This window comes from Vicugna pacos, chromosome 6 (assembly GCF_048564905.1).
Source record: "Vicugna pacos chromosome 6, VicPac4, whole genome shotgun sequence".
NCBI classification, from domain to species: Eukaryota; Metazoa; Chordata; class Mammalia; order Artiodactyla; family Camelidae; genus Vicugna; species Vicugna pacos.
The window spans coordinates 76,753,671-77,042,028 of record NC_132992.1 but is presented as its reverse complement, the minus strand read 5'-3'; the positions used below and the strand labels follow the sequence as shown (position 1 = coordinate 77,042,028).

Genomic DNA, 288,358 nt, shown 5'->3' with positions numbered 1-288,358 from the left:
GCTGATTTGTACACTTAAAAATTTGTTACAATGTCTTTGATAAAGATGGTGGGTGAAGTAGGAGGATGTAAAGATTACTTTTCCCCCATGAGCACATCAAAAATACATCTACATGTAGAATAATTCTCACTGAAAATTAAAGACTCCTATACAATCAAGGCTATAAGAAAGATCCAAATGCAATAGGGCAGGCAAGAAAGAGAAGCAATCAGGTTGAAACCTGTGCCCTGGGAGAGGACACAGAAGAGGAGGGAGATCACATGGGCTCAGAGATCCTCCCTGGGGAGTGAGCAGTTCAGGCCACGTATTTGGCACCCTAGCCCTGGGCCTGACACCAGGATGATGTGTCCCCTTAACTGTTCTGAAAACCAGTGGGACTGACAGTGGAGCTGTAAGAAACCTAGACTCTGCTCCTGAAAAGTGCACACACATCTGCTTACTCCCAAAACTATGTGAAGGAAAGATACTGAAACTGTGTGGGACTCTGGCCAGTTTCCTGAAACCACTCCAGTATATGCCTCAGCCTGAATCAAGTACCCACTCTGGCCCTTCTTGTGCCAGCACTGCTTCCTTTGGGGCAAGAGTACCAATGCTGAGAGAGGGAATAGCACACACTTGGAAGGAACAGAGCCAGCTCAGACCTGATCCTTAATGCTCCTGCTCCAGCAACTCAGGACCCAACCTTGCCCCTCATAGGGTAGTGCAGGCCACTGCACAGAGGAGAAGCCCCAAGTCAAACCTGACTCTGACTCTATGCCCTCTATCTCCAGCCCAACTTCCTACCAAGGTGGTAGCTGCCAGCACACTCTGGAGGAAGACATGACTCATGTTCACATCAGATCTGGCTCTCCCACCAGAGCCACCAGCACACACAGACTATACAGGAATGTTCCCACATAAGGACACTATTTCAAGACTAGCATAAGTAACTTTTTCATCTAGTTTCATTGAGACAGAGAAAGTTAATCAAAATAAGAAGACAAAGGAATTTATTTCAAATGAAAGAACAAGAGAAAACAGCTGAAAAAAGAACTAATGAAACAGGGATGAGTAATATACCAGATAAGGAGTTCAAAGCACTAGTAATAAGAATGTTAAATGAATTAAGGAAAAAATAGATGAACACAGTGAGAATTTTATAAGAAATTTTTAAAAATATAGAAATAAGATGGAAGAAAATGACTGAAATAAAAATCTATTAGAAGGAATTAACAACAGACTGGATGATACAGAAGGAATTAACAACAGACTGGATGATATAGAAGAGAGCATAAGTGATCTAGAAAATACAATAATGGAAACCACTCAATCAGAACAGCAAAAAGAAAAACAATTTTAAAAAAAGAGAACACTTTAAGGGACTATTGGAACAACATCAAAAATACCCCCAAAGTACCAAAATCTACATTATAGGGATCCTAGAAGGAGAGGAGCAAGAGAAATAGGTCAAAAAGTGTTTGATAAAATTAGAGCTGAAAACTTCCCAAACCTGAAGTAGGAAGATATCCAGGTACAGGAAGAACAAAGGGTATCAAATAAGATGAACCCAAACAAAAACACCAAGAAATATCATAGTTACAATGGAAAAAGTTAAAGATAAAGAGAGAATTCTAAAGGCACCAAGAAAAAGCAAAGAATCATATACAAAGAAACCTCCGTAAGGCCATCAGCTGATTTTTCTGCAGAAATTTTACAGGCCAGAAGGTAGTGGCATGACACATTTAAAGTGCTGAAAAGCAAAAACTGCAACCTAGGATACTTTACCTAGCAAGATTATCATTTAGAACTGAAGGATAAAGAACTTATCAAGTATCAAAAAGGAAAAGAATTTATAATACTAAATCTACCCTAAAAGAAATGTTAAAGGGCTTTCTCTAAGTGAAAAAGAAAAAGCTACAACAAGATGGTTCTCTAGGACATTGGTCCCCCAACTTCTTGGTCTGCTGGCTATCCAAATAAAGTTGTTATTCTTTGCTCCCTCCAACAAAGGAAGAAAGGAAGAGAGGAAGAGAGAGAGAAAGAAAGAAAGAAAAGAGAGAGAGAAAGAGAAAAAGAGAAGGAAGAGGAGTAGGATGAGAGGAGGAGGAGAAGAAGATGATGATGATGATGATGACGATGACATAGATGGAAGAAGGAAGAAGGCGAAAGCAGAGAAGGAGGGGAGACAACAGAAACAAGTATCTATTGGAAAGGAAAAAATAACCACTAGTAAAGGCTATGGATCAACTACTTAAATAAGCTAATCAAAGACTAAAAGACAAAAATTTGTAAAATTAACCATAACTAAACAGTTAGGGGATAAATATTAAGATGTAAAATATGACATCAAAAACATAAAATGTAGGACATAGAGTAAAAAATGTAGTTCTTATTGAACTACTATATACCTACCTGTTTTAAACAGTAGATATACATAGGTCAACATATATGAACCACATGGTGACAACAAATTAAAAACCTACAATAGATACACACAAACTAGAAAGAAATGAACACAAGCATACTACTAAAGCAAATCATCAAACCACTAGGGAAGAAATTAAGAAAAAAAAAGAGAAGAACTACAAAAACAACCATAAAACAAGTAACAAAATGTCAATAAGTACATAACTGTCAATAATTACTTTAAATGTCAATGGACTAAATGCTCCAATCAAAAGACATAGCAGGGCTGATTGGATTAAGAAAACAAGACCCATCTATATGCTGCTCACGTGAGACTCAGCTAAGAGCTAAAGACACACACAGATTGAAAGTGAGAGGATGGGAAAAGATATTTCACGCAAATGGAAATGATAAGAAAGCAGGGATAGCAATATTCGTATCAGATAAAATAGACTTTCAAACAAATTCTGTAACAAAAGACAAAAAAGGACATTATGTAATGATAAAGGGATCTATACAAGAAGAAGATAAAACACTCATTTATATGTGTTCCTATGTTCCTAATAAAGGAGCATCTAAAATGTAAAGAAAATATTAACAGACAGAAAGAGAGATATTGACAACAACAGTAGGAGCTTTTAAACCCCACTTACATCAATGGACAAATTGTCCAGACAGAAAATCAGTAAAGAAATGGTAGCCTTAAATGACACACTAGACCAGTGGACTTAACAGGTATCTATAGGAAATTCCATCCAAAAACAGCAAAATATACATTCTTTTCAAGTGCATATGAAATGTTTTGGAGAACAGGTCACATGCCAGGCCAAAAAACAAGTCTCAAAAAATAAGAGAATAGAAATGGTATCAAGCTTTCTCCAACCACAATGGTATGAAACTAGAAATGAATCATGGGAAGAAAAATAGGGGAAAAAACCAACAACAAACACATGAAGAGTAAACAACATGCTACTAAAAAACCAGTGGGTCAATGAAGAAATCAAAGTGGAAATCAGAAGAAACGTCAATACAAAACAAAACAAAGCAAAAAGCCCCACAACTTTTCAAACTCTATGGAATGTAGCAAAAGCAGTTTTAAGAGGAAAGTTTATTGTAGTACAAGCCTATTTCAGGATACAAAAATCTCAAATAACCTAAAATACAATCTAAAGGAGTTAGAAAAAGAAGACTAAAGCCCAAAGTCAGCATAAGAAAGGAAATAATAAAGACCAAGGAGGAAATAGAGGCCAGAAATATTTTAAAATCAGTGAAACCAAGAGCTGATTTTTTTTTGAAAATATAAACAAAATTGATAAGCCTTCAGGCAAGCTCATCAAGAAGAAAAGAGGGTCAGAATATACAAAATAAGAAATGAAAGGGGAGAAATAACAATCAATATCACAGAAGTTCAAAAAATCATAGGAGAATACTATGAAGAGTTATATGCCAACCAATTGGACAACCTAGAATGGACAAATTTCTAGAAACATACAATCTTCCAAGACTGAATCAGGAAGAAATAGACAATCTGAACAATTACAGCCATGTAATTAAATTTGAAAAACAAACAAACAAAAAACTCCCAACAAACAAAAGTCCAGGACCAGATGGCTCCACAGGGGAATTCTACCAAACATATATAAAGAAGAGCTATCCTTCTCAAACTACTCCAGAAAAATTAAACAGAAGGGGCTACTCCCAAATTCACTCTATGAGGCCTCCATTATCCTGATACCAAAACCAAAGACACTACAAAAAAAGGAAAATTACAGGCCAATATCCCTGATGGCTACAGATGCAAAATCTTCAACAAAATATTAGCAAACTGAATTTGACAATATATCAAGTCAAGTGGGATTTATTCAAGGGTCACAAAGATGGTTAGATATCCACTAATCAAATAATGCGATATATACCACGTTAACAAAGGGGAAATAAAAAATTGCATTATCATCTCAATAAACACAGAAAAAGCATTTGACAGAATTCGACATCCATTCATGAAAAAAATTCTCATCAAAGTGGGTATAGAGGCTGATTGGATTAAGAAAACAAGACCCATCTATATGCTGCTCATGTGAGACTCAGTTGAGATATCTCAACATAATAAAGCCATTAATAACAAACTCCCAACTAACATCATACCCAAAGGTGAAAAGCTAAAAGTTTTTCCTCTAAAATCAGAAAGAAGACAAGGGTGTTGACTCTCATCACTTCTATTTAACAAATAATGGAAGTCCTAGCCACAGCAATCAGACAAGAAAAAAAAAGGCATCAAAATTGGAAAGGAAGAAGTAAAACTGTTACTATTTGCAGATGACATAATAGTATATATAGAAAACCCTAAAGTCTCCACTAAAAAAAAAAAAAAAAACTATTAGAACTCATAAATGAATTCAGTAAAGTTTCAAGATCCAAGGTTAGTACACAGAAACCTGTTGCTTTTCTATATGTTAATAATGAACTATCAGGAAAAGAAATTTTTTTTAAAAAAATTTCATTCAAAATAACATCAAAGAGAATAAAATACCTAGGAATAAACTTAGCCAAGGAGGTGAAAGACCTATACTCTGAAAACTATAAAATATTAAAAGAAATTGCAGATGATTCCCAAAAAATGGAAAGATAGCTCATGTTCATGCATTGGAAGAACTAACATTGTTAAAGAGTCCATACTACCCAAAGCAATCTACAGATTTAATGCCATCCCTATCAAAATACATTTTTTTTACAGAACTAGAACAAATAATCCTAAAATTTATATGTTACCACAAAGGACCTCAAATTGCCAAAGCAATTTTGAGAAAAAACAACAGCAGCAAAGTTGGAGGTATCATGCCTGCTGATGTATACTATACTACAAAGCTACAGTAATCAAAACAGCATGGTACTGGCACAAAAACAGATACATAGATCAGTGAAACATAATAGCCCAGAAAGAAACCCATGCACTTATGGTCAATTAATCTACAACAAAGGAGGACAAAATATACAGTGGGGAAAAGACAGTCACTTCAATAAGTGTTGCTGGGACAACTGGACAGCTACATGTAAAAGAATGAAATTAGAACATGTTCTCACACTATATGAAAAAGTAAACTCAAAATAGATTAAACACCTAAATGTAAGACCTGAAACCATAACAATCCTAGAGGAGAATATAACACTCTTTGACATAAATTGTAGCAATATTTTCTTGAAAGGAAGCAAAAGTAAAAATAAACAAATGGGACCTAATTAAACTTAAAAGCTTTTGCACAACGAAAGAAACCATGAACAAAATGAAAAGACAATCTACTGAATGGGAGAAAATATCTGCAAATGATATGACCAATGAGGGGTTAGAATCCAAAACATATAAACAGCTTATATAACTCAATAGTAAAAAAACAATTAAAAAATGGGCAGAGGACCTGAACAGACATTTTTCCAAAGACGATATACAGATGGCCAACAGGAACATGAAAAGATGTTCAACATCACTAATTATCAGATAAATGCAAATCAAAACCACAATTAGACAAGACCTCACACCTGGCTATCATTTAAAAGTCTACAAATAACAATGCTGGTGAGGATGTGGAATAAATGGAACCCTAATACACTGTTAGTGAGAATATAAATTGGTGCAGCCACTGTGGAAAATGGTATGTAGGTACCATAAAAAACTAAAACTAGAACTACCATATGATCCAGCAATTCCACTTCTGGGTATATATCTGAAGAAAACAAAAACACTAAATCAAAGATACGTGTACCTTGATGTTCATGGCAGCATTATTTACAATAGCCAAGATACAAAAACAACCTAAGTATCCATCAACAGATGAATGGATAAAGACTGTGGTACACACACACACACACAGACACACACAAATGGAATATTACTCAGACATAAAAAAGAATGGAATTCCGCCATTTGCAAAAGCATGGATGGACCTAGAATATATTATGCTTAATGAAACAAGTTAGAGAAAGACAAATACTATATGTTATCACTTATACGTGGAATCTAAAAAATAAAACAGATTTGTGAATATAAGAAAAGAGAAACAAACTCACAGATATAGATAACAAACTAGTGGTTACGAGTGGAGAGAAGGAAGTAGGGAGAGACAGGACTGGAGTAGGGAATTAAGAAGTACAAACTACTGTGTATAAAATAAATAATAAATGAGGATCTTCTGAGCAGCACACAGAAATATAGTCATTATTTTATAATAACTATAATAGAGTATAACTCATGAAAATAGTGACTCACTATGTTGTACACCTGAAACTAATACAATATTGTAAATCAACCATACTTCAATAAAAAGCTGAAAACATTACTGAAGTGGCAAATTTTGTTATATACATTTCACAATAAAATAAAAACAAGAACAAAGTCAAGCACATTTTCAACTCGTGCATTTGTAGCTAGCAACTTCCTCCTGTGTCTCACCAGTTCCGAACTATCACTTGGTGAGTCAGCTGCAACTGAGGCTCAGAAACACTGCTTTTATATAAGCACACTGAAAACCAAAAAATTAGGTCAAATTGGTAAGAAGCTAAGAGTGGCAACCCAGTAGGAAACCAGTAGCATCCAACAATTGTGCTCATTTTTTTTCCCTACTATTTTCATCTCCAGTATCTAAAATTTCCTCAGTGTGGTAGCAATCACTATTTCCCATTCATGAGGACATACAGATGCCACATATCTAGAGACTGTCAGTGACATATTTGGCAAAACTGCAACTATCATTTTTGTTGGGTATTAAAACCAGCTGAGCCTATGATTTACTAACTTAATGAGAAATTCCTGTCAACTTCTGATGTACAGCCCAAACATATATTCATCCAGTGGATATATTCTGTATTACATAGCTGTACATTGGTAATTCCCTACTTTGCATTCATTTATCCTGATAGTTTTTAAGCTGGAATTTTTTTTTATTCATCTATTGATTCATTTACTCATTCAACCATCATAGTGTACCTAGCTGTGTGTGCAAGACACACAAGGTGATACTTCCATCACTGGACAAGGTGCCCACCTTTAAGGAATCTTCAATCGTGCAGGAAAATTAAGAGGAGCTGTCCAATAATTATGATGGGCTAAACAACGTCTCTTGACTCCGTATCTCCACCCCCGAGTTGGGGTCACCTGACTTTCACTCTCCAACACAGACCCCTTCAATGCTGACGTTCTCAGTCTCAAATCTCTGGTGTCCAATCTGGTTCACTCTGACCTCGTGTGCAATTCTTAGTAAAAGCTTTAGCTTCAGCTGCACCCATGTCCTTCCACTCTCACTATTGCTTCCCAGTCCCCAAAGTCCTAACCCTAATATAAATTCATTTATTCATTTATTATATACATTTGCTTCAAATATGTTATTCAGCCAGGCCCTAAGACAGGTCTCGGGATACTGCAGTGAGCAAACGCAGCCCTAGCCGCCGCCCTCATGGAGCTTAGGCTACAGACGGCGGCATTCAGCAGTCAAACATTCTCCCAAATTTACCATCCCTGTGCAGAGTGGCCCATGGCCCCGGGAGAATCTATAGCAGGGAGAGAGTGGATCCAGGCTCTGGTAACTGCTACAGGGCTATTTCACCCTGAAGGCTAAATGCTTCATGTTATCAACAAACATGTTTGTGGCAAATTTGATGACAGTTAACCACTTACTGAGTGTGTACTGTATGCTTAGTTTCCTTGATTTCCACCTGCCTCTCGGCATCCCCACAACCTACTGGCTGGCATCCTCTGATTCTCAGTATTCCTATGCGGTAAAACTATCCCCAGAATCACTGACTACTGTATTTTCCCTGTCTGATTTTCCTCTCATTACATGAAACACAGCCTAAGTCATAAAAGTATTTCATCCTAATAAACCTGACCAGACCTAAGTGTTTCTGGTGTGGTCTGTCTCAATTACATTCCAAGCTCCTTATCTAATAACAGGAATTCTGATTTTTTTTTTCAAATACATACAACTTATGATTTGCTTCTTCAAATCAAATATTCTGGGAGCATTCCTCTAGCTTGTTAATCCTAAAGTTTGATCTCTTAAAATTGACAGCTTCAACTTCAGTTTTGGTTTGTTAGTACTGAAACTTCCAAGTAGCAAAATGCACAACTGCACCTGAAATGAAACTCAGACAGGTGGACAGTCTCCTGCCAGAGACGGCTGGGTGGGAGAGGCGGAGGCATCTGCTTCCAACCCCAACTTCCGGGCCTGGATCCGATCTCCACAGAGGAAGGAGCTCCAGCTATTGTGGAAGGGGCTGTGTGTGTGAGGGAACTTAGGAGGCATGGATAAACAAAGCTACTTTAGAAAATGGACCTCACTCTCCCTACTTTTGTGTGGGACACTGCTTTTCCCCAGCACAAACCTCAGAGAAAGCCATCTGGTATCCTGAAGCCCCTGCACCCCAGGCAGGAAGCTATGGTCATCTAGAGGACAAGGGAGGCTTAGAGACTTTTCAAAGAGACCATGGCTAGTAAGCAGCTGTGGCCACAAGTTCTGGGTGCTTCCTCCCATTCCTCCCATTCCTCCTGGCCACCAGAACCCCAATTTTGTCCAGGGGCAATGTGCTCAGTTCCAGGGAAGGAATCACAATTGCTTTAAGCAAATCCTAGTGATTTTACAGCCCTTTCAAAGTGACTATTGTAGGGGTGGATGTGAGACGTAGTTCTGGCCAAAGGAAAATCAAGTAGAAGCTTCCGAGAATTATTTTCTTCCTTTTCAAACAAGGGAGGAACACAAAGAACAGGAGAACTCCCTGCCTCTCCCTTTCTGCTTTTGCCCATTTTCTACCATAAAGGAAGAAAATAGGAGTGGAAAGCAAAGGGGCCAAGGTTTGAGAGAGAAGGTGTAATAGCGATCTATGTGGCACTGGATTCCTAGGGTCCTGATGATCACAGTGGTCAGGCGACTTGCCCTCTCTGTTGTAGAATCATGACTGGTAAACTGTGCCTGTTAGCCTCTGCCCCTTGCTGGCAAGTACACGAGGAGGATAATGAGAGGGTCTGAGTGAGGTCTTTTGTTCTGCCACGACTGAGGCACAGGACAAACGGAAAGCATTATCATCTTACTATCCCTCATTGCAAGAGGAGTCCTCATTAACAAGTGGAAGCTATATCCTGCCATAGCCAGAAAGCAATAAATGGTACAGAAATGAGCCATAAATCACTTGTAATTGCACTATCCCATCACATCAGAACCAAGGCTTCTCCAAATTAGCAGGCAGCAAATATAAAGCAGATATAGGGATATCATTTTCTGTGCACTACTTAATTGGCGTCGAGAAACTGCTACCATGGGGCACTACCTCAGAGCCCTAGACGCATCCCCAGAAGAGCGCCTGCAGTCACGGTGCACAGTACAAAGGGCGAGCATGACCCCTCCCCGAGTCTGCAGCCATTCTAACCGCTCACAGACTCTTCAGAAAGGACATCCCTGAGTGGTATACTATGCAACTGGCCTCCTGCTTAATCAAGTGGTCTACAGCTGGTCCTTTACGGCTAGAGTTGCACTACAGTAAGCCCCTTCACTGTCTCTCCACAGTCTTGTCAATGACCTGACTGAGACAGTGGCGGCTCTTTATGTACAGTTTAGAACAACACTGAGACCAAGTGAAAACTCCAGTTGCCAGTGAAGGATGAGTAATCTTGGTGGAGGACACTATACCCTTCTGTTCAATAACTGCTTAGAGTGTCATTGTGTTCAGTATTAGGGTTTAATACTGGACCAGAGTGGAGAAAGTGTAACACTCACATGGGAGGGCACAACTTACACCAAGGCCAGCCGTCCCTGCCAATGACAAAAGGAACACGGAGTTTATTTTCTCCTCCACTACCTCAGTAGCTGAAAACGGCCTTTGCAATTGGCTTTTGCACCCCTGTCATTGGATTCTCTTTTGAGATACAAGATGTTCACTGTCTAATCCTCTTTACTTCCTTGGATTCTGGAGATTGTTGCTTGGAAGATATAATTATACTCAGAATATACAAGACCTAAAACCAGCTGGGAAAGCCTCTCCTTCAAATTTTTCAAAAAATTAAAAAAAAAAAACTAATTCTATCACAGACGCAAAAACATGGTGATTAAAATGACCATTGTGTAGCAGGCTTCCTATAATTACCGTTGTTCATTTTGGCAACTGGGAGTTTGAGGATTTAAATTTTATTTTCCAAGCCATAAGTGTGAAAAAAAAAGCAATTTATTTACTTTACTGTTAACCACCAGGAATTAATTTTCACCCATGTCTTCAGACTTTATTTAAGGACTGCATCATTCTTCTCTATCCTTGTCATTCATTTCTTAGGGATAGTTTTCCTGTCTGTTCTTCTCAGGACACGTCGACAAATAGACTTCCTGCCCTGTGACCACCACAGAGCTCAATGCAGCTCTTCTAGCTACTTATACTCTCCAAATACTTTTTTGTTTTTTCATCTTGAGGAGGATAAAAATGAACTCTAAAGAATTTCTTGAAACCATCTGGATAATTTTTAGATTTTCCAATATTGACTGCCACAATCAGTCATTATTGCTAAATCCATGTCTAAATTGTTAAGATTTAATCTAACCACCACTCTATATAATATATAGTGTTATTCCAAGGACTGAAGGATGTAACATAATAGATGAAAATAAAAGTATCTAAAGGAAATGGCAGGAGAGGAACACAAAAATTTCACAAAATAAAAAGATGAAGACCAAGGAAGAAAGACTATGAAAGGCAGAGGAAAAGTGGGTGTTACTCTATGCAACTATTATATGTCAGGTATGATGTTGAGCAGGCTGTATGCACTGATCATGCACTAAGAACAATCCTAACAGACATTTATGTCTGCATTTTATAACTGAGGCATAGAGCAGTTAAGTAACTTGCTCATGTTCATTCATGACAGAACCGTAATCCACACCAGATTTCTTAATTCCAAAGATCAAAATAACCATCATTTTAAAATTCATATTGGCATGACATATCTTTCTCCATCTCTTTGCTCTTAACTTATCTGAATCTTTATAATTAAAGTGGGTTTCTTGGAGACCCGTCTTTCTTGGAGATTCATCTTTTTATCCACTCTGGGAATCTCAGTCTTTTAACTGGTGCATTAAATCATCCCTATTTAAGGTTATTATTGATATAGTTGGATTAATAGCTAACATCTTTGTTTCCTATTTGTTACATTTGTTCTCTGATTCGTTTTTTCCATTTTTCTTTTTGCTGCCTTATCTAACTTTAATTTGGTGTTTTCTATAATTCCATCATATCTCCTCTCTCAGCATAACATTTACACTTCTTTTGAAAAAAAATTTTTAGTACCCTACAGTTTAAAATACACATTTTTAAATAACCTAAGTCAACCTTCAAATAACACAGCAATGTTTCATATTCATTATAGGTATCCTGTAAGAGAAGAATCTCCAATTTCTCCCTCCTATCCTTTGTAACATTGCTGTCATCTGTCATGTATCCATATCCTATAATCAATCAACAGACTGTTACTAGTATTATTTTAAACAACTCATTACCTTTTGGATTAAGAATGAGAAAAGTAAAAGTACTTACTTTACCTTCACTTATTCTTGCTCTGACACTCTTTTCTCAATGCAGATCCAAGTTTCTAAACTATATTATTTTTCTTCTGTCTGAAGAACTTTTTAAAACATTTCCTGCAGGGCAGGTCTGATGGTAATGAAGTGTCTCTCTTGTTTTTGCCTAGTAAGTCTTTATTTTTTCACTTTTGAAGAATAACGCTTTTGAATATGGAACTCTAGGGTGGTGTTTTTTTTTTTTTCTTTCAACCCTGTAAAGGTTTCACTGCACTTTTTTTTTCTTGCATGGTTTCTGATAAGAAGTCTGCTATAATTTTTATCCTTTTTCCTCTAAAGTCAGGGTGATTTTTTTTCCCCTTCTGGCTTCCTTGAAGTTTTTCTTTTCGTCTTTGATTTTTTGCAGTTTGACTGTGGTACACCTAGGTGTAGGTTTTCTCATCTTTATTTTGCTTGGTGTTCTCTGAGCTTCTGGGATTAGTAGATGGTGTCTGTCATTAATCTGGGGGAAATCTCAGACATTATTACAGAAGATACTTCTGCTCTGTTCTCTCTTCCCTCCTCTTCTAGTATTGCAATTAAGTTTATAATATACCTCTTGACATTGTCTTCCAGTTCTTTTTCATTCTTTTTTTTCTCCTCTGCATTTCAGCTTGGGAACTTTCTGCTGACCCATCTTCAACTGCACAAATGTTTTACCCTCAGCTCTCAAGTCTACTGATGAAGCCACCAAAGACATTTATGATCTCTGTTACTGTGTTTTTTATTCCTAGTATTTCCTTTTGACTCTTTCTTATAGTTTCTATTCCTCTGCTTACATTGCCCATCTGTTTCTGCATACTACCTACTTTGTCCATTAGAGCTCTGAACATATTAATCATCGTTATTTTAAATTTTCTAACAATTCCAGCATCTATGGCATGTCTGAGTCTGGTTTGTTGATTGCTTTCTCGTCAGACTCTATATTTTTCTGGCCTTTTGGCAAACCTTGTAATTTTTTGTTGAACTCTGGACATGTAGTGTCAAGTGACAGAAATTAAAGATTTAAATAGGCTGTTAGTGTCAGGATTTATGTTAAGCTGGTCAGGAGTTGGGCTATATTAAACGTCTGCTGTAGCTATAAGCAACAGAGGATTCAATCCCTCTAGTGTGTTTGTTTTTCTCTCCTCTCTTGGCTTTGAGACTTCTCTCTGTACTTTCAGCTGTAATTTACCGTTGTGATACTGGAGAATTTGGTGTGGTGTTAGGTCGGGGTGGGGGAATTGTTCTATGGTGTTTAATTTATGCTTCCATCTTTCAGCAGGTCTGTATGCCAGGGCTGTGGCCGTCACAAGTATTTCTGTCCCCCCTCCAATGGTATAGCTTTTTCCCCCTGCTCTACTTCCTTCCCTAGCTGCAACATTCCCAGTCTATTTCCTTGAAGCCCTTCTCCCTGTTGACTATATTTTTTGTTCCTCATTTAGATGAGACAGGAAGGATGAGGGTTCAAGGGAATAGGGAGAATTTACCTTCCTCCTCCTGGGATAAGATGTCAGAGCTGTGCTGTGGCAAAGTCCTTTCCCCCGGAGAAAACACCTATGTTATGGGGAAGCCTCAAGGCCTATTTCACAATAGTTACTTTCCCCCTCTCCCTGCCAGGGTCACAAGAAGATCTTTCACAAGGCTGGCCCCCAGGAGTTTCTCACTCTCAAGCTAGACCACTCAGCCTGCAGTAATTTATCAAAATTCACATCTAAGTGTTCCTACCGGTTTACAGTTCTTGCAGCTCCTGCTCCAGGTAATCAGATCTTGGTTCCTGCATCTCTCTGGGTGTGCCTGTCTCTTCAGATTTCAGGCAGTAGTTTGCCCTTATAACCTCAGTTCTCTGACAGGCCCAAGCAAAGTTGATAATTTTTCAGTTTGTCCAGGTTTTTCTAGTTGTAAGGATGGGAGTGACAACTTCCAAGCTCTTTATACATCAAAGGTGAAACTGGAAGGAATCATCCTTTTTTGATGGGGACAGTTTGATGAGGAAACTAATGAAGACTAAATTAAGGTTTGATTCATCAGATATAGCCAAATCCTAAAGAACTGAGGTCCTTTGAGACATTTTATTATTCATTTTAGGTATTTAAGTTCCATTTATAAGTAGTGGAAAGCAATCAGTTTCCAGATTTCTTTTCCACTCTTACCCATGACTTTACTGCAAACACTAGTCCATTAAATATTCTTTGGGGAGAAAAAAGATACCCATTACCAAAAAGTTTGGTAATAAAGGCTCAGGAAAGTCCTGCATTAAAAGTCCTATGTTCACTATTACTTATACCAAAGTTTACCAGATTTATCTAACTATGGAATCCTTGTATTCCTTTCTTATTGCCCATTAATGTCTACAATAGATAGAATAATGGTGCTGCAACGAAGTGCACATCCTAATTCCCAGATCTTGTGAATACACTACCTTACTTTGCAGATGTGACTAGATTAAGGATATTTTTTAAGGTGACTTAAGATAGTATTCATATTTAAAGGCTTCTAGGTAATGATCCTCTATTGAGTGGTAATTATTTTATTTTAAAAAATTTTTTATTGCAGTGAGATTAAGGATACTGAGATGGGGAAATAATCCAGGATTATCTAGAGGTAGGCCCCATATAACCACAAGGGCTTCCAAGGGAGGCAGAAAGAGTAAGAAACAGAGAGAAGGCAATGCTACCACAGCAGCAGAGAGAGATTTGAAAATGATATGCTGTAGGCGTTAAAGACAGAAGAAGAGACCACAAGCCAACGACTGAGGGCAGCCTTGAGAATATAAAAAAGGCAAGAAACAGACCCCAGAGACTGGAGCCTCAGAAGGAACACCTTGACTTTATTTAGCACAGTGAGGCTGATTTTGCACTTCTGACTTCCAGAACTGTAAGGTAATACATTCTGGTGGTTTTAAGCCACTGTACCTGTGGCAACTGATTCCAGCAGCAATAGGATACTAATACAACACCCTGTGACATTGCTTTTCGATGAAACAGCCTCTGGGAAATGCTACATTCTAGGCACAGCACAGTGTTAGGTATCATGAGGGGTATAAACAGAAATAGATTCTGTCTGTGCTCTAACTGCGCCTACAGGTTAGCAGAGAAGGCAGAAGTGAAAAGAACTCATGTAAGACAGAATATAAAAGAAAAAAATCTACTTTATAAAGATACCACCATTGAGGGATCACCAAAAAAAAAAAAAAGCAAAAAGAGAGAGAGAGAAACTAATTTTTACCAGATATATTCAAGAAATTTAACAAATATTTATTCAAAACTTACTGTAGGATAGGAGAGCGCCAGGCAGAGTAGCTACAAAGGTGAATAAGAAATGGTTCACGCTCTTCCTTTGATAAATTATCTCGTTTGCACAAGAGCCAAGTCAACCAAAACAAGATTGGTTGCAGTCTACGCTAGAAGTGAAAAATGCTTTATTTGTTTTGTGTAGGTGGAAGTATCTAAATTACTGAATGAGAAAATGCAATGAGAAAACATTCATTTCTCTGATCCAAAACATTACCTTTTGGGCATATTAGCAATAAGAAAACAAAAGTGGCGTTTTCATCTCTCATCCCATTCACAAATGCTTTAGAGGCATTACTTAATTTCATCCACAAAATATCTAGGATTAAAAAAATATTAATCCTATTATCCCCACCTTAGAAATAGGGAAACAGGAAACAACAAGGTCCTACTGTATAGCACGGGGAACTATGTTCAATATCTTGTAATAACCTACAATGAAAAAGAATCTGAAAAAGAATACTTATAAATATGTATACCTGAATCACTATGCTGTACACGAGGAATTAACACAACACTGTAAATCAACTCTATGTCAATAAAAAAAAAGGAGAAATAGGGAAAATGGCACATCATGAGACAGCATCCCAAACCCACTACTTCTCTACCTGTAAAATCTCTGTCTGCAGGCAACTGACAGCTGGTGAGGTCTGTGAGCACTGTTGGCACATGATCAAACCTGCGAATCTCCTTGTCCCTTTCATCATGACTTGTCATCCTAAATCACTAGAGATACCAAACAGAGATTAGCGGTAACAGCTCCCTTCACTCTGAGGAGTTTTCCACTTACAACAGAAAACTAAGTATAGGTAGCATAAAACTGAAGTCACAAAACACTGAGGCTGCATAGTTTATGTTAAAATTGCTAGTATTTGCAGGTAAAGGAAAACACTGCATACCGTAGTCCCAGAGGACAAATACATGTCACCATTGAGAGTGTTTCCCTGGGACGAGTCTCTGTATCATGTTTGCTTAGAGGTTCTAATACAAACACCAGAGCCCTAGAACAAAAAGCAGGGGGTCCAAGTCTACAGATACTTCTTGACCAACGGTACTCATTTTATCTTTAAATTCTAAGTTCTCATGAAACTTTGTTTTAATCCAGATAAAAGAATAAAAGTCATTATTTAAGTGATTATTTAAGTCATAAACTTTGAGAAACGGTTATCAGAGGCAGTTAATGACCTAGCCTCTCAGCTAATGGAGGTTAACACTCTAATAAACCATTTGTTAACCACAGCAATTGACTGACCGCAAGAGAACTACAGCTATTATATCTCTTTTATGAGTGATGGGGGGAAAGACACAGTTGGATGGGGACAGCATGTACAAGCGCACCAAAAGGTGACTACAGAGAAAAGGATGGCTGCCTGTCACTAGGATTCCCTGCCAGTGAATGAGAAGGGGAGAGGCGCCACTGTGATAAAAGTACATAGTGAATAAGACTATGGGAGAAGTAAAAATTCCCCAAACTGAGCCTGCCTGAAGCATTCAAATGTATCCTCAGTAAAAACGGACACTGAATACTCTGATGGAAGTTTGGATCCACTCAAACACTGAGCATGGAGAGAAGTTTCCCTTTACAAGGCAATGCCTTTCCAAATGCAATTAAAATGCTTCTCAAAAATGCATACTTTGAAGACTGAAAATTGGAATCATATGTCCCTGACAATTAGTGAGATTTTTTAAAATGAGGACATTTAAGGAAGAGAATAGGCATTATCTTTCTAAATCAGAAAAGTCAAGAATATGCAGTTTTGGTTAGGATTATATTTAACAATTTGAAGGGGGGAGTAAAAATAAATGGTTTGAGTCAGATAGATTTTTCTCACTGTATTAAAAAATATTAAGAGTTACTCAGTCCATGCTGCTGGATGACTTCAAATACATGAAGTCATCAGAGACCCAGGATCCTTCTCAGATACCAGGGCATCAACTCTAGGATGCGATTTTCCTCACAATGATGGCCACAAGAGCTCGATCACTACACTGGTGTTCTAGACAGCAGGACCAAGGAAGAGGGAAAGAAAGTCCTGACCCTCTGTGTGTAGTGGTGAATTGACCTTACCCCAAGACAGGTCTCATTTTTGCCCTCATCTACTGGGTAGAGATCTCCTGGTCCCTGAAACCCTCCACGTGATAAAATACCTTCATTTGCCTGGGAGATTTGGCCACTGGACTGTCTAACAATGTGATTTATGATGGGGTCGGCACAGTATTGGCTCCAATCACCAGAGGAACTGGAGACTTACCGGTATTAGCCTAGTCTCTTGGAGGGGCTAGAAACTTCAGGTCAGCTAACAAGCAGGGTGTGATGGAAGTGATGGAGCCCCAGTAGACACCAAGGTTTGGGTGAGTTTCTCCCAAGACTGTGTACTGTCACACAGTATAGTTGGAAGGCATTTACACCATTCATAACTCCACGGGGAGATAACAACAGGAAGCTCTGCCTCTGGATCCCCACTGAATTCTGCCTCATGCATCTCTTTCCCCAGCCAATTTTAATCTGTATCCTTTCCCAGTAATTAACTATAACTGTAAGTATAACAGCTTTCTCTCTGTGGGTTTTATGAGTCCTTCTAGTAAATGATCAAACCTGAGGGTGCCTCCTGAACTTGCAATTGGTGTCAGATGTCAAGTAAGTCTTGTGTGAACTGTGTATTCTTTAAATTGGTTAGTTGTGTAAAAAAAAACTCACATCCTTCTTTTTGAGGGGCACTCCAGGGTGCCCCTCAAATATGGTATATTCCAAGTGCCATATAATCCCTCTGCTCATATTTTATTGGCCATAATCTGGACATATGGATACACCTATCTGCAAAGGAGACTGAGAAAAATAGATTTTTGGTTGGGTATACATCTGCTCTTAATAAATCAGAGGTTCTATGACTTAGAAGGATAATGGACCCACACATTGTGATTCACACCTTCCATAAGAACAGACAGCAAAATATCTATAGTCAAAAGAGTTCTTTATTCTTACTTACTAGACAAGCAAAATTTAGGAATGCTAATGTTTACAGAAAATCAAGAATTTTCTATCTCACTGAATGTAGTTTTCATGTCAAATTTCACTTTCTGCCATATCATTTATAGTCTTCCTTCCATGTATGATTACTTTGCCTTTTACTCTAAGTCAAATGTATTATTCTTGAAATTTTTAGAAAATAGAACCAACATGGATTACTTTGCCTTTTACTCTAAGTCAAATGTATTATTCTTGAAATTTTTAGAAAATAGAACCAACATGGTGTCAGCTACATGGCAACTATGATGTGTTTGGTGTCACATAAAAGTCAAACTGCTCTACCAGGGCTGTAATATTTCCGTTTTCTAGGTAAGGAAACTGTAGCTCACAGATGCACATGGCTAGCCCTCAAGGGCTTGATAGACAGGGGTGGGGAAAGTGGAGGAGGAGGAGGATCCTGTGTTCTTTCAAAGTACAGGCTTTCCACAGGGGTCTCAAGTCACTGCTTTACCGAAGTCAAGATGGATTATACTGTGACTGGGTAATGGCCTCCTGCTACCCTGATGGTCTGGGCTGGTAGCTCTCCAAGTCCCCTTTGCTTCCCAAGGAAAGAAAGGCTGAGCCCTAGGCGAACTATCAGTAAACTGTCACACACCTACCTACACTTGCTCTCTCTGTCTCCTTTCAGTCACCCATTTTTTTAGAAACATCCTTTTTTTTAATTGAATTATATAGTCAATTACAATGTGTCAATTTCTGGAATACAGCACAATGCCCCAGTCACGCATATACATACACATATTTGTTTTCATATTCTTTTCCATTAAAGGTTATTATAAGATATTGAACATCATTCACTGTATTCAGTCACCCATTTTACTTTGTAAATTTAATGCATTTGGTTGTTCTTTTTCAGACTCACTTTCTTTACAACAGTGGTATTTCTGGAGTCTGCTGGGACTTCTCTGGACACCAATCATCTCACAGGGTCTCCTCTATTGATTCGTGATGATTAGCGTTTACCTGTTCCTGGGTTTCTCAGTTAGTCTGTGGCACAGATATCCCCTGCACTAGCATCCTTTAAATTCCTACACAGCAACCACTTTGTGGTGGGTATAGATTTCATCCCATGAACTCATGTGTGAGAAATGTAGCTCTTTTCATACTTACAGAACCAAACTTAACTGATTTTATTATGCTTCTTTTCCTCAAGATGCTGGAAACAACACACCCCACCTGTCTCTGAGGCCTGGGGAGGATATATGCTTTTCCGGAGAGGGAGAGGTGGCAGAGGTAGGCTTCTAGTTCTTGGTGTAATCATTTGTGCACACAGAATCCAGGAGACATCCTCATCCCACTATGGTTTGGTCATCCATCAGTGCTGGTCAGCCTCATCCCAACCCCACAGTCTCATCAAGTCAGCTGCTCTCTGCCAGTCATATCTGAGTCCTCCTAAATGCTCATGAGGATAGTTTTCTTGCTTCTACCCCTTGTTGAGGTACCAAGAAACCCTGTAATAATATCCCAAGCCTGTCCAGCAAGACACTCTATGTAGTTGCTTCTCCAGCTGAGCAACGGGAACTCCAAGGCTTTGTGGCAACCATGGGCTCCACCCAGCAGAGCACACAGGCTCTCTCTGCTCTCAGATCTACCAACCCTCCCTGGGGATCCTGGGGGGTTCTGTTTGTTCCCCATTTCCTCCCAGTCTCCCCCGGGGAAGAGTCCAGCAGAGACAGATTCAAAGTCCCTTCTCAGGAACCCACCAACCCAATGTCTATGCTTTTCTCCATTCCCTCTATCCTGGGAAACTTTTCTAGTCTCCTGATCCAAAAGAGCCAGATAAGAGGGATCACATATCTTCCTATGCTTTCAATGACCTCAGAGTCTGAACTTTCAAAATAGAAAAGCCTTGACTGTTTTGCTGCCATAACAACTTTTTCTGGTTTATGACTGTATTACAGACAGGCATAGCAGAGTAGTCTTGAAGTATGGCCTTCAGACCAGTAGCATCAGCATCACCTGGGAAATTGATAGAATGTAAATTTTCAGGCCTCACCCCAGACTTACTGATTCAAAACTTCTGGGTGGTAGCACTTATCAGTCTGTGACTCAAGGAACCTTCCAGGTGATTCTGATGCATGGTCAAGTTTGACAAACACAGTACAAAATTAACCTATAGAGTCAGACTGCTTAGGTCTTAGGTGCTGTGTGATCCTGGAGAAGTGCCTTAACATCTCTGTAAAATGGGGATGATACTTCTATTTACCTCTTGTTGGGGCTTTTGTAATGACTACATGGGCTAGTAAAAATGTAAAGTACTTAGAACAGGGCCTGGCATAGAAGTACTACAAAAATGGGTACTGCTTTTATTATTATATCTTCTAACTGAAATTGAAATTGCAGGAAGGGCTGGGGCAACCAGAAATGTCAGGGAAAGAAACTATGTCAAATCTACCAGCCCATAAAATTTAAGGGAAATAAAATTGCTTTCCTTCAATTCTTTTAAATTCATTCTATAATTCACATTTTGTATTAGCTGACTTTCTCACCTTCTACTTTAGAGACTGCCTTGAACCATACCAAAAAAAGGTTTTCTAAAATAAATCATTCAGTACTTTCACCAAAAGAATGGAACAATTATGTGGGAACTAATTTTGATATCCTGTCAAACACTTGTTTCATCCACCTACAAGCTGACGACCATAGCACTTGTTTACTGGTTTTACATATTCAGATATTGTGTGAAAGATTCATGCCACTGGCTGGGAGATTGGAGAGTGTTAAAATGCAAATTATTTTTCTTCAATAGGGTTTGACCTGTATTACCATATGCTGGCTGTGCTTACTGTTAAATAAATTACCTGTTGAAAGAAATTATTCACTCATTCACATGAGGTGAATTTAATCCTTTAAGGAATCCGATGTCCATTTAGTAACGTAGGCAATTTACTAAGCATTAGTTATTTACTCTAGATTCCAGAAGACATTCGCCTCATCTGATTCTTCATCACACCTCTAGAGATGAGGTCAGCCACAGATTTGGGAACTAATGCCTTCCACATTAGTTGGAATCTGTCGCCTGTATGACTAATGACCCATTTCATTTTAGACGGAGTGTTATCTTGGCGTCAACACTCTCTCTGAAGGCTTCTACGAAGAAAGGGTGGCTCCATTAATGAAAATGAAAATCAAGAACTGTTGATAACAGCTGGAAATCTTTGTCTTTACTACATTCTTATAAAGAATATTCAAGAATGCATGTAACAGACAAAAAATATATAAGGATTAACTACATCTTCTAAATCCTCCAAACATCTGCTTCATTTTGACTGGCTTTCCCTTGCCAAACTCACAATGAAGGATAGTTTAGTGTCAAGCATTTTGCTCAAACAGAAAAACATGTTTTGTTTTGTTTTTTAAAGATATGCTTTCTACATAATACGAAACATCTGGGTATTTGAAATTATCACTATTTTGGCTAATCTTTCAGAATCTTTCAAGCTTAATGTTAGTGATGTTTGACATCATGGAAATATGACAACAATTAAATTAAAACAGATTCAATAAAATCACAACATTTTTAAGTTGGAAAGAGCCCTACTGACGAATCATCTCCCCAACTCTTTCATTTCCCACACAGGAGAACTCAAGGCTAAACTGGTGTCCTACCCACAAGTTTAACCCTTCTTAAAACACAATGGGTTTACAAACACATGGGCTTAAATTTACAGACTCTGTGAACCTCATCTTTTCATCAGTAGTGACGCATCTGCATCTTCCAAGGACTCTCCTGGCCATTGGGAGTTCTGAAACTGAGAAAGATCTCAACTCTTACTCAAAAAGGGCTTACCAGGTAACAGAGGAAGACACACATCAAATTATGGTACACAGTACTGGCTTAGTTGGAGGAAAGGTATCCTGGAGTGGAATGGCCCTGCATCCTGCTTAAAGATAGGTGGCTGCAAGATGGTAAAAGACTTTAAATGCTATGTCAAGAAAAATGCATCTTACCTATTAACAACAGCAAACATTGATTGATTTTGCTATGTGCCACTGTGCTAAGAGTTTACCTTCATGTCATGTAATCCTTATAAATACCCCGTGAGGTTCCATCACTACACCCTTTACACATGAAAGAACTGAAGCAACAAGAGGTTCGTGGGTCGCCCAAGGTCAAACAGACAAATGGCAAAATTGGGACTCAGAATTGCCTGACTCCAAGGCCCATTCCCTTAGCTGTGTGTTCTTGAGCAGGGGAATGACATGATCAAGCTATTCTTCTAGGAGATTAATTTGGCAACAGCACAGAGCAGTCACTGTCTTCTTCCTTACCCACAGCACAAGCTGGAATACTTAACTACAGTTTCTTTAAGCCATTTAGAGATTTATGAGAAAGTCGTTTCATACTTCTTGGATTTAAAATGTTCATCTCTTTTTGCTTCAATATATTTCTTTTTAAAGTCATGAGCTGTGACCTGACCATTTCCTTATTCTCAGGCTCTTCCTCCCTCCCCTTTATCTCTCAGTAGAGCCAATTTCTCCCTAGATGACCATTATTGCTTTCCAAAGGCCTTGGGGGAGCAGACAAGGCATCTCCCACGCAGACTAATCACCAGAATAGACACAAAAAGGGGGAGAGGGGAAGAAGGGAATGTGCTCAATAAAATTACAAACAACAGCACACAAAGCTTGTTCCATTACTTAATGCTGAAATGTATCCGTTCAAACTAATTAGTTTTGGGGGACCCACTAATAAATCCTAATATTTCTCAAAGAGAGATGGCTTGTAATTTAATTTATATTAAGCTGTTACTGAAGTTTATGCTAATTAAATCTGGGCTTCAATAGCAATTAATCCCAGGAACAATCTGAACATGTAAATAATGTAATAAAGTAAATAACTCTGTATACCACCCCCCACTCCCCCACCAGAAGCAACAGGCAGCATGGGGGGGGGGTGCCCCGGAGTGTGTGTGCATGACAGTGAAAGGAGAGAGGAACTGTTTCTTATCCTCTCAGAACAGAACGTTTGCTCTTTAATAAGCATAACTATATTCTGCATGTATTTCCTGCAGCGAACGGATCCTCCGTTGTAAATGTTGAAGGTTATCTCTGGAAGTGTCTTCCATGAACAAATGACTTGTCAAGTCCTGCCCTGGGAAGAAGATGAACTAAACAGCATGGAGGCACAAGGCAATCCAAAAGGATACAGTATATTTCTTAAAAGTTTTCCAAGTAAAACTTTGTGGAGCCACAGAAGGGGCTAAAAGGGGCTGTCTATGGACTAAAACAGGTACCTGACAGAAGGGGCTAAAAGGGGCTGTTTATGGACTAAAATATGTACCTGACAAGGCAGTTATCCTTTGCATTCTGTCTTTAGAACCCTTCAGCACACGGAAAGCTAAAACCCTAAAGCCCCTGCCCCGGTGTTGCGCTGGTGATGATGTAGTTCTCATGCAGGAGACAGGTTATTAGCCAGATCCCATCGAGGTCGAAGTGAGAAGGCCTGTGTCTTTCTTGACAGCCCCGCTGTCTTTTCAGGAGCCAACCCTGTGCGCTCTGTTGGATCTCTTTTTCTGGAATTCTCCGTCCACTTTGCAGTGTTGTGAGAATCAAATGAGTCATACACATTGGAGGGTGCTCTAAATGACAAAACCCTCCAAAAACAGAAGGCTATTGTCTCTGAAGAATAAGTGAACTAAATCCCAATTCTTTTCAAAAATGTTTCCCCAAGCAATTAGTGTCTAAACAAGGAAATGTGTGAGAGAGGTCATGGAAACAAACATTTGGAAGATTATCATAAAGCAAGTACAGAGTTACATACAAAGTGTCATACTAGGCATGTCCCTTTATAACACTGAATTTAACTCTTAAAACCTTCCTCTGAGAGAGGGAAAATCAAAGCACCAAGAGGATAAGAATCTTGCTCAGTGTCACACACTGGCTGAACTTAGGTTCAAACCCAGGGATCGTAAACTTGGGTCCCAGGTGCATAGCGCTTAAAAGGAAACCAATTTTTCCATCTTTGGATTGACCATATTTTTGATAGCTGTAATGACTGCGATTGGAACCTGGTCTAAAAGTGCGGGGAGCCGCTCGTGACGGAGGGCTGCCGAGCACAAAACTTGGGCGTAAAACCCCAAAGTGCAGGGCGCCAGGCTCTGAGATTGAGGCTGCCGAGCACAAAGGATGGGCCTAAACTCCCACAGTGCGGGGCGCCCGGCTCAAAGGTCAATTGAGTTAGAACAATCTCTGTCCCGCCACCTCTTTTACTAAAGAATGCACCAGGTGCGCTAATGCCTGAGGAAACATCTTTGAGCTATTAAGTCATAAAAGACCTTCGGAGGGAGAGATACAATTGGCACACAAATCAGTGATCCTTTTAGAGAACAATCACCTGAGTTGAATGTATCACCTGAGTTGAATGTATACGAGTCACGAGGTTAGGCTTTATTGCCTACGTGCAGGAATGTATGAGCTAATGGGTTAAAATCATATAAAAGAACCACCTGAAAAAAACTCGTCGTCCACTCTTGACCTAGCGTCTTGCGGGCTAGAGTGAGACCCTCTCAACCCCAACTTGTCTTGTCTTGCTGTCTCTTTGTTACGTCTTTCCTTTTCTCAGTCCTGCAGCACAGATTTCTGGACCTGATCGATTGTCGGCTGGCTCCGACATAAAAGCAGCAGCCTTTTCACATGAGGTCAGACTTACATCAGCTAGATATCGTTAGGGCATGGTTTCCATTTTCCCAGCCCAAAATGCTTCACCTCAGTGCCCTCTTCCTCGCCTACCTGTCTATTAAACTCTGTAAGACTCAGATCAAACACCTTCCTCAAGAAACCCTCCCAGATGACTCCCATTCCCTTAGTAATCTTTCCCTCCTTGGAATCCTCAATACACTTTCAGTTGACCACATCTAATCCTGGGGCACTTACATGATATACATTTGGATGCTGTTCCTGACATCATTCCTGGGGTTAGGGCTTCTGGCTCCAGAAAGACCACCTCCTTGAAAGCAGGCTGAATTTTTCATTGTACTCCCCTAGAAGAGCTGTATACTATTCTTCGAGTATTTAATGATATTTATGGAGTGTTTATGATGGGCCAGGCACTGTACTAAGCACCGTTTATGTGGTAAGCATTACACATAATTTACTTCATTGGATTTCCCCCAGAAGGTACAATTTTTATACCCATTTTAAAGAGAGGGAAGCTGAAGTTCAGAGACTACAGTAGCTTGCCGAAGTTTCCTCAGCTAGTAGAGAACACATCTGGGATAAATACCAGGTACATCTAACTCAAGAGCAGATTTTCCATCCCCTAGGTGGGGATACCCCTTCGTGGCACAGGCAATTTACATTGAGCTTAATAGATTGTGAATCCAGGGTCCACAGAAAAATCCAAGATCATACATGAAATTCTTTGAGTTTAAATTTGGTTCCAATTTTCAAACTATGCCTAAGGATTTGGAACTTAACATATTGTGCTCCTTTTGAACAGTTTGTTCCGTCAGTGGTTTTCTGATATAACAAGGTGTGGGTTCCTGGACTCATATTGGCATCATTGGGTTTTACAGTCCCTACAGGTTCCACACTATGAAATTCTGAATCTGGTATCAGTGATATCAGAGCTAGCAATAACTATGCTAGGACTCCATGATGTATGCCTCATGAGAAAAACTTTTGTTAACACTGACCCATCACTAACAAAGCTCTTTCATCACACTACAGGTTACAGAGAAACATTAGGCTGGCTCTCGCCCAAAGGCAAATTTCCTAAGCATGGCTGCCAATATCACAGACATGCATCCAAATCAGAAAATATCAGGCATGCCACTAACAAGAGTATAATAATATTAAAAATATAAAAGAATGAAAAGGGATAGGATTGTGTGAGTATACAGTGACAGCAGAGAGAGTAAGAACAAGTGACCAGAGATACAAGCACTGTGCAAATGAGCGTCAGGGTGGGAGACATGAAGCTTTACTTCATCCTAATGCATGACATCTACGCGGTTATAGCAGGGCTTAGACAATTAACTGAAGCCAGCCAGATGTAGCTGTATTTGAGGCTAGTGCTAAAATACCTCATTTTCCTTTCCACATTTCTCATTTTCTCCAAAATAATTATACAAACTATACTGCAAAGCCCAGAAGGGAAATTCAGCTTTTATGAAGAAAACATGAAAAACTTTACACAAGAAAAATATGTTTAAATGTCTTTCTCCTCCACTTCCCTGGTTTCTCATCTATTTTGATTAAAACTCTCCATTTAGAGGACAAGTGATTTCATATCCTAAGAAACATAAACAAAACTTTACCCTTTTCACAATGTTTATTAGTCTTTTATTGACTTATTCTGTGCAGGTGAATTTTAAAAAATCAATTAAACTAAAATGAAAAAAACTGAATGATTTTATGATGAACATTTTCACTCTTGAAATTATTCCCCCATTGTAGAATATTGTATATGTTCTTTACTTTCATGTACACACACCCACCTACACACACACAATCATTTCTTCCCTGTATCTTCCTGAACAGCAGAAAGTCAAAAAGATATCTTTCCTATCTTGTCAATTAGTAATCTTTCAATTTTAGGAAGAACTACTTGTATGGAGGCCTTTTGTCTTTCTTTAATCCAATTCTCAACCCATCATTTTATATATCTTTCCATGCTTGAGGTGCATGCAGGTATATTTCATCCCCTTTGGCCATCTTTGTGTTTGAAATAAACCAGAGAAAACAACATTCTAAATGAAACAGCCTGTCGCATGGTTTTAAAAGATTTACGTACGGCAAGATTGCTATTACTGCTAAAGCATAAAATACTCAGGGTAGATCATTTTTCTCTTAAGATCATCCCTGCATGAATATAAAAATATCCATCTGTATTTATTCATTTATGTAGAAGTACTTTCCCACACAATCCTGAAAGAATTATACAATAAACCAGCCCAGGAAATTTGGGATACTCCTGAAAAATGACTCTCTACACATGTAGCATGTGATTTTTTTTTCCAGGAATTTTCAGGAGCATAATCTCATATGATTCTTGTAACAGTTCTATGAGGATGGGAGAGCCAGTATTATTCCCATTTTAGAGATGAGAAAGTCAGTATAATAAGCCCTTGCTTAGTGTCAGAGCTGAACAGAAAATCCTAGAATCTCAAAACATTGATCAGTTATCTTTCTTCTGCTCTATAACAATACACTTTATTTGTTGTTTTTCTTTTTTTATCATTTTAAAACTACCCATTTACCAACGATGCTCATTATAAACTGTGGCTTTGAATGCTATGTATAAGGATAGAAACATAAATTCTTTCATAACTCTAAAATGCTAGATTCTAGCAATATCTGTAATAATAATGTTTATGAAATATTTATACTTTAGTTATTTATATCTGCATCTTAAAGAGTAAAAAAGTCAGCAAACTATAGCCTATAGGTAACATCTGGTCTTCCGTCTGGTGTTTTGTTGTTGCTGTTTTTAACAGACTGCAAGTTAAGAATGATTTTTTCACATTTTAAAGTATTTGAAAAACATCAAAAAAAAGAGCATTCATCACAAGTGTATATTATAAAAATTCAAATTTCAGGGTCCCTACATTAAGTCTACTGGAACACAGTCACACTCATTCATCTACACATTATTTTTGCCTTTGTTACCAATTCGAGTAACTACAAGAGATTACATAACTCAAAAGCCAAAAATATTTATTATCTGACCATTACAGAAAAAGTTTGCCATGTCTTCTATAGATTATACCCTTTTTTGTTCCTACCAACTTATCCTTTCATGACCAGAGAACAAGAGAATGCTCATATTTGGAACACCCTCCATGCAACACCTCTGTCCTTAGAAAGGAAGGTAAAAATTGAGGGACCTTTTCTGGAAACATGATTATATTGCTAAAAATCATGGGAAATTTTATGACATATTGGGTAATTGGGAAGGTCCCAGAACCTAACCAACCCCGTTATGTAGAAAGGGAAAAACAAGATGGAGACACAGCCATTCCTCAGTATCCACAGTGGATTGGTTCCAGGGCCCCTCACTGATACCAAACTCTGCTGATGCTAAAGTCTCTTATGTAAAATGGTGTGGTATTTGCATATAACCTTCGCACATCCTCCCGTACAGTTTAAATCATCTCTAGATTACTTATAATACTTAATAGAATGTAAATACTATAAAAATAGTTGCTAGCACAGGGCAAATTTAAGTTTTGCTTTTTGGAACTTTCTGGGATTTTATTTTCGAGTATTTTTGATCCTCACTTGGTTGAATCCACAAATGCAGAATCCATGGATTTGGAGGGCCAACTGTATAGGAAACTTTAACAGGCCATATCTGGGAGCTCCTACTCAGCTCTTTGGAGTAGCAGAATTGAAACACCTTCCAGACCAGTGCGAGAAGCTCCTCTAATTCCTATCCTCTAAGAGAGGATAGTTCCAGGGACAGAAACTCCCACTTCTCTTTCTCCAAACCTACAAAACATCCAACTAATGCCACAGATCATGGGGCCCAATTACTTTTGGACACAGTATATAACAAAATTGAAATTTCAGGCCACAGCCTCGAACTTCTGGCCCAGTCTGTTAAAGGGCCAGCACACCTGTTAAAGACACGACGGCCCGTTCAGAAGTGCAGTGTCATGTAAGCGTCTCCTGTCCCTAGCGCTGAGATAATGAGCTTGTTCCTTCTTGATGATTCATGGGCTGCAGAAGAGAAACTGGCTGACTGAGGCTTTGGAAGATGAAAGTTTTTCTGTTCTTGGCAGTAGTACCAGTGACCTGGAGAACACAGTTTAACTGCTCCAGCTCCATTACCGCCATTCGAAAAAGTTGAATAACAAGTTATGCCCGGTGAATATACATGATACTTATTTCACTCAGTTTGCTGGTTGGAAAGCACTCTGAACATCTTTGCTACACCAAACTATAGGATTCCGATAAACAGTTACTGGCAAGTCCAGGGGCTTTTCTGTCCAGAGCCACCAGCTGGTCCGTGAATCACTGCCCTCCCTCAGCCTTGGTCGCACACGCTTACTTTCAGAACTCTACATTTGCTCCCTATTAGCCATAAGCCAAACTTTTTCTCCTACCGCTTTAACGTAACTCAATAAACAACTGAATTTTGCTAGAAAGCGAAATAATTTCAAGGTACCAACATTATACACCTGAGGTTAACGAGGACCATCTTGCATTACAGACTCTGCTTCAAAAAAGCGTAAGTAAATCCTTGTATTCAAGAAAGTAACCAGCAGCCACAAGAGACTATTTAAACTTAAATCTGAATTCAGTAAAATAAAACAAAATTTAAAATTTACTGCTTCAGTCACACAAACACATTTCCAGGGTTCAAGAGCTACACGTGGGCAGTGGTTACCACGTTGCACAGTGCAGACGTGTCACCTGCAAAGCCCATTAACAATTCCTAGGAAAGAAAAATAGAATTCAGGTAATAAAATGAAGTCTAACCTTTTTTTTTTTTTCCGTTGGTGCTTAGTCTAGTTTCACTTGTTCATAGGGCACCATGGGCTGGGGCCTTGCATCCAGCGCATCAGACCAGAGTTCCCAGTGCAAAATGGCTTTGCTGGGCACGTCAGCTCGAACTGTGTGTGGAATTACTGCGCGCACGCTGCAGCCCAAGATGGCGGTGGTGGGCCGCCGGCAGAGACGCTGCACCCGGAACTGGGGTCTGGAGTGAGCAGCCCAGCTGCGCCAGCCCCGCGAGAACTACAACCTCCCGTCTCTGCGGTCCCGCGAGAACTTCACTCTCCTCTCCCTGCAGTCCCGCGAGAACTCCACCCCTCCCCTCCCTGCGGTCGAGAGTCCTATAAAGCAGCCCCGCGCACAGTCTGTGTGGGAGAGCACGTGCTCTAGAGCCACGGCTCTCATTTCTCCATTCTTCAGTTAATGAATAAAACTTTCCTATGCTTCTGAACGTAACTCGATCTTGTTTTATTGGTGCAAACGGCACTGGACAGGAGGACATTTGTTGCAGCCAGACTCAATAAAAAGAAGAATATTTGCATCATTACAGAAAACTCTATTAGACAGCTCTGTCCTATATTTTAACCCATAAAGGTAAAATGATCCTCTAATCCTAGTCTTATTCTCTTCTTACTCTTATAGTCCAAAGCAAAGTTTTTATTTTATTTCTACTTTTGAAGAAACAAGTTAAAAAATAGAATGAAACTAATTGTTTCTGAGTGTCTGCCATGTGCTAAACATGGTTTCTTGGTTCCCCCAAGTAGCTCCATTTAATTCTCCCCAAATAGCATAAGAGTTCCTTTATTGCCAGGTCTGCTTTCTGAGATACCTGATCTAGGTCATTTCCATAGTCATCTCTTCACTAATTTTTTTCATCATTAAATAAACACTTACTGGGTCCTTATAATGTGCCTAGAACTGTTTTAAAGGTTGTCATTTCCCTGGTACTGCCTCGAGGAATCCTACTTTCTCCACCCTTGATCTTCAAGGAAATTCTTCAGCAGTTCCTCCTGTTGGAATGAATGTAACCCATTTTCTCTCTATCTTTCCACTATTTCCCTTTAACAACTCAGTTTCCTTCCCAAACCTGCCTGCTCCCCATCCCAACCCGTAGCCAAAAGGCTATAAATCCATTTACTCCGTCTGCCAAAAAATGCAAGTATGATCTAAATATCCCCCTTCCTTTTGACAGTATCATTTGGAAATTCACAATTTGCATGTGTATATTAAAAGGCAATCACTATACATTCATTGCTCTCAGAATGTCTAGTTATCTTATTTGAACACTAAATATATATTACAGGCCGTAACCACTCAGCTTCAACCAGTCTTCAGAGGCACTATTTTATTAGAGATGCATTGATTCCTTCATGGAAACTCAAAGCAAAGTAAACTGGGAAGAGTGGTAATTGAAGGATGGCCACAAATTCCTCGACATTCCTCCCATCCAAAGGTGGAATGTGCTTCTCTTGTCCTTGGATCTGGGCTAGCCGGTAGCTGCTTTAACCAGTGGGGAATGGTGGAAGCCATGCTCTGCCAGTTCCGAGCTGAGCCTTTAAGAGAGCTGGCAGCTTCAACCATGTTCTCTCTTGGTAGCTGAGTCACCATGTTAAGAATGCTGACTATGTGCTAGAAAGACCACATGGAGAAGTCCTGAGACTACAAAGAGAGGGAGTTCAGCCTTCCACATGTCTCTGCAAGAAGCCAGGCATGTTAGGGAAGCCACTGTGGACCCTCCAGAGCTGCCCATCCATCCACTGTGTGCCACCCAGTGACCCAAGTCTCTGCCAGGTGGAGCAGAACAGCCCAGCCAAGTTCTTGTCCCAGAAAATCATGATAGATATTTAAAAGTTTGTTGCTGAAGTCATTACACTTTGGAGTAGTTTGTTACACAATAATAGATAACTAGAGCTTAGGGCAACAGATGAGCTGTTAAAACTGGCTGCCTCGTTTGAACATGTTTCACTGTTCCCCTAAAAGAATCTTGAGGAGATGGGAAATAGACAGATTTTATGAAGAGAGTGTCATACATAGCATATGATGCTCCTGGAGAGACAAAAATGATGTGGGTGAGGAAGGAGAAGGAAGACCCCACTGGTCCCCTGGATGCTCTGTCCCAGTATTCCACCTGCACTTCATCCAACTTTTAAGAAATACTTCCTTGCTGATATTTCCGTTTAATTGCCTGTCTCCCTATTAGGCTGTAAATTTCCTTGCCTGGATGTGTCCCCAGCATCTAGAGAAAATATTATAAAGGTGTTACAACAGCATTCAGTTTCTATTGGGCAACCTAACCTCCAAGTACCACGTACTTCAGTTTTGTCACCTATAAAATGGGGATGATAGTATGGAACCTACCTCACTGGGTGCTGAGCATTGTTTGACAAAACATTGTCTTTCATGGATGAACTAAAATATCGACCACATAATAATCTTGCCCTAGGCTAGCCCTGGTGGACTTATAAGACCCAACAGAAATACCCACTTATACACCAAAGATTAATGAATCACTAGAAAGGATCTCAGAGACCAGACCAGGCAGGGTCCTGAAAGACAAGGCATTCCAGGAAAGCACATTGTGATGCTAATTGGAGATCGAGCTCTCCTCCAGCCTATATGCAGCTCACAATAGGAGCTGACTTGCAGTGGCTCCAAACTGTTATTGGACTTGAGGCCATTGTGAAAGAGAGGACAGGAATGGCTTTTCAAATCTCAGGCTGGAGAGTCATAGCCCAGCTTCAAAAGCTGGTCCCTGCACTGGCCTCTGCTGGCCCAGGATCCAGTTTCCATAGGGTGTAATACGTGCAAATGTGGTTCAGTGAAACAAGAGATCAGACAAAAGGTAGAGAAAGCAGGAGGAACAAATGCTGAATCCCTCAGGCTGCACACACATGGTTCTATTGGGCTGGAGGTGGCTTCTGGTGGGCAGGTGGCAGGGGCTGAAGCTGCCGAAGCCCTTGTGGTCTCTCCTGGGGACTCCATGAATGAGGCTGAGCTGGACCCATCAAGAAGGGACTCGGCAAGTTCTGGGGAAGGTCAAGCGTGCCTGGCAGCCATAACTGCTAAACTAGTTTCTAGACGGAGAAGGAGAAGAAAAAATGTTTAAAGCCTACTGAGGAGAGAGAATAGCTTACAGGGTGAGGAGACGTTCTGGGGTTCATACACCCAAGTTTGTCTCCCTGTTCCATTACTTTCTTGAGCAATCTAGTTAACCTCACCAAGCCTCTTTCCCCATCTGAAAAGGGGACAGAAAAATTAGTGCCTGCCTCAAAAGTGTTGTGAGGATTCAGAAATAGCTCAGGACACCTTATTTTGTGATTACCTCATTTAAAATACCTCTTGCCCTCCTCCACTCTTTTTTTTCCATTGCATTTAATGCCCTTTAACATTTAAAAATGTGTGTGTGTGTATATGATGCATGTGTGTGAGTATGTGCATGTAAACTTTACATGTATATTTTATTCTTCATTGTTTCTATTACTGTGCAAGGTTCAAGAAGGCAGGTATATTATGTTTCATTTTTTAATGGACGTCCCATGTACTCAGAAGGGTGACAGATGCATAGAAGGTGCACAGTAAATATTTTTTGAATGAATGATTAAATGGAGGTAAAATACCCAACTCAGTAAACACTCAAGAGCTGCCACTATTACTTGCTCCCTCCTGCTGCTTAAATCCTGTCTGAATTGCACACCCCAAAGTTCCCTGTTCCATAATGCTGAGCTCACTCCTTTCTTACATCATTGATCCCATTTTTATCTCCTAACTTCTGTGTTTGTGTATCTTACTTCCTCTACCAGGGTAAAACTGGAGCAATTCAAGCAAGAGGTTCAGTGAGTAAAGACCAGGCCAGGATGTGCAGAAGTTAGGAGAACAGGCTTTTGCATGAGGCTTCAGTTTGAATAGCCAGCTCTGCCACTTACTGGATGCCCCCGGGCATTTACTGTCACTAAGCTTAATTTTCCTCATCAGTTTAACGAGTGTCATAGTGGTTCTGCACTCATGGAATTGTGTTGAGGATTAAATGAGATACTGCTTTAAAACTGCTCAGCTCAGTACCTGCCACACAGTAAAAGAGAAGGAAAGGCCAGCTGTGATTATTTGTTGCCTCCCTTGGGGCATTTTGCACGGTGCCTTTGCACAAAGCACCTAGTAGAGCAAACCATCACTGAACAAATGCATCTCAGATCTGACCTAAAACAACCAGGGCTTCACACAGTTCTCCTAATGTCCTCTCCCCGTGCCCTGCCTCACCCTCTGTCCCAGTCCTCCAAGCCAGCTGAGTTCCAGTCTCCCCTGCGGACTGACCACCCCAACCCCACCCCCATATGTTGCCCTGCTCCCTCTCGTAAACCAAAGCTGTCATTCTTAGAGCAGTCTGGCAGGGCTGCAGGCTACTTTTCAGGCTGGTTCTCCTCCAGCTTGTCAGAGATCAGGTCAAGCTACAAAGGAAGAGAATAGATGCCAAGGACTTACTGCATTTTAATGCTTGGTTCCTGGCCCATATTTATGCTGAGGGACAACAATTACAACAGTATGACCTTGCATAACAAATGGATCTGTCAAGCAAGGCCTCGCAAAATGACTTGCATGAATTCAAGCTTAACTGGTGATCTTCCAACACAAGTTATATACATACTGGTCTACTATACACATTTGTCAAAACTGAAAGGAACGAGCAGCATTCATTCACTCATTTAGTCATTCATTTATTTCTCTACCTGTTCAACAATCATTTGCTAAGTGCTAGAATTTAGACTATGAATAAAACATAATTTGCACTTTCAAGGAGTTTATAGCATCGGGGTGGAGGCCACAGATAATCAGTGTTCTATGTAAAGCAGACTGAACCCAAAGACTTCTAATTAATTCTGGAAAGACGTGCTAATGTCTTAGCCTGGGCTGCTATAACAAAATACCATAACCTGCGTGATTTATAAACAACAGAAATGTATTTCTTACAATTCTTGGAGGCTGGGAAGTGCAAGATCAAAGTGACAGCAGACTCAGTGTCTGGTGAGAGCCTGCTCCCTGGTTCCTAGATGACCACCTTCTATGTCCTCACATGGCAGAAAGGACAGGAGAGGATTATGTGGTCTCTTCTGTAGGGGTACTAATGCCATTCATGTGGACTCTCATGATATAATCACCTCCCAAGGGCGCACCTCCTCATATCACCGCATTGCAGGTTAGGATTTCAACATACAAATTTTGGACGTTCACAAGCATTCAGCATATAGCAGCTGATAACTGAGGCAAGAATTTGGAAAATTGGAAGAAATATGGTATTTTATAAGTTTCCCTTTAATCATCTAGGTACCTGTCTCATTTTTAGTTCCCTCTGGCAAGTCAGATTTGAAGTCTCCTCTCTGTATAAGAGGGCAAACATGTTCTATAATCATTGTCCTTGTTGATTTTATCCACTCCTATGTTGATCAGTATATTAATTTTTTTCTGCTGAAGTAAAAGCAAAACTAAACAAATGGGATCTAATTAAACTTATAACCTTTGGCACAGCAAAGGAAACTATAAACAAGACAAAAAGACAACCTATGGCGTGGGAGAACATATTTGCAAATGATTTGATTCGCAAGGGCTTCATCTCAGAATATACAAAAAGTTCATACAACTGAATAACAAAAAAACAAAAAATCCAATCAAAGAATAGGCAGAAGACCTCAACAAACATTTCTCTAATGAAGACATACAGATGGCCAATAGGCATATGAAAAAATGCTCAATATCACTAATTATCAGAGAAATGTAAATCAAAACTACAATGAGGTATCACCTCACACCAGTCAGAATGGCCATCATTAAAAAGTCCACAGACAGTGAATGCTGGAGAGGGTGTGGAGAAAAGGGAACCCTCCTACACTGTTGGTGGGAATGCAGTTTGGTGTAGCCATTATGGAAAATAGTATGGAGATTCCTTAAAAAACTGAAAATAGACTTACCCTATGATCTTACAATCCCACTCCTGGGCATAAATTCAGAAAAGATAAAAACTCTAATTTGAAAAGATACATGTACCCCAGTGTTCATAGCAGCACTATATACAATAGCCAAGACATGGAAACAACCTACAAGTCCTTTGACAGATGATTAGATAAAGAAGTTGTGGTATAGTCATACAATGGAATACTACTCAGCCATAAAAAGAATAAAATAATGCTATTTGCAGCAACATGGATGGACATGGAGATCATCATACTAAGTGAAGTAAGCCAGAAAGAGAAAGAAAAATACCATATGATATCACTCATAAGTGGAATCTAAAAGAAAGACATAGATGAACTTGTTTAAAAAACAGTTACAGACTCACAGACATAGAAAACAAACTTATGGTTACCAGGGGGGAAAAGGAGTGGGGAGGGAAAAATTGGGAGTTTGGGATTTGCAGATACTAACTACAATATATAAAACAGATAAACAACAAGGTGTTACTATATAGCACAAGGAACTATATTCAGTACCTTGTAAGAGCCTATAATGAAAAAGAATATGAAAAGGAATATAAATATATATATATATATACACACACACACATACATATATATATAAATCACTATGCCATGCAACAGAAATTAACACAAAATTGTAAATCGACTAAATCTCATTAAAAAAAAGAAATTCTATTGCTGCTATAACAAGTTACCAAAAACTTACTATCTTATAACACAACACAACACAAATCTGGTAACTTATAGAAGTCAGGAGTCTGAAATGGGTCTTCCTGGGCTAAAATTAAGGTGTCAGTAGGGCTGCTTTCCTTCCTGGAGGCATGAAAAAAGAATTTGTTTTTTGTCTTTTCCAGCTTCTAATGCATTCCTTGGCTTGTTACTCCCTTCCATGTCCAAAGCAAATTGAGTCTTTTGCCCGATCAATCTTGTGCTGACTCTCTGCCTCCCTCTTCCACATTAAAAAAACCCTTGTGTTCACACTGGACCCACCTAGGTAATCCAGGAAACTCTTCTTATGCTAAGATCAGTCTATTAGCAACCTTAGTTCCACCTGCAACTTTAATTTCCCTTTGCAAACCAACATAACACACTCACAGGTTCTGGGATTAGGCTGTCGACATCTTTGGGAAACTAAGCTGCCCACCACATCTATGGAGGCTTTGCCATCCACTGTGATTACCGTACCCTGAATGTTCAGGATGAAGCAGAGGGAACACTTTTCAGAGTCCCAAGCTATTAGATGCAGATAGCTTTTCATGCGGGTTGGGTAGGATGCAGAGCCAAGTCTCAGAACTCACATCCCAGGAGCTAGGCAACACCCTGCTACCTGTCCTCAACTGACAGCTCTCATCAGAAAGCCACAGGACAAGTGTGACTCAGATCCCACACAGCTAGCTCTCTGGAGGTGGTTCCGGACACTGAATGATCCACTAGTCTTAAGATCTTTCCATTTCAAATGGCCCTTCCTCACTGTCTCCACGGTTCTTCTCCAGCCTATCTTGTACCTGTCTCCAAGCTGGAAAAAAACTCTGTGGAAATTGAACTAAAATGTGTCATTCCCACTGACATTAGCATCTATTGAAATGGTTGCTTAGGTCACAAATCTAGGAATCATTCTCAATTCTTCTTTTCCCAGCACCCCACATGAAATCCTATGGTAATTCTTGTTGGTTCCACTTTTAAAATGTATACCAAATCTATGTTCCTCTCACTACCTCCACCACTCCCACTCCCCATCAAGCCCCATCATCTTATGCCAGGTCTATTGTGACAGCCTCCTCCACTGGCTTTTCAGTGGAGGAGTTCAGAGTGTGCCTCCCCCCAGATATGCCACCTTGACACAAGGATTAATGTGAGCTGAAAGGCATTTAAGAAGAAGCAAACTCAAGATAACACTCTGTCCACCCCCTCTCCACTAGGAAGGGGAGGATGACTCTTAATCACTGGAAGCAAATCTAGATTCTTATCAACAAAAGGCAGTATGATCTACACAAGGCAGAAAAACCTATGTGGCAAACCTTGCTAAAACAATTTTCATCTTTCACCAGTTTCCCCCATACATTTACCTTCCCACAACTTGCCATCCCGAGAAGCTCAAAGCCCCTTTCCTTTTTCTGGTCACTTCTCTGAAAATTTATCATTCCTTTGTTAAGATACTATATATGCCAAGTTCTAGCCACCTCTCTGAGCTGCTCATCACTGAGCACTTCCGTGTGTATATGTGAGGTGTACAATATATTTCTATTTGTTTTTCTCTTGTTAATCTGTCTTTCATTAATCTAATTTACAGGGACCCCCGCCAGTGAACCTAAGACGGCTAGAAGAAAGAAAAGAAAAGACTTTTTTCCTCCCCTACATTTACCTTCTCTCTTGCCTTTGGGATGTTCTTAACCCTGAAGACAAAGTGATACACTTTTAAAATAAAAAGCAGATAATGCCACTCTTCTTCCAAAATGACTTTGTTAGTGGTTTTCCATCACACTTAAAATCCACAATCAATACCATTGCCCACCAGGACCTTCACAGTCTGGCTTGACCTCTCATCCCCAAACATTCTCTCCTCTTTTTTCCTGATTTAGGGCATTTTACACATGCTTATTTCCTACTGGTACAAAGCCAAACCTGCTCAAATAATGAACCTGGTTTTTAATTCATTTTTTTTTATCACGCAACAAAACCTTTACTAACATTTTGAACTGGTTCAGCCCTCCTTCTCCAGGGCTTCCTATAGCCAGTCTCTTCACATTATTCAAGGTGCAATTTCTGTTTTGCAAGCTAAAACAGAAGCCATCCAGTTAAATCTGAATTCCAGTTAACAACCAATAATATTTGAGTTTATGTATGTCCTCTGAATATACATATTGACCATCTTGTATTTTTATTTGCCAAATCTGGCAATACTATTTAAATATTTTAAATAATTAAGGTTGAACTATCTAAATACCCTTACCTACTTCCCTTTCTGTCTTTTCAACATGATTTTGTTATTAATATTATGATTATTGTTACAGCACTTTTATTGATAAATTATTCATTTCTTTTTGTTATCTATCTATCCAAGTAGGATGTAAGCTCCATGACGTAGGGACCCTGTTTTAATCACATTATATCTCTAGAACCAGAACTCAGTACAACTTAGGATTTGCACTAAATATTTGTTAAAGAAGTAAATGAATAGACAGCTAAGTTTCTTTGATCTTTGTGTCCTGACTGTATGGGGACCTCCCTCTTCCCCTCAAGCAGTGTCCAGCTATCTGGGCTGGGAGAGGGAAGACACTGAAAATTTGATTATCACAGAAGGTAGTTAAAAAGGGAAAAGCCCCAAATTATGTTGCAAAATATATTCCCATCACGTGTTTATGCAGCTTAGCACTGGACAAACAGAATAGGCTCTCAGCCAATGTCAGACCCTCTGCCCTAGGATTACATACACTATGAATGGCATTTCCCTTCCTGTTTGAGAGAGATGGGGGCAGCTGGCACAGGCCCCTGGAGAAATTCATTTGCGTTTAATTGTCTGGGCACTTAGGAAGGGATGGGGGTCACTTTTCCAGTTCTGCTTTTCCTGTTAATTTAAATGCATACATTTAAATCAGGTCCTTCTTCCTGCCTGGCTGATAATTACTATATTTGACAGTTGCTAGTCCTCAGCAATGCCTGAAACTTGTAAATAATTTAGGAATGCTCAGTTATTCCCTAATCAAGACAACGGAATAAAAGCGTAATCTGGACCTGTAGCATCAGCAGCTCCTTGCCGAAAAAGACAGCTTTAAAACAAAGGAAGTGACAGGCTTTCTGCGGGATAATGCTCATTTTTGGATATGACCTCTTTCTGATATTCATATCACAATAGCGACAAATACCACCTTGATACATAGTTAACAAGAAGGCAGAGGAAACATACTGGTCCTATATCCTGTATTATATGAAGTCTTTATTCCAAATAGGCTGGGTCTTTGCTCCCCAAAAGCCACATACCATGGTTGGTTTGGAAAATAGGGTCACTGTTCATTTGTTCAGTTATCAAAATGATATGAAGTGCCTACTATTTGTTAAATATTGTGCCAGGCACCAGGATAAAATGATTTTTTTTAAAAAAAGATATAGTTCGAAGCAGGACATACAGAAATCTGTCTACGGCAGAAGTAGATATCCAGCAAACAATGCCACAAGAAAATATATACACACACGTATAATTATCTGCTTTAATAAGCTTGAAGAAGAAGAACTTTCAAAATGAGATGAGACCCTAGCATAGGGAAAGCTGACATGGATCAGTGGGAGAAGAGAGGACTGATGTCAGGGAAGTTCTCTTTGGGGAAATGACATGGAAGAAGAGATTCAAAGGATGGGTGAAAACTAGTCAGGTGAGGAATAGAAGGAAGAGCCTTCAAACTAACTTACGTGAAACCTCAGTTACAGGTTTGCAGCATTTGAATGAATGAAATGAATAAATGAAAACCAGTATGGTAGGAGCCTAAGGAGCCAGGGCCAGAGTGGGAGAGAAGCAGCTGGAGCAGACAGGCCAGGTCAGAACGGGGCAGGAGGGCGTGCTGGCTGCCAGCAACAGGGTTTAGTGCAAAGGGAAGCCACCTTCATCAGAAGCAGATGAGTAATATGATTAGGTTTAGATTTTTAAAAGTTTACTCTGGCTCTTGAAAGAAGACTCTCTTGGAGCTGGCTCTTCAGAGTGGAATGAGGGTTCGACGATCCATCAGGGAATTAGGAAAGATGTATCAGAATGCTGATATTTTGCATTTAAAATTTCTGTTTCTATGTATGTCTTATAATGCAGCACAGTAAGTAAATAAACATATATTGGAGGTGTATGCTTACTGTAAAATGATAAAACTACGGGATTAAAAAAATCTGATAACCAACGGCTTCGGCAAGTTAGAAGTCCATAGAGAAAAAGACAGATGGATTTGGAGATAGTACCTGTAGGGGAGGAAAAAGGAAAAAAAACCCTTTCTTCTACCCTCTTAGATATTACATCTGGACCTGCAAATTAGACTGACAAAAGTCAGGTTAACAGAAGAAAAGGTATACAAATTTTATTTGATGTTCATATTTTAATGTTTTATGTAGGGAGGCTTTCATAGAAAAGAAATATAGACCTAAGAATCAGTTAGACCCAGGGCGTTGTATATCATTTTAGCAAAGGGCAATAAATTTGTGGAGAAGGGACAAGACAAAGTAAGGTGGGAATGAATTCTAGGGGCAGCAACTGTGGGAAGGTAAATAAATAAAGGGGGCTAATGGAAGATAAAGGTTATTCTGGCAAGACTTGTTTGTGCAGACCCATCTCAGTATTTGCTTTCTCTCTCTAGTGATGAGAGTTATTCTTTCCTCGTACGGGAAAGAGGAAGGGGGACATGTATGCCCTGCTTTTAAGCAGATGGGGGGGAAAAAGAGCCCTTTATACACTTGTTGCTTAATTGTGTTCGGCTTAAAATAATTCTATGGCAAAGGGGCATATTTTGGAGTGACACAGTCTGCTCCCCTTTATACTATGCCACCCTCTGGAAGATGCCACATACAGTTGACCAGGTGGAAAAAAAAAAAAAAACCTAATCATAAACAGGCAGCCACAATCAGAGGGTCCTCCCAGGACTTTGGATCTTGGAGTCACATTATAGACATCATTTGCTTTCCCTGCCTTCCACATTTCAACATGTCTGGCATGCGTCCGCAGACATGGCCCACCATGATACTGTTAATTATATCTCAGTTTCAGCTTCTTCAGGGAAGGACTGTTTATCTCAAGGTGCTCCCAGGGCTCCTTGAAGTAAATTCTGCATACTTCCCATAGGTTACATTTTAAGTTCTAATACCCCAAATATACCCTGTGATTATGATAAAAATTCATCCAGACATTTCCTTGAGTTTTTGACAATGGTCAAATGAAATCTGAATTGCTGCTGTCCACCTCCCTCCTGACCCTAGACTCTCGTAAGGAAGCCTACAAAGAATAATGGGCTGATGAAAGGCTTTCAGCTTTCAGGATCCACTTTGCATTCTTTACTGTGAGGTCATCCTTCAAAAGCCCAAGCTTAGGTGGTCTCCACCACCATCTTCCCTAAGATGAGATCAGCATCCACTGACTAGAAAATTAGAAGGGGAAAAAAAAAAAGTCATGCATGACTTCCTGTGCAATTGTGAAGTTTGTTGGGGCTGTGGTATGCTTGGATATGACTGAGAAATTTCACCGTCTTTAACCTCAATCTGCATAACAAAGCTGATGTTGGCTGCTTAGCAACATGGGAAGATGTTCAGAACCACCCACACTTGGGATGCTCAACAAAATACAGACAAGCACAGTTCCGAATCCTAGGACTCCGGATGAAGGAGGAAATCACCCTCCCATGCCTCCTCCCACCGTGCGGAGGGCAGCCAGCCAGGGACGCAGGTGTGCAGCTCATTGAGAACAGAATTAAGCCCAACGGGATAGGCAACAGCTGCACAAAGAATGCTCTGCAAAGTACAGGCACTCCTCCTGCTCTGACCTTGGGAAGGGAGTCAGGAGAAAAATGCTGCCTTCCTCATTTACCTGTTCTCCACTCTGATCAACCCGGCAAGAGCCACAGAACTGTTTTACTCTAGATCTGCAGCAGGAGGCCCCCAAGACACAGTTGTTTCTAATGATTTATTGAAGGCAATATCTGCTGAGTATATAGAGGTATGTCAAGAACTGTCCTGAGGGCTGGGGAAGCTAATGAAAACAGCAGAACACTGCAAAGGAATCCCAAAAATAGGTGGACACAACTAAAGCATAATTTCTCTCTTAACATTGTTTCCAAATAAGAAAGCCACAGTGACTACATTTCTCACTTCCACCAACCCCAGTTTCACAGAATATGAGCTTCAAATGGGGGCCTTAAGCAAAATTAGGTCACTTCATGCCAAAGACCTGTGGGGTTGCCATCAAATAATAGATTCTAGAAACCAATGCTCAGTGCCTAAAATCTATTCTACAGCCTTGTTTTCAAGAAGGTGGACACAGAGATCTTCAGCCTAGAGTTGTGATCAAAATATGGGCTGGAGGGAAGGCGGGGGTGGGAGCTGCTGAGTACAGACTACAGGGGGAACTTGAGTTTTAGTAACCCTACCATCATAATTTATTCTAAAACATTGAAAACAGCAAGAAAAATTTCATGCCTGGCTTATTTTCCTGAAAGCTCTTAGGAAGTTTTTGGAACATCTCTGAGTGACTTGGATACAGTATGTAACAAATATGAGTGATGTCAAGTAACGAATTTGGACATGTAAGGAGAGACTACGTGAAAGGAGTATTGTTGTTACCCCAAAAGGTAAAGACCCTGATTCTTGTCACCCAAAAGACAAGTTCACAGTTGGGAGATGGTGCCTTGTGTAGCAAAAGATTTTAAACGATTTATTTAAAAAAAGGAAGAGTACACCCCCAAGAGGGGGAGGCGGGCTGATCCAAGGCAGGAAAAGCAGCATTTTCTGTCTCCCGTTTTCTTTTATACCTGCTCTTAGAGGTGGTCTCCTGATTGATTGACGGCTCTTGTCCCTGGAATGCTTACTCATGTTTGGCCCCTTTGCACATGTCCTTACCCATGCTGTACACATAGAAACCCATGGGGTACGGGGGCCTAAACCTCAATGTTTATTATAATACAGTGAGCATTGGGTTGTGTCTGGGTAAGTCCTTTCTGCTACTGTGCAGTCGTGGCTGTTGGGTTTTAACCAGTTTCTTGCTGGCACTCATTTAGAAGTAAAGACTCTTTATGCTGGAGGCAGGCATAATGCCATCTTCTGGACCATCTTCTCTCTCCTCCACCTGTCTGCCCGGGGTCCCCACTTATCTAACTACCTAACATCGTGAGCGGTAAATGTAGGGCAAATACTGCAATAGGGAAAGGTGGGGCTATTGCAATGGGAAGAGCACTCTGACCATAAGACATAGAAGCGCGTCAAGAGTTAGACTGAAAGGATTTCTTTTACAGAGAGGAGTAAACGAGGATACAAAGAGCCAGGGATGGGGAAGCAGGATGAAAAGGTGGGGCAATGAGAGACTAGAGGAGAGAATGTTTTATCATGAAGCCAGTCTAGTTGCAGGAGGGGCTGTGTCTTAGTGCAGACGGCTATAGCAAATACCATAGACTAGGTGGCTCATATCCAACAGAAACTCATTTCTCACAGCTCTAGAGGCTGGAAGTTCAAGATCAGGGTGCCTTCACGGTTGAGTTCTGGTGGGACCCTCTTCTGGTGTGAACACTGCTGAGTACTCCTTCTTGTCTCCTCCCGTGGCACTGAGCAGAGACAGGAGGCAAGCTCTCTCATGCACTAATCTCATCCATGAAGGCTCCACCCTCCTCCTCCTCTCAAGACCTCAGCTAATGCTAATCATGTCCCAAAGGCCTCCACCTCCTAATGCCATCTCATTGTGGGGGGCTGGGGAGGGTTTCAGCATGAATTTTGGGGAGACACAAACATCCAGTCCATAACAGGCTGTTAAGGAGGGCTTATGTGCAGGTTCAGGCTGAGAAGTGAGCGGAGATTCAATAATTGGCCAAAGGAGGGAATTTTAACCACAATTTGGTTAACAAGCACTTTGCTTCTATTAATGAGTGAAGACAAAACAGTTCAACTAATCATTCATGAGGTGAAGAATTGGAATTTGGAGGGTCTGCATCAGGCCTCTTCATGCGTAAACAAGGTGGCGGTGTCCATGAGTCTTATCTGAGTTGTATGAAGAATGGAGTTTCTTTGCACTAAATCGTTTCCAGGAACACAAAGGGTGGGGGAGAATTTCTTAATCTTTGTTCTTTTCTGAGACCACAGGGCTCAAGTAAAACTTGACATTCAGTAAGGATAATCATCGAGGTAACGGGGCTGTTTATTTAAAATCAGATTGTCCTAGAAATATTCAGTTTGAATGGAATCTCTTCCAGTGTTTGGACATGGTATTTTGGCTCTTAAGTAATTGGGCATTTGCATCTTTTTACAGAAATCTACAATACAAGAGCCCTTCCAGGGCGCCATTAGAATACTATATTAACCCAACAAAGCCCTCAACTTACATATATTATAGTATAAAAAGTAGCTGCCACGCCGCCGAGGAAACCTCTCATTTATGACCAATTGGGTAAATATCTATTAAGTGCCTACAGTGTGCACCATACTTATTACCTACATTTTTATGCAAATTCCACCACCCCTCAATTCCCCAACCCAACTAGATTTCAATAAAATCTAGCTTGAACAGCTAGTTCAAGTTATCCTACAACAAATGTATAATTTATATATGAAAGGAACTTTGTCAAAGAAAATGTCCCCTTCCCACCCTGTTGCCGTATCTTCATCCAGGTTGGCTCTACAAGATCTGTACCAAGAGATATTGCTTAGCTGCTGGACAAACATATTCAGGTACTTTTAGACAATTCCTGTTCGAGAATATTGCAGTCCAGGGGGCATAGGGAACAACATACAAAATTAAACTGATAAAAAATTAATTTACAACTTAATCCCTAAATGCTTTACAACCTATACACACAACATACTGAGCCGACATAATTAGCAGTATACATTTAGATAATCCATTTTAAAATATTACTTCTAAACTGTAATCACCCTCAATTATGGACAAGAATAAAGCATCATTTAGTATGTAACAGTGGAAGGGTGAACTGGCTGAGTTACATGTTAAAAAAGCAAGTCCCCCCACCCCACCCCACCCCCTGCAAGTAAATGCTTTGGAAGGGCCCTCCTGCCTCTCCCCTTACCCCTTAATTATGCTTCTCCTTCTGCTCCCTCCACCCACCACCCAGAATTATTTCAAAGGAACTAAAAGCTCTTATTTACGGAGTTGCCAGAGTATTAATCATGTCTAATGGTTTTAACACAAAAGCCACCAACCTTTAAATGTGTTCCTTAAAGGCTACGTATGCCCTGCTTCCTTTTGTCCACTTGGCTTCTCCTCCTATCCCTAAATTCACCCGTGATTCCAGTAAACCTCCCTCCCTCTACTAAAATCAGCACCTCTCTTTTCAGTAAACCTGCGCTGGGGTAAGAGGAGAGAGTAGGGAAGGGACAGCAATAGCGCAGAGACTAACAGCTTCAGAGAAACACCTTACTAATCTCTATATTCCCTACACCACCACTACTGCAGGGAAGGCAAAAGTTTTCCCTCTTCCCTCTTAGGAATTTTTTGGCTGGGCCTGCAAATTAAACTGACATAAAACAGATTAACAGAAGAAAAGCATACAGAGTTACATAAATTTTACATGAACACAGGAGCCCTCATGAAGAAATGAAGACCCAAAGAAGGGGCAAATCTACATGCTTTTGCACCAGATTGAACAGAGAGGCAATTGTGGAACAGTAACTAAAATATTCTGAGTGGCTAAAGCAAGATTTTAACAAGGTTTTTTGTACGGAGTTCTCTTGGCTTTGACTCCCTATTGAAGAATTTATTTATCTCCTGACACAGGAAAAGCATCTTTCACATGGGAGTTTTTACCCCCTGTTTTCAGGAAGGAAAGGGAAGATCAGAATGCCCTTCTTGTACCTGCTGTTTTGCAATGTCTTTAGCTCCAAATAATTCCCATGCCGAAGTTGCATATCTTAGGGTCCATATTCTGCCAACCTTCACCACCTAACACAGTAGTAGACACACCATAGACACTCAGTCAATATTTATGAAGTGAACGGGGAGGGAGGGAGAAAAGAAGGGAGGGAGGGCGGGAAGGAAATGTTACTCTTCATTAAGAGGCTAGAGAGCTCCCACCTTCTTGGGGGGACTTTACCAGAGGGCAAGTCCGTGGCCAACAGTAGAAAGTAAAGCCACAGGGTGGGAGGAGAGCTCACCAGCATTCCTGACTTTCCTTCTGCTCTGTAGGTGCCAAGGGTGGGCGTGTGAGGGTTGCTTCTGGGACACAAAGAAAAGTCAGCTCTGGAAGCTTCTGCTGCCAAGCTAGCCTGAGAATTAATTGCTCTCTCTGAAACAAGTGCAGGGTCCATTAGCGCAGTGATGCGATCGGGGCCTTGGGGCTCCTTTCTCTGGACCCAAGTGCTGTCATCCATCATCACTGACCAGGGAGAGCTCAGCCACACGGGCGTAAATGGATCTTGGGTGCAGCCTTTGTGAGCTACAAACACTAGAAGCCACCTACAGGTCACAGTTTGGTTTTATTTCCCATTCTGCATAATTTTCTGAGAAGGTATGGGGTAATCAGTAATTACTTAGACTACAATGGCCAGAGTTAATTGTTCCTCTTCCAACTGTGTCAAGAAAACAACAAGGGAATTGAGCCTGTAAGTGGGCTTTGTGTAGCAGGAGGCATAAAATAACACTTAATACTTTAGTTAGGGGGTTTTCGTTTTCAAAACATTCGACCATTTGTGAATGCATTATTCCCACTGGAGAGCCTTCTGAGATAGGTCTGGTCATTGTGCTAATCCTTCAAGCCTGTTAGGAAGGAAACAAAGAGGCTGAAGGCGTGTGGTGTCACAGATGTGTCACTGTGAATGAGTGAGCTGTGCCTGTCGGACCATCTAACCACCACGTCAAAAGTGAAGCCGCATCAGAGGGAGCCCGAGGTGGTGAGGCGTTGTCCACAGTTAAGCCTGCAAAGACGGGGTGTCATTACTGTCCTTTGTCAGTAATCTGTGAAGTTTTGAGGATTAAGCATTCCATCCCTCCCTAACCACCCCCCAGCTTTAAAAATAGTTAACAAATCCCAGGGCTCCTCCTAGTTTTCCTGTCAGAAGAATTAGTTATCCATAAGAAAATGCAGAAAACAAACTCAAATGTAGGAATGAGCATATGCCATTGAAGATACAGATTTGCTTACACTTATATGATTCTATGTGTCTGTATACACACACACACACCCCTTCTAAGTCATGACATGCTGATAGCAACCTAGGCTACAAAGTCAAAGATGTAAACGAAGCCACATCTCTCCAACATAACCCCGTGTAAAAAAAAAAAAAAACTTTCCAGTTCTAATTGCATCAGGGTCTCAGTAAAGCATTAATTTCTCTTTATAACACTCTGTGGCTCCAACCTCTACATAATTTATTTAAGAAATGTATTCCTGTCACAAGCATTAATTTCTTGTTAACATCTTGTACTTTTCTAATTATAGATATTTCCCTGCCTATCCAGACTGCATCCTGTCCCTGAAACAATAAGAAGTCATCCCCTGCAAATGGAAAGAGTGATGGTTGGGATGGTGATGTGGGAGCATGATGTGCAGAATGGACATGCTGTAAAAGAGAGAGAAGAATCTATCCCTATTGCTTTTGAACAGTGTCTCTTCTGGAGATGGATTCTGCCTGGAATAGCTCTTCTGCAATGCCATGCTGAATATTAAAATTTTTGTTCTAGGGAGTCAAAGAGGAGCAGAAGATGGAAATATCTACATACACCAGAAAAGCAGGTTCTAAACATCTCCTTGGAAAGACAGGGGTCATCCCGTGATAAGAGAGGCACCCTAAATTTTTAAAAATCTGACTCTGTAATCACAAATGATTCCAATACTAAAACAGAGAGATGGTTCTGAAGAAATATATTTTGTTAATAAAAAAATCCAAAATTCTAGAATTGTGCTGCACAATATGGTAGCTATTAGCCCCATATGGCTATTTAAAGTTAAGTTAAAATTAATCAGAATTTAAAATCCAGTCCCTTACTTGCACTAGCCAAATTTTGAGTACTTAATAACCATATGTGACTAGTGGCTACTGTTTTGGACAGTACAGATATGGGACATTTCCATCATCACGGGAAATTCAACTGGATGGCCCTATTTGAGAGCATGGAGATTTTTCTAAAACAACTTCAAAATTGGGATGGATCATAAAGGTTTAAATAAATCAAATTTCTAACCCACAAAAAGTTAAACCATGGTACTAAAAGAACCTTGTGTTATGATCATGAAGTAAGTGTCTGAGACTTTCATAAGCAAGAGGCTAAAAGTACCAAATGAAAATAAAAATTCAAAGTGAAAAAAGACTCTAGCAATTGCAGACTAATAAAATTCATGTATTTCACCAGCATACCCATACTAATGGCTACAGAGAATGTTGGTGCACAAACAGAAGAAGAATGTGATGATTCTTAGGAAACAGCACGAACTGAAGACAAAATACTTTCCCTTCTTTTTCTGATAAGGCAATTTGGTAAGGTAATACAGTTTCACCAAAGATTTCAGCAAAGCTGTGACAGAGTTTTAGGACACAGCTTGTGGGCAGAATGAAGAAATGTTTGCTAATTCATAAAACTGTTGTAAATTTTCATGAAGGGTAGGATACTGGAACCTAAATGATATTGATTAAAGTATCCATGTCTGTCTGGAGGGAGGTCCCAAATGGCAGACCTAATGGTCTAGTTCTTGGTTCTATCCTATTCAATAACTCCATCTAAAGCTTAGATTAAGACATAAATGTCATACTTACCAATGGAAAATGACAGAAATTTTCACTGGAGGACAGAATCAAGCCGTAAGAGATTCTTCAGGTAATTATAAAGAGAGAGAGGTGGACAGAGAGACAAAAAGTAACATAATAAAATTTAGTAGGAATTAAGGTTATGTACTCCATTTACTATTTGGGGATGTTTTAGCAGTTTATAGCACTACTTTAAATGATGTTCAGGAGGTCAAGTCCTGAAGGCTCTAGGTGACCTTGTGGTTGCTCCCTCTGTACGTCAGGAATATTGTTACCAAACTCAGGTTTGGCTGCTGGCTGCTCAAAAGCAAATATTCTAGAGACAAATGTTGGCTGGAAAGGAAAAGTTACTTTATTCAGGAGGTCAGCAACCTGGGAAGAATGAGGATGCATGTCCAAAAACCAACTCCAAAGATTTTGCTCAACGATGAGAGTTTTTAAAAGAAGAAAGGGAAAGCTACTTGCAGTTAATCATTTGGGGAGGGGGTCAGAGTCTTTGTCGTCTTTCACTGTGTGCAGACCATCTGACTCCACTGTCCTTTTCTGATGCTCTCTTGGTCACAGAGCCTAGTCACAACTGCTGGAGGAACAGCCTGGTTATCCTTTAATCACATACTCACCATTTTCCCTTCCTTCAGTCTAAGAAAAGACTCAACATGTTAAGCACGGAAGAACAAGAAAAAATGCCTGGGAAAATATGCAGAAGCTTGAGGGTCCTGAAATCTAGCTATGGTACAGGTTAGGGTGTAAAGCATAACTAGGTTCTAAGACCAAGGAGCTGCTTACAAATCTCCACTGTCAAGCATTATTCCATTTCTGTGGGATTGGGGTGAAGGTACATTTTCTGTAACTTCATGCTGATACAGGGCATTACATTCTTAGAGTGCAAGATGTTGACATGGGTCTGTAGCATTTCTTTATTGACAACTTCAGTTGCCTGCTTGCATATGCTGGCAGAGCCAGCTACAGTTATTTTAATGTCCACAAAGATACATACTTTTATGAGCAATAATGTTAACCCCATTCTCTTTAAGCCAGTTCTTGGAATTGTGCTAGTCATAGATTCAGTACTGCTGAAGATGGAGCAGCTTATGTCATGGCTATAGTCTGGTCATCATGTAGTCAACTTTTTCCTTCTGGTGGCAGTTATAGTAACTGTAAAACAACTCAAGAATGTGCATTAGGCACTGTCATCTATGTCCTTCAGGGAGGAACTGAAGACCCTGTGACTCTATTGTCCTAATGACTAACTGCTTGAGCCTGCTCTTTTGTGACTCACAGGAGGCCTGGGAGGCTTCAGCTTTCCTATAAACAAGAGGCAGAGGACATGGAGGGGCTTTTATACCTGGGAGGGTCCCACAGGGTCCTGCTCAAGCTTCAAAATCAGCTTTTATTCATGAAATTATAATTTGGGGCTGCTTTGAGAGAACTACACTGACATGATTAAGAGAAGTCACAAGCCATGGAAACAACCCAAGTGCCTATCAACATATGATTGGTTTAAGAAGACTGAGTATGTACATGCAATGAAATATTATTTAGTCATAAAAAGAATGAAATATTGCCATTTGCAGCAATATGGATGGACTGAGAGAATATCATACTAAGTGAAGTAAGCCAGACAGAGAAAGACAAATATGTGATATCACTTTTTTGTGTAATCCAAAAAAAAAAAAATACAAATGAATCTATACACAAAATAGAAACAGACTCACAGACAGTAGAAAACAAACAGAGTTACCAAAGAGGAAAGGGCAGGGGGAGGATAAGTTAGGAGTATGGAATTAACAGATGCAAACTATTATACATAAAAGAGATAAGCAACAAGAATCTACTCTGTAACACAGGGAACTATATTCAATATCTTGTTATAACATAATGGTCAATAATCTGAAAATGTCTGAAACACTTTGCTGCACACCTAAAACTAACACAATATTGCAAATCAACTATACTTTAAAAAACCATAAAAAAGAAGTCGTAGTCACCCCCAAATTCTCTAGCATTCAAGCAGAAGGTAATTCATAGTCTTACATCCCAGCCAAGAGGGAAAGAGAGGCAGCAACAAAAGTGGGAAGGTGTCCAGCAAGCCCACTTGAAAGGTATTAGATTTTGAATTCTATGCTAAGTCTCTCAAGGTCTCATCACCACATTACTTCCTCTAAAATAATTTCATCTTAGTTTTAACCACCATGATTTATTTCCCTTAAAATCAATGGAAAGACATTCCTTTAAGAGAAGGCATTACTCTGCTTGTCCCCTGTCTCTCCTGAAAGTTATATTTAAAGGAAGTAATAAAGACCTAGGGTAGATCTTGAGAAAGGTGACTAGAAGAATAAAACATTCAGAAGGAGAATTCCTCAATTCAATTCAGCAATAAGGCAAAGAGGAGGAAAGAGAGCAGAAATACGCACAAATTAATATGCTAATTGGCATGACATAAATTCCAAATTCAAGAAGCAAATAAAGTGCTTTGGAATTGTCATTTATGTAAGGAATGGGGATTTTTATTCAGCCTCTAGAAAAGACTGATAGAGGACATGAGAGTGAGCTTCAGCTATTTGGAGGGCAATTATAAGAAAGATGAATTAAACCTATTCTGTGTTACTCCAGGGGATAGAATGAGGGCCACTGGGTAAAAGTTATGGGAAGCATATTTCAGCTCAATAGAAAAAAAGGATTTCCTAATAATTAGCTCTGTCCTAAAGTGGAATGAGCTCCCTCAAAAGAGCAATCATCATTCTCGGTGGGATGTTCAACAGAAGCCATATGTCGGTGGCACTTGGGAAAGATTCCTGCTACCAGCAGGAGATTAAACCAAATGACCTCTAAGAACCTTTTAACTTCTGAAAGTCTACGACTCTCTTTCCTATTTCCTTTTACCTGCACGGATCCTACAAGGTGGATAACTAGGGAGTGGCCAGTCTACTCAACATAGAATCATAAATCAGACTTCCCACTGTTCCCCACTTCCTCACTATCTCCAGGCAAGATAATGTAGCTGCAATGCATGGGAGTTCGTGATGTATTACACTATCTCTGTATCTTAGATTTATTTAGCTTTTATATTAACAATTTCATTCTTTTCATTTCCCTCCCTTGGATACAATGTGTAACATTGGTTTAACCCTTTTTTAAACATCAAATGTACAGTTGAAAGCACAAGAAGGGCTCATAGTACTTTATGTGGCAATTTGGGACTTGGTTTAACTGTTTGACTCAAACAAACATTTGTAGAATAATTGCTTGTGTATGTGTGTTCAGTTACTTATAAAATATCTTTATTTTCTTAGACATGGCACCTAATTAAGGATTTAACTGAGGGATTAGGGTTCTTAACATGGAGCTTTGAGATTCTATTCCATTAAAGTAATCTCTAACACCTACTATTTATAAGGCTTACTGCTAATCACTATATGAAACACAAGGATGAATAAGATAAAAACTCTGCCATAAAGAAGTATACAGTTTAATGGTATACAAATAATGGAAGAAAGATAGAATGCAAATGTCTCTACAGAGTTCCATAGTTCTTTGGAGAGAAAATCTGCACCTGGCCAAGAAAAATCAAAGCAGATTTCATCCAAGAGAAGGGCAAAAAGCCACACCATGAAGGGCCATTATGCCTGGAATAATCTGTTTATTCTTCACTCAGTGAATTTAAGGAAGTCAATGAATGTTTATGTTAAAGAGAGTCTTACGATAGGAATTATATTTAGGGAAAGTTAATCCAGTACCAATGGACAGCCTATTTAGAGGGTAGAAGGGGTAAGCTTGTAGGTCCTGGTTGGAGGGAAGCAACCAGACCTAGAAACCACACGATGGAAGTAAGAATGGACGGCAGTAGCCAAACTGAAGACTTTATGCAGGTCAATCAAAGCATCTGAAAATTGACAGAAATGGTGGAGAAGTCTCTGAACTCAAAATGGAGAGGACGGATTCAGAGAATTTCCAGGCATCACTGGCCTGAATAAGCCTGAAGAATTTGGTGAGTGGAGTAAACAAATGGAGACAAAGGAGCACAGGGGTTATGCTGGCCACAAAGGAAATTTCAGAGAACAAGATCCAAAGTGAGTGTGAAGCATAGTTAATCTAATATAGAGCTTCATCTTGGTAGCTTAAGTAAACATGGTGATCACTGGCACTGACAGGTTAGGATGTTGGTGGACAGTTAAATTCCCAAGTGTGAAAATAGAATATCAAGTTAACTGGGTGGGAAATAGGAAAGAGTTAAGTGGAAAAGAAGATAGAAATCCAATCATTAAAGGATCTGGAGACAATCTAGGAGACTAGATATATTAATCATGCTTGTTTATTTTCTATATTTTTAATGCTTTGACCTCTGGGGTCTTGCTGATCCTTGAGAGACTGTGCCTCCCAGAGCTAGTCAATGTCCAGAGCTATTAAAGGACTCTTCTGCAAGGGGTCCTTTCATATGCAAACCAATGGATCCAAAGTCCCTACCCCCTAACCATCTCCCTTATCTGTCTTACACTCCAGTCCACTATCTACCTACCTTCATTATCCCAGGGCCAAGCACACAGGACAGCTTCCACACTCCTGAGCCCACTAAAAGTACTGAAACTAGCCAGTCCTGAACTGCTTACTCTGCCTCGGTCATTCTTTCCCATGGAAACCACAGTGAAGGCTCCTGCCTACACTTTCCCCTGCTCCCTCTGCCGCATAACTGACCCCATGCTTCCTTTTCTTTTCGATGGCAGTTGTCTTAAGCTGATGGCCTTGCCACACCTGAACAGTAATAAAATCTACATTCCAAAATACTCGAGATGACTGAAATGAGAAAAGGGAGAGCTGTTAAGTGTATAGTGAGAATGTCAAAGGCGGGGCACCATTTCAAATAAAGACATTAAGCTGAAGACAGATCATAGCCTGTCAGGAAGATTGGGAAAGACTTTAAAAAATAGAACTATTCACTTGAGAAGTACAAAGATTGAACCGAATATTGCAAGAAATATACCAAACCCCAGCTTGGTTCCCAAAGCTCTGGGAAACACAAGGGACTGTAAGAAAAAGAAGTTACCAGATATTTGTCTGGTGTTTATTACCATATTCAGAGGCGATCTATAGTTTAAATTAAACCTGAGTAGAAGATTCAATTATGTGTGTGTAGATTAAATAAAATTTAATCCTAGAAAGGTTACCAGAAACAGAGTAACGTGAGAGGAAAATCTAGTTTTAGTTATGACCAGGGAGAGGGGTGTTAAAAACAGGTGTCTAGATGGCACAGAAGCAGGGTAAGATAGGGTGGCAGACACTGTTGCATTAGCAGGATCAGAGTAGGGAAAGAGATAAGTGCATCGAAGGGGATGGAGAGTAGAAGGGTTGGTAGCTGTGGTTTAACTATCAAGAAGAGAAATCAAAGAAGAAAGAGGTTCACATTGCTGCAGGGAGACCACCAAGTAAGGAGAGCTTCAACCCTAGAGGAATCTGGAGGACAGTTCAGTAAAAAAAAAAAAAAATGCCACCTAGGATCTCTGTGGTCCCAAACAGTCCTCTCCAAATGAAAGGCTCAGACCAAGGGGAGTTCTTGTGAATAACTTTAACCCAAATAGAACCCTGAGACTAATCATTTATGGGTATAAATATATAATGTGGGTATAATCTGTGCTTAATGATGGCCATCACTAGGATCCGAGGAGTTGATCTTGTAGAAAACATAAAAGACATTACAGAGTCACCATATACTTATCTGGTATTTATTTACCATGCAGGGGTGATTTGAAGTTTAAATTAAAGCTCAGTAGAAGCTTCAACTATGATGCCATAAGGATGTATTTAGCTTAGAGGGTTTTGTTTTTTGTTTGTTTGTTTGTTTTTTGGTTTGTTTTTAATCTCTGAAAGGGAAAAACAAAATTTTCATGAAGAGTAGCCCTCTTCCTGTCTCAGCCCCTATTCTATCTCCAAAATATAACCTACATTAAAAATAAACCTATCAAAATATTTAGACAAAGGCTATAGAATAAAGGAAAACAAGGGCAAAGTAGGTGGATCAGGAGTGCCAATTGGATCATAGCAGGTTGAGATGTGAAGTGGGATGTTCAGGGAGGTAGTACTGAGAAGGCGAGATATGAACAAATGGTTAAAGCAGATGAAGATGTGAGCCAAGTAGCTATAAAGGAGATATACTTTCTAGATGCCAGGCACTGTGCTTTATAGGCACAATCTCATTTTCACCCATATGAAACATTTACTACCATTATCAACACTTGACATGAGGAAATGGAGCAGAGAGAGTAACAAGCATTGCTAAGCTCACATAACTAGTAAGGGCAGATTCCACATGCAGACCCAGGGAGTCTGAGTGTTAAAAATCATGCTCCTTTAAAAGCTCTCGCTCAGCTTTTCACCACTGACTATGATGTTAGTATGAATATAAATTTGGCAGCCACTATGGAAAACAGTACAGAGGTTGTTCAAAAAACTAAAAATAGAACTACCATATGATCTAGCAATTCCATTCCTGGGTATCTATCCAAATAAAATGAAAACACCAATTAGAAAAGATACACGTACTCCAATGCTTATAGCAGCATTATTTACAATAACCAAGATATGGAAGCAAACTAAATGTCCATCAACAGATAAATGGATAAAGATGTAATGTATATATACAATGGAATACTACTCAGTCATAAAAAAGAATGAAAAATTGCCATTTGCAACAACATGGATGGACCTGGAGGGTATTATGCTTAGTGAGATAAATCAGACAGAGAAAGACAAATACCGTATGTCATCACTTATATGTGGAATCTAAAAAATAAAACACACAAGTAACAAAACAGAAACAGACTCACAGACAAAGAGAATAAAGCAGTGGTTACCAGTGCGGAGAGAGAAAGGAGGAAGGACAATATAGGGGAAGTGGAGTTAGAGATACAAACTATTAGATAGAAGATAAATAAGCAATAAGAATATATTGTACAGCACAGTGAATATAGCCAATATTTTATAACAGCTTTAAATGGAGCATAATCTACAAAGATACTGAATCACTATGCTGTACAACTGAAACTAATATAATATTGTAAATCAACTATATTTCCATAATAAATAAAAGCAAACAAACAAACAAGTAAATGCTCCTTCTCTCCCCTTAAGTTCAAACCTGAATTTTACCATCCTCAGCTGGCCCAGCTACATGGAAGGAAGAAACCCCAGAGTAGAGAGTGCTGGATGAATGTCATTCCTGTGTCAGTGTATAACTTCCACCACAGGGAAGGAAAAGAAAGCCCTGGGCACCAGAGAGCCCCATGGCCAGGCTGTAACCTTCAGTGCACAGTGACATCACCCTTGCAAATGTGGCCCAGTTGGGATCCTGGAACCCAATGATCAGATCAAGGACTTCTCCTTGGAGGAAGCAGAGAGGAGGTGATGTTAAGCAAAGACTTCTCCTTAGTCTCTCAAAATACTCCATTTCCCTGGTTCTAAGGTGCTGCCCATTCATATTCATTCATTCATTTACTCTGCAACGACTGGCTGCCTCCTGTGTTCACTGTACCAGGCTCTAGGTGCACACGACAGGAGTGGCCCCTGCACCCCAGGTGCTTCCAGTCCAGTGGGGAGGAGGGGAGGGTGAGGAAGTCACAGCTGATGGCAGAATAAGGAATCAGGAGAGAAACTGTAAGCTTTGTGTCGGTGGGGTGAGGAAAATATTACCACCTAAATATATGAAAGGATTAAAAAATAAATTCTAAGTTTGGAAACTTTAAAATTGAAAAACTATTCAGCTAAGAAGAAAGAAATAATGGATTTATCACTTTTGTCAAATCTAAAGATAGGATCTGAACGCAACATACTGCCTATAAATTATCTGCTCTGAGTGGTTGCCCTGCATCATCCTATGCATCAATAAAGATGTTGTGCTGCAGTAGGAGAAATGGGGATGGAGACCTGAGACTCTACCACTCCCATATACAACAGATGATCCACAGATTATCCAGTGAGCTCTGGGTACTCACAAAAGCCCTTAAAATCAGAGCTTTCTCTTGACTGAAAGAAAAGTGAAAGAAAAAGAGATTCAAAGCATGAGAAAGACTAGATGTGCCATTGCTCATTTTATGATGGAGGGGCAGTGTGATGAGGAATGCAGGAGGCCTTGAGTCGAGAGACCAGCTTATGACCAGCAAAGAAATTCAGATTTCAGTCCTATGACCACAAGGAACTGAATTTCCAGACAACCTGAATGCTCTCAGAAGCAAATTCATCCCCAAAGGTTCTGGAAAGGAAAGCACTTCTATCTGTATCTTTATTTCAGCCATGTGGGCAAAGGACAAGCTGAGCCACACTATGCGCAGACTACTGATATACATAACAGTGGTATAAAAAGTAGGTGGTGTTTGAAGCTGCTAAAGTTATGAAAATTTATTACAGCAGCAATAGAAAATTGATACAGAAGTTATCACAGGAAGATGACAAATCTGTTCTATGTTGTCATAGAGCCTAAGGCTTAAACCTCAGATCAGTCACTCACAAGATGTGTGACTTTGGACAAGTCACTTTATCTCTCAGAGCATAGTTCTAGGATACAAAGCCTCCAGCTATATATTCTGTCCCTTAAAGGATGCATGGTTTCACTGTGAGAAGTAAGTCAAGATCTAGGAAAATGACTGGTGCTTCATAAACTTTTTTTAAACTAACCAAAGTCCATAATTTATTCAGATTGCTTTAGTTTTCACCTAATGACCTTTTTTCGTTCCAGGATCCCTTCCAAGATTCCGCATTACATTTAGTTGTCTTCTTCTTAAGCTCCTCTTTCCGTGACAGTTTCTCAGACTTTCCTTGTTTTTGAAGACCTTGACAGCCTTGAGGAGCACTAGGCATGTGTTTTGTAAGATGCCTCTCTACTGGAATTTGTCAGATTTTTTTCTCATCATTACACTGGAGTAATGGGGTTTGGAGAGGAAGATGACGGGTGAAGTGTCATTTTCATCATACTGTGTTAAGGGTACATGCTGTCAACGTGATTTATGACTGTTGGGATTGGCCTTGATTCCCTAGCTGAAAAAGTCATATTTGTCAGGTTTCTCAACTATGTGGTTTCTCTTTATTACCCCTCTCCATACTGTGCTCTTTGGAAAGACGTCATCATGTGCAGCTCACACTTTAGGAATAAGGAGTTATGTTCCACTTCCGTGAGGGTGAAGTATCTCCCCAGGTTATTTGGGGTTCTTCTTCACGGGAGACTTCATCACCAAATTTTAATACACTTAAGTGCACTTTTAGTTCTCAAAGACCCCCGAATTCTAATTCTACAGTATCATCTTTCTTCCTCTGAGTACAAACCAAAACCTGATGAGAGAAAAAAAAGGATCATCACCCAAGGGGCAGAGTGTTGTGCAGACAGTCATTTTCAAATGACATCTGTTCCAGTCATTATCTTTCCCCCAACCAAAGTACATTTGACTCAGTTCAGGGTTTTGAGAGACGATCACACAGCTGTCTCTCACTTCTCACTAAACCTGTTTCCCATGTCAGGATGTCAGATGTCAGATTACAATCATCAGCTTTGAAAACCAGCATTCTCAAGAACACTTCAAACCATGCATTTTTGACATGAGCAGCAGAACAAAGACCATCTATAGTATTTAATTCTCTCTCTGTATTAGTCTAGACTACGGTGGCAATCCTTGGCACAAATGTAATAACCAAGAGAAAAGAGAAAAAATTAAAGTAGAGCTGGATGGACTGAAAAAAAATGAACTTCCCAATTACCGTTTAGGATGGAGAACTGACTGCCCTTACTGCTGGCTCTAACATATCAAGTTGCAGATCCAGTGGCCAGAGACCAAAGTGTGGACATCCCACCAGAGAGGCTGTCTCTGCAGTATTTCCAGCTCTGTCTCGAGGCAGGAGGTCAGAAATGCTGGGAGACTCTTTCTGTCTACAAAGTTTAGCCCCAGTTGTGTTTTAGCCTCATTTTTTGCACATTGGAGAGTTTGATCAGTTTCAGCAAGCTCTTTGAGGAACATCTGTGCCTCAAGAACTAGGCTGAGACCCTAAACCTCCCATCAGTGTCATCATTACCCACTGAGATACTGAGATACAGAGCAATATCACGTGTTGACAGCCTCCTAGATTTTCCCCTAATAAAGGAAAGATGAAAATTAAGCTATCGGCAGAGGACAGGAAAGGCAAGAGAGGTGCCAAGTAATTGTCATGGAACATGCAACATAAACAATCCAAAAGCTCAGGTAAAAAAATCTACATCAGGAACTTGCTGTGAGGATGAAAATCCATCATCAGGGGTAAGAGGAGCAACAAAAAACCCTCAGAATTCTATGGAACTGACCAACCAGGTTTTCCCCGAAATTCTGTGGTCAACTCTCCTCTTGGTTGTTTCCCAGAGACACAGGAACGATCTTCAAAGTTTAACTATTGTTGTCATCATCAAAAGTTAAGGTTTGAGCCCTGACTTAGCCTGTGAACATTGTTACCAGTATCAGGGCTCCCTTAACAGTCCTTGTACCCCTTCAGGTCCTGGGATAATTTAAAAGAAGACCAGCATGGATCTGGCTTACCAGCTCACACTTGCTGTCCTTGGGTGGAGTGAAGGAAGGAGAACAAGGTGTGTGAGAAACAGGCATTAGGGCACATCATGCCTGCCTCAAAGGTCTGCAGCACTTTTCTCATAAGATGTATACACTACAGGCCTCTTTCCCAGTACAACATCATTTAAGTTATCTCCTAATTCCGAACTCTTTCAAGAGAGTAATATGACTATCCACATCTTCTGCCATGTTGTAGGGCTAGTGGAGAGTATTATTATTAAAAATAATGGGATCAATTGGTGTGATTTGCCACAAGGGACTTTGTCCTTCGTCCTAGAAAATTACTTTCAAGCCCCTTTGGCGCTCTTGGTATCTTGAGAAATTTATAATAATAATAACACAATAGCTTGAAATTATGATGTCACAGTGTCATCCTAAACACCGTGTATGTGTTAATTCACTTACCTTTAATGTGACAATATTATGGGAAAATTTCTCTTTTTTAATGTATATTTTGCAGATGGAGAAAAAGGCACAAAGAATTAAGTAACTTTATCAAGGTACCATAACTAGTAAGTGAAGGACTGGGTTTTACTTGGGCAGCCTGTCATGACAGTATGTGTTCTTAATGATTATACTACCCTTCCCCAGGAGCCAGGTTTGTTGGTCATCTGACGTGAGAGACCCTGCACCCCACCCAGGAATTCTACTCACTGAGTAGAAGAAAAGAGAAAATGCATCATATGAAACATGAGTGCATACTTGGAGAGGCTATGACCTGACACCTTTATGCTTAAGTGGAGAACCTGGAATCTCAACTGGACATAGCCTAAGACACCAAAGAAAGACAAATGACAATCATCTGACTTGAACAGAGCCGCTTACTAACATGACCATTCTAAATTTTGTCCTTCAGATTTTATTTCTCATGCACACCTCATCATTTGGGACCTCATCGGTCCCAAAATGGAGCCAGACTTCATGTACAAGTATCCAACAGACAGGAAACACTCTCCCCTACTGTGTATTAGGCAGAGAAAAGCTGTTAACAGGGAATACAGACGAACATCAATAAACCTGAGAAGTTTGTAGACCATGAATGGGCTCTGGATAAACCAAGTCTCTGCCTAACACGTAGCCTGCAAAGAAAGGGTTGTTGAAACTTGGGCACTGGTTCACTGAGTCTGTAGATGCGGATTCTAACCATGGCTTGAACATTGGAACATCTTGGGAAGAATGATGACAGAAAAGAAACAGGGATGTCCTGTCACCTCATTTTTCCTCTGTGTAGCAAGTTAAGGTTTTCTTTGTTTTCAATTTTCTCTAATTTACAAGATGGAAATGTTCTACCAATTACATTTGTTTTCCTTTCTGAAAGTCCAACCATTGCACTTGACTCTGACAAAATGGATCTTTTCAATCCTGCCTCCAGGCTTCTGTCTTTGCCCTTCCCTCTCTCTAATATGCCATTCCCCACATTGAGCTCAAGCTCAACTATCACTCCCACCTTCTTTCTTAATAGTTTTAGTAGAGCAATTACGGCTGAAGTCTACTATAAACTAGTCAAGGATGACTAGGAAGTGATGAAACAAAATTTGCAAGTTTAGACTACTGGCTCAAAGTTTGGTTGGTGAGTAAAAAAATGAGAGTAGGAACATTAATACAGTTGAGAGTAGTGAGTTTTCTGACAAGAAGAACCCTGAGCATATTTGTAGTTAGAAGGAAGCTGGGCTCCACTTGTTAGATGAGAGAAGAAGATGAAAGAAGCAATCAAAGGACAGGTTGACTGCAATTCAAGGAATCAGAGAAAGAAGGAAGTTAACCTTGGAAAAGAGAAGATGGGATTATCATAATGTTAGTGTGAAGGTCTAAAAGGGGTTAGACAAATTTGGGAAACTTGGATACCTTCTGACCTCCCACAGCCACTTTCAAGAAAACAAGATTTTTTCACCATCATTACGGGAGTAGAAATGTGGGGTTAAGAATTCATTCCTGTCTTGGCGGTATAAAGCTAAAAATTATGCTGAATTAAGTCTGGTTGTTGAAAATGCTTATATGAAAGTGCTTCATGTGCTTGACTTAAAATGCCAAATGTAGTCCCTGAAAATGAAAACATAAACATAAACTCTAAAAGGATAAATGTGTTGTAGATGCCGTGAGATACAAACGAAGAATGAGAAAGATACAATGAAGAAGCACTGACTTTGAAGCACCCTATTCGTTCATTTTCTGGAGGGGTCTGAAAAATCTATGAACTACCCCTGTAGACCCGTGAAAATTTTCAATTGCCATAATAAGGGAGGCGAGTTCCTGGAGTTTTGTGTTTTTTTTTTAAAGCTTGAACTCTAAGCACATGATATATCTTAAGGAGTAAAACAGCACAATTTCACAGAAGGGAAATTTCTGACCTTAGCAATATGTGACATCCCAGTGCATACGAGGATTAAGTGAACAGGCTTCCGTAATACAGCAGGGAACTTACAACAGGCACTGAGGCATGAAATGCGAAAGGAATAACAAAGCGTGTTTGGGTTACAAAAGGCAGCATTAAATGTTTGCTGATGCGACTGCGAGAGCTGAAGGCTTACGCATGACACACTCTACACGCATAAAAGAAAAGTGAGAATGAGACTGTGTGTTGAGGATGACACTGCTAAAATGTGAGCCAAAGGGAACAAGGGGACAGAGGCACAAGAGGCTGAATACCAAAAAAGCATCAGTGCTGAGGTCCACTTGATGGCAACAGGAGGGAACCCACATGGCAATCTGAGGATTTGTAAGGCTCTAAAGGAGCCACGTGAAACTGTCCAAGGGGACTGTTTCCATCTGCCAAGGCCAAGTGGGACAATGGGAGACCTGGCAGGAGTTATGCGGCTTTTCCTAAAGCAGATGCAGCTGCTGATTTCTGGCCCGTGTTCCCCACCCAGTTCTGGGATGCGTGCACGGATACCAACGCTGGTGTCTGACTTGAAGACACACCTAGGGCATTCTATGAGCAGGGCAGGGCAGCATTTGAAAGACCATAGGGAGAGACATCAACACCCCGTGGCCAGGGCATTAAAACCAATGACGGAGAAAACTTCTGAGTTTAGTTCCTGGATCTTCTTCCATGTTGTTAAGACTCCATCCAGCCACTTTGACTCTTGTGGTCCTTGCTTCCTCTTCAGCGATGGAGGGGTTTGGTAATGAGTTCTTACTGTACAGAATCTCTACCAAGGTGGTAGAAAAAGTGCTTCATAATCAACCATTTTACTCCTTGTTAAAAGCAGACAATAGAGAAGACTGAATAACTACAGAAATCCCACTTGAAAAGTGAGTATTATGAGAAGGTTTTAAGATTAGCAAAAATAATGGCTTTAGTCCCCATCTCATGATGTGGAGACCATATGAGTCAAAGGAGGCCAAAATTGACAATGCGAAAATGATAGTACTTCAAAAAATAGCTTTGCTACAGAATTCTCTGCGGTAGTCCAGGCTTCAGATGAACACCTAATCTTTAGGGAAATCCATCCCAGTGGCAAATCTAAAACAGTTGATGTCCATCCCCACTGAGATTAGACAAAATAAAAAAGGGTAGGGAATCATATAATGCTTTTATATACAATAGAGTACTTTCATGGTAAGCAACAAAAATAAATAAAGCTAACTTAAGCAAAAAGGAAATTTATTGAAAGGATGCTGAGGATAGAGTAAAGATCCAGGCTAAAACCTGGCAGTTCCAGACACATAAGCTGCGGGAAGTACTCAAAGAGCCTCTGTCACTGAAACACTTGCACCAATCATCTCCCCCTCTTCGTGTTGCTCTCCTCAAGATTCGCAGTGCCAGAGAGAGGCTGCTGAGATTAGCTTGAGGCACATGTCTGCCCTTCAACTAGAGAAAGTGGGTCACCTTGATGTCCAGGGTCCCCCAAGAACAGGCAAATGAAGAGAGGTAATTCACTACAAGGATATCAGGAACTGGTATGAAAGGAGCATGGGTGCTGGGCAAACATCTGCCTCAATTAAAAAAAAATTGACATAAGAATTTTAATGCAAAAGCAACTAATTCATACCAAGAGACAGTAGGACAATCGCACTGTGATGGTTAATTTTGCAGGTCAGCTTGACTGGACCACAGGGTGCTCAGACCATTTGGTCAAGCACTATTCTGGATGTGTCTGGGAGGGTGTTTCTGGATGAAACCTCTGAAGGAGTAGACTTTTGAGGAAAGCAGACTGCCTTCCCTAATGTGGGTGGCCCTCACCCAACCAGTGGCCTCAAACCCAATCAGAGCTTGAATGGAACAAAAAGACTGATCCTCCCATAAATAAGAGGGAACTCCTTTTGCCTTGAACAGAGACAAAGGCTTTTTTTCCTGCCTTCAGACATGAACTGAAACCTCAGCTCTTTCCGGCTATCAAATTTGCCAGCATTCCAACTGGAACTCACACCTTCAGCTCTTCTAAGTAACCAGCTTGCCAACTGCAAATCTCAGAACCTGTCAGCTTCCAAAACTGTGTGAGTCAAATCCTTATAATTAATTAATTAATTAATTCTCAATTGGTTCTATTTCTCTGGAGAACCCTAATACTCTCATCTTCTTAAAGTGGAGATACAGAAGCTGATGTCTAGTAAACAGTTGAGGTTTAATGAATGTTTATAACATCTGATACGGACTGTAAATCAGGGCAGGGTCCATGCTGTCTACTGTCTTGGCTACATTCCCCAAAGCGCTGGGCATAGTAAACAGTGGATGAATGTTTGTGAGCAAAAATGAAATATACACATAAAAACTCTTCCTTTAGTTTCTAAAAGTATACACGTGGCTATGTGCATGGAATGAAGTGTGAATGAATAGATTGGTCAAATAATATCAAGCACCAGCACACAGCATGTGATCTCAGCACAAAAATGGGCAACTGAGTGAGACAACTACAGTCTTCTAGGAAGAGGAATTTAACGTCCTGCTGATAAAAGTATAATCTTCAAGATAAACAACAGGGCTGATGTAGCATGGAGGAACTATCGTCTTCCAAAAAACCAAAATCAAAGTCAGAGCTGGTGATTTCTTGAATGTTGTTGATGTTAACTCAAATGAGTATGCCATCTTTTACTACCATCACTAAGGATCACTTCTAAGTGGAAAATCATTGGCTGACAATTGAGGAAAGTAATATCTGTATCTCATTTCCGAGGATTTTCGGGACCAACTCTTCTAGTTTACTCTCTTCTTTAACTATTCATTTGAATTGGGTCTACATAACCTGAAAATAAACTTTTGGTGATGTCAAATAACAGATTTGTTGGAAGCATTTAGTGATTTTGGCCTTGTAAGGACATAGCCATAAAGACACAGAGTATTAATTCCTGATTCCAATATTACAGTATTTTTTTTTTGGTATGGTTACCAGAACTTGAAGTCAGTGCAAACAAAAATTCCCATAAAGACATAAAATAGAGGTATATAAATTCTTTAATATTCTCCAATCCCTTCATTTTAAGAAAACTGAGACTCAGAAAGAACATGAAAATTTCCAATTATTACAGAACTAGTTTTGAACATGATTCAGATTGTCTGACTCATTTAATTCATTCTTGCAGAAAACATTAATTAAGAATCACCTTGTGAGAGGCATTGTGTAGAAGCTGAAGACGCAGAAAGGACAGCACTCTCATGAAACTTGCATGGAACTTAGAAGGGAGCATCAAACAATAAAAAAAAAAAATAAGAGAGTCCTAGATAATGAAAAGTTCTAAAGAAAATAATAATTCAGGATAATATATCAGAGAATGATGTGGATGTGTCCTCAGAGGGAGTTGTCAGCAAAGAACTCACCATGAAAGCGACACCTGAGCTGAATTAAAGATCACAAAGAACCAGTCTTGTAAAGACCTGGGTAAAGGGTATTCCAGGCAGGGAAACAGCAAATGCAAGGTCCTTGGGAAAGTATACACTTGATAGATCTGAGGGACAAAGAGAAAGCCAGTGTGACTGGAGCATATGGATGAAGACGTAAGTAGCATGAGATTGAGGTGTTTACAGCCATGATGAGAAATTACGATTTTATGCAAAATGCAAAGGATACTCCCAGTCCAGTGCTCTCCCAGTCCAGCAGCCCCCATTATCATGAAGCTGAACTTTTTCTGGCAACAAATGCCTCCACTTCTGGAAAAATAGCTAAAAAGCAGGTTTGGCTCCTTGGCTGTAGAATTTCATTTATCTGTAACATGAGGCTGTTCAGTAAGCCATAAATGATTCCATAAAACAGATTCCTTCGGATGGCCCAATCCATTTAATCTACCAAAGGGGGGCCATTTGTCTCCCCTGGGCTGAGGCAGGGTTGTATGTCCAACCCGGACGTTATGTAGTCGTCTGGGAGGCACAAGCCCAGCGAGTGAGTAATGATGGACGGCTCACCTCTGAGGAGAGCACTTCCTCAACGCACTCACATCAGCAGCGCGGAGTCTTCCAGCTTCTTCTCCAGAACAGGGGCCAACTCCACAGGCTCCTTAGGGACAAGAGTAATTTTTGCTCACATTTTTTTTCCTGCCTGAGAAAGAGAGAGAGAGACAGCTCTGTTTTAAATCAAGCTCCCAGTCCAGGGCTTGCCTCCATCCTCTAATGGAAACTAAATGAAACAAGTGAAAGTTGTTTTAACACCCAAAGGAGTTAAAAACTCAGTCAGGCAGTCAGTGAATAATTGAGCCAAGTGGTGATCATGGGAGTGGCCAAGTCAAGGTGATGGCTCAGGTCATCCTGTTTCCCCCTCTGGTAATTCTTTGTTACAGCAAATAGGATCCATTTTACATGTCAGTTTTCTACCAGACTCGCATCCATTCTAATCCCCCCACAGCATCAATTCCATCTCTAAACGAGGATCTATTTTATAAATGTTTATTCCATCTCTCTCTCTGCTGAGCAAGAGAAGTGGAGACTAGGAAATCTGAAAGTATGTATCTTGGTCTTGGGTCAACTTGCTGGTAGAAAACAGACTTTCCCTGTGCAGTCGTATTTATTCTGTAAAACTCAATTTTAAATCTCATATCTCAGAAGTAAATTAGACACTGAATTAAAATAGGGATAAGCGCCGAGAAAGTAATTATAAAACAATATTCCATGGGACAAAACAACAATGGTAACCAAGTATTACTTATTAAGCACTTATTAAGTGCTAACCACCATATTAAAAGTGCGTTAGATACATTTTCTCAAAATATCCCTGTGCAACAGACTGCCTGGAAAGTGGCAAGAGTGGAATCTTGGTCTTTTTAGCTGCAAAGCCTGTAATCTTAACAAAAATTGGAAAATGTGTTAGTTATAAGCTCTTTATTTGAAATGAAAAATTAATGCTATTTTAAGAGGGTAGATGAATTGGAAATGTGGATGATTATTCTGTTTTATCCCCCTCATCAGAGATCAACAAACTATAGTCTGTGGATCAAATCTGGTTCCCCCAACTGATTTTTTGTAAATAAAGTTTTATTAGAACACAGCCTTGCCCATTTGCTTATATACTGTCTATGACTGTTCTTATGCTACATTAGCAGAGTTGAGTAGTTGCAAAGAAGACCATCTGGTCCACAAAGTCTAAAATATGTATTATCTGGCCCTTTACAGCAAAAGTTTGTTGACCCTTGCTATAGAGTTATTTCTAATAACTCCCTTTACACAAAAATCTTTAGCTTAACTGCAATCGGTCCTGGGGTATCCCTGTCATAAACAAATTACTATACAAGATGGATATTTTGTATGCTGAAGCAGACGCTGTTGGTGCCCTGACAAGATTTCTTTCATCCCCTGTTGTGAGTTTGGCTCTCAGCAGCTCACAGAGGCATGCTTCTCACGAGAATTGCCCTCAGGAGCTTAACTGGAACCACTCCCCTGGAAGTTCTTGTGAGGTTATGTTCCCCTCTCAGGGCAGCCCACAGCCAATGACTCACCAATATGGAATATAAAACAACTAGCTACCTTGCTTCAAGGTGGGACAAACACATAGTGCCATGGTCCATAGCTCCCTGTGGGACCAGGCTTAGGCTAGACTTCAGTGGAATCTGTATCTTTGAAGAGCTTCTTCCCATACCCCATTCTGTCTTCCTCATTCTTTTTCAGGTTTTACTTGCAGCACTCTCCCATCAAATCCCTTGCAGAAGCATTCTTTTCTTAAACTCTGCTTCTTAATTACTTACTTAAGACACATGGTGAATGTATGCAGGAGTATTTATCATATTCATGCATAATTCATGAGGAATGTGTGGAAATATGGTGTGTATTATGTGTTGATGTGATGAAGTTGGGAAGCTGGTATAGGGGAGGAAATTTTTTCTCTACCCTCTTAGGTTCAGTAGTGGGGATGTGCAAATTAAACTGACAAAAGACAAGTTAACCAGAGAAATAGGTTTATTTGTAGCACATGGGAGCCAACAAAAGACATAGCTGGTTCCTTAAATGGTTGAAGTTAGAGGCTTATATACCTAATTTAGTAAAGAAAAGAGGGGGTGGCAGGGAGAGAAAATGCTTTTATGAAAAGAATAAGTTTTTTAATAAAAGATAAATGGGTTTCTAGAAGAACAATCAAGAAATGAAATTTGTAATGTTTGTCTATACAAATATGAGTGGACTTTTTGTCTCCTTCAGGGCCATAAAATTCCCCAGACAATGGATCTGGGGTAGGTTTTATTCTCATCCTTCCTTCTGGGGAAGAATATGCCCTGAAGAGGGGATTTATAGCAGCTTTTTTTCCCAGGAGGTGGTGCTTATCAGAGAAACTCCAAGAAGTCTTCTTTTCTGAGCCTGTTGATTCTCAATTTCCTTCATCTCAAAATAATCTGAATGCTAAAGCGGCATTCATATTCTGATGCCCTTTCACATCATCTTTGGAGTCCCGAGTGAATCTCCACATTGGGAAGGAAGAATTAGAAGAAAGGAGGAAGGGCCATCTAGTGCTCATCTACCACAAGCTGGTGTTGTCTTCTGTGGAGACGATCAATTCCAAAGGAACCTCCATTTTCTTCCTTTTTCCCACCAGTAACACTGACTGTCACCCCTAGGACAGCACATCTGGCTCCAGCCTCAGTGACCTCACACGCCCGAAGAAGCTTGAGAACCTTCCATCACGCTGACTTCAGGAACTGCTGTTGCAAGCTTTGTCACCCTATTATTCCTCAAGGAGCAGAAGACTCAAAGAGCAGCAAATGACTATCGAACACAAAAGAAAATGGTCCGTTTTTAAAATGTATCCTGTATCTGGTTCCTAGCCTGCCATGCTTCTTGGCATGTGAACCTGAGAAGCTTACTGGAGTGAGGAAAATATGAACAGTTTTCTTCTCTGAAATGGTGCACAATTTGTCATGTGCTTTAGGTAAACTGTGTTCTTTGTTGTTTTGCTTATATATCTGAGGCCTAAAAAAATAACCTTCTTGGGGTTCCTCTCTCCTACAACAGTCACCCCCCACCACCACACCCTGAGATTCTGCACCCCCTCTTCAGCACACTCACACACCCCAGGACAGACAGCTCACTGGAATGTCTATTAATAAATGCCCCAAGGCGTTCTCTTTAGCTGAACAATTAAGAAACATTTCTAAGAGACTGAACCATGTGTGACCTAAATTGGCTTTAAAAATGTTTTTCAAAGCAGAGGGAACAGCATTTGCAGCATAATCACTTTCCACCTTGACATTAATTATGCACCGTGGTGTTCAGAGAACAGCTCTAAGCCAGGAATATAAGTGTTTGTCAAGTAAACATGTCAAGCAAGGCAGAACACTGCAGAATGAAGAAAATACTAAATACAATGCTGTTATGATCCATTTCTCTACTTTTCTTTTCTTCATAAATCTTCTACTTTCAACCTACACAGGGATGGCATTTTCCTCTTCAAAGAGAGATAAGGTGACTCAACAATACTTATAGTCTGGACTTCTGAAAGAGAAAAGGAGGTGCTTTTTTCCACTTTGTGACTGAAAAGAAAAGGGGCTTGCTGATTTAAAGAGCTGCACGGCCTCAGGGAAGCTTTAGAAAGCATTCTCCATAGGAACAATTCTGTTTCTATGCAGCCTAAGAACTGTAATTTCATTCCCCTTTCTTCCTTATCAAGGACATTTGCGTGATGGCAGGGTCCTAGCAGCTCCTGAGTTTACCTGTTCCTAATCCTCACTTCATTTAGTGTCATTAGCCCTTGTGGCATCTTCATTAATTGTTATAAATAAAATTCCAGTGCCACAAAAGATTCCAGCTTCAACAAGAGGCTTAATGAGAATATTCCACTACTTATAAGGAAATATCCTAAAATAGTATCCAAAATGATCAGAAGGTTCCACTGATTTTTGTAATAATTTGTAGTCACTCTTCAACTAAATCTTACGACAAAGCCCAATTTAAAACACACACAAACACACACACACACACACACACACACACACACACACACCAGGTAAGAGCAGAGCACCCCTGGTTGAGCTGGGCATTACACCTTATACACACAGCCCCCTGTGGTACCTGTGTGGGTAACTCCAAGGTCTCTCAGGGTGCCTGCTAAACTGAGTTACAAGCCAAGGACTTAATCCAATCACAAGATGTTGGCTGCATGAAATCTTTATGCTTACTGACAACAGGCCTATTAAAACCATTCTACAGAAAACCATCCCTGTCTAGCAAGATTTCAATCACTGGAAGACAGATGAAATATATTTTTCTGGGAAATACTGCCTTTACTTCTTTAGACAAATCTGTTGACAAAATATCTCTGCCAAGAATCTCAAGTTAGTAGAATCTATGATCACGTTAGAAGACCATAACATTAAAGAAAAGAAAAAAATTAAGGAAGAATTTATTTCTGGTAAAGCTCACAGAATCTGTAAAACAGTCAAAGCTCTTAGGGTCAAAAATATTTAAATTTTCCTTGAAAAGGAAATTAACAAGTACTTGGGAGCTGTGAACGATAATTGGAGGAGACAGAGTGACAGCATAGGGTAGTTCCATGAGGTCAAGTGTAGAGTACCCAGGATCTAAGATGATCGACTCAGTGACAGGTAGACCAGAGCATGAATAAGAGACAAAGGGGATAAAATTATGTTTAGCTAGAATCGTGTAGCTATTTGTTTGCACTTATGTTTGACATTCTGTTAAGAGAAGAAGTAGATTTGTTCTGTGTTGCTCCAAGAGCAAAATGAGTGGCATTTATAAGAAACCAGATTTTACTCTAACGTAAGAAAAGCCTTTCAAACTAGAGTCGATAAAACAAACAAACTTGGGAAGTAATAAGCTTTGAATAGCAGAGGCACAAAAGTAGAAACTTAGATACCTAAAGGGGATTCTTTTTTTTTTTAACATTTTTATTTATTTATAATCATTTTACACTGTTGTGTCAAATTCCAGTGTTCAGCACAATTTTTTCAGTCATTCATGGACATATACACACTCATTGTCACATTTTTTCTCTGTGATTTATCATAACATTTTGTGTATATTTCCCTGTGCTATACAGTGTAATTTTGTCTATCTATTCTACAATTTTGAAATCCCAGTCTATCCCTTCCCACCCTCCACCCCCCTGGTAACCACAAGTCTGTATTCTCTGTCCATGAGTCTATTTCTGTCCTGTATTTATGCTTTGTTTTTGTTTGTTTGTTTGTTTTTGTTTTTGTTTTTTAGATTCCACATATGAGCGATCTCATATGGTATTTTTCTTTCTCTTTCTGGCTTACTTCACTTAGAATGACATTCTCCAGGAGCATCCATATTGCTGCAAATGGCATTATGTTGTCGGTTTTTATGGCTGAGTAGTATTCCATTGTATAAATATACCACATCTTCTTTATCCAGTCACCTGTTGATGGACATTTAGGCTGTTTCCATGTTTTGGCTATTGTAAATAGTGCTGCTATGAACACTGGGGTGCAGGTATCATCCTGAAGTAGATTTCCTTCTGGATACAAGCCCAGGAGTGGGATTCCTGGGTCATATCCTAAAGGGGATTCTTGAATGGGATCTGGTGCTTCGTATACAAGACCTTAAAAGCCCTTCGCAAAGCTCAGTATAAGTATTGTAATTTGATTGTGTTAAATATGTTAAAAAATAAATTAAAGAATGTTGAAATTTTAAGAGTTTATTTAAGGAAACATAATTCCAATAGAGCAGCACCAAACTGGAAGAGTGGAAGTGCTCCTCCACTGGAAGCTGGGGAAAGACTTTTACAGGAAAAAAGGAGAAGCAAAGTAAGGGAATTATTGGTGGGCTATCGCTTAAACTTTAGCTGGCTGTTTGTGATTGGTTGTCCTTAGGTTTCAACGTGTAACCTTGAGGCATTTGCAAGCTTAGATTTTGGTTTGCTTACTCATAATTGCCTAGGCATTAGAATCTCTTCAGTCTAGTGGCTTCCTAGCCACTTGGTTAATTAACCAGAATCAACACATTCTATCAAATGTCACTATTAAATGTTTATGAACTACCAAGAGAGCTCAAAGTCTTCATCAATTTGAGGAACGTGGCAAAATCCACATAAATCATAACAAAGGGAAAAATTAGGAGCATCTTTGGTAGCTTTGATGTGACCTTCCAAATCGGTATAGACCAGATTTTCCTTCAACATTCCGATGCCTCATTATCTCATATCACAGTATATCTTGGAAACAAAGAGACTATTCATATACATCACATTTTTTTAAACATAAACATACATCTGGAGTTGTTTTTCAAGCTAAAATTCATATCTTGAGTAATAGGGAAACACACACATACATACACACATACGTGAGGAAAAATAGCATTAAATCATAGAATCTCAGAATTAGTTGTTCCTTTTTTCTCACTTTCTTTAACCTTGTCTGAAAATCTCTGCGTGGTCTGCATACTGTTTAATTTCAATCTGGCCTCCGTTTCCCCCTTTTCTGAACACACCTCTCTTTTATTCAAACTTCAAGTCCCAAGTCAAATACATCTTCCTAAGATAAGCCTTTCCTAACCATCCAATTTAAAGAAACATCCCCTTTTATTTATTATTTATTTGTTCTTGTTTTTCACCTAAATAATTGATTTATTTTCTTAATCTCTGAGTCTGTGCTAGATTAAAAATTCCACATTTGTTTTGTTCACCATTGTAAATTCAAAACCAAAACCACAGAAATCTCAATAAATATTTGCAGAGAAAATGAACAAGTTCTGAAGTATAAGGAGAGCCTTGTTCCTGTGGTTGGTTATGGAAAATCTTTTTAAAGTTTTTCAAAGTTTATAACCGTTGTTTTCATGTGCTTTTTTTTAAAAAAAAAACCCTTTCATTTAAAAAATTTAATTGTAAACCAATAATAAATTGAATAATTACTATGTGCTGATGTTGTGCTACGTATTGTGCAGTACATTAGTAAATGTAGACTCCGTTTGAATATATAATGCATGCTCAAACAACTCTCTATAAAATTAGGTGATAAATGGTATCTGACAGGTAGGAAACCTGACATGGTTCCAACAGGAAAGAGGTGAGACACAGTCAATATGTTTCTAAGTCTTCAGTTTGTCTGTGTGTGTGTGTGTGTGTGTGTGTGTGTGTGTATGTAATTGGATACCCCCATAACACCCCATATATATGTTACATGATAGGTGTGTGAAAGACTATTGCAAGACAGTATACAATGAGGACTACATGAATATTATAAAATAATTTGATAATATATATATATAACTTTTAATGGGTCCATAGTCTTCAACAATATACTTATTTAAAAATTTTTAACAAACTTTCAAAAATGTTTATAGGTCCCAAGATACATATTTTCGTTTCTTTACTGTTATCTCTCAGGTTTATTATCTTTACTATTTCAGCCTACGTTTGACATTAAAAAGAGAAAAACACTCCATTGGATGAAGAATCCTTAGGAAGGCACCTGACTTACATGTCAGATGAAACTTTCCAGAGGCCATGTAGATTAAGATTTAGGCGGGAATCATTCAGGAGAGGAGGCAGAGGGGAACGTCTTCCGGGCAGAAAGAACTGCACTGCCAAAGTGAGGAGTGAGAAAGATTATGGCATCTTCCAGAAAGAAATCCATTATTTGTTGGAGTGTGGTATATTTGGCATTGATAAGGAGCAGAAGGGCAAATGATGAAGCTACAGAGGTGAGTCAGGGCCAAATCTGAGAGCTCACTGAAACCAAATTCAATGTTTGGAGGACTTTAGCAAAAAAGAATTGCTTTTGAATGTGACATAAGCAATAATGGAGACTGTTACTCGCCAAGAAAACTATTTCTTCATAATAAATGATGTTTAATACGTTTTTTAAAATCTGAAGCAATTATGGCAAAATGTTATGATTTATTCAAACTGAACAGTGTTTTTTAATAGTTTTCTTTATACTTTTGTATTATGTTTAAAATTTGCATAATAAAAACTTAAGGGAGGCACACACTGAAACATAAATCAAATTCATCCAATAAGTAAGGGCCTTCACTTTGTGCTTTTATATCTCTAGTACTGTTACTGTGAGGAAAGTCTCAGACAGTGGACTTCACTTTAACTCCTAGAAAGAAGAGCCTTTATAAGTTAAGGGCTGCCTGTCAAGGCATCACTGAAATGATAGGATTTCTTGTTTACAGCAATGTATATGTTTGTTAATGCATATCAGTAGGAAAGAGTCATACAAAAATCATAGGAAGGTAACTGGATATCCCCATAATATATGCAGAAGTGTATGTCTGCCTATTAATCATCCTTCTTACATAAGCATCTTATTGACTTATTAACATTGATGAATTATTTCCACCTACTGACTGGAGTCCTGGTCTTCCATAGCCAAGAGAAGATACTGGAGGGGAGCAAAATTTGCTACCCCAAACTGTCTCTTTGGCATGTGGATTATATTGAGTGGAAAACAATCAAAGCCCAAAAGATTCAGGAAATCTTCCTTTTTATCTCCCCCTTTACTGCCTAAAGAATGAAGACAGAGGACCTTTTCCCAGAAGGGAGCTATCACCACAGGTAACTATAGTATGAACTAGGTGTGTAGACAGGGAGGGACCTAGCAAACATTATTAAAATTCCTCTCTGTGTCTCACTGTCTCTGCGTGATCCAGCAAACATTTATTTACCAAACATTTGCTATTCTATTCTGTGTCAATTGCCTTCCTCCCCTTTGAAGTCCCAAACCTCCACATCCAACATGCTTTTTTGTCTTTAGTTGTAGATGGTATTTAAGGTGAAGGCTGTGGCCATTTTGGTGAGTTACTCAGTTGTTCCAGGTCTCTTCCATGTATCTATGTTAGTAAAACTTCTGTTTGATTTTCTCCTGTTAATCTGTTTCATGTCAATTTAATTCTCAGACTAGCCAGAAAACCTAGAAGGGTAAACCAAAATTTGTCCCTCCCCAAGAGTATCTGGGGGACTACTATGCACCAGCTTTCACTCCAGTTATAATCTCAGGTTTCAAAACATGTATGGTAATGTATAGTCAGTGTTTTTCCATTAAAATTTGCTTTTAACTCCTAAGCATAAGCCAAAGACACAAGGTAAGGTTCATGCCTGGGGTGGGGGAGCTTCCCTATCAAGCATGACCCAGGCTCCTCACTTAGGTAGTTCCTAACTACCCTCTAGCATTCCCTCTAACAAATTTAGATCTGTGCTTCAGAGTATGAAGATGAGATGTGCTTCTTCAAAAGCAGTATCATGGAGTTCCCAGTATTTAGCTATAAAATTACCCAACTGTTTAACAGCCCTCAAATCATCCATGTCATTCCAAGGTTATCTCTACCAACCAGAAATGATGCAAAATGAAAGAATTACTATGGACAAGCATTTGGGAAGGACTCCATCAGATCCTTCTTAGTGTCTTCCTGTCCTCAGAAACAGTACTTCACAGTGACATATTTCCTATCCTAGATTATAACTTATCACACAGTTTTATAGAGAATTGTGTTCCTACTTCTCTTGCTAGACTACGAATTCCTTGAATGGACAGCATAAGGATTATTCACCTTCTGAAATCCAGCAATTATCACACAGCCTGTAACAAAGCAGAAGCTCAGAAAACCTTAACCAACCTCCACTGGCTTGGAACCATCTCTTGTTCCAGAAGAATTAGCCTTTGTGAGAAACCGTTGCTGAGTCAGACATTGGCAAGAACCATTTTATACACTATTGACATACGATTCTTTCCCCATTTCAAAGGTGTTCCTTTCAAAATAAATCTGCCGAGAGCAGAACTCAGGTGTTGACAGTCAGCTGGATGTATCCATTTTCATCAACTGCAGAACTTCCAATGCGGTCAGGGGTGTGAGTTAAAATTAATACAAACATTTTTTTTCCAGTGTTCCCAGCACTGAGAGGGAAGAAATCTTAAAATTAAAGTTTCAGTATTTGGTGAAAATGTAATGAATTTATAACATTCCATGAGAAATAGGTTTGTCTAAATAGTTTTGCCAGTGGTCCTGGAAAAATATGCTATACCAACCTATTTTAAACAGAAATTTAAGAGCTCCTTTAAAAGTGAAAGAATTGAGGGCCTGTACTTTCTGTTATTATTCTAATTATCCATCTACAGAACCACAGTGAGCTTTCCTCATTAGTTTTGCCTTTTTGGAAAAATATAGCTGGTGGAGGTGATGGAAGCAGCTACACTTTCAGAAAGCAGTAATGCTAAGTTTCCATGCATTCACGTCAATTTGGGTTTTTTCTCTCCCTTTTTCTTTTCATAAGTGTTAATGGTCAGTATTCTCCAGCCCTCACTATGATAATAATAATAAATACTTTAAAATGTAATAGATTGAAGCCTTATGACACCCATAAGCCAAGAAAATATAAGTAATCTTGCTTACAAGTATAGGATGCAAGGTATTCTAGAAAATAGAGGTCCTGATTGCCAGATGGCCCAAATGTACTCCTGCTAATGGGAAACTGAGAGGGTCTGGCTGGTGACAGCTGTCATGGTTTTAATGAGAGATGGAGAGGAAGGAGTGAGGGGAAACCAAGTCGCATAAAAGCCCTTAGCAGTTTTGAAGAGTCTGAAAATGAAAAAAAAAAAATCTAGAGGCTAGAAGAACTTTTCCAAAAAGGCAATCTTCAAGAAGTGGAGGGAAGAAAAGGAAAATTCCTGAAGTCCTTCTGAATACATGCAACTTCAGTTCCCTACAGAACCTAAAGTGTGATTTGTGATTTGAAAATGATTTGGGTTTGTTTTTTCCTAATTATAAAAGTAATCACCATGTGAAAAATATGAAAACTATTTAAAGAGTGACTATCACTGATTATACCAATCCCCAAATATAACTTCTGTGACCATTGTGCTATACTTCCTTCCAGATACAGAGACATATACGTGTTTTATATCATTGAGAATATACTGAATATATAAACTTTGTGTTCTACTTTTTCTCACTTTTTCAGTACCATTAAAACCTTCCTAAATATATCACTATATTGATCTACTATTATGTACCCAAAGATTTGCTCAGTGTTGAATATTTTGCTATTTCCAATGGGTTTAATTGTTTTTAAAAAATCACCCGGAATTCTGAGTCACCAAAACCTGGAAGCAAGATGTCCTTCAATAGTGAATGGATAAACTGTGATACATCCATACAAAGCAATACTACTCAACAAAAAAAGTAGTGAGCTATCAAGCTATGGCAAAGACATGGTATATCTTAAATGCATATTGCTAAGCGGAAGAAGCCAGTCTAAAAAGATGACACCCTGTACGATTTCAATCGTGACACTCTGTAAAGGGGACAACTGTAGAGATGGTCAACAGATTAGTAGTTGTCAGTTGCCTTGGAATTGAGGAAAGGAGTCAATAGGTGAAATAGAGGGAAATTTTTAGAGGAATAAAACTGTTCTGTATGACACTGTAATTGTAAACATATGACAGTAAGCTTGTGTCCAAACCCATCCAACTTTACAGCACAATCTTAAATTTTCTGGTATGGAATAAAAATTTTTAAAAATAATTATCTAACAGGTCAGGGATCCCATGACGGAAATGCAGACTCTGGCAAAACAATCTAACTGTATTATAAACGTATGAAGCAACTTCATCGAAAGGGAAGGGAGACCGTCCTGCTCAAAACAGCTTTGGAAATGAAGGCAAAAGGAAGTACACATAAGCACTGTACTCTTGATAAAACTGTTTCCATGGAACTGTAGATTGACATTTCTGAAACACATGAATAATTGGAATTGAAGAATTAAGTAAATGGATGGTGGGGGATGAGAACTGGATTTCTCCCTGTTCTAGTGGGAGGTTACAGACAAACAAGGGGTGGAGGTTTAAATGATCCACTGAATGGATTAGAGTTGGAGACATCAACACAAACTCATGTCTACCTTAATAGAAATATAGCTGCTTACATTTAGAAATATTTCAGATATGTGCATTTGCATGGATTGTTCTACATACATTTCCTTGTTCTGTCAGTTGAGAGGGCCTAGAAGTACCACCACAGTAGAAACAAACCCAGATCTTATCTTCTGTTCTTCAATAAAAGGAACAAAGCCTCCTTCATTGAAACAGAAAATATATAAGGTGAGTCTTGAGCATCCAGTAGTGCCAGAAAGTAAAGAAGTGTTCAAAACAAAACCAAACCACCCTCACAATGATAGTGTTATGTCAAAGGACACAGAAATCAACTCAAAAATCTCCCAAAGCTGGAAAAATTTGAGCAACGAAATAAAGTACTATTGGATTATAACCAAGCAGTATAAAATAAGTATGAATCTATACTTCCATAAATAAATGATGAAGTAAACATATTAATGGAGGAAGATAGGCACATCTCTCATGGAGAAGAATTCCAAATAATTTATGTAAATACTCTGGCCTTAAGGTAGGTACATAATTCTCTACTCCTCATAGTGACTTTCTTCCTAAGAGTGCAGTATGGGAAGGGTGGAAAAAAGAGTGATTTTACAGTGGAGAAACCTGATAAACACAAACACTACCTCAGCCAGGTAAGCAAGATCAGCATCCACAGTGGTGAGTCACGTGGATGGTATGTGCCCCAAATATGACATGACAAGAATGGACTTTACGTCTGTGGTTCTCCTCCCCAAAATCTCCCAGCCTAAGCCTGAGAAGAATATCTGAGAAATTCTAATGAGCAGAACTCCACTTAAAGGTAACCAAGTACTTCTCAAAACTGTCAAGATCATCAAAAACAAAGTAAGTCTGAGAAATTCACAGATTAGAAGAACCTAAAAAGACATGACAACTAAATGTAACGTGATATCCCGAATGGGATCCTGGAACAGAAAAAGGTCATAAGATAAAAGATGGGGAAATAAAGTATGCACTTTAATAAATAGTAATGTTTCAATATCGTTTCATTCATTGTGACCAATGTACCATACTATTGTTAGGTGTTCGTGAGAGGGGAAACTGGGCATAGTACATATGGAAATTCTATGTACTATTTTTTTGCAATTTTCCTGTAAATCTAAAACTATTTTAAAGTAAAAAGCTTAGTTTTAAAACCACTAGGAGTGATACTTTGGCCACAAAGTGTTGTCCATGTTTCTGATTATTTTCTGAGAAATGGAACTGATTAAAAGCGAATGAATATTTCAAGAAGCCATATAGGAATTGCTTGCTATTAAGTTTGCACTAATTTACAATGTCAGTGACAGTGCTCGAGAGAGTCCGGACCTCTGCAGAACCCTTGAATAAAAGCGACTTAGATATTGACTGTTCTTCACAGAAGCCAATTCAAGAAAATTCTAGTTTTATTTGACTTGGAATGAAAATAAATCAGAATAACACAGTAAATAAGTGGTCCAGGTAGAGTCACGCTGTGTTAATTTACACATGGCTCCACTACTTTTTGACCATGTTACTTTGCGCTTAAGCTGCTCTAAGCTTCGATCTTTCTCGGCTGTAAAAGGGTAAAATCAAATAAGTACTTGATGTTAGTTATTATTATTATTGGTTTTTAGACATTCACTCATTTACTTAACAAACATTTATTGAAGAACTACCATTTGTCAAGCACTCTGGAAGATCCTGGAGAGACGGTGGTGAATAAGACACAGTCTCTGACTCTAAGGAGCTTATAATCTAGCAGAGTCAGAGGTGTGTGCAGGAAATTACAACATTATGTGATCAGTGTGAGAACAGGTGAAGAACAGGCTACAGTGGAAGCACATGGCATGATCAAGAAAGCATTCTCAGCAAAAGGGACAGCTAAGCCAGAATCCAAAGAATTTGTAAGATTTAGCCTAGGGGTGTGCTGGAACAGGCACGTACCTGCTTGCTAATTATGTATATCTCTTTCTAATTTCATGTTCAAAGAAATCAGCCACGGTGAGAGCACTTACACCATGGAAATGGTCAAAGGCTGCAAATCAGGGCTCTCCCTCTTCTTCACCCCGGAAGGGCAATTGTTAAACATTTACCAGCAGGACACTGCTTGAGCCAATCTAATTTGGAGAAGGAAATGCAGAGGGAGGCAAGGAGCATGATGAATTTGGGAAACTGAAAGGAGTTAGGCTTGGCTCGAGTGTGAAGGGATCATGAAAACAGAGAAATAACTGAAGACCAGATCACGGTTATAAGCCAAATTAGGTCTTTAGAATGTACCCTGAGGACAACAGGGAGCCACTGAAGGTTATGGAACAGGGGATGGGACACGGTTTGCATGTTAGGAAAATTCTGTTTGGCTTCAGAAGGTAGAGTAAAATTGGAAATAGATATGGTGTGCTTAAAATTTTGTTTGAGACATAAATTACTTGGATTTGACCATTATCTTTTTCTCCACAGGGTGGTATAATTTAAGTGTTATTATCAGTTCACATACCAAATGCTTGCATTTTTTTTCCTTTGTGTGGTCTACCAGGATTTTGCTTAAGCTCCTTTCTTACAAACTGTCACAAAAGAATATACTGTGACTTCGCAATGTTGACAGTTTTATTACATTTCTAACAGTTCCTAGAAAGTTTTCTTCATCCTGATCTGTATTTATGAGAGGAGCAAGACCTGAGACTGTGAACTAAATGAAGAGGTTGTTGGAGAAGACAAGGTGAGAGATAATAGTGACCTGGACTTGGGTGGTAGTCATTGTGGTTTTGGTGAATGGATTTGGAAAATATTTAAGAGGTAGTTCATGGTGATGGAATGAATGAGAAAGATGAAGGAAAAAGAAAAATGGGGAAAGATGCTCAGATAGCTGGCTGGTCAGTGGTTTTTTATGCCACAAAATAGGACCAAGTGGAGAAATAGTAAACTAGGGCAGGGTGATAAAGATAGTCCAGAGAACCACGGTGCATGGCACTGGAAGTGGGGAACAGAAGAATGGGGTCAATTTGTTCAGTTTGAAATGCCTTTCTAAGAGGAATTGTGCAGAAGTCAGTGTGTATGTGAGTCTGGAGCTCAAGAGAAAAGAAAAATCACCTTTAAAAAAGTGCAGGAAGAGTCTTTGTCCAGAGCAGCTTGGAGACAAAGCAAGACAGTGAAGCCTACAGAGCCAAAGGAAGAAAAGATATCTTTGGGAAGGAAGGGCAGTCAGCAGTGTCAAATGCTATGGGGAGGTCAAGAAAGTAAGGACTCAGACATTCTCTCTTTGCCACGTCTACTGAGGATGCAGACCATTCTCAGCAATCAGACTGTCAACATTCGAGAAAATGTCAGTATCACTCTGAAAGGATGCACAGTTGTTCCCAAGAAGAACCCTGTGGAGGAATTCATGAGATTAATATAGAACTCAGTCTCCTTGGATAGAAAGAGGCTTCAGGTTGGCAAACAGTGGGGAAATAGAAAGGAACCAGCAACAGTAGGCAGAATGTGTATCACGTACAGAACACGATTCAAGGACGTTGCCCTGGACTTCCCAATAAAACACAAGGTCTGTGTATGTTCACTTCCCCATCAATGTCATTATTCAGGACAACAGATCTTTTGTTGAAAACCAAAATTTCTTGGGGGAAAAAAAACATCCTCAGGGTTTAGATGAGGCCAGTTGATTGTTCAGTATCTCAGGCCCAGATACTTGTCCTGAAGGAAATGACATGGAAATGTATCAAATTCATCTGCTTTGATTCAGCAAACCACAACAGTTAAACTAAGATTATCAGAAACTTTCAGGATGGTATCTGTCTCTGAAAAAGGAACAGTTCAGCGGGTTGATGAAGATTTAAGAGTTACCCAGCTATAGAAATAATATTCCTAAAACCCCATTTGTGCTATTGTAATCCACAGCATAGTGATTATTGTCAAAAACACTGTATTATATACTTCAGAGTTGCTAAGAGACTAATCTTACATGTTCTCACCACAAAAAAGAAATGATGATTATGGAACATGATACAGGTGTCAGCTTAAGCAACAGTGGTAAACATATTTCAATGTATAAATGTATCAGATCATGTTGTATGCCTTAAACTTACACAATGTTATATGTTAATTATATTTTAATAAAAATAAATTTTAAAAAGAAATAAATTATCATGGAACTGTACACTTTAAATGGATGAATTTGTGGTCTGTGATTTATATCTCAATAAAGCTGTTATGAAAATTTATTTAAATTTTTAAAAAATGCAATAAAAATAAAGGCCCTCTATTGATAAGAAGGAAGGAAAGAAAAAAAGGAAAGGAAGGAGGGAGGGAGGGAGAAAGGATGGAAATGTGAAAGGAAGGAAAAAGAAAAAAGAAAAGATAAAGTATCCATTGGATTTAGCAATAAGCCTCTCTTCAGCATCCACATACAGAGCCATTTCTGTAGCATGGTTAGGGAAAAGTCAGAACACACAAGAGATTAAACTAGCCAAGGTAGATTATTTTTAGCTTCAATTTATGCTTTCTGCCTGAAAAGGTAAATCATAGATGTCCTTTATAACAAAGGTATAACCTAGCCCAGTACTTCTCAGACTTTCCACCAAAATTTCCTTACTGCAAAGGGGTATGAGTATCTGCATGTCCAGAGATAGAAAATCCTGCAACTCCAAAATTTATCTGTATTTATCTTACTAATCTTCCAAATTTGTGTTTGTTATAGTATGAAAATAATGGTTTTCCTACTCCAAAAATTTTTTTGAGGAAAACTCACACTTCCAGGAAAATGTAAGATGTTTAGACTGTGGTTCCAGGGACTTCTGGGGGGGCACATATGAATCCTAGTTTGAGAAGAAGGTGTAGGAAAATTCACACTTCTTTTAATTAGTTCCCTCAGATTGTGTCATAGTGTAATGATGCAAAGGATGGAACTCAACTAAAAGAGGCAGTGTTGACCTGCAGAATGGACACTGGACTAAGACTAGAAATTAGGTTCCCGTCTTGGCTCAGCATGAACTGGAAGTGGACGTTTGGGTAAGTCGCTTAAAGCCTCAGTTTCTTCTTCTGTGGAGTAGAGGAGTTGATTTGCATGCACATTAAATTTCTTTCAAGTCTAAATTCTCTTCTCTGTTTGCCAATGGGAATATTAAATGGGCAAAAAGGAAAAAAAAATAGATACGAGTTAACATGCTTTCAGTCGTTGCTAAATGCAACTAATGTTCAAGAGTCTGGAAATATGTTCAAAGAGTAGCAACTTTCCTAGTAGGATGCAGCTTAAGTGTGCTTTATTCTGCTAAAAGTTTTCCTGAAAATGGGCCGCCATCCACATGTCATTGAAGAAAATATGCCTCAAAACAAAGAAAGTGGCATAGTTTCTATTTTTTTTACATGTAGAACATTCTTCAAACTCACAGAAGCCAAACTTCTTTTATTCAGTTAACAAATGTTTATTTTTAAAATGTACTATTTAATTAAATACAGTATACCTTATGGGAAATGCAGAAATGAATGTGACACAAGTACTACACTCAAAGAGTTTACTATATTGAAGAAGAAAGAGAAGTACACAGCTCTAAAAAAAGGCAGAATAAAATAAATGTCATGATGGAGATACAAGCCATGTGCTCAAGGAGTGAGTGGTTTTGACCAGGGTCTCTTGATGGAGAAGACAGAATTTTTTGCTTAGTCTAACAGAATAGTTTTCTGCTGGCAAAGAAAGGATAATGCTCACTTCTGGCTGATGGAACAATTGGAGCAGAGAAAAAAAGACATGAAAATGCATTGTATTTACAAGAATCGGTGAGTAAAGCAGTGAGGCTTAGGTAGAAAGGAAATTTCTAAAGGTAAACTCAAAAAGTTGGGTTGGGTCAGATCACAAAAGCCCTTAAACTTGAATTCAGTGGTGTCCAAAGTACAGTGAAATTCTCTGAGGAAGTTAAAAACGATTCACAGGGGCATGAAAAAATATACTGTACCTTCTATTTGTATTTTATTCTCTTTCCCTTCAAATTCATATTTCTGTACATGTGTATACTATATACTAGCATACTTAGTGAATGCAAGTATTTTATAAATAAATAGATACATCTAATATATTGGATGCACAAATTTTTTTATTGATAAGTGTACATAATCAAAAAATTTAAGAACACTGCTATAGACAGGTGGGAACTATTTTAGTTTTTGAGCAAAGAGTACTGTGACTCAACCTGTGTCAGGGGAAGACAACCATAGCAGAAGGGTAAAGAAGAGATTCAAGGTAGGAAACTTGAGACAGCTCGATCAGGAGCTAAGAGACCGGGCTGAAATCCTGGCTTTGCCATGCAGCAAGTGTGTAATCTTACTTAAGAAATTCTCCAACTGCAAGCGGAAACAATGATAACAGAATTTTAAGAGTCTGAAGTGAGATGAATATATGGAAATATCCAGCCCAGTGATGAGTTACAGTAGATGCTTCAGGGATGTTCGCTGAATTTGAATCTGATGTTCTAACACACATTAGGAGATTCATGCAAATGGCCAATTACAAGATGATGATAGGCTAAGAATACAGAAGGACTAGAAAACTGCAGTAACATCGCATCGGTTTATGAAGAATTAACAAAATCTGTTCACTGACTAGGTGTGAAAATGGGGGAGAAAGAAAAGCCAGTTTGGCTCTGAGGGTTCTTGCATGGATGCATGGAAAGATGGACATTCTATTTATGACGTCAGAATACGGAAAAAGAAGCAGCTGAAAGTACATGTCAGTCTGGTGAATGCTGAGTTGGAGTTACTGGCAAAACATGGAGTTTATTTGGTTTATAAATTTAGACCAAGAATTCAGAGGGGATATCTGGGCTGTGTCTAGAATGAAGCTGTTCTGTGGGTAACGAGGCCATTAGCTGAACCTCCTGGCCCAAGAGCAAGTCATCTAAAAATTGTGGAATGTACTATCCCCAGGTAGTTAACTTGCTTCTTGTGGTCAAAAGCGCTGTGTGTAGAGAGTCTGATTAAATTCTAGGTAACTTCAACCCCATTTCTAATGTTTTGCAGACACAGCCTTATGTACACAGACATAGAGTGTCTTTCATTTATTCATGTGGAGCTTGTCTGGGGCCTGATGGTGAGACACAGTTATTTTATCCCATCTCCAGGCAGGGACGCAAGCTTTAATTCTCATAAAAATTACTCCTGGTGCTTGCTATAAATGCAGATCGCTTACCTGAAATATTCTGATTCGGCAGGAATTTGCATTTTTAATAAGTACATTATTTAAAGTAGGCTCCCTGGAAAAGAGGATACTACATATTTCCACCATGTACATGGACTTTTCTTTTTGTCATGACAGCAGCAATCAGGAGGTCAAATAGATCAGCAAGGAAAGGTAATTTCTATTGCCCATGTAGAAACTGTAGTATACGGAGTTGAACAGAAACCAGAAGAGATCTGCTAGAATTAGGAATCACTGCAACTGACTTGAACCATCTTTGAGTACCTGTGACGATGACTGCAGTGATTCTAAAGGAGTGGGAGAATTTTACCACAACTGTTTTGAGGTAATAAAGAACTATTCTGTTGGAGCTGAATCCATCCTTTGCCTGTTTTATGGCATTCCAATTCCAGAAAAACTGTAAAATAAACATGTATTTACAGCCCAATGACTCTTGTCCTTGGGTTTATTACAATGGCATTATTTATTGAGGACATTGGTCATCATGTCCTCTCTTTGAGGACCCTATGGACAAACTTCTTTCTAGTCTTAGTATTAGGAATTAGAATTAGAAATGCTTTTTCTAGGAGTGCCATCGATCTTAATCTTATATAAAATCCAAATTATCCAATTTGACCAGATTCCCTTTTGCAGATTGCCTGCTAGACCGCTCAGAGCCAAATTAAAGGTTTCTTATGGTAGGAATATGCTTTCTGTAACACGATGAGATGTAAATTAATAAACATTTGCATATTACCCTTAGAATTCCTAAAGGATATCACATCTATCTTATTATATCTTTATAAGAGTTATTCCCATTATTTTAATAGATGGAAGATTGAGACTCAGAGCGACTAAAGGATTTGCCTGAGATTACACAGCAAGTAATTGGGAACCTAGAATCCTAACACACAAATTCTGACTCCAAATCCAGTTGTTGTTGTTTTTCTTTTTCTGCTGGCTTTACAACAAAGAAAAGTCATCTTATTTGTCTTCAATTTATGGAAGTGTGTGTGTGTGTGTCTGTGTGTGTGCGCGCGCGCGTGTATGTATTTCTATTTAATCGGCACACCAATTGTGAAAAAGAATTGCTTTTATTTACCCAAAGCTTCCACAGATCTAAGATTCTCAGAGGTTTCTGGACTTTCCAAAGGTCAATCAGCACAAATCAAAGAGATCAGACACAAATCTAAAATTCATAACACCCAAGTCTGAGCGTTCCCTTAAGCTATTTCTAACGTGTAATCTGCTACACTCGGGGGTAGACTGATAGACCCTCTGATCACTATTATTACCAAGGTGAAACTAAGAACTGAAACACCAAAATTCTTCTAATTTAATAATTTTATATTTGTTATAATAAAAAATTTAGAAGATATGAAACCATATCCATCTCCTAGTGGGAACAATAAATGTGCATTGTGCAGAGTTTAGGAAAAGGTAGATAAGGGAGAGATTCCAAGAACACCAGAAACAGAAGCAGCACACCAGAGTTCGAGGACAGACAGTCAGGAGGCAGCAACTTTGATACCCAGCCTTGTCACCCGCACAGTTCTGCCCAAGGAGGGCCTCAGAAACGAGACGCTGTTTCACTATGCCTGTCCCTCTGCTTCTTTTCTGTGAAATGAGAAAATGAAAAAAAGTTAAACATATGTGTCTCCAGTGGTGTGTTAATTCGTCAAGAGCCTCAGTTCCCTCTTAATGTGTTATTTTTCTTAAAGTAATTATCTGAGAAAAAGGAGTCACTGGAAAATTTTTCAGCATTTTAACGGCATGCCCCCAAAATATGTGCATTGTACAGGCTTTTCGTTCTACCCGTCCTAGCTCATCGGAGCTGCAAGTCGTGTTTCCAAGCAGATTGTCATTATAGATGGTGCTGGGGTATGAATGTGGAGTAAGTGGAAATGCAAGGCGAATCTGTCTGGCCCAACAAAGACAAATGTCCCAGCAGCACTGCCATATTTCACAGGGCATAGTGTTGACTGTAGATCTGCTGACATGATAAATTTTATGGCCAAATGTGGTGGCATTTCACAACCCCGGGTCTACTGAGGATGGTTGGTCCTTCTCTGATAGGGTCAATTGTGATAAGTTGCTTTATTGAACTCCTCATGAAATCTGACATTTCAGGTTAGCCAAATTCTCTTGGATGTGCCTGTCCCGTTTAGCCTCAAGACATTTGCCAGAGGAAGTTTTCTAGTTGGAAGGATGAAATGGTACCAGATCTGCTCTTCTCGCCTTTCTTATTATTTTGTCAGCAATGAAGAGGAAGGTTGCAGAATCTCTCTCCTGGGAATACTGTGGACAGACAGTCTTTGGGAGTGTCAAGAGGTGGAGGGTGTTGTCCGGGAGAAAAGAGAAATAAGACCACCTGTTCAAGCCCCTGCATCTTTCATTAATTCCCCTGGCGTGGAGCCGCCACTCAGTTTTTCTTTGGGGTTATTTTTTCTCACACAGAGAAACCTGAGCAGCCAATGAACTGATGCTGTGCATTCCTCAAAGGAAACTGTCACTCAACCAGAGCAAGCAAGAATGATTTTTTCATTCACAGAATAACTTAAGTGTCTTGTGTAAGGAAAGAAAGTTTGAAAATTTTGTGGGCTACCCTGTTTCTCCAGCTTTTCAAGACTGGTTTGTGAATGGCAGCAATAGTGAAAGCACATGGTGCCTGCGGGCTAATGTCCCCATAACTGTCTCCAATTAACTCTGCCTTGCACACAAGAGCACAAACTGTCACGGTTCAGGCTCTGTCACAAAGTAATTGTGACCCCGGGCAAACCATTGAACTTCTCCAGGCCGTGGGTTTCTCACTTGTAAAGTGAGGCTTGTTATGCTCCAGGATCCCCAAATTCCCTTCCACAGCAAAGCTTCTAGTAGGTAGTACAACAAAGTGCCTAAGAACAGACCCTGGAATCAAGACGGTCTGAGTTCAAAACCTGGATCCATCACACAAGAGCTGAGTGACCTTGAGCAATTCATTTAATCTCTCTAAGCTCCATTTTCCTCATCTGTAAAATGGGGATGATATTATCACCCACCTCTTAGGGCTGAGATGAGAATTAAGTCACTAAATATAGGTAAAGTACTCATATTCACGAATGGAAGACAGTGAGTTTTCAATGCATGTTAGCTATTATTCTACTGATTCTATGTTGCTGACATTCAGAAAATGGTGACCAGTCCAGCACATTTTTCAGTGACTACGTTTTTTTTCATTTTACTAAATAAACTAATCAACATTTTTTGATGACCTCACCTTCACCTCTAACTGGACTCCTACATGGGGGCAACTTTTTTTCGATAAACAATAGGGACAGATTGTGCAGTATTAATCACTATATTTCTATTTCCTTTATCAGTTCATGTCACAACCATACTCACAAATGTTAATGTCTTGTACTCCTCTCTCTCTTTCATAAGACCCACCACTACCTCCTTCCCCAGTGAACACACACAAGCACGCACACACATGCCAACCTTAAACATTACACTAATCAGTTTCAACTGATCGGTATTTCTACACAATGTCCTTTTTTTCCCATTCCTATTACAATTGTATATGGGATGCATTTAATAAAGCTTCACTGATGATGATGATGTGACTAAATATGAGGATAATGGTCATAGATTAATAAATTGTACTTACTATTTCCAAAGTATATACACAAGTCATATATGCTTTATTCATTCACACAGCAAAAATTTTTGAGAGCCTACCAAATATCAGGTCCAGCAAAGGCTCTGCTGGGCCTAAATAATGTAACACACCAAAATCTTGTCTAAGTTTAAACTCAGGCAAATGTTCAATTATCATCCTACTGCCAAGCCACAGAGTGTTCATTTTGTAAGCAAACAATTACATGTAGAAAACAATTTAAAGTCACTAACTGTGTTCCCCGTTTAGGATTTTGTCTTAGTCTATAGAGACATCTTTCTAGCTGTGACTTCTTCATCTGCATACTAAGGGGTCTGACTAGACAGCCTCAAAGGTCAGTTCCTGCTCTGATATTCTATAGAACAAAGGCAAAAACAGCTCCCTGTGACTAGGGCTCAAGAAAAGAACAGCCTGAAAATTCAACACGTTCTAAAATATTGATTAGAAGGATGTGAACGAAATTGATTATTTCACGGCGGTCAGCTTGTGGATGAATTTTATTATTACTCGAAAAGTAATGGTCCCTGTCTCTCCTCTTACTTTCTTTCCTATTTGGTTGCACTATTATTATATAGGCTGCCAAAAAAAGTAAAATGTGGTCAACTTTCCTGGAACACTATGTCTGGAGAAGTTCTGAGGGGATCCTCCTGGCTCCTGATTAATTGATGGGTCATTTAAGCAACAAGTGACATATAATGGGAAAATCATAGGCTTTAGTCCAAAGATTGTATTTGAAGTCCCACTTTCTTCCTTTGACTTTATTATATCCAACCGTGGACAATTCACATTTCCTCTCTAAGTTTCAGGTTCAATATCTAATAAAACACAGGCCTTCACAATTGGCAGGCATGACCCTAGGCTGGGTGTCTATCTCCATCCATTCATGCAAGATAGATGTTTTTAGGCCTTATTTTCCAGATGAGAATTCAGGGGCTCAATGAGGTTAAAAGTGATCATATAGGTGAAAATGTGTTATAAATACCAAAATTCTATATGTATTTTGTTATAGTTGTTATTACTGTTAGATCACCCCATCCAAATATTAGGGTTTTATGCCTGGCTGATTACTAAAATTCAGACAAAATTAATTGTGATAATGAGTAAATGTTTTTGTTCTTCTCGATTGGAAATACAGGGAAAAAAATCAAGGGGAGAGAGGCACTTGCTCTTTCCACTAAACTGAGCAGTAAAAGGAATGGTCTAGGACTGGCTAATTCACCAGTGGGTATCTGTAGCATGTAGGACAGTGCCTGGCATATAGCAGGAGTGAAGTAGCATAAAATCCTTCTAAAGAGTGGTGTGAGTCCAACTGTTCACTTTAAAAAAAAAATGCCTGGTCACATTATTGCAAGATTAATAAAATGCCCACACAGTTTGCTAGCTGAGAGCTGTGGCGTGTGTAATCCAAATGCATGTAGTCCCATGACTGTGGCTTGGATATACCTCATAGTTATCTGCTCTGCTTTAAATATTGACTCTGGCTCCTCTGACTGGCTGAGATTTCCAGGACGGCAACAATAATTACAGGCATCGCCTTGTGCCTTTTTGACCCAAATCCAGGTACAGATGGGGGAACACTGGAAATATGAGGACCCAGCCTTCATAATTTCCAAGAAAAAAATGTCCCTCCTATTTCTTCACCTGAACCCTCCCCCCTCTTTCTACACAGTTTCCTCTCCTCACCTCCCTTAGACAATAAGAACTTTAATCAGGTTCTGGGCAGAGAACCAACATCAATTACCAACCACTAATCACAGTGTTTTACTGTGTTTTACTTTTGGTAAATACATATCCAGAAGGATGACTTAGAAAAACGAAGGTATAGTTATAGCATATTTAACAGAATAAATGAAACTAGTATGTATGTGGCAAAGGAGGTTCCTTACAAGATTTGATTTTTTTTTCAAATAAGAGAAGTGAGAAAGAGATCAAAGGAGAGTTTTCAGAAAAAAAAGAAACAGAAAGACATCCATACTGATGACTGACCCAGCTGTGTCTGCCTCTAAAGGCAGGCCACATTTTGAGAAGGCAGAAGATCCACAGACAAAAAAGAAAGAAAAAAAAAACCAAAAAGCAATTTTTAAATCCTCACTTTCCACTAGGAAATCAGTTACTTTTCCATGAATACTAACCAACCACCCTACTTTTACAGCGTATCTAAGATAGAATCTATTTGGGGGTCAGTTAATTGGACCAACCTGCTCTTCATAATAAGCATGAGATTTACACAATGTTTTACACTCCGAATTTGAAAAAAAAAAAAACCTTCCCATACCTGCCCCATCAAATTACACAGGCTACCATCTTAGCTTATCAGATTTATGACCTGTGAGCTTCCAGACCACTAGGCAGCTGTCTTGATTTTCCCTAGGTCCACAGCAACGATGGTTGAGAACAAATTCACAAGTGCTAGTTCTGAAATACTACAGTGGCCTCATGAGACTAGAGCAAGAAAAGTCATTTGTTGTATAACCCTTTGTCTCAAAAACATATAAACTGTGCTTTGGCCTCTAATGGGAGGAACAGTCCTCAGAGCTTTCTGAAAGACTGTCTCCCAAGTTATAATCCTCAGGTTGGCATGAATAAAATTTTCCATTTCTTAGATCGACTATGAGTTATACACTAACATTATCCCATTGTACAGATGAGGAAGCTAAGCCTCAGTGGGGTTAAATACCTTGTCCTAGGTTGCACAGCTAACAGTAAGTATATGAGACCAGATTCAACCCAGTAATCCAGCTCTTAAGCACTGTGTGTTATCGTTTCAATTGAAATATGCTTATTTAACTTTGTATTTCTTTTCCCAGAGGCAGAAATTTAAGTCTCCAGCCTGTACTATAACTTGAATACAATGAGAACATGTTTACATTTCTATTGGAGCCCCCATTTGTACTCCTTACAGTAGGTAATATTGCATAGTGTTTCATGTATCCTGACTTTGGTACTAAGTTATCTGGATTCAGTTATAGGTTCATCTCTTTGCTAACTTTCTGAACTTGACACGTTATTTAAAATCTCTGGGTCTTGGTTTTCTCATCTTAATTCAGCACAGTGAGAGTAACTACCTTACAGGATTCTGTAAGAATAAAATTACATAATAGACAAAATACTGGGACAACATCTAGCACAAATTAAGTTCTCAGTAATTTGGAAATTATCTTTTCCTTCTATCTCTTATATTGTACCCATCATAATTTCCTGTCTTTCCTTTAGATTATTAACTCCACAAGGCAGGAACAATATCGTTTTCATCTCTGCAGCTCTAATGCCAGCAGTCTGAAACATAGTAAGAGCACATTAAATGTTTGAGATGGATGAATAAACAAGGCCTTTTCAATGGACCAGCTAACATCTTACCTCAGGTGAGGCTTTCAGCCTAGAAACGGATCACAGATGTTCTCTGTTAATTTTCAGAGTGTAAGTCACCACATTCACAGCAGTAAGCTGCAGATGGCAAAGGCATCAAAAACGTCCCACAAACAAATTGACACAACATTGTAAACTGTCTATACTTCAATAAAAATACATATATAAATGTAAAACAATAAAATATGTCAAGACTTTTTTAAAAAGAACAAACAAGGGGGGGGGCGTCTGTGTTTCTAGCGCCTTATACATCTTCAACAACTCTACTTTATGTCATTCCACAGAAGCTAGTGAGAAGTAATGAGGACAAATGACCCAGAAATTCTCTTGAATTCAGAATAATCTCACTGTGGGTCAAAGCATAAGCATATGTGGGTAGTTTGCAGCAGTAGTAGTTTATAGTCTGTAGTCCCATGTAGGTGTTTTTTCATTCCCTTCTCCCTTTTAATTAACCATTTGGTCGTATGGCCCATCCCACCTTCCTTCTCCCTCTCATCCTCAGAACACAGTCCACATATGCGCTGAAAGAAGGATCTGCAATACATGCCATATTAGCCTCAATGGAAGGCCTTGTATTTGAACATTTATTTAGTTCTAAGAGAAAAAAAATGAACCAGAAAACGTAATAGCACAGCACTGTACCATATACCAAAAAAAGAGTGGGGGGGGGGGAGTCGGCCTCTTGGTACCCTTAGGAATTCAGTACCGCAAACATGGAGTGATACCACTCGTGTTTGAAGTTCAGCTCTATTATTTGCTACCTGTGCCTCTTTTTCATGACACAAGTCACTTCTTTGAGCATCTGTTTCCTCATCATTGTGAAGAGATAACAGTACTTTTCACACTGGCTTTTTGTCAGAATTAAATGAAATAATTATGTAAAACATTTTCACAATGTCTGGCTTGAAATGAGCTATTATTAATATTATTATTACATACGCATCAGGCCCTGGGAATATATAGAGAGACGAAATAAGACACTTGAATTTCCAAGCACATAAATAGTAACAGAAAAATACAGATGAGAGAACAAAAGAGGAAGGAGGCAACATTCTTGTCGCTCTCATTTTACAAATGTGGAAACTGAGGCTTAGAGAAGTTAGCAACTGGCAGTAGGTTAACGTCCTTCAAATTAATTCAGTAAAATTCAGCTCCCTAAAATCTAATTTGTTCTATCTATCAAATTCGCCAGTCTAATAAAATTGATTTTTACGGTTTGAATAGATGAGGAAACTGAAAATCAAGCAGGAATATTTTAAAAGCTTACAAGGAAGGCTGAATTTTGACTTCTGCTAATAAGATTTTTCTAGCAAAACAGAAATGTCAGCATTTATTATGGAAATCTCTGTTTCTACCGATTTCTAAACTTCATGTTAACATTATTTCTGTTTTATCAGATTTTAGCAATTTTAGCATTTTTAAGTCTATTTCTAAAATTCTTCTCTCACATTTTCTGAGTCATGGTCAAGGTATTAGAGGTACTAACCATATCATGACCAAAATATTCTGAACAGTCCCACTTCCTTTACACTATTTGAACTTTTTAATCCTTTTATGTCTGGTATTTCAATTGGACTATCCCAATTATTTCTTATCAGCAAACAGAGTTTCCGCATTTCCTAGGCGATGAGATTTCTTTAGGTTATTTTATTTCTTCAAGATGCTTTTGGATTTAAGTTTAAATTCTCAATTTAATTTAAATACTTAATGTAATTACACCTACTTTAAATACTGAAAATTGGACTCAATCTAAAATAAAGATTAAATTCCATTTTAAGCTGAAATTCAATTTAAAATTAAAATTCAATTTAATATAAAATTGTGACTATTTCACATGCTTTTGAATTTAAATTTAAATTTTAAATGGCTACAGATACAAACGGAAAGTTCATATGTTGGCAACAGGATATTAAAAATGCTTAAAGTTTAAAAAAGTACAAAACAACACTCAAAAGCATCCAAATTCAAATCCAAAAGAAGGAGCAGAAACCAATCTAAAATGCACGAAAAAAGTTTCCAATGTTGGTTGGAAAATAGCATTTCTTTTAAGAAATTTATTTTAAAAATTCTTTGCCCATTTTCTCAGCCTATCAACTTTAGTGTAATTCATATTCTTGTAAACCTTACAAACATTTACGTAAATTTGGCAAAAACTGGTTATTTGTTTGACAGATCATCTGAAGAACTGACTTGCCTCCTAGATAACTTTCCCAATGTCACACACATACTGGGATCCAGCACTGGAGCCAAAATCTGCCTCAAACACTGATACTGCTTCTTTCTGTACAACACTTCAGAGAATATGAGGGGCAAAGAAACTCAAATGGAAAGTCTACTTTAGCAAGTTTCATGGATTACCAGATGCCAGGCAAAGTGATTTTTAGTTTTGACGACATAATCAGAAAAATTAAGCAATACGTTCTGGGTTATTCCTGACATTTCATGTGAAAAGGCCAACCTCCCCTCAGTGTCCTCCACGTTCTCAGCTAAATATTATTTCCCAAACAACCTTCTAATCAAAGAAGAAGTGAGTTCCATCTTCTGGTTTCCCAGTATTTTATCAGAAACTATATTACTTACCTGTTCACACAAACAGACTCTGAAATATGCCATAATATTTTTTAGTGTCATTTTTACTCCTTAAAGGAGTTGGTGAAATTCTCTTTTAGGAGAAAAGCAAGATGATACTGACGAAAGAAAAAAAAAAAACCCATATTTTGATAGGTAGCCCAAGAAACAGAAAAACAAACAATAGTTGCCTTTTTCTTCCAAAATTTAACAGATTTGTCTCACTATTTTGAACATATGGTTCCTGTTTGGGAAACTCCTTGTCACCAATGTTTGTGATAAAATGTCACTAAAATATATATTGATACTATCTCTTTTCTCGAGTTATATAAACCCCTACTTATTTACTGAAAAGAAATGTCATACTTTTCAATGATTTATTTCCTTTCTGTAATCAAAGGCATTTTAGGAAAAGCCAGGAAAATGAGAGAGAACAGAATGATGCACCACACACCGTGTGTAGGTGCTCAGTAAATGGTATTTTATGTTGATAAGGAGGAGGAAGAGAAAAAGACTGGGGGGAGTGTGCTTCCAAGTACATTCGTTTTCTTAATTTATGCTGCAAGACAGAATTATTTAGTCACACCTCTGCATTTAATGTAAAATCAGCGATGAGGCAATCTCTAAAATGTAAATCAGGCAGAAGAGAATAAGTACTAAGATCTACTTATTAACCAGTTTCTTGGTGAGCAGAGAAGAAAATACTCTTTTACGTTTCATGATGAATGTGTTTTAGAAATTCAGAGGGTTAGAGATTTTTTTTCATGCCCCAGGGCATGTCAGTGTGATTGTCTTTTTAGTTACCAATTGTCAAGTGCCTACTGTGTGCGAGCAATATATTTAATCTTCCAGGTAATATTACCACCACTATTTTGTAGATGAGGAATAAAATCAATGTCTTACACGTGTCTAATGGCTTATAAGCAAAAGAGGCAAAAATTAATAGCTGTAATTCCAGAGCCTGAGTGGAAGTAAATGTTTTCTTAAATCCGAGAGGCAGTGTTCCCTCGTGATTTAGAGAGCATGAACCCCAGTGCCAGACTGCCTGCACCTGAACCCTGACTCTGCCCTTTACTAGCTGGATGACCTTGGGCAAGTTACTTAACTTCTCTGCCCTTCAATTTGCTCATCTGTAAAGCTGGCTGCTTTCATGATTAAATAATTTAGTATACCTAAGGCAGTCAGGTCATTTAGTGCCTGCCATCAAGTAAGCACTATATAATCATCAGCTATTATTATTATTTCTTCCCCAAGATCTATTCCCTCTTTTAGAAAAAAAAAATCCACATTTTCCTTTGGGGAACATTTCCCCACTACTTTTAGTCTGTATGGTTTAAATGGTATAACTCCACCCTAGATCCTGACATAAATATATGTTCCAAGCCTTCTAACCAGAGTAATGAAGCTCTATCATCACTTGTTCAAGAATGGACTTAAGACACAAGTTAGTCCAACGAAATTTTTGGAGAACTCTTTGGGAAAAAAAGAAGCTCTTTCAATTGGATTGAGAGCTGTCAGAACTTAAACATGGAGTTTCCAGGAGCCACCTTCTAGAAAAAGAATGCTTAAGAGTGGATCCCACGTAGGACAAAGCATAAATAAACGACAGAGAAGGAGAGAAACAAATCTAAAGGCAACATTTAAGCCCTTCGATCCAGCTCTGATTGACAAAAATCTACCCATGAACTTTAAAGGTAAATAAGCCAAGTTTACTCTTTGCTTAAGTCAGTTTGACTTGGTCTCTATAACTTCCCTGCTGAAACAAATTAGGACAAAATCACAAGCGGCGTTAAATTTGGTTACGTACCATGTATCATTTGGTCCCTCCCTCCGCTTATTTCCGTCCACTATACAGAGGAGAAAGCTGGGGGCTTGAGAAATTAAGTAAATTTTCTGATTTTATATATGGATCGATTGATTTACATATTACTTTTTTTTTAAAGTATCTAAGGTGGATTATCCACATGCAAGTAGAATTAAGAAAAATTTCACGTACGCTGTTTGAATTCTCTTGCTATGCTGAGAGATCAAGTGGTCAAGTCTCCAATCTTTCCCTAAAAAGAAAAAAGAAAAGAAAAGAAAAGAAAAGAAAGAAATATCCTGACAGAGAGTTTGGCCTGATCATTAAACTAAATTATCATAAAATTCAAGGATTTTTTTCTTTCTCCTGCAAGCTGTCATGAAATTGCACCCCTCTCTTCCTCTTTTGTATCCATTAAATGAAGAATTATCATGGGGCAGAGACTAGCAGCCCAGGTATTAAGCACACACTTAGCACTTGACCTTGACATATAGACTCTCTGGCTCCACAGAAATGAGGCTTTTGGAAGCACAATTTCAGACGCCAATTTAAAATTCCAAATGCTATTGAAGTAAGAATTTATTTGCACTATTACTCCTTAGTATTACTAGATGTGAGGAAGATGAATTAAATGTGAACTGTCTGATTCCTGGCCAGACTGCAAGTCTATAACATGACAGGAAATTTTTGGTCATTACACTATCTCCTATACCAGTGAACTATTTCTGACACAATCCGGTGATAACATTCATGTCCACACCCTAAGAAAATGATCTTTTTTGTCCATTTGAAAGCACCTCACATAATTTATGGTACAACGTACCAGGCACCACCATGAAAATAATTCCCTGTAACTTCAGACTTCAGGTGCAACTAATATTGTTTAATTTCCTAACATCCTCTACCTGCAACTGACAAGCCACACCAGTTCCAGTGATCAAATGCTAGAAAAGAAGCAGATAAACTAAGAGAAATAAGAAGGTTATTAATAGCTGCAGAATTAGACAGCCTTGCTGAATAAAAGGATGGAGTTGGCAGTTTCATAATTGCCTCTGACTGATTGATATGACAAATGTTAACAAAGGCAGATGATATACGGCAGAGCTCCAAACAGCAATAAGGTAAACACACATCAAAACACAAGAGCAGACATTCTTTTTTTATTCTTTTATAATTTTAGCTTAATCTTTGAAAGCTTATCCGATTTACTGACCTCCGTGTCTTGATTTTTCTTCTCTAGAGACAGGAGTTTAGCTTGAGCTATGGGACTCATGCGGGGCTGGAAAGAGGGTCTCTTGCCCAGAGCAGTGGGTTCTCTCATGCTAAGGATCCCATGGACCCAACAGTTAAAATACAAGGTAGAGAAAGCCGAAGTTAATGAGCTAAGGACAAAGAGACCAACATGAATCTGTAACTCAACAGGAAATCTCAAGCAGAAATTGAGTCTTGAAGCACAGAACCAAGGGTAGAAGGGACAGGAAGATGACGTAGGGGACTCTGAGTAAATGCAAACCAGGAGATTATGTAAGTGAATTCTGAAACAGGAGCCTTTGGCCTCTGCTGTCCCGAAGGCCTAAGGCCGTCACGACAGGGCCTTAATGTTTAAAAGGCCGAAGAGTCAGAGGACACAAATTTGAACTAAGGATACCCTGTAATCTCCAAGCTGAAGCGCCAATGGAAGATCATTCAGAGCAGGGAAATTTTTAAATAATTACCAGAATTAGTGCCTCAGTTATTCATCCATGAAATATAAAACAGTGAATGAAGAATATGCTTTGGAATTCTGCAAGTCTTAGGAGGAGGTCCTGACTCTTTCTCTGACTTTGAGTGCTGTGGTTAGTTACTTTGCTTATCTAACATGAAGCCTCCTGAAAATAAAATTAGTGCTTACCTCATGAGGTTTTAAGAAAAATAAATAACACAATCCCCAGAAAGTGCTGAACATGTTTCCCATTACATAGAAAGTGCTACGTACTTTTTTTTTAAAGAAGAGCTTCCTTCAGGTAAAACTGACCCATGACAAACTACACATATTTAAGCTGCACAATATGATAAGTTTTAACATTTATGTGTACATTTGTTGAACCATCTCCATAATTCAGAAAATAAACATGTCCATCACCCCTCAAGTTCTCTTGTGCTCCTTTCTCTACTTCTTTCCTTCTGCTTTTCCCAATATCACCCCGCTAACATCCCAAGAAACAACTGATTTTGTCACTATAGATTATTTTTATTGTTTATAAATTAGATAGATAGATAGGTAGATATACTATGTACTCTTTTGTTTGAGGAGGAAGAGTCTACCTTATCTCACTCAGTATAATATATTCGAGATTTATTGTGTCAGGAGTCCCAACACCACCACCACCCTTAGGTTTGATGATTTGCTAGGCGAACTCACAGAATTCATATAAACATGCTGGTGGCTATGATTTATTGCAGGAAAAAGCATATGAAGTATAATCAGCCAGGGGAAAGGGACATGAGACGAAGTCCAGAGGAAACCAGACACAAACTTCCAAGAGTCTCCTCCCAGTGAAGTCACACAGGACACAATTAAATCAACCAGCCACAAGTTATGACAACACACATGTACGGTTATCTTCCAGGGAAGCTTATGAGACATTCAGGGGCTGAAGCTTTTACTGGGGGCTGCTCAGGTAGGCAGCCTCTGTCTGGTTTGAGCCAACGTTCTAGATTCTCACAAGAATTGGCATGTGTTTAGCATAAACTATGTTGTTTGCACAAAGAGGTTAGGTACACTGAGTCACTTTTTAACAATTCTGGGAATGGTGGAAACCCTCTCAAAATCCAAGTTCCCAGAAGCCAAACAAAGACCATCCATTTAAGCAGGTCTTTTTAAGGATAGGAGCCTCAAGCCTGCTAGCCTTGCCTCTTTTCTGAATGCTGACTCATGTTGTTGCAGGTATAAGTAGTCCACCCATTTTCATTGCCAAGTAGCACTTCATTATATGTCTTACAACATTTTGTTTACCCGTTCACTTCTTGATAAACAGGTAGGTTGTTTCCAGTTTGAGCCTGTTACAAATAAAGCTGCTATGGACATCCATGACCTAGCTTTTGTGTGGAGCTATCTTTTCACCACTCTTGGGTAAGTACCTAGGAATGAAATAGCAGAGTCACCTGGTAGGTGTATACTGAATGATGTAAGAAACTATCAAACTGTTTTCCAAACTGGCTGTTCCATTTTACATTCCCATCAGCAGTGTATAAAAGCCCCATTTGATCCATATCTTTGTATCTTGATGATCTTCATTCTTCCTCATTTTGATAATCTCCATTCTTCACTTGATATCTTTGATGACATTTGATTCTTTAATATCTTCATTCATTCATTATTTTAAAACACTTCTGTCCCAAATCCTTCTCTCTTTTGAGGACTTCAATTATACATATATTAAATCCTTTAAAGTTGTCTCACAGCTCATTCATTTTCTATTCCTTTTTATTTTCTTTTGGCTTTTTCTCTGTGTCTCATTTTAGATAGTATCTATGACTATGGCTTCAAATGCACTTATCTTTTCTTCAGCAATGTCTCATCAGCTGTGAGGTACATCAAGAGTAGTTTTTCATTCCAGATACTATGGCTTTCAGGTCCAGAATTTTAATTTGGGTCCTTTTGTATCTTCCATGTCCCTACTTGACATGTTTAATCTTTCCTCTAGCTTCTTTAAAATATGGAATACAAAAAAAAAATGATTTGGGAGGAGGGTATAGTTCAGTGGTAGAGTGTGTGCTTAGCATGCACAAAGTCCTGGGTTCAATCCCCAGTACCTCCATTAAAATAAATAAATAAATCTAATTACCTCCCTCACCCCAAAAATAAATGTCTTCATGTTCTTATCTACTAATTCAGTCTACTATTACACTGTGTGATTGAATTTGATTTATTTTTCTCTTTTTTTATGTGTTGTATTTTCCTGCTTCTTTGCATTCATAATAATTTATTGAATTCTAGACATTGTAAATTTTATTTTGTTAAGTCCTGAATATTTTGGTTTTCCTGTAGATATTCTTGAGCTTTGATCTGGATCAAAGTTAAGTTACTTTTAAACAATTTTATATTTTCAGGTTTTACATTTAAGCTTTGTTGTGTAGTAATACATCAGCATTTAGGGTAGGTCTAATTTTATCCCACCACTGAAGCAAAACCCTTCTGCTTATTCAATCCAACATATCGTGAATTATGAAGTTTTCCACTCTGGCTAATGGAGCAGTTACTATTTCTGGCCCTGTGTCAGTTCTGAGCACTCTTTCCTCTAATCATTTTGGACAGCTATTTTCCCAGCCTTAGTAATGTCTCACAGATGCACTAATCAATACTCAAGGGAAGATGTGAGGGAGATCTTCAGATCTCCGAAGCTCCTGACTCTGTAGCTCTCCCCTTCCTCTGGCTCTAACTTGCCTGGCCTCCCCAGACTCCCAGCTCCACCTCTTTGACTCGGGGAGGACATTGTGCTCATTTGCATTCTACTTCCCGGAGCAGCAGCCTAGACAGCAATTAGGAAATTTTAGGGACCATCCTATTTGTTCTTTGTTGACCAGTGTCTCAAGAATAGTCTTTTCATAACTTTTGTCTGGTTTTTAATTGTTTCGGGTAGTAAACTAAATTTGGTCCCTTCTTCATGTTGGCTGGAAGGCCTATGTACTGTTTTATATTGACATCTTTCATTATTACTTAAGTGGATTTATCTGTAATTTATTATGAAGTATTTAATAAAGCATTAAAAGCAGCCTATGTGTATATGCTTATGTGTTTTAAAACAGAGAGAGATCTTAGAGAACCTCCAGTCCAAAGTTTCAAAATTTGTTAATGCTGTTTTTTCAACTGTAGGTTACATGATTAGAAGTCTGTGTATATGTGGCCTACATAAAGTTTATTTTGTTGATAAGAACAATAGAGAAAAGCCATGCCTAGCATACAAGAATAGAACTTAATAGGTGAGTTAGTGCATATCAAAGCTTTATTCATACTATTTTTCTTTTTTGCCTGTCATCTTTCAGAGTGTCCCAATTTGATATAATTTTGGTGAAATTAAACCTGGACGGCTCAAAATGATATAATTAAATATATTCAGCTTCAATTAAAAATCATAATGGATTCAAAGTTGCTAACATAATACATGGTAGCAATAACACCAGAGCAGAAATAGCCTATTAGTTGATGTGTACCAGACAATTATTGAAAAACAGGGGAAGGGAAATGGGTACATGGAACATTTTTCATAAAATACACTCAGTCAGGAAGGGAAATGACAGATAGCATGTAATGTAATATCCTTCTTTTACAGATGAGAAAACTGAAGCTTAGATTTAAATAATATCCAGAATCACACATTTGATATGTGACTAAATATGGATATAAGCTTATTTGCTTTATATCCATATTTGCTTCTCAGCACTGATGATCAATTTACCTGTCAATTTGCTCAGAATGAAAATTCCTTCTTCAGTATGGGACGTTTTTCCATTTCAGAATGTGGGACCCAGAGAGAGCCAGTGTTGAGTTCTGACTCATCGATTATTCATATTGTCACAGGGCATCTAATCCATGATCAATGTTGTTTAGATAATGTGAGAAACCTCATTAATTAGTTCCAGTAATTGTTTTGAGAGCATCTTCTCCATGCCATTCATCATCTTAGGTGCTCGGGATACCAAGGTGACCAAGACAGACAAGATCCTACTCTCAAGGATTTTACCATTTAGATGGAGTAAGGACAAAAAATAAGTAGAAAAATATAAGACAATCTCAGATAGTGATGAATGATGTAATGAACATAATATAGTGATAGAAAGTAGTTGTCATGAAGAATCTCACCAATTAATGAATCTGTATTTTTACACTGGAGGTAGATTCAATAGGACTTTTTAATGGAATGTATGAGAGGAGTGAGAGAAGAAACAAATTGGGGCAGAAGGGGAGCAGGTATAGGGAAGAGTATCTGGGTAGGAACTGGACAGAAAAAAGAAATCAAAAATTCTATTTTGGCCTAATTAAGTGTGAGGTACCCAACAGAACAGTCCTTCTCAAACTTTACATGTGCACGAGACTCACCTGGGGCTCTTGTTAAAAGGCAGATTCTGAGTCAGTAGGTCTGAGGTGGGCCCCGGATCCAACATTTCTGACATGTCTTGGATAATGCCAGTGATGCTGAAATACAAACCACGCTTTGAGTAGCAGGACCTTAGATAACCAAGGTGAATACAGGTAGAATAGAGATCTCAAGCTCTGTAGAAAGGTAAGGGGTTGAGCTGTAAAATTTGGGAATATTAGATGTATTTCTTAAGGAAAGACCAAATCGATTGTGAATATACAGATGCATTAGCAAACCAGAAAGTTTAAAGGGAAATTCTATAAAATTTAGTAGAGAATGGAATTTAGTAGAATTTAGTAGAAGCTGGCATTTGTGTAACACAGAATGGGAGTACAAACGAAGTTATGAAAGAGAAAAAGGATTTATGTAGAGTTCAGGAAACAGAGACAGGATGTGGGCTGGTTATCGCACCACAGATCTATTTGGCAGGTAAGATGAAAAGGCTCCCTCTGATTATTCCCTTTTGACTAATCCTATCCTGATCCATCCTATAGCAATCCATTTTGAATTTTAGATTTTATAGAAAAAAAAACTGTGAGGGCTTGGAATGACAGAAGGCAAAGTCAAAAAGTAATTCGAGTTTTGACTGGTGAATATTAAATACAGAACTAACAGCTTAAAATTTAATCCTTAGACTAATAGCTAAATGGATCTTTTCGGCGGGATGTGGGGAATGAAGAAATGTGAGCACATGCAGGGACTGAAGAAGTTAAAACTATTGCTGAATTTTGACTGTAAGTTAAAAAAGAGAAGGAAGATCCCCTAAAGGGCCATTCAAAGCATTTAAATTTGAGCTCACCAGAGCATGTACTAATGTTTTAACAGCTGGAGTGGTTAAGCATTCTTCTGTTTTAGCAGTTTTAATAGCTGATGACAAGAGGCCAAGGTTAGACACCCAGAGAGCTGCGCAGCCTCACGGGCAACACCTGAAGTGAGTGAGAGTCTGTCTTGATGAGATGGAACAGTGTCTTCTGAAGAACAAAAATGTTTAATAGACTGTTCTATATATTTAAAGTAGACTTGCCCTTTACTTAAACTTGACCAACAGACTCCACAAAAGCTCTAAGCAATAGTATTGCAGTTGCTGGGTTACAAAAATGGAAGCAGATGATCATCAGTGAACAGACCTACTGACTACCGCATGGGAGCACATCTATTTGTGTTCAGACAGACACCACATAAAGCAAAATAGGGATTCGGCCATAAAGTGAAATAGGGATTTAGTAATTATCTGGTCCATTCAGTCAAAGCAGAAGGCAAATTGGAAAATTGAGAAACTGGATTAGGCTCTGTTCCTCTCTCTCTTTCTTATGTTAAGATCTATGCCCTATTATGCCCATTCATCTACAAACTTTTATGTTTCAATATCTTTTACCTTTTACAGGAGCCTAAAAATCAAAAATGACATAGACATCTTCCCAGGAGCACATTATCTAGCAGAGCAGATGCTACACATTCACCATGTAAATGAGACAGAATCCTAAGTTTTAGAGCTTTTCAACTTTAGCATATATCAGAATCACCTGGAGGGCTTGTTAAACCACAGATTGCTGAGCCTCATCACCAGAGTTTCTGAATCAGTAGACTGGGGGAAAAAGGGGAAGAATCTGCATCTCCAATATGTGCCATCTTAAAAATAAAAGACTTATTTTACTGTTACTGACGCTACTAGTCCAGTGACTACACTTTGAGAACCGCTGTTTTAGAGGATGGCCAATAGAAACAGGACTTTCAGCCAGGGCTCTCAGAGATAGCTTCATTGAGACTGTTAACTGTGAGTTGGGTCTTGAAGGACTGAAAATTACAATATGGGAAATAAGAGAAAAAGGGTATTAGAAATGTAAGTAATTTACTGAGCAATAAGGTAAAACTACAAAGATTTTTCTCTGCCCCTCCATTTTTGTGGTCCTTGAAGATCAAAGAATAAAAGACAGAAAAGAAAGATATTTTCACAATGCTTGGAAATTTCAAAAAAGCAAACTTTCAAGGAAGGTCCTCCAGATCCTAATCTTGCAAAATCTCCTCTAATCTTCCTGTCTCTTTTGCTGCTTTTATCACAATGAAATCCACACTCAAAAATAAACAAAGGCATCATTAACCAAAATTCCAGGGCCTGATTTTCTTCTTAGACTTCCATGATTATTATTTTTATTGCCTTCTCCTCTGACCACAATATTAATTTAGGCATTTCAATGCTTTTTGCTAATGTCTAGGATATGTGCTTTTTTAAAAAGAGATACAAAAATACTTTTAAACTAAATATGAAAAAATTTAATTAGAGGGCTAAAAACAATATAGATGAAAACAATGCAGAATAAAACACAATGGTCCTTAAGACAATTTGCTGGAACAGCAAGAAAAGAACCAGGAAAAAGAAAAGATGCTATTTAGGCATTGCATCTTGAAAAAAAATCTAACTCTTAGTTTAATTTTGGAAATAAAATAAAAGAAGTTTTTTTTAAATATTCTACTCTTTAACATATGAAAGCATAGTTTACGCCAATTCTGACAACCGAGAACCCTCAAAATAAGGCCATGGAAAAGTAAATATTGGGAGAATAATGAGTGGTCATATCTCCCTAGATCCTAGATATGACTCAGGAAACAAGAGAAAACAAAGCTGACAAGGCAAGTTGAAGTCAGATTATATATAGGACTTGGGACGACTAGAGAGAACAATCAAACTATATCCCTACCAAGAGAATACATTTTATCTTCTCCCACAAGTAGCCACCTGAAAGCGAAACGAGCAGAACAGTGAAGCAGTAGACATTCGTTATGTGTCTACTCAGCACCCATCTTTCCTTTTGGAAACTGTCCCTTTCCTGTCCCGCGTGGTCCAGCAAGATTGTCAGTCACAGTGCCTCCCCTATCCACTTGCTGTACAAATGGACACAAGACCTGACCTGTTCCCCATTCCTTAAACCACAGTGGGCACTTTATCAAGTCGGAGACCATCAATTTCCTTTCAAGAGAATGTTACATAGAATTTGGAAAAAAACTCTTTTTGGATAAAGAAGATATGCATTGATTCAACAAATACTTGGTGTGCACATGTTAGCCCTTGGGGACTGAGTGATGAACAAGACAGACACGGCCCTGCCTTCACGGAATTAGGCATTACAAAGATCATTTCAAAATCAGAGGAGGTAAGTGCTATGAAGGAGTGAACAGGTGGTTAGAAAGAGTGTTCAGTGACTACTTCCTTGTCACTCTCGTACCTGTGGGACATGAGCTTAGGGCTGCCATCAGCCCATCACCATGAAAAACACAAAGAGAAGCAGAGTCCAGAGATAGGGGCAGAGAGAGACCATCCTTGAGACTCTTTCAGTCTATGCAGAGGTAACCCCAGGACTACCCTTGAACGTCCGTTTTTGTAAGTCAAATGGTCCCCTTTTGTCTTCCTGAAGTCAGTTGGCTTTGGTCCATCACTGACAATTACAGGAATCATTAGGTAATAATAAATATATGCCTGTTCTACAAATGGTCAAAAAAAAAAAAAAACCCTATACTCCTTGCGAATCTTTGAAAGTCTTGTTTTTCAGCAAAGTCACTTCTCAGCCTGAGTTGTGGGATAGGCAAGGGACATAAAGAAGCTACTGAAGTTATCAGAAAATAGAAATAAAAGAGACAAGGAGAGAAGGAAATGGGAAGGAAGGAAGGCGGGAAGAAGAAAAGAAAGAAAAAACACTGAACTGAAATCCAAGTCCAAAGTATACAGGGAGCGGTTGCTAAGGTGCCTCTTGTCTGAGTCTGTATTTCTTATGAGATTAACTGTTACAGGCAAAGAATATTAAAGATAAAATGGTGCCGCCAAATCCGCTTGCATGTTCACCAACATGTATTTCAATTTGAAAAGCTGATATGTCCATTATAATCAAACCAGACCCACCAGCTGACCCCTTGTTCACAAAGTACACTTTTTACCACAAAGGGTCCTACGTGTTGACTTCAGAGCAGTATTGCCCACCCCTCCGCCAAACCATTCCTCAATTCTGCTCCCGCCCACCATCCTGTGACTGACCTTGTATCAATTACAGTTCAAATTAATTTCCCTTTCAACTTCTCTCCCAACTCCCTTGCAGGTCCTGTAAACACAAAATAGTTCAGCAAGAGAGCATGGCTCCATCACACCCTGATAACCTTTCTTACCGCAAGAATAATGGAATGGTGTCCTTCCTGGGCCACTTCCATCAATTTCTATTAAACGTATCCTTCTAGGCTGTCAAGCCACTCATTTCTCCTTCCTGCTATAGAGATGCCAGTGGGTTGGGGGCAGCAGGGAAGAAGTGAAGAGTGTCGGGCAGATGAGAAGTGTAGAAGGGGCTGCAGATACAGGTTGACTGCGGGGAAGGGCATCAAACCACAATCACAGAAACTTCACTTAATCTCACCAAGGCTATTAGGAGCTGCATTTCCAGCTTGCATCTAGCTGCTCAGAAAGGTAACTGCTTTGCAGACTTCAATATACCTTAAGAGAATGAGATTTTTTCTAAGCCAAAGATTGAATTCCTTCCTACTTTCCCACTTCTTCACTGTAACAAGGGTCTCACGCAAGCAATTTTATTTTTCTTGTGCAACGGGCAGTTGACATCCTGCTAAGTACTTCAGAAGCAGAGAAGACCAAAATACAAGATCTGTGACGTTGCCTGCTAGCTGGCTCATTTTGCTTACCTGATCCACTGAAGGAGCTGCTGGAGAAAGCCTTAATCAGAAGAACCATAAAATTAAGTGCTCTCTGCAGCTTCCAGGATCCGACCCAAGTCAGCAAAGAGCAGCTTTTACTTTTAACCCCACGCTACTTGCCTTGATGCATTTCAGCTCATTGTAGTTGTTTGCTGGGTTATAGAGGGAGCACAGGGGAGGGGAAAGATTTGTTGCTGAGCCCTCGAACAATCAAATGTCATCTCAAGGTTAGGGATATAATGTGCGAAGTAAGCACTGCAACTTCACCATCACCAGATGGCATGTCCTCTATGAAACTTCAGCTGATTTTCCTAACGGAGCCCGCCCCTCCCTCCTGTGTGTTTCCAGAACACTCTGTTGCCACCTCCACTGTATCATTTGTGTCACTGTATTATAATTACCTGTTTGCATACCTGTCTCCTCTCCACCATACTAGGAGTTCCTTAAAATCAGAGGCTGTATTTTGTTTATCTCCAACCCCTGCAGCAAGTCTGCATGTGGCTGATGCCCTACGTATCTAGGTTGGATGAATGAGGAGACCTAAATCAATTTCTCATATAATCCTGGCTGAAGGACCATAAATTGGTTAGCAAAGATGTTTTTCCATCCTGGAAACTAAATCGAACACATCCACGTATAATCAATGAATACATATGAGGCAGGGATTCTTTTTAATATATTAATCATTTACAAAATAAAAGTAGTGAAATAGTGGATGACATTCAGATCAGCATTGTCAGCTCAGAGGTTTAAAAAAATGTCCTCTAGCAAATCCTAAAACATCCCTTTAGACTAGGTGTGCCTCATCCCTCCTCAGTCCCCAGAGGGCCATATGCAGTGAGAATTTACATAGTGCAAAGCCTCGAAGGTCTGAGAATCAGCTGGAGCAATGGGGCAACATGCGGTTGTGGGGCTGTTCCCCAAATTCAAGGGCACCACTGACCCAATTACAGGGCCCGGGCCAGGGAGGAGACCACCAGCCAAACCAACCATCCAAGCAGACATGTGAGCTGTACCCTCCTTACCCGGCCCTCTTAAACCTGTCTCCGCAGAGGCCAGCTTGCCACTTTTCCAATTTAGAACACCCTTTCTAAAAACCTCTCAAACACAAGGAAATAAATGCCTAAACACCCAAACCCCACTGCTTTATAGCTTAGGAAATGAGACCCATGGTGGCGTGGCTCTTGGCTCCTTGTACCGAGTCTGCACAAGGTGATAGCTGCACAGTCGGGGCAAGTGTTCAGGAGGTTCCCTCTGCCCTTCACTGCCCTCTGCCACCTGGTACCACATCAGAGCCAGCACTCTAAAGTGGGTAACAGGCCACTTCTCTTCAGTTCTATCAGAACGACCTGTCAGACGGGCCAGCCTCCGCTTTTCCTCACCCTCCAACCCTCTTAGCTCTGGGCGTTCAGGGTCCCTATATTTTCCTTCCTTCCTCAGGGACTGGTTCTTGAACTTTCACTAACACTTATGTACAAAGGTCTAATAACATAAAATCTTAACCTGAAGTTTGATGCTCTAACTCTGAAATTCCCAGGGAATGAAAGAGGATTAAAGGTTAATGGGACTTTCTCAGAATCCCTGAAATAGAAGCTCAGTGCCTCCAAGGATGTCACTAGATTTGGCCTCGGTCCTCCAGTCAGACTATTGCCCAAGACAACAGAAAAGAACAAAAAGTGAAAATTTAGAAGAAAAGCAAGACATTTACAGTAATATCGAGGTCAAAGAGAAAGGAAAGCAAAAAAGAAGGTAGAAGGATTAGGATCCCAAGGAAACATCAGTGGCCTTAAAATGGGAAAAGACTCTTCCCCTGGCCACGCCTTCCTCTTGGCGTTGTGGAGAGCTGGCGCTTCCTTACCAGGGAGACCGAGGCCTTCTCATTCGTTCATACATTTATGCAACAAATCTTTCTCAAGTGCCTACTAGGTACCAAGCACTGTGATAAGTCTGAATTCTGGTTTTTCACTTGGTAAGATAATTTCATTTTTCAGAGAGTTAAATGCTTGGGAGAAGAAGCAAACTTTGAATTGCAGAAGCGATATGCGCTGTGGTTAGTGTTCACATTCCAGAATGAGCCAAATCTCGGTTCAAGTCCAAGCCCTGACACATCTTTCAGCCTCAGTCTCCTCTTCGGTAAAATGGAGATCCTGTAATCCTTATAATGTCACACCATCGCAGGCGACAACGGTGAGCAAAGTACTTAGCACACTCTGGGGCAAGGAACAATTTTTATTTGAATAGACTGAGGCAAAATCTGAACTGAAGGCAACTCTTTCTTCTAAAAGACAGGAGTGGAATAGAAGTGATACATTTCAGCATCATTTCATTTTACAGCAGTGTGAAATGACTAAAACTTTGTGAAGGAGAGAACAAGATGAGAAATCAGCATATAGAATGAGCATTTTGGATTATCTCTGGGCTCCGAATAACCATACTATGTTATCACAGAAAAGCAGGAATTGTTAAAACAGTGCTTCTCAAATTTAATGCATGTGAATCACCTGGGGATCCTATTAGGCTACAGGTTAAGATTCAGCAGGTCTCGGGTAGAGCCTGAAATTCTGCATCTCTAACAAGCTCCCGGTGATGGCAATGCTGCCGGTCCACAGACCACATTTTGAGTCATAAGGGGGTGAGATAAAATTCAAGGTGTATTTACATATACATGTAAGTGTGTGTGGTTACATATATTGTATGTGTACATACATTGCATATACATATATTGCAGGCATGCATATATTGTATGTACATTTATACATATATTCCCACATGTTAGCAGGAAACTTAAGTAGCTGGGGTTCCTGATTTCTTGCTCTGGTTCTGCTACAAAGCAGTGGTTGGCTTTGTTTCTTTGGCTTAGTCTCTTCATTTTCTAAAATGAATGATTGAACTATAGGTTTTCTAAGTTTCCTTCCAACTTTAACCTCCTGTTTGAACATTTTTTTTTCCACTGAGGAAAAAAAAAGAAATTTACTCAAAATCATATGGGATTTAACAGACATAGAGAAAGTAATTTTTGATCCTCAGATAGTCTGTTCACCTAGCCCTCAGGAAAATCCTCATGGAGACTACTGCCTCCAACTCACTTGAAATGTAGGAAATGGAACTGATTGTTTCTCCTACCCAAAACGTGAATGTCAATGAAGGGAGCACACATAGACGTTATTTAGAAAAAGAGCGTTAGACTTCCATTTAGAAAAACTCAGCTCGAATCAATGTCATAAACAAAGCCAAGCGTTCAGCCTCACATCTTTAACAATTCCAAGAAATGTACAGAGAAGCGGGTAGGGGCTGGGGAGAGAGAAGGGCAGCAAGGACCTTTCAAAGCACACAGGAGGGAGAAGTCACCTTGGCAAACACTCCAGCTGGAGCACCTCTTCAGCCAGTGGAAAGAGACACACCACGTGTTCTTGCAAAACCACCTATGCATATCGTTCACATTTTTTCCTTATAAATCCTATCAAGCTATATTATTTATGAGCTAACCCACTTCATAGTTAGCCTTTCACCTTGTCATATTTTCCTGCATTCTCAGAGCTAATCCTGTCTGACTGGTACCTTTCCTGGCTGCATTGTATAACATGGAGCCATTAAAAGCACTGTCTTTGATAGGAAAGGAATCCAAGGGAATCCAATACACAAAGCAAAGGGATTATCCTAGTGATGAGGGAATCAAGACCATTCTTAAATCCATTGAGTCTCTGAGTTCTTTTTTTAAAAACTTTTCCTTTTCCAGACACTATGCAAAGTATTTAGAGGCATCTACAAGATAGTAAATGGTGTGAATATTTTGACTAATTTTTTTAATTAGAAAAAAAGACATGAAAGACATTTGTGGTGACCTGGCCCAGGCTGTCTGTACAATCCCTTCTCATAAGTCTAAAATACTCCCTTCAGGCAGGCTACTGGAACTGACCTAAGTCATGAATGGCCAGACAGGTGGATGGTGGTGGGAAATTTTGCATAGAGATGATATATTTATCCATTTCAGAGGGTGTGTTAAGAATCAACATTCCCTTAATTTGGTTGAAAGGAATAATAAGTAGATAAGCAAGGGATTTGATCTATTTGTTTCTTTTCTTCTCAAGAGCAGCATCACATTAAATGGTAGATATTTACCCCAAAATTCAGATGCACTCTTCTTCAAGAAGATAAAGCACACTAAACTACATCCATGCTTGAGATTTGAGTTGTTAAAAGCCTAATGATAAATGAGACAAAATGAAAAGTGTGGCTAAATTAGGCATATCTATGCATGTGCACATAATTACACAGACTATGTATGTATAATTTGCCTTTAATGGTATTTCCGTCTGTACCTAAAATTCCCAGGTGTCCTCAAACAAGCACAGCTTTGTGATGTCACACCTTTAATGAAGCCCTGTTACCATGGGGATAGCAGAGCTCCCTCTCAGAATAGCATTGAGTTCTGACAATTGAAGGAGCTGGAGAATTTCAATTAGGCCATAGTCTTAGAACCTTCTAGCAACTACAAATTCGAGTTATGAAGTTCTGAAGTTTGCTAGTTTGCTTGAGAAGATGTTGACTTTGGGCCAGGATTCAAAGTGGTGCATGTGTATATATAAATATTTATTCAATCTTTCATCTTCTAATAACCTGTAACATGGAGGCATATACTGCTTGGTCCTCTCAAGTGCAGCTGACTAGGCTTCATTAATTCATTCACTGGTTTATTTATTCAGTATATATATAGAGAGAGAGATGGAGAGAGTATCTTGTAGGTATCTCCAGTGCCTAGCCCAACCCATGGCATCTATGAGGTTATACACACATATTTCTTGCTGCCAATGACCTTGAAGTATAGTGGATAATTATTATAAGTGTCAAAAGATGGAAACACAATGATATAATATGAAAAGAAGTAGGAATCAGAAGACCAACTGGGTACAGAGAAAAATCTTGGAAGGTCAAGTGAGTTAGAAAATGTCTCTGGCAAGACTTCAGAAGCAAAGAGGAGAAAACGGTCCATCATGAGCCAAAACAATTAAATTCCCCTCCCTCTGGCCACACTAAAAAGGATTCAGCATGCATGGGGGTCTCAGGTCAGGAATATATTAAATAGTCAGTAGCTGTGTGGACTGCAGCTTCCCAGAAGGTAAGGCATGTTGCAATTACAGCTTAAGCAACCAGAGAATCAAGACCAGAGCCAGCAGATGTGCAATGGTACAGGGAGAAGCAAATGGTTCACCTAAGACAAAGCTGAGAGGGATTTCCTGGTTGTTCCCAATGTTCAATGCTTGCCAGAGAAGTCAAGAAGCTGCATAGAAACTGGCATCCCTCAAGATTTCCCCCTAAGTCTCACTGCCCAGTGGAATGAAACAGAAATGAACTTAGTAGAGGTCACCTTGGAATTCTCTGTGCCCATGTGCCCACTTCGTGTTTCTTATGTAGCATTTTCTATTAGCTAAATGTCCTCATATACTTTATGGTAAGTGTGCTTTCCCTCTATTTTGGACACTTTCTAAGACTGCTGGGACAGGAGGAAGCAAGTCAGGATTGTGTTGAGAAGGAAGAGAAATAATAAAAGACCGCTTCTCTGACATCCCTGGTGTTTTTAGGGAAGTGAAGTGTTTTAAAGTAAGTGAAGTGGGTTAAAGTAAGTCCCACGAAGGTCCTACAGTATAAGTGGGAAAAATTCAAAATGTCTAGATTGTTAGCCTACTTAGAAAAAAGTTTTAACTGAATCCCTCACTTAATTGTCCTTTGCCAGAGTCAATTCAGTGTAAAGATTAAGTCCTTGGTTTCTGCAAATGAAGAATCTAGTTCCAATAATGGTACATCCCAGCTTAATAGCTGGGTGATCTTGAGCTTCTTAGTCTCCCTAAGCCTCAATTTCTTCATCTGAAATTAAGGTAAAAACAAAAGCTTATTCATATTGAGGGTTTTCTGTGTGCCAGAGAATACAATACTTTTTTTTAACATTTTTCATTGATTTATAATCATTTTACAATGTGTCAAATTCCAGTGTTCAGCACAATTTTTCAGTCATTCATGGACATATACACACTCATTGTCACATTTTTTTCCTCTGTGAGTTATCATAACATTTTGTGTATATTTCCATGTGCTATACAGTGTTATCTTGTCTATCTATTCTATAATTTTGAAATCCCAGTCTATCCCTTCCCACCCTCCACCCCCCTGGTAACCACAAGTCTGTATTCTCTGTGAGTCTATTTCTGTCCTGTATTTATGCTTTGTTTTTGTTTGTTTGTTTTTGTTTTTGTTTTTTAGATTCCACATATGAGCGATCTCATATGGTATTTTTCTTTCTCTTTCTGGCTTACTTCACTTAGAATGACATTCTCCAGGAGCATCCATGTTGCTGCAAATGGCATTATGTTGTCGGTTTTTATGGCTGAGTAGTATTCCATTGTATAAATATACCACATCTTCTTTATCCAGTCACTTGTTGATGGACATTTAGGCTGTTTCCATGTTTTGGCTATTGTAAATAGTGCTGCTATGAACATTGGGGTGCAAGTGTCATCCTGAAGTAGATTTCCTTCTGGATACAAGCCCAGGAGTGGGATTCCTGGGTCATATGGCAAGTCTATTCCTAGTCTTTTGAGGAATCTCCACACTGTTTTCCATAGTGGCTGCACCAGACTGCATTCCCACCAGCAGTGTAGGAGGGTTCCCCTTTCTCCACAGCCTCTCCAGCATTTGTCATTTTTGGATTTTTGAATGACGGCCATTCTGACTGGTGTGAGGTGATACCTCATTCTAGTTTTGATTTGCATTTCTCTGATAATTAGTGATATTGAGCATTTTTTCATGTGCTTTTTGATCATTTGTATGTCTTCCCTGGAGAACTGCTTGTTTAGGTCTTCTGCCCATTTTTGTATTGGGTTGTTTATTTTTTTCTTATTGAGTCGTATGAGCTGCTTATATATTCTGGAGATCAAGACTTTGTCGATTTCACTTGCAAAAATTTTCTCCCATTCCGTAGGTTTTCTTCTTGTTTTACTTCTGGTTTCCTTTGCTGTGCAGAAGCTTGTAAGTTTCATTAGGTCCCATTTGTTTATTCTTGCTTTTATTTCTTCTAGGAGAAAATTTTTGAAATGTATGTCAGATAATGTTTTGCCCATGTTTTCCTCTAGGAGGTTTATTGTATCTTGTCTTATGTTTAAGTCTTTAATCCATTTTGAGTTGATTTTTGTATATGGTGTAAGGGAGAGAATACAATACTTTTAAACATTAACTCATTGAACCCTCTTCAACACCCAACAAGGACGATACTATTTTTTCCTATAATTTTTTTTTTAGTATCTGCAATCTTTATTTTTTATTAGTTTAATTTTAATAAAATACTGAATAGAAAATAATAAAGATACTATTATTACGCCCACTTTTCAGATGGAAAAACTTATGTAAAGAAAGACTGAGAACTTACTCAGGGTCACAAGTAGAAAATGGCAGAACTAGGATTTGAGATCAGATAGTTGGGCTCTAAAACCACCTGCATTTTTAATAGCTACTCTTAATTCCTAAAACAATATCACCTGTCCCATTAAAAAGCTTATCTGAGCTAATTATATGTGTTAGGTAAGGCTGCCATAGCAAAATTTCACAGACTGGGTGACTTAAACAGGAGAAGTTGATTTTCTCACCGTTCTGGAGGCCAGAAGCCTCAGTTCTAACTGCATCCTACTGTGACCCTTCCTCTGCATGTATGGGAGAGAGCGATTTCTCGGGTCTCCTCCTCTTACGAAGACGCCAGTCCTAAAGTGTTAGGCCCCTACCTTATGACCTCATTTAACTTTATCTCCCTAAAGGCGTCATCTCCAAACACAGTCACATTGTGAGTTAGAGTCTCAACATATACATTTTAGGGGGATACAATTCAGTCCATAACACTATATAAAGAGCTTAGCGTAGTAATTGATACATACACATGGTAAGTACTCACGTACTAAGCGTTCAGCGAATGGTACCTATAGGTATTTCATGAACTATATTTGGTCAACTCTAGAAATGATCAGGTTTAGTGGAAAGATGAAATTGGAAAGTTAAAGTCTGCTGATGCCATGTGAGCAAGTCACTTCATTTCTGTCCATTTCTCTTTTTCTTACGCTGTGAATTAAAACACACCCATCATCAAACATTAGTATGACCGTGCATTTACAATTATATTCTTACCAAAATCAGTAGAGTCAAAGGAAGAGAGCTTCTGCAGGAACTAGTTATGTCTTCGGAGGTCTAGTGCTTCCTGTGGCCTCCAAGGGTACAGACACCTATAGTCCTGATTGATGGAAACAGGCTCTCCTCTCTGAATGGCTGTCTGCAGTTTGGCCAGGCCACCTGTTCGTACACCAGCATTTCCCGCTGATGTTCTCCACGTCCAGTGGGAAGCTTGTCGTAAGTTGGTCTCTTGTGAAGCTTGTTAAATCCCCTGCAAGCTGGTGATCTATGCAGTCCTAATTGTTGTTCTTTTCAGAGAGGTCACTGCCCACTATGCAGGGCTGTCATTTCAGGCGGGTAGGGCCAAAAGATCTGCTAAGGTTCTACTTTCAGTGTATTTCCTTTCTTTCAATCCCCCATTTTTCCATCTGTTTTATGGTTAATCATACTAACCTGAGTCCCAAGTGGAAATTGGTAATTCCGGGCTCTCAAGGAAGAGAGACAAATTATTTCTCCATTATAAGAATGAATTTTATAAGGACCTACTGTAACTCAGGTTTTTCCACAATCTCTCTGGCCTTTCTGTGCTGAGAGCTGTGTCCTGCATAAGGTTAACCTCCTGATGAATTACCTGTAAATGTCAGCTTCCTCTTGGAAGTGATCATGCACATGTCTCCCTTCATAAAAAGATGAACCTTGTCCTAACCTCAAGGATTTCAGAATATTATTATGAGTAACTAATGAAGCTGTGAAAATATTTTTCCAAGAGGTCTTTAAAGTTGGATTAACTTCTATTGTAAGGTAGTCATAATGTTGTATTTCCTAAATGTGGGAAGGTGGGCCAGGTGACTTTGAAGGGTATTGTTCCATCCCAATATTGCCACAAAGAGTATCCAGCTGAAGGGTTGGATAAATGAGGCTGAAATCCATCCAGAGCTTCATTCACCAAGGGGTGCACCCTGACTTAGCACTGTGTCCACCTGGAAGAAAAGCATGTTTTCTAATTTGTGCAAAGGTATCACAGGGGTTAAGGAGACTCTGCTCCACTCCTACAAGTTTGAGGTGATGGTGTTCGCCCAACTTTTAATTTGTTATAACAACCATTCTATTCCACAACGATTTAATGGGCATCAATTATTTGCCATGACCAAGATCCCCCACTCTTTTGAAATATTTGAAATCATTAGTGGTATTTAGGAACTCTGATTTCAGGGCATTATCCAAACTAAATACAGAATAATGATCCCTGTGCCTGGGGCTTGAGGGAGTGAGAACAGATCACATCATTAAATATTGCTAAGTCATCACAAGTATTTTTTAAATCTGTGAACTAAGATATATTTCCAGATCTGAACCTTGATAGATCATAGCATCATGTCTTTATCATATATATTCAGTTCTTCCAGCTACATTTCTTCCCCAAATACTATCATCTTAAAGCAGCCACTAGGTAAGGAGTCAGAAACCTGCATTTAAGCATTGGCTTTACATGCAACTCAACTCATTTTTTGACCTTGAATACAAGTCACTTGAGTTCTTAGGCACTGCCTTTCCTCTGGACAGTAAAAGAAAAACTAGCTTCTGATTCCACAGGGATGTCGTGAAAATAAATAAGATATAGGTCTACAGAGTCACTTTAAGCTCTTAGGAATGGAAAAGCTTAAAGAGCTATGAGATTTCAGTAGTTCTTTTTTTTTTTTTTTTTTTTTAAGTCTTACAAGTGAGAGAGAAACGTTCCACCTTGGTAAGTTTGGAAGAATAGGACCTCACTATCCCCCCGATCTGTAGCTTTTTCTCTTCTGCATTCACAAAGTCTATTGTAATTCTAGCTGTTGAAATTAATAAGGATCTGTCAGACCCTCAGGCAACAAAGAAAAGTGGTCACTCTCTGTGTGGGGTGAATTATCTGCTACCAGTCAGGCATCATACAACACGTGCCCCTACAGGGGCTGTGAAAAAACTCTAATGAAACAAAGAAAGTGTTACATTGCAAAAAAGAGGAAGTTGCTAGGATAGAGTTCCAAGCCAGGATATTGATCTGACAGTCTAGAGGCCCAAAGGTAGAAAATTTCCAGCACTTTCTTTTGGGGGAACTAAAATCACATTTTGCCAGTGTCACAGATACTCTCGCCTAATGCCAAGGTAATTCTTAAAGAGGATCACAAATAACCAGCTGAGACTCCCGATACTCTCCCCTGCCCCAGGATGAGGAATCCCTGACAGGTGATAGATAAGAGCTGTACACACTGTCACTTTATCTCCCTTAAGAGAGCAGCATAATCCATGGAGCTCACACAAACTCTTCTGTAGCTTCGATCCCATACTGGCATTCAAGAGAAAAGCTCACAGTCACAGATTAAAGAAAAACATTATAGTGAAGTGATACTTACAATAGGTGCCTATGACTAAAGATGTGTTTTTGCAAGAATTAACTGGAAAGACATATTGGCATGCTGACATGGGTCTCTAAGCTAGTGGATCAAGCTAACATCTTTGTCTTGGTCTCATTGGGGCTTATGTTTACTTACAGGCTTTGAGTTTCTTCATTTACTCATTCAATAAATGTTCATTGAGCACTATAATGGAAATTGCTGGCAGTGCCCACAAATCTATTCTCTCTCCTTTCTGAGAAAGTAGCTGTTTAACTAGAACCTAAATTTTCTGACCCATCTTATAGGGATGGTTGATGACCTAAGTTTTCACTAATGGAGAGTGAATGGAAATGATGGGGCAATTTTAGCATCACTTGCTTAAAAAAAAAATCCTTGACCTGGACTTTTGTTGTCATCTGCCTGCCTACTGAAAATGGCAAAGTCAAACCTACCTACCCCGTGGACTGTTATGTGAGAAGGAAACAAAAATCTGTGTCTTGGAGTTTCTTTGTTATACCAGCTTAGCCTACACTTTTACAAATATAAAGGTGCCTTCTGGTATCAAGTTTTAGGTGACATGCTGGTTATTAGGCTTAGCAAAAAATACATATGGTGCATGTCCCCATAAAACATATAGTTTAAAGTCTACCTTAGTCTTCTACCTAGGAATCAAAACTCATGAGACAAATGTCTATCATAATCAATAATCAAAATAAAACAGAGCAGGGAGCAAGAGTATAGGAGTGGATAATGACCTGGGCTTTAGTGCTAAGCAAATCTAAATTCAAGCCCTTGCTCTATCTTTTACGAACCATATCCTTGGGGGCAAATCATTTAACTTCTGTAGACCTCATCCTCCTCCTTGTGAAGCAAGGATAATAGAAATAACAATATGTACATAATAGAGTTTTGATGATGATCAAAAGGACTAGACATGTAAATAGCCTAAACCAGAGCTTGAGTGTTATGAATTGTGATAATCAGAGTTCAGGCTTATTGTTAACTTCCATGGAGAGGAGCTTAAAGAAAAGATATGAACCTCAGTATCTTATTCAAGCCCTATTTTGTGAGGCAGGTATCATTCCCATTTTGTAGATGAGAACTGAATCTCAGATAGAACATCACTTAGGAAATAGCTGACCCAGAATTTCTTTCCAAGTCTCTCTGACTTCAAAGCACATCCTACTGCACAGATGTACCACAGTCAGGACCAGTAAACACTGCTCAGTTATTAGTCCAATAGGGCAATTTTTCAAGGTCACACCATACAGCATCCAGCTCTGGACCCCAGTGATAAGTTGATACCCTTTCCTATGTTCCCACGAACTTTATGCCTCTGTCATAATTCAATTAACTGAGTTAATTCAGTTAATTCAGTCTCATAATTATGTTTTCTCATCTGGCACCCCCTACTAGAGTGTGAACAACTTGAGATAGGAACTATGTCTTCAATACCTCTGTCTCAGGATTTAGTGAGACAGGAGGGAAGGGGGCAGGGCACTACTATAAAAGGAATGACACAGTAACTAGCACTAAGATGGTGAAGAATTCAACTCCTAATAGACCTTGAGGCCCAAGGTGGCAGGAGATTTGACTTCCAGTAGACCTTGAGCTTTATTATACAATCGTTGTAATATATTAGCATACAAAATGGCACTGCCACAGGCACCATGGCAGTTCTGAGGCTAGCCATAAAAGGTCAAAAAGTGGGCACTGGCCCAATTCTTGGGAATCCCCACCACTTCCCCAAAGGAGTTGGAATAATCCTCCCACTCGTTGGCATATGAAATAACCAAGCCCATAAAAACAGCAACACCACACCTCGTGGCTTCTCGCTCCCTCACCTTCCTAGATGGCCCACACTCTGTCTATGGAGTGTGTATCTACTTTTACTCTAACGACCACCCATCCCCCTTGTGGCCTCTTTGGCCTCTGAGATGGCCTACACTCGGTCTATGCAGTGTGTGCCTCCCTGAATAAATCTTTTACTCAATTATGGCTCACTCTTGAATTCTTTCCTGCACGAAATCAAGGACCCTCACTTGGTGGGGCCCATCCCAGGGACTCGCCTGAGACCTAGGACATGGCCATCTTCTTGTGCCCCATTTTTTCCAGTATCATTAGTACAATGCCTGGTATGTACTAGGCACTCTATTGGTAATTGTTATTAATAATTTCCACGTGAATAAGAGAAAGAAAATTAAAAGCTGGAGTATGAATAAATAAAAACCTACAAAGGTGGTTATTTGTTTGACGCAAAGAAAATGGAGGCATTGGTTTTGAAAATAAATGGATGGTAACGAAATATTTAATAAAACCCATTAAGCATAAGAAATTAATACAGAGGCCCCATGATAAAAATTAATATTTTCCAAAAGTTATATGCCAGTTGCTTTGACCTCAAAAACATAATGAAATGTTACACATTCTCTGTAAGGGTCTGGTTCACAAAAGCTTTTTTAACCTCAGTTGAAACTGAAATACTGTAGGATTGCATTAGAAAAGAAATGTATCAAACAATATGATTGAAACATCAAAAGAGAAAAACAAAATTCAACAAACTGAGAATTCAAGATTCTGTCTTTCAGTGAAAGTAAATTTAATTAGAGAAAGATAAGGAAGAAAATGTTGGCCCTTGAAGGTTCTGAATGCATTTACTGTGCATTTTCAATGGGTTTAGAGGTTAAAGGCACTGATTCTTTATTCTCCCTAATTCCACATCAAAGCTTCCAGCTTTCATTCCCTTTACTATAGAGACATTGCCAGCAATACTCTTAAACTGAATAGTCTGGATAAGCCCCTTTTTCTCTCACAAGTGGAACAAACAGAGGGAGATAAATCTTTCTAAGATAACTGGAAAAGAACTAAGGGAAATACAGAACTATAAGTTGGCATAAGAAAGGTTAAAAGGCCTGAAAGATAATACCTGGTGGGAACTATGCTGACCTATGATCAATGAAATGATAAGAAAATAGAAAGATGAGGCAAAAGCTTTATAATACTTTTTTTAAGAAAAGGAAAAGGTAGCAGGAAAGATAATGACTCATGTATGCTTCCATGCTGGTCAACAAGTAGTATCATCAGCCCAAGGAATTCTGGTTGTTAATAAGAACAAACAGGAGGAACAGGTATCTTGCTGTAGGAGAGGAAAAGACGTATAGTATTTTGCAATCACATAAATAGGTTAATTGCAACTTGATTTATTTTTAAGTTCATAGAAACTGAACTGATGTCCTCCATGTCTGTGAAGAGGAGAACACAAAGGATTAATATAAAACGGGTATTTAAACTTGAAAATATAAGGAAGTAACTCTGTGACGTGGTATTCATACAAAGGCTATTGCATGGAAAACTGGGAAATCAGCACAGAAAATGAAAAACTAAGAGGGAACCACTCATAACCTTTATGTAAAAATTCAGTCACAGTTTAAAAAGATAGAAATCCTAGAAATGAAGAATCCTAGAAAATCTCTGAAGCTACCTACATGGGTTTAGCAGAGAAAAAGTGATGCTTCCTGGTTAAATGGGTGAGATACTTTTTTTCTGAGTCTTTGATAACTCACCCTCTGCCCCCACCCACCTCTCTCTCTCACACACACACACACACTCACTCACTCAGACACTATCAATGGAAACATCACTGTCAGCACCAAGGACAGCAGCCTTCACTTTGACATAGGTGTCAGTGACCTTCAGAAATCAGGTACACCCATCTCAGGAGCTCATTTGAATTCAGGTTAGAAGTCCTTGGGGTTTAGCCCAAAGTTGTGAACACATGACCTACAATACTACCTTTCCTATTCAGCATATGATTATCCATATTTACTAAAACAGTGGACATTTTACTATGATCTCAGAGTAAATCACTGACAAAACTGAAGATCACAGTCTACTAGAGCTTGAAAGACCCTCCAGGAGTCTACAACCCGGCCGCTTCTTTGCAAAGATGAAAAGAATGAGGACAAGAGGTCATGCAAATAGCTTCTAACAGACTTTAGTCTGGATATGACAGAAATGGTAATGTTTCTATGTACTTGAAAAAATTAAACAAAATTGAGGGGGTTCTTTCAAGTTCATATTACTTGAAGACTTACAGTTTTTACTCAGCCAGACTCTAATAATCATTTGTCACATGAAAAAAGCCAAATAGAAATTTTAAAATCCAGCCCTTGACCCTAACATGTTACCATTTCTTAATAGTAATTTAACAATGGTATATCAGCTTATGGAATTCTTTTTTACAAAAACATAACCAATAGCTCCACGCCTCATCTGCCACATGCTAAATGTTTCAAAAATATGACTGGAGTTTATCTTTCATTTTTTGTCATGGAGAGGATTATATTACTTGAATTTCCTCTAGATACACATTTAGTGGGAATGCGTCTAAGAAGTTAGTGTGTTCACATTCAATTTAGGCATCACCTGTTTTAGGAAACCAAGCCGTTGAAGTCTGGGCTCTATGTCCCTCCTCTTCACTCTCACAGTAACCCTTGCCTATCTATAATAGTGTATTCATCTTATTATGTCAAAATTTTACTTTTAGATGCCTGCCCTCTAGTTCTATGAGCAACTTAAGGGTAGGTGCAAAGGCCTCCCTATTCAGTCTCCGTGTCCTCAAAATGTGTTGCATGAAAGACATTGTACTATGTGCTGGAGCTGTAACTATGATTAAAACATTATTCCTAACCTCAAAAAGTTTAAAGTTAAGTAAGTGAGAGGTAGAGAAAAGGAACTTTTTATACTGTATCTTAAGAGAGAGTGAAACAGGTTCTGATGTCTAACAGATCAGGGCTTAAACGCTAGTTCTGCTATTCTAAATGCCTGGGGAAATTAATTAAATGTAGCTGAAGATGAGATAATGGCAATAATATCTAGCATTTAGACTTGTTTTAAAGATAAAATAATAAGGGAAAACCTATTCCTGACCATAGTTAAGTGCTCAGTGAGTATGAGAATGTGCACCCAGCTATAATATTCATGGTGTATGCACAAGACACTGGCAAAACAAAGAGCTGGAGTGCACAGATTTATTACACTTTAATCCAAAGAGTGATAACTGTACTAGTGGATAATAATATAAATCATTTTATTTAACCAGATGGTTATTTAAATAAGCTGATGGGGGCTGCAGCAGTGTAGAAGGAAAGTTACGAAAAGCTCCCCAAAGGAAGTGGCATTTCAATGAAGCCAGGAAAGATGAGTAGCCACTGACCTCACAAAGAGGGGCAGGACGTAATCCAGGTTGAGAGAGCACCTTTTGCAATGACCTAGAGATAAGGAAGCACATAGTGCTTTCAGGCAATTACAAGTAGTTCTGTTTAATGGTGGCATCAAATCAGAGGCATGCTGAGGGGTGGCCAAAGATGAGGCTGGAGGGCAAGCAGTAGCCCACTCATGAGAACCTCAGGTGTCCTGCCTAGGAGCCAGGACTGTATTCTGAGGGCAACTTATAGCCACTAAAGAATTTTATTCATGGATGTAGTGTAATAGAATTTACATTTTAGAGGGATGACTCAATCTGTACTTTGAAGAACAAGTTGGGAGAAAGTGTAATGATGAAGTGGTTAGACCAGAAACAAGATCCCTGACTAAGACACTGGTGCAGTAACCTGGGAAACTGCTAAAAGTGGCCTAAATATTTTGTATCCCAAGTGTCTTAGCACACAGTGTCTGACACCAAATGGAATCCTAATACACTTTTGTTGAACTAACTGAATAGTAGGAAAAGGAATTCATATGCCATAGTGGGAAAGAAGCAGTGTCTCTCCTGGCTACATAGAGTCATCTATATCTATCCCTCACGTCTGCATCTTATGCAGTCCCATATAATTAAAAGTTTTGAGAGCTCTTTACGAGAGGAAAGTAAAGAGATAAAGTAAGACACATGTGATCACAAAGTGTAATCACTTTATATTACTGGTGTTTCATAGTTAGGATTAACACCCACTTTTATGCTAAATGTGATGTCAGGTTTTATATGTGCAATTTATATAAAATTTGCATATCTTGGACTATGATTTGACTTACAATCTGCCCCAATCCATGAAACAGCACAAGATACTAGTGTGTATGTCTATTTATTTATTCCAACACAATACATTTCTACCTGCATATTTTTACATCATCCCTAATTTAAAAAGAAAAGGCTGAAATAAAAATAAAACTTACCAGTAACATAGATTCTCTGTCTCTTTCATGGTATCAGTTTCTGGATCCTTAAACCTTTTTTTTCTTCACTGTTCAGTTTGTTCAGATTGGTGCTTCATGTGGGATTCTCAGTGCTCATGATCACAGCCAAATACATCTACATAGGGCATCACCTCCTTGTCCAATCTATTATAATTCCTAAGGACTTTCAAAGGGCCTGTGACTTCTGTGGCTTCCCAAAAGCTCTGTGTATCTAATTTCTCCTGACCCCCCATTTGTTGGCATTCGTGTTGAAACAGGTGTGAGCAGACACAGGCAGGTCCATGGAGCCCACGGTTCCGTGCTGGCACAGGCTAAGGGTTACCTTCCTGCAGGAGATGACTCCGACAATGTTTTCCAGGATGCCAGCTTCCAATTAGTGTCATCTTTTGCTCCATGTCTTAGGGCAAATGTCCAGTTTATAGTAAGTAGATTCAGGCTGTTTTGAGAGATGAGCACTAATGCCATAAAAGAGATGCATTTCGGCTTCTTCCCACGTGTCAAAGAAGACTGGTCTATCAAGTGAATGCACGGTCACTGCTGTCCAGTACAAGGTCAGCCCCTTGTGCATGATCTGAGACGCTAATTTGTTTTCCAACAATGAAGCCAAATGTGCTTCCAGATGTTGAGCTATGAACACATAGCTCATAGCAATTTCAATTGAAATTGTTGCAAGCACATGAGAAAAAAAAACCCACAGCTAAGACCTACAAATTGTCCTTGGGAGACCATTTGTACTAAGGCAGTGTGTTGATGCAGAAAGCAAGGCAAAATTTTTCTTCAACCAGACCCAGGATGGTCTTTTATCAGCTACCCCATTGTTAACACAAAACAAAAATTCTTAAAATAAATTTCCTAAAGACCATAGATTTCTCTATAGCTGATGGAGGTGAGGGGAGGAAGCACAGGCTACAGGCATGAAAACTTATATAAGACTATGTTCACATGATGCCATAACACAGTTGGTGGGGTCACGTCAGTGCCAAATATGCTGAAAGATTATTGGATCAAGTTAGCTACTTTTTGTTTTCTTGTTGTGTGTTTGTTTTTACTGAATGAGTGGGGTAAGTGACCATTAAAGGATGTGTAAGCAGAGAGCCTTTCACGAAGGCATCTATTAAAGCTGCCTGACACATAAATTTCATAGCAGAACCTAATCCAGGGACAAGCAAAGACATTCCATTCTCTTCCATGGGCCTGGCCCACATACAGAAGCCCAACCTTTGGCAACAACTCCTTGACTACTTTTTAGTCCAGACCACTGGCCAACTTTGGTCTACTCTTCCATGTCCTCACATCCGACTCTGAAGACAATTTATACACTTATTCATCATTAACCCTCAATGAACTGTCTCACATATACTTGTGTATTCACACTATGGTCATGCACATTGTCAGCTATGAATCAGAGACATGCCTCAGCATTTTTCCCAGTCTTTAGGTTCCAATAACAGCCAGGATATCATCCTTCTTTGCCTTCTCCAGTGCAAGAGCAAAAAAAAAAAAAAAAGAAGCCACATATTAACTGTCAACTCTTGTGCAAAGATTAACTTTAGATATGGAGTCATTTTAAGTGTTAAAATATCTGGTAACTCTCCTCCCTTTTAAGTCTTACCTAAAATCTCATCTGCATTTTACCCTCTTTCAACTGCCACAAAAAAATAAAGCTGAGCCATGAGAACAAGAGTTTTACGTGTGAGGCGGTATGGGGTAGCAGAGGAGGCAAAGGCTTTGGAACTAGATGGGCATGATTCTGAAGTCCACTTTCCACTGCACACTTGCCTGCTATGAGAGCTTAAGCAAGTTACTTGAACTCCTCCTGCCTCAGTTTCCTCATCTGTAAAAATAATGGTTAAATGAGATAAAGCATACAGGGATATTAAGCAGAGACTTTGGGATATAGAATCACTTAATTTCTTTCTTTTTTAATTATTGATGAGGAATCTGAGTTCCCAAGCACTGATATTAGCACATCTACTCCAGAGCAGTTCTATTCAAAGATAAGCACTTGTTACAACCTGAATGTGAATGTATTTTCCAAAAATGGCCACAGTAATACTTCCAGTCCCACTTGCTCCCCCACCACCTTGCCACACCCCTATCAATTTTTCCTTTCCCTTTAAACTGGGCATACCTTTGTAACTTCCTTGACAAACAGAACGTGATGAGAAGGACTCTGTATGATTCCAAGATTAGCTCATAAAAGCGATAGAGCTGCTTCCTGGCTCTCTCTATCTAGATGCTTGCCCTTGGAACCCAGCTACCATGTAAGGAGGCTCAGGACAAATGAAAATGCCACACAAAGATGCTCCAGCCAGCAGTCCCAGCTAAAGTTCCAGCTAACAGCAAATATCAACTGCCAAGTGTATGACGAGCAAGCCTTTCGGTGATTCCAGCCTTTGAGATGACTTAGCTGATGCTAAGTGGGAGAGAATGACTCCTTACAGATTCTGACCCAAACTACGGATGTGTAGGAAAAATACATGCTGCTGCTGTTTTAAGCCACAAAATTTGGGGGTAGGTTGTTATACAATAGACAACTAGAACAGTAATTAAATGCACTGCTATTAAGTTTAGAGTCAAAAAAGAATCTTCACAAGATGTCATCTGCAATTCTTGGGATATAAAATGGAAATATATCCTCAAAAACTTCCCAATCCATCTTCCTTATTCTGTAAAAACCGAAGGACCCAAGACACTTTGTGTCTTGCTTGAGATCCTATCTATACCTGTGGTTACGTGTGTGGCTTAAAGCACGTCCAATTCAATACTGCCCTTTCCCCAATATGACTCTGAGTCCCAGGCAAGTTTGTTGGGTTCAAGATTCAAATAATCAACTTGGGCAACTATTCTCCAAGTCTACCAGAGTTCAGTATAAGGGCTCTATGCCCCTTCTGTGCTTTTTTCTTCCTGCTTAGCAGAGAGCCTGATCTGAACTTGGTTGATTTAGTGTGTGAGGCTGGGAGGCCAGATAGGATCCAACAGGCTCAACAGAGCTAACAAGAGTAAAAAGAAGTGTCAAACCATGAAATCAGCAGATGTGACTTGAAGCAAGGAGAGAGGGCAAGTGTGCTGAATGTGAGGCTGCTGTTTTTCTACAGTCACTTTTCTGAGTATAAATGCCTAGAAAGTCTGTAACATTGATCAAACGGTTTGGCAGAAGCCTGTATCTGGAAGGCAGAGAGTTTTCCACATGATGATTTTATCGTAGCAGGAGCTAATCTGTTATGATAGCCTCACATACATACACAGTCCAGCAATTAGACAATGTTGTGTCGTGTAATTGATTGTAGACTCTTGGTCATTGAAGCAGCGATAGGAAAGCGTGTTGAGATGCAGATCTGTTTTTCCTCATTGCCGCCAAACATGTAAACTGTTTAAATTGGCTAAAAAAGTTTGTTTCTTAAGGCTAATGTGTTCTTCCACTCCCATTCTACACGAAAATCAAGCCAGGACTAAATGCTAACTATCTATCAGAATAGCCCAAGCATTTTCATGGAATAGATATGGGAAAGTGACATGTACACAAGTCTAAAATTTTATGGAAAACAATAAAGGGGAAAATTGAAATGAGAACAAAAAAGAAGAAAGGCAAAGAAGAGAAGAGAGCAGAAGAAAGCATGAAAGAATTAAACTAACTACACTCACCTTAATTGTGGTTCTATGCCTTTCTCTTTTTCCAAAAAGCACATCTCAATAAAGAATAAGGCTGCATACAAGTTCTGGTGATCAAAGAGTTACCCTTTTTTTTTTTCTCCTGGAGTTTTAACTCAATACCTCACAGTAGTTCGAAGTTTTTTCTTCTCTCTCTATTTTCCCTAAATTAGTGTTTAAATCAAGGATTAGCAAACTACACCCCTCAAGTTACACTTGTTTTATAAATAAAATGTTGTTGGAATGCATGTTCATTTGTTCAGTATTATCTATGCCTTCTTTTGCACCACAATGATAGAAACGCAATAGAAGCCATAGGGCCACAAAGCTGCAAATAAATTTTACCTTGCTGGACTTTAAGAAAAAGTTTTTAGACTCCTAGTTTAAATACTATCAAATACTACCAAGTTTATGGTTCTCTTTCTAAGCTCTGAGTTTTTTGGGAATTTTTCATTCTCGTGGTTCCCTTTTCTACTTGCTGGTGGAAGAATCTGATTTTAAAGGCACCATCAATAAGATCACTAATTCTATTATTTCGATGACATTGAGAATTTGTTCCATGGACACTCTCCACAAAGATTCACTTTAGAATTAGCTTATAGAGGACACAGTTAAAGTTTTTCATAACTTTACTTCCTTCATCTTGAAACATTTGCAGGATGTTGTAACAATTTTGTTGAACAAGAAGTAGTGGGACTACCTTCCATGAACCTGACTATATTTAGCCACGGACTGCAGACAACAAAACGACTTCTTTCTACTTGAGCAAATTCTGCCTCAGCAGTAAAGTCAGATTTCTTTCTCATTTAGCTACAAACCGCTGATTTTCTTGTTCTAGGAAAGGAAAGATGAGAAAGCTGAAAGTCCAAACAGCCTGTCTCTTACATAGTTTGGTGCTAGGTCTTTTGAGTTACAAAAATCTCAGGGAGAAACTTGGACCAAAAATGGTGGGGGGAGGGACAGAGTGGAGTATAAAAATCACAGAAAACAGTGAAGCTGTTAATCATTTTTATTGTTCTTACCTGTGTGCTTCTGAAGAGTAATATTTAATGGTTATCAAAGCAAAGTGAATTATTTTCAATGTTTAAAACAGAATGAAATGTAGATACTGGCTACTGTTATGGGACATCTGAAATTGCCTAAAGGGTAATAAAATGCATCTGAAGAAGGACCCAGGAGAAGTAGCAACAATGTTGGTATTTAACACTCAGACACACAAAAATAAATGGCTTGAGAATGAGAATGAAGCCAGAAAATGAAAATCACAAGTTAAAACATGAAGGATAAGGAGTGAGGAAGTTTAGAGAGGCTAAACTTTTTGTTTTGCTTTGTCTGAATTTACAGTGTGGTTTTATACATTGCTCTGAAAGAAAAACAAATTGGGAAAACTTCTGAAAACAACTCCATACGTACCTCAGCGTTCTGATGCCTTCTAACTCACGCAAGCTGGGCGCTAATGGCTCATTATAGCACGCAAGATGTATGTGTGTCCTCATAACTCACAAGCGGTTACTCTGTAATTGTCTGTAGATGGTGAACTTCCATCATGTTTAATTGCCAGTTTTGTCCACCCCGGGTGGTTACATTCCCAGATGTCGACTAACTGTAAGGATTGGTCGTCTTCCAGATGTGTTAGGTTTTCACACATCTCTGTCAACTCCAAAAGAGTATGTGAACGCTTTTTTGAATCTATGACCACTGATGGATCTCTCCCAGATGTCTTCCTGGCGAAAGTGCCCCTTTTCTGGAGTGTTAAAATACACTAACCACCATCTGCACCCCCAATGTCACCAGTTGGTTTTAGAAAAATGAAATACAGATGCAAATTAGCAATGGGTAATCTCTGGTCCCACCATTTCAGGTCTCGTATAATTGAAGACTTGGTGATGTTACAAACGAACATCAGACTTTAAGTCTGATTGGACCTCAGACTTAAATCCAAATAAAATAACATCAACATCAGAGACAGACATAGCAAATTGCATAAAATGTTTCCCCAAACTGTGGAAGTAGTTTGGACCCAGACATTTCATGAAATGTGTATTGTATTTTATTTAATAATCACTTTTTATATTGATTTGCATTTGTTGTTGTTGTTGTTTTTGTTTTTTTTTTTTTTTGATTTTAGATAGAAGAGCCAAGTATCATAATAGATGAGGCTTGCAAAGTCCCGAATCAGACAAAAAGTTTGGACAAGTTTCAGCTAAGCCTCCAAGCTTCTCAGTATTTATTAAAATTTGGTTGGAACTCTGGGCTTTTGCAAATCCTCCATGTTTGATAGATATGCTAATGTTCCCACCAAGACAGTATAAATAATCTAAGAATAAAGTAAAACTTGGAATAATCCCAAAACAAGCTTTCAAGAGTTTTTCTTTTCCAAAATAGGAAGGCATTTGTCTTTTTTTTTTTGTCTGCTAGAGTCTTCATTTCAACCAATGATGAAAATGAAGACACTAAAATGTTATTTAATAATTATAGTTACAGATCATTAGCATGGATTCAAATAATTATACTACAACCAGTTTTTAACTTAACAAATGAACTGCATTTGCCCTGTGATGCAGAACATCTGGAAGGACAAGGAATACCTCAATCAATTGTAAGCCTTTTCTAACATCCTAGATATCTGGATAAATTGGTCAATTTTTCCCCTTTCTTTAAGATGCTAGGCATCAATACCTTTCTTTAAGATGTTAAGGCAGATAATACCTTACTGTGAACTAATTCCAGATAGCCATCAAAGAAAGAGTTTCCAAACTGTGCTGTTTTTGACCCAAAGCATTTTTCTCTGATCTATGTTATTAACACACAGAGCAATCATCCGAATAATTCTTGATGGGGTGCTCATAACTGTAGATCTCATATGAAAATGCCACACTTGATTGAATAAAGGCTCAATAGGCAAGATATGGTGAAAGACATCCAAGAACACACCTAATCACCACACTATTTTTGTAAAAGAGAAATCAAACGCAAGTCCACATATTCTTTGCCAAAACTTTTGCCCACTGATCTACAGGGCTCTTCCAAAATCACTTGACTGCCTTCTTTATCAAACAACTTGATTTATCAGAGAGACAGATTGAAAGAAAGACAGAGATGCCACAGAGAAAAGTATCAAATTGTGGAACCAGATTTCCCTCTAGATTCATAATTTCCTTAATGATGTTTCAGAAGCCACCAGTGGTGAAGAAACTAAGCGTTGCTTGCAGCCATCTCTACTCTTGTCTATTTTACACATGAACATTGCACACAAGGTTTCACATGAAAAAAAACAAAAGGGAAGTGGTGGGGGTGGGGTAGGGGGTAAGTCTACAGCTAAAAACATTTTGAAAGTGGTCCCCAGAGTATGGTCCCTGGATCAAGAATACAGCATCTCCTGGGGAACTTGTTATAAATGCAAATTTTCAGGCCCCATCTCAGATCTACAGAATCAAAAACCATGGAGGTAGGGTCCAGGGTTCTGTGTTTCAACAAGTCCTCCAGACAATTTTATGCATGCTGAGGCTTGACAACCACTGCATTAGGTGATTCCCACACCATTTCCTCCAAGAAACCTTTTGTAACCAAAGCCTTTGCTCCTTTCCCCGCCTCCATACACCACACACTTACCTGACATGCTCACACAGATGCTGGGTTGGGTGTCTGTTTTAGCCCGCATGAGCAGCTACAACAAAAATGCCATACAACAGGCGTTTATATCTTGCAATTCTGCTGACTGGAGAGCCCGAGATCAAGGCACTAACAGATGCTGTGTCTGGTGAGAGACTGCTTCCTGGTCCACAGATGACCATTTTCTTCTTGCATCCTTAATGGCAGAAAAAGAGCGCTTTGTGGTCTCTTTCATAAATGCACTAATTCCATTCAAGAGGGTTTTACCCTCATGACTTAATTACCTCCCCAAATTATCATTTGCAAATACTATCGTCTGGAGATTAGGCATTAACACATGAACTTGGAGGGGACACAAACATTCAGTCCATAGCAGCGCCATTCTGCACTTACATCAACCAGAGAATGCATACCATTTTTTATGTTATTATTTTTCTATGTGTCTACCTCTCCTACAACCACATAAACTCGTCAAGAACGGTGCCAGTTCTGGCACTTAGCATAATGGCTAGCACAAATAGGTGCTAGGTAAACATTCATGAAATAAATAACGGATACACTGATATCTGTGTATTTGCTTTATTTGTTCCTTCTTTTTTTTTAATTGAAGTACCATCAGTTACAATGTGTCAATTTCTGGTGTACCGCTCAATGTCCCAGTCATGCATATACATGTATATGTACATATTCATTTTCATATTCTTTTTCATTAAAGGTTATTACAAGATATTGAACATAGTTCCCCGTGCTATACAGTAGAAACTTTTTTAAATCTATTTTTATATATACTGGCTAACATTTATAAATCTCAAACTCCCAAATTTATCCCTTCCCACTCCCTCTCCCTGGTAACTATAAGATTGTTTACTGCCTGCAAGTCTGTTTCTGTTTTGTAGATGAGTTCATAGTGTCCTTTTTTTGTTTTTTTAGATTCCACATATGAGTGATATCATGTGGTATTTTTCTTTATCTTTCTGGCTTATTTTACTTAGAATGACGATCTCTAGGTCCATCCATGTTGCTGCAAATGGTGTTATTTTATTCTTTTTTATGGTTGAGTAGTATTCCTTTGTATAAATATACCACAGCTTCTTTATCCAGTCATCTGTCGAAGGACATTTAGGTCACTACCATGTCCTAGCTATTGTATATCGTTTTGCTGTGAACATTGGGGTGCATATATCTTTTTGAATTAGAGTTTCCTCTGGATACATGCCCAGGAGTGGGATTGCTGATCAAATGGTAAGTCTATCTTTAGTCTTTTGAACAATCTCAGTACTGTTTCCCATAATGGCTGTAGGTTTATTTGTTTATATTATACCTTCTTCAAATAAACAATTGAGGTCTTCTATAAGCACACTCACACAAATGCAATATGACCAAAATTAAAGCAAGTAACCAAGACAAAGATAATCAAGATCAGAGGGTTTGATCAATCAACCTAGGAGTCATCTTTCTATCTCTATTAATGTTTGTAACACCCAGGGTCACTGCTCTAGTGCTTAGTTCATCCCAAGAAATTCTCTGGCCCTCAGGTTCTTGTGAGAGTGGGCTATGCATCACGCCCAGGGACAGCAATAGTTACTTCTAAGGGGAAGGACTGGGGTATGTATTTCTAAAAATGGATGGGTGAGAGTCAGGGTTATTAAGGAGATCGCTTAAGTATTTTTCATATTCTTTTCACCATAATCCACAGTAAAGTAATATGCTCTCCCTCTTGCCCCAACACACACATACATACATATGCACACGTGTTTTCAGAAGCTGCTCATCTTTACTCCATGTGTTGCCCTCTGGCATTTTTCTCTTCCATTTTATTTTATTCTACTCTATCTCACTAAAATTAAAGTGTTTGAGACATAACAAATAAATTTCACGACCCATTATTGGGTTGCAAAGTACAGTTTAAAAAGTACTATACTATATAATGTATCAGGTGATTTTAATGTAATTAAGTGGGTTTTGGTTTTGGTATTCTCTGTTTTTAACGAAATCATAATTTTTCAAACAATCTCTTCTCAAACTTAATCTCCCCTTTATCTTCCAAATGTGGAGAGCACTAGTGACTCCCTTCCCCCAACAACCAACGCTGCAGTTGAATCTTCCAGAAATGCCAGTTCTACAGCTTAGTAACTATGTGACTTTGGACAAGTTACTCGTCTGTCCTGAGTGCTACTTTCCTTAACTGTAAAACAGAGGTCCTAAGATCCCTTTTACAAGATTGTAATAAGGCTTAGAGAAAAATGCGTGAAAAGCATCTTGCCATAGGAATTTAATCAATAATAACTTTTATTATCATCTCAGACCCCTGAGAGGACCATCAACTAATATTTTTAAGGCATTCTGAGATGTCTATGTAAAAAGGGGCATCAAAAGTCTATGCTACAGATCAGACTGTGCAGAAACAAAAATGTCTACTCAAACTGTGGTTCTATCCCTTAGGACCAGAATCCTTGCAGCCCAAAAGGAGTCACACACGTCAGGAGCTGGCAAGGTCCCTTTTGTGATTAATAGAATATGGATCTCCTAGGTCTTTCCAATTAGCGCCTTGCACCAACAATAAAGCACCATCCCCTCCATCCCACGAGGTTCTTTGGAGTTTAAAGACCCATTTGCTGCCTGCTCATTTGCTACAGCTACTGGTGAAATTCCATGTCCCTGTTAGGCTTATCAAATCTGGTGCCTAAAGATTCCTGTTACATTTCATTTGTGGAAAGATAGCTCTGAAAAAAAAAATTAATAAAAATGTTGAGGTTCTATCTGCTTGTATGATCCTGAGATATTGGATACTTAATAACTGAGCAGAATTTAAACTGTCAACTGTGAAAGCAGACCAAAATATACAAATTGCAATCCGAGCAGGTGCTTTACATAAAACAGGACCTATAGTATTTCTTACAAGCAGATGCCCACCACCACTCCAATCCCAGACGCTAAACACTCCATCCCTTCCAACCTTCCCAGAGCTTTGGAGCCCTTTTGAAAATACTGAAACCAAGTGTGTGTTCAAATGTTGGAGGCATGGAAGGAGCTGAAAAGGAAAAATAGTTTAGATTGCTGGGGCTAGCCCCTTAAGCAAAAATACACCTCATAACCCGGGAAACATGGTACATAAATACACTTGCCCTTACAGTTCTAAACTATGTTCATCTCCCTTTGTCACTCCTCTTAAAATTTCACCAAAGATTTTATTAGTTTAGTGAGCAGCATTTATTTTTTTTTTTAAATGGAGGATTGTGGAGCTACCAAATAGGCACACACCAGGGCAAATAAGTTAAATCAGACAATTTTCCTCCTAATGCCAGGATAAAATCAGAAGATGAATTTAGGAAATTATAGAGCACGCTGCTTCCAAAGAGCTCCTCTCTGGAGGCACTTCAGCATGTCAGGCACTGCCTAGACTCTGGGGAGTCAAGTGATTTGAAAAAGTCACAGTTCTGCCTCACATGGGACTGACAGAAACACAAGGAATAGATTTTTTATCTCCTTGTACCCTCTCCATCCCCTCCACAGTGCCTAGCCCAGAGGAAGAACATGCATTCATAGACTTCTTAACCAAAACAGATAATAGGAGTTCTAGTCAGAGACGGATCATGCTTCACATAGTTAGCTAGAACCTTGGATATTACAGGTCATCCAGCCCAAATCTTTGATTTTATAGATAATGACATTGAGGCACAGATCAATGAGGTTATGCAACAAATTATTTAACTAGGGACAGAATGAAGGTTACATCCTGTTTTCTGGCTCTTAATCCAATGTGCCTCCTAATTGGACCCGGAGGCTGACAGCTAAACTAAACTCTGGGAACAGTCAGTTTGACTCAGCCTGAACTTGCTACAAATGTTCAGGCTTACTAAGATGTACACATTTCTGACTGCTCTCCCAAGTCTATGCCCGTCTCATTCCTCCTGTCATTCTACCTTGGCCATATTAAGCCACAGCAATGACTTTCAGGGTCACTGAAAAGCAATTTATTTCATCTTAAAAAAAAAAAACAAGGGAAATGTTAATATCGTAAGATCTCTGTCTAAAATGCCCCTGGGCAAGTTTCCTCTCTGACTTTATTCTCTCTTATTTCCAACTTCCTTTTTATCCCCCTCTCTCTGTGTCAGGTTGTCAGGATGACTTTGATCTTGGAGACAGGCTTCCTCTCCTTCCCTGATTCCAACAGAGCTCCCACCAGCCACCAAGAGACAATTCCACAGAAACCCATCAATTTTTCAAGGCTAAGATCAGTCCCTGTGCTCTGTCCACAGGGGCAGGGAGGGTCCCCGGAACAAAAGATAGATGTTACTCGAAAGAAAGTATAAGCGTGCATGCGTATCAGCGGGTCCCTAAAACCTAAAGCAGTTTGTCTTCACTGAACCCAGAGATCACAGTTTCCCAGGCTTTCTGTTTTGAGACAACCTCAGGAAACCAACTTTCATATCAAACCAATAACACAGAGTAAATAGAGCTCTACGTGTTGTTCTAAACAGCCGCTGCACATCTGAGCTGCAGCCCAATTACTTCCAGTTGATAAGAACTGCATTTCAAACGAAGAGATGATTTCGGCTTAGGGAGGCCCTTTGGTTATAGGAAAACAGAACAACTCACAGAGAAGTGTCTCTTTTCACCTCCCATTTTCATAAACATTACAGTCAATTCTGGGTAATAAAAATGTAAAGTTTAATCAATAGCGAACAAACATTTTGGCAAGAAACTGAAAATGGTTTATTGGTGAGAAATAAACAAAAGGGCACTATCCATTTAAAGTCAAACTCATGCCAATTTTCCTTTGCACCTCAGTTTTTCTCTCTCCTCCACTTCAACACACCTGTTCCAAAGGACACACGAGGTCAGGAGAGAGGGAAAAAAAGAGATACAGAGAACGAAAAGAACTGGATGACTGCTTTACAAATAATAAACCTCTATCCGTAAATTATTTACTTTGCAGGGGAAAATTCATTTCACTTAAAACATTAACAGATGTGAAGAGCTCTGAGTTCTATAGAATAAAAGCAACTAAGTTAAAACACCCTTGAAAATAAACAAGAGAGGGGAAACATCCTTCACATCCCTGCCCTTTCCATCTTCCAAGAAGTAGCAATCTTAAGACCCTGGGAGGGGAACCATAATTTTTATTTGAAAACCTCTCAGGGCGGTCCTTTTGTATTTCTCGTTCTTTCTTCGCAGATCACAGCAGCAATTTTCTTTTATAGTCAGCTATTTATAGTTTTCTTTTCTCAAAACCTTGGTCAGAAAGAAACCGGGCAAAAAGCATTTCTTTCAAAAGCCACAGCATTTTGTAGCACTCCTTAAAACTATTAACTACAATCAAAAGGCAAAAAAGACAGAGAGCTCCCAAACTTGTTCAACTCATTTTTTTTTTTTTTTTGGCCATTTGGTCTGTTCTACCCAAAGACATGAAAACCGAACAAATATTTTCCTCCTGCCTCCTGGTTGGAGATGTGGGAAGAAGTACCACTCAAATACTATCTTTCCTATTCAGAAATGAAAATGCAGCAGCGAAGTATCATGGGGTTGGCATAAGTCTCAGTCCTGTTTCCTGTGTCTCAGACATTTCACAGAAGCTTCAACAATCTCTCGAGAGACTGGGGTGTGTAGAGTCAAGATTTAGAGACCTGTCTGCCACCAACAATCCCCTGGCATACAGTCATTTCTTTTGTGCCCATAGAAGAGTGGCGAAAAGCACGATTTGTAGTCAGACATAATGTGACTCTCAGTTGTGGCTCTACCTCTTGAGAATTTTGTGACCTTGGGAAAAATACTTGACCTCTTTCAGCCTTGGGTGCCCCATTCATAAAATAGAAATAATTTGACCCTTAGCAAATAGATAAGGCTTTGCACATTGTGACCACTTGAAGCACAGACAATGCTTATTCCCTGCAATATTGTCTCAGCCTGGGCTTGTACACAAGAAGATGACACTTCACAGGCTGCTGTTAATTGGGACCATGTGACTGAGTTCTGGACAATGGGATATGGGCAGAGGTAATTTAAGTCATGTCCAGACCTAGTTATAAAAGTTCTGTCTCCCTCTGGATCTCTTCATGGCATGTCTTGAAGTCAGGTAGAGGCCTGAGGACCTGTCAGCTTAGATACCAGAGTAACAGAGCTCCAACCTACATTGGATGTAGAGTGTGAGAGAAATCATACTTGCCGTGTTAAGTTATTGAGATTCTGAGATTAATCTGCTACTACAGCATAATCAAGCCTATCCTGATGATCACCCCCTGAGTCAGCTCAGGTCCTCCAAGAAGCAGATGCTAAGACAGAGTTAGAAGCACAAGACATCTACGGAAGGAACCACTGGTGACAGATAAAGAGGAGAGGGAGCAGGAGTAAGCAAGAAGAGTCTTCGGACCATGATGCAGGCTAGGTCTGACACCCATGGAAAGAGAAGGGGAAGGAAGGAAGGAAGGGAGGGAGGGAGGGAGGAAGGTTGGGTGTTGGGGTGTCAGACTGTGGTGCAGCTCTGTGAGGATCCAGGCAGGGGATGGGGCACTCTAGAGCAAAGAGTGCCCCCTAGAGGAGCTCTGTATTGGGCAGAAACGTCCCACCACTAGCCCCTCCACTGACTTCAGTCTCTAGCTAGCAGCAACATGGGAAGAACATGTCCTCCTTGTGAACAGCACAATGGATCCCAAAGGTGTAGCCTCTGGGGCTTGTCAGCTAACTAGGAACCTTGCCTCTGGGTCCCTTTTGAAGGGAGACCTGAGCTGTGTACCTCCAAGGCTACTACAACTTCTCAATAAATACCAGCTATTTTCCACATTCCACAACCCTTTGCCTCGCTCTCTGATGTTGCATTAATCAGGGGTGTCTGCCTCGCTAGAAAGTGAGCTCCTTGGGGCCTCATCAATGGCTTACTCAGCCCTCCACGTCAGTGTTTGGTTGGTATATAGTAAGAACTTAATAAGTGTCAAATGAGGGAGTGAGTGACTGAGTGACAGTGCGGGTCCTTGGAGGAAGAGAGGCAACGCCTCAGAAGTTAATGCTGAGAGGAGCTAATCCTTAAGATAGTGGGCTCCTTCCTTCAGACGGAGGCTGCCGCGGTACATACCTGAAGTCAGAATTTCAGGGCTGGACACCGTGAGAGAAGCTTGCATGCTCCAGAGTCCCTCAGGTTACAGAAGAAACAAAGTGCCGTGACACTTTCCATCCCTTCATTCTGAGCTCTGTGCAGATTTGCTACATTAGGTTGAGGAATATAGAATAAAGTTGGAGAGACAAGGAGAGGGAAGATGAAGAAACAAGATAAAAAAGCAGAGCACCGACTAGGAGAATAAGGAGGGCAGCAGGGGGCTCCCGGGGTTTAAGAGTCCTTATCAGTCATGCTGGGGAATATCTGGGTGGTGCTCGGATGCCCTGTAAGATGTGACTTTTTGAAAGCCGTCAGTCCAAACTTCCAACCCAGAATAGCTGTGTGGCCCTAGACAGCTCATCTAATCTCTCTAGCACTAGGAAGTATGTTCTGTGAAGGTCGGAATCATGTCTGCCTTGTTTATACTCTGGCCCTAGTGCCCAGCCTGGTTCTGGGAGCATGACTGACACTCAAGTTATGTCATAGTGAAGGTCTCAGAATATGGGTCAGACTAAGTGGATTTGAACCCTGGCTCTGACACTGACTGACCATGTGGCCTGAGGAAAGCGACTTAAACTTTTTCTGCCTGACTTCTCCATCTGTAAAGTGACGACATAAATGGTAAGTACTTCTTAGGGTTGTTATGAAGATGGAAATGAAATAATCCAGCTGAGCACTTAGAACAGGGTCTGGCACATAGCACGTATCCAATAAATACTAGCTATTATTATAATTATTATTGTTGAATGCGTGAATCTCTCTGCCTGCAGTTTCTTACCTATAGAAGAGTGAACATCTACCTTGTGCATTTGTTCTAAGGATTAAAAGACATAATATAAGTAAGAAAAACCTTAGTTCATTGCCTGACACAAAGTTGATCTCAGGAAGTGATAACTATTCGCAGCCCCATTCTTCCAAAATTTAACCCAGGCATCACTCTGTGTGGAATTATTCCCCTGAAGGCTCTTGTTCAAGGCTGCGACAGCCCTTGCTAGACTTGTACACAAGACGGCCCTCCAAATATCCTCCAGGTGTTCCTGGAGTGCATTTCTAGTCTCTGTAGTGAAGCCACTGGGAGGATCTAAGTCCTGAGCCAGGAAGCTCTTGTGCTCAGGATCAGGGTCCCATCCCCTTCACTCCGTTTGCCAGCCACCCTGAGCGCCATGCAGCCCTCAGAACTCTCTCCCTCGACTCTCACAAAGGGGCTGCTGGCTGTCACTAGCTCATTTTCCCGAAGGAAAAAAAAGTGTCAGCAAATACGTCTTTCTCCCTGGCCCAGGCCCCTCAATTGCCCTCTGCAGCTTGCACCTTTATAGATGCCCCAGTCCAGCTGCCTTCGGTAATGCATTCTCCATTGGCTCCCCGCTTACAGCTGAAGAATTCTGTGATGCAGCTTCAAGGAAGAATATTATGCAAACTGATGTTGCATTCTCTCTCTATTCTAAATCTTAACCTCGGGACATTCTTCTAGAAGTTTAGAAGTCCCGAAGTCAATGGAGATCACAGCAATCAAAAGAACAGTCATTTGTTTTCCACTGCAGAGGATGCAGACCCTGCCAGTGCTGTGCTTCCATTATGGATGAGTTTATGTTTAATGCTTCAGCGAATGCTAGAGGGAAAGAGAAAGGATTAGACAAGATGCTGCTCAAACCACTGGCACCAAGCGTGGTAGAGGGCCAAGACCATCAAGCCTGCCTCTCAGGACGGAAAACCCTTCCTTTCTCCTTATGCAGAAAACACCGGGACACACAATCTTACTGGTACAAAGGTATCTCACAGGACAATGGGCCAGAAAATGTGGAGTTTGACATTGATTAACCAGCTCCCACAAAACACAAAAAGCATCCCCATTTCAAGGCCTGCCTGGTAGGGAAGGACACAGTGAGAACCAGGAAGTGGGTCTAAGAGACAAGTTAGCTGCTTCTCGCTACCTTTCATTCTTTTATTGACTAGTTACTTGATGGATTTCCCATATATACGTCTTTGAAGAGGAATTTGAAGGATGACAGTAATTTCTCTCCTTTAAGTGTAATGATGACATGAACAAATAAAAAAAAAAGAGATAAAATTTTAAATGGCCAGGAAAGCAAGATTTGTAAATGGGCAATGCCTATACACACACACACACACACACACACACACACACACACACACACATATACACATGAGTGTGGGGAATAGGGGAGTGTCATTTGCTCCCTTGACTGAATGCCTTCCAAAGAAGCCAGTCATTCCCTGTCATTAAGTCCAAAGAGTGTCACCAGTCCTCGTTTTACTTGTCTTCCCAGTAGTTTCAACAAGGCTGCATTCTAAAGTGGTACTCTGTACTCTTTCCTCTGCCAAAATGATTTCATCCTTTGTCATGACTTTAAATACCATATGCCAATGAAAATCAGAAGTTACAACCCCAGTCCAGACTTCCCCCTAAACCTGGACTTACTCACTCCTCCACCTGGCATCTCAGAGAAAGGCAGCTCATGTTCTGTGCGTCCCAGACTAGACTCAGGAGCTTCGTGTGGCTGCCTCCCACCCATTTCATTCTCCTTCTGCCTTCCATCCAGCTGCTGAGCCACAGAACTTCCTTTGTCATTATGTAGACGGCCATCTATCTGTGTGCGTCATACTGCAGTTTATGAGAATATGTATTTGGTCTTCCTGACCATTTCGGGCACAAAGCTGAAACTCTTGGAATTTCCTAAGTGTTGAGGTTCATCGAGGTGTCTTTTGTTATGTTAATGAGGTAACTCTTGGAAAGCACCTAAGGAAGAGGGCCAGTTGCCAGTGGCGACAATCTGGTAAATAGAGGCTTGGAACTTTCAGCTCCTCATCTGCCCCGCCCAGCCTCCAGGGAGGGGAGAGGAGCTGGAGATTGAATCAGTTACCAACTGCCAGTGATTTAATCAATCCGTGCCTTTGTGATGGACTCTATGTAAAACCCCAAAATGTTCGCAGCACTTCCAGGTTAGTGAACACGTGGAAATTCTGGGAGAATGAGGCTCTGGGAGAGGGCATGGAAGCTCTGTATCCCTCCCCCTACCTTGCCCTAAGCATCTCTTCCATCTGGCTGCTGCTCAGTTATATCCTTTTATAATAAACTGGTAATCACTTAGTAGGTAACATGTTTCTATGAGTCCTGTGAGCCACTCTAGCAAATTAATCAAAACCAGGGAGGGAAGTTGTGGGAACCTCTGATTTATAGCCATGCCTGCAGAAACACAAGTAGCAACCTGGACCTGTGATTGGCATCTGACGTGGAAGGCTTGTCAGGCTGAGCCCTTAACCTGTGGAATCTGGTGTCATCTCTGGGTAGACAGTGTCAGAATTGAGTTCAATTGTAGGATACCCAGTTGATGTTAGAGAATTGCTTGGTAGCGTGGGAAACCACATACATACACACACACACACACAAACACACTGGAATTGGTACCAGAGTCTTCATATGTAAACCTTGATTTAATTAATGTCCATCTACCTTATTAGATTCACAAATGCATGGACTATGGGCTTTAATATCAAGAGACCTGTTGGTGTAGCACAGTGCCAGGTACACCGTAGTTCTCAATCAATATTCAATGAATAACACAAGAAAATTAAATAATATATGCAAAATATCTGGCACATGTGTATCACTATAATTCTCTCCTTCTTCTGGGCGCAATGATTCCACTAGAGGAAAGTAGAAGCATGGGTGATAAAATGAAAAAAAAAATCCCACAAATGTTTATATTAAGTGGTGGAATATTTTTATCCAGAGAATTCTTTTTAAAGATAGCAATGAAGCCACACCATGACCATCTGCCTTTAGGCCCTAAGTCTTGCTTTCCAGGTGTTCTAGGAAAAGACAGTTCTTTGCTTCCAAATCCAAGAAAACACAAGAAATCTCTCTGTCTTGGTTCTCACACAAATCCTTTTCTAACCTCCAGGTTTTCCACTCTTCTCTGATCATCTGTGTTCCCTTCTACATAGAAGCCTTCAGAGTTCATAGACCTTTTGCAGAGACTACAATTACTATATGCGATTGTTCAAAATCCAGACTTTGCACAGAGTGATTATGCAACCAAAAAATGGTAAAAAAAAAAATGTATGAAGAATCTATGTGGTTAACATCTCCCTCACTGGTGAGAAACCATGTCTTCTGTGCCCTTTGTGTGTTGCCCAGTCAGAGGCCCTAACCCAACTGTGACGCCGCAGTCTTCGTGGTTTAACCGTTTCATTCCCACTTGTCTGCACGCTGTAGCAACCTCTCAGTAAACTTGGAAAGCCTCTGCTTCTAGCTACGCTGTAATTACTCTTACCATGAACCGGATTTTCCCTCAAGAGAAGGGGAAAATTCTTGGTTTGACTTAAGACTCTCATTTTGCTTTGAAAGCAAAGAAAAGAACGAAAACAGAAACGAAAGGTGACCTTTCCTATTCCCAATTCCCTTCAGCCCAGGCACCTGATACCCACGTATGGTTCAGAGTTCACCCCACCCACAGACCTCCCATGCTCAGAGCCTTGCTGTGCTTTTGACGACGGCAAAATAAGTCTGGGAGAAGTGTGGTTCCTGTCCTTGGGGTGGTCGCACTGCCCCTTTATATGCACTGCTCCTTTCCTTCTATTGTGTGAAGCCATTGACCAACACAAGCACTATTCATCATTATTCACTTCTGCAACCACCCCACCCCACCCCCGCCCCTGCAGTAGGCCACCAAATATTATTTCAGGTGGTCTGAGGGTCAGGCAGGAGTTCCTCCATGCCGTAAATGACACAGAAGAAACAGACACTGAAACTACAAATGCCTGTTATTCACTAAACTAGGTGATCTGGCCTCAAAAACTCCCAGATGTTGTCACCCCCAGATAGTATTTTTCTCCCATTTTTTAGGCACAGCAGACCTCTGTTTTAACCCTACACATTCTTGCCTTCTACTTCTTTCCTTTATTCTAATGGGTGAAATATATTTCTTTGATAAATTTAAGTTCAGATTTAATGAGGATTAATAAGTTCTTACTTCAAGAGGATTACTGCTTTGTAAAAAGGAGTACAGGTGAACAGAAGCCTGGATTTGGACCCCAAGACTTAAATTCCAGGACTGGCTCTGGTAACAACTTGCTAGGTCAACTGGGCAAGTCTCTCAATAACTGTGAGTTTAATTAATCTCACCTCACAACGTGGAAATAAGACTTTCCCTTTCCCCATCTCCTATGTATATTCTGAGGATCGATAGAAAAACAGCAATAAAATTACACTGGAATGAAGGCAGTGCGTAAATCCAAGGTTATATGCCTCACTCATCACCATCATCATCATCTTTACTCATGAAGTGCCTCAATGCTTTTCATGTCGTACTGCTGCCATCTAATGGCAGAGCCGAAAGAACGTGCCACTTTCTTAAAGTGGTACAGTCTGGTTTTGCATTTGCTCACATTTGTATTCATCCAGACTAAAGTCAGAAAATGTGCAGGCTCAGGGACAAAAAAAAAAAAATTAAACAGAAATGATTGCACTTGTTATACTTGGCAAGTGGAATTCAGCCCCAACCTTGAATAAATGGGGCAGAAATGAACCCAAGGTCTAGATTAAAGGGAAGGACCACCAGGTGGTCCTATTCATTTTTTATTAGTCCAAATGTGTTCTGCATGTAACAAACCATGCTCCTATTAACTTCCAGACAGAAAATGAAAACATTTAGGGCAAGCTGTAGACTTATTGTCAGAATAGGCAGGAGCATGGCATTTTAAAGCTCTTGAGACAGAAAATGGGATCTGTTGGTGTAAGAAGTTGTTAGTGGCAACCGGTTGCAGCAACTGAGCTGGAGCGAGTGGCTTGGCAGTACATCTTTCCGAGGATTTCAGACTCTACCGTCACTCCCAAAAGGGCAAGAATTTCTCCCAGACTTTACGAAGAGACAAATGCTCTGACTCCTCTTTGGTCTCCTTCTCAAAACATTCTAGTTAGACTTTGCAAAAACTAATATCTTGCATTTTTCATTTCCATGGTAACTTTCCTATGGAGGTATTCCAAAGTTCTTACAAAAACAGGCAGCTCTGATTGAGCTACATCCAGGAAATGAGGCGATGGCTTTATTTCAGGCCCATAAGCAGAAATCTGCCCTTTCTGATGAGTATCTGTCTGCAGAAAGTCAATGGAGCTCCAAGTGCAAGGACAATGGGACGCACACTTGGAAAGAAATGTCTCATTAACACAGATCAGGGAGATGGCTTAACTCACGCTTTGGTCTGAGAGAGAGGAAAGCTCAACCCAGCCCAGTGAGAGAACCCCTCTGTCAAATATAACTTGGGGCTTTATGAAGACGGCAGAAGATTTTGGAGAACGACTAGATTTATTACCCTTTGAAACCAGAACTGGTATATTTCACTGTACATTAAACTTAGAATAAATTTTCAGTATGATAGAAAGGCTTAGTGAAAAATGAAAACCCACACTAAGAGAAAAGTAGAGACAGAAATATAATTGTTAAATTGGAAGAATCAATTTGAGCTCACAATTTTAAGCAAGCAATAGATTTTCCAGCTCTGTCCATGATTCAAAAGCAGAACCTTCACCTTTTCCGAAAACTCAGGCATGATTCTGGTCTGTACAACCAATTGGTCAACAGTCTAGACACACCATCTTGGCTAGTCTGGGAAGGTGTTACTTTTCAACTGAGTCTCGTAAGATTATCACAAGCATTGGATGAAAATAGAGCACATAGCACATCAACTGTCAGTTTAGAAAGGTAACCCTGGGAAGGACTCAAAATAAGGAAAAGAATAAGAACAGAAAAAAGAATTAGGATAAAAATTAAAAATAAGTTTAGCAACAAGAAAAAGAATAAAAATGAGAATGAGAATAGAGATGAAAAACTACATTTCAGTTCACACTGTTTACATTATGGTACCAAGTTTTACTGTAAGTACACTAGTCTGTTAACTATTGAGATATTTTGTATGTGTTTCCCCTGCATCCTAGCATATTTAAGCATTTTTTGAAGTCTCCGGGGGAATCTGTGCTTAATTAAATCATAAGAAGAGTTTTAAGAAGCAAGTTTATGTTTGCAGCGAATGTCTCAGTATTTGGGGAAGTTAATGTTGTTAAATCTATAAGTTTTTATTTATCATGATCTCATAGTATGTGAATATTTAAAAGAATGTTTATTATTTATTGCTTTAAAAAATCATTGTTAGCAAAATTTAGATATTAAATAAACAGCAAAGAAGTAATAAAAAGGCTTTTTTATATATGAATCACTTGGGTTATTAAGAATCTTTTTTAGAGACAGTTATACAAAGCCCTAAGTGGGTTTTGCAAATGCTCAGCTCGCCTTCTCAGTGGGACTGGTAGGAACCTTCCTTGGTCCACGTATCTGAGCAAGTGGTCCCCAGGTTTTACTGACTCTCTCCCAAGAGCCCTTATCATCTCTGGGGAGATGCTACTCTCTCATTTCCAGGCCCTTATTTTTTTCCTAAGGTGGCCAGTTTTGCATCAATGTTTCTAACTGTGGCTGTGTTTCACTTCCTCTATCCTAATCAAAGTTGCAATGTTTTCCACCATGTTGACCTCATGGGAATTACAGGACAACCCTTGTCCTTACTGTCACTTTGGTGTGAAGAGGGTTTATGTTAGTGAAGGACTTCTTGATTATTCGTCAGAAGTCCCTACTCAAACTGTCTTAAACAAAGCAAACAAACAGAAAATATTTGCTCATGTGCCCCGCAGGCAAGGGTGTGGCTGGGATGGCTAGCCAGGCTCAAGTGCTACTGGATCTCTTGTCTCTGCTTCTCTCTGAATACTGGCTTTATTTTCTCTTCATGTAAACAGACTTCCTCCTCATTGTGGTAAATGCAGCTGCCTGATCAATGGACTCACATTCTAACAACTGCCTGACTCAGACAACAGTGTTTTTCTCTCCCACCTCGAGTTGATAAGATCCCATGGAAGGAATAATATTGGCCAGACTAGGAGCCTGTCCAGCCCAAAGAAGAGTGAGGACTATCCTTCGCTTACTTTGGCTCATAGATTGGTATCTATCATCTAATGGTTGAGGTTTGCTTCCAAAAGAAATAGAGGAGGCTCAGAGATGGTTACTGGGGAGATTGTCATGATCCAGGAAATTGTCGTGAATAACCCAACTTGTATCCAATATAGAATGTGCAGATACAAGGCAGTGCCTGACAGCATCTGCCAATGGAAATTCAGTCTCAACCATTTAAAAGCACCTACGGTCTGCATACAAATATTCTGACGGAAATCAAATAATAATCCAAATACTAAGATATCTATTTCAGTTTGTTTTAATGAGCAAAACAATATTCCTCTTAAATGTACTTACATGGTTAATCTAAAAGACGTTCTGTGTGTAAACAAACAAAGAAAATTCTACTTCTGAGCTTCAATTTATGTAGCCAAGGTAGGCTCACAAGTGTCTGGAAGACTAAGAGGTTGGAACACATTTTTTGAGCTTCTCACACTGCCAAGGCCTAGAGATGAATTGCAATGAATTAGATTACGTCCTCTAGCCATATCTGTTTCTCCCGTGTCATAATAAAACCTGAAATTGCATTTAAATGTAGTCATATAAAGATAAAACTTAGGTAGCATTAAGTCTTCAGGCTCCTTTATGGATGAAGACTGAGAGAGACAATTAAAAGAAAACACAAATATATCTGGATGCAAATTAAAATTCTGAGTGAGCGGTGAGAAGCCCCAGAAGCACCAATGAAGCAACTATAAAGTCTTAGTTAACCACTTGACTGGAAGCTCAGTGGATGCCTTGCAGATATTTCTGCATAAGAGAGCTGCAAGCCTTAGTGGAGCTAAAACAAAAACTTGTCCTTTTCATAAGAAAATGGTGTGATGCGTCCTCCTCAGCGAATCGGGAGCTTTGATAAGTGCTTCTTGCCCTCTGAATTGTTTCTCCAACAGAAGGAATAAATTCCTACTAAGCCTTGTATATTTTTCTCAATCTCTGCTTTTGATCAAGGTCACATGTTTTTTGAAAACATGGCTAGGACTTCTTAATGCCTTATCATTCTAAGCCTGACTCAGATTCTGGAGGGGAAATACAGTTGTATCTATCTCCGTGTCTGCACGGGATTGGTTCTAGGACCCCTCTCAGGTTCCAATATCTGCGGATGCTCAAATCTCTTATATAAAATGCATAGTATTTGCATATAACCCACACACGTACTGCCATATAGAGTCATCCTTCAGTATCCGTTTTCCCACATTTGCAGATTCAACCGACCTCAGATGGTGTGGTGCTAATTCAAAGAATCCCAGGTATAATTGGACCCGCACAGTTCAAACCTGTGTTGTTCAAGAGTCAAATGCACTTTTAATCATCTCTAGATTACTTACAATACCTAATACAATGCAAATGCAATGTAAACAGTTGTAAATACAATGTAAATGTTATATAAAAAGTCCTGTATACAGAGTCTCTAGAGAGTGGCAAATTCAAGTATTGCTTTTTAAAATTTTCTGGAAGTTTTTATTTTTTTTTTAAACAAATATTTTTACTCTGCAATTGGTTGAATCCACAAAGGCAGAACCCACGGAAATGGAGGCCAGCTGTATTAGGTGTGAAAATTAGCATTTACTTCTAGAAGCCCAAGCCCAAAGCTAAATATTCAGCCTCACAAGGACTCAAATGCCTATCTACCTTATTCCTGCAATCCCCACCTCCCCCTGGGAAGCCACAGGAAAAGAAGCAGTAAAAGATTTCCATGAAGACTTATCAAGGGCCACTAATTGGTACCTAGAAAACTCTTCTATCAGGATTTACTTGGGTTCCAGGAACAAGGGCTCAGATATTTAAAACTTGAATAGGAGATGATCTAAAAAGGATATTTAAGTCCAGTTTTCTGAAACCAGGTTGAGGGGTACACAGTCAGACACCACCATGCGGACCTCCCATTACCTTAGGCCCTTACCTTAGACTCAGGAGCCCATGATGGGCACATAGGTGAGCTGTTGTCCTTCAGAGCAGCAGCAGCAGCAAGATGCAGACCTGCCCCTGCTGAAACCCTTCTGTTTGAAATCTGGGCCCTGTCTGTCCCTGCCACACTCATTCCCCCAGGCACTCATTGAACACGCTCTACATTGCAGCCATTGTTGAGAATTCAGCTCATTCTCAGCACACTGAGATTACAGCTAGGAACAAAAACAGACAGGGTCTCTGCCCTCATGGCGTTTACATCCATGTGGGGAGCACCAGAAAATAAACATCTGAACCAACAAATTAGATAATTACAGATGATTTCTATAAAGTACATGAAACTGAGTGAAAAAACTGGAGGTTAAGGGATGGGGCTATTTTATATTGGATGGTTATGGAAACTCTCTCCTGGGTGACATTTAAACTGAAACCTGAACAATGAGAAAGAGCCAGCCACATAAGGACCTGGAAGAAGAGCTTTGCAAGAGGGGGAAACAAGGGGCAAGTGCAGAGCGACTGAGATGGGGAGAAGCTGGGTGGCTGAAGCACATTGGAGGTGGGAGGGAAGGGTGGAGCAGGGAGTGGGAGACAGAGAAGTGGGCGGAAGAGGACTTCTGGAGCCCCAGGGGCTGCTCCATTACCACCCACATCTTTCCATTATTACACATATAACAATATACCATCAAAGTTAATTTACTCTGCTCTCTGAGTAGATGGTGAGTTCCTTAAGCACACTATATCTGATCCACGATAATAATTATGCCTCCCATTTATTGAGGTGTATCAGGCACTAAGCTAGCTACCTCGCATACATTATCTCCAATCTTCACAACAACTCTGCATGGTAAGTATTACTAGCACAATTTTAACACACAAAAAAACCAGCAAAGCACTTTGCCCAAGGCAAAGCAGAGACTTAAATCTTTGTCTTGTCTGGCTCTGAAATCCACCCACTTTTTACTGTCCCACATTGTCGTGACCTCATTGCCCTCGACCATCTTTGTAGTCCCAGCTCCTAGCACACTGCCTGCCACACTACGTAGACTCAGATGTGTAACAAATATGTAGCACTGAACTGGAGTGAACTTAGTGTAAGCCCACAGGTTTGGGGAGACAAACAAGACCATGTGAGGTGATACAGGTAGGATGTATTTGAAACATGTTGGAAACTGGCAGAGAGGAGACCATCCTTAATAAAACTAAATGAAAGCTATGGGGTTTCCAGAGAGCTAACGTATGACACACTGACACAGCTGCATAGTGTGTTCTGAAAAAATTAATGGGATTTTAAAGAGAGAGGCTGCTTAGTGTGCTTGCAAAATGGAGCTACAGAAGAATGCACCCGATGACGAGGAGAAAAGAGCAGTGAGAGGGGAGGATGGCACTGTTGTAATTGCCTGTAATTTCTACTCCCCTCCTCCTTCTGACTTTAATTAGGACACTTGCGAGACACCCACATTTGTAAGAGTGACAGAGCTAATTGAAGAAAACCACATGTCTCATCAACAACCAAATCAGGAATAATAATCAAAGCAGCAGAAGCAAAATTGGAAGCCATGGAGCTGTCAAAAGCAGGAGGAACTCAAATAAAATGAGGCATGTAATTTAGAAAAAGCGAGATGGCTGTGCGGAGGCATTAAAAATGGGACATGAAATAAAACAGATAACTTGACTCAAACTGCAACTTTCACTCCCACAATCTGGTCACAATTAAATCTGATCAAATTCATCTAATCTTTTCAGCCAGTGCTCTGGGGACGGCTGCATTATGCCATTTCGTTGCCTGGAATGGTCCAGTTAAGTGAAAGCCACTCACTCTCTCCCTAAGCTCTTCATTACGTGACGTGGTTCTCCTGTCACCACAGTGGTTGGTGCAGTCCTGAGTAGAGATGGGAAATGACAGGCCCTCATCTTTCATTTTTAATACTGCTTACTTTCAGAGGTCATTATGAAGTTACTCTTCCACCTTCTGTTTGCAAATCCATAGTAAAAGATGAACCAGTAGGTTCAATTAGGGAAGAATTCTCCCTACTCACGGTTTCTGAACTGACTGGACATCCACTGCTTGCCTCCCCAGCATCCATTCTCCCTCCCTTCAGTAGCCCTGCCCAACTCTCAGCTAACAAGGTCAAGGAAGGGCTCCATTCAGATCTAATCCAGTGCAAGCAAGTGCAGTTTGGTTGAGGGGTAGGAGGCTGAGGGCGGGAGTGGCAAGTGACCCAAACTGACCGATCAGAATCTCAACAGCTTCCTAGGCCTGTCGGGACAATGTTGCTTGATCTTTCTCTGATTTGACCCTTGGAGCTGTTTAAAAAACTTTGCAGGGGAGGAAAATTCTCCTGTATCCTCTTAGGTTCTCCAGGTGGGTCTGCAAAATAAAGTGACAACAGACAGATTAACAGAAGAGGGTCACAAATGTATTATGTTAAAAGTTTTACATGGCACAAGGGAACTTCAAGGAAAGAAGAGAAAATCTCCAAAGAAACAGCTAAGCTTGGAGGCTTTTATATTATTTGGACAAAAGAGGATACATTTAAAGAGAAGTGTTGGAAAAACTGGATAGCTACATGTAAATCAATGAAGTTAGAACACTCCCTCACACCATACACAAAAATAAACTCAAAATGGCTTAGAGACTTAAATATAAGACAAGATACTATAAACCTCCTAGAAGAAAACATAGGCAAAACATTTTCTGACATAAATCTCAGCAATGTTTTTCTAGAGCAGTCTACCCAGGCAACAGAAATAAAAGCAAAAATAAACAAATGGGACCTAATTAAACATAAGCTTTTGCACAGCAAAGGAAACCACAAGCAAAACAAAATGACATTCTACAGAATAAGAGAACATATTTGCAAATGATGAGACTGACGAGGGCTTAATTTCCAGAATATATAAACAGCTCATATAACTTAATAACAACAACAACAAAAACAAACCACCCAATCCAAAACTGGGCAGAAGACATGAATAAGCAATTCTCCACTGAAGACATACAGATGGCCAATAGGCATATGAAAAAATGCTCAATATCACTAATTATCAGAGAAATACAAATCAAAACTACAATGAGGTATCACCTTACACCAGTCAGAATGGTCATCATTCAAAAGTCCACAAACAATAATTGCTGGAGAGGGTGTGGAGAAAAGGGAATCCTCCTACACTGTTGGTGGGAATGTAGTTTGGTGCAGCTGTTATGGAAAACAGTATGCAGATTACTCAAAAGGACTGAAAATAGACTTACCATATGATCCAGCAATCCCACTCCTGGGCATATAGCTGGAGGGATCTCTAACTTGAAAAGATACATGCACCCCAATGTTCATAGCAGCACAATTTACAATAGCCAAGACATGGAAACAGACTAAATGTCCATCAATAGATGACTGAATAAAGAAGCTGTGGTATATTTATACAATGGAATACTCCTCAGCCATAAAAAAGAATAAAATAACGCCATTTGCAGCAACATGGATGGACCTGAGATTGTCATTCTAAGTGAAACTAAGCCAGAAAGAGAAAGAAAAATACCATATAATATCACTCATATGTGGAATCTAAAAAAAGAAGACACTAATGAACTTATCTACAAAACAGAAACAGACTCAAAGACATAGTAATGGTTACCGGGGGTAAAGAGGGTGGGAAGGGATAAACTGGGAGTTCAAGATTTGCAAATATTAACTACTATATATAAAATAGATAAACAACAAGGTTTCTCTGTATAGCACAGAGAACAATATTCAATATCTTGTAGTAACCGATAATAATAAAGAACGTGACAACAAATATACGTATGCATATGTATGACCGAAACATTATGCTGTACACCAGAAATTGACACAACATTGCAAACTGACTATACTTCAATTTATAAATAAATAAATAAATAAATAAATAAATAAATAAATAAATAAATAAATAAATAAAGAGAAGTGACAGGACAAAGGAAAGGGACTCTGAGCTTCTAGGGGCAGCAAACTGGAGGAAGGCAAACATACGGGGAAACTAATCATAGGTGAGGGCGAGTCATAAGGTTTGCTTGTGTAGGTTATTTCTTATCTCCAGTGATAAGGTTGTCATCCTTTTCCTGGTATTAGAACTGGGTGGGGGGCTGTGGGGGAACCTTCATAAAGAGAATTTATGATGCATTTTCAGGCAGACAGGGGGACAGCAGAAAGTTCATCCTGTGTCTGCTTTTTCTCAGTTGCATGTAGCTCGAAATAATCTGTATCCAGAGTGGTATATTTTGAAGTGGCATATTCTGATCTACACAATCTTGCCACCACATGGAGATTGGGAATGAAATAATTATCTCTCATAAAAAAAAGGGGGAAAAAAAGACATCTTGTCACACTTTATAAACCCCAAACCAACTATTCCTAAAGTCTGGTCTACTCCTTGACTTTTTAGTTACATATATATATTTACAGTCTAGTAGATTCTCCTTCTTTTGCTTAAACCAGATGAAGTTTGGTTTTCACTGCTTTCAGACAAGATTTCTAACTATAATTTATTAATGTAATACTAAACATAACAATAAAAGAGAAATAAAAATAATAGCTAATACTCTTGAGTAATCTTTATGTACCTAAATGTCCACCAACAGATGACTGAATAAAGAAGCTGTGGCATATTTATACAATGGAATACTACTCAGCCATAAAAAAGAATAAAATAAGGATCCTCTTAATTATTTTAATATCCAGTATGTATTATTAATCCCATCTTACCAGCACAGAAATTGATATTAGAGATTTAGTACAATTTTCTACAGGGTGAAAGAGATGAAATTGGGACCCAAGATTTTGCTTGAAAACCCATGTTCTCAAAATCCATTGCAATGGCAATAATAGAAGAGAATGGGTCATAATCTCAATTCTAAACTTCTTATATTTATCAGTGAATAAGTGGAGAAAAATGTCTTGCCTGTTTTCTTCCCTTTTTCTCAGAGTTCCTCTAAATATCCTTGATAAATTCCTTTAAGTTTTTTCATCAAACCCCTTTCCTCACATATACTATCACAGATTTGCAGATAGTTTTCTTAAGCACAATCCCACAACAGAAGCACAATGCAGAAACTGAAATGCTTGTCATTATTCAGGTTCTCAACCACCCAAACAGATGTGTACAAACCAAGGTCACAATCCCAGAGAGAGAGCCACAGAATTATAGAGGCTGCTCAATAGAAAAAGAGAATTGACCATTACAGTGTACAAAAGTTATCTGAAACTAGCCATGCGAAGTCATAACAGAGTGCTATTTTCTGGGTCAGTTACCATAACCAGTGCTAAACAGTCAGTCTAATTCTATTACTAGAGTCAAAAGGTACCAGGTGGTTCCTCAGCTCCCTTTACTGATTTATGGAAACCATTTGTAAAGCTGAACTCATACCTTATTCCAAATTTACATCACTATAGCTCACCAGCATTTAGGGTTGTTGTGAGGTAGGCTTTACCCAGTTTATTGCCAACAGGAGTACTCATGGCACTTCTTCTTAAGTAGCATCAGTCTTGCCTGATGTGGCAGGTACATTCCCAGAAAGGATATGAAAACATAAGAGTCCTTAATCAAATGTAGGGAAGACTCTTTATAGAAACAAAATTCTCTCCCTCTTTCTTAACAATGATGGGTCACCAAACTGGTAACCAGCCCTATAGCTTAAAATCAAAATGCATTCTCACAACATTCTAACGGAAAATAAGCAGTACTTTTTAAAAGAAAATGCTGGATCTGAATATAATTCTAATCATCCTATGGATATGAGTAAAATAAATGAATATATATATATAAGAAAAAGGTTCGATAACATGAAGAAAAGGGAACATGAACTCAAAAGGCAGAGGCAAAATATGTGTTTGAAATATACTTATTGCAGAAAGCATAAATAAAACTTGGCCCTTATTTTATGCTTATAATGAAGTAAAATATGAACACCCTATGAAACAAAAGATAAAAGAGTGATATCCTCAACAGACATGAAAATGGAGCTGAATGAGAGGCAGGAAGTAATAAAGTGGGAGGCAGATGAGATAAAAAAGAACATTGACAAAATGAAAATTCTAGCAGAATTTTAAAATGTATTAGAAATAGTAAATTGACAGTACAGAAAATAAGTAAAACAGAAGACAAATCAGCTTGCCCAAACGCAAAGAGAAAAGGACAAAGAAATTAAAAGGACAAGAAAAATAATGACAGCTTTGAGCAAAGCATAAAGATGCAACTTATAATTTACTGGAGAAGAAACGAATTATACTGAAAGAGAATTTAAAAAATCAAAGATATAATGGGAGAAAAACCTTCCTGATATGAAAGATCTGAATCTGCAAATTCACCAGATATCAGATAACACTGATGAAGAGAACAAAATCTAGCTCTACCCCATGAAAATCTTACATTTCAAGCATAAAGGGAAAAAAACCCAGTAGCATTCATCACAGGAATGAAACGTTGGCTACCAGGCAACCAAACATCAAACTGGCCTCAGATTTCTCCTTTACAATATAAAATGTCATAAACAGAGGCAGACTGGCTATGAAGTTAATAAAGTTTAAGCTTCAAGACCTCACCCTTGCATGGTGCCTTCCTAAATAAACCTTAATTTTCATCACTAGTTTCATGTTGCCGGTTTTGTATTCTTTTTCTGAAAGAGCTTCCCTCATATTGTGCCTGCTTCAGATTTCACAAAACTTAGATCTGCCTCCGGTCAGAAGACAGCAGGACAAAAACTGTAAGATTCTGTCCACAATAGGTTGTGACTGAAGAATTAAAACCACAGAAAATGAGAATTCTAATATTAAAAGTAAGGGATAAAGGAAGGTAGGAAAGGAGTGAGGACATATTAAAATTTGCAGTGCCTCACAAAGGATAAGATGTGTGATCACTCTTGTATTTCAAAAGATCCACCAATATAAGAGATTTACCAAAATAAAGATTTCAAGAATGAGTAAACTGTCATTTTAAAAAAGCAGGGGATGGGGGAGGGTATAGCTCGAGTGGTAGAGCACATGCTTAGCATACACAAGGTCCTGGGTTCAATTCCCAGTACCTCCTCTAACCATAAATAAATAAATAAACCTAATTACCTCCCCCCACCCAAAAAAAAAAAAAACAAAAATAAAATTTAAAAAAAAGCAGGGGGTAGGGTTGTTGATGACTGGCATTGAAATCATTAATGTATGAAATTAAGTCTGAAGAATTGCTATAAATGTGGTCACAAAATATAAGGAAATACTGAAAACAATACATAATCAATATTCTAATTATAAAAGTAGAAAGTTTTCACACAGGTTGAGATGAGAGCTTTCAGATTCAGTAAGAGTTCTACATGGTCTTAAAATAAATTCCAGACATTCTTCTTTTCCAGCTTCAACGTAACCTTAATCTATTTCTCCTGAGAAAAACATCAGCTAAGAGGTCATCAGGGTGACTGATCATAGAAAGAGGATTTGAAGCCTGGGATTCTGATGATGTCCCCGAAGACAGCAGAGATACAGGACAATTTCCCTCTGAACCCAAGGAAATCCTGCCAACCTGAAGCCAAGAGACCTGGAGCAAGGTTCTGGATCTCTTATTCTCTGACAGGGCTTGTACTGAAGAAATCCCTGGAATCCAAGGAAGAAAGGAGGTTCCAGCTCCTGTTTGAGGTCTTGGGAAAACCTCCAGATTTCCCTGTTTTATGAAGAGCTGTTAGAGGCACTAAACAGGTGGACTGGGTTCCTCCTTGACTCTCATGACTCTGAGGCTGGGAATGGTTGCAACCAATGAAATCAAGGAGCAAAGAAGCTTCCTCCAGGTGTTCGCCAGAGGACTGACAGCTTGTCACCTGCTCACCCTTGACCCACAAGGAAGGAACAGGTGCTGCCGTGCCAACCATCATCCATGGCTCGCTGCCTCTCAAAGTGCTCACTAGAAAGCTAAGTAGAGCACAGGCAAAGGGAATTAACAATGCGCCCAAAGGAACCCAGCAATCCAAAAGCAGAAGAAAACACACTCCCAATTAGGTACCTTCAAGGGAGATGGGATTCTTGGAGGACAACGTGACTTTCATGTTTGTAAAGTGAGTTTGTTGATCCAAGAAAAGGATTGCATTTTTGAAAACTAAATTAGTGACTTAGAAGATCAATTGCAAGAAATATCTCACAACCCAGAGGAAATGCACTCAGAGAAAGAAATGAAAAAGGAAAGATACAATTTTTAAAAGTTGGACAAGTAATGGGAGTTTCAGGAAGAGAAAAATGAATAGCCAGAAGATCGGCAAAAATAGCCAAGGAAGTGTTCCTGGTGGGAACACTTGATGCTGCAGATTAAAAGGGCAGAGTTCCAGAGGGATGAGGATGGGAAAGAGGGAAAGAAAGAGGAAGAAACAGAGGGAAGTGGGGGGTGGGGGGGGAGACAGAGAGAAATAAACAAAAGGAAAAGAATAAAAGTGTTGTGGCCTGAATTTATTACCCCTCAAATTCATATGGTGGAATTCTAACCCCCTGTAACTATCTTTGGAGATAGGGCCCTTAAAGAAGTAATTAAGTTAAACGGCATCATTAGGGTAGGCTCTAATCCAATATGATTGGTTGCCTTACAAGAAGAAAAGATTAGGACACAGATATGCACAGAGAGAAAATCATGTGGAAGAACAGAGAGAAGACAGCCACCTATAAGCCAAGGAAGGAGGCCTCAGAGTCAACCCAGACGACATCTTGATATTGGCCTTCTAGCCTCCAAGACCACGAGGAAGTAAATTCCTAACATGAAGCAAATTCATACAAACACTAACATTACATTTCTCATCTGTAATTTTAGATGCTAGAAAACAGGAGAACAATACCTATTAGTTAATGAGAGAAAAGGATTAGAACAAAATATTCTTATGCTCAGAGGAAAGAAGTCTATTTGCAGAGATATAAAGGATTCTGAGACCATATCCCCCCGCAGAACCCAACTGAGGGAAATACTTAGGAAAGGACTCTAATCAAATAAGTGAACAGAACAGATGGCAAGATAAGGACAACGACAAGGAGAGAAAACGGCAGTAGGCAATAAACTTTGAATGGATAATGACAGTCATTAGGAATTTGTAATATTAAGAATTCTTGAACCAGAGGAGTCACACAGCAAAGCTGAAACTAACACTAGTGTGGAACTAAAAGTATAAACTATCACAGCAAAATCTATGACTTGAGAGGGAGCAGGGAATCACAACCAACAATCTGACGGAACGTTAATAAAAATGGCATAGACACTGCTTTAGGCAATTCATTTAATTAAATCGTCACAACTCTGTGAATAAAGCTATATTATTATCACCTTTTTACAGATAAAGAAACTGAGGAAGAGAAAACAGCTTGCCCAAGACTACACAGCTAGAAAGTCACATTGGAGTCGGCTTCTAACTACGGCCCTGCCCTGCCAAGAGGAGAGAATTAAGGCATTCTAGCGGATGTCTACGTAAAAGGTGCGTGGGGAGGTCAAAGTGATCTAAAATGTTTAATTGATTGTGCACGTTTGAGTGTATACATGTAATTTAGTGGACAAACTGGGGCAGTTTTAAATTAAAGGGGCACAATTACTAATTATGCCAGGAAAATAGAAATAAACCAGGATTTGCATAAACAAATCAGGACATATAATCATCTTGTATCTTTGGGTCTCAACTTAATGACTGAGAGCAGTAAGTAACCTTGGTTGACAGATACGGTTAATTTCTTTATTTCATATAATAGTAGAGAAATATAAATTCAATTATGCATCTCAGGAATAGTAAGACTGCAAAGACTGTAGAAGGGAAAATTACCAAGAAACTACTAAACTAACATGGAAAGAAAAGGAAATCATTGGTAAGTTGATCAAACACACAAAAATAAAGAATAAGCAAGAAAAAGGAAAAACAAAGTAAGGTGGAAGGAATAAAACTAAGTTTTTCAATTCTTAAATGTAAACCACTTTAATTTTTTTCTAATAGAGAATGTAAGATTAGAACAACAAATGAAAATATGCTAGATATTTTTATAAAAATAAAATACATAAAACGAAGCAAAAATATTTTTTTAAACAAGAGTATAGCACTAACCAAGAAATAAAAATTTATAAAATACAATGTGCCAAAATTATTCTGCTCGTCAAAAGACACCATTGGGAAACTAATAGGCAAGCCACAAACTGAGAAAAAATAAAAGTAATACATATATCTGACAAAGCACTAATATGCAGATCATGTAAACAATTCCTACAACTCAATATTAAAAGATAAAAGAACTGCTTTAATAAGGGGGAAAATAATAGACATTCCACACAGGAAGATACACAACTTTGCAGTAAGTAAATGAGAAAGTGCTCATTATTAACAACCATCAGAAAAATCTAAATTAAACCCACAGGGAGTTGCTGTCACACACCTACTAGCATGGCTAAAATTTAAAAGACTGACAAAATCAGATGTTAGTAAGGATGTGGAGCAAACTGTCATACACTGGGGGGAAAGATGATGTAACCACTTTGTAAATCATTCTAGGATTTCCCCACACCTACCTTATGATGCAGCATTACCACTCGGGTATTTACGCAAGAAAAAATGAAAATATATGTCTACAAAAAGACTTGAACATAAATGTTCATAGCAGCTTTATTTATAATAGCCAAAAACTGGTAATATACCAAATGTCCCTGGACAGAAGAATTAAAAAATTGTGGTTTAGTCACACATGGAATACTACTCAGCAAAGGAAAGCAATGATTTCTTGATAATTACAACCTGGATGAAGCTTCTTTCAAGAAAGAAGCCAGACACATATCCTAATTAAGTCTACAGGCAAAACTAATCTATGGTTAAAGAAATCAGAATATTTGTTGTCTTTGGAAGAAGGGGTAGGGATTGATTGAAAAGAAGCACGAAATATCTGCGATGATGTACTGTAGCTTAAGAATACACGCACTTAACTGTTCTAGTTCTCCTATTTCATGAGTCCTTGGAGCATGGTGTAGATGAGGAAGAGGTTATGAAGTCAGGCAATCAGACCAGTTACCACTGCATGCGACATCCAGGCCATACTGAATCCATTTCATACTTTAGGGAGAGGGATTCTGTGAGCACTCCAGGGGCTTGCTCAGTAAGGAGAGAGGACAGGTCACTCATGTTCAACAGCAGGCAGCCAGCCCTCAAGTGACCTTGATAGCCAACGGCAGATAGCTGCCGGGAAGAAAGACTACTTAGTGAGGTCTGGTGCCCAAGGAGAGTCACGACTCAGCTATGGGGTTCTTGACATAGCAGGGATCAGAAAGGGGAGGGTGGACAAGATAGGCAAACTCTTGGCTTGTCAAAACAATGAAAAATGAAAACAGAATAAACACAAATTAGAAATAAGAAATGATTTAGAAAAGAGAATACTTTTTCGGTTGAGTTTCACGTCAGCACCCATCTCCTTCTCCTTGTGCCAGATGGCCAAAGCCCAGAGATGGATGTGAGAGAAAAGACTATGGCTAGAGAGCCAGGTAGCAACCTCTCTCCCTCACCATGTCACACTATGGCTTTTGGTCCAAAGAGGGATTTCTCTATCCATGGCTAAGGAAAATGAGAGCCACGGGGGAAGAGTTGGGGGAAAAAAAGTGGAGGATTCCATAAGGAGGGTCTCAGGCCCTCCTTCCCTCACACAGCTGTTTACATTCAGCAAGAGTCCCTGGGTTTGGGGGGGGGGGTCAAGTGAGTGTGGGGATATTGCTCTTCGACCACCTCATGCACCAGCTGGTCTCAGAGGTAGCGTAATAATTACAGGCACCAAGGATGGCACAGAGCAGAAGGTGAAGGGGCCCTGCCTGCCAGACCAAGTGCATCTCCATAGCTTCTTGTGTTGACCAACAATCAAAGGTCAGATCTGGAAATGTATGTCTAGGCAGATTCCTGTGTGGACATAACGACCCTGAGAGCTGCTAGCTTCCACCTCCCCGACACACGCAAACGTGGCCACAGCAACATGTAAGTCCTCCTAAACTTGCACCTGAGAGAGAACCAGCTGAAGGAGATTTGAAAAAAAGTTAGGTTGTAATATAGAAGAATATAGAAGAATAAATCCTGTGTTATTCAAGTCTTTCTTTCAGTTTCTTGTCAATGCTTTCCACTTACAGAAATGTGTTTTAGACAATATTGTTTGTTTAATCTCACTCTCTTGCCAGGAAGACCTTAAAGGTCCGTGAATCATAACATTTAATACTGCTTCTCCACGCCTCCAACCCGCACCCCCCACCAAGAATTGTTCAGGTATGTAAGGACAGGAGAGAGACAGAGGGAAGAGAGACAAGGGGAGGAGAGCAGGGGGGAGCGCTTTGTCTGAGTGTTCAGATCTGCCGAAGGGACAATGTTATGTAGCCCTAATATCTTATTAGCAGCAGAGAGTAATTGAGAAAGGCAAAGGTCTTCAACGAATAGAGGAGAAACCTAACAGCCTTGCAATCAGATCATCTCAAAGTGAATTCCTAATTTTGCTTGAAAAATTATTAATTTCCACATCAGAAATATGCATATTTTAAAATTAATAAGTCTGTACTTTTGCTCCAACTGGCTTCTACTCCTTAAAGCCACAAGTTGGACGTTAGTCCTTGTTACCTGAAGTTCAAGGATCAAAAACTAATACCAAGCCAAAAGCCGAGTAATTTCTTAACAATATGATTAACACAGAATGGAATGTACACCTCTGATCAAATCTACAAAAAGTCCAGCTAAATATTCATCTTTCATCTATAGATAGAATTGTGTTTTATACTAAAGGTATATATTTTAGAAATGAAAAAATAGATTTTTTTATTGTGGTATAGTCAGTTTACAATGTTGTGTCAATTTCTGGTGTACAGTCAATTCTTCAGTCATACATAAATATACATACATTGATTTTCATGTTCTTGAAAAAGTAGATTTTAATGATGTAAAGCATTTTTCACCATTCACCACTTGCGGACAGCAATGCAGACTGTCACTTGGTTTTCTGTTTCAAATTCACCTTAAAGGGTTTTGCAACTATGTATGTAGCAAATAGTTCATCACAGGACCAATCTATTTTCTGCTGCTTCTAATTGAAAAAAATGAAAAATTTTAATGAAGCAAATTTCTTTGAAACACAGGACCATGAATAAATAATTTCCATGAGAAAACCGAAAAAAAAAAATACTGAGTAATTTATATGCCTCCAACCTTTGTGCTAGGCCAAGATTCAGAATACAACTTGATTCTTAAAGAAAGTACTGGGTCAAGGTTATGGTCACCAATTCCAGGCACCAGCTTGGAAATGCAGATTAGAAAATCTAGCAGTAATGGAAGAAAATGTTAAGTGGCTTAATTTAAATTTTTATAGAGGGTTGGGGCACAGGTAGACAGTCACTATTCTGGGCTGGCATTAGAAATGCAGAGAACTGGCCTAGAAAATAAAGCTTTATTTAATAAGGAAGTTTTGCAAAAGGGGCTTTTGAAGATAATCTTCATTAGAATTCCAACTAAAGGAGAATAAAAGGAGACTATGTGGAAAAGGAGGCATCAAACAAAACACTATCAACTTACTTTCCATAAATATTCTTATAAGGGAGTATATTTTTTACACCATAAAATACCAAAACCACCACAGAAAGCCACTAAATAGAGATTCTTCTTTGTCTGATCCATAGCTGTCTGTAAATATTAATCCTGGGTAGTTGAAGAGCCCCATGGGGGCCTAAGACATGAAGGAGACAAAGAAGCAAAAAACAACTCACTAGCTCAGTGCATTCACTTCATGATGAAGAGACGCTGCTTTAGGACAAGAAGTAATGATTCCCCCAACCAGAAAATCCAGACAAACCAAATGTGATTATTGGACCGGAGTTCTTTGGCAAGAATTCTCAAATGTAATGTCCTCACCCACATGTGAACATGGAGAAGCCACTTAAGGCACAGCTGCTTCCCTTTCATCCCAAATGAAAGTCCTGGAACCCTAGGATTTGCAATTGATTTTGTTGCAATACTAACATAAAAGCTGGGAGACTTTTATTATGATTTACCACCACCCACTTTGGTATGCATGACCAGGATTATATGAGATTATGAAGGGAGTTAAAAAAAAAATAGGTATACGTAGGCCCCGAAAAATACAGATTAGTAATCTACCAAGGGTACAGTACCCTGGTTCCAGACTAGATGTTTTGAATATGGCTTTAGTAAGAAAATCTCAATGCAATATTTCACTATTATCTCAATGTCTTTTAATATTCTAGCAAAAAATAATAATAATACAAAAAGAATCACTTGCTACCATCTTCATCATCTTTAAAGAGACACACATTTATTCTGGGAGGTTTCCATACCCTGTTCTTGCAGCTCACCGTCTGGGGATCCCTAGAGTTCTGCTCCAAAATGCCAGAAATTGTATAACCTTACTAGAGTATAAATTCCAAGAAGGGGGGAGAGTTTCTGTATTCCCTGCTAAATTCCCAAACTTAACACGTATCAAGTGCTTAATAAATATTTGTTAATTGCATGAATAATCAACTAAAGGAAGTGTACAGGCAAAATGTACCAAAGCTAAAAATTTTCAGTATCACTGGACATATCTGGTTGATGAACTTGTAGTATGTCAAAGGAAGAGCTGTAACATTGCTCAGTCATGAACAATAATAGCAAAGAAATATGACCTGAATAGCTAGAATTTTGAAACACTGATGCTCAGAAAGCTCCCCTGATTCTGATTCAAGTCACCCTAAATATATGAAAATAAATATCCAGAAAATTCTGGTACTGAGCATGCAAAGATAACCTTGTCCCTTAGAGCTTCCTTGGACATTGTCAGGGATACTTTGATAGACTCCAACCCAAGACTGTCTTAAGCAATAAAGACTTTTCATTTTCTCACATGATAAAAAGTCTGCAGATAGGTGATCGAGATTTGGAGAAACTGTTTAGGAACACTATCAAGGGCCTAGATTCTTTTCTATACTTCTGCAAGATTCTCTTCAGCATACTGGTTCTTCATCTCTAAGCTTTTAGCCTCATGCTTTCAAGATGGCTGACATAGCACCAATCATAAAATCTTTGCACAGCACTTCACTGCAGAAAAACAGAACCAGCCTCATCACCATCTCTTGTCTTACTAGACAGCAAAATCTTTCCCAAATTAACACAGTAGATTTTCTTCTATGCATCATTGCTTAAGACCTGTTCTCATGCTTGCCCTTAAAGTAAGCACCAGCAAAGGGAATTGCATTATGCTGCCTCCTTTAGATAAAATATGATTCATCCTGAGGTTGGGAAGTAGTTCGCCTTTCCTAGAAAAAAAAGTGAAGCTTTTATGATAAAAAAAGGTGGAATGGGAGTTAAGGCTAGATAGGCAACTAAGAGTGACTGCCTAGATCCCGAATTACTTTTAGAGCCTTGTGTGGCATGGATTTATACCTTGGCTCCTTCTGTCCCTGTAAGATTATCATCTCTCTTATTCTCACATTCGTCCCTGAGATAGACTGAGTGAGCCTCAGACTCTCATTGTAATCAAAGAACTGAATCTATACACTAGGGAAAGGGAAAAGAGTCAATTTTTTTAGAACATATGTATTTTTAATGTATATGCATAAAAATATGTGTATATATGAGGGATGTGTGTGTGTGTGTATGTGTATATATATATATGTACCCACACACAAATAAAGGTTTACATCAACATCTATCTTTATGGCTGAACTTGGGAAATTATATTGAACACTAACACAAAGCGCTCCCCTTGTTATGTACCTACTCAACTATGTGAGGGACTATGTGATGGCTTCAGTCTATTTACCCAGGGATTTCCCAACAATCAGCACCACTGAAAATAATTACAATTGCATTTAAATAAATGCTAACTATCCCAAAGCTAACAAAGGGTGGAATTAAATCCAATTCTGACTTCCTCTCCTTTAGTCTGCAAAGAGCTGTTTCCACTGGTGTCCACTACCCTGGAAGCTCTCATTTGCTCTGAAAGTCGTTAGACTACAGCTATCGGCTAATGAGGCAGTAAGTGTTTGGAAGCAGCCTGAACTACTTCAGCATATCCGAGTTAAAATAAGGCAAATTACTAGTGAGATCAAATTGGTTTAAACTGTGAAGTGAGTGTGAAAACTATTCCCCTGAAAACTAGTATTGGGTTGAATTGCTGCACTGGGACAACTGGGGATGACTTCAACTTGCAAGCGAAAAATGTTACTTTCAATGAATTTCATTCTTTAGAAGGCAGTATATGTTCATTACCCTGGAAGTCCAAAGGTTTTATTCATAGAAGAAAAAAAAAAAGATACCCAGAGAGGTAATAATACATCATTCCCCCACCAGAGACAAAATTTATTATCCACACTGGGACATGTTGGAGAGAGGAAAGGGGAGAGTATTAATAATTACAATGGGATAACACATGTAAAATAGGGTGTTTGCTCACCCTTAGTATCTGATGCCTTTAGGAAGAGTGTCAAAAGCATGACAGAAGAAGGGCATCTCTACCTCCATACTCGTGAAAAGCTAGAAATCCACTTCTTCAGCACATTTTGAAGGAGGGAAAAGAATCACATGTTAATTAAATACTCAGTTACATGGTATTGAGGTCAAAGAAAATTAAGCTTTCTTCACGTTTCCCTCGCCCACGCACATACAAAATGTCCAATTCTTCTTTTAAGCAAATAGTAGGCCACTATTAACCGAGATACAATATAAAAAATATCCAACTTCAGATACAGGGATTCGATGACCCAAACCCTTGGATGATTAGTGGAATCTGGCCCAAGGATGCCTTCTGTTTCACTTCAGAGGGTTTTTCTTTTTTCTTGAATTTGAATTACTTGCCAGTATAGAAAGAAAGATTGGAATACTTCACTTACACACTTGCATTTCGATCTTGTCTTCAGCAACACGATCTGACAATGGGTCTACATTTCTGTGCATGGCAGTGAGTGGCAGAGCCGACTAGCTGCTCACTCCTTGTCTGGATGGTCTTAGAATGCGATGAGGAGTTGTGCACAAAAGGGTTTATGGGAAATATTCTTGGGAGATAGACTGTGAGAAAGGGAGGAAGGCGGAATCTGGCAGAGGGAACTGTGTTTGTCTTTTAAGGTCTCAGGCAATCCTACGAGGAGCTCTGGAGTGGAGACGGGCCTTCAGGACTGTCCCCCACGGAGGCACAGTGTCACTTGTCCCTGGAAAACTCAGCCTGATTTGGTTGCTGGTCCTGAACTTCTCCTGTTAATTGACCTGGCTTCATACACCGAGAGCACAATTAAGGGATCCAGCCCTTTGGGACCAAATCATAGGCTCCATTTCTCACCCTCTCCCACCTGATAGGGGAAGAATGCAGATGTTCCCTAGATAACTAAAAGCTGACTTCTCCAATATTCCAGGTATTTGTTTGTTCCAGACTTACGGGATTAGTGCATAAGTGGACTACACGACATGGGTTGTATTAATTACCTACTGCTGCATAACGGATTACTCCAAACATCAGCAGCATAAAACAGCAAACATTTATTATCTCACAGTTTCTGTTGATCAGGAATCCAAGCCTGGCTTCCCTGGATGCTTCTGCCTCTAGAACTCTTACAAGTTTGCAGCCAGGACTGCATTCTCATGTGAAGGCTCAACCGATGGAGAAGCTGCTTACAAGCTCACTCATATGGTTGCTGTCAAGATTCAGCACCCCACAAACTGTTAGGCTGTGGCCTCAATTTCTCCCCAGCTATTAGCCCGGAGCATTCCTCAGCTGCTTGCCCCAGGGCAGCTCACAGCATGGCAACTGGCTTCCACCACATCAAGCAAGCAAGAGGGAGCCAGAGTGCTACCAGGACAGGAGTCATCGACCTGCTGTAGCTTCATTTTGGAAGTGACATCCTAACACTTTTGCCTCATTCCATCCATTAAAATCAAGTGACCAGATCCATCAGACAGTTGAGGGGAAGGGATTACATAAGAATATGCATACCAGGATATAAAGATCATTGGAGGTTATCTCAGAAGCCACCTGGACCTTAACAAGAAGCTACGGTCTAGTTGGAGACAGAAGAACAGACATACACGTTAAATGCTGAATAGCCATGCATATGGTAATAATAAAACTAGATGAAACTAAAAAAAAAAAAATTAAATGAAACTACAAGTTTTGTTTGTTTGTTTGTTTGTTTTAAGAGGCAAAATATATATGGAACACCAAGGGAGAGGTAAAGGCAACTGGTGCCATTTTAGTAGGTTAGATAAAGAACTTGCAATGAGCTGCAGTAATCAGGGAAGGCTACATGCAGGTGATGGGCCTGGAGGTAAGTCATTTGAATGGACCATTATGGCCACAGTTTCCGTAATTAGAATGGTATTAATCAAGGATCCTTTAACGACAATAGGAAAGACAAGATGCACAAATGTGACCCAGACAGGCGGCATGTGACTGAATGCCGACAATTAGCTTAGACATGTTTCTAACTGCAGCCCCCCTCTTCTTGATTATAAAGCCTAGTAAGACTCCTTTAGATCTTTCCCTTAAACAAAAGACTAAGGAGTAATACAAAGAGAAAGGTTAGGATGGGAAAAGGATAAAGAAAATGGAACAGGAACACTTTCGATTGATTGCACGTGCAAGGCACTACAGCTTCAGCGCAGGAGTCTGTAAGTTTATCTCCAAAATGGCATGACCGATCCTGAGCCTGCTACATTTTTAGATAAGAATAATTAATATTAAGAGCTTGTTATGCGCCAGACACTGTTTAAGTGCCTCGCATCTCAGTTTGAGAGTGAACAACAGCACATGAATCAAGTCGACTGGCTGCTCTCTGGTCTTCCCTTTGCTCCCTTCTCCCTGTTTATATGTTTCTTTCCATTCAAGCCAGAGACTCTTTCTTCCCTGAACCATTAATCTCACTCTCCAGAGAGTCCAGACTCCAGTTACTTACACCTCAGTGTGTTCTTAAGTCACACCTAACATACTTTCATTAGGAACCTTATTACTGACTTCTAAATGAAAGGCATTTTTTCCTATAAAAGACATTTCAGGCATCCATGGGCACATAGGAGCCATATTTCCCATTTGGAGGATCAAGGGAGTGGTTATTTCAGTTCCTGAAATGAAACCATATGAGGAATCACCTACTCATCAGGCTGGCCTTGGACTTGACCCATGTAACAGGCATTTGGTTAATAAATAGGGCCTTTCAGTCATATACACGTTGACCTCCTGATCTGGCCCAAAGGGGCCACTGTTTTCCATTCACTAATGAGGGAGACCGGCTTCTTCCTGCGCCAGTTAGAAGTATAATATTTTGTTTCTCTTTAAATCCCTAAAACCTGAGAGAACAAAGTTGTCAGAAACTCCTGCTGGTAAGTATCGAAGACAATCTGAGCCATTAGAGAAAAAATTTGTTTTTCCTCTTCCCAGGGAAGCTGGGCAGGGTCATATAACAAGCCGGCTGGAGGCCTCTCAGTGGCTGCAGCCCCTGCACCCTCTCCCTCGGTCTCCCCTGTGAAATGTGCAGGCTTGTGTCAGGGCTGACACCGACTTTTCAAAAGCCCCCACTTTTCCTCATTAGGAAAGAGAAGCCCACCTATTTGTGTCCCCACCAGGAGAGTCCAGTTTGCAGCATTTTGGTTTGCAATAAGCTTTTTCTAGAAGGGGTTGAAAAGGAAATGAAATGTTTACTTTTGATCTAGGGTGATCTTTCAGGGCTCAGCCTCTACACATGTCACTACCTTTGACAATCAACAATGAACAAGGGATTTATGTTTTGAACATTTGCTCTCGAAGCTTTTTTAATCATATTCCTGTTTAAAGCTGTGTATGTAACTGAAAGAAACAGGAGGGGCATTTTAAAGGGGAACTCTGTCCAACCACAAAACTTTTTTCCCTTATGAGCAGTCCCGATCACACTAAAAACTTCAATCAAGAGGAGCCACTATTCTGATCCTAAGTTCTTAAAATTCCATGAGACTCAGGTACTTGAGTCTTGGTCTCTGGTTTGGCTGGATAAATGGTCATGATCTGTTTGCTCAGTTCACAAAGTGTTATTTTTAATTGGACTCTGTATTTCCAAGATGAGAAATGTAAAGATGGCTAACTCAGCCTCTACAGAATGCAAAGCAGGAAAATCACTGGGCCGTGAGGGGTGGGTCCACCCATCTTGCCATCTAACACTTTGGATTAATTCTCTCCGTTAGTCTTTACTTCTCCTTGCCAAAATGGTTCCAGAACCTGGACACACACATTCACACCCCTAAACATACAAACATGCATCCATGCTATCATTAGTCAGGAAGAGTCTTCACCTTGGCTTGGCTAACATTTTCTGGGCTTCCGTCCAAGAAGAAAAAAAAAAAAAACCTTACTCCACTTTTAACAGTAGGGCTTCTTCACACCTCTGCAGAAGCTAAACATCACACAGTTTATGGTACCAGCCTTTGAAAAAAAAAAACAAAAACCCTATGTTTTTCTAACTAAAGGGAAAGAAAGGTCAATATAAATATTGAGAGGCAAGAAATGGCTTTTGGCAGCCAAGCAAAGTGAGAGAATGAAGTTAGCATTTGCTTAGTACCTACTGTGTGTTGAGCACTCTGTTTTCATTTTCTCAAGAGAGTTTCTTTTTGGTTATTGTTTTGTTTTTTGTTTTTTGGGTATTTTATGGTCTGCACCTGATCATACATCAGTACTTTCTTTTTTCTTAGAGCAACATTCATCCACTCAAATTAGTGTTTCTGCCTCAATTGCTTTATTGGCTGTGAAGAATGAATTCAAAATGTTCGTGTGAATAGAAAAGGAGAAGAAACATTGTAGAATTTGTCAGGACAAGAGATTTGCAAGCATTTTTAACCAGAAGGAAAAGGGAACTCATGGTATTCTCTGTCGTGTTAATCATAAGATAATGCTTTCTTCTTTCAACAGAAGTTCTCATTTCTGGCTCTGATTTAGCATAAATCAGATTTCTAACCCAGGGAACTAGGCTATAGACTAAAAAATGCGAGTCTGTGAGAAGACTGGATCTCTATAATAGTTTCCTTCAACTAGTAAAACATTTACCAAGAAAGACACAACTCAAAGCAATTATTTATAAGAAAAAGAAGGAATTTAAAAGACACTGTAAGGTGGAATAAGGCTATTTTTAACTTCCGTGTTTACCAAACGTAACATAGTGTCGGACACTACTTGAAGCATGTCAAAAATATCCTTATTTAATCCTAAGAGTGGTACTGATGTTTTATTCTTCATCTCATAATTGAGGAAATTGAAAACAAAGATTAAGCAAATTGCCCAATGTCTCACAGCTGCTAAGTGTCTGGGCTGGGATTAGAACAAGGCACTTAAGTCTAAAGAATCGATACCTTCAATCACCGTGTGATCTGGCCTCTATTCTCAGATGATTGTAAAATACAGAGCAGATCAATCAAAAGCCTTTTATACAATGAGAACACAAAACTCAAGCTGCATAGGCCTGTATATTTGAATGGGAGGCCACGGATTGCAGCTGAGACCTGAAAAGCCAGGACAACTGGCCAGGTGCTTGAGAGAGAAGTCCGGCAGTCCTAAAAACAAAGGTCCAGTGTTGAGACTCCCCCGTGAAATTAACAGAGCGTTCTGCAAAGCCACAGAGAGCCTGAACGTGTTTGCTGTTCTGGTTTTCATGCTTCATGAACAATGGTGGACCTGAATAAAGCCTAGAAACAGTTAAGGAGAAAGGTAACTTTGTATCTGTTGATAAGCCAAGAGCCTAAGACAGCAAGTGTTCAACATAGAAAAGTGGAGAGGGAAAAATCAAGCTCAGTGCTTTTGAGTGAACAAACACATCAGGCAAGCAAAGCAGATTCTCCTTCCCCAGGAGTGCTAGTTTGTTGAATATGCTGACTCAGGAGGTAACATAATCCGAAACTATAACAACATTTGGAAAAAATAAGTCTAACAAGAGGAGTTAACTTCATAGGTGACACATTAATAGTGAGTTACTAGAAGAAGCTGGTGTGCCTGGCAAGCATCTTCTCTATATCTTACTTTGCTCTATCCTTTGTAATTCTAGAGTTCAAATGTCTGTAATTTCAGGAATTCGTTTGCAGCCTCATTTAGAATCTCTCTCGTCCCCTGTTAGGCCCCACATTAGACTATAAACATCTGGAGAGCACAGACCTGATCACCAGCACCCTTGTATTACTCATAGCACGCTCAGGCATGTGGATATTAAGTACTCAGAAGTAATCATAAAAATAAAAAAAAAAAAAGAATGAGAATCCCAACTTAAAGACAGAACATTGGGTCTACATTCAAAAATATTAATTTCATTTCAGACTCACCTACTGACTGGCAGCCCCATAGGTCTACTCTGATCTTTCCCCTGAAATGTATTATCTTACTTCCTACCAAACTACAGATAATCTTGTGGATTATCTGTAAGAGCAGAGACAAGAAAGGTTTCTAAGTTCTACAGAAATATCAAGCAAGATTTGAACCTGTCTGTCCAATTCTAAAATTCCTGCTTTTTGAGCTTCACCAGGCTACCTCTCTTAGAATCCTCACTACCCTGAACCTACCTTGAAAGTCCAAGCTTTGCCTTTGACTTCTCACCAACCTTTCTGCCCCTCTTCTACCCCTTTCCCAGGAACACCAACAAGGTGACTCATAGCCCCCACGCCTGCAGGGGATGAGGTAGGAAAGAAGGGGTGGAATGATCGGTCGATATGCTACTTGCACAGAGAAGAGTTAACACAGCCGACTGCATGCATGTGAGGCCGCTAGCTTGGCCCTTGGCTGACATCTGGGAACTGGGGTTTTGGAAGTGTTTCCATTATTTCCAGAACTGATAAGAATGGCTCACTGTGCCTAAACTATTTGCACAGACAATACAGATTATTCTGAGCACCTGCTTTTTATTCTGGGAGTCTGAAATTTTAACATGTCAGGCAGAGGGTACCTACATGATTAGTCCACAACCTAAAAACCTGGATATTAAGTCTCTAATAAGCTTTCTTGTGAAATAACATTTCACATACATTTTCACAGCTGGTGGCTGGGAAAATGAAGAGCATCCTTGTATGACTGCGCTGGGAGAGGCTTGAGCCTGGTTTCCTCCAGACTTGGCTCCACATGCCTTTTCCCTTTGCTCATTTTGTTTTGTATCTTCTCGCTGTAATAAATCTTAGCCATGTCCACTCTGTTCTGAGTCCTGTGAGTCCCCCCAGCAAGTTATCGAAACTGTGGGTGTTCTTGGGAGACCCCTAACAAACTACTGATGGCAGCTCTGCTGAAAATTTTCTTGGAGGAAGAGAGAGGATTGAAGAATGAAGTTTGGAGACTCTCTGGAGATTCCTAGAGTAACTCCAGGGATTATTCTGGAACTCTGCTGCGCACACTATGCTGTTTGATGTTTGGGGGTGGGGTGGGGGAGAAATTCCCATTATCCTCAAGAACATTACACTTTTTCTTAGCTATAGAACAAGGTTTTGCTGGCACTTCAAAATGGCCAGAAAGCAAGGATACAGAGCAGCCTCCAGGATCTGTCCTTAAGGAGATAGGCAATGTGAATGCTCTAAAAACCGTTTCAGAGTGTTTACAAACCATGGCGTCCTCTGGGATGGGAAAGCTCTCTATAAACTAAAGGTGATCTGCCTGCATTTTGTTCTTAAAATAAACATGCTTTTGATTTAAAAAATGGCCTTTCTTGCTGTTGAAAAATTTCAAGGGAGTTTCCTTTTTCTCCACGCCCTATGATTAAAGTAAGCACGTATCTGGATTTGTGTGTCTAATGACAACAAAAGACATAGTGGGGCCATCACCAATATCTCAATCACCGGAACATCTCCTGAGGAGCAAAGCAGGGCAATAAACGTAACTGCGTCAGAGAACACCGGGGAGGACAAAATTACCTTCACAAGGAAGAGGAAACTCTAGAAACTTTTTCCCTATCAATATCAGATTGGAAGAAGCAAACTGATAGATTAAAGGGCTATAGACTGAGTTCAATTTTCTTGATGAGTGCTGTTGAATGAGTTGTTATGTGGAGGCTTTTTTTTTTTTTATCGTTTTTCTGCAATGCAATAAGGGTTGCATGGATTTTATCCAAACCAGGCTAGGGAACTAGGGCTTTCTACATCTACTGCCAGATTAGATCCTTGCCTAATAAATGAGGTTTTTTGAATCTTGACTGCGGCAATTTACTCCAGAGAGTTTCCTGCTGTCAGTTTCTCTCGAGTGGGGAGACTGGGTTGGGGGGAGAGGGAGGAAGGTGAGGGACGGCCTTATTACTCCCAATATGCTCTGTGCTGCTGCGCCTGGCTGTGCATATGCCTGGGACTCACGGCATATGGCCCAGGGGCTGCCAGTGGTCCGCTTAGCAGCTGTCTCCAGTATATTTTGACATAAAAGCCATTATATTTTTGGCTGGCTAATTGCTTTTTATTAAACAATTGTTGGAAGTTGGCTGATAACTTTTATGAATTTAAAATGAAAGCCTCGCTGAGAACTTCTGAAAGCAAACAGTGTTGGTCCACCTGGGAAAATCTGAAAGGGCTGACATTTCATCTGCCAAAGAGAACTGGTATCAGGCACAGCAACGGGGAGCTAAAGGATGACAGTTTCCATTTCCCAAAGTACTGGGTTCTCCTGAAAGGCCAATGCATGGCTCTGGGAGAGGACAAATGAAATGTTACCCTCTTTAAGGTCTGCTGGGGAAATAGAAGTAAAACAACAACAACAAAATCTTCTCCCAACCCAGAAATCCTCTCCATAAAGATAGTAGGAAAAAAAACCACTTTTATTATTGAAAAAGCATTAACCAGAATGCGATGCTCACCACAAGCAATCCAGGGAGAGTTTGCAAAGACAGAAAGAAATCCATCCTTTTATAGAGCCAAGCAGACACAGCCCATTACATGTGCTCAAGATAAACCATAACTAATCCTCACTAAGAGGGCTGGACACCACCATTTGTCACACATAATTCACCCTAACTACACCCGGTTGTTGGGGTGACCATCTCTGTTGGCCACGTGACTTTATCCAAGAGGGAGGAGTTAGGGATATTGATGGCAGGAGGGAGTTTTACAACTTGTTACAAGGCACCCACTGAAGTTAGTCCCATCCTCCCCGAGAAACTGGGAGGGAGGGTGACATCTCCTTTGATGTTTATGTTTCAAAGAGAAGGCCCCCAGGTCCTTGAGAGAGACAATCCTGGGTCACAAAGCTGACAAAGTCTTACTGTTTCTAAAAAGGATGCATTTCAAAGAGACAGAGAACATACTTACATTTATGAATTTTCCAAGGTAAATGTCCTGACAAAAGGGACAGGAGGAAAAGCGCTTCCTTTGTTTTCAACAGAGAGAACTGAGTCTCTTATTTTTCACTCATATTTGTCCTTGCAGGTCTTATTTTCCAATGATAGGTATTAGGGTTTCTCTAGGGACCAGGCTGTACCTCAGATTCCCAAACCACTGGAACTAAAATTAAAGGCAATGAATTATTTTGCTCGTTTTTATACCTAAGTCCTTCTTAAGAAAGAAAAAGAAAGGCAAGGAGGGATTAAAGAGGAAAAAATATAAAGAAAATAAAATGAAATGACATGGCAGTTCATGGATTTTTTTTTCAAGTTATTTAGTAATTTTTAAATGGATTTCAAAGGTAGAGAGGAGAATTGACCTTAAAAAAGGAAAAATGGAGAAGAAACACAGATTCTGCCCTTAACTCCAGTCCCAGATCCCCTAAATGTTGAGCACAGGGGGAAGCAGGAAAGAAAGTGTAAGACTTTGGAGCAATTCATCACCAATCCAATAAAAACTCTTCAAACTGCAGGTCCTATGGGCTTATTGCTCCAGGCATGGTGAATTCTCCAGTCCTCTACGATATCAAGTTTTTCTTTTTAGGCCCTCCTCCCTGGGCCCCTCTACCTGAAAGACTTCCTGGGCCTGCCCCATCTCTATCCACCTCTTCATCTAGTTAACTCCTTCTCACCCTTCATGTCTTAGCCTCACTGCCATTTCCTCTGAAGCCCCACAGGTTAGACCCTGTCTTACTTGCTCCCATGGTCCCCTGTGCGTCCCTTATGTAACACATCACACTTGCACTCACAAGTAAGTCAATTTCAAGTGCGGCCAGAGGTCCAGGCAATAGCACAGATGAGGGAGGCAGTGGGGATCTGAGACCACAGCAGCACATGCACCATCCACATAAAGACCTTCAACTCACTTTTTTCTAAAAGGTGCGCTGGACACAACACGTATCAGCTGTTCAAATCAACTAAGCAGTTGTGGAGCTATGGCAAAGGAGGGAGAAGGCAAATGCCCAATCACACAGCAAAAGTTAAGGGGTGGACTCTATTGGGAAAACTTGCAAACTGAGGCTCATCCAAAAAAAGTCTACTGTCCCACATTAGTCATCCCTCAGAGAGCCTGCAGGGGCAAAGGAGAAGCTTGTGGACACAAAGTTTCTGTCCTGGGAGGGATGCGGGACGCTGCCCTCCTGCTGTTCTGCCTTCTTATAGTACAAGCAGGAGAGCAACCTCACTGGTGGAAAAACACAAAGACAGGAAGTAAGTCCCAGGCAGTAGGTGGAGGGAGAGAGTACCAGCCTGCAAAGAACTGTCAGAGTACCAGCTGCCAGCACCTGGCAAGCCGGCTGCTGGAGGGTGGGGACCCCAGCCCCGTAAGAAGCTGTGTTTGGGTGCAGTGCCTCCCAGCAGGAAGGGAGAAGCTAGCCTTTTCCCAGACACAGTGACTTTCTAGAATCATTCCTCAATCCTCCTCCTCTCTCTTCCACCGCGAGCCACTAGCCCATACCTCTGATTGCTCTGTCTTCCTTCCCCACGAGAGTGTATCATTTCTGCCTTGACATAGTTGAAATCTTGGAGCCTCCGTGCCTGGCATGTAGTAGGAGCAGAAAAATGTATGTATTGAATAAATGAAGAATCATCTTCATAGTTTAAAGTAACCTAGGCTTGCCAGCTAGATGTTTTACTGTCTCTCAAAAAATTGTCCTGTGAAAACTGCAACATGGGAGGCAGGAAGGAAAGCATTCATTGTTATCTGGTTGTTATGACTTTCCCCACCCTCCCCCTTTCAGTCAAGCCTCCTTTATTCTCCAGGGCTTTGCTCTACCTCATTAATGTTAATATCTCACCTTTCCTCAGCTCTCCGCAGCGATGGGACTTCTATTCCGCTGCCTAATCGCTCTTACTCTTCATCTTTCAAAATGTCCACCCTAAACTTTTTCCTCTGTCGCTTCAGGCCATTTCATGCCTCTTCTGAGACTTAATCATCTTTCTCTTTGCCTGGGTTAGCTCAGAGAAGTAGACTGAAAAATGCAGAAAGGCTTTAGAAAAATAAAGGAGAAATCCTGTATTGGGCACATTCTTACATCTAGTAAAAGGTTCATTCATCACTCATTCCCCTTTTCCACTGGGAGTTGCAGTCCTCCTGGTGCAGGATTTAATGTCAAGTCATGAGCAGGGGAATGAATAGATCTGCCTGCCAGCCTGATCCCCGAATAAAATTAGAGCTGAGAGCCTGCGATTTCATCTAAATACCCACCCTGCTTGCTAAAGACCAGAACTTTTCTATCAAGGTCACCCTCCCTTCAGATCAATAAGCAAAGGAGACTGCAGATGTTAAGGGCCCTTCTGGGTCAAGTTAAGACCACAAGGGAAGCCTTAAGGAGGTGAGAGGGTTAAGACCTGGAGTTCACAGGCATTTAGATCTCAAATATTTCTCGATAACATAGAGCATTTAGCTTCCTCAGACTGTACCTTTACTCAGGCTATTTGAGTCTGGGAAAAACCATAAAGCAAACCATCAAAACAGGACCGTGACCATTACCACAACCCAGGTGCCGCCATTACTGAGCTGTTAGAGGCACCCAGAGGCAGGTGACAATGGAGCCAAGTAGGAAAGCAATCATATGTGAAAATTTCAGTCAGGGAACAACTTCAGATTGCTCACCCTCTGATTAACTGCTTTAAAAAAAAAATGGAGTTCTAACTTCATATTCCATCCCTCACTTTGAGTCACGATTGCCCTGTAAAATGTCCTTATCAAGCATGGGAGGGACAAAATTAATAAGCTCAAAGAATGCCTGGTGTTACTTCAGCCAAACAAAGCAAGCAAGAAAATAATTTCTCAGACATAACTATTAAGGTCAAGGCAGGGACTGGAGAGCAGATACTGACATTCTTAATGATACTCAAAATGCATAGCCTCAGGAGAAGACCAGGCTAGCAAGAAGCCACAGAGGGAAGGAGCAGAGAGTAGCCATACGGTCAGAAAATAAACAGTTACTCCTCTTTTCGTCTAAAGAGTCTATGTCAATAATCTTGATAAACTGAGAAGAGGAAGGAATCACGGGCATAGGCTGTGACTACTGTATTTATTCTTGTTTTGCTCTTTCCCAAAAGAACACTGGAGGTTGCACTCTGAGCTCACCTTTGAGAAAGGCAACATAAAAAGGCAATTTCAGAACAGCAGGGCATGGCTTCTGACATCTGATAGACAGCCTAAATGCATTTTATCTTATCAGCCGCTCTCAGTCTCGCTCTCCTCATTTTTCTTCCGTCCCCTATGCAGCCATCTTTTGCTCTTCCTCAACTCCCCGATTCCCACCTCGCTCCAGGCAGATTTTAAAAGAAAAACATGTTTTTATTAAAGTCATATACAAAGCATCCCTGTGTCCCTGGACCCTCTGGCATGTGTACATATTGGTTTGCTTTGTTTTAGAAAAGAAATTGGTGGTATATTTTGTTCCCTATCTGGACACCAAGAAAATTAAACTGAGTATCTTCCTGTCAGTTGCCACACAAGAACCATGACAATCAACATGGCTTTGGGGGGGGGGCGCTTTGAACGAAAAGAGTTTCAAAACTGTGTTTCAAGAATGTTATCTAGATGGAAAGAAAGATATTCTGGTATGATCAAAATTCAGCTCAGTGAGAAGAGAAATACAAACTATGACCAAGGCACCCCCCCCCAAAAAAAAGGGAAATCCGGAAATAATGAAATGACCCAAATTATTCAGAAGAACCAGCAAACTGGAGAGGGACAAGATAGAAGATAATGCTTCGTGAATTATCTGATCTAGTTACATACATCAATCAGATCCAAGAGAAAAACGGAGGTGGCTGGAGGTGGGGAGAGACGGAGACAGAGACAGAGACATACAGAGAGAGAAGTACTGACAAATATCAAATTACTCAAATTAAGGGTTTGTTTAATTGAGCTCTGCCATTGTTGTCATGACTGAATACAGCAAAGTAAAGCTGTATTTTGTTCAGTGTGATAAAAATGGATATTGTCCTACTGTTTACTACTTTATTTCCAGAGATGATGGGAGAAGGAGGAAGCCTAGCACAGATTTTGGAGTCAGACCACAGAGACTTAGGTCTCAGCTCTGCCATTCACTGGATTTGTAAATTTGGACTTTGTAAACTCACCTCTGCAAGCCTCAATTCCCCATGGCATCTAGTTTAGCCATTTAGAAACCATTTGTTTTACTTAATTATTTTCTTACATGTGGTGAGAATTAAATAATAATCCGTGAAAGCTTTTTGCAGAGTTCCTGGGGCATGTGCACGCACACACATACACATCACCACTCAGGGAGTGCCACCTGCCATTATTATTATTATTATTATTATTATTATTAGCACTTTGCAGTATAAAAGTCTTGATGAGAATAGCATATCGAGGACAAACTGAATGAACAGATCATTGTGAAAAGAGCAGAAATATCTGTTCATCTTTACAAATTGTGCACATTTACTAAAGGTAAACAGCATTTTTTAGAATTTAAGGTATGGGTTAAGAAAAGGGAAGCATGTATCTGCAACAGGAAACAAAAAGCAACAGAGGGATACAGCAGTCAGATTAGTTCATCTTTCACACCTGCTTTGCAGATTTGCAACTTTACATGCTATAACAATTTTCATTCTAAAAAAAAAAGAATTTAAGGTATGGGTATGTATATATCACGATGAGCATTTTTTTTCCTCCACAAATCTGTTGAACAAACAATTACTTCTAACATCTACTTTATGTTATAGAAATGTGTCATGTTAGCAACATTATCAGGTAATAAGCCATTTGGTGAATAAATGAATTTTTTAAATGTGAAGAGGTAAAACTGTTAGGTAGAGAGCCAAAGATGGAAATGGAGATTTTGTTGGGGGGAGGGGAGGGAGGAGGAGAGTTTTAATAGAAATCATTTTTCAAGGCAGTAAATACTTGGGTGGGTTCTAAAATGTAACCTTTCCTGAATCACACATCACTGATAACCACCACGAGCGCCTGCTTCATGCTAGCTCCTGTTTTTCCTAAATAGCAATGTTCTCAATGTCCAGCGCAGTGGAGTAGGAAGAACTCTCTGCACAATCCGAGTAGCCTGTAAGCGCTACCCTTTTTAATTCTTTCAACATCATGGGGTTCTTCTATGTCCCTCAGCCTCTTAGTCACATCTATTTTGTTTGTTTGTTTAGACAGTGCTTACTGAATGTCATGTGTCAGGCACAGCGCGGAGAACACAAAGACAAATAGGACACCATTAACTGCACTAAAGGAGATTCCAATGTAAAGAAATACACAAACATCAGCTTTTATGTCTTATCCTACACAGCGTGTGAGCTTCTTCCTCATTTCTCTCCCTACCACCCCTACTTCCCCTCTCTCTTCCTTGTTGAAGGCAAGGAAACCAATTAGCTAAGCTGGTTAAAATTACTTTTTTTAATGAAAGCAAGCACATTTTGAGTCAGGGGCTCTCCTTTAAGTAAAGTACATGACATTTATTTTTAATGACTTTGATGCATCTGGTTTAGCCGTTTAGAAACTATTTGTTTTCCTTATTTTCTCTAGTGTTCCAAGTAGATGAGGTTGCCAGAGTAGTGACCTCTGGATAAGAGAGGAATTTGTATATTATAGTAAATAAAAGCCCACGCAGTTGGCCAACACTTCCAAATGAGAATGTATCATAAAGACTGAATACTAAGCAAGGTTCGTGGTATGACTAAAGTAGCTTTGGCAACAGACTGTCCTCCAAATTCTCATTTTACAAATTGGTATCTAAGCTTAGAAGAGTCATTTTGTCCCAGATTACACACATTTTTAAACATTACCATTTGAGGGAAAATACAAGGAAATACTACTTCAAACAACAAGTACATCATATTACCCCATCACCCCTAAGAGGCTACACGGGCTGCACATACGATTAGGTTAAAAAATGACTCCGGGATAGAGGGCAAGATGGAAGAATGGCTGAATTTTTTAATCCCTTTAAAATACAAAAACAAAAAAATGGACAATGCAATTAAAATGTCAAACAAAAAAACTCCTCCACTGTTGTAAAAAAGACATTTTTCCCTCATTTCAAAACTCTTTCAAATATATTTGGGTGTTTAAAGCAAAAACAGTGGTAATAAATTGTAGGGTTTATAACACAGGTAGAAGTAAAATATAAGACAGTGGTACACAAAGAAAGGAAAAAACAGAAGTGTAGTGCTTTAAGATTTTGTACAGAAACTGCCATAATATTACTTGAAGGTAGATTAGATTATAATGAGTCAAAGATGTATTTTGTAAATCCTAGAGCAATCACTAAAAACTAAAACAAAGAAGAATACACAAAAAGCCAACAGTGGAGATAAAATGGAAGCACAGAAAACATTCAGTTAATCCATCAAAGACAGGAAAAGAGGACAAATGGGACAGAAAACAGTGGGACAAATAGAAAACATAGAGCAAGATGTTAGATTTAGGCCCAACCATATTAATAAGTGGTCTAAAAAATTCAAAGCCCAGGTATATATGTATACAAGATATCCACTTGAAATATAAACACATAGATAGCTGGAGGGCAAAAGGAGGAAAAACATGCCATGCAAGCACTAATAAAAAGAAGCTGGCGTGTCTATATTAATACCAGACAAAGAAAACGCCAGAACAAGCAATATACCAGGGATAAAGAGGAACACTTTATAATTATCAAAAGAAAACGTAAGAATCCTAAATTCTCACATTTTTAATCGCCCTAGTAACAGAGTTTCCAAACATATGGGAAAAAAATTTAGAGAACTGAAAAGAGATATAGACAAATAATTATACTGGATCAGTAATCCTTTCTATAACTCATAAAAGAAGACCAGAAAAAAAAAATCAGTAGGTATACAGATGATTTTAACAACACTATGAACCAACTTAGCCTAATTGCCATTTGTAGAAGCTCAACTCAAGAAAAGAAAAATACATATTCTTCTCAAATGCACAAGGAAGGGATAGTTACCATGAAAGACTCTATTTTGGGCCAAGTCTCAAATAAACTGGAGAACTGAAAGCACTTAGAGTAGGTTACCTGGCCCCAATAGAACTTAAATAGAATTCAGTAACAGAAACGTCTCTGAAAAAAATCCCCAAATATTTGGAATCCAAATATGTAGAAGCTAAAAAATAAAACAAATGTATAAAACAAAACAGAAACAGACTCATAGATATAGAGAACAAACAAGTGGTTGTAAGTGGGGAGAAAGAAGGGGGAGGGGCAAGATAGGGACAAGGGATTAAGAGACACAAACTACTGTATATAAAATAAATAAGCAACAGAGATATACTGTACAGTACAGAGAAATATAATCATCATTTTGTAATAACATTAAATGCAGTGTAATCTATAAAAATATTGAATCACTTTAATGTACATCTGAAACTGTACATATATAATATTGTGAATCAACTATACTTTAGTAAAAAAATACTAATAATAAAAGAAGGAAAAAAGAAAAAGAAATCACATGGAAATTAGAAATTACTTAGAATGGAACGAAAATAAAAACATAGTATATCGAAATTTCAGGAATGCAGCTAAAATAGTTCTTAGAGGAAAATGTATAGCTTGAAATGCTTCTATTAGATAAGTGGTCTAAAACAAATGATCCAAACTTCAAACATAGGAAATGACAAGAAGAGCAAATTAAGCAAAGTATGGAACTAATGAAGAGTGGAAACTAATGAAATAGAAATGGACCCCAAAAATAGAGAAAAATCAATGAATCCAAAAGCTGCTTCTTTTACAAGTTCAAAGATTGATAAATGTTTATAATGACTGGTCAAGAAGAAAAAAAAGGGAAAGGGAGAGACAGAAGACACAAGGGGCATTCCTGCCCCCAGGGTAGGCATCCTCAAAACATATACCCAGCAATATTTTAGAACTGGTAGGGACCAGTGACTGCTGTGTGCCACCCATTTGTTCTTTCCAGAGGAGAATGTTTATTGAAATTACCCTGTTCCTACTCCATGAAAATATGCTAAGGGAGTGGGGCATCGAGAAATCATCTTTTTTGGTGGTGGTTTGGGATTGTTTTGTTTGGTTTTTGTTTGATTTTGCTCTTGTTTATAATTTTCCTAGTCAAGAATAACATCTGGAGCTGATGAAACATGGTAACACAAAATCCTGGACATCGAGCTAGTGCTGTGATTGAATAGGACTTTTCTGGTGACTTATTTTGGGAAAGGGTAAATGCATTTCCGTGTAGGAGGCAAATAGAGTGCAACTATGTAGGCTGGGTTGTTTTTCCCAAGTATTTACTGCTAGCTGTCTCAGGGTATAATCTTCTTCAGGAAAATATGACCACAGAGGACTATACACACTAACCTAGTGCCATATCTTGCAAAGCCTCCTAAGAAAGGAGTACATATACTTCCTGCCAGAACTCAACCAGTAACTGCCTGGTTCATTACTGAAAGTCACCAGATACATCACTCCAACAACTAACGAAATAGCAGTTTTCGGTGGCCGGAAGCCTATACAGTTTGGGGAGCCATATTTAAGGCAAGAATATAAAATAATGAATATTAAGTTAGAAATAAATATTTATTTAAAATTTAAAGAGAAGTGAAAAGTCACAAATGTGGAAAAGCTAACAAATTCATCAAGTATCACAAAATCCAAAAAAATGCACAATTTACTGGCCTGACACACATCTATAAAAATTTTTACTACATCTTTTTTGCCAGCACACTCTTTATCTCTTGATATAATAATAATTTTGTTAAAAAAAAATGAAAGAAAGAAAAAGAAAAGCTTCTTCCTAAAATGAGAAAAAATAACTCAGAAAAAATAATATGGTTGATCAAAATTTGTGTTTTAACTATGGTTAGTTTAGAAAAGTTTCTTATCACCTCACCTTTTTTACAGTGACTAGTCATAAGTACTTTGGATTTATGACATTTGTTAATATTAACTAATTTGTCACTGACATCCCTGTTGTGACTGGATCCTGAAACCTGATGTCACGATACAGGTGAGTTGGCACATTATGTACGAGGGATCCTCCTGGAAGGCATTCCTGCACTCGGATAGCTGGCAGTAATATAACTATGCACAAAATGAGGGAAACCATAAATACATCCCACTAAACTCAAACTACGTGTATATTAATTTCAGTTTCCCCCTTGACAAAAATGTTCTTACTGATACACCCTTTCAACCAGCAATTCCAATTCTAAACATCTATCCCAATCACACTGTGGCAAAATTATTAAATAATTTGTATGTACGACTATTATTTAAATTAAAAAGACTGAACAATTCAAATGTCCTTAATAGGAGACTGGTTTAATAATACAAGGTACATCCACAAATGGAATACTATGCAACTGTAATAAGGAATGAAGAAATCTTTATCTACTGCTATGCAGTGTTCTCACAGATATGTTAAAAGAAAAGTGCATGTTGTAGAACAGTGTGAATGACATACACTATTTTATCCAAGAAAAGAGCTCGTGTTAAAAGAGAAATTCCATTAACTCGTAGAGATACATACTAAAGTGTTTACAGATGAAAAGATACCAAGTCTGGGGTTGTCTTTACAATATTATCATATGGGTGTAGTAGGGGAACAGGAGGAATAAAGTGGGTGAAGATACAGATAAACATAATCTTTGACTTAGCGTGTTCTTAATCCTACAGATAAATTTAGATAAATGTATAAATATATACTTATAAAGATGTACAATGCTGCATTGCTCGTAATAGCAAAACAAACAAAACTCAAACAACCTAAATTTCCCTCAACAGATTACTGGTTTAATTAACTATGCTACCTATATACAGTGTAATTCGTTCCCTTATCAGGGGATGAATCTCAAACAGCAGGAAGATGTTTAGTTAAGAAACACCTCCTCCGTTTAAGACACTAGAGAATCACGGAGTTTACATGATATTCTCCAGAGAGTCATGTGTCACAAATTCATGGATTGTAAATATTTACCATAAGCAATTCTAATCCAGGGATATCCTACTGAAAACATTCCATAGATAAAGGCTCTCTGGCTAAGGAGTATTATTAGCCTATTTGCTCAGTGGTCCAGTTATCATGCTTATAAGGAGGTTAGTCTGGGTCATCCGCTTAGGTTTCTCTTCCCTGGTGCGTCCTCCCCATGAACACATAAATGTATCACAGGTCCCCATATACACATACACGTATTTGTATATGAATAAAACAATTCTGGCATAAATGCACAAAAATATTAAGTTACATCTGAGAGGTAGCCCTGGGGAACAAAAAGGGTAGAAAGGAAAATTTTTACTCTTTATCTATACTCATTTGTATTGTTCAACCTTTTTATTGGAGGGGGGAGATAATTAGGTTTACTTGTTTATTTATTCTTAGCGGAAGTACAGGGGATTGAACCCAGGACCTCATGCATGCTAAGCATGCATTCTATCACTTGAGCTATACCCTCCCCACTGACTTTTTTTTAATACCATGAATGTTGCCTTTAAGATTTTCAAATTTATTAATTTTTTAAAAGAAATGCTTTGGATAAATTAATGGGAGAATAAATCCATGATGGGTTCCTTTAAAAGACTAGAATATACCTAAGGATAATTCATAATATTTTAAGGAAAACCAATATCCCTGTCTTGCATCTTTGGTACCACCATCAGATACACAGGCCTAAACCCGGTAACCTCAACTGTGGTCCCCGGTAGCAACTGGGGCTCTTGAAAATTTGCTTCTAGTCCCTCACCACTCTCCCGGTCCCAGTTTTGTTGTAATTGTGCTCTCCAGCCTTCTCCTGGCTACTGATATTGAAAATACAACTCGTTTTGTTCGTTCCAGCCTACTTCATCAATTCGGGATCCCTCACTCTTACAGCGTTTAAGTAGCTATCACCAACGTCAGTGCCACCTGTGAATACCGTAAGTTACTTCTTTCAAAGAATTTTAATGGCTTCATGCAAAGCATTTTTTATCCCAGCCCTTTCTCTGTATCTCTGGGCTGGTTATCCAAGTAGTTTAATGTTGAGATCTTGGCTATGTCACACCTCTGCCAATGTCTAACATATTTTCTTTTTTTTTTAATTAATAACTTAATTTTTTTAGAGCATTTTCAGGTTCACATCAGAACAGAGCAGAAAACACAGAGGGTTCACACGTAGCCCTCCCCACTGAGTTTGCACGTAGCCCTCCCCCCTACCCTCCACATCCCCCATCAGTGTGGTGTATTTGGTACAATCAAGGAACCAACATGGACAAGTTACTATCAACCGAAGTCCACAGTTTACATCAGGGTTCACTCTTGATGTTGTACATTCTAACATAATGTCAGATTCCATAGGCTACAGTCCTTCCCAAAGGATAGAAAAATACTCTTGTTACATACAATATATACAGTTGTGATGGTTCATTTTATGTGTCAACTTGACTGGACCACAGACTGTCCAGATATTTGGCTACACATTATTTCTGGGTGTTTCTGGCAAAGATTAGCATTTGAATCAGTAGATGGAGTAAAGCAGACTGCCCTCCTCAGTGTGGGTGGACATCATCCCACCCACTGAGTGCTTGAATAAAACAAAAGGAGAAGGGAAAGAAATCTTTCTCTCTCTCTTGGTGTCTGTGTGTCTGTCTGTCTGCCTGTCTCTCTCTCTCTTCTCTGCCTGACTGCTGAGCTGGGACACTGATTTTTCCTGCCCTTGGACTGGGACTGAAACCATCAACTCCCCTGGTTCTCAGGTCTTCAGACTCAGACTGGAACTACACTACCAGTTTTCCTTGGTCTCCAGCTTGCAGATGGCACATTGTGCGACTTCTCAGCTCCCTAATCACGTGCGCCAATTCCTCATAGCAAACACGTACAGAATGTGTTCTTTTTCTCCAAGGAATCCCAACAATTACATTACAGTGCATTATATTAAAGAGCATTCATGGGCTTTGAGTCCTAGTCCTTTCTACATGACTCTGAGAAAATTTTCCAACCACGCTGAGCCTGTTTCCTTACACATAAAGCGAGCAAAAGATTGCCAAACTTATAGAGTTGTTGTGAAGATTCAGAGAAATAGTATTTGTAAACCTAACACACAGCAGTTACTCAATAGAGAGTGTTTATCATCATTAACTGTATTCTGGCCAAAGCCAGGCAAATACCACACAGTCATTTTCACAGTGCTATCTTAATGACTCTGCTTTCCACAAAGACTAGCAGGCATGGGAGCTAGCTCTGGCCTTCCAACGTCTGGAATTCAGTAGTGGAATTCCATCTAAAGTCTGGAATAAAATTAAACTTCATGAGTTGTGTCTCTATTCTCTTTCCTTTACATCAACCATTGCCAAAAGTCATCACGAACTCTGCTTCCGAAACACTTCAGGACTAGCCAAGCAAACTCCTGCTGCTATGAGGGTGAGGGTTCCGGGTACCCGGTGTTCAAACACGGGACTTGCAGGATGCTGGAGAGTGGCCCAGGCATAATCACAACTGTCCGAGGTGCAGGAAACATCACTGAGGGAGCAGAAGAGGTGCGCTTCTCTCTTCACGTACTTCTCTTTTCACGTAGTGACTGACAAAGACAAAAGGACCACTCTGCCCACCAAACAGAGCTTTTGCTAAACAGCACACTTCCCCACGGCTGCCTACAAGTCTCTCCCGTGCTCTGCACAACTAGAGCGAAAACATTCAGGTGGAGGGGCTGGGCGGGGAGAGAGGAGTGAAGGGGGATGGGGTAAGAATTAAATTCTTTAGTGTAAGTGTTTTATTCCCTTGCTGAGAATAAATGGAACACTGAGCCGCCATCAGAGTTGTTGATCCAGAACCCTTGAATGCTTAGAATCTTCTCCATCCAAAAAAAAAAAAAAGTATTCTGAAACAAAACTCACTTAACAAGCACTTGGAAGGAAGAATGGGGAGGACTGTTTGGGTGGTTTTCTTTCCAAGTGGAGTCTTGTCTTTTCTGAAAGCTGCAGACTCGCCAGCAACAACTGTTTGTGGAATAAACTGAATGAATCCTTGTCTTCTTTGTTTATCTCTAACAAACCTTCTGGAATCTTACACTCCAACTGACCAAGGTATCTCTTCCTTTGCACAGCAAACCCTTAGCACGTAGACACCGCCATCAGCGCAGCTTCACTTCTATTATCCAAGGTAATACATTCTCACAGTGTGACTCTTCGCTAAAAACTCTGGTGCTAAATGTGGAAATCATACATGGGCCAGAGATTTGAGTTCCAGGGATTTTGGAGAAAGTATGAGGTGGAGGATGGAGAGGGAGGGGACAGCTGTTGATAACATATTGAAGTCTAGAAACCAGGCTTTCGAATCAGAAAAGCATGTGTTCAAGTCTCAGCTCTTCCAGTGAATGCCTCTTTGACAGAAACAACATAAGTGATTAACCTCTCTAACCTCTATTTCCTCACCTGTAAAAGGGAGGGAAAAACCAGTTATGGATAGTTTTGTGGTGACGACTAAATGTATAGAAAGACATTAGACATGCTCATTAAAAGGTAGCCAGTATTAACACTGTTATTATTATTATTAAATTTTTAAATTAAGTACTATTTAAAATAAAGTCAAATGGGTCTATAGACATTAAAACACATATTCAACAATCTTAGAGATAAGGAAGGAAGATTCACTGGAGGATGGAAGGAAAGAAGAAAGCAAGGGAGGGAGGCGGGGTAGACGGGAGGGAAGGCACAGGTTTGGTGATGGAAGAAGGGAGACTCCAGGAAAGTTCTCTACTTGGGCACCGCTACTCTGGGTCTTGGGGGAAGAAAGTCAGAAAAGGCACATTTCCTCCAATAACGTCTAGAATGTTAACTCCTGCCTCTGTCTCTAGATTTGTCTGCGACTACTCATGCTCCCTCGTTCCCTTCCACCAATTTGACCACTCAGCTTTATATAATTTCCGTCAATTTGGGGGACCCAGGTTTTCTCCCTTTAAGAGAATAATTAAGCCATAAATGATCAGTATTTTCACAAGTCCCCACTCCTGCTTCATCGCCCTCCATCACATCTTGTTTCTCAACTACTACCCTAGGTTCCAAGGAAGTTGTGAGGAAAATGACAGAAATCCCTTTCCCCAGCCCTGTCTCACCACAAGAAAAGGTTGCTGTGAGAGAGAAATAAGGGGGGAAAGAATTAAAAATCCACACAGAGCTCAGCTATACAGAGGGAACTTGCAAGAAAGAAGCAGTCAAGCAACTCAAAAATATATGAAAGGTACTTTGGTCTACGTGAAGATTAGAGTTATTTAAATTCAGATTTACTGTTACAGAAGTAAAGCGAAGAGACCGTGTTGTTTTGTAAGAAATTTCCACCTCCAAAGTCATATTTATAAACCTAGAAAGAAGAAAGCATACATTTTAAGCGTAAAAACATTGAGCCCTTTCCAGTCCTCCTTCCTTTGTTAATGACATTGTGTTTCTTTGTTCCAGCATCTCCCAGAATGACACAGGGAAAAATTTTCTAGTTTAGCTTTGACAATCCTTCTCTGCTCTTGTGTCAAACCCCTTTCCTTTAAATGTTCATGCCTTGGAATAAGTTTCTTGTTAGATACATTTCTACGGAAAGTGAGACTCTGGGAAGTTGTTTTATTCTTCAGCAGTTTCATTCCTTCCCAATTGACTCCTTATTATCCCTACTGGGAATTTTAGCATTCTGTCTATTGAAACTCAATCTGCCACTTTAGAGGTTAATGATGAATTTTAATATGCGCCTTTAATTGTAATCTAGACTCTAGAATTACATCAAATATAATGGAAAGAACAGAATTAAGACAACTGGGCTCTAATCCCAGAACTACCGAGAACTAGTTGTCTGACCTTAGGAAAGCCTTCAGCTTCTCCTGGAACTCCATCTACAAACCAGCGTGGCTGGAAAAGATACGCTGTAAATATTTTGTGGCTCTGAAATTCTTTGCTCATGTTGAGATAGGCTGGGACCTGGGACCTGGGATCCTTTACTGCAGAGCTTGCAACTGGACATTGAGCAACAGAATACAAAGAAACCATAAGGGACAAAAAATAATAATAATAACTGCACGCATGCCCAGTTGCAGCAAATTATGAACAACAAGATACAAAAAAGGCCAAAACCCAGCTGCCACTTCTGAAGTGCCAGGAGCAAAAGCAGGGTCTGTTCATGATTCTTGCACACAGCACCACCAAGGGAGTAGGCAGATCACCTAAGCCAGCCCTTCAGCCTAACGCACCAATCTGCCCCAACTCTTACCCCATTTAAGAGACCAGCTTGCCCCACCTCAGGGAGCGAGCAAGGGAACCTGTTACTTGTTTTTGCCCCCTTCTGCTACAGCACGAGCCCCAATAAAGCCTTGTCTGAATTTCTTGTCTGGCCTCTTATCAATTTCTGATTAGAGTCCAAGAACGGGATTGGTAACAGCATGAAAAAGGAAGCCTCAGATTTAAAAGCTCACTGGTTACAAGTAGTAGTTTTCTCAGCTGGTTAATTCAATTCTAACCGACCAGAACCTGATAGGATATTTTCTTCAACACACAACTGTCCTTTGGGACAGCAACATCAGAAAGGAGAAGTCCACTCTTGCCGTGAGCACTCAGCCCCAGAAGAGCCAGCTGTAGGGGAAAACAGGGCAATAATGAGGGAAAATGACGGAAATGGCTTTCCCCATCCCCTTCTCTCCATAAGAAAAGTTGCAGGGAAGGGAAAATGGTTACAATAACAAGGCCATGCAGAGCTGAGCTCCTCAGGGTGGAAGGGATCAGCTCGCAGGACTGATCTATTTCCTTCAACCTTGCCCTTCCTTTTTGAAAAAAATATACTTTAGCCTCTCTTTGTCCCTACCTCATTGGGAAGCAAAAGAATATTGGCACTCTCCTTTTCCTCTTTATCAGATCAGGCAAAAGATTCTTATGCAAAAAAATCTTAAAAAGAAAAAGGAAATCAAACAGAAAATAAGCTTCTATTTGGGGAAAAGAAATGATTAGGGTGGGTGCGTTTTCTAAAAATGACTGTACAGATGATACCCTTATTAAAAACTGCCAACTTACAAATCTTCCGATCTAAAAAAGAACTGCTTTGAGCTTAGGAAGCAGCAAAAAGCTGGTGAAAAACTAGACATACAATAAGCTTTGGGTTTTTGCTTTGTTTTTGTTTTCTTGAGTTCCCTAGTGGAGCCAGTAAAAGAAGTAGGAAAAAAAACAAGAGCTGAGCTTTCAGATTCAATAGTTGACAGTATTTAGTCAAAAAAAAAGTCTCTCCCAATTCTTAGCCAGATTTATATCTGGAGGCAGTGGTGACACTACTAGATAGGAAACAGAATCATCAAAGGGTTTGAGGAGTGATTCTCTGAGAACCAATCAGATTATTTTTATTTGGAAGAACAAAATGACTGTATAAAATGAGATGGGCTCAAGAATGGGGGCAGGTTTTCTATAGGTAGGGGTCAGAGTGAATAATTTTACTGGTCTCAAAGCTTACATGAAGCACATGTGTAAGTTGGAGATTCCCGCACCTTAAAAAAGAAAAAGGATGGTGTGAATTTTCAGTGCATGGATGGAGAAAAGCAAATCACTTCACATGTACAAGATCTCTGCAAATGATAGGGGGGAGGGTGTGTGGAACCTTCCACAGTCATCGTCACCTGGCTTCGTGTTCCTACTCCTGCTGAATGTTCTCTGTCGATGCTCTCCTGTCATGTCATCCTGATTTATACTGTGGCAACCTGATTAGCAACTCACCCCTTCCCTTATTTTATTAATAAATAAATAAGTAAACAGAGAAACAAACAAAAACCCTGCCTTAAGGCAGTGCACATGTGTGTTGCCTGTGAACACAGAGGGCTTTCTGAAAGACTGAAGCTTCCTGCTGCCCCCTCAAATAAAAGCCACAGGAACAGACCTGCAGCCTAGAGCACAGTTACTGCAGCTCACCCCACAGACCCATGAACAAAAAATGAATATTTTTGTTTAAAGTCTCTGAGATTTGGGGGCTGTGCAACATTATTTCAGCAAAAGCTGACTTATCCAAACAATTCTCTGGGAACGGGGGCTTATATCACAGTAATACAAACAACTTCAAATTAAGCATTAGACGTCCTTGTTCTAAAAGGCTCTGGATAACACACCACTAGGAGTTTGTCAAGAGTCACTTCAACCTATGAAATTCCCCACTTGGGTCATCACAAGGACTGAATGCTCCCCTTCCATTTCTACTCCCTTCCATGCTTTGTCCCTCCAAGATTCTGCTCCCTGCTCCCCACTCCCAACTGTAAAACCTCCCCAGTGCACTGCGGAGAACAAGTCAGTGTTCGGCAGCCCCTGCCCTCACACTCAGAGCTGGCTACCTTTTCATATTCAAGCCCACAAAGGATCCCGCAGAACAAAGAGGGCTCTCCTACAAGCAGAAACACCCTTATAGAAGGGCAGTGCTATTTTTTGGATTTTTTTTTCACAAGGATTTTTCTCACTGTTATATATTCATATGTGAAAGAGATAAGTAGTGTTAATTTCTTACTAGAACTAGGCGGGATCTCTAAGGAGTCTAGACATGAACTTACACTCTCCTCTCCTGTCTCCCCTTTCCTCTTGCCATACTCTCTGACCTCTCTTTCCTGCCAAGCCAATATCTTCTTTAATGGATGTAAGGAAGACCACGTGTATTACCAATTAACAAAGGAAAGTTGCCTCTTGTTTCTCCTTAAAGTTCAACTTCCATCAAGTAATGAGAATTTAGCCATCAATAATTAAGACTATCCCTGGGAAACACTCCCACAAAAGCGAACAGCAGTGCTTTCTGAATAATAAAGCAGATTTTCCCAGCTACAGTGATTTTCTTTTTATATTTTCACAATCCCTAAGGAGAAAGCCAAGACCCAGCAGCAATTCTGGTGCCCCAGGTAGCATGATTACCACAAAATACTCCAGTAGGTTGGCCCAGTTTAGGCCGAGTACTAAATAACACATCACTCTGGAAATAAACGACAGAATATCTTTTAAATTTAAAAGCCACTTGATTTTGAGTCTAAAATTAGAAAGTTGAGTTTGACTTCAATTTTTTTAGCAGTGGGGCAGTTCTGGTTCCGCCACGAATCATAATCCATTGCCCTTACCGATCAGGGAAAAGGATACAGCAGACAATGCAAAGTCTTCACTTCCCTTCTGCACGAAAAAATCACAGGAACATGGGAGGGAAGAATTTTCTTCCTCCTTCTGATAGAAAGAGGAAACTAGAGTCTATTTATTGGTCACATTGCCAAATACCACCTTACTCCTAAGAACAGAAAAGCATTTTTCAAAGTTAACAATCACGATACAGACAATCATCTCAAGCATCAAAACAGAACTGCAAAAAGAAGGGCAGCTGGTTCGAGCTCAGAAAAGACGTATTAGGGCGGCTGAAACACTTCAGAGTCCTCATACCAGACAATGTGACAAAGGCAACTGACTATGGATCAAATGTGAAGAAGGGAAAGAATCTCAGAGAAGAGAAAAGAAACTCAGAATCTTTCAGGAGCTCCTAAGAATGAAATTTCTCGCAATCTGTTTCAACGAGCTGTAGCGGGAAACAGTGACTGCCCTCCAAGGCGCGGAGCAGGTGAGCCTGCTCGATCACAAACCAGGGCTGTGCTGCTAGACTGCTCGGCCGCCTTTTTGCTTCTGAAGAGACACAGAAACATAAGGTATAGAATCAATCCAGCTACTTCCTTGGCCTGACAACCTAGAAGATTAAAGAGTGTAGAGCGATACCATCATCATCATAGCTTCTTTCCAGAGCTGTTAAAGTTGAAGGCAGAGAGATGGAAACATCATAGCTCCCCCACTAGCGTATAAGAATTGGAAAGCATGGTTTGGGAGACTGTGTCATGCTGGGGAGTGAGGTCTCTCTGGGGATTTGAATAACTGGAGTGGGTGGCAAAGAGGCAAGAACAGTTCCAGAATTATAGACAAGTGAAAAAGCTCCAACGTGACTGTCAGGTGAATTCCCCCAAGTCCTCCCATACCCAAGGCAACGTGAGCTGGATGGAGACATTGTCTGTATTCCCACCTCGCCTCACTCCTCCTCCCTGGCCCTCTCTTACTCTGGGAATGGCTAAGAACTCCCTCTCTTTCTCTCTTTCTTCAGTATGCACTCTCTTCCTCCCACGGATCAAGACTAATACCAATTAGCTGTGAGTTCTCTAACGCTGACTCATCCTTCATTCAGCAAGCATGCACTGAGAAGCTAAAATGTGTCTGGTTCTGTTCCGTGCATATGGAATAAAGAGAGAAATAAAACAAGGGGCGTCTCCTCTAAAGGTGGAATATCTAAACTTATGGAATCCTGGAAGGCTTTCAGCAGGAGGTGATACCTACCAGTGCCTTAAAGGAGGAGTAGAAGTTAGCAAGGCACACAGCGGATGCACATGCAAAGGCACCGAGGTAGAAAATAGTAACTGGCCATGTGAAGACACTGGCATTCACTAGATGACCCCAAGAAAGGGTTTTCTCACTGCCAATTTTCAATAAATGTTTCCCCAAAGAAAAAAGTAATAAAAGGAAAATCAATAACTAAGGGTTGCATCTCTATGAATTTATATTATAATGGATTCACTAAATCACCACTTAATCAACCTCATTTACCCCCTTTATAAAGAATTAAATCCTATCACTCATGGAACAAGGCCTAGGCACAAACAGGCAGGAGCCCCCTTCTCAAAACAACCATAATAACACTGAAAATTCAAAATGGTCTATAAACATCCCAGGAAAAGCTAACCAAAAGGTGGAAGAGGGGGCTTCAGCACCTGAAACAGGCAAAAGGAGCTCTCCCCAGTTCAAAAATATCTTTGCCAGACATTCTACCAATTAGAATGTCTGTCAAAACACTTCTTTTTCTATTGCAGAGGATAGAGTAAATGGGGTAATATGTTAAACCATTCACCCCTTAGTGTTTTCCTTGTTTCAACCAATGGAGGCACCACTCTCTAAGTCAAGCAAGCTTTTAGAAGCATTTTTAACTCCTGAATCACTCCGTGTTTGACTGGAGTAGATGCCAAGCTTTGGGTTAACAAACAGTGTTCTCTGTGGAAAACAAGAGACTGACCCTGGTTGATTGAAGCAACACCAACAATGAAAAATGGTTTTCTCAGAATTAGACTCACAGACATAGAAGACAAACTCATGGTTATGAAAGGGGAAAGGGGTGGGGAGATGAATTTGGAATTTGGGATTAACAGATATACACTACTGTGCATAAAATAGATAAACAACAAGGACCTACTGTATAGCACAGGGAACTATATTCAACATCTTGTAATAAGCTACAATGAAAAAGAATGCATACTTACTTATATATATGTATAACTGAATCACTTTGCTGTATACCTGAAACATTGTAAATCAACTATACTTCAATAAAAAATAATTTTTTTTCAAATTGTATATTAAAAAGTGGATTTTTTAAGGCTATTGCATAGCTCATTATGGTAGACAGGGTAGACTGCCTGTTGCTTTCTCAACTTATTTCTCCATTTCCCACTTTTGTAACTGACATTGGACACTCCAAATATTCAGTAAGTACTCCTCTCCCTCCTTTGCCACCTTCCCATACAGTTAGTTGACCACATTACTCAGCTCTGGCCAATAAGCTGGCCAGTAAGCCTAAGTCTGCTGGGACTTCCGCGAAAGCTTTGGCTTCCCTGGTAAAATGTAAAGACACACCTGCTGCCAACCTGTCTCCCCTTCTTCCTGTCTTGAACGGAGACTGCAGTCCAAGGGAACGGCCAAGAGAGGAACAGAAATCCTTGACACCATCAACAAATGTCGATAACTACTCAATTCCAGATTTCTTGTTTTATGAGGGTCGTGGGAGGGAATCCTAACGGCCTAAGCCACCATTAGCTGTGTTTTCTGTTTTGGCAGCCGAGAGACGCTGAGCTGACACATTTTCTGGCTCACTGGGAAGACTCAAGTCTTAAGTAGTCAGCATCAATGCCCAAAAGCACACCCCAGATCTGGTCTAGTAAGGGCCACCTTAAATGTTGCTCTTTTCCTACTGCCATTTGTACACCAGAGGTTTACTCTTACTGCAGCCACCACCACCACAGTCGATGCCGTCACTTTTGTGTTAAGCACGTACTCTTGCAACACCATATGCCATTTCTGGTGGTTATACCTGGTTACACCAAAAACCATCTAGTTGGTGGCAACTGGGTCCTTTGGACATTCCCTCATAATTGCAAATGAGGCTTAAGAGGTGAGTATCTAGCATTTTCAATTGTTAGTAATTTATAATGTAGGGAATTGTCTCATGCATATGAAAGAGGCTCATATGTTGGGCCAAAAGGAATGTGCATTTTTCCAATTCTGTGACCTCCCTAGGGCATTCTTTACCCACTATTGTGGACCAAATGTTCATGTCCTCCCAGAATTCATGTACTGAAATCCTAACCCCCAATGTGATGACATTAAGAGGTGGGGCTTTGGGGAGGTGATTAGGGCATGAGGGTGGAACTCTCATGAATGCGATTAATGCCCTTATAAATGAGACCCCAGTAAGCTCCTTCACTCCCTCGGCCATATGAGAACAGAGAGAGAAAACAGCCATCTGTGAACCAGAAATGGGCCCTCACCCACAACATTGAACCTTCCAATGTCTTGACCGTGGACATTCCGGGGTCCAGAAGTATGAGAAATAAATGTATGTTGTTTAAACCATTGAGTCTATGGTATTTTTGCCACAAGAGCCCAAACAGACTAAGACACCCACCCATCTCCAGCCACTGCATATGAAGGCATTTTAATCATTTAGAATCAAAATGTCTCTGAAATCTTAAATTCTAACACAGCCCCCTGTCCTGGAAGCCCCTCAGCACCTTACTTCCACTTCCTAGTCTTCTAAGAGGTGCTGGAAAATAATGAACAAACTGAAAAGCTATTAAAGATGTCAAGTGGACAGAATCTGGGGATAACTGGATGCAGGTCACATAGGAAGGAGCATCAAGGATAATTCCTGAATGTGAGGATGGACAGCAACAGGATTGACGTTGGGGTCACTCACCAAGGGAACCAAGAGTGAGGAGAGGACTCAGAAAGCAAAACCACCATCTCTGTTTGGTGACAGGCTGGGTTTCAGGTGCCTGTGGGCTGAATGCAGTCATCCAGTAAAGAACTGGAACAGAGAAGAATACAGATCTGGACTAGAAGTATGGATTTGGGAGTCATCCACTTAGAGTTGATCATTCAAGTCATGAAACTGCTTCCTCCACCTGCATTTCCCACCTCAGTGAAGGAGACTTTCAGAGCCTAACATCTTCCACTCGGCCAAAGCCTTCTCATCCAACCGCCGAGAACCAGTCACACCAGTCACTAAGAGCTTCCTCCCTAAATCCTGTCTCCTCTCCATCTCAACATCTGCTGCCTGCACCCAGCTCTCACCATCCTCCACCTGGAATTAGCTCTGAACTAATCTGCATCCTGTCCATGATCTCACACACACACACACACACAGCGCAGCACAAACACAAATATGACTGTATTAATCTTCTGATTAAAAACTCTTAGCAGTTCCCTGTTACCTGAAGGGACAGTTCCCTCCCTGGATAAGACATGAGGGCCCCTTAGAATCTGACCCCTCTTTCCAGCTCCAGTCCCCTTTCCATTGCCTGGAGCTTCCAAAATATGCTAACCTGCATGGAGAGTGTGCCTGTCAGTCCTGACTGCCTCTTAGACACATTTTTAATAAGGATATGGGATTTAACCAACAAACACCATATTACATATCAAAAAGGGAGAGTTTCTGCTCAAACCTAGACTATGAAAATATTAGACCCAGTGTGCAAAACTGCTATTTGCCGTTGTATTAATACAGCACAGAGAAAGGCAATTCAGCATGTGGTAGTGTGTTTCTTTCAAATGTGGGAATGTGCTCAAAACCATGTAAGAGAAAATTTTGTGATCCTGATAACGAAGTCCTTCACGGCCCCCTTAGATCCCCCTCATTTACCATCCATTTCCAAGACCTAGCAGGAAGGCCGGGGACACCTGCTTCTTTTCGCTGCTGTTTGTACAACTCCTCTTCTGCACAGCCAGGGTTCTACACAGTTGGTGCATAAGTGCAGAGATCTATAGAGAACCTTTCTCCAAAGATCAGGAGCCAGCGGTCAGCCTGAACCAACTCATCCTCTGAGAGACAACGGGAGATGGAAAGCTAAGTGCTTAAAGCGGAGGCTACGAGAAAAGAATGCAAAGGTTAAGCCACTCGAATCAAAGACTCTGGGCTCCCATCCGCCAAGGCGGCTTGTCTGATGATGCCGCAGAGAAATACCAACTCCAGAGTGATTCTGTGAGCTGTACTGAAACCTCTTGCCTCCGTGCAAGATAAAACCAATGCGACAAATATTGACTGGACGTTGTGCCACTGATGTGCAATGTGAGATTGTTTCTGTCCTCAAAATTATGAATCATAACATTATTTATTATTATTAAGTTGTTAACATATGTTGAGCACTTGCCATTGGACAGAATAAAATACCTAATCCTCGTAGCCAACCTAGGAGACAGAGTCTATCACCACCCCCACGGGCAGATAGGGAAGCTGATGCTAGGTTTAAGAACTTGCCCAAAGTCACAAGAATGGTAAATGGCAGCACTTAGAATCTCCTTCAAGAGATGAACTAAAAATTGTAAAGATTCTAAATAGTTTCAATGAATAACAAATGTCTTTGAATGAATAAAGGAACCACTGAAAATCCTAAAGGACAAAAACTGCTGTAGAAAAGCGCCAGGAGGAAGAGGCTCCTTCCACCTGGAGTAATCAGGAGGCTATTGCTCGAGATCATACTCACTTTCTGTGACTGACAGGACAGGGATCTTGTAGAGACCACTGTACTTAAGATGGTACTTTATGCACTGGGCTGCAATTCAACCCACACCCAAGAGGAAGGTTCTAAACAGAACTTTTCTTCTCCAGGGACAAAGACCACTAAATAGAAAATCTCCAGAGAGCACCAAGAGTGTGGAAGCGAGGGTGAGAAATGAGGATGCAAAATTCTCAGATGATTTTTTTAACTACCTGTTGTAATAAATAATATCAAGTTGAACTGAGAAATTCATTCATTTCTTCACCAGTTCCTACTATACACCAGAGTCCATGCTAGGCAACAGGGAAAAAAACAAATACTGGCTACTTACAAAGAACCTATATTCATATAATTTTCTAATGTGTGTGTAACTGTAGCTTTTTACATTCACAGGTAATTTTGAAATTTAACCAGGTTGTTAACCCAAAGAGTTATACAAAAAACAACAGACAGGAGAGTTACCAAAGGGTAAATGCCTGTCAGGCATCTTTGAAAGAAATCTCCAGATCCCTCAAAAAGCAGCTTGAGAAATGCTACCAGAGGCAGAGAAGCAGAGACAGTTCCTCTTGCTAAGGTCATGGGCTGAATTCATCTCAGGTCTAACACAACGGTTGCCTCCACCATTGTTAGTTTCTTCTTCAAATTAGAAAGCTTTTCGAACCAGACAAAACGAGATCATACCCTCTAGCTTGAATAATTGTTGGAAAGCTTAGCTGCTCTCAGCACGTCTGTAAAAGCGGTTGCTGCATTTCTAATTAGCGTCTCTGAATTGGCTTGTTGTAATTCCAAACCCTCCCCGGTCTTAATAGACGTGACCTCTGTGAACAGAGTATACGGCCATCTTTCACATTGTATTCTTAATTATGCACCCACCAAAGGTTAACAAAAGTGATTTGTTTTCCTATAAAGTATTATACTGATCTTTCATAATAAGGAAAGACTCAAGGCAAAAATTAGCGTCTACAGCAAAAAGCTACTTGGTGTTGAGAGCTATTATTTTTTCTTAATTGTGGGTTTGTTTTGTGTGTGTATGTATAGCTGAGTTTCTTTGCATTTTCCTCCCTTCCCGATGTGAGGCATTGCTGGGAGATAATGATTGGATTAAGGTTAGAGGTCCTCAACTCCTCCAGCTGTTAAGTATTTGCCAGAGGCCCTTCTTATGTGCAATTGTTATTATTGCTTACTGCTTAGGTCATTTTTCCTTGAAAAATGTATCTCTCTCACCTCAGGGAAAGTGGAACCCCTTAGGACAAGTGGGGCTTGGTGCATGACTTCCTTTAAGAATCACCAGAACCTAAAGAAGTTGATTTAAACAGTGGCATGTCATTCAGAAACAAAGGCAAAACCTCAGTGGAATATTTAACTGGTAAATGAGATCTGCACCACTTTTTGCAAATAAATACTAGCAAGCTTAGCAGCTGTAAGAGACCATCTCATAGCACTCAGTCCTCTGGTGATTTCCTACGCACACATCCTCATACATTCTCAAAGTGTGGGGTCCAGCCACTGACCACTGTGCACCTGCAGGATGAGCCGACCAGTCACACCCCCACCCCTCCCCTAGTCCACAAGGCGGCTTTTCATGAATGTTCACCTTGCAGGATGCCATGATGCTTTTTACTATGGGGGCTCCAGGTAGGACTTGGGCACATTTGGAGCAAAATTGCAGGAACACTGGAGATGCACAATAAATATCTAATGCAGGAGTCAGCAAACATTTTCTGTAAAGGGCCAGAGAGTAAATATTTCAGGCTAACAGGCCAGGCAGTCTTGGTTGCAACTACTCAACTATTCCGCCACCCTGCACTGCAGCCCAAAAGCAGCCACAGGCAGTGTATGAACAGGTGTCGACCAGTTTGGTCCGCAGGCCAGATTTCACCCACCCCCGATCTACGGCATGAATAAATCATCAGAGAATTCATTTTTCTCTATAAATGAGTGTTCCAGATAAATGAAACTCTCTTCTTTTAAATCCTTAAAGGTTTTATTTTCGCTCTAAGTACCTTGTGATTTTCATGAAGTATATTTATATACCGGCCTAACTTTTTAAAAAGCATATTCAAAATATAACTTTTTCCCCCACATAACTCAGGGTCATTACAAAAGCAATTATTTTGCAATACCTCAATTTCACACTAACTCCTGAGGGCTTGGTGCATTGGGTTACTTAATCAAGCCCCAAGCCTCTGTTGCTTTCAGTCACTGCATCCACTTGTACTGTTCCTGTCTCCTCCCTGGCTAGTGGGGTCTGAGTACATTCTTTTCCATTCTGCCAGTGCGCCCTTTAGAGGCATTACACTGGCTTTTCACAACATAAGTCCAAGAAATATCCCGTGCCCAACTCATGCCCCAATATTCTCTACGTCTTCTTCCCACAGAGCCCTGGGCCTGAACCCGCCCTTCCTCCTTATCCCGCCTTACCGACTTCATGCATTTATGGTTCTTCCCTTCCCCTGACCTCAGAGTTGGCAAAGAGTAGGACACAGCCTCCGCAGAACTCCTTCCCCTTCTTAAAGTTCTCTAGGGACCCAGCCAATCATAGCATTGAGCTCAAAGTTCAGGACACTGGTAGCTTTCAGCAGTCTCTTCACTGGAAGGGAGGGAGGGACTGCAATGGTCTTTCCATCAGATCCTGACACATAGCTCCCACTGGACACCTGGAAACTAAAAAAGTTATGTTGGCTGAACCATCACCCTGTCTCCCCATCACCACTATCACCAGAGACTTTCCACACACAGTGGTGGAACAAGGACCAGATGACTTCAATGATAATTCCCATTCAGAAAGGGGAAGAAGGACCAACCCAGATTCAAGGCATGGAGATACAGTCTCGCCTCTTGATAGAAGAAGCTACAGTGTCATCTAGTAAAGATGTGGATGCAATAAAGGAAGACTCTGTGGCCATTTATACAATTTATCATAATCAATATACGAGAAATAAAACAGAAAATATTGCTGCTGCAACAAATTACTACACGCTTACTGGCTTGAAACAACATAAATTTATTATTTTGTGATTCTGTAGTTCAGAAAACCAAAACAGGTCTCACTGGGCTAAAATCAAGATGCACTCCTTTTGGGAGGTTCCAGGGAAGTACCTATTTCCTAGCCTTTTCCAGATTCTAGAAGCAGCCTGAATCCCTTGGTTTGTGGCTCCTCTCCTCCATCTTCAGAGCATTTATCTGACCATTCCTACCGCTTCTCATTTGTCTGACTGTAGCCAGAAAGTTCTCCACTTTTAAGGAGTCATGATTAGTTTGGGCCCACCCAGATAACCTGGGATAATCTCCACATCTCAAAGCTTGTAACCTTAATCATATCTGCAAAGTTCCTTTTGCCATATCAGGTAATAATACATGCACAAGCTCCAGGGATTATGACATGGACATCTTTGGGAGTTCATTATTCTGTTGACTACACTCAGACCACAAAATTTGTTATGTCAAGACAAAGCTTCACAGTTTAACAAATCAAAAGAGAGCTATATTAATTAGCTAAGGTTACCATAACAGAACACCACAGACTGAGTGGCTCAAGCAACAGAAATTTATTTTGTCACAGTCCTGAAGGCTGGAAGTCTGAGATCAGGATTCCTACAGGTCTAATTCGGGTGAAAGTTCTCTTCCTGGCTTGCAGACACCCACCTTCTCATGGAGTCCTCACATGGCAGGAAGTAACAGGAAGAGGGAGAGAGACAGAGAGACAAAGAGAGAGAGATCTTCCTCTTCTTATAAAGCCACAGCCACATCGGATTAGGACCCCACCCTTTGACCTAATTTAACCTGAATTACTGCCCAAAGACCCTACTCCAGACAGAGTCACCTTAAACACTAGGGTTTCAACATACACATTTTGAGGAGACAGTCCATAGCAGGAGATTTCACCTGAAAGTCACCAGAGATGGCAAAGCAAATCATATGGCCACGCCTGAATTCAAGGAGGAAGCAAAACACTTCTCAAATATTTATGCAAGGAGAGGAGATCTGAAAATATTGGTAAGCATCAGTTATACCTACCCAGAGCCATTGGTGGGTTTTAAGCAAGACTATGACACCATCAGATACCTGTAACAAAAAGATCTCCCTGGCATTGTTGTAAAGGATGGATTAGAAGGTTCCTTGTAATCAAGGAGACTGTTTGGAAGCTCTTGACATAGCCGAGGGAAAGGAAAAGATCAAAATGGGGCAGCTCTTATGACTTAATAAGAAACAACCAAACAACCCAACCCAAAAATGGGCAAAAGACTTAAACAAGCAATTCTCCAAGGAAGACATACAAATGATCAATAGGCACATGAAAAAGTGCTCAATATCACTAATTATCAGAGAAATGCATATCAAAACTACAATGAGGTATCACCTCACACCAGTCAGAATGGCCATCATTCAACAATCCACAAATGACAAATGCTGGAGAGGCTGTGGAGAAAGGGGAACCCTCCTACACTGCTGGTGGGAATGCAGTCTGGTGCAGCCACTGTGGAAAATAGTATGGAGATTCCTCAAAAGACTAAGAATAGACTTCTTGTATGACCCAGGAATCCCGCTTCTGGGCATATATCCAGAAGGAACCCTAGTTCAGGATGACACCTGCACCCCAATGTTCATAGCAGCACTATTTACAATAGCCAAGACATGGAGACATCCTAAATGTCCATCAACAAATGACTGGATAAAGAAGCTGTGGTATATTTATACAATGGAATACTTACTCAGCCTTAAAAACCGACAACATAATGCCATTTGCAGCAACATGGATGCTCCTGGAGAATGTCATTCTAAGTGAAGTAAGCCAGAAAGAGAAAGAAAAATACCATATGAGATCGCTCATATGTGGAATCTGAAAAAAAAAACAAAAACAGAAACAAACAAACAAAGCATAAATACAAAACAGAAACAGACTCACAGACATAGAATACAAACTTGTGGTTGCCAAGGGGGTGGAGGGTGGGAAGGGATAGATGGGATTTCAAAATTGTAGAACAGATAAACAAGATTATACTGTATAGCACAGGGAAATATACACAAGATCTTATGGTAGCTCACAGAGAAAAAAATGTGCCAATGAATATATGTTCATGTACAACTGAAAAATTATGCTCTACAGTGGAATTTGACACAACACTGTAAAATGATTATGAATCAATAAAAAATGTTAAAAAAAAAAAGATCAAAATGGGCTACGGCAGTAAGAATGGAAGGAAGCAGGAACTTACAGAGACAATGCCAGCAATGACTTCCTTCTGCAAAATGAATATTCAAGAGACACACGTTATATGTGCTTATCCACAATTATCAGGGAATATGCTTCCAGTTACAAATGAGTCTCAGATAACTGAGGATTAAATCTTTGACTTGCAAACATGTTTGTTTTAACTGTTTGAGGATAAAAATTTTTCTAAGCTCTTACAGAGGATACTGAAATGGTTTTGGATGCTGCCAAGTCATCACTGTAAATGTCACTCTGTGTACTGAGCTTTAAACAGAAAGGTATTCATGTGCTTTCCCCTACACTTTTCTCCTTTTTCTGTATTTTCCATATTCTCACTCCATCAAAAGAAGGTGGCTGAGGACGGTAAAGCACAAGGAAATTTCCATCAGTACCAGGAAATTCAGTAAAATGAGTCCCTGAGAATTGTAAACTCAAAATGCAACCAAAGAGACTAATAAGCAGATTTTGAAAATCAAATGGAAACTTTCTTGTATGTAAGAGAAAGCTACAGCCTAAACACATCCAAGGAAGGGATGCCTAAACAGAGCAGAAGTTACTCACATGGACTTTAGAAAAAGAGAAGTCAAAGAGCAGGAATATCAGTCTATCACCAACTCTGTCCAGAAGCAGAATGTACTCTGTCCAGCAGACATGAGTGTTCTGGTCCACCTGGTAGTATAGTCATCTTCATAAATTAATATTTGTCATTGTGTTTTATACATCAGTCTCACGTGAGTTTGGTTAGAGTGAGTTGCTAAGAGATTGATTCCCTCTGTGCTAAAAATTCTGTTTCAAGTCTATATAGATATCTCAGTTTGCATTCTCCCAAAAGCAAAGTCTGAGGCAAGAACTTGGTATGAGTAATTTATTGGGGAGGTAAATCCCAGGAAACAGAAATGAGAAAAGGCAAAAAGTGAGAAAAGGATGGAGAAGTCAATGAAGGGGTGCACTATTGAGGTCACTGCTCTTAAGTACACTGGGACCCTCTGAGAACCATGCAGAAAGCCTTCTAAAATTACCTGCCTCTATGGATCAGAGGCTGGAGCATTTGTCATTGGCTCTCAGCCCCCACTGTTGGAGGTTGCCCCCCAAGAATATACATACATACACACACACTCTCCAGCTGTGCTTTTGCATACTGAGTGGGCTCCTAGTCACTAGGACAGGAAGTGGAATCACACAGCTTATGCTTCAAGCAGAACACTGTTAGCACAAGAGAAACAGAGCTCACACAGAGTGGTCCCCACAACCACAGCTGAAAGCGAAGGAGGTCTGCGGGGCCCCAGGGCACCAGAGCAGCCCTGCCTTAGCAGCCACCTGTCAACTTGTCTATCTCACTGCATGCTAACTAAATCATTAAGAGATCCTTTGTTCCCCAATCACACCTTCAACACGCAGACATAAGGTCATTTTGTCTCGGTTCTCAAAGCACTGTATTTAATTTTGAATCTAGAAGTTTCCTTTTCCACTGTAAAAATTGGCACTAGACTTATCAAGTTGTTGAGCTGACATTAAGCTCCTTTTGTGCTACAAAAACAAGTCTGCCAAAGAAGCCAAGCCTTGGATCTAATTAAGTCTTTAAAAATCCTTTAAATCACTTTCTCTTTGGGCGGGGGGGGGGGGGGGGGGGGACTAACAAGTCATGGGTGTTAAAGCGAAAAATAAAATAAATAAGATCAGCAAAAAAGAATGTGCAAAAGCACTGAGGACCTGTGTGAGAGGCAGGATTTGGTTCCCTGTCAGGGCAACACAGCCACGAGGCATTGCTGAATACTCATGGTTAGAGCAGGATCTGGGCAGCTGGACTCTGCTCCTTCCATGTTATGTGCTCTTATTAACATAGACTTGGAAGTAAAGCAAATCTGACTTCAAATTTCACCTTCATCACCTGTTCCCAATATGATCTTGAGCAAGTTATTTAACCTCAGAGTCCTCACTGGTAAAATACAGATAGTTAATCTCTAGCCTGCAGGACTATTGTGAGAATTAAATGAATAATACAGGTAAAGCTCTTTGGGTGGTACCAGACAGACTGTAAGTTTCAACGTTGGAAATGCCAAGCCATGGGGGCACCCTGGCAACACTTAATGTGAGGTTGAGCCCAGGGTAGAGGCTTCGTAAATACTGGTTCCCCTTTCAGTTGTGTTTTACAAGAGCTAAGAGTTTTACCAAAACTGTGCAAAGTAAGACATGGTCCATTATTCTGAAATAAATGTAGAAGATGGGTAGATCAAGGGGTGTTTTAAATTCTCTGGAAAATTCAGAGTGGATATGACAAATTGTTTCCATAAGGCCATGTTTAAGACCAAAAACAAAATGCTGGAGTTCACACCTTCTGTTCTGTCTTTTTGAGGCCAGCTGACCCCACCATGCCTCAGCAGCCTACACCCTCCCACCCACTTCTCTTGCCCCCACCCCTCCATGTGAACACACCTCTTTTCCATGACTCTCCATCCCACCTCTTGTGCCTTTGACCTGCTGGACACCTCTTTCCTACCCCAGCTCCAGCTCCATTTCTGACTCTTCTGAATATGACAACTCTCTGGATTCTTCTTTTAACTTCTTTGGACTTCACATACCTCCTGAGTTCATTTGTCCATCATTCAATCATTCCACAAATATTTATGGAGAGCCTCTACAGATCCCACAATGTTCGGGCACTGAGATACAGTGAAAAATGAAATAGACAAGTCCCCTGACCTGGGTATTTTCTGGCCCAGGGCATAATAAAGTGATCAAATTAATATATAATGCCAGGTACCCCACATTTTCTTGGTAGAGAAACTCATTTTTGCCTCACATCCTGTAGACTGAAGCAGGACTCTCCCTTGAACCCCAGGATGCGGACCCATATTTATACCATTCTTACCATTCACATTATGGACAACTTTTAACTTCATTTTCCGTAAAGGTTAAGGTTCCAGCATGCCAAAATTTGATCCACTAGTGGAAAAAATTAGACAAAGCGGGTATGGAATTTTATCTCCAAAGCCTATTACCAGGGTCACAATTGCTTCATTTTCCCTAAAGAGGAACTACCAGCAGTTATAATAGCCCAATTGAGATTCCACAGATGGCTACTAAAACCCTGAAATGATGTCCACTGGGATGTTTTACCCATGACACTGGATGATTTCTATCCTTTTTCGGGCTTAGAGGGAAGCACTTGAGATACAGAAAAGCTTCCTGTGAGAAATAAGAAAAGAGACCCATGATATGAAATCACGGCTCACAGCATCTCCCATGACACACAGGCCAGCCAATCTGAGGATTCCCTTTTGTGTTATGCCCACACCTTTGAAGCTTTGCCTCATTTCCTTGCTGCTTCGACTGCCAAGGTTTCACTGCAGCAGTCAACCCCAGACTGTCCACGATTCTTCTGCAGTCCAACTGTTAACCAGTTTGCTAGATGCTTCCCTGCTGGCTCCCTGCAGATAAAGGAGTGACAACTTCTTCCCAGATTAGCAGCCATTTTAAATGATAGCCCCCAAACTCAGAAGATGCTAAAAAGGTGCTTTAAAAATGTATTTGGCATGGTCCAGGTGGAGAGCTGCATGGACATCTGACCTCTGCTCCCTCCTCTGATGGCACTCTGGGAGGAGGGACAAACCACATCTGTGAGCGGCCACATCGAGATGGAAGAGAGAGCTAACCAGGAACACTGCATCGCCCGTAGCTGACCACACATATTCCCGGTCTGTCTGATTGAATACATTTATTTGTGTCTGTAAGGCACAGAGGTTAGGTCTGTTACTTCCATTTTAAGCAACTGCACGGTAAAACCAGCCCACATGGACTAGAGGTAAATGAGACCACAGAACCTGGGCTTCATTCCTTGGCAGACAACCAGACCCCAAACTATAAATCTGAAGGTCAGCCTTAACTCTTTTTTCATCATCTACATCCAATTAATGCCCGAATCCTCCTGATTCTGTGTCTTCACGTCTTTCATATCTGCTCCCCTCTCCAGCCCCGCTGATGGTCCCATTTCACCTTCTACCTGGACCATTGCCACAGGCTCCTAAATGATCCTCTTACGACTAAACTCATTCTCAGTCCCTAACTCTCCAATATTTCTTCCACATTGTCACCGGAGCAACCTTTCTAAACTGCAACATTTTATTTTATTACTCCTCCTCTTAAAGGAGTTTGGTGACTCTTCAATCCCTACAGAATAAAGACTAAATTTAATCTTTAAACAAGCCTATGATCTCACCCCTGACCATTTATCTGATGCTCCCGGAAGACCACGCATGTGAACTACTTGAGATTCCAAACACACCCCCATGTGTCTACTCCTCCATCCTGAGCTGGCCCCCCTCCCAAACCCCATCTCGTATCTGCAGGGCAAACAGCTTACTCATCGCTTGCTACAAGACAATAATGTTTAGGGCAAGGGCATTATGTAGTTTTTCTTTATCCCAGCACTTTGCTTGGCATGTAGTAGCCACTGAGTAAGTAGTACGTGTTGAAAGAATTAATGAGTAAGTGAAAAGAATAAATCAAATGTCTCCTGGCACTGGAGAGACACGTTCACAGAAAGAGCTTCCTTCTCATTACTACTATCCCTTGTTACATAGACTCTTACGACGGCAACTGAATCATAACTGTGGCCGCACGGTCTCGACCCTTCAGAGCCACACCTGACACTGTCTATCTGGCACACTGTGTCCCCGTCACTAGTGTTCCAGAGGGACAGCTCTGACCATGACATATCACTGTTCGAAACTCCTGTAGAGCTCCCCACTGTCAATTTCATGACCTGACATCCAGTGGCCATGTTCTGGCTCCAACCCACCAATTCAGATTACTCTCTACTCTTCCACGAGCCCTCCTCCAAACAACCCACTAAAGTCATATAAATTCCTAATAAACATATTTCAGTCATGCTGTATCTTTTGCTAAAAATCCCTTGTCAATTGAACCATAACCATTTCCCTAGGTCTATCGGACAAAGCAGCTCCTTCTAAAACTTTTCATGATCACCCCTGTCAAAAGGATTCCCGTCTTCTGAACTTGATAGCATTTTTTTCTATAACTGCTTCCCTGTGCATATCGAATTGTATCTTCATTACAGTTCTCGATGAGTATGCTTCAGCTCCAATGCGATATCACAGCCATTGAAGGCCATAACTCAACCTTCTCCATCATGTCATCAACAGCAGAGTCCAACACATCCCTTGCATGTGGTAGATTCTCAGGAAGAAAGTTTAGTTGTTCAATTATCCAGCCCACCAAGAGCACAGGTCATTCTGGACAATAACATTTCTTACTCACATATATCAGTGCATCAGGGTACAAAGAGCTTTCTGGCCTGCTGCCCCATAGGCACCTCACTACAACCCTAAGAGATATGAAAGGAGAACCTTCCCTGTTCCAGAGAGAAACCGTAGTTCAGTTAAATCTCCAGAGTGGCTCAGTTAGTAAATGGAGGAGCTAGAACTTGAACTCGGATGACCAAGCTTTCTATTCCACTGTCTTTTCCCCACCATTGGTACCTTGTGCAGAAGTTTGCCACTACCCCAAGGTGTGCTCCTCGTCCGTGTGGACCCGGCAAAAGCAGCCCTCCCCCGCCTCAACCCCCTTCCCTTCCTGCCCAACTTTCTCCAGGCCTCGAGGTGCTTTGAAGCAGAAAACAATGCCCAGCCCCAGCGTTCCTGGCTTTTCCTCAGCCATCCTCTGCCTGGGCTCATTGGCCTGTTGACCCAGGCTTATGCCTCACCTCGTATTTAAATCACCTCTTTCATGGAACTGGTCAGCGAGGTAGAATGAGACCATGGGTGGGACCCACTCAGAACCCCAGAGGTGGCGTAAAGATTATTTTAAGCTGAAGACATCTGAGATTCAACTGATGCAGAAAAGGCCTCCTCCGAGCTTTCCTTATCTGATTAAAAGCACCAACTTCTGAAAAAAGAGGTTGCTATAAACGTCCTCTTAGGGAGTGGGTCTTGCTCCCAGGAAGAAAATGGAGTGTAAACTTACCACAAATCCCCTCTCCAGAGGAATTCCATGGCCATGAAAAAGACAAAAAGACTGCCTGCACCTGCATAAGCAAACATTATCACAAACATTCGTATCTCCCGTTTGTTCTCCTAAAACCTCTTTGTCTTTCCTAAAGAAACGTAGAGAAGAAACCTCATTTTCTCTCTTTCCCCAACTAAGTTAGAAATATAAGCCTCTCACTTTAATCATTTAAATAGCTAGCTACTTCTTTTTTTTAACTCCCATACACATAGGAATAAATCTTTTTTCTCCTGTTACTCTGGTTTTTGTCAGTTTAATTCACAGGCCCCCAATTACAGAGCCAAAGAGGATAGAAGACATTTTTTCCTCCCCAAAATTGCCATAATGGGGATCCAGGAGCCAAAGGGTAACTAAATGCTGAGGGAAGAGGGAGGGGTATACATCCAAAGCTGCCAGGAGCATGAAGACAGGGGCCAGGAGCCAAGTGAAATTTAAGCTAAATTCTGAGGCTGGAAAGGAGCACAGGGTAGTAGCTAAGTTCACAGGTTCTTAAATCAGACTGCCAGGTTCAAATCTTGGCTAGCTGCGTACCCTGGACAGTTAACACCACTTCTGTGTGCCTCAGTTTCCTCATCTATAAAAGATGGATGATAATAGTTTCTTCCTCATGGGAGCACTGTGAGCTTAAATGAACTCATCAGTGCAGGTCCAGCACGGTGCCTGGCATATAAGCAGCAAGAAAAAGTTTAGCTAAAGTAACAGGATGTTGAGTGGTCATTTTTGTTGTGACCCCCAAACTGGCAACAAAGGCCAAAAGCCATGAACAAAGAGTTTCTACAAGCCCCACATTCTAAACAAAGCTGTCAACGCCTGGGGCCAGGCATCTTAGTAACTAAGCTTGAACGTCCACCTTCCACCACCACCCACCACTACACATCTCTATCCCTTCCAAATCCATAAAGGAGAGTCCTGGAGGGGCCAGAGCCAGAGGGTACAGAGTCATCAGGGCCACGGGCCTTGTCAGGGCATGTAGGGTCCTTGCTGGGATGGTACTTCTGCATCTCCAAGAAAAGGAATCGGAAGTGTCAACAGAATCCCTCAGAGAGATTGAGTGCCTCCTAGATCGAAATGCTGGCATCTCACCCCTGGGATGGAGCTTTCAGAACTACGGAGCCCATCTCCTACAGCAATCACAGAGAGTTATGGGGAGATTTAACCTCACCTACAACTCTTGACGATGAGTGATATTCGTGACCATGGAAGTTAGCGCCTGTTTAAAGGTGTGAAGTTTGCCAGAGGAGCCCACTTCATCAGGGTGAGAAGGGACTGTGGACCTTAGGAGAAAAGGATGGGAGCTCCTGCAGCAAGGATCTCGATCGCTCTTCCATGTAAAAGGGCACTGAGGAAGGGCAGGAGCCCTGGGGGCATTCTGGGGGCCACCCAGAGAGGAGCTGCCTTCCTAGAAAGGAGATTGGGGCATGGATTGATCTCAGGGGCTTAAGGAAACATGGCTGGCCTCTCTAGGGGAACCTCAGTGTTGGAGAGGACTGGTAGAAACTGACCACCAAACTCACCACAAGGAGACAGAAGCACACGGAGCCTGGAGATAACCAGGGTCACGCCACACCATGATATGCAGCTGGTCACTGTGAGATACACCTGCCTGTACCGTCTCCTCCCAGACTCCCAAAGCCCTCCAACCCAAACAAAATTAATCCCAAAAGAGAAAGAAGGAAGAGATGGCATCTAAACGAAGGCCATTCCCACCCACATCCAACCACATCAAAGTGCCGGTGGCAGAAGAGGTGCTCAGACCTCGGGCAACAGGTCAAACCTCCGTCAAGGTGAGGCAGGGAGGGGTGTTGGGGAGAAGATCAAAATCATATTAAAGACTACAATTTAAACTGACCTTGACTTTTAACATTTAAAAATGGCCAGGAAATTACAGAATGTGTCATCAGGGTTGGAAAAAAGAGACTTTTGTCATAGCATAGTTGAAGGTTTATAGAGGAAACAAAGCCACCTCATGCTCTGCCCCAACAGAGTAATTATGTTATCAGGTATCTGGAGCCACCGGGGCCTTTACTGGGGTTTCGTGTAAATGGGGATAATGTGAAAAATACTGCTTCCCAACAGCTTCCTGCTTCTCTGCTTTTGATGAGAAAAATGCTAAACCACACCTTTCTCCCTTCCTGTCCCTTTGAAAGGAGTGGGATGGTCACAGGGGAGGGAAGGTGGTCTCCTTCAACCTGCACTGGCACCATATGTCCAAGCCAAACTGGTCATTACCAGAAGCCTCTGCCACCCCCAGGAGGATGAAGCTGGGCAAAATTTGCCTGCCCTGCAATTTTCATTCTACGCAAAACCAACTCTGCGATTGCCTCTAATCGTCTCCAGAAAGTGGTGAGGTTCCTGGAGGAAAAGGAAACGGTGTGTGGACTTTAAACAAACTAGAACGCTACTCTCACCCCACAAGGCAGCTTCTCTCCTGGAGAAAGATCGGCAGAGTGTGATGTGGGTGAGTGTGTTTTCTGGGTGGTCCCACACACTGGCCCAAACCCCCAGGCAAGCAGAGCTGATGCAGAGCCCGAGAGAGGCCTCCACCCTGACCACAGAGCACGAAGGGTGGGAGCTATTACAGCTGCAGCCTTGACTTTGCTGCTAGGAAGTCACCACACTTCCTTGAAGGGTTAGGCCCAAGGGCAGGTCGTCGCTGTCCTCACATAGCTAGTGTGCAAACCGGCCATGAGTTTGCCGCCCTTGGGGAGAGGTGCCATGGGGAGGGGAGCAGAGCTGGACAGACTGCCGCAGGCCGCCCGGGAGCAAACGTCCCTGCGGCAGCAAGCGAGACTCTGGAGAAGAAAAGTAAGTTGTTTTCAAGAAAGTCTAGAGTCCCACCAAAAAGTCCCCAATGCACTGAGATAAGTTGTAATGTGATTCAATGTGAATTCAGCTAAAGAGCCGTTAAGGAATCAGCCCCAGGGTGGTCAACTTGTCACCTCTCCCCCTAGGATACACTCCACCAGGGACTCAGCTTCTAAAATATCCTCTTAGCTCACTGCTTCTCTTCCCATCACCTCCTCAATACGTATATTGTAAGAACTTGTATATAACTTTCAATAAAATATAATCCTTAATATAGAAAACCTGGAAAACATTAAAAAGTTTAAAGAAGACCAAAAAAAAAAAAATCACCCCCAAGGCAGCCACCCAGAGAGAGAGACTGACTTAATATTTTGGTATGTCTGCTTCCAGACTCTCATGTTATGTTAGTTATGAATAAATATGTGTATATATAATGTAATAGAATCTGGAAAATTAAGTCCACATTGCAAACTCTGGAATCAACTGCTTTGGTGTAACCCTAATTCCACCTCTTGCTATCTGTGTCTCGGCTGTAACAGGTGAATAATACAGAACCCACATCAGAGAGTTTTTATAAAGAATAAACCAAGTAACACAGGAAGGCTCTTACAAGAGGACAGAGCACATGGGGGATGAATAAATATGTATGTGAGATGCTGCTGCTGTTGTTATTATTATTATTGGATGTGATCTGCTTTTTTATGCTATACACACATTTTTCTGTGCCTTGGAGGCAGTTTGCAAGAATGAACACTGCTCCTGTGTCCCAGTCAACACAGTAGCATCAAACCTAAGACACCTTGTGGATTGATACCATTCTCCGCAAACGCTCTGACCTTGCCAGCATCTTCCTGCAAGAGGCTGATGTGACAGGATGGCCGGGGCTGGCTCAAATACCTGGAGGAGCAAGGGAAGGTTGTGGAGGTTTCAGGCACGCCAGCATCACAGCTGTCCTCAATTACCGCAAACAGATGTTGGCAGCTCAGCTCATTAGAAATGCAATCCAATCACCTTGGCAATCTAATCCTCTTAACGAGAAACTCTGGAGCTAGGAAGACCCTGCCTTTCGGATTCCCGCAGTCAGGCGGTGAAGGTTACTCTCCGTGCCCTGCGGAAAAGCATCCCCAAGCAAAGATTTGTCACACAGCAAATCCCCATGGGGATTAGAGCGGTGGTTCTCAGCAAGGGCAGATGTTACTCCCCACCAGCTCTTTGGCGATGGCGGGAGACATTTTTGGTTGTCACAGCCAAAAGGGGGCTGCCACTCAATCCAGTGGATTGAGTCCAGGGACGCTGCTAAACCTCCACCAGGCGTAGGAGAGTCCTCAAAACAGAAAATTATCAAACCCAAAATGTACATAGTGCCAAGGTTAGAGACCTTTGATTAGAGACCCCAAACACATGCATTAAAGACCTTTAAGTTAAAAGTGAGAAATGGCCACCCCAGTGAAACAGGCTGTCTTGAGGGCCTATAACATAGATCACAGAGATGAGCAGATAGGATATATTTATGAGATAAGGTAACTACATTCTCTATGCCTTTTCGCTAGGACAGGCAGAGGGGGGACGGGAGTCAGAAGGATATATACTTTCCTAAATAAAGGGTTGCCATCCATAAACTGCCTGATTTCTCCTCATGGAAAGAACAGTGAGACTTCTAAGAACTTTCATAATCAAAAATCAAAGGCCCAGCCTCAGAGAACAAAACACTTCCACTTTGTGATGATTAATTTTGTAAGTCAACTTAACCAGGCCATGGGGTGCCCATCTACTTAACTCAACGTTATTTCTGGGTGTATCTGTCAGGGTACTTCTGGATGAGATTAACATTTGAATCAGCAGACTGAGAAAAGCAGATTGCTCTCCCCAGTGGGGTGGGCCTCATCCAACTCATTGAAGGCCTGAGCAGAACAAAAGGGTGGCGTGAGAGAGCATTCTCTCTGGCTCTCCACCTGACTGTCTTTGATCTGGGACATCGGTCTATGCCTGCCTTCACACTCAACTCAGACTGGAACTTACACCATGGGCTCTCCTGGGTCTCCAGCTTGTTGACTATGGATCTTGGGACTCCTTAATCATGAGCCAGTTCCTTATGATAAATCTCTGTATGTATACATTGACATACAGTCTGTTTTTGTGGAAAAGCCAGACTAATACACTCCTCATGCTACATGGATGCTTTGTTCTCATTCTTCACAACTCAAGACAAAACCTCCTCAGCCAGCCTTTCTTTTAGTCCCTAACTCTGTCTTACAGTCTTCCTTTCCACCTTTTTCTTGATTTGTAATACACACAGGGATCTTGACTCTCCTGTTCACTATGGCATCTCCATCACCCAGCATGATACCTCATACATGGTAGACGGTTGACAAACATTTGCTGATGGAATGGCTGGCTGAAAAGCTGAATGGGACACTGGTCCAGGGAAGTCTAACACATAAGCTGTTATGAAGATTAAGCTACGAATTTATTCATTTATTTAGCCTTCACTGTGCTAAGCACACTCGACTGAGGGAACCTAATGTGCAACGAAAACTACAACTTGCAAGTGCTTTCATTTCACTGCAGATCTCTGAGACAGTTATCATCAGACCCATTTCACAGGGGAGGAAACCGAGGCTCAAGGACGTTAAGGCAGCTCTAGGCATCACCAAGCTGGTAAGGAACAGAGACAGAACTCAAATCTAGGTTTGACTTGAGAATTCTCTGTTCTTATCGCTATGCATGGTATATAAACACCTAGGAAACATATGGACACCTGTCCCCAGGAAACTCATCATGAGCTGAAGAGTCAGGAAATACATGATTAAAACCAGCAGGACATATTTCTGATCCAGCTTTATAGTGCTGTGCTTTCGTAGCATCTCTGTAGTGTCATTTCAAAAGTCAAAATGCTGAGGGGACATAGACAGGAGAGTGGAAAGAGAGGTGAGTTTCATCAGGAAGATGTTCTTGGAGCAGCTGGCTAATGGCATGGGCATTGGAGTCAGCTTGACAGGAGTTTGAATCTCAGCTCCACCACTTACCTGTGTGACCTAGTCAAGCTACCAACTTTGTTGACTCTAAGACACCAGCAGCTTAAGACACCACTATTTACTATCCAGCTAACAAGGTATAAAGATGCTGACTAACACTAAGCAGAGGTCATGGCTTGTAAGATGCATCCTAATTTCAGAAATATCCAAATGTAAAAAAACATGCATGTTAGAAAAATGAAACATTGTACTTAATCTCAGTTCTCTCTACAGAATGGGGATGGTAGCCTTGAAGCCATGGGGTTCTCAGAAGTAAGGCCACCTGGAACATGCAGCACAGACATAGAGGTCCTTCCTGCTTCTCCTCCCACCCCAGCTCCGTCTTGCACTGCCCGGGACCTCACATACCTGCGAGGGGCCGCCCCAGGCCAAGCCCTGTCCACACAAGCCTCCCCACTGCAAGCAGCCGCACCTCGGGCACCCCTTGGGCCTGTGGGCAGCACAGTCTCATGTCAAGAGGAAACTCCAGAAAGAGAGGTCCCTGCCAGCCTGGAAGTAGACTCGGGGGATATCTGAGAAAGGAAGTCGGGTCCCAGTTAGCTGGGGGAGAGCAGATTCTGGAAGAACTGGCCCGCTTAGGCCAAGAATTCTTAACCCATGGGGAGGAGAGCAGCCAGGAGAGAGCAAGACCTGGAGCCCCAGGTCCCAAGGGTGGACAGGTTATGATGATCAAATATGGTAACAGATCCAATACACCTCGTTCCAAGACTGGTGTCTAGTAGAGTCCACAAATGAGAGTTTCCACACTCAGGTAGAAAAAGAGGGCTAAACAGATTACTGGATCCAGCAGCAGCTACCTATTACTCCGCACCTACTATGTGCAAGACAGTGAGTTACATTCCATTCACTTTTTTACTTAATTAGAATTGGAGAGGTGCCTGAAGAGGAAACTGTGATCAGATCAGGGGAGGCCCTAGATGCCAGGCCGAGGAGTCTTGTTCACATGGGGTCACTGCTGACCTGAGAGCATGGGACTCACACTGCGAAGATTATTCTGACCAAAGGCTTCAAGAGCAGCAGAGGAAGGAGACTCAGAGAACCCAAGTGAGAGATGATTACAGAATGGAAGTAAATGATGAAGACCTCAATTATGATGGTGGGAATGGAAAGCAAAGAATGGCAGGAGAGAGATTTTGGAGAATGAATCATTCAGGGTATTGAAAAGGGACAAGAGAAAGGAAGTGGTCAAGAACTACATTTTTCAGGGGACTGTGAACATGATGATACCACTGGCAAATATAGAGTATCTGGCTTTAATATAAATTCAGTTAGCTTAAAATGACGATTCCACTCTCTAATTTTTTTAGAGCATCTACTCTATACTTTATATTTCTCTGCCTCTGCCCATAGCATCTGTCAGAAACTGTCCCCATTGGTGCCACCCCTGAGTTCCAATAACCCGTGAGACCATCATTTTGGTCTCATAATATCCAGCAAGGCATTATTTTTCAGTCAATCAACGTAGCCAGCTATTACTATGTGGCCATAAAATTACAATTTTGTCAGAGTGTAAAATCTAAACTAGGATTTAGGATCCAAATTAATGAAATATATACATTATATCAGCTTGTCTCCACCCTGCCCTTGTACCCACACCTGGAAATTGGCTAGTCCAATAGCTACAGTATCACAGAAAATGATACTCCTTAAAGCTTTTAATCCGGACTGGAAAATAGATAAAGTTAATACAACAGTGCCATCTAGTGAATGACAAGCATCTCAGAAGGGCAAGGATCCACCTTAAATTTGAGATTCATACATTTTACCCCAATAGATGCAGTGCAGAATAGGAACAACATTAAATGAAGTCGCACTGTGTCATCAGCAGCCCTCAGAAACATCCCTCCATGCGATCTGCTATAATGCGACTGTGCAAACAGGATGAATAAATGAGCAGAAACCCATGGTTTCCTTCAGAGTTGAATGTTAAATCATAGGAGTCTAACACTAATGAGTAATAAGATTTGCAACAGATTCCCATCTCCTGAAGCTGAGCTCAACACTCTCTGTGTGACCTGAGGCTGATGGAAGCCCAGATGTAGCCTCAGGTACACCAGCATCACATCCAGCTCTGTCCTTAGTGCTCGGGTGACCTGGGACAAATGAAACCTCTCTGACCTTCTGTTTCTTCATCGGCAAAATGGTGATGATGATATAGTAGTATCCATTAATAGGGTGTATTGTGAGCCCTAAATGAGAGACTTAAGGAAAAGCATGTAACACATAATGGTTTCCCACGACCAAAAGTAGCTCTTTCTTCTAGTCTGCCCCTTCTCCTTCCATGCTCATTTACCAACTGAAAATGAGACACCTAAGTATTTGTTTCTCTAAAAAGATGGCATTAAAATTTTTACTCAGTATATACTGAGGCCCTACTATGTGCCAGGTGCTGTTCTAGGCTCAGAGGACAGGGAAGGCTCCTCCCTGGTGGAACTAATCTGGAAGGAAGTAATACAGAATGACAGCATAATGAGAGACTGTGGTCTGCTCCAGGTATGATGGGGAAGGAAAGCCCGTCAGAATCGATTTTGATTCAGTTGATGAGCGGACGACGTGGGACAGACAGAAGCTGAAATGAAGGAATGTATCCTGTGTTCTCCTGGAAGACAGGAGGGAGCAGTCACCAGGCTGCTGTCTAATCGAGTCACCTGGAAAAGGAGGGGAGCTGAGAGCAGACGCTACCAGAAGGAAGAGGAGGTGTTTACCCTCAAGATGAGTACCCTCTGCCCTTGATGAAGCCCTCCACACCATTTTCCCTCTCTGACAGCGACCTCTCTGTTACCATTTCAGGGACGGGCTCCTGTCCCAGGACCACTTCTGAGTGAACTACGCTTCCGGATGAAAGAAGTCAAAATTAATCACAATCAGGGTGCCCCTCCAGCTTTCTTCCTCCTCCTCTCCCATTTCCCTCTGGGACCTTGAGGTCCTCTCCTCACATGGTTCAACGTCTCACATAAGGCAGCGACATTCTCAGTGGTTTATCTGAGTTAGGGGACATTCCCAGCCAAGAGGGCTGGTCTCCACTGCACTTGAGCATTACACGTCATGGCCAAATCTCAGCTGCCTGCAGACAAGATCTGCCTGCCAGCGCATCTAAGTTAGTGCTTTCCAAAAATTTTAATTGTTCTCTTAAAAAAAAAATTTAAGCTCTATAATTCCACACTTTGGCTGGAAGCTACACATTTAAACAGGTTTCTTTTGGAAGGATTTCTACGTCCTCAATATCTTAATAAGGATTGTGAATTTCCAATATAGAATATGCTATATTTCACAAAGTTATTTGGCAGCAAAACCCATTCTGCACTGATTTTTCTCTTAGAAATACACTTGGAAAGAGGCAAATTTCAGGTCTGTCTGATGCCTACTCTTACAGCAAACGTTGCTAGACTCTTCTTGAGACTTCATGAAGCCTTTCCTAATGCATCCCAGCTGACCTTCCCTCAGTCCACACCCGATGGACCGATGCCCCCCGTCTTCTCATGCACGTCTGTGTGACCATTTCTGTCACAGCCTTCCTGACACTTTGGTGCTCCTAACTGACTTAATGTTTGTCTCTTTTTACTTGACTGTCGGCCCCTTGAGATCAGGAAACTTGCTTTATGTACACGCTTCCCAGGAAATGCGTGGAAATCCCTGGTGTTGCACAAAGTGCATGGCACACAGCAGATGTTCCACATGGGAGGAGGGGGAGAGATCAAGGGGGACAAGGGCAGGATTGACCTTGATTAGAAAGACCAGAGTCTCAGTTCCACAATTTGACATCTGCTCATTCACGACCTCTCTGCACCTTGTTTCCTCCTAAAGCTGAACAAGGCGGAAAGCATTTGCCCTGACTTCCTCCTGGGGCTGATGGGGAACTCTAATGAGATTATCAGTGCAAACTCAACTTGAAACTGGAAAAGTACTAGGTCAACGAAAGATAGCATCATCCTTAGCATCCGGCCAACACACCTTCTTCACGTCCCCTCCAAAGAGGCAAGGGTACCACGCCCACAGTGAGATGGCCTGTTCCACCTGCATGCGCTTCTAGCTAAGAAGATCCTCCCGGTTCCCAAAATTACACCTCTTTCTAAATTCTAATCTTTGAATTCCCGCAACACAAGATCGTTATTTCCATCCACATTAAATATAACTTAAAATACTTTAAAAGTGCAAATCATTGGTTTCCTTCCTGAAAGAAATTTCAAAAAGGAAGAATTCTGAGTCTTGAAAATGAGGTGAAAGGAATTATATGCGTAGTTTTTTAAAACAATAACTAAGTTGGGAGCCACAAAGGGAAATGCCACCTTTTCAGAATTTTTTTAGGGAACTATTCAGATTAAACTAGCCTTTACTGAATACCTACTGAATAGCAAATACATCTAACATTGGCAAACAAACTGCAAGCATATTCACACCATCAGATTGGAAAACCAGACACCAGATCGAAGCCTGAATTCAACTTTTAAAAAATTGAAAAACTAACAAAGGAGGGACTTTGGTATGGGAACAGGAACAGGGTATCCACTTTGTAAAGCCACTCTAGAACTGAGGCTGTGGCTTGCTATCCGATTATCTAAATGCAAGTCATTTCTGTAATTATTTTTATGGTTAATAAATTCTACCCAATTTGGATAAGGCCATCAACACGTTAACGTGAATTCAGGTTTTGAAAGAGAAAACTAGACAGCCGTCACAATCAAGGTGCCCGGATTTCTCCCAATTACTGCCCCCAATTATTTCCACACCTCCTGCTGACATGTTTAATCTCCTTCTCCTGGCCTGACCGTCAGCTCGCATGGAGAAAGAATGCTAGCTAATGCACTTCTCAGCAGAGAGTGTAGGCCCAATTTAAATAATGAGAAGCCTGTTTCACTTCTTCCCTCCCTCTTGTAAGTGCACTTGAAAGGAATACGCCTGCCGAGCCTCACGCCTTTAACTTGTCGGCAGATGACTTATTGACTTTCTTTGAGCCCCTTTCCTTACCAGCCCTCCTCTGTCTGTCTCCTAGGACACTGAGGATAATTTAAAGCCATTGGATGATAATCAATAAGCAAGGGTCATCTCTATTGCCTGATTAAAGGTCTCTGATCTAGTAAATCATCCATTACGGCTGCCTATATTAGCCTTCCCGTTAACCGTGTGACCTGGACTGGTCCTCTTATTCTTCAAGTAGATGAGGACAAGAGCCGCACGGCAGTTTTCTGCTGATGAAGTGAGTCTGCAGCTCACTTGGGCTTGGGGCCTGTCTCCAGTTTCTCTGCAAAGTGACTGCCCCCTCTCCTCAAGGGGTGAGAAATCTCTTTCCATTTGGCAAAGGCCTGAGGCATAATTTTGTTGCTTGACTTGGGGACATTCATATGCGTCCCTTTCATTGATTGCAGGCCTGTGAGGGCCAGACTTTGTGAGGTTCTGGAGACTCCAATGTATGGAACAGGAATCTCTGGCCAGAGGATCTTCATCTGTAACGAGTGTCTTTGAACTGCACTTGGAGCAATACTGGGACAGTGATGAGCACAGGGGACTGTTCCCGGAACCTGCATTTTCAACAAACTGTGAAATTGGGTTTCTTTTGCACATCAAAGTTTGAGAACCTCTAGTCTAAAAGCGATATAACAAGTAAACAACTGATATCTTACTTAAGTAAGAATGAAACAGAGACTGAAGAAGGCCACAAGCGTTTTGCTGTAAAACAGTAAAGAACAGGAAGGGACAGAGATTCACTGAATGTCCTTTACGCTGCCCTGGAAGGTGACTAGAATGCGATGGTTAAGGATGGGAGGGATGACATTTCAGATAAAAGATGCAGCATGGCCAAAAGCTCATGCAAATAAGAGTGCAGAGTTTATTTGGGAATTTGGAAATAATCCAAAGAATAGGGACCTGAGATGGACACTGAGGTGATGGGAATTAAAACTGACAAGGAAGTGGGCATCAATCACAAAGTATCTGAATACAGTTCTTCTGACAGAGGGTAGGGATCTGGTCCAATGACTAAGAGTGAATTTAAATAATCAGAAATTAACAGAGGGATGGAAAGAACAAACGGGATAGCGGCCAAAATTACTCAACACTCAAAACTACCATTACCCACTGCTTACTTCATATTTATTCAATCTCATATTTATTGAATGCCTACACATGCCGGAATAGTAGGCGCTGGAGAAATCACACTAAACAACATAAATACAATCTCCTTTCCACTGGAGGGCTTACAGTTTAGCATTTACTACGTGGCAGGCACTGACACCAAAATGGCACCTCAAGGAATCTACAGAGCAAAAGAGGATTAAGTCTCTCTCACACACACACATGCACACACACACGTCACAATAAACCACAAGAAAGGTAAGAATGAAATGTTAGAGGACCAAGTGAAGAAAGACTACTTGTGAGGGGTCTTAAAGCTTAAATAAGATTTTTGGCCAAGGGAAAATGGAGAAATAGACCATTTTAGTAAAAAGGAAAGAGGCAATTAAAGAGAAGCAGAGAATGGAAACAATGAGGAGGATGACAATGGCAATAATTTGCCAGGAGAGAGTGAGGACTGAGTGTCGGACACTCCACTAGACCCTTTGTACATCCCAATCCTTCACCCTCAGGGTTAACCTCTCAAAGCAGGTGCCACTTCCCTGCTTTATATATTTTTTAAAAAATCCTCAAGCTCATTGCCTCATTCAAAGACGGCAAAGCAAGGAGGTGAAGGAGCAAACACTTATTCACACTCATTTATTCAATTTATTCAACAAATATTTATTGAGCAGCTAGTATGCGATAGGCAGATCTATCTTACACCAAAGCACCAATAATTTTTCTCTACAACAGCCTAAAAATTAATAACATGAATAGAATTAGCACTAATAAATCGCAGTATGAGCAAGAAGAAAACAAGAACCCTTAGAAGAGAGAATAATATTTATAGTGGGTTTTATGTTTTTCAAAGCATTTTTACAAATATTTTGTTACTTGATCTCCACAAACACCTTGAAAGCAAGGAAGAAAAAGAGCATAAAGACTAGTAAACATTGTATATTAATGTCTAATCTTTTGCCTTTATCCTGAACTCTTAAAAGTCTTCAGTTCTTATGGGTTTTTTTTTTTTTTGGTTTGTTTCTTTTTTCAAGACTTTTCCCATTTTAATTAGAAACTAGTTTTATTGTTTTTAAGAGGAAAAAATAAAAAACAAAAATTACCCACAACCCCAATGCCCAAATATCCCTTGTTAATATTTTTAACTCTATATTTTAAAACAATTTTAGACTTAATTTAAAAATCGCAAAAATAGTACAGCGTTTCCACAGTTCCTTCACTCAGTTTCCCCTAATTTGCACAACTGATATAAGTACAGTTAGCAAGCCAGGAAATTATCATTGATTCAATACTAATAACTGAACTACAGATCTTACCCAAATCTCATCGATTTTTCTCCATATCCTTTTTCTATTCCTTCACCCCACGCTGCTTTTAGTTATTTTGTTTCTTTAGCTTCCAATCAAAGTTACGTCCTCAGTTTACGCTTGTCTTTCATGATGTTGGTACTTTTGCTAAGCACTGGTTAGTTTATTTGGTAGAATGTCTCTCAATTTGAGTTGTCTAATATTTTCTCATTATTAGTTTGAGGTTATACATTTTAGGCATATGACAGAATATCACAAAAGTGATGCTGTGCCCTTCTCAGGACTTTGTATCAAGAGGAACATAATATGAGTATGTCTCAGAACTTATAACGGTAATTTTATTTACATGGTAAAGGCAACGGCTGTTGAGTTTCTCTACTGTAAAGTTCCTATTTCTTCCTTTATAGTTGACAGATATTTTGGGAGAGATACTTTGAGACTATGCTATTATACTATATCTCTCCAACACTTGCCCACTGATTTTAGCATCCATCCACAGATCTTCCTGGCAACAATTACCACTGTGGTGTTGCCCAGTGATAATTTGGTATTTCCTTCATTCCTTCTACATATATTAATTGGGATTCTTCATAAAGAAGAGCTGTCTCTTCTCCCCATTTTTAAAATGTATTCAATTATTTATATCAGGATGGACACCTGGAATATTTATTTTATTCTTTGGGTCATAATCCAATATTATTGTCACTTATATTACTCAAATTGTCCACTCTTGCCACTGGGAGCTCTATCATGTTGTCTTCTGTTTCCTTTTGACACCTCTTCATCTTTTTAGTTATTTTTTAATACTTCTTTACTTTCAGATACTAGAAGATGCCCAGATTCATCTTGCTCTAGCCTTAGAATCAGTCATTTCTCCTCCAAGAATTTATCAAGAATGAGATTGAGAAACCAAGATCTAGGCACTCATTGTGCTCTTTGCTACAGGAGCACTACTGTTCCTTGGCCCTCTAAATGTGTTCTGATCCCAACTCCAATTCCCCCCATATTACCAAGTGATGCTCTGACTCCAGCTTTGTGTCCTACCATTTAACTCAGTTCTTATACCATTTTCCTGGAGATCCCTCAAGTTAAGGGCTCTGTCTCACAAGACCACCTCACCCACTCATTTCAGTCTCCAATCATAAGCCCAGCCTATTATCTATGTTTCTGACCAACAGATTGTAGTTTAGAGGTTCCAACAACCCCCTCCTTGGGTTGGATTAATTTGCTAGAGTAGCTCACAGAACTCAGAAAAACATGTTACTTACTAGATCACTGGTTTATTATAAAAGGATGTAATTCAGAAACAGCCAGTGGAAGAGATGTGCAGGGCAAAATATGGGGATAGGGCATGGAGAAGAGGGCGTGAAGCTTCCCTGCCCTCTCCAGGTGCATCACTCTCCCCAAATCCCCACACGTTCACCAACTGGGAAGCTCTCCAAACCCTGTCTTTTTGGTTTCTTATGGAGGCTTCATTATATGGGTATGATTGATTAAATCATCGGCCATTTGTAACTGATTCAACCTCCAGCCTGTCTCCTCTCTCCAGAAGTTAGTCCCATCCCTCTATTCATGGTTGGTCCCCTTGCAACCATCCCCCATCCTTATGAGCTTTCCAAAAGTCATGTCATTAATACAAACTCAGTTGTGGTGGAAAGGGGTTTGTCATGAATAACAAGACACCCACTTCACCGTTATGGCTCTGAAGCGATTTCAGGACGTGAAAACAAGAGGCAAAATATTTATGACAAAAGATGCTCCAGTTGCTCTTATCTCTCAGGAAATGTCAAGGGTCTTGGGAGCTGAGAGCCAGGAACCCTGGACAAAGACCAAACATATATGAGAAATACATTTTGGTCATCTAAATGGCCAAATACGTATTTCTAATAAATCACAGTATCGTACCCTCTAAGCAAACATAGTTGGGAAATGTGTGTTGTATACTAAGCCATATATAAGCACCCATTTATATTTTTGGATCAGTTTATCTGCATACGTATTTAAACATATGAGTTCATACTGATCCTTCTAATTCCAACACAACACTGCAAGCAGATTCTAGCCTTCCCCTTTTTCTTACTTACAATATTTTTCTCCAACAGTGAGAAGCCTGGTTCTCATTATTAACACTATACTCACTTCTTTGTTCAATCTTAGTATTGAGGAATAAAATTCACTTTATGGTAAGACAAGAAAGATATAAACGTAAAAAAATTCCTCCCTGCCCTTTGGCATCCTTTCTCCCCCACTGTGCATTGTGTGTCTGCATTACACAGCGAACAAACCTCCCCCATCGGCAGGAATACCAGCTCAAACATAAAGAGCAACATTCTCCTAACATCAACAAGACAACTCCTTAAAAGATAACATTCCTCCTTGATCTTATAAGGGGTCACATGACCCACCAGGGTGACACTTAGATCGGGATTATGTAAACTGTCAATATACTTCATTGATGTACAGCCCTCTGCCTCCAAAAACTTATATAACTGTGCCTTGATTTCTAACCTGTGGAAGAGTTCTCTCTCTAACCTGTGGAAGATGCTCTTCCCGGGTTATAATCCTCAAATCAGGCTCGAATGAAATTTTCCATTTCTTTCTTAGAGCGACTGATTAATTTTCTGTCAACAGGATAAACATAAAGGGTTTAGTTACAGAATTGCTAAATCATATGCCTGTGACAAAAAGATTTACTAACGAAAGTAAAGCACTTGTATACAGTTCTTTTCATCTCTAGCCTTACAGCATCCAGTCAAAATACTTTTTTCAAAGCCACCCAGATTAGCTCTTATTTTCCCCATCCCCTTCAGAGTGGTTATGTTTTTCATCTGTAATACAATTAGGTTTATTTACTACCATTTGTGTTCTATTTTGGGTCTGCCCCCCTCAACACGCTGGTTGACTGTAAACGTGTATTTATTTTGAGAGGTATGTAAAGCATTATCCATAATTTTCTTTTTAATCCACTGAGAGATACAGACCTCTTTGCTGAGTACCTATCATGTGTTAGGGACAGTCTGGGTACTCTTATTATATATGATTATAAAAACATAAAATGTCATCTTAATGATTAATCCCAAGGTTTAGAAACTTTATGCCAGGATGAAAAATGGATTTACTTTATCCACCAAAAGATGTTGTCCCCTTTCTCTTCTCTTATAGATCTATAGATTCTTTTGGCCTAATTATTTCCATAGCCTAAAAATACATTAGAAATAATGAGGCAAATATTGCTGTTTCTCACAAAGCACTAATGGAATGCTACCTGCTTGGGTTTTCTTAATTAGCTATCACTATTGATAACATAATCTGTAAAATGAAAACACTGGTGTTACACGTGTGAATACAAAGACCCACAGAGCACCCCTGAGGACTCAAGTGATTTTTACTTGGGTCTTTAGAAGAAAGGGCTGCCCCTCAGTGCTTACAGGGACTTTCTGAAATGCAACCACAGATAGGTCTTTGGCTACACCTGAAGTAGACACCTGTCCTCACACCGTTCACAAATGAATCAGGAGAACTGTGGAGTGGATACTAGTGTCGTTTCTGGAGTCAAAAGAGCTGTGTGCTCTTAGGTAAATTTCTTCCTCTCTCTGGGCTGCAATTTCCTCATTTGTAAGGAGAGGTAAATTACATGCATGTGTAAAAAATAAATAAATTATATGTGTGTGTAATTTATGTCTATAAATATATATCATTTATATTGTTGAAATAAATTTCTAGGCCCAAAATTGAGTCACTCCTGCCCGAGATGCCACATCAGCAAACTGAAAATTAGATGACTTCATGTCCTTGTAACTACTCCACGTGACCAGAAACACAGCATATCCAATCAGCCAATCCCCAAAAACCAACCCAAATCCGGGCCTTCTTACCCCAAATAAGGTTGACCCTGTGGCCCTAGGCAATCAGGTATTTTCTCTTTTCCTCTCCCTTGTTTTTTATCTTATAAAAGCTCCCTGCCCTCCACCCCATTTGGTGGCTCTCCAAAAGGAGACTGTCCACTTCATGATGTGCTTAAGTTTATTTGTTTCACCTAAATTGTCTTTTTAAACTATATTTTAACAATGTATTATATAATATCTATATTATTTATCCCTATTTACAAATAAGGAAATGGAATCGTAAAATTAAGTGAAATCTGGTGCCAAACTCTTAAAGTTTTCAGCACACGTAAAGTACTCAGAAAAATGTCAGCTATTGATAGTCCTACTGGCTTTTAATTGGTAGTCAAAAGATAAACAACAGTAGCATGTGTTCTTCAATAACTAACACTGTTTCCCTGGCAAAATAAACAGTGGAGAAGAGTCAGTGAAAGAGAATTAACATTTACTAAATCTCGTAACAATCTAATCCTAACAATAAATCAGTAAGGTCTCCATCAATAAGTTGCATCTGTAAAACAAAAATAACCAACCTTGGACAAGTAATCAAGGTCATACAACTTATGACATCCAGTGACTCTGGTCATCCAGTGACAAGGCTAGATACAGACTCAGATCCCACCATTAAAAAGGAATACGGGGAGTGAGTGAGTTCTTTTAGAGACAGACATTCAAGCTTCAGAAAAGAATCCTAAATCGTTGTCAAGTGGGCCCAGAATAGAATTCTACAATATGGCAGAATCAGTCCAGAGTCTAGGGCATGTACAATCGGGCAAAGGAGCCTTGGAACACAACCTGGTTCCTGGGTAGGACCATTCATCAATAGGGTCCTTTTAGGTAGGGCAATTCCATATTCTGTCATCTCCAGGTCAAAATTTACCCCAAATATTCTGTGTCATTATCACCATACGCACTTTGGGGCTAGGTTACCATTCCAATTGACCCAAGATACTATGGAAGAATTCCTAAGAGCTTAAACCTGGCATCTCAAATTGGCCTCCTCTCTTTCCAGGCCTGCAAACCCATTTTGTTTGGGAGACATTGCTAAATCGAATCTGAAAGTTTTACACTGCTACATGCACACTCTCCATCCCCTGGAGTCTTCACTCTTCTCTATTATCTTAGATCGCCCCTCTTCATCCAAAGACCTTTTGTGCTCACATCGTAAGTGAAAGCTTTTATGCTGATCAGGCCCCACTCTACATTGATCCACTCAGAATATCAGGAATGAGGCCAAGATAGGGATTATTTAAAGGCTCCCCTTCTCTTCCAGTGTATCTAATGAACAACCAATGTTAAGAATCACTGGTCTTGGCCCTGTTCTCAATCCATTCATCAACCTTCTCTCCTTTGTCTTGTGTTTCATTCTTTTGTAGTGGGCTGAATAGTGTCCCTCCAAAACTCATGTTCACCTGGAACATCCAAATGTTGCCTTGTTTGGAAACAGAATCTTTGCAGATGGAACTAGACAAGGATCTCAAGACAAAATCATCCTGAATTTAGGGTCGACCCTAAATCCAATGACTGTCATCCTTGTAAGAAGAGAAGACCCAGGGAAACACACAGGGAAGAAGGTGATGTGGTGATGAAGACACAGATCGCAGTGATACATCTTCAAGTCAGTGAAGGCCCAGATTTCCAGGACCACCACTAACTAGGAAGAGACAAGGAAAGATTCTTCCCTAGAGCCTTCAGAGGGAGCATGGCCCTGCTGACTCTGTGAATTCAGACTGCTAGCTTCCAGAACTGTGAAAGAATAAATTTCTGTGCTTTAACGCACCCAGTTTGTAGTAATTTGTTGCACAGCCCTAGGAAACTAATACACTCTCCTAATAAGTCACCTAATATCTGCTGAGAATTGCTCAAATGTCTATAGATGTGCTTGTGCCTCTAGAAATAAACCGAAAATATCCTACACTTAGAGGCACCAAAAGGACGACAGAAGGGAAGTAACTGCTCACAAGAGACACGGTCAGATCTAGGACCTTCCAGGGGCCTATGGAACCTGTTAGCAGGAAGGAATCCATGATTTTAATCCTTAGAGCCGAAAACACTAAGAAAATGAACTCTCCTGTTAAGTTATTAAAGTCATACTGCCTTCTCTCCAGTTGACTCCCTTCCTTCCCATGGTCTCTGTGCAGGGCCCATTTTTCACGGCTTCTCTGCCTTTTTATACTCTGGCTCCCTCCTCTTTTCACCCAGACAGATGGAGAAGGAGCTCAACCTCTGAGAAGCTAGTCTTATTCCCCTCCAGGCAACAGCTGCTTCCACAAAACAGCCCTGTAAATGTCAGCATCGGATCAATACATCTTCAGGTGAAGTTGGTCCCACACCAGAAGTCATGGCTGAGTCACTGGCACTGACAGAGGGACCAAAGACACACTTGGCTGCCCCTTGGCTTTTCTAGCCCTCAGTATTGCCTGAGCATCTCTGTCAACCTCAGAGAACAAGTAAGTTCAATGATAAACACCCCCCAGCCACACCATCACAAGCCCCTGCTGTCTTCATTCATGTTTTGTAGAATCCTTTCCCCACTATGATTAAAAGGCCTTCAGCATCTTCCCTCCTTAAAAACCCACTTCACTCACTAGAAACCTATTACCCAACTATTTTCTACAAATTCAAAGCTATATATAGATTCCTAAGGGATGAATTTGTCATTGTTTTCTTTTAAAACTACAGTTATATGTTGATTTAATTATCTTCTATCTGAAATTCCACCAAAGTACAATTACTGAAAGAAGACAGTGATCTAAACTAACCTAATATTGGTTGGCGGACAAGGCTGAGGTCATCCCAATGATTCTGCTGTTGGCTATAGTTTAAATATCTCTCCTCTTTATTAATAGGGTTAGTCAAGAATGAAAACAGCAATACGGATGGAGAACCCAATGGGGAAGAAGAATCCTAACAGTTCCACCATCTGAAATGCCTCTTTCTGTTAACACTTCATGGAAATGTTCCAGACCAAACGTCTATACCTATGTGGTCCTAAGCTTTTCTGCACATTCCAATCACCTTAGGAGTTTTTAGAAATCCGGACACCCAGCTCAGCCCCCAGAACAGTTCAATGGGAATGCCTGGGCGTGAGAGCCGGGCATCCATACTTGTTACAGCTCTCCAGGTGATCTCAAAATGCAGCAAAGTTTGGGATACAGATTGGCTACCAAAATAACCAAATGTTTAAATTCTACCACAACTCTAAGATTCTGTAAAATAAAAATTAGATTCTCTCTCCCTTCCTATCATAAATAGATTTTCAAAGACAAGGAGCTTTGAAATACTTGGAGAAAGACATTATGTAAATCCAGGCTATTATTATTGCAAGTTGGCAGGTGTCTAGGACATATATTTTATTCTCTTTAATCATCCAAATGAGGCCAAATGTCCCAGGGATGTGGAGTCAGCCCATCATTAGGCCTAATGATGATAATGAGGATCCAAACACAGGTGTGTGAGCAGCAACAGGAGCAATCTTCAAGTTTCCTTCTGCCACGGGGACAACCTTCAGCTGCATGTTTTACTGGAGGCAACCCCACCCTCCCAAGGTCTAGGACATACTGCTGTTCAGTTCTGACTCAGTAACAAGTATTGCAAAGCAAGTGGTCTTTTCTTCACTGACACCTGGGTATAAAAAGGAATAGACCGTACCCTTTATCCCAGGCACATACAGCCTCATCATGCAAAATGAGGGTTTAGTATTAATCCACTCATCTGAGTCTGATTCAACATAAAACGTGCTTCAATCCAACAGCAAAGTCTAGAACCGCTGACATACCACACAGTAAACCTCCTGAGTCTTGTTTTTTCTTCAGCAGTAACTATAGCCATAAAAGGTTGGAGGAGAGTATAAATATTTAAGGGCCAAAATAAATCTTTAAATGTTGAACAACTGGGTTATGTGATGGGTAAACTGGAGACTGGTCCTGAGATGGCAGCTCATCGAATAATGATAGAGAGAGCAAAGCCTTAGCCATTTCTCCCTCTCAGTATAGCATTAGTGTATGTCAGCTTCGTAAGGGCTTAACTGGCTAGAGCCAGCAGATGGTGCTTTTATGGCCCTATATAAACAGTATTAAGTCATTTTAACTCTTTCCCCATAACTCAGGTTTCCAATCTAGGCTGCAGTTGTCCACCTCTCTCGTCCTCTGAGATGTTCATGAGGAAGGGGACTAACATTTATTAAGCACCCATTATGCACAAGATGCTTCTCATAGGGATTTACTGACCCCAGTTTACAGAGATCAACTACCAGGGGCACAGCCAAGATTTGAACTGACTGTTTAATTTCATGGTTCTGGCTCCTCCCACTATTGTCCTATGATTCTGAACCTCTATGTCCGTTGCTTAAAAATACACTGGAGGGGAAAAACAGCTGAAAACTGTTTGCAAAATGATTAGCCTCAAATCAGTATGGCCTGTTCCTTTTGGAATGGTTACTACTTTGAGTTTCTCATATAACTTGATCCATCAGTTATTCTGTCCTATACTTTCAAGACATATTTATTGTCTCTTCAGATATAAAACTTTATCATTGATTTCTTCAATCCAATTAATATCACCAGGCATTGATTAAACTCCTACCTAAGCATTTCAACATTTTAAAACAGTTTTCATATAGGTAAAATCATGACTCCCATTCATAATCCTGTATGTCAAAGATCTTATTCAGCTCATTAATTAATGAGGGAACAAGTGATATATAGAGCCAATTTAGTAAATGAATGTTAAGGCAAGTTTGCTGGGTTACATATAAAATTGACTAATGCCTTACAGGGCAATAAACCCATAACCTCTGGGGTCACCCCTTCCAATAGACAGGTATTATTTGCATCTCTGCTTGACAAAAATTGACAGTTGACCTATGCCAGTACAAAGCTGTGAAATACAACAGTCAATAGAAAAATCAAGCTCAGACCCGGGCTTAAACACACTGTGATCTCTCTTGCTTATTTCCAAGTTTCTGATAATTTTCCTGACAGTGCTTAAGACATCAAAGTAGAAGAAGTACATGTTCAAAACTTGGTTACATTCATAACTTGAAAGGCATCTGTGAGTAATGTGTAAGTAGTACACATCTGTGTTAAAATAAATCAAAGTGAGGAGAGGATTATTACAAGCTGAGTTAATTAAGGCAGGCAGGCATCTTGGAAAAGAAAGGTATCTTTTGAGCAGCACTTGATAGAAATTGTAGGACTTGGTTTAACAGAGATGAAAAAGCAGAGTGACCCAGATCAGCATGAGAGTAAAGGAAAGTGCAGAGATGAATCTGTTCAACATCGGTTCACACTGCTTTCACCTGGGATGCTTTTAAAACTCCCAATGCCCTAGCTGCACCAGGCCAATTAAAATCAGCATCTCTGAGGATGGAACACGAGCATCAGCAGTTTGTGACGCTCCCTAGGTGATTTCAATAGGCAGCATGGCTACTCAAGCGTGGCCCATGGATTGGCAGAACCAACAGCACCCGAAACTTTGCTGGATCTCGGCTTTCAGCACTCCTTCCCCATCTACTCAACAGAATCTGCACACTAACCAACCAGATCCCCACGTGATTCACTGTACGTCAAAACTGAAGATGCTCTGAGATATCCAGCTGCCATTCCCACCACCCTCGACCTAAGAACGACCTGGAGCATTTGATTGACATGCAGCAGTTTCAGGCCCCTCCCTCACAGTTAGTGCTTCAGAGGCAGAGTCAACAGAAGATGGGTTTAACAAGGGATGCTTGATATTCTTATCAAAAGTTTGGGAAAGGCTGAAAGTAGGTCCTTATTTGTAGGACTAGTTCGTCGATACCCTTGATTATCAGGCCAGAGGAAGTTTGGCTTGATCTGACAGCGGTTCTCAACTCTGGTTACACATAAAATCACCTGGGGATGCTTTTCAAAAACACAGCTATCTTCACCCCACCCCCAGAGACGATCTGGTGTGGCATGGGGTGTAAGCACAGGTGTTTTTGGGTCATCTGTTGGTTTGTTCGTCTGTTTTGTAGCATCCTAGCTAATTCTAAAGTATAGGTAGAGTTGAAAAATCACTGTTAGGAAGCTACCTCCTCTTGAGGAAGGAACAAATGTGACGAAAGCGGTATTTTAGAAAGCGTTATCTGACAATAAAATATAAACTATAGATTAGGTATTTTAAGAAATCTAAAGATACCTACTAGCTATGTGGTAGTGACATGTATTGGGGAAAGTGGTTGGACTGGACAGGAAAGGAAAGGACTGTAAAAGCAAGGTTCAGAAAAAAACTAATAACTAATTAGGATTATAGAATGGAGAAAATATGGAGGATTATAGAAGCATGTCTACAAGATTGTGGAAAAGGGAAGGAATTGAGGTGGAATCAGCCTCAAATTGGAAACTTGGCAAAGGGAATTAATTTGGTGGGGTATAATGGCTAATTTGATATGTCAACTTGATTGGGCCATGTGGGTACCCAGATATTTGCTTAAACATCCTGGATATTTCTGTAAGGGCTTTTGGTTGAGATTAACATTTAAATTTGTAGACTGGATAAAGCAGATTGCCCTCAAGGTCTCATCCCATGAGTTGAAGGCCTGAATAGATCTAAGTAAAAAAGAGCTCCCCTTGCCTGACTGCCTTCGAACTGGGACATTGTCTTTTTCTTGCCTTCAGCCTCAAACCGAAGCATTGGTTCTTCCTGGGTCTCAAGCCTTCTGGCCTTCAGACTGAACCACACCTTGGGCTCTCCTGGGTCTCCAGCTTGCTGACTTCAGATCTTAGGACTTGTCAGCCTCCACAGTCACCTGAGCCAATTCCTTAAAGTCATATTTGTAAAATATATTGCTTCTGTTGCTCTGGAGAACCCTGACTAATACAGTGGGTGAACATATTGTGTTTAGCTCTAGACACAGTGGTTGATTATTAAAAGCAAGTGTGGAAATAAACAAAGACTAACCGAATGAGACAGAAGTTATTTATTCAGAGCTTGCTACAGCAAAGGAGTCAGCCACCATCCCTTGCATTTGGCAGAGACCTGAAGACAGGGGAGTAGGAAAGAAAGAGAAGGCTTAAGGCATGCCCTCACTGGAGGCTGTCAGCCAGGGAGGCTGAGGGTTCTCTAACTAGAAGCAGGGACCCCTAGATGATTGGTTTGGGGAACATACTTGTCTTTCTCTGGTTGGTTTCGAGTTGGAGGCAGGGGCAAAAATTAAGGGAGCTAGCAGTCATTGACCAAGTCCTGACTGTGCTTGGCCAGCGGCTGCAGAGCTTGTGGGTCAGCGTTCCACCATCATACACGGTCTGGCCCTGTCCACTTACATATTCACTCTCTCCTACGTTAAATGAATGCCCTACTATTTCAGGTTCCCACTTCCCAGATTCCTTTCACTGATTTTTCTCATCTAGTTCAATATATTCAATACTACTTGGCCACATCCACATTTACACTTAACACATTTAGATCTTTCTAGGGCTTAATCTCATCGAGATTTGACTTTAGAAGAGGGGAAGTGTTTCAAAATGTAGGTTTTGTTATTATCTGTTGGGAAGGCCAACAGAGGAGGACACGACTGCCGTTGACAGGTAGTTTGCTGCACTCACAGACCCCAGGGGAAGGGGCCACGACGCCTCATGAGGTGGACACACAGGAAAGCACAGGAACTGGTCAAGGGGCTGGAGGGTGGGCCGCCCTGGGCACCCTTTACTGCGGTTTCTCCAGGAAGCAGCAGGCAAACCAGGGCAAGCATGTTCAGAATGAGTCAGTTTGAATGATGTCAGTGGGCTCTAGGCTATAGGGGCTGTCCCGAGGTGTGTGGTTCCTGGTCCTGAGGTGATCAGGCAGGGAAAGAGGAGCCCTGAGTGTGAGAGCCTAAAAGAGAAGGTGGTTGGGGTGTGGGCTCTGGGTTGGTTGGTCTGCATTTGAAAAGCATGCTTGAAGTAGAACTGTTTACCGGGTCTCGGAGCTGGCTAGCCCGGGAAGGGGCAGCTCCTCCAAGGTCAGCAAGTCCCCAGGTATCAAAGCATCAGAATGCAAAAACTTAAAGACGCGGCTACTACAGGAAGCATAATTAGAAATAGAAATTCAAAGCCCCTGCTCTCTGTAAACTGCTAACACCACAGCAGTCATGGTAGCAGCTAGAAATGCTTAATGTGACATTCCAAACTACACGAGCATTTGACACCACCATGAATCATCCGGGCTTTGTTCCTGGGGCATTAGCAGCAATACTAAGACACAAAGACCAGCAGCTCCCACCTAGAAAGGCTTTAGCACAAAGTTTTTCATTTCTGAGCCTTCTCCTTTCAGAGTAAACCAAGGACAGATCTCCGTTTTCCCTGGCAGCTGGGACACCTGAGAGCTCATTAAACCCTGGTCCGTCCATCATATTCTTTTCCATGGCCCTGGAGGTGGTGGAAACATTGTTCTGTGCCGTTTCCAAGACACCCCAGGGATTTTCCATTAAGGTAACACTTCCCTTGGTTACTTTGCAAGTGAGAGTTGGGGTCGGCACACAGCTCATTTACCTGACGCTTATTTTTTTTTTAATTTCTTTAATGCTTAGGAGATTAGCATTCCTCTTAGGACTCCCTATAAAAGAAAGGCAGTGAACTCTTCCCTGCAGTGGGATGGAGGGCACGGAGCAGACTCTTAGACTCAGATAGGCTGGGATTTGGATGCTAATTCTGGGCAGTCCATGGACTTGATGTGCCCAAGCATAAAAACCCTGTTTTCTTTTCTAGAATCAGTAATTATTTTATAGTATAGTGGACTGTGCTTGTTTGATTCCACCTATCAGTTAAAAAGCTCCTAGATGATGGAGATTATTAGATCTTAAATTCATCCTTTTTATCCTCTAGCTTGACCTTAAAGAATACTTGGTAATTTGCAGTGTGTTATACAACCCAGCTACCTCTGGGACACTTAAAACTCCACTGTCCTTCCGGCTGAGGGACAGGGTGCCCTGCTCCCAGCAAACAGGAAATAGGAGAAAGAAATTCTGAGCCTCAGAGAAGGGACATTTCAGCACCCTGGACAGAGTGAAGGAAGGGAACCAATAATAGCAACAGCAACAGCTCTTGGGCCTGATGTGTGCCAGGCGTGGGTCTCGGCCCTTTACGTGAATTAACGACCATCACTGAACTTCCCTGGAAGTAAACCTCCCCGGCACCCCTGTGGACCACACTGAAGTGTGAATCAGAAACCTGTCCTTGCTTATTTCGAGGCTCCTTTGTAACTCCTTTCTTAGAAGTCCCTTTGAAAAAACTGCAATTATGCCTAAACAAACAAATGAAAAACAAGTCTTTGTTGGCCCCATTTCTTTCTCACCTGACATGTGTGAAAACAGATGAAGAGGCAAAACAATCCGGAGGCCCAAATGTGGCCTAGAGACAAGGAGAAGGGAGTAGTACCCCAGGCAACAAAGCCTGGGGGTGCAGAGGAGCAGGCCTGGACCAGAGCCCCTCCAGGCAGCACTGCCTTCAGGCTTCATCCCTGCCTCCCAGATCCAGCAGGTCGTGATGATGCCTTTGCTTGTACAACGCCTGGCCCCTTCCCGTCTACACCGAGGTTCTCCCCGCTCCCAAACTGGACCATAGCAACGCAGAGGGAAAGTCATCTGTTAAGAGTGCGGTGCAGATCTGAGCTAAGCGATTCAGCCTCTCTTCAGTGCTTTGCTCTGAGCAGGGAAGTGCTTGGCGAACAATGCCTGGGTCAGCCTTACCACAGCATCACAAGGTAAGTGTGTAGTATGATTCGTTCCAGGTAAGAGAGGGGAAGCAGAGGGGCTTGTGGCATTCTGAATGATTCCGCCAAGGCCCCGGGCCAGGCCTGAGTGCCTGAGATGGAAACGGGGCCTGGGGAGTTTTATATCTGTGTTTGAATCTCCTACACATGGGGACATGGGTTTAGTACTGACTATTGAACCTGCCAACTGAAGTTCTTTAAAATCAGTATAGTGTAAGTCTGAAGAAAGGAGCTCACATTTGTCATTTCATACACAGATGCAAACTTCATGTCGCCTTCCCACCAAGAAACATTCACCTGTACCGCTTGGTCAGTGTCACAAGATAAGATCCTTTAAATATTCAGCACCTTCCTACATCCTATTCCATTGGTCCTGCGCTATCAGGAGGTTAACAGATACAAAGGCGTCCGTAGTGCAGAGTATTTAATGTGACAGAGATTTCTCATATCTCTGGATTCCCTTGCTGCCCCTCCTGGTCCTGAGGCCTACCCCAGCTGGCACCTTCCACAAAACAAAATATTTCAGTGGCACAAGAAGTATCCAGGTTGATAGTCGAAAATTTGCACCTGTTCTCCCCACACAGCCGAAGTGCCCAATAAGCCACACAAAAAGAAATCCTTTAACTTATCACGAAAACTCCACCAACAGAAGCAAACGGTCGCCCTTTGACAGAGCCCAGCATGGAACAGGAAACTGTATCCCCAACACCTAGAGATTTAGCTGATGTGAAACACAGTACTCAGGAATGGGGTGAGACATCGGAAGACCAATGTTTGACAAGAGGCATAAATGATCTGCATTCTGTGAGGCAATAAAAGCTGTTTAATTCTGATCCAACTAGAGCCCCAGACTCTCTCCATTTGCAAATCATCATCACCATCTTTAGCATCGCTCTCATCAGAAGCCATCTGCACTCTATGCTGGACACTGAACAAAGGAGCTGGGTCCCAGTTTTGTGGGATCTTACCATCTTAGCTTTGCTACACTGACACCAATAGACTTAAAAATACATTAAGAGGAAAAAACTAGAACAGCATAAACAATTACAGGAATACAAATTTAGGATCAAAAGAACTGAGTGAGACAGGATGAAGACAGAATCAAGAAATTCCATTTTCAGACGAATAATACTGCACAGCAGCAAATGTACAGAATGAATGAATACTGAAACCCACAGCTGACTATCCAGTGTTGCCGTATATTCAGAAGAGTAGCATCAAAACATCTGGATGACTGACGAACTGGTCTGGATTTCATCCAAACACATCACTTTGATAATCATTTTTCGAAGAAGATTATGTTTCAGGAGCTTTTCAAATGCTGGGAAGAAGAAATGAGTAAGACTAACCTCCACAAAGCAATGGCGGAAAGCAACATCCTCAGTTATCTGATAAGGAATATATGGGCCATAGGAATGAATTTAGGGGAAGAGGTGACAGGCAGGTGCTCGAGGCACAGAATCAGCAGGACGTATCAAGTTTTCAGATTAATCAGTGTTTATATCAATGCAAGTAATAAAGCTAAACTTGTCCAGTTCTGTTCCCTGCCCAAGGCACTATTAAGAGCCAGAGGGGCATCTGCACACACCTTGCTCAGCGAAAGAGACCTCTCGAGGTGGACATTTAGTCACAGCCAACAAAGGAGGGGAGGGTATGGGGAAAGGACCATGGTACAAGCCCAGACCTGGTCCGTGATGCATCCCCTGCCATTACTGGGACAGAAGTAGTCCAGTCACTCCCGTGCCAGAGCAGTCTCTAGGAGAACCCACACACATACACACACCTTACACACCATACACTTTAAATTTCTGGCTTTTGGTCCCAAGCAAGAATAGCTGAATGGAGAGGGGTGACTGTGGGCATACTAAATTTTTCTGGCTGTCCACATTCCGAGTACTTCAGTTCCTAATAAACTCGAAGGAAGTACACATAGGGCCCCCGTTGTGTCATAGACACTAACGCCTACTACAGATGGAAGCTGAAGGAACCAGATCCTTCCTACTTTCCACCCCTGCACAACCCAAGGTGGAAAAATAACGGGCCAGGCTGACTGAGTGTTGTCTCCCACACAGACTCTTGAGTGTCAGGAAGAGCTCAGAACAGCGGGAGTCATTCTTGATAAAAGTAGCCATGAGCAGACTCAGTTGTTCTTCCTGCTGAATCAGGAGCTCACTTTCTTCCTCCGCATTTTCCAAGCCCACTCCTCAAGCCTTCTCTTGAATCTGAGAGACGCTGATACCCTTCCAGTAAACGTCCTTTGGGCTTACATTAGCCAGAGCTGGTTTCTGCTACTTGTGACTAAGAACCCCGACACCATTACAGATTCTGGAATCTCCCACACGTTCCCCTCCTGAACTTTGCCCACCTGGCAAGAACCATTCCTGAAAGCAGCCTCTGTGTGCTGGCTCCCAGCCGTGCGGGAGCCCCATCTCACAAACAGCTTGCCCCCTAAGTTCTTCCTCCACAGTCCTCTGCCTTCCGGTTCCTTTTCCCGGATACTTAATGCCTGAGAGATTTCTCTAAACTTTACCACTTGCTCCAAATATTCCTGCAACAGAGAGGCCTTAGGGAACGACCTTTAGGAGACACTGAGGAGTCTACAACCAGACAAAATGCAAACTTTTCAATGCTTCAAATTCAGTGCATTCTCATCATGTACCAGAGCTATTTTATTTAGTTAGGTTTTCAGGGAATCCAGCTTCTATTTGTCAGGTTTCTGGTGTTGATGCTTCCCGCTCGCACTGAGGTGTTCAGAGTCTTAATTAGACAGCGGCTGTAAAGTGCTTTGACAGCATCAGATGAAAAGTGCTAGAGAAATCCTTGGGGAATTTCTTCATTTTGGCTTAAAAGACACAAGAAAATTAGAAAGCTTTAACAATCGAGCTAAGGTTTACAAGTAAACTTTTGAGGGGTTTTATGTGTCCGTGTGTGGTATAGTACAAAGACTGAGCTTGCTTTTTATGTTTTAATTTTTATTCTCCTAACTGTAAACAAGAGAGCCATGTTGACCGCCCCCACCCTTGCAGGATACATTAAATTTAAGTTCTCCGTGATGGGTCTGCGGGATGTAAATAATCAAATTAATTGTCTGCATACCTAGAATCTTTCGCTCGAAGGGGAAACCTGCCTAGACTCATGTATTGAGTCAGCACTTCTGAGGGGAAATCTGGGATCCAAATTTTAGCAGAATTATGATAGGAAACACCCCGTAAAATACACATCTTCTGTGCAGGGGGTCCCTTCCCTGAAACAGAGGCAAAATTCATTTGTTTCTTCGGGTTTGGACTTGGGGTTAATTTAATGACTTCTTAGGAAGCCAAATCCTCTGCTTTGAGGCAGACAAATAATGGTAAACAGCAGTAGGCATGGATCTAAAGCCTTTTCATTTAGAACAAAAGGATGTGGGCAGAGGCAGCACCCTCCACTGAGCCAAACTCCACCATCAGTGACTCCTGTGCCACCCTGGTGAGGGAGGCAGGCACTGACCTGGAGTTGTGTGCAGGTAACAGACTGGTGAGCTTGCCTGACCGAGGGGGAGACCCGATGAGGCTGGAGGGACACCCAGCAGGCCTGCAGCTCTGCCCCAGAACCCAGAATCCAAGCCTCTGCCATTGCCACCTTTCTTGCGAAGCTATTTAAAATATGAAACTCATTCAGTCTTTCTTTATTACCCAAACTATTCATAACTACCCTTTTTACATCTCTTATTTCGTAGAAAAGGTTGGGCTTTAAAAAAAAAAAAAAAGAACACTTTGATTCCATACTTGAAAACAATTCCAAAGAACTCACCTAGGGAAACTGGGACAATTTATGTGTGATATATATTTGGAAAAGGCTACATTGGTTTTCTTTAAATATTGTCATGTGTTTTCACAAGAAAAACAAGTATTTATTTGCTATATGTAGTAAGGTGTCATTTCAAATCCATGAGGGAAAGATGGAACTGAGACAACTGGCCATCTTTTTGGATAAAATAAATGTGGATTCTTATAGGACTCTGTGCTAAAATATATTCCAGATAGACCAAATACAGTTAATAATATATGTTTTTTAAGTGAATTTTGTTTATAATCTTAAAGAGCAAAATCCTTTCCAGACATGACATCAAATTCAGGAGCATAAAGGAAAAGGCTGGTAAATAACTACATAAAATGTTAAAATTCTTCATGACAAAAATATCATAATTAAAGTCAAGGTAAGTGAAAAACTGACAATTTTTTAACACATGTGATGAAGAGGTAATATCATAAAGAAACTGAGGTTCCTTACAAATCCATAAAGAAAGGGAGAGAGGGAGGGAGAAACAGTCCAATAGGAAAATCAGTAAAGGACCTGGACAAGTAGTTCACAGAAAATAACATGAAATAAAATAGCCCCTAAATTCAGAAAAGGTTGAAACTCGTTCATAATTAAAGAAACACAAATTTGAAAAAAAAATGTTAGTTTCTCCTATTATTCTCACAAAGATGAAAGCATTTGCTAATCCTCAGTGTTACCAAGGATGTGAAGAAATGGGCACTTACATACATGACCGGTGAGACTGGGAATTGGTGTCTTTTTGAAAGGCAACTGGCAAATCTAATAAACTGAAACCTCCAGAAATTTATCTCACAGATATACAAATCCAAACATAAGTAGATATTTGCTACCGCATTATTTGAAATAATCAAGATTCTGTCAACATCTGAACACCCATCAACTGGGAACTGGTCAAATAAATTATGGCAAATCTATACAATAGACTGCAGCCATTATAAAGGTCAGGGGAGGTCTCCATGCACTACTATGAAAAGACACTCAAGATGGACAGTGAACTCCACAAAGGCTGGTTGCAGAACCGTGGATGTAGTATGATCTCATTTGTGAAAATAAAAATAGGCTTGAGATGCAGACTCATTGGACATTTCTCGAAAGAGCCACAGGAAACTTCTAATAGTGATTTTTTTTCTCTGCATAGCGGGGATTTCATTCTTATTTTTACTCTCTCGTACTCTTTTCACTTGTACCATCAACTTGCTTTACTTTTACAATGAAAACCTAGTATTCAAAAATAAAAATAAATTAGGACTCATCTACCATTTGAAATTAATTAAATCAAAAGTTCTACTCAACGAATATGTTCTGAGGGTAAATTATTAACCAGACTCTGAAGTGGAGAGGGTATAGCTCAACGGTAGAGTGCGTGCTTAGCATGCACAAGGTCCTGGGTTCAATCCCTACTACCTCCATTAAATAAATAGATAAATAGATAAATAAATAAACCTAATTACCCCCCCTAAAAAAAGCAAACAAAAAAGCAAAAACAAAAAAGTAAACTAGACTCTGAAGATACAAAGACATCTATGATGCCAGCCCTACCCTCCAAGAGCTTACCTTACGTCTAGAGAGGCAGAGAGTGCCAGGCGCCCGTCAGTACCCCCACCTAGATGCCTGCGGCATAAGAGGCCCCCACCCCGCAGGATACCCAGTACTTTCTCGAGCAGGACTCCAGAGAAGTTCACACTGGGTTCACTCACACAAACCACAGCCTTTCTTGCGATCTCAGACACCGGAATAAAAACCCCACCAGGAGACAGGGGTCTTCACAGCTCCCGCAGGAATTGGAAGACAGCCATCCTTTGAAAGGCCTTTGTCAGTCACTCGAAACATTAACCCTTGGAACTCATCCCTCAGACGGCCTGGGTCAAGGGATCGAGCTCTCAAATACGAACCCACACTCCACAGGAACCACGGGTCTATTAAGTCTTAGAATCGGAGCAATTACAGGGAAAAGGAAGGGTGAACGCCTGAGGCTTTCATGACGGCAGAGGGGTCTCAGCTACAGCTGTGTAACAAGTATTATTCGCAAAGCATCTTTGCCCCTTCCTCCAGCCCTGCTTTAGTGTTAATGGCCGGCTTGTCAGAAGAGCTTGTTTGATAGTTATAAGGAACCACTCAGAAGTAGAGTGAGTCCCCAACTCCCCACACTTCCAAATGGCGGGACTCAAAAGTCCACGTTCCTCCCCATGTGGCCCTGCTGTCAAGGGGAAAGACTGGGGTCAAGGAACAATCCAGCACATAAAGACCAACCTTGCCCTTCAGAGACCTGGGCCCCAAGCGGTCCCTCCACCCGCAGCTCCTGGGGAGCGCACACTTTGCTGTGCAGAGCAGCAGACGGGACTAATGAGGAGGTGTGGTCTGGTCCTGCTGGGAATATGGCCTTGTGCAGAGTTCCAAATCAAAAGATTTCAGGTACTGGGGTGGAAATTGAAGAGGAAGAAAGCTCTGCTTGGTTGGGCAGAGGAAAATGTCAGCAGCCCCAAGTGAATAAGCTTTCAGGAGCAAGCCTGGACTCTTTTCCTTCATCCTGTGTTATCCCACCAGGCCTCCAGAGGGGTCCCCTGTAGATGAACAGCATAGAACAGCCCCCACCACCTTCACAATCACTCCCCAGAGAGCCACACAGAAATACTGCGAATGCCACAAGTCAAGGGGGAAGGGTCACAGCAAAAGACCCTCAACAGGTCAGGACAGAGGATAGGAGAGAGGGAGTCAGAGACCTGGTCTTCTGTACCAGTGCAGCCAGACTCTGGCCAAATCACAGTCTCTCTGGGACCCACCTAATCTGCAAAATACTGCCTGCCTTACAAGCATCAGGGTAAAGTGAGACAACATTAGTGAGTGAGCTTCATGAGTGGAGTGGCATATGACCATGTACCCTCGCTCCCAGGGAGCTGGCTCACACACTCCCTGCCCTGGGAGATAGGAGCAAACCTCTCCCGGATATTTCACGTCACAGTTCAGAAGCAGAGACATGCAGGATGTTGCATTCCTGCAGAATTTCTATGCAATGGCTGTGCAAGTTTTATCTATGTTTTTAATTTGGGAGAAGGCTCAGCAGACAATAAAAGAGACAAAGGATGTATTTTATATCTGTCCTCCAAAAGAGATTAATTTCACAACTATTATTTTATCTTTCAAAGAAAATACGAAGTAAGGGGAGAGAGGAGTGTTACCGTGACAGGACGCTGTAATAGTGAGATGATTAAGAGGCTCGGGAAGTCACTGTGCCACTCAGTACCTTGTTCCTTCGTTTGTCATAGTTCCTACTTCACAGGCTGCAGGAAGCATTTAGAAGATGCCAAGGACCTAGGAAGCACTTGTACCTGCTCTGTTATCAGTGGCCCATTTTGTGCCAGGGAGAATGAGGCAGAGATAACTTCCCCTTTCAGGCACAAGAAAGTGGAGCAGTTTCCAGAGAAGGACTGATCCCCAGTCTCTCTCCCTCAAACCTACCCCTTTCCTTCCTTTTCTACAACACAGGGATAAAATCTCCTTACTGGTTTCCTTACCTCCTTGTTATCCTCCAGCCCTTCCTTACTGTTTCTTATCATGTCTCTCTACTTCTCAATGGTCAGGTCAAACATTATATTTTCCAAAATGTACTTCACTTCCATATGGCATTTATAAACACAGGGCACCTCCCTAAGGCCTCTTCTAGCCTCAGGCTCCACCCACTCTCAGGCCCCACCCACTCCCAGGCCCATCCTACTCCCAGGCCCCACCTACTCTCAGGTCCATCCCACTTTGGGGAATCCTCCCACTCATACCTTCCTTCCCCTCTTGGGCTCCTCCTACTCATAAGAGTACCTACTCTTTTTTTTATAGTTCTCAACCAAGATGATTATAAATATTACCTTCATTTTCCATAATATGTTGGAGACCAAGCAGTAATATTTAACATGATTTTATTCTAGGTTCAGAGATAACAGAAAAAAATCAGACGTATGGAACAACTAGATTTGGCTATCTGAAAGATTCCGAGCCTAGCCCATTCTCATAAATCCCCCATGGGATGTCTCTCCACAGGCAAGCCATGCTTCCTCTACCCTCTAGAGTGCTCCCAGTATGTCTAGACTAGGACTAGTCCATGACAAGACTGGAGAACAAATCCAGAGATGCCCCAGTCGAAGGCCCACCATCTAAGTTTTCTTTTCCTGCTGTTACTCAGCACAGATGAAAATGGAAATACATACTCTCTCCAAAAGAAACTCATCACTACCCAGTAGGATGGACTTGACCCCCCGGTCACCAAAAGAAAGACTGTTCCAGATCTGAGTCTGAGCAACATGCAGCGTTGAAGGTCCAATCCAGGGTGTACCTGCCCATCTCATCCTGGCTCCTTTCTTATTGCCTTGCTCCAGTAGAAGGTGAAGATCACTCTTGCTGTCTTTCAGCCTTCTGCAACCTCCATACCTCCACGAGAACAAGTAATCTCTTTAGCCATAACCCGCTCTAAATTAATACACAGAAAAGAGCATTTTTCTGAAAGAAATAGAGTCTTCAGAGATGCAGGAAGCCGACAACATAAACATTCACAGTTCTGTTCCTTAGAGTCACAGCCTCTCAAACACATTTTCTGATTATCACGTGTATTACATGTACCTAATAAAATTGTATATTAGGATCCTTTCTAGAACAAAGAAACAGGCTACCGTCAAAAGTATACTCCAGTCTTTATTTCATGCGAGAGAGAAAATTGCTTGGAGCTTTGAGATGCAGGTGTATCAGCTTCTGTCACTTGCCTCTAGGTTTTGAGACTCTTAGAGCCAGATTTCAGCCAAGATTCAGCTCACAGCACTCCATGCTTTTCATCTTGCGGATTTCTCAGCTAAATGGAAGCGTGGAGCTTAGGAATGACAACTCAGACTCGACATCATTGCAGCAGAACATCTACTTTCCTCCCCACAGCCTGCTCCGTTGATTGTTGCCTTTTCCCTCTGCCAGTGATAACTGAACGTTCTGGCAACCCCATACTTGGCCTCTTCAGCTGGAACTCCTATTCTACCCTATGTAGGGGTGCAGAACAAGCCTCCCCAAAATGTGTCACTGTTGTATGAGGATTATTTTGGGCTCAAGGCAGTTGAGACCTTGGGTTCAAGAGAAACTACTACCCCTTCCTTAACTACCTAGAAGAATTTAAATTGGAGGTTTTTCCCAGAAAAGAGTTATTAGTGGAAATAAATTTTATCTAAATGGCTCCATCTATATGGCAGGGCAAACAGCTAAAAAGTACCAAACATTGACTTTTCTTCTTATGGTCCTGTGAATGGCCCTCCTCTCCTTGGAAGTCCCAGTCCCAATCCCTTTCCTTAGCTTGGATGGTATGTATACCTCATTTTATCTTTCTGTCTCTCATCCTTTCACATATGTGGGGTCTCTGACCCTCTCATGTATCTGGGATCCCCATATAGATTAAGTTAAATTTGATTTTCTCCTGTTAATCTGTCTTATGACAATTTAATTCTTAGATCAGCCAGAAGAACCTTCTAGAGTTCTTTCTTTATAAAGAAAAGTTTTCTTCCTCCCCAAAACCTACTTTGGATCCCAAGAAGTTTTGATGATACCAGCCTTCAACGTTTCCAGATATTGGAAAGGGCAAAGTCTTCCTGTCCCCAAATGCAAAATGCCTTATAGAAATGTCCAAACTCTCTCTCTAGGCAAAGTTCTTATTTTGACATGAATTATACAGAAGGAGGAGGGGAAGGCCCTAAAAAACAAATGAGCAACTTTTTACAGAGCTTTCAGAATCAAATGTAAAATTCATTAAGAAAAGTAATGGAAATTTCATGGCTGTGTGCACAGATAAATTCACGGCTGCCTCTTAATTCATCAAGCACACACACAAGAGTGTATACCAAATTAATTGGAACTAAGAGCCTCTTAGAAACTCTAACCAGCTGCAGACTCAGGGTAAACTAGTGGGGAAAAAACAAAGAGCCTCCTCCTCCCTCCTCCTCCTCCTCCTCCCCCTCCTCCCCCTCCCCTCCCCCTCCTACTCCTCCTTCTCCCCTACTTTCTTCTCCCAGGTGGTGACTGAATTAGGGGCGAAGCTTTCTCAACTCTAAAAATGTTCAACAACTTTGCTCTTCCATGACTGCCAAGCCCTCAACTGCTGTTCAGGCCCAAGAAGGGTCAGAACTAACACAAATGAGGCTTCTTTGGATGTTAGGAATCCCAATTCTGTTTCACCATAGCTTCCTAGGATAACTTGGAAAGAAAGTTCTTAACCTCTCTTCAAACTGATGCCTCAGTTCTTGGACAGGCCATTCAGCAGATCCAACAAGAGGACCAAAGCTACTCTAAAAGTCACTACAATTATTTGTTTTAAAAATAACAAGGAGGCCACATCCTCCTGAAAATAAGTCAACACTATCTATCTTAACCTAAAATAAATTATTGTCTGACAATTGTAAATATTATTTTATAGTAAATAGTAACTATTTATAGTCAACAATTTAATACTACTTATTTGAGGGCACTATCCTAAGCAGCATACATGTTATCACCTCATTTAACCATCACAACAACCTGATGAGATCATTACTATCACAATCCCCATTTTAAAGATGAGAAAACTGCCACTTAGAGAAGTTACATAATTTACCCAAGGTCAGACAGCTAACATATCTGTTCCAACCCAAAGTCAAGTTGCTCAACCATCAAGTGATGGCCTGATAGGTAAAAGTTGAAGGCAGAAGCCTATAGGTTTTTGTCCTCAGAGAACCCACAGAGGATGGGGATGAGTTAACAGAGAAGCTTTATTTTAACAACACACATGCAGGTGGGTTTGGTCAGAAAGTGTTACGACTGGATTTCGATCCTCCTGTTTGGGATTCAAATCCAAACTCTGAGGCTTTCATCCTGCTACAGAAGATGTCTTCAGGGTCACCCACGTGGGAGAGGGGAAAAGACATCCACATGGTTCTCAAAGGTACTCATTTGCGGTTATCTGTCTAAGAAAGTAAAGACAATATGGAAGCTAACAACTCTTTATTGACAGTTATTAGAAGTGTTGGGCAGTTTCTGTGGGAAAGTCTCCTGAGGAAAACAGCTCCCTAATTTAGGTTGCCTATTCCTTTGGTCCCTCCCCCTTGGGAAGGTCTCAGGAAACTTCCAGAAGACATCTTTGGGGTAGTGACATCCTGACCCAATATTGTCCATGCACTGGGGCAGCCTATTAAAAGTTTCAGGAAGCTTTCCAAAAAGGGATAAAAGTGAACAAATACTGAATAAATTATTTTACTTGCATGATTTTATCAGTTTATCAATAGGATAAACATTTGCTGATTATTTTCTATAAGCCAGGCTCAAGGCAAGATCTGGAGACCCAAAGATGATAATCTTAAGTGGCATTTATTCCCCTTTAAATGAAGACAGTGATGATTTGAGTAAGAAATTATGGTCATTTTAAATAAGGGATTCGGGGGCTGGAACACAAATGTAAGTGATTTGATTAGTCTATATCTTTCCATCTAATTAGGTCTCTGGAGAATTGATAACTTCAGACTTGCAGCATTTTGTGTATTTGTTTCTTTTCATTGTATTTCTGGATGACTGTTTAATTAGCCACTTGTAGGTGTTATCACAGATGTAACCAGTGTCCAGGTTCTTGTCCCGTCCCAGAAAGAACTCAGAGACAAGATGCAGAGGTTAAGAAAGTACAGTGGGGATTTATTAAGGGATGGATAGTACATTCTCAAGAGGAGAGGAGGCAGCCTAAGGTGAGGAGCTGCCCCAAGTTTCTTTGGCAAAGAGGTTACATAGAGTGTAAAAATGAATGGGCGGAATATTCATGTGGGAGGGAAGGGTTGGGGTCATATTCCCTGATACTCATCTCAACTCCACTTTCCCTAAGGGAGCAGGGAGTTTTGTCCTTATTTAGTCTAGATCAGAAGTATTATGGCATCAGTGGATGATGGGTACTTCTAATCTGCAAGGCTAATTTTGTTTATTCAGACCCTGGAGATTCCTGCCTTTTCTCACCTTTCTTTGTTAGCCTGGCCACCTGTCACCCCAAAATGTATGATTGCCTATCAGCCCAGATGTTCCTGCTTTTCCTTCTCTGCCCAGAGACCCCTGGTGGTTACATGATGTAGGGTTTCCTGCATTTGGCCAATGTCCCTCTTTCTCTGCTCGTATCTAGCTATCTGCCTGCTCTAACACAGGGAGTGGCATGAAAGTAAATGCATGCCAAGTGTGTTTCAGTGGTGGTTTCGGAGGGCCTCTGTATCAGATAGAAATTCATTCTTCTATAGGTATAAGAAAATCTATCTCACAGTGGCTTAAACATACAAGGTATTAAATAATTTCTCATGTAATAGGAAGTCTGAAAGTACTTCCAGCGCTGACAAACAAACTCAAAACTGTCATCAGATACCAAGTCTTCCATCTTTTTCTTTGCCATCCTCAGCATGTTGACCTTCATCCTCATGCCAATTGCCTCCTGGTTGCCAAATGGCTGCTATATTGTCAACCATCATGCTTGAGTTCCAGAAAGGAAGAAGAGGAGACATCAGCAGATTTCAGCTTATATCTCACTGGCCAACACTGTCACATGGCCCCTGCTGACTTCAAGGAAAACTAGAAAATTAATGTTTGTTTGTGGTTGTTATCTTAATAGCCGCTCTAATAGAGTCAGAAAAAAAAAAGGCAAAGGTTGGAAATGAAAGGTTAGTCAATTAAAGTACCTGTCACTCCCCTCACCTATAAAGAGAGGCCATTTTTCAGGTTTCTTAGGTGTTTTTTTAAAGGTAGAAGTACCAAAAATGGGGAAGTCCCAAGAAGCGTGTAGCATAGTTTAAATGCATACGTTGTTTATACTGTTCAACAAATAAGCTCTTTTTTTAAATGAAATAAAAGGCTTGGCAATACCAGCCTTTAAGAGGCCAGGCCAAGTGGTGCCCTGCCTTCCCAGTGCTCCCAGACCTCTATGGCAAGCCCTGGTTAAAGACTCCATAAGCTATAAACAATAATCAATGTTCTCAAGAAAAATTGATCATGACAGTCTTTGCCACGTAAATCAGAAGAAAGGGAATCTGAAATCAAAGGACAGGGAAAGTTTCTGAAAAGGTCCATAAATTATAAAAGGAGATCATTTAATACTGTTCACAGAATAAGAAAGATAACCCTAAAATATTTGGGGAGATTATAACTTACATGTTATTTTGAAGAAAACTGCAGATTTTTGCTTTATGCCATTCCCAAATGAGTGTTTTTCTTATATTCATCTAGAACTGTAGCCTTAAGCCATCTGTGGCTTTGAACACTTGAAATGTGGCTGGTCCAAAGTGAGATGTGCTGTGTATGTAAAATTCATCCTGGATTTCCAAAACTTAGTAAGAAAGAAAGAATGTAAGCCATCTCTTTAGTAATTTCTTATATTGAATACATGTTGAAATGGTAATAGTTTGGACACAGAGAATTAAATAAAACATTGTTAAAATTAGTTTCACTTGTTCCTTTTTGATTTTGTAATGTAGCTGCTAGAAAAGACAAAATTACATATGTGGCTCATATTTTTGGCTCACATTATATTTCTATCATATCACGCCAGTTGAGAAGGATGACATCTTACAAAAGTCTATCTATAACAGATGCTGTTAATGTCCTGCCCCATGTCCCCTTGGCCCATTTCTGAGTTCAGCAGCAGCCTCCAAGGACAGATACATGCATGCCAACAGGTTCCCAATTTCCCCCTCAAGGAGATGTCTCTCTGCTTCTCTGCCTGAAGACCTTCTCTAGGGCCTAGCAGATTGCTCAGGGCAGTGGGAAGTGCCGAGGACTTACTGCTCCCAGGAGCAACCCTCAACCAGGAGGGGATGGTGAATAAATGTGTCTCCAGCAGGACAACTCTGAAGTGTGTTCTCTGGTCTCTCAGGGGGTCCTGGGCAGGACTGAGCCCCTGGTGCCCACAGCGATAGCTTGCTCATTAACACAGATTCTGCTGACTCTTCTCCCTTCCTACCTTATCTTCCCTCATTCATGCTTCCCAGGGTCACTTCCCAAATAAATTCCCTGACCCCCAGAGTTTGTCTCAGCTTGGCTTCAGGGAGTCCAAACCAAGAGAACAATTCAAACATTTTCACAATCCCTCCTTATAGGACCCACGCCAAGTATCCTCTGACTTAACAACTCATGCTGAATGTTTCTTCCTGGGCTATTATGAGAGCTGTCTTTAATTACTATTGTTCTCCATTCATTCATTTAGGATTCCATTGTTAATGGCTTTCAAACAAACAAACAAACAAAAAGATTCTGCTCTAATTAAACAAATAGCGAATCATTTGAAAGAGTTTGCTTTTTTTTTTTTCCTTTCCAAGTAATTTGCTTACATTTAAACTGTGCTTATGCAGTGTTGTCTTAATTATCAAATCATTAAGGACACTGATGTGGCCCTTTGAAACATTTTGCTCTGCTTTGGAGCAAAGGCAGGTTGTTTTTAACCAGCAGAATCAAATACCACAAGACTATTAAATGCATTTCCCATTTGATCTGCAAAAAGAGGCATGACCAGCAGAGCAGCTGGTAGGGGACTGCTGCCACTCCCTGGGCTCTGCAACAAGGAGCAAACAGGAGGTGCAGCTGCAGGGTGCACTGGACACCCTGGCCTGCATCACAGCCCTTGCCGTCAAATCTTGTGCTGCTTTGACAGTGTGATGTAGTTTTTGTTTTTGTTTTTGTTTTTAAGGCTTTAGAGTCCAGTAGATCCAAGTTCAGTCCTGTCTCCACCTCTTACTACTGTGACCTTCAAATCACTAATTCTTTCTGAGCCTCAGTTTCCCTATCTGCAGGATGAGGATGGGGCTATCACACAGTGAGCATGAGGAGCATTTGGTCCAAATTTAAAAGATTAAAATAGTCCCACATTATGGGTTCTATCCCCAGTACCTCCTCTAAAAATAAATTAACCTAATTATCTATCCCCTGCCAAAATAAAATAATTAAATAATACAATATAAATAAATAAATAAATAAATAAATAAATTTTTTAAAAAAGAGTCCCACATTAAAAGAGTCTTACGTTCAGGGGAAGGATATAGCTCAAGGGGTAGAGTGCATACTTAGCATGCACTAGGTCCTGAGTTCAATCCTCAATACTTCCGTTATAAATAAATAAACAAACCTAGAAAGAGATGAAAAAAATAGAATAAAATAAAATGTAGCTCTTTATCCTTCCAGGAATTTACAATCCAGTTGCCTCTAGTACAAAGAAACCTATCAGGTTCTCAATAAAACCTTGGAAACAAATAACAGATTGTGTTTTGATGAGGTCTGAGATGCTGTCAGACACCTAGCAATGCCCAAGTCCTGCCAGCCTCCCTTCCACATCCTGGGGTCCCTCACACAAGGGACAATGACAAACAGGAGTTGAAGAACTGCACTATTTTTAATTGCCTGGAATTACACTCTCAAGGCCTGTGAAGAGTTGGTGGAAAACCTGAGGGTACACAGGTTCTACCTGAAGGCCAAATGGGCCTCTGCCATCTTCCTAAACCCAAACCCAAATCTTAGGACTGCACCACCCTCTGGCTAGGGGCACTGCAAAGGGCAGTGAGCACCCCACAGGAGAGGGGAAGACTGAGTAAAGCCATCTGGATCTGTCAAGGGCCACCTGTGCAGGCACTGGTTCGGTACCGAGGTCACTGAAGGGAGGCAGGACCCGAGGCTTTTTAACATACGGTTGCTCTGACCACTAGTGAACACTGCCCTACTGATGGACAGAAATTTCAGCTCTCTTTCCCCTATGCTGATATGAAGCAATATAGCATTGATTTTTTTTCTTATTGAAGCATAGTCTATTTACAATGTTATGTTAATTTCTGGTGTACAACGTGGCAACTCAGATATATATGTATATATATATTCCTTCCCATATTCTTTTTCATTAAAGGCCATTATAAGGTATTAACCACGGTTCCCTGTGCTATACAGTAGGATCTTGTTGTCTATTTTATATATAGGAGTTAGTATCTGCAAATCCCAAAGTCCGAATTTATCCCTCCCAACCCCTTTTCCCCACTTACGCCGTAACCATTTCATGCAAATGGAAATGACAAGAACTGGCCAATACTCATATCAGACAAAATAGACTTTAAAACAAAGGCCATAAAGAAAGATAAAGAAATATATCATTAATTGATAAGAAAATGGCAGACAGAAAACAAGATAAAACTCAAAGAGGAATGAATTCGCTCTGAGCCAGAATAATTCAAGAGGTAATGGGATATTGCTTGACAGAGCAGCTCTTGCCTTAAGCATAGAAGAGTTCCTCCCATCAGGGAAGACCAGAGATCCCTCTGCTCCTCCCCCTCCTCCCTCAGAACCTAGGCATCCTTACAAGGGAGCCCACACTGCGCAACTTCTCACATCTTAACAATCTCCATAAACACTTCCTCGATGAACAGCCCATTCGGCAGTCAATTACCAGCAAGTTCACAAGCTGATCCTTCTTTAAAACATACATACAAGAGGAGAGCTACTTGGTTGTTTAATGAAATTCTTTTCACAACTGCTTTCTAGGTATTCTCCATAATTGAATTGTCTTGGATCAGACAAGGATTGCAGCTTCTAATAGCATGCAGCATTCGGTAGACACCTTTGAATGAAATGTAACAAAGCACTTTAAACAAATGTTCATTAGCTGTGGTGTTCTGTTTGAGGGCAACACACTCTACACTTCTTACATGACAGAGTCCCAGCAATCTAAACACACTTAAGAAGTACTGAGTAATTCCTGTTCACGAAATATGGAAAATGGCATCTTTTGACAAAAATGAATCTTTCAAATGTTTTATTTCACTGTATTAATTATGTATGTAGAGAAATACTATATTTCACATTAGCTAGAGAAAATGCCTTAAAATTTCTGGGACCCCAATCCCGTTTACCTATTCTACCCCATTCTTTTATTTGCATGTCCTTCTGCTCCCTAGTCCAGGTCTACAGCCCAAACATGTTTTGCTCCCCCATCTCTGTCTTCATGGACTTGTAAACAGTGATAAATGTAATGCAGGTTGTGAAACCTATCTTTTCCACAGTCACTCAGCCTCTTCTTGAGTACTTGGGTCACACCATCAGTCGCCTTTGGTCTTGAAATTTTGATCAGAATGGCAAAAACAAATCCATAAAAATCAAAAATGAAAGTTATCTACATTTGTCATCTATTTGTATCTGGAAATATTTTTGTTATCTCATTGTAATGATCCCTGATTTCAAAAGAAATACAATGTATAAGAAATGGAGAGGAGGGGCATTGAGCCACTGAAAAACTCAGGTACTCGGGATGGCTCTAGCTTTCAATACCTACCTGTGAATTTGGAAAAATACCCAAAGGATGTGTATTATTCTGTATTTTTTTTAATATTCAAAAGGACCTTGAAGAGTTTTGGTATTTGCATATCTAAAGTATCACACTTTGATGTCCCCCAAAACTGGTAGACATAGCATAGAAATTTTTTCCAGGGATATACTGAATAGGATTCCAGTTCTAGGAAAGCCAATTAAGCTAGCAATTGACAAATACGGTGACTGGGGACTTCCATATGTTTACCCCAATATTTGACTTATTGCTGGTACAGTAGTCACTTAAAATGGGTATCTTAATCAGTTATTATGTGATTTTTAAAAAATTAACACTGTGCTATAGATTACAGGGGGCAGGAGTGAGGGGAAGGAGACAAAACGTTCAACCTGAATAATCCAGACCATCTACAGAGAACAAATCTACCAGCTGATTACTCAACTCTCTAGCTTGGTTGTTGCCGTGATACAGCAAGAAAAAGATGACAAAATCAACAGCAGGTATGATGCTGGATTCCAGGATTCAAAGATAAATGAACTACAGCATTGGCTCTTCACAAGAGTCTAATGGGGACAACCAGCGAAGGAAAGAAGGAAGGATGGATGGAAGGAAGGAAGGGGGAAAAGGAAGGAAATGAAGGAGATGGAGAAATAAAAGCAGGGAGAGAGATTTTACTTGGAGGGCTAAGGAAGGAGAAATATTTAGAGAAGTCACATCTCTAGAAAGATGTGTCAGCATTCACCCAGGGGACAAGGTAATAAAGGCATTCTGGGCCATAAGGACTCCTGGGCAAGACATTTGCATTTTAGCAATTGCCTTTAATAATCTAGAACAGTGGTTCTCAAAGTGTGACCTCCAGATCAGCAGCATGAACAGCACCCAAGAACAAGCTAGGAACAGAGATTCCTGCCTCACAACCCGCCCTCCTCCACTGAGTCTGAAACTCCAGGGCTGGGGCAGTGCTGTGTTTTAAGATGCTCTCCACGGAATGCTGATGCTGAAGTGTGAGAACAGCTGCCCAGAGCGAGCGAGTTCAAATTATCCCGTGATACGCTTTCTGCATCTCGCTGGTGGAAATAAGGAAAATCTTCTTAAACCTAATTCATAGAAATGCATCACATTACTGGTTCCTAAACTTCTGCCTGTGTACAGCATCAACATCCATCTTGACAAAATTTTTCACTGATCCCCAATGAAATAAGTGAAACAACCAAGAGTATTTCATAAGGCTAATGTTTTTTATTCATTGAATAAATCGAAAGACCTTTCTTGTGAGATTATATCCTTCCTACTTTTTTACTGATAAATCTTCATTCTTTTTATGGAAAAATACTAGTAAAAGAACAGTTACTTTTTTCTCCAAATAAATTTAATTGGCAAAGTGGATTGTAGCCCTATGTTGGTCCTCAAAAGCTTTTTTTTTTTAGTGTATTACTCCAAATATCCAGACATCTGTAAACCACTGAAATTGACAGGTAATGCATAGCTTCGCCCGAAAAAAAAGCCATAGGAATGTATTTTTCTACCTGAGGGTCAATAAAGTTTTACTATGATTTGTATCTATTTGTATTCCAAAAATGTCTACATTAAGTTATAGATTCATAAAAGCAAGTTTCGGTAGCATATAAATTTAATAAATGTCCACCATTTCTAATGATTTTTATTCTAGGGTTACCATTTTCTTTATGAACTGTCATTTGGAAGATTTCTTATCTGTGATAGAATATATATTACGCTATATCTCCTATGTATATATGGGTGTGTGGGTGTATTTGTTTGGGAGCTTTTTTGAGATCCCCAAGCACCTTGCTGGGAGAATAGAAAGGGTGAGTACAGACAGTAGCATAAATAAACTATTATTATTTATAACGTACATTCTTCATTCCCATGCACTAATGCACAGTGTTATTTATTAGTTTAATCACTGTTGTGAGGATTGTTATTATTATTTCATGACATAAAACTGAAAATGGAAATTGGAAAATAGGAAAGAGAAAAATACATTCTATCTTGAGGACATATAAGATTTACTACACCTCATCTGTACACAGACAAAGCATGTTCATTTCTATTCCAGTACCTTATCCATCAATGTATTCAACTGCCTTCTACTCCAGTAACCACCAGAGCATTTGTGACCATTGGAACACAAACCTCATTTCTTCTTCTCATTGCTCACATCCTTCCCTTCTTGTAGTCTTACTATAACCGCCCTAGTCCCAGCTTATGGATGGCTCCAGCCCACACTGCCCTCCTCCTGTGACTCCAACAGTGAGCACCTCCTGCGCTAATCATGGGACACCGAGAATACCCCACATCCACTAGTTCACATTTTTAGATGTGTTTTCCCAGATGTCAATCAGACGTTAAACTCTGCTACCTGCTAGGATACAACCTTGAAAAGAGTGAGAATGTCTCTGAGCCTCAGCTTCTCCATTTGTGTTAAACCTAGAACTTATTTACTTCTTACCTAATGAATATCTGAGCACCTACTATGTGTCAGGCCTAACAGTCCCTTTTGTCAAGAGTTGGGAGTGGGGGGTGGCAGGGTAAGCTTGTTGATGGAATCTTTAGCTCAGGATACGTAAGTCAGGAAGGCCAACGGACATGCCACAGCCTCAGGAGGACAAAAGGGGAGCAATTTAAGGAAAAGAGAAATTCTGGGGAAAATGGGCCTGGAGGTAAACAAACCCCACACCATACTCACCTTCCTCTGCGGTGACCAGCTTTCTCTGAGAGCCATTACTAATACCTGATGTCTAGAGCTGCGGTTTTAACCCAGTTCTCCCAAATCCCCAAGAACAGGCTCTGCCTTCTCCAAATATAAAAAAGTTCAGAGAAAAAAAAAGCGAGAAAAATATAAAGTCAGCAGGGAGGAAAGAATAACTTTGAGAGTCTGTCTTTAAGTCTGTGCTAGTTCCTTTAGATTTTAGGACCTCAAGGCAATGAACATTTTTATTCCTAATTTTTTAAGCATCCAGCTCCCTCACAGGTGTCCGTTTCATTGGCTTCAAAACTGTGCCCTTAGAATGAACTTCTCCAAGGCTGGAGTAAATAAACATCCTTCTTCTATGAGATCATGTCTCCTTTTCATAAAGTATCTCTGTTCTGTTCTCCTGGAATTTCTAAATGCATGCTTTCTTGATTTTGCAAATGGGCAGACCTTGGGGAAAGAAAAAGGGTGAGAAGAGAAAGGGGGCAGGGGGGGCTGAAGATAAAAATGTGGCAAAGCGCAAATCTCAGCCCAGTCCTGTCCGAGCGTCTGCCAGGGGCTTGTCTCAAAAGAAGCAGAAACTTCCAAGACACAGACTTCTAATCCCACATGAGGAATCATGGTCAGTCAACTCCACCGACTGCAGGCTGGAGACCTGCATTACACCTAAGAGGTGGAAGAGGTAGTGATTCCTGCCTGTTTATTCTCTGTGCTATCTCATTGCCAGGGCTGGAAATTCCCCATGGCTTGAAATAAACCCACAGGCGAGACCTCAACAGTTAGGGACAGGGACCCACCTTGCTTCTGACTGCGCTCCCTCCAACTCCCTCTTTGCCGATTGATCGCACCTTGCCCTTGGCTCCTTGCTTCTGTGTCCAGGACAACCCCATGCGGGTTGGTAATTGGTCAATTTGGAAATAAAGACAGCAGTTAGGAAGGCCGAGAGCACCTTTCAGTAGCGGCTAGTCACTGGTCATTCCAGAGAAGAGGAAGCGTCTTTCCCTGCTCATCCACGTGCTCCAATAGCAGTTACCTCCCTTGAACTAACTGTTCATTGCTCTACATACATAGGTCATCTGAATCAAACCCGACAAAGTGGGTCATAGGATCTCCACCTCCTAAAGAGGGAAACTGTAGGCAGAATATGAGGAATTTGACTTCAAACTTCATGCTCTTTTGACCTTGCCGCGCCTGCCTGTCTCAGAGCACCAAGGGGAGGGCCAGACCAGCGTGGTTAAAGGCATTACGAATATGCAGCTACTTTTTAGCTATACAGGTTTTATGCTTTACCTACTGTTTGGGCATCATAGCCTCTTCATAATAGTATAGCAAAATCTACTCCTATTTTTGGTACAAAACTTTTATTGTTTCACTAGTTTTCATTGATATATTTCCCTCTGTGTGAACACTTAATACATAGAATAAAATTCCATTACAAAATCAATGAAAAAATTAACACCTATGAGTGTTTCCAGACTTTACTAGGTGTAAAGGGGAAAACTGAGTCATGGCATATTTAAGTATATGCAATGATGAATAGGTCTGACTGTTCTCTTGAAATTTCTATGATTCTCCCAGTGCCTTGAAAGAGGCTCCTAGTATACAGACACTGTCACCTTTCTCCTGGACCACCCAAGAGTGGCCGTGTGCCACAGGGACCCATATCCTGTGGCTTACTACAACAGATCCTGTTCTGGCCTGCCAGTCTTTCTGTCAACCTGTCCTTGAATGTCTTAGGCAGCCCATAAATGACACCAGCATGATTGCTATTCAGTTGATAAAAAGCAGATATCCTCAATTTATCCTTTTTATTTTTCTCTCCACAAATTTTTCGAAAATTTTAAAAGTACAGAAAAGTACAAAGAAAATCTAATAACCATCCAATTTCCATCCTCCCATAGTTAGCCACTGCTAATATCATATTGATTTCCACACTTTTCTTTGGTTTTTAAGTTTAAAAATCACTCATTTTTATAAAAAATGGCACACATCTATCATAAAAATGTAAAGAATGTAGAAAAATCACAAAGGCAAAGGTCAAAAAAGAAATTCAAATCCCATGTCAGGAATAACTATTCATATTAAGTTAAAATGGTCACGCATGTCTTTCTAGGCACAAATACAGAGAGAAGGAAAGATAGAAGAGAAAGAGAAAGGCAAAAAATGTGTTTATTAAAATGAGTTTATTCTTGCATATGAATGTCTTCATTAAAAAGAAATAGTTTCAAATTTACTTTGATTTTACAAAAATAAAAGAAATGGTGAAATAGAAGGAACTATTGAACTTCAAATAAATCTTTCATCACTTAAAAAAATTTTTTTTAATCTCTCTGAGGTTAAGAAATTAGTTTATTAAAAACGTCAGAGAATTGCAGTCTTTTTTAAGGGTGCATATTTTGGTAGTTTCTCTTCACTCCGCTATTTCCTATGAAACATAAAGATTTCAATAGTCTCACATTTCTTTCTCTTCTCTCCCCCACTTCTTAATATTTGCTAGCTATATTATTATTTTTACATTGTCCATGTTTATAACACTCCCATTTTATCTACCTATATTTCCCACAGTTGTTTAATGTTAGTTCTACATTTATACGAATTCAGTTTTCACCACCAGTATTTACCAGGGCTTCGAATACTCCTGTATTCTGCATTCTGATTCACATGTTAAGTGGCTGGCTTTATGTGCATGCAGTTCCCCCACCCCCAAGAAGTTCCTACAGGTGCTGTTAATATCTCTTGTGTTTCAAAATTCCCTTTGCACCTGAACGTCACTTCAGACAAGTAAAAGAACCCAAGGTCAAATACTTCCCTTTTGGGATTTTAGAGCTCTGCTTCCATTGTCTTCTGCCATTAAATATTGTTGTGGGGAAATCTGAGACCAACCTTATGCTTTTTTTCTCCTTATAAAGGGCTTGCTTTTCCTCTCTAGATTCCTAAAGAATTATTTCTTTATTATTCAATTTCCATTTCTTAACTCAAATATGTCTTAGTGTTGAGCTTTATGCTTCTAATTTTCCTAGAAAACAGCATGCCCTTTGGATCTACAGACTCAGTTTTGTCTTCTAGAGAACAGTTTCTTCATTATTTCCCTGAATCCGTCTTTAGAGATACCCCATACTTTTATGTAGTTTTTTTGTACTTTATTTCTATTAGCTTCAATTTGATTGTTTTAACTTCTGTTCTCTTAATTACATTTACCAAGACTGCAAGTCTTTCCTCTATATTAATGATTCAACTTTCAGCAATGTTTAAATTTTGTTCTTTGCTGTTACCAATTATTAGCTCTAGAGTGACATCAGTTAGCTCTTGAATTTAATTCCGTAGCTCTTCCATAACTTTTTGATTTTACTCTCTTGTTTTATTATCTTTGAGTTTTTTACTTACCATATTTGTTCTCTTATAACAAATTGTTCTATAACATAAAGTGACTGTAAAGAATTTTCTTCTGTTTCTTGAGTTATGTTTTCTTTTAAAACACAGTCTCTGTGATATACTTCTTGCTTGCTCGCTTCAGTTTGTGGTTTGCTTGTTGACTCTCTTGCTCTAGTAGGTTTGCGTCACTGCCATGCTGTTTATATCTCGCTCATTCTCAACAGCCCCGAGTAGACTCTCCATCTGACCTGACACACTGGGCTGACTGCTTGACTGTCTTCATACTATTTAGAAACCAGTTTAGTTTCCTGTCCAAGCCACAGCTGGAAGAAGTCACCTGAGATGGTAGGCAGGGTAGAGCAGACTGGGTTGGGAAACTTAATCCTGATCTCTGCTCCACTATATGATATCTGTACTGTAAGATTCATGCACATGGCAATGTATCTCACTCCCATTGTTAGGTGACCTTGGGCTTCAGCAGGCAACCTTGGGCTTCAGGAGGCTTCTCCAATTCCATGCCTGACCATGGAACAACCCTCACCATTTTCATTCAGTATCCACTCCCACCATTCCTCGGTCAGATGAAGAAAAATTTAGGTCAGTTTGCTCAGTTTGCTCCTCTTCAAATTTGGGGCTATTAGTGAGAATTCTAGCTTGTGAAGAGTCCAGGCAAAGTTAGGATTCTATCTTTTCCAGCATCTTCTGAGGCTCTCCACAGAAGCTAGTTTTTAAAGTTTATTATATCTTATAAGTTGATAGAAAGAAAGAAAGAAAGATAGATAGATAAATAGATAGATAGATATAGTGTAGGTAGATAGGTATTATATACATAGTTATCAGTTATCTATAAAAAGACATTATATATCTTTAACCTTATAACTACATTATATCTCTTTCTTCCTTTTGTTACTGTTTAAGACTTTTTTCTGCTTTTATGATTTTTTTCTTATTTCATTAGGTTTTGGGGAAAAGATGCAGTCTGAGTCTATTGCGTTAATCCAAAATCTTCAACTTTTTCTAGAGGATGGGAAGTTGTACAACACACTCCCACGTGCACTCAGGGTTGAGAAAAATTTCTGGCACACCAGCTGAACCTTGCTCCTCTCCTACTCAACAATACAGATAAGGAAAGCAGGTGAGAGGCACCCACTCATTCAGTAAACACTGGTTGAGCGATCCTCTATGGTATACACGGTACCAGGCGCTAAAATACAGTGATGAGGAGAACGGGGCACAGTCTGAGTCCTCACAGAGCTGAGAGGCTAGTGGAGCATTAATCAAAGAATCACACAAATAACTTAAAAGGATTTTAGTTTTATGAGCTGAAAAGAACTCTGTGGCTGGACTGGAGGTGATGCTGGCACAAAGATGTGAAAGTACTTAACGCCACTGAACTGTACACATAAACATGGTCGAGATGGCAAATTTTGTTATGTGTACTTTACTAGAATTTTTTTAAATGACATTAAGTATTATGAGAGGAGGGGAAATAATGCTATGAAAGCATAGATGAGGGAAGGTCAGAAGACCCTTCCCTGAGGGAGAAATGATTGAGCTGAAATCCAATGGAACAATAGGATGGAAGTTATTATAGGACAACCTTGAAATCACTCCAATTTATAAAGAAGATACATCATTCACAAATGTGGGTACTTTATTATTGGTGTGGCAGGATCATGTATTTGAAATATTAACCAATATTTTTTCCCTGTATGTCCTTTCACCTTTCTACCCTTCTCCCCACGCCCACCCGCAAGCAGCACAGCTAGCCTGCACTTGTTTTGCAGGGAGATGGGAGGCAGAGAGACAGGCAAAGGGAAAGGCAAACAGCCTTTAAGATTCATCCTAGATTTGGGTTTTCCATAAGACTAGGAATTTAGGTGAAGCAAACAGAATTTGGGGTATTGGTTTTTAGAGAGAAATCAATCATGGATAAAAGAGAAAGGATTTCTCCCTAGATTTAAAAGAATTTTCCAAGCTTGAGCTAGGAAGTATAAAGGGAGGCAATGAGCTTATAGAAATCAGGGATGCTGAGGAAGGGGTACATGGGGCCAACCCCCCCGGGAGGCATTAAGATGCCCAGGTAGGCGTGAGATGAGGCATTTAGGAGCAGGAAAGAGGATCCTCGTTCTCAGGGAAGAGCCTTGGGAGAAAGCAGCAAGATGCAAAGAAGGAATGGCTACCTGGTGCTTCTGAGACAGCTCAAAGGAGCCACCGTGGCCTCACAGAATATGACAGAGCAATTGCTGTGCCCCTAAAGGTATAGGAAGTGGAACAGTGAGCTAATGAGTCTGAAACTTACGGAAGAGAGGATAGATGTCTCCTTGGCAACCTGAGTGAACTGATAACCAAGGACCAGATGAGTAGTGGACTTCTCAGCAGACGCCTTGGGCCCAAATGACAGCAAGGACTTGGAGGACCGCCCCCACGCACTTATCAAATGCCTTCACATCGCCCCCTGCCCCCTGCTGCACCACCCACCCCAGAATTAGGGACATAAACTGACTAAGATGAAGTTTCTGCTGTCCTGTCGGAGCCAGCCGACAATCGATCAGGTCCAGAAACCTGTGCTGCAGGACTGAGAAAAGAAAGACAAGACTAAAAGGTGGGGTTGTTTGCCATACCTTGAGGCAAGACTAGCCAGTGATAACGTTGCATAGGTTCCTTAAAATTTGTAGAAGGAACACTGAATGCAAACCTTTTGCAATCATCAGGATATAAAGGAATAGTATAAAAGCAATCTTTCAAATCAATTATAATTTTATAAGTTCCTTCAGGAATTTCCATAGGAGTAGGCAGACCAGGTTGTAAAGAACCCATCAATTCCAAAGTCTCATTTACTTTACGTAAATCCTGCAACAATCTCCATTTACCAGACTTCTTTTTTATAATAAATATAGGAGAATTCCAAGGCGAATTAGAAGGAGCAATATGTCCGTTGTCCAATTGTTCCTGCACCAATTGTTTCGCAGCGGCAATTTTTTCTTGAGAAAGGGGCCATTGATCGACCCATACAGGTTGATCAGATTTCCATACAATAGGATCCGCATGGGCCGCAGGACGATCAAAGGCCCCCATTAAAAATACCCTAAGCCTTTTCTATCTCTCTTTCCTTTAACCTGCAAGGGTTGAGTAATTCCCTGGTTGTGCTTTCCTAAGCCTTGATTTGGGTATAGTCCTTGTGACAGCAATTGGTGAGAAATCGTAGGATTAGGACTATACAAAAATACTCCCATGTTTGACATAATATCTCTTCCCCATAAATTAACAGGCAAATTAGGAAGGATATATGGTTGAAATACCCCAGAATGTCCTTCCTCATCTTTCCAGGAAAGAAAAGCAGAACTTTGTTCTGGATTACGAGACTGGCCAATTCCTTGTAACATAGACAGAGCAATTTGCTTTGGCCAGTGTTCAGGCCAGTGGGAAGCAGCAATTACAGAAATATCTGCTCCAGTATCTAGAATGCCTTTAAATTTTTTGCCTTGAATCTCTAAAGTTAACTCAGGTCTCTGATCGCTTATCTGTTGAACCCAATAAGCATCAGAGGAACCAAAACCTGCAGTGCCTCTTTTAAAATTAGACTTATTCTTTCCAACAGTAAGAGTAGGTAACAATATCAATTGAGCAATACGTTGGCCTGCAGGAATGGCTGTTATTGTTCTAGGAGAATGAACCATTACCTTGATCTCTCCTTCAAAATCAGAGTCAATCATTCCTGGAGCAACAAGTAACCCTTTCATAGTTGTACTACTGCATCCTAATAATGATCCTACACTGCCGGGAGGTAAAGGCCCATAAATTCCAGTAGGGAGGGCTTGCATTCCCATTTCTGGGGTTAATACTGTGTAGGTGGTGGCACAGAGGTCCAATCCTGCACTTCCTGGGGTTGCTCTATAGAGGTCTGAAATACTTGGTCTGGAAGAAACGGGTTGTGGCTGACCTGAGCGGTCTCCTGAATTGCCTCGTAACATTGTTTCGGGGCCTGGGGCTGGCCCCTCACCCAGTTTCCCTGGTTCAGAAGTTGTCCATTTATGTCAGTTTTAGATCGACAGTCCTTAGCCCAATGTTTTTCATTTTTACATCTGGGACACAGGCTTGGGCCTGTAACTAATGTATTTTGACCCATTGGCTGCTGTCCCCGTTAGGACATTGATTTGCTCGATGTCCCAATTGGCCACACGCATAACAACTACCAGGAGGACCAGCTACTCTGGAAGATCCTTGGAAATTGTGTTTAGGACGATTTTGTTGAAATAAAACCTCTTTTACTGTTTTTCCTTGTAAAGCAGCGGCTAAGGCTATTCCTTGAACATAGGAAGGTCCTATATCAGCACAAATTCGTATAAAATCAGCCAAATTACTCTTTTTTCTATAAGGTCTAAGAGCTGCCTGGCAAGCAGAATTAGCATTTTCATAGGCCAACTGTTTAGCTAAAACCAATCCTGCTTGCTCGTCCCCTATAACCTTACCAATGGTCTCCATAAGGCGAGCAACAAAATCCTGATATGGCTCGTCGGGAACTTGTCGGATCTTAGACAGATCCTCAGTTTTATTTTCAGAGTTTGGCAGCTTCCTCCATGCTCTCAACGCTGCTGCATTTATTTGAGGATAAGCACCAGACAAATATCCTAATTGTGAATAGGTATCCTGGTATTGTCCCTCTCCGGTCAGTTGTTCTAAGGTAACCTGAATACCTTGTCTTTGATTAATACTTGCTGTTGCTGCACAATTTTCATAAAATTCTGATTTCCAGAGTAAATAATTTCCTCCAGATAAACAGGCGCGTGCCACTTGCTTCCAGTCATTAGGAGGCAAATATTGATTTCCTAAACTTTCAACAATGGCTTGTGTAAAAGGCGCAGTAGGTCCATATTGAGCACAAGCCATTTTTAATTCTTTTAATTGTTTAAAAGGAATAGTTTCATAGTATCTCTGTTGTTGGGCATCCTCAAGGACTGGATATACTAAAGAAAAACCAGGAATGTGTTCTCCTTCTTTACTAGCTTGTTGCAAAGCCTTTTGTAAAGGACTTAAAACAACAAATTTTGGTGTCCATGCCTCCTGGGATGTGTAACCAGGAGGGGGAGAAGAAGTTAGAGGTAAGGTCCTATGGTTATTTTTAGAAACATTTTGTTGAACACATTCTGTAATAATGTTTTTAAGCTTAGTCATGTCAAAATTTTTATTTTCTTCAGTTAAAAAGACACCCCAAGGGTCTTCATCCCTATGATATTGAGCAGCTTGCTCCTCTAATTCCTCCTGATCGGCTGGATCTAATTCTGAATCAAAAGGATTGTCACTTGCATTTACTGCAGGAGGAGCAGAGGGCGCTTCTTTCAATTCTGTATTAGTAGGAGCGGAAGGCTCAATATTTTCTATCTTGACTGTATCTAATTTCTCTCCCTCAGTAGCTGGATCGAGGCAATCTCGAATTAACTGCCATAAGGGCAAAACAGTGGCCGGTAATTTATTTGGGCCATTAGCCGTATAATAATCTCTCAAACGAACCCCAACAACTCTCCAGGTTTCTAAATTGACAGCGCCTTGTTCTGGAAACCAAGGACAAATTTCCTCCACAAAAACAAGAAATTGTTCTAAACGTTGCTTTGTAACCTGAATTCCTCTTTCTTTTAACATAACTCTAAGCATCTGTACAAATAAACCTTTACTATTATTTTGCCCCATACTCTCAAATACACTCCCCGCGGAAACTTACTTTCACTTTAAATCCGAGAGCTCTCTGTTCTCTTCCGCGGCGGTCGCTGCAGCAAAGTCCTTCCAGATTTCAGGTCCCCGTTCGGGCGCCACTTGTCGGAGCCAGCCGACAATCGATCAGGTCCAGAAACCTGTGCTGCAGGACTGAGAAAAGGAAAGACGTAACAAAGAGACAGCAAGACAAGACAAATTGGGGTTGAGAGGGTCTCACTCTAGCCCGCAAGACGCTAGGTCAAGAGTGGACGACGAGTTTATTTCTTGCAGTTAATTTATATGATTTTAACCCATTAGCTCATACATCCCTGCATGTAGGCAAAGGTATTGTTTTAAGGCACATTAACAACGTGTACTAAAATCATTAACTTGTATATTGTTACAGACATCATTATTGTTTACAGTTCTCGTAAAACTAAGATTAAGAGTTCCTGGAACCAAGATGATAAACTAAGGCATTGTTCCTCTAAGCTAACATCGTGACTCGTGTGCTATTATCTCAGGTGATTGTTCTCTAAAAAGATCACTGACTTGTGTGCCGATTGTATCTCTCCCTCTGAAGGTCCTTTGTGACTTAATAGCTCAGGATATTTCCTCAGGCATAGGCGCACCTGGTGCATTCTTTAGTAAAAGAGGTGGCGGGACAGAGATTGTTCTAACTCAATTGACCTTTGAGCCGGGCGCCCCGCACTGTGGGAGTTTAGGCCCATCCTTTGTGCTCGGCAGCCTCAATCTCAGAGCCTGGCGCCCTGCACTTTGGGGTTTTACGCCCAAGTTTTGTGCTCGGCAGCCCTCCGTCACGAGCGGCTCCCCGCACTGTCCTACCTAATGGAATCAGGGAACAAAATAAACTTAGAATGACTCACTGGAGGATAAAGCAGGTTGCAGTTTTTGCTCCCTGATTTCTAGGCTGAGATTCATTGCAATGAGCAAATTTCCCCTTATGCACTCCTTACAGTTCTGAGTACTACACCTGTGTGGCATGGCACAAAGGTTTAGAATCACTGATATACACGTTCCCTGCTGGGACATCACATTGGCAAAGTCCAGCCCGTCAGCCATGGGTGAGGATCAGCGCTGGCCACTCCAACAAAGGGGTCTACAACAGCCCCAGGCCCGGGTGTGGAAACAGGCAGCCCTGCCCTATTGTTCTAACATGTTGTGCTGCTTCTTTCTTGTTACTTTAATTTGCAAACTTGATAAATCTCATAAATTGCTTACTGACCATGATGATGTCTTAATTTGTCTTTTTTTTTTAACCTCCTGCTGAATATTCAGCACCTAGAACAGCAGCTGGTACGTACGTAGTAGGTCCTCAGTAAATATCTGGTGAATGAAAGATTGTCTAATACAGGGTAAAGAATCTATACAAACTTCAAATGACTACCAGGAGGCCTGGGTTGAGCAGCTGGGCCAACTCTCCATGAAACTCTGGGTATACTCAGAGACAGTCTGATGCTTTTAGATAACTTGGCCTAATTTTTAAGACAAAAATTCTGAACCAGCTGAGTCCTAATTGCAAAAATATTCTCAACATCTGGAATGTAGAATATCTAATTGATCGTGCCTATCAATATCCAGTTGAAGAGAAGCCTGGAGGTTAGAACCTGCCACTTTTAAAATATTATACTAAGCTGTTTAGGCCTTTAAATGTTGCGTTAAACTCACAATATGAGTGTGACGCTGTGTTCAATGCTGGGAGCCATCTGCATGGGGAGGAAAGGGGGTTCCAAACAGTGTGGTCATGCCGCCCTCTTGTGGTGAAATGCCATAGCTTCTGAAACACTCTGTCCGTGGAAAAACTTCCTACACTGACCACGGTCTGTGACTTTGCAAACTTAACAGATGTTATTTACTTCACTTAATCTTCATAACAACCCTACTATCAAAAATGCCACTAATATCTCTACATTAAAGATGAGAAAACAGAGGCTCAGAGAAGTTAGCATGCCCAAGTCCTCTCTAAAGGTCGTTAAGTGAAAGAGCTGGGACTCAAACCCAGGGTGTCTGATTCCAAAGCAAATTTGCTTCCCACTTTATCATACAAATTATTATTGTTCCTAGTTGTAGCTCCAGTGTCTTACGTATAATGTATACTCATGAAATACTTGTTGGGTGTATGAATAACAGGAGCAGTAGTTATAGCTTTGCAACAGCAGTAATATATATACACATACATATACAAATATATGCACATGCACATATATATACACACACACATATCATGGGTTGAGTGCCTGCCATGCACACTCATTATCTGAGTGTGCTCAAGCAGAGCAAAGTTGACTTTTCTATATAATTTTTAGCTTCTATTTAAATAATTTAAGCACCCTCTTTTCACTGACACGTATTCATCATTCAACAAGTATTTATGAAGAACCTACTATGTGCTAAACACAGCTCAAGCTGTGGTGAGGCATGAGCGATGTGCCTCAAGCTTCATGGCCAGTTTGCTGCCTTCACTTCGCTTCTCTAAAAGATGGAACTGGACCACAACCCTGCATCTATTTGCTGTGGGCTGTTTTGAAGCACGAGCCTTCGTTATTAACATCCTAGACCATCTAAATGACTCAAGAGTCTGCAGCATGCAATAGCTTTTTTAAAGGGGAAGGGGTGGAGGAGGATTGTGCTGTGTTTTTTAATTGCACTCATCAAAACAGCCCTCGCAAAACTGTCAGTATTTGCGAATCTGAGCCTCTGGCAGTCTTTGTAACTGTCACGGGGCGGGCTTCAGAAGTCATGAGCCCATGGCAAGACGCAGATTAAAGCATAAAGACCCCAAAGCCACCGCCTGTTTCCCAGCTTAATGAGCCACTCGATAGCCAAATATTCAGGAAGCATGAGCAAGGAACGGGGAATCTGAGGGAAGAGGTGTTTGGGTATCTATCCAACAGATAATTCCATTCGATCCAAAAATGAAAATATTTGCGTGTATGTTACTGAACCAAGGTTCAGGCAGCGAGACACCAAGTCATTAAATCCCTATTTGTATAACAACAAGGAAACAGAATAATAACTAAGATCCCTTTCACCTTCAAAATATTCTGATTGAAATTAGAGGAAAACTACCTTTCAGTTTTCTTTTCTCTGAGATCAGAGAATCAATCTTAAACATACCCCACTGTGTTCTAAAATCTGTCTTTTTTTTTTTTACCACAAATTTATTTTCAATCAACCAAGATCTGTCAAATAATGCTATGTGCGCCAGCAGAATGCAGCTCTGGGGTTGGGTTCGTCAGGGAAGGGAAGCTGACATCACCGATGATGACCCCTTCAGCGTCACTGCTCTGACCTCCCCGGATGTGTCTTTCTTTCCTGTCTAAGGGGAGGGGGGCACCCAGCAAGTAAGCAGCTTGCGGAAGGCTGAAAGGTCTCCAAAGTGTGGCATAGAGGGAATGAGCAGGTGCTTTGGTAGCAGATTACGTGCTGAAGGGGAGCTCTTGCCTGGAAAGGGGAACAGGCAGGGAGGTCAGTGTCGCAGACTCAGCTGAGCAGTTGCAGGATGCATTGATCTCCCCTGTCTCAAATTCGATGTCCGAGTCTCCAAAGCTGAATCCTCCCTTTCCCCCAGTGTCACTGGCCTACATGCGCATCTCTCTTCCTGAGAGATGCCAAGGGAAGAAAGCAGCACTGTGTTCTCTCTGTGTTCTCCCAGAGGCTAAGCAGTGGTGGCAGCAAGTACACAGGACTCACTCATCCTCCAAGGGGCTCTCTGAAGTCACCCCAGGGGGTTTCAGGGGCAGGATTCTCCCACAAGACCCACGCAGGGGGACAAGCAGCTTGAGGGAGTTGAGGGCACCCTCAAGAGACCCTGCTGCCCAGTATGTCACATAAACCCCACAGAGAGATTCCCCGGATTCCAGTCTTATCAGAGCAGGACGCCTTCAAGATCCTGCCTGACAGCCAGCAAGGTCTCATTATCTTCAGCAAAACTCTGACCCTCTGTGGGTCTGTTATCTTTTCTAAAGTGAGAAGATGAAATTAAATGATATCATAGGACAAATCCAGTCCTAAAACCTTTTAAAGAAGCGAAAGTAAACTGCCACCCTAGGTCGCCCCTCAGTCTACAAAATCAAATGCTTCAGAAGCTACAGATTTGCAAACACATTTCCACCTTCTTACCCTACTTCCTTGCAAAATTGCACAAGACATGTAAAATGTGCTTGGTTACAGGGCCACTATGTCCCTGTGGTTAAATTTATTAGATCTCCTATGGTCACCCTAGTAGAAACAGAATCTAACATAAAATTGGATGAAGACGGGAGGGATAGAGCTCAGCGGCAGAGCACATGCTTAGCATGCATGACGTCCTGGGTTCAATCCCCAGTACCTCCGTTAAAAAAGCAAATGAAAATAAACCTAATTGCCTCCCCATCCCCCCCCCAAAATAAGATAAATAAATAAGGAACAGCTGGGATTCCCGATGTGCACAGACTAGCTTACACAGATAACCACTGCCTGAGCCCCACAAGCCTTATTTAGGTCATTTTGGTTTGTGTGCAGAGACGTTCCCTTCTAAGTCAACACTACTGAGCATTCACTCAAAACTCCACACAACCCTGAATATGCACCAGTGTTTCTTAAAGTTCAGATACATGTAACGCTCTTCCACAAGGCAGCCTGGCCTCCAGGCCTAACTGGCAAGTATTTTTTCACACTCCTTTAGCGATGGCTTTTTACTCAGTTCCCTTCTGAGCACAAGCTGTTAGTTTTTGCCACTAGCAGCAACCAGTCAGGTGAGCTTCTCCAATTTCATCAGAGGGAAGGGCGTTTTTACTGGGGAGGAGGGGGCAGGGGCTCCTATCTGTATGCCAGGCGAGCCCCCGCCCCACCCCTCACCACCGTGTCTGCCTACACCTCCACCATCTAATTTACATTCCACAACCACAAGTGGCAGGCTCACCTCCACCTGGTCACCCCCTGAGCCCAGCTAGGGCTGATCCCCCACCCCCACAGTCTAACCCTAGCCATCAGTCTGGCTTTGCTTACCCACTTTCAATGAATGTATCGTTTCTATTCTGTCACAACATTCATTCCGGGCTACCCCCATTTAGTTCTGTTCGCTCCCTTCTTATCTCTCTCCCAGTTCAAGGTCCCTGGTGACCTCATACAACCTAACAACTAACCAACTCTCTCAAACCGTCTTATCAAGAGGGATGAAAATTAAAGTCTCTTATTTATACCAGAGACCCTAGGAAGCCTGAAAGCTCAGGAGCTCTGGAATCTCAGTGACCCTCCCTCCACCCCTCACCCCCTGCCCTAAAAATCCATCTCCATCACCCTCTGCCCAACCTGCTGAGAAAGAAGGGCCCAGCTGTTGGAGGAGGTCATGGAGAGGCCATGACCACCGGCTGACCCACGAGCTAGACCCCGGCAATCCGAGGTTTGCACCCCCTCCCCTGTACCTTGTGCCCTCTGGTCCCTCAGGGGGAGCCGTTTTCAAGGATGCAGCCTTGAGAGAGAAAAGTGCTGTTGATACCATCTGCATGGAATACGTGACTGGATCCCGGTAAGGCCTCTGTAAAAACGTTAAGATTGTAGCCGGCGGGCGGTGCGGAATCTATTCGTCTTAGCCTCCTATGTAAGTTCCCTTGCTTATTAAACCTGTCACCTACCAGTCCGGAGTGGCTGCCTCCTTCTTCAGTCTCTCCTTGTCCTCCACGTCTGGGGGCCAGTGTCGGCTCTCAACCGGAGAACTCGCCAGGTTGCAGACCAACACCAGCTACACACCGAAAACAGCCCCTCGGTTCGGCGTCTGTGTCCGTGTCCGCGTTCGCGCAGGCGCCGTGCGCACACACGCCGCGCACACACGCCACGTGTCCCCTCCCGGACCCTGTCCTGCTGCTGGAGCAGCGCCCCTAAGTCCTTCCTCTTGCGGCTCTACTCCCAGCGTGCCGTATGCTCTTTTTTTTTCTTTCTTTCATTAGAAGAGATTGCAGTTAATTTTTTTAATCTCTGGAAGTTTACGATATCTCCTGAAAGAAGTGGGGAATGGGGGCTTGTGAGTATTGTATATATCTTCCAAGGACTTAGTTGAACCTGCAAAAACTCAGGCATCTCTCCGTCGATGAGTCACAAACATCCGCAGCAAGCGGGGTTGTCAGGAGAGTGTCATCAGTAACAAGGCTGATGTTTTTATCTCTGTCTGACTTATGCGGGTTTTTTCTTACTTGATTCTGAACCCAGAGAAGGAAGGAGGTGGGATAATAAATCTCCCTCAAACCCCAACAAGGGAAACAAATGTTAAACAGATGATATAAAAATTAATTATGCAGTGGGTTAAGTGCCATGGAGTTGAATAGAGTGTGTGAGAGATGCCTCATTCCTCCCCCGTGTCTCTCCTTTACTCTCACACCACCACCCTCACAACACGTCTGACACCGGATGTGTGGGGTTTTTTCCCACACCACACAGTTCTCTGACATCAGCTGGGTGTCCTCCAATTTAATTCCTATCACAATCTACCTAGAGACAGGATCAGATCCCACAGGTTCAGGGCTCGCTCCCACAAGAATGCCCCCACCCCAATGTTGGATGCCAGTCTCTAGTCCTCTGTGCTTCTGAGCAATCACCTGTAAATCAGACGTTCCTTCAGCTCCCTCCTCGGGTTTGGTTAGTTTGCTAGAGCAGCTCACAGAACTCAAGAAAACTGTTTACTTACTGTTTACCAGTTTATTATAAAAGGATTTGATAAAGGACTCATGAACAGCCAGATGGAAGAGATGCAGAGAGCAAGTGTGTGCGGAGGGCACAGAGCTTCCATGCCCTCTCCAGATGCCACTCTCCCAGCACCTCCACAAGTTGACCAACCCAGAAGTCCCTCAAGCCTGTACTTTTGGATTTTTATGGAGGCTTCATCCCATGGGCATAATCAGTCACAGCTCAATGTCCAGCCCTTCTCTCCTCTCTGGAGAAAGGGGGGTTGAGGCTAAAAGTTCCAAGCTTCTAACTGTGGCTTAGTCTTTCTGGTGACCAGCCCACATTCAGGAGTCACCTTGTTAAAACCAAAGACACTTCTATCACCCAGGAAATTATTGGGATTTCAGGAGCCCTGTGTCAGGAACCAGGAGCAAAGCCAAATAAACATATATTTTCTATAATCTCACACAGGGAGACCACAACCGCTATTATGCAAGAGCTCTTTTTCATTTTTGGATGAATGGCTTTTGGATTACATGTGCACTTTGGATTATAAAAAACAGTGGGTGGTCTGGAAAAAAAACATGATTATCTCTTTCTTGACAAAAATGCACATAATGTTTTGGAGTTTCTGGTGGGGTTTGGGGAGAGTTGTTTAGTTTCATTTGTTTGTTTTGGGGCTATTCCCCTAAAAGTATTTAAGACCGTCTTTATAGTTAACTAACAATTCTTAAATTTTTAAAAAAGACAAAATGAATTCTTAACTCCAAATCTATTCTTCTACCCATACTGCTTTGATGTCTGATATCAGATGTGAGTAGTGCTCTCATTTGAGCAAAAAGAGAGCTGCCCTGGATGCTATGTCTTAGGGTGTACACACACATACACACACATAACACACACACACACACACACACACACACACACAGAGGCATGCGCAAGCACTGAGATTGTACCCTGGCTCAGTGCATCCTGTAACATGAACATCATTCGTAACTACCACCACCCGGGCTGGAGAAATGATTCTGCATAGCTCTTGCTCTAAGACCTTGAAACTGAAAGCAATTGTGTCCAGATGTCCTAAAAGGCTTGTATTGCTCTGTTGCCAATGTTGTCAGTGTGGACACTGCTTTGGAAAGAGACAACAAATTAACTTATCCCTCTCAGCATAAATCTAATAGATGCTGCTACGGTTTGAATGTTCACATCCCCCTAAAATTCGTTCTTTGAAATCCTAACTCCCAAGGTGATGGTACTGGGAGGGGGGCCTTTGGCAGAGGATTAGGTCATGGGAGTGGATCCCCATAATGGAATCAGTATGCTTAGAAAAGAGGCCCAAGAAAGCTTTCATCCCTTCCTGTCACATGAGGATACAAGGAGAAGCCATCAGTCTGCAACCCAGAAGAGGGTTCTTACCAGAACCCAACCATGCTGTCACCCTGATCTTGGACTTCCAGGCTCCAGAACTGTGAGCAATAAATTCCTGCTGTTTATGAGCCACTCAGTCAGTGGTATTTTGTTATAGCAGCCTGAAGGGATTAAGACAGATTCTTTCAAACTGAACTATTATTCCTCCAGGGGGCCAAGCATTCATCTTTCCTCATTCACCCATATTCCAACTCACAGTTCTGGACATCCTCACAAATATCGCAATGTTCATAGCAGTTGCAAATCGCAATGAAGGGACATTTTGCAATTTTTAATAATTGATGTTGCTCTTTAATTTGTAGAAGTAGGTTTAGATATAACAGGTATGAAGCATAATACTGATTCTTTGCATTGGCAACTATATGGATAGTGAATGCTGACACTGCAAATAGTTTTATTTTTTACAAAACATTTAATGTGATTTAATTAAAATGTCATTTTAATATTTTAAGAAAAATTATATGACATTTTTCTTTTTAAGAAAAAAATTTTAATTAAAATATTTTAACTTTCATTTTTATTTTAGAAGTTTATATTCATTAATTATAATTTATACATCACTCTAATTTTAACATTATCTTGAATAGTTCAAAAGAAAAATAATTTTTGAAGATATAAATAAAATTTATTTTTAAATTTATTTACATTTTACATTATTTACATTAATTTGTATTTTAGATGAAAATGTGTCTAAATTATATATACTTTGAATTCTATTCCTTAATGCTTTAGATTGTTGAGCTCAAGATAGAAATGATCATGACAGAAATATGAAAGTGGAACTCAGCATATTGCTTAAATATTTTTAAACTGGAAACCAAAAGAATAAGCAAATTTCCATCAAGCGTGACTCATATAAAATTCCTGACCAATTTTTTATATATTCTCTATTTAATGAAAATTCAATTACTATTTTTAAGATGAAAATTAGAATATTATACTCAGCAATTCACAATACGGATAGGTCAGATGAAATTCCTACAACCTCATATTCTTTACCAAATCAATATACAATTACACATCACAAAACATAATTTGCACACACAAAAACTACAAATGTAATTATAGCACTGAAAAGAGGGATGAATAAAGAGCAATCAATATATTCAGCAAACATAAGTAAATGCCAGTTGAGAACCTTCTTGTGATGTTCTTAGAAGGATGGCATTATGTATGAAAATTTGCCAACCATAATAATGCTTTTTGGGTCACTGAAAGCACAGTATTTACAGAAAACAATGGAAAGTGTCCAGGTTTAGTATAAACAGTTTCAATTTGAGGTGTTAAAATAAACAAAAATAGAATACAGATAAGCATAATGAAGTAAATGATCACTCTAAAGGACAGAAAATTCAAAATGAGGCTGCTAATTTTATGAGTTAGAAGGTAAGGAAAGAAAACATACATAAAGTTTAAAAAGTTATTATTACTCAGCTCAATCAGGTTGTCCAAGCATCAAAATTTATACCAAAAAATGTATTTTCATTACATGTATTGTTGAACTACCAGAAAAGGAAAACAAGTCAAAATTCATATATTTCACTAGTTTTACATCAGTTGGGAAAATGGATTTAGACTTTTCTGGAAAACTGAGAAAGCAGCCTTTAATTTTAGGAACTGACTTAAGAGACTGATGAAAAAATCTTGAAGGCTTGCCTAATCTCACAAATATGGCTGGCATACAAAAACATGAGTAAGCAAGAATTTTTACCCAAAGTCCAGAAGCTTTTGTTTTTGCTGTGTATGGAACATAGTTGGAATTCATTGCTGCACCAACAGGACTGCTACTCTTTAGAACAACTCCAGAGATGAAATGCAGTGTTTTTAGATCTGCCCAAAGATGGATACCAGGATGGAATGTGAAATTTGACCTTGGACCTAAATTTGACATGTAATAGGATGTGGACTACATGCTGTTAAAGTAATTAGATTCCATTCAACAAGCTCTAAGATGTACTAGCAGAGTTCAGCAAAATAATATTCCCAAATAAAAAGTGAATAATCATCAAAAATGAAGTTAATTTTGAATTTGTGCTATCTGTAGTTACCTGGTATGATCCATTGCTTACTTTTAGCTTTAAAGAAGAAACAAAACAGATCTACTATGATATTCCACTTCAGAAGCATTAAATTATACATTTTTAATTTTAGAGAATTTTTCTCCAACTTGAAAGAAACATATAAATATGCAACAAAGTGATATTCAAACAAAATATAAAGAATTTAGAAAAAGAAAAAAGTTTTCATTACTGTGTATAAATATTTTCCAAAACAAATTTTAGAAAAGCTATCTTCCAACAAACCATAGATCAGGGTTTACTGTTAACTGAAGAGAGATTTTTAACAAATTGAATATCTAACTGCTATTTTAAGTTCTCTTTATAACACCTCAGCATTGAAAAATGTGAAAGAAAATCCATGAATGGATCTAGAAATTACTCTGAGGAACAGTTTAAATTATGATATAAAAACAGCAATTATATCATGAATTACAATATGTAATATTTTCTGTAATAAATACAATTTATTACATGCAACTCTATCACAATATTTGAACATGTTATATAATATTGTGGTGCGTTTCTGAATTTAGGTAATGCTTTAAGAACTTTATTGACAATTCAAACTGCTTCAGCCTCAGCAGAGTGATTTCCCCAAATTGGAATACAAAACCACCTAAGAACTTCAATGACTCCAAAAAGATTACGTAATTTGGCACACTTTGTCAATAGAGCAGAAACTTTGTGAAAAAAAATCTTGATTAAACAACCTAATTAGAGACACTGCTGAAATTAAGGCAAGAAAAATAAAAATTTTGGAATACGTAATTCTTACATTACATATGTCTTTACTTCATGAGTCACACCAAACACGACCATCAACAGAACACCCAAGCATATGTGATAATAATTAAACTCAGCTGTCTTTGATATTTGCCGACTTGCAGGTTCTTGGTGAAGGGGTATTTGTTTTGGCAGGAGGATAGAACACATTTCAACACTTTGCTCAATTTATAACTTTTGGCTCGTTAGAAACATGGTATCTAGGCCTCCATCTGCCCTCGCTCCCTGAGCCCTGAAACGCCGGGCACCGGCCTGGCAGGTGTGTCTGTTGATGTCGGTCAGTGGAGAAACGGCGCCACGCCGGCTCCGCATCCCTGGTGACGACGTCCTTCCTCACTGTTTTGGTATCCAGCTTAATGCCCACGTGCCATCCCCTCTACGCAGGGCAATAGCTTCAGAGAACATTCACCCGTGAAAATGGATCCAAATATTCTTCTGGGTTTTTTGGTGTGTTTTAGTTTTGGTTTTGTTTGTTTGTTTTATTTATTTATTTACTTATTTACTTATTTACTTATTTATTTATTTTGCAAAGAGCAGGTAATTACGTTTATTTATTTGGTTTTTCAGTGGAGGTACTGGGGATTGAACCCAGGATGTCGTGCATGCTAAGCACGAGCTCTACCACTTGAGCTATACCCTCCCCCAATTATTCTTTTTGTACCACAGATAATTGTACCACAGATAATAAATTGCTTATGAAATGACTCTGAAAAACACAACCACTGCTGGAGATGCGGGTTCTTTTCATCGAAATTCAAAAGTGACAGAAACGCTCCGCTGGGTGGTTTCCTTCCTAAGCAAACAGTACAGAAAGAGAGGAGAAAACGAAAGAACCTCGCAAGTGGAGAAACCTGGCAAACATCACCTCCACCAGATGGTCAAGGTCAACCTCCACAGAGATAAGTCGTAATGATTGTAGGTGGCTTTGTAAGAAGGGCCCTTCACCTCTGTGATCTTTCTCCCAAATCCCAGAACCCCAATCTAATCAGAAGGAAAACATCAGACAAATCCCAATTGAGAAACATTCTGCACAATAACCTGCCAGTCCCCCTCAAAATTGTCAATCTCCAAAAAACAAAAACAAAAACAAGGAAGATGTGAGAAACTCTCAGAACCAACAGGAGCCTGAGGTAAGATTAAATGCAATATGGTTTCCTGGATGGGACCCTGGAGCAGAAGGATATTCGGTAAAAACTAGGCAAAGCTGAATCAAGTTTGGATTTCAGTTAATAAAAATGTATCCATACTCGTTCATCCACTGTGGCAAGTCCCACAATAATGTAAGAGCATGTTAATATTAGGAGAAACCAGGTGTGGCACACATATATGGGAATTGTGTCCTGTCTGCAACTTTTCTGTAAATCTAAAACTATTCTAGGATTAAAAGTTTATTTAAAAAAAAATATAATACAACATGTCTGAAGGACAAAATGGCCTCAAATGAGGCCTCCTAGTGGAAAGGAGAACCTCCGAAGACACTCGCCACAGAGAGGGAGAGGGTGGGTTTGGACAGTCATCCAGGGCTCAGGCTGTCCTCGGACAGGCCTGGTCTGGGCAGAGCAGGGCATTGCTTCTGGAACCTTCCTGCGTCCGCCATCCTGACGCCATGCACATGCTTTGTAGGGAACAGTCATGTGTATGTCACCAAGATTTGTAACCCCCCGGATCCTTAGACCTTTTACCCTCTGAGCCGCCTCTGACCTTATAAGGAAACACAGAGGAAGGAGCTTTCTGCCTCCCGCCCCTAGTGGGCCCCAAATCAAGTGATGGCCACAAGGGGGCACCTGAGACTATCAAGAGCAAGTGCCTGCTGGACTCTGACCTGGGAAGTCAGGTCGGAGTTCCTGCTCCCCTGGAAGGCAGCAGGCAACAAAAGAACCACACATTTGATTTACAGTAAGGACTGTATGGGTGACTGAGGATGTACCAGGTGTGTGTTTTCATGGTCCCAGCAGTGAACAAGGTGCAGTACAACTCATTTTAATTTCTGATCTTTGTGCCACCCACCTCTCTGATGGCAGACAACTTAATTCAGTCTCTTAGGGGTTAGGTCTTCTTCAGTCTAATAAAGCAAATGCTTTTTGCTGTTTTGGTTTATGTTTTGTCACTTTCACTTTAAAACTGAACCAATCTAAGATCTATTCACCCACACACAACACCCCCCCCCACCCCATCCCAGGAGGGCGTCTTGCACTCAGGAAAAGTTTAAATCACAAAGTGGCATGCAGGTAGGGGAGTGGTCCTGGTCCCTGACCTTCCCCTGCTGTTCTCCTGGCCCAGCAATGCCCCCTGACCTCCCCCTACTGATCTGGCTCTCAGTTTGGCCCTGTGACATGTGAGATTCAGTGAGACTTCAGCCATGTACTTTTTTGTCTGTCCACCCTCTCTGTTCCTAGCAACCAGCCTACTGGTCCTCATGCTCACTTTCTCTCTCCTCAGGTACACAAGATCACTCAGAGCCTCTCCACGGCCCAAAGCACACTCTGGCCCCTTCTGTGGCTAGACGTGCCATGTCCCCATTTTGACGGGTTCTGTAGGCCTGGTGATATGAGGAGATGCTCTAGGGTTCACATCTCTCACGTACTGAATGTTTGTGTCCCGCAAAATTCATTTGTTGAAACCCTACTCCCAGTGTGATGGTACTAGGACGTGGGGCCTTTGGGAGGTGATCAGACTTAGATGAAATCAGGAGGAAGGAGTCCCCATGAATGGGATTAGTGGCCCCCATAGGAGTCCCCGGGTCACTCACTTTCTCTCCCGTCTGCTCTCTGCCACGTGCAGACACAATGAGAAGTCTGCAGTCTACAGCCTGGAAGAGGGTGCTCACCAGAACCCAGCTGTGCTGGCACCCAGACCTCAGACTTTCAGCCTCCAGAACTGTGGGAATAAATTTCTGTTGTTGATAAGCCACCCAGTTTATGGTATTTCACCATAGCAGCCCAGACTAAGACAGTGTCTCCAAAGGGCCAGGCAGAAAGTTAAGTACAAAATCTCTTTATTTCAAACCTAAGGAATTGTAAATTCAAGGAAGGAAATTTCCTCCTGTCCTGGACGTCCCTCATGACTGCTATCAGAGAGCGCATGCGCGCATGCGCGGCCCCACCCCCACCCCACCCAGCGGGTCTGTGAGTCGGGAGAGGGAGGATGGGGTCGTGCAGAATACCCTTCCTCCTCTTCTCACCGCAAGTCATCAGCGCTGCTGCCGCGGACTGGGCCTCCTCGCGCCTCTCTCTTCCTTCCTATTCCCGGAATAGGAAAATAAATTCTCTCTCTTGGTATCACATCAAAATGCATCCTGCCCCACATTAAAGTGGTAGAAATCAAGGACTTGGCGTCTTTGTTTCGCCGTGTAAATTGTTTCCACAGCTGTGGATGCTCTTTCCTTTGGCTTCCAAATGAGGGAGGATGACAGTTATTCCTGGAGGCTGAGAAATAGCCCATCAAGTTATACTTTTAAAAACTTAAAAAAAAAACCCCATCACACTGATTTGGAAGGAAAGAATGCTGGAAAAAGAAAATGACTTTATGCTAATGAGGGAGTGGCTGCACTTTAAACATGTAAGAAGCTGTGCCTTTGGGGTGAAATGTACAGCATGGGAATACAGCCAATAATATTATAATAACTTTGTGTGGTGACAGATGGTAAACAGACTTATCACAGTGATCGTATAGTAATGTACGGGAATATCAACTCACCATATTGTGCACCTGGAACTAAAATAGTGTCCTAGGTCAACTATACTTCAATTCAAAAACAGAAAGGACATGTGATCACCGTATCCTAATAGATTCTGCAGTGAACAATATTTACATTGTTACAATGATGCGAACGCTAATCATTGATATAATTAAAAGTATGGTAAAATTTGGGGGAGAAGATGAGAAAGGAGAGGTGAGGTATTAAATCTTAATCTCTTATAACATTTACAAATTTAAAAATTGCCCACAGGGAACTATGTTCAATATCTTGTAATAACCTTTAATGAAAAGCAATTTGAAAGTGAATATATGTATATACATGCATGACTGGGATATCATGCTGTACACCAGAAATTGACACATTGTAACTGACTATAATAAGTAAATAATTTTAAAATTGCTTTTTCTTTTCTTTTTATTCTATCTATGTAAGATGAATTCTGCCAATACCTAAGTGAGCTTGAAGAAGGAACCCAGGTCTGAGACTCCTCTGTTGCAACCTTGTAACCAGAGGACTCATTTACACTCCTGACCCATGGAAACTATGAGATAATAAAAGTATGTTTTAAGCTGCTAAATTTCTTGTAATCTGTTGAGCAGCAATAGAAAACCAATACAAACTCCAACAACAAAAAAAAAAATTTTAGTAAACAAATTTTAGACTGGAAACCAAGAGATGAGGGTTAATAGCACCACTATTAACCCACTGTATGATCTTAAACAAGTCACTTCTTAAGGGATGAGGTTTTTAAAATATGTCATCTGAGACATAAAGGCTTGAAAATTCTATGATTCTAAATCTTGCTTCAATAATCTCAGTTACTGTGTTTTTTTTTCCTGTCTTGCTTATAATGGAGTCTTGTAGTACTAAAGATAAGTAGCCCATTAGTTAGATTGTCAAAATCTTTTCATAATAAAGAGATTCCCTTTATAACAGTATTTATTCTGCAAGACATGGCACTTGCCTCACTGCAATGCAATTATAATTTTGGAATAAAAATATATAGCAAAATGCTTAAGATCAAATACGTACAAACTAAAATAGCACAAAGGAATATTTTATGAAAAGGGAAAAAGTCCAACAAAAGAAAGATTAAACTGGATGTTTGGTTCTTAGAATCAAGAATTGGTTTTTGGAAAGGAAGACTATCAGAAAATAAGGGCAAGCAGTCCAGCTAGCGGACGGGGCTAGGAAAACCCTGGAGAACACAAGCAGTACAATTTCATCTGAAGCAGAATGTATGTGCGAGGGACTGAATTACACCCACTCTCCCCCCAAATTTACAGGTTGAAGCCCTACCTGCCCAAGGTGATGTTATTTGGAGATGGAGTCTTTGGGAGGAGATTAGATTTAGATGAGATCATGTGAATGGGGTCCTAAGGTAGAATTAGTGCCCTTATAAGAAGACACATCAGAACCAGAGAGCACGCTTACTTGCTCTCCCTGCCATGTGAGGACACAGCAAAAAGGCATCTGTCTACAAAAAATCTCTCACCAGAACCCAGCCATGCTGGCACCCTGATATCACACTTCAAGCCTTCAGAAATGCGAGAAGTAAATTCTATACTTTAAACCACCCAGTCTGTGATATTTTGTTATGGCAGCCCAAGCTGCTTGAAACATATATACATGACCAGGGGAAATATAAGATGGGAGATGAAGAGGACAGGAGAGAAGAAAGACACTTGGTGGTCACATGGGGGAATTTGAATTCATTGCCCAGGGTTATAGGAAACCCTAACAACTTTTTAGGCAGGAGATTTTGAGGAAAGTGAGTTTATGTGACATGATGTAATGAGGGTTATGACTATGATGGTGACCGTAGGAATAGGAAAAAAAATGTAGAGTTTTCAAAAAATGTTAGGGGACAAGAATTGCCAGGACTTGGAGATGAATTTGTTATTAAACAATGAACTCAGTTCTTAAGCCTGATAACTGAGAAATTCTGATGATGAAAATGGGGGAGACCTGGCTAAGCAGTGTAGAGGAGTTGCTGTCAGAACCCAGCCCTCATGACTGGAGGCAGCTGTTCCACAGGATCCTGGACTAACCTCCCAAGGTCTTCTGGACAAATCATAAATAACTGAAAATGTTTTCTGATACTTTTAGTAAGGCTACTCAAGGACAGAGCACCCAGGTTGACCTCTTTCTTAGTCACCAGCTAATCAGTGCTTTAGAAAAAAAATGCTATAAAGTCTTAGTGTTTCCAGATGGTCTCCAGCTTTTTTCTCCCCTTTCTTTCTCATAAATCCTGTTTTGCCTTAATTCCTTGACTTAGCACAAAACCCACCCCCTCATGTGCACTCCTTTTGCATGTATGTTTGTGTACAAACTATAGAAATGTCTCTAAGTGTTTCTGTGATACAATGGTGACCTCTTTCTTCTTCTCTGCTTGGCTTCTGAAGTCAAGTGCCAGGTTGAAATACCGCTCACATTCTGAGCTGTACCCGGGGAAGTTACTAAGCATTTCTATCCCTCGATTTCTCTGTCTACAAAATAGGGAAAATTGAAGTACCCGCCTCATGTTATTATTAACATCTAGCTTAAATGACCATCGCATATGTAAAGTGCTACCACAGTGCTAGGGACACTGTGAGTGCACAGGAAAACTTAGTTACTATGATTATAAACTCAGCAAACCTGGTGTCCTTCTGGAATGCCAGCAAGAGTGGAGTCAGTAGAGAGAAACAATAAGAACCCTTGGAAAATGAACAGGGATGTATTTTGCAATGTCTTGTGGGTCTTCAAGCACTTCAAAATAAAAAGTTATTTTTAAAGACATGAACAAGGACAGCCTGATAAGAAGTTCTCATGACCTACCTTTGCGCTTCTGTCTTTCACACAAGAGGTAGAATTCAAACTGCCCGATCGCACTTGGTCATTTATGCATTTGTGCTGGATAAAAGTCCCACATAAAAATAAGGCTTTACTTTTTGGTGTTCTGTTGTCGGAATGCTTTCTTATTTTACTGATTGTAATTTTCATGACAGGTCTGACAAGTAAAGCAAGTTTAGTGTTTCTGACTTTGTAGACTAAGAAACTGAGCCTCAGGGATCTTGCGCAACTTGACAAAGGTTCCCTGGCTGAGCTGACAGATGACTCAATCCAGAGTAGGATCCAGGTCTGTTTTACAACATGGTTTTTTTTTTTTTTTTTTGGTAGCACATGGGACTGCTCTTTAAGGAAGTATATTTTTAGTATATATTTTTAAGTTTTTAATTATTTATTTATTTATTTTTAATGGAGATACTAGGAATTGAACCCAGGACCTCATGCAGGCTAAACGTACACTCTACCACTGAGCTATACCCTGCCCCCTTTAATACGTATTTTTAATGAGTTATGTATTAGTTTCCTATTGCTGTTGTAACAAAGTACCACAAATATAGTGGCTTAGAGCATAAATTTATTCTCTTAAAGTTCTGGATATCAGAAGTCCAAAAAAGGGCCTTCTAAAGCTAAAATTAGGAAGTTGGCAGGGCTGGGTTCCTTCTGGAGGTTCTAGGGGATAATCCAGTCCTTGCCTTTTCCAACTTCTGTCTGCATTCCTTGGCTTGTGACCCCATTTTAGCAACGGCCTCACTCCAGCCTCTGCCTCCATCATCACATCTTCTCTTTCTGACTTGGATCCTCCTGCCTCTCTCTTGTAAGGATGCTTGTGATTACATTTAGGGCCATCTGGATAATCCAAGAGAATACCTCCATCTCAAGACCCTTCACTTAGTCACATCAGCAAAATTCTATGCCTTATAAGGTGACATATTCACAGATTTGGGGATTTGAACATGAACACTTTTTGCAGAAGAGTCCTTATTCTGCCTGCCACAAGGTATCATTCAAGTACTGTAAGATGCATGGATCGTAAGAGCATGGTTTTGAGTTCTAACAAATGTATATACTCATGTGAACCACACACTAATCTGACTATAAAAGATTGATTGGCATTATCCAAAATTTCCCCCCACCCACTTTCAGTGATCCTCCCCACTCTCACCCAGGCAACTGCTATTCTGATCGCTGTCACTATAGATTAGTTTCACCTGTTCTTGAGCTCCCTATGAATGGAAACATAAAGGACGTACTCTCTTTTGTGTCTGGTTTCTTTCACTCACCATAATGTTTTTGAGATTCATCCATGATGTGCACATATTAGTCATTATTTTTTTGGCTGAGTAATATTCCATTGTATAAATAAATCACCACTTGTTCATCCATTCATCACAAGGTGGACATTTTAAGTTATTGTAAGATATTTCCTATTGTGAATATAGCTACTATGACCATTTTTGCACAAGACATTTTGTGGACATATGATTTCATCTCTCTTGAGTAAATACTTAAGAATGAAAATGCTGAGTTATAGGGTAGGTGTATGTTTCAATGTATAAGAACTACTATCAAACACCTTTACTCAGCAGTTGAAACCTTTTACAGCCCCACCAATTGTTTTTTCTTTAAACATATATGTACTGCAAATATTTTTTTCAGCTCATTCCTTCATTTTCTCAGAGGTTTTAACATATAAAAAGAGATAAATAGGTATAGAAACAAGTACAGATTTGTGTAGCTGTGTGTATGTGTGTTATGGGTATGTGTATGCATTCACATATATACACATACATATATGCATACATAGACACACACATCTACACACACACACACACACACACACTCCCCAGCTCAATATGCTAAGAGATTTTAGAAGCATTAACATCACAGTAGCAATGAGTATTCCTGGAATGTAAACACCATTCTTCACTGAAAGAAAGCAGTCTTCCTTGAAAAAATACGAATAACTTATAATGTAAGGATATGCTCAAACAATGATGGGGACATATCAAAAAATTACTGGAGTTAGTTTGAAGGGGCACCCACTGACCAAATCTGAGATAATCTGAACATTAAAATAATAATGACAGTGAGGATTATAAACTATTGAATAAAGGATGCATGAGTTTGCACCAATGTAAATTAATTAAATGAATGCATAAATAAGAAGAGAAAGCTCTGCCTACACTAGAAAGCTAATAATAAATGTAGAAAGAATAGTAGAATTATAAAATCATCACTTGGCAACCATCATAGGAATTATTGATTCAGACAAGTATCGTAAATACCCTTGGTAAAACCAGTGGGTGAGTGTTTGAGGAATGATGAGATACTTACGTAGTCTCAAAGCAACCTTTACAAGATGCATATTAACTACATATTAAATACAGAGGAAACATCTCTCCTAAACCGGTTGATCAATATTATCCTTGCAGGATATGGACTAACCAACAGCACTGGCTCCTGACATAATGCACTAAGAAGAACTGAGCACCACTTCTGAGGTGTTCTTACCAAACATGCATAACCTGAATTCAGTCATGATGCAAACTGGAAATAGGGCACATTCTATGATATAGCCTACTTATACACTTAAAAAATGTCAGTATCATGAGGTTCAGGATCATACCCTCATGAACTGTTGCAGGTTTAAAGGATACTAGTAAGACACAAAAAACTGGACACATTTCATGATCTTGGATTTTCTACTAATAGGAAGGACATCATTGTGAAAAATTGGGACAATCTGAATAATGTCCGTAGATTAGATGATAATATTTGAATCAGTGCTAAATTCCTAACCTTTGATAACAGTTTTGTGATTATGTTAGCAAATCCCCTGTTTTCAGAAAATACACGTTAACATATTTAGGGGTGTAGAGTTACCATGTTTGCAACTTATTCTCAATTGTTTCAATCACATATATGTGTGCCTGTGTATACATATGTCTTTCTTGCATATATGAATACATATTTATTAATGTATATTTTATATTGATATATATAACACATATATTTCTTTTTTGTCAATGTACCCCTTTGAGCTGGATTTATATGAAGTCAGCATGGCATAGATGGGGAACTATTCAAGTATAGAAAATGATCAAAAACCCTATTTTACTTTCAAGTGCCTTGCATTTACAATATTATTTGAATATTTTGAAAATCCTTATTTGAAGATCCTTCTCTTGATAATGGCCATTTGGCATGTATCCATCTCAATTTCTAACCAGTATATGAATTTCCTCTGAATCAAAAGTTTGAGTACAATTGCTTTAATTGGTTACTTTAGCATTATGTCCAAACAATTAGTAAAGAGGTTTGTGTAATTAACTTGGTCATTCAGGTGCAGCAGAAGGGAAATCTCCAAGCCATTATCCACACCACACCTCAAGATAGCCAGTTGCACAATATTAATTTATAATAGATTCTGTATAAAACCCCCTTCCTGAGACACTCTATGGTGTGTGTGTTCTTCCTCACTACCGTAAGTACTAAACCTAATATGCTTTACTACAGATGTATTCCTGATAGCATTGGCTCTGTCCCCAAATTTGCTGAATCAATGAAAGAAGAAAGAAGGAAAGATTATCCTGTGAATATAATGTTCCTAATCCAACATTCACAAATTAAATACGTTGCCATCTATGGAGGAGTTAAGTATTCTGAATCTAATGGGAGCTCCAAGCAGTTTATTTCCATCTTCTAACTTTCACTTAATCAAATTCTTATTGAAATTTAGTTTTAATCCAGTCTCTCCTCAGAACTGGTAGTTAAATCCATGAAAAGATTGGACCAAAGTTGCCTGTCTTTTTTTCTGGGTTAAAATTATCCTGGTTTTTCCTTTATCTGATGTGAGTCAACACTGCTTAGAAAGACTACACACCTCCAAAGCAAATGTCACTTCAGGATGAAACTGGTAAATAGAGCCTGACACTCACATACTCCACCCCATTCATCTGATCATTTACAAACTGAGTTAGTAGATCTGGGATCTACACTCTGACTTTCACGAGACTTAACTATAATCATAGAAAATGATGCAGATAATAAAAGTTTATTTATTTTGATTACTAATTATGTACCTGCCATATGCAATCCTGGAATTCTACGTGATGCAATGAGATCTAAAACCATTGTCCATTTCCTTAAGGAGCTCAGAATGTACTCAAGGACACACCAGGTTCTATCTCACAATACAGTGCAAGGATTTATATTTTCATTCATCCACGAGAAAGAAACAAGCATAATGACTTTAATTCACCACATCTACATCAAAGAAAGTACTATACATTCTTCTCCAAGCCCTGAGGGGAGACTATCCTGCTCCTTGCCTCTCCCTAACCCACCCTGGCAGATATGTTGATTCAAGTGCTGGCAGCCTTCACACGTTGCCAATTCAGATAGGTCTCTAAGAATAGCACAAGCAAGGATACTTGGCTAGAGTTGGTGACAATCACTCCATTCTCAGGAAAAGGCCCTGAGGGTTATCTCACCGTTCTTAGAAGAAGAGCAGGCTGGATTTATGTCCTCAACACTTTCAGAAGATTCTCAATATTTGCTGATTGTTTGATCCGTCTCAATGGGAAAAGGTCACATGAGTGTCATCTGCATTAAAAGGCACTTATTATCTATCTCCATTGGGTCCTACGCTGTGTTGTAACGGAGAGCAAACAGGTTTTCTGCAACTGGGATATCTGTGACAATGACCCAGAACACTGATATGGACAAGTAGAACAGAGTACAAACAGCTGAGTAAATAGTAAAGAAGTCTATGAATTAACAAATAACATTAACATTTTGCACAAGGAGACTGAGTACATAACTTTAACGGGGAATATTGGCAGGAAACCTTGAGGAGTGTATGCTTAGACCAGATAAGGCCATGGAGAATTCACAATCTTTTTACTAATTAATCATCATGCAATGCAGCAGGCTGACAACACAAACCTGGCTTTCCCACATCGTATTCTGGACCTGCTTTGGAGACTTGGAATTTCCCCCAGGGAGTCAAAGTCTCAGAACACGTCAATTACTCATTGCTGGGTAAAGACAACAGCTCTAGCAGCTCTAAACTCTTTTCAAATTAAGGGAATAAAATTAATTTTGTTAATCTTAATAAAAACTAATTTACTTCAACCAAGCAATCAATAAGAAATAATGTTTGTAGACCATTCTATAATGAAGAAAGCGTTTTTTCCCCGTATATCTCTTTTGAACCTCACAACAGACCTGGTGAAAAGGGTATTATTAATATATCCATTTTTCACATGAGGTGAAGAGGAGTGAAGTAAATTTCCTGTACGATAAAGATGCAAGTACTCCTTAATTTTCCCTATAAGATAAAACTATGGTAGATATTTTCAGATTAAACTATGGTAGATAGCATGTGCTTTGACATATTATTAAAATATTTCATAGATAAGGTGTATCTATTAACCACCAAATAATTATCTAGTGCTAGCAGATGGCAAATACAATGCTATATATCTATACACTGAATTATAGAATTGCCTTTGGCCTCAGCAAGCTACAACCTATTTAAAAGGCGCGTTTGTGACTGTCCTATACACACTTAGAGAAATGAGGATTAATGAGGACTGGCGTGAGCAGAGAAAACTCAGCCAAGACGAAAATGTAAGTGAAACTGGGAAGATGCCAAGGTTGTAGCTAAGAAGCAGCAGCGGCAAGGGCAGTGGGGTGAGGGTAGGGGAGCCCATGAGAAGGCAAGCTAGTGTTCATGCGGAACTCTGGAAAGCAGTAAAAGAGAAGTTGGAAATTTGTCATCACAGCACCTAGCACAGGGCTTTAAGCATAAAAAGCACTCAGTAAAGTAAAAGATGAAAAAAGAATTTGGGTCTTAACCAAGCAGCAAACTTTTCCCAATATTATCAATCAGATAATCACTGCTTCTCCAGTGGAAGGCAGAAGTTTCCTTCCCAATACTTCCCCAAGAAAGTAGAACTGTCAGCATTAATTCCTATTTTGTCAGTAAAAGTTCTAATATTTTTCATTCTATGACAGAAGCAGCCATCAAAAAATTTGAACAAGAATATAAAAGCAGTGTTTAAGGAAAATTAATTTGGACCTGGTATGTGGTTTAGGTTAGAGTGAAGAGAGAATGGCTTTGGTGAACATGGCTAGAAATCAGGGGCATCAGGCAGGTAAGGGAAAATGAGGGTCAGTAGGGTAGTATTCAGTGAGAAAGAGAAAAATGGTCACATACTATACCAGACTTTATGACTTAAAATCAGAGGAACTCTGAAGAAACATTGTTAGTGACAGAAATAGAGATGCATGCCATAGAGGCAGCAGTAGAAAAGAAAACTCTTTTCCGTGGGACAGTATTTTTCCTTCATCCCCGCCAGTGCGAACATTGAACAGTAGGTAGTTTTTTAATCCTCTTCTTGGAAAAGAGGACTCTCTATCAAAGAAGATGGAAGACAAGTGCCCAGAGTATCAAGATATGTGGCCAGTGTGGAATTCTCCAAAACCTGGAACTCAGATTGTCTGGGTTCCAGACCTAAGAGCTGACTGTGGGTGGACAATAGGGAAAGCAGAATAACACAGTTTGATGAAGGGGCAGGAGTACCAAGCTACTGCCAAGCTACCTAGTGAGAGCATGCCTAGTGGGAGTTGATACTTAATACAAAAGACTATTTCTGCTTCTGCAATGCAATCACTGTTACCTTTATCTCCAAATACATCAATCT

General features: G+C 40.3%; 3 long non-coding RNA genes across 5 annotated transcripts; 1 reads left to right on the top strand and 2 right to left on the bottom strand.

The window, feature by feature from the left end:
* Positions 1-86,139: 86,139 nt before the first annotated feature.
* Positions 86,140-270,028, bottom strand: LOC116281011 (uncharacterized). Of its 3 annotated transcripts, XR_012073775.1 has the most exons (5): positions 269,822-270,028; positions 264,214-264,356; positions 131,186-131,381; positions 102,488-102,583; positions 86,140-86,635 (listed from the first exon to the last, which is right to left on the bottom strand). It is a non-coding gene; the product is annotated as an uncharacterized lncRNA (long non-coding RNA). The 3 variants fall into 3 exon arrangements; XR_012073776.1 differs by lacking the exon at positions 102,488-102,583; XR_012073777.1 differs by lacking the exons at positions 86,140-86,635; positions 102,488-102,583 and adding an exon at positions 128,185-128,407.
* LOC140696984 (uncharacterized) lies at positions 141,113-142,548 on the top strand. The gene is made up of 2 exons (XR_012073778.1): positions 141,113-141,236; positions 142,199-142,548. It is a non-coding gene; the product is annotated as an uncharacterized lncRNA (long non-coding RNA).
* LOC140696986 (uncharacterized) lies at positions 245,960-250,231 on the bottom strand. The gene is made up of 3 exons (XR_012073780.1): positions 250,130-250,231; positions 248,266-248,440; positions 245,960-246,062 (listed from the first exon to the last, which is right to left on the bottom strand). It is a non-coding gene; the product is annotated as an uncharacterized lncRNA (long non-coding RNA).
* Positions 270,029-288,358: the final 18,330 nt, after the last annotated feature.